Here is a 288,358-nt window from a genome sequence, read left to right as displayed (position 1 = left end):
CTTGTTCTGTGTTTATATATTTATTTATTCTGTTTGTGTAGCCACTCTGTACACTTAAATCATTTAATAATCTGGTTTTATGATGGGATATTTCATACATTTGGCTTCTTTCCCTGATTATAGGCGGTCAGGTTAATCTGATCTTAGTAAGGACCTGCGCATATTTCATAACCTCTTCTTATTCTAACATCTAAATGAAATTTTGATTGGGGGGGGGGGGGGAATTCATCTGAAAATTATCCATAAGTTCGACCTTCTTGGGGACCAGATAAATGTATCTACATCTTAGTTTATAGAAGGAATTCAATGCTTTGTTTTTGTGCGAAGTTCTGCTCTCCATTTATTCTAATCTTATTAATTTTTGATTCTATAATTCGTTTATTTAAATCTCCTGTTAATATCATGTGATCATTTTTGTACGCGTTTTGTAGTTAATGGAATTCGGTGCATTTGTAGCCTGTTAAGAAATATCCCAGACACATCTTAGCCCCTTTCAGTGCCCCTTTATTCCACTGTTTATAATATAAAAGTGCTCTTTCAATTTAATGTCTTTCTTTTTTTCCTGTAATTTAAATTCGCCTCTCTTCAATATTATATAAAATTCTATTTCTGCATAATCTATTCGTCTTATGTTCCAATTGTAATATTCATTAATTTTTTGTACACACGATTTGTAATACTATTTATTCATTCACGATATGTTGAAGAGAGTGCCTTCAGGTCAAATTCTAGTACGTCGTTTTTCCGTTATGTTCATAATAATTAAAAAGCGGACAAAAGGTGTAATATAGAAAACATAGACAGGAAATGGTGGGGGGAAAACAACTTGCAAACTGAAGTAAATAATTTAGCATTTTTTGAGAAATATGGCTGGCGTTGCGCAAAAGGATAAACTGAGTAGTGATTTGATTTTTTATGCCGGTCCTATCCATTCCGCGACTTACGGTGCAGTTATTATCCTCTCTGGAAACCAAGCATGAGAGTTTCAAGCTAATATGGACCTCCTTTAAGCGCAGAGGTTGTTTCACACCACGCAGTGAAAATCATCTGCTATCCGATTAATGAATGATTGACTGCTGCATAGTTATCGCGACACTCCTCGCGTTACTCGGTTAACCCGAACTCATAGTGATGTTTTGATATCGCCGTGCAACTTACAATACTTCCTTGTCCACCACATCGAAATAGGGGGGGAACTCACCCCCTCTCAGTTTCTTAATATGTTAATTTTTTTAATTGTTATCGCCTTTAATTATTTCTAGTTGGGTTTGATAATTCCTAATTAGGAAAAGCTGTTTTCACTTTCACCTGTTTGATTGTATACTTCGTGTTATTCATAACTCCGCTCGCTTCAACCTTTAAATCTTGAAATTTTATTTCTCATTTCCGGGAGAATGATCTCCATCGCGGAAATGGCGATTCTGCGGTGTTGTTGTTGGTGACCCAGTAACACAGATTCTGAATAAACGTTATTAGCGAGAAAGCATTTTGAGAATGTAAACAAGATGCATTACCAGATCCATGCCAATGAGAAATGCTCCATCCACAACTTCTCATTTGGTGGCATAGATAAGCTGCCAGCATTTCTTTTAGTAGTTAACCTTCGTCAGATCTTTTAACAATGTGCTTATTCTGAAATATTTCACGCAGTACTATCCAGTTTAACGAGATGAAATTAAAACTTGGCACAATAAATAAAAATTCTGTACATGACGGGTGCTAAACAGATGCTATTGATTATCTTCCGGTGCATCTTTCATGAATACGTTCCGCAGTTCCTTGTAGGATTTATTCGTGGAAGAAAGATAATAGCTGAAGTTCCTGCTATGTTTGAACATAATATTCCATTACGCCGCTGCTGCCTAGCATAAGGCAGCATCCTAAACAGTGGAACCCACTGAAAAATATTCTCTGTTTATTAACTTCAAAACAAAAATTTTATAATTTGCACGTAGTGCCTAATTTTTTATTCCACGCGATCGACCTTGCTTTTCCGTTAGCCAATTGCTTTATCACAAGGATAAAGCAATTTAATGGAGATGATTGAAGGCTAAATATGTAGGCTGTTCAATAAGTAATAAGGCTATATTTATACAGAAAACAGATTACCTTTAATCGTCATCATTTACATGGCCTTTTTCGAAGTAACTACGGTGAGACACGATGCATTTGTCCCAACGTTGCGTCCACTTCTTAAACACATGTGAGAGTCCGTTTTTTGAGAGTTCTTTCAAAACTGCCTCCGCAGCTTTTGCACATGCGTTGTTGCTTTCGAAATGGCGGCCTCTTAGTGGTTTCTTGAGCTGAGGAAACAGCCAGAAATCGCACGGTGCGAGATCAGGACGAGTTCTTCTGCAAAACGACCACTACACAACCAGCAATATGTGGCCTTGCATTATCGTGGTGCAATAAGAAGCCATTCTTCAGCAATGGACGCTTCCTTTTGACGTGCTTGATGATAATCGCTGCTGTGTTGATCATTGTCTCTGTGATGGACGTTGAAGGTCTTCCCTCAAGTTCAAGATCTTTCACATTTTGCCTTCCTTCCTTCAAAGTTTTATGCCAGCGAAAAACACTTGCCCTCGACTTTGCTTCATCGTGAAAAGCTTCGCGTATCATGTTAAAAGTGTCCGATGCCGATTTTTGCAAACGCACACAAAATTTAATCGCATAACGCTGTTCCAAGGGCGCTTCCATTTCGACGACTGGTCGCGCCTCGTAGGCGCTCCGATGAGCACTTGCGTTTAGTCACGTGACACTCTGGCACATCAGCCCGTATACGCCATCTATCAACCTCTTTTATTAATACAGACAGCAACATTTCTTTATTCCACAGAAATTAATATTGTGATGAGTGGTTTCGCGACAGTAAAATTAGTCTTATTACTTATTGAACAGCCCTCGTATAATCAAAACTAAATAAATTAGTAAATAAAAGCTGTTTAAGAAAATTAACGTTTAATATTATTGTAGAATTTGAAATACATAAAAAGTACTTTACCACAAAAATTATACCAATTAGTTCTTTAAATTGTTTTTTTAATTGGATTGAACTCTTGACGTTACAACTCCGGATTATGGTCTGCAGTGGGTGAGTTGAACTGAAAGCATTCTTGAGTTTTCTCGAATCCATCATTAGAGAATTGACTTTGTTAAATTGCATTTGCTACGTCGCCTCGTAAATGTTTAGTTTGTGATACTGTTTACTGTTGACACGTTAAATTTCAGCTACTCTGAATATTGCTTGGATGGGACTTCTGTCTTACATTAAGATTGACTAAATGAGTTATCTGCATTCATCTTTTCCCATCAAAGGCCTGAAGCAACTTCGTTTACGACTCTGATTTTCCAACTTAAAAAAGTTGGAATCGACTTCAATCTAAACTAAATTTATAATTTCATGGAATCCTTAGGCCAGCGATCTTGCTAAACCGCTTGTACCTGGAATATGTATGGCGGTCCAATTATCCATAGAAAGATGATTTATTCTAGTATCCTCTTGTCTCTATTGCATGTATTATAATGAAATTTCGAGATGAAAACACTTTATACAGCGCCATCTGATGACGTGTGATCAGTTACATTTTCGCGTTTTTGGTCTTCTCAAAATATACGCCGAGATTGAAGCAAGTCGCTCCATATTTTTTGTTGCGATACACTTCTTGTTAGGGAGTGCTCATCCGAATTGAATTTGTCGACCCCTTTCGCATTTATTGGATTTGGAGTCATTCACAATCTATTACTTCACATTACAAACATTCACAACACATTGCAAAAAAAAGTATAATATAAGTGATATTATACTTATAATATTATAAGCAATATTATTTATATTACTTATAATATAATTAATATTAATTACAATATTAATGACGGGTTAGCGAACGAGCGAAAAGTCACTTCATTTTATGAATCCGAACTCTCATGTCAGCATACGCTTTCGAAGTATTCGAACTACTTCCGTCATCTCAGAAATGTACGAGAGCAACAATAAGTGAACGAAAATAAAGACTGACGTCGCTGAGCAGCGTAGAGATCGAACTGCAGCGATTCCCACTTCAAGCTTAATTTTAATTTTGAAACGGCCCCTCAAGGAAGTGGCTCGACAGATTGATCGACTTCTTCCAGAAGTAATTCTAACGGCATGTGCTGTACAGTCAAGTCAACGGCGCAGGGTTTTTAAATTAAAAGAATGGTCGAATTAATGATACGGGGAGTAGACGTGCCTCTACCATGCATGCTGAATTCGCTCACTTTTTTTTATTTCAATTTTTATTTCAATCTCACCCAAGAAAGGCGGAAAGCCATAGCACATACACACCGTAAGCCCGCTGCACAGATATCGCAAATTAAATTGTCTTCGTGCTGTTTGAATTCTACTTCATAAATAACATATTAACTCCAGAATAAACCATAAATCACCTAACTGCAAATATTCTTGAACAATCTCATCCATTTCCAGTTCGAAACGAGTCGTTATTGTCAAGGGACTAAGCAACCTAACAATAACTGTTTTCTAAATTGGATCGGAAACGGTTGGACAATGGGAAGCATAAAAGTGTCTGTCAAGATAGAGATCGCATTTAATCTCCCCTTCAGTTTAGTCCAGTTAAGCCTAATTTTGGTGGTTGACCGTTAGTAACAAAGAAACGTCACTTATAAACATCTAATATTCTAAATCGGATCCCATCTGTGGTGGTGTCTTGAGTCGAAAATGAAGAACAAAACTTTGTTTCGTAGCTTTTTCGCTTTCAGAGTTCTTTGGGGTTTTTTTTCCTCATACATTAAGTCAAACTGGCATCGGTCTTAGTTTTATTAGTATTTTTCCCAATTACTGATAAAAACTATTTCCTGCAATTCGACAAATGGCGAGTTTAGTTTCATTTTTACGAACTATTTTTAATTCTATCAAACACGATGCGTTAGTAGTTTTGATAATCACTTAGAATTTAAAAAAAAATAATAAGTCAGTGATGATTTCGTAAGTTTAACCAATGGATATAAAGTGAACTCTTTCCATGAATAAAAAGTACAGATTAAATGCTATCAGGCATTTCTATTACTGATCGTAGTCCAGAATAATATTCAGGAGATTTTTAGGTCGAAAACGAGGCTGAAATCTCAGCTAGCAAAAGCTCATTAAGTGGCCGTTTCTAGAAAACCAGTTCAACTGCTCGAGAATGTGCTTCGTATTGATTTCGAAGTCATTCTTTGTAGCACGTGCACTGTAGTTCGTGATGAACCGGCGCTAGCTGCTCTGATAGTTCCCATGAAGATAATCATAACGCAGAAATGGTGTAATTATATCCAAAGAGAGCGGATTGTGATGAATTATTCTAATAAAAAAAAAGTGCGTCGCGGCAATTAAGTCGCACCACTCAAATACCAGGATTAATAAACTGCTGATGTACGCAATGAATTAATGGTTGAACTGTTTCGTTATTTTTTAACACACGTCAGGTGCGGAAACGAATGAGTATTTAATATGAATCAAATGAACCGAATTCCTATAAATATTAAGCGTTGGCAGTAATTTCTAATGCATTTAATTAAATACGAAATTGACTTTGCATTCTGACTTACTTCAAAGTGAACACTTCTACCCCCCCCCCGCCCCTGTATGTCCATGGCCTCCTTAATTCGAACAAGACATAGCAATAGTTGTTCTCGCATAATTAATTTCATTTGAAGGACTTTCCAGTTCAAACATACTTTAAAAAGTTCGCACAATTTTAAATGCTGAAGAATTTAAAATGAAATACTCAACAGATCGCTCTTAGTATTCAATAGTTTAAAAAAATATCGAAGCTGGTCAAGTGGGTTTGAATCTAAATCAAGAATTTGAACATTTCTGTTTTTAACTAAACTCTGGATCGCTCCGTCCTACACAACCCTCGCGGAATATTTTCTTTCCGGAACTCAGGTCTTTTCTCGTGAGCATCGGTGACCAGAGAATACACGCAGCATTACCCAACATACTTTTAATCGTTTCGGCCTTAATTGTTTCTCATTCAGATTTAAATGCTAAACATTTCTCGTGTTGTTGACGGATCGCAAATTAACAGCTTGTCATAAATAATATTAAGTTCACTGTAACGACAAAATGGTTCCCGATTTAGGCGGTGCCTTCTAGTAGTTTTCAAAATGTTCAACAAAAAAAAACTATTTGATGTCGTGTATAGTTTAATAACTCTTTTAAATCACTAACATAATTTCAAATTTAAAAAGATTGTGCATATCTAGAACTGAAATTTCAAAGTTGGGTCCAGTTATCAGACTGAAAGAAAACTGAGATCAGTACTGAAACAGAGTTTAGTATTTTAAAAGACAAATAACCATTTCTTTCGTGCCATTTCTAAAGAAATTAATTCTTTTTGTTTCGAATTCTTTATATTTCTGCTAGTAAAAGCAATTTTAAATTGATACTGGACTTAAAATGAACAACTACCAAATGTAATGGAACAAAAGCGATCAGAGGCACCCACCTTTGTGCACATGTATATTCCACATCGATAAATTCCTTGGAAAGAAGCACTTTTATCCCAACAAAACTCCCATAGCGAAACTAGAGCCTTTTTGCTCATTCGGTTGAACGATGCGAATTCGAAAGCAGAAACCACACAAGAGGACTTTTCTCTTTCCAAATTGTTTCACATTCTCGATCACTTCACCCTCCCGATGCCAACAAGCTAGAAGATCTTTCCCAAAACTCGAGCCTCGGATGACGCTCTTCCCGCGTTCAGAAAAGCGCGATGACTCATCCTCGCGTTGGGAAACACCCGCTCTTGGACACTGCGCATGTGCGTTGTTCGCTGACCTACTGTAATGATTTTATTCATTGCACACGAAGAGTTGATCCCGATCTACAGAGGTGATGACGGCATCTTTTCCATTGGGATTAGCGAGCATTACTGCAAGCGAAGGCTTCACAAGCGAAATCAAAATACTCATTCTTTGGTGTAAAACATCATCTTGATAAAAGCCGACGCTAACCAACGAATTCGTCTATAAATTGGCAACTTTATTTGAATGAATGTTAATTTAAAAACTTCGATATGTTCCAAAATGTTTGAATTCGACATATCGACACTCTGCTAGTATGGTTTGTGTCTAGAAATGATACACGTTGTGGGGGAGAGGAGAGGGAGGTGAAAAATCAATAAATCGTTATTTGAATTTCATGTCGCATCAGCTTCAAAATGTGTGCATTGATTATGGGTTGTCTTAAAATTTCTGCAACAAATTTTGCTATTTCCTTAATGTTTTTAAATATTTAAATTCTTTAAACATTAAAATGTTATATTACGCTTTGTGTGAACTTGACGCACCACAAAGACGGCGCGTATTTAGTTGATATTATTTTGCTGAATTTAAACCCCTATAACAAGAAAGTGCCTCTTCTACATGTGTACATTTCAAGAACGTTACTTTCTTGGAGTGAATATAAAGAATATTTTTGTATTTATTTTTATTTTTATGTATTATTCTTCATCCCTTTAATTATCACATTAAGATGTTTCTATGTGAAAATACCTGGATAAGATTTTCTTGCTTACAGAATTTCTTATGAGACTTCCACCCACGAAAGCTTTTTCTTAATCTACAGACAAAGGTATTTTTTCCCATTTTTTTATTGATTTTATATATTTTTTGTATTTTTTCCGTAGTCCGGAAGCCATACTTCAGAGATCAAACTTTTTCATGAAACATGAAAAACATGACACTTTTCAAGCCATTTGAGTCCTCCAAATAAACGAAGCGATCTCTCGGTGGTCTCAAACTTTGTGAAGAAGTTCATCTCCGACCTAAAGGCAATCAAAAACATCCAAGCCTGGAAAGCAATACGCTAGTTATTTGGCTACGCAGTCCGGGCAATTTAAAGCAGTTGGACTGAGAACTCGACAATCTGGAAACTCTACTATAGAGGCAACCCATAGGAATTTTCGAGGCCACCGCAGGCCACTCTTGTCTCACACGGTGCCACGAAAATTGTTTGCCACCTAAAGATTGGCGATAAGTTTTGCTAATGGTTTTGACAGAGTACAAAATGGAAACTGTTCCCTAAATTGGAGAATATTGGTCTGGATTATAAAATATTAGCGTGGTTATGAGGGTGGCTGACTGTCATATCAAAAAAATGGTAATACGGGGAAGTGATTCTGCAAGACTTAAGGGAATCCGAAGCGTTGTCTTGCTTTGCACATCCCCTGAGACACTTCGCAAGTGCGGCAGTAGGTGGCCTCCTAGGGCGATTTCTGGACACCTTCGGGTGACTGACTGGCCTGCTACGCTATTCCTCCCTTCCAGGGTTAGCAGCCCTGGTAGGGTTAAGTTTCCTCGCTTGCAATAACTCATCAGATGAAGGCTCCGACTCTTATAGGCCGGAGCCAGGAAACTCGTCGAGTGTGAATCCAGATGTCTGTTTCTTGTTTGGAGATGATCCTGCCACCCGTCCCAGCGACGTCCTCAGGAAGAAAGTTAAAAGAAAGCTCTGCAAAGACTGTCATCAACCCATTTATTCAAGTTCTCATCATGCTTGTTCTGGCGGTCAAGGAGTTCCCAATCTCAGACACTTCATATGTAAGGTCTGCGATCGTGCATTCTCTACCGCAGTTGGCCTTAGCTTGCATCGCACCTCGAAACATCCACCCGAAGCCAACACTGCAATAAGAACAGAGCGCGTCAAAGCACGTTGGACTACCGAATAAGAAAAGATCCTCGCCACTCATGAGATCGAGTTGACGGCTCGAGGGATAAAAAAAATCAATGAGGCTTTATTTAAGGCGTTCCCATTAAGATCCTTGGATACCATCAAGTGTCATGGACGGAAAGCCAGGTACAAAGCCTTAGTTCAAGAATTGGCAGCCCGTCCACCACTGGTAGGAACAAGTAATATCTCCTGTCCCTGCCTCTCCATCTTCCAGCCACCATCCTGCTGTTGAAGAAGAGGCTTTGATTCTCAGACTGACATCTTTAGATGATCCTCCCCTTCCAGAATATAACCATCAAATTCTTAAATATCTCATCCAGACTCACCTTCTGGGAATGAATATCACAGATCAGTTAAATGACTACCTCCACGCTGAATTCTCTGAACACTTCATGCCTCGTCAACATCAGCCTACGTCTCATTCTAAAATGACTTCGTCAAATAGGAAGCAAAGGAAGAGAGTCTATGCAAGCCCTCTATAAAAGGAATAGAGGGCAATGTGCCAAAACCATCCTTGACGGTGCTTCCTCTCCACCTCTAGCAGACTTACATGATGATTTTGTCAAATTCTGGAGTACAGTCTTTTCTGCTCCACCTCCACACTCCCCTGATTATGATGATCGACCTACGATAATGAGGTCCATTCCTGCCCTTCCAATATACCAGCCTGTCTCCATCCAGGAGATTAAAGCAGCTCTTCCATTCAATTTCTCTGCCTCCGGATCTGATGGCTTACCTGCATCTAGGCTTTGGAAGGTGCCGTTGAAGATTCTTCAAGACTTAGTGGACATTCTCCATTCTAGTAAAGTAATACCACCATATCTACGTGCTTCAAGAACTATCTTCATTCCGAAGAAAGAAACTTCAAGCTGTGCATCAGACTTTAGACCAATTACCATCTCCCCTGTGATACTTGGACTCTATCATAAACTCTTAGTTAAACTACTTCAGCAACATACATAACATGATTATAGACAGAGAGCTTTTGTCCCTTCGGACGGCTGTGCCGAGAATAAATATCTTTTTTCTTCTCTTCTCTTCTCTCTGATTCCCGACGCCACCTTAAGCCTCTATACATGGCGTCGCTGGACCTCCAAAAGGCCTTTGATAGCGTCTCCCTTCCTGCTCTCCTTCGAGCGCTGTCTATTGCTGGATGTCCAGAACCCTTTCTTTCCCATGTTATGGAGCTATACTTGGGTAGCTCCATCACTATCACTACAGGATCCCGTGTAACTTCGATTCCCGCAGTGCGGGGTGTTCGCCAGGGTGATCCTTTATCTCCCCTTTTCTTTAACTGTCATAGATGAGTTTCTTCATTCTCTTCCTAGCCATATAGGCGCTTCTTCCTTTAATGCTATGACCTTTGTGGACGATCCTGTTTTCTCATAGCCTCTTCTAAGATAGGCTTGCAGGAACGCCTTGACCGGGCAGTTGACTTCTTCTCTATTCGAGGTCTTTCTATTAATGTAGAGAAGTCCTGCTCTTTAGCTCTTGTCCCCTCTGGTCGTGACAAGAAGCTGAAGGTCGAGACTATAGAGTTTCCCTGCACGGGAGGCTGTTGCAAACTTCCACCATCCTGGAAGAGTGGAGATACCTCGGTATCATGTTCACCCCAAAGGGAAGGTCTTCTGTCCCTTCTATCCTGGAAGCTGAGATCGCTTCTTTGAGGAAAGCTCCTCTCAAGCCCCAGCAAAGACTGTTTCTCCTTTCCCACTATCTTCTACCTCGCTTTTACCACAAGTTGGTGTTTGGTAGGACATATATCTCGGTACTGTCCAGAACGGACAGGGCTATCCGTTCAGCCGTGAGAGCATGGCTCCGACTGCAGCCTGACACTCCTACTGCATATTTCCATGCAATGGTAAAGGATGGTGGGCTGGGGGTTCCATCACTTAGATGGCTGATCCTGCAGGTGTCAAGAATCGCGCAGTTAGAACTATCTTCTTCCCCCATCTGCAGAGAGGCTTTCTATAGCCCATTAATACAAGAAGACTTTAGGCGGGCTGAAGGCTGGTCCCATTATCAAGGTACTTTAATCGAGTCAGCACCCGCAGAACACAAGAGATGGGCATCTCTGTTGCACTGTTCTGTAGATGGTGCTCCTTTAAAAGAGTCATATCTGGTACCTCCCCAGCATGATTGGGTAAGGGATGGCACCAGACGCCTCCCTGGGGTCGAGTATATTGACCTTATCAGGACGAGGATCAATGCCCTGCCTCCTCGAGCCCGCATAGCTCGATGGGGTTGTGATGACTCCAACTAGGACTGGCGGCCACTACAGTGAGACATTGTCTCATATAGCCCACTGTTGCTTCCGCACCCGTGGGGTCCGTGTGCGGAGGCATGATGCCCTGGTCTTCATTCTGAACAACCGCTTTAAGAACAAAAGTTGGGAGACTGCGGTGGAACCACATTATAGGACCTCCGCGGGTTTGCGTAGGCCAGACGTAGTGATTAAAAGAGATGGTGAAGTTTGGGTAGTTGATGCCCAGGTGGTGGGAACAGGGCGCCCACTAGCCTGTAGCCATAATAATAAAGTAAATTATTATAAAAATAACCAAGATCTAGTTAGTAAGGTACGGGAGGAGCATGGGGAAACTCAGAGGTTTACCAGCGCCACCATCTTTTTACATGGCGTATGGAGTGCAGATAGTTATAAAGACTTAAAACAGCTTGGGATTACGCAAAAGGATATAAAAGTTCTTTCCTTGAGTGCCCTACAGGGCACACGGGTGGCATGGCGTTGCCACCAGAGAATGACTACTATGATACTCGAACAGGAATAGGGTAAAACACTTGTAAAGACTTAGGCCTATATCAAGTCTGGACGAGATGTCTGGACGTGATGTAAGCGTAGTACTGCCCATAACCAGTACAAAGATTAATAAAAAAATAAATAAATAAAAAATAACCAGTGGTATATCACAATGATCAGTCCTTGGTCTACTATTATTCACTCTGTACATTCATGAAATTGGGAAGGATTTGACAGACGACGTACAGCTATTTGCTGATGATGCAAAGATAGGTAGGGTAATCAGGAATGCTGCTGATATGCAGTCTTTGCAGAATGAGTTCAATAGGATGGAATTGCGTGCATGGGAAAATGGGTGTCAGTTAAAAGGTAGTAAATATAAAGTCATTCACTTCAGCGTAATTAGATATCCAATGTCGTATTATATTGGTGGGATTGGGATAGAAGAAACTGATGAGGCTAGGATCTTGGAGTGTTAATAGATAGGAAGTTGAAGTTCAGGGCCATGTGGCAAAGATTGCAAATACAACTCAAAAGATAATTGCAATGCTCAAACCAACGTTCGCATGTAAAGATAAGGATGTGATTTTTCTCTTTACAAGGCCTTGATAAGACCTCACTTGGACTATTGTGTGCAGGTCTGGTCTCCTGGTTTCCGTTGTGATTCTGATATAGTGGAGAGCGTGCAAAGGAGATTGTTAAAAATGATATCAGGATTGTGGAATACTGATTATGAAGACGGATTGGGAATTTGTAGACTGCAGACACTAGCAAACAGTAGAAAGAGGGATGGTATGATTGAGACTTACAAACTTCTGAAAGGGTTATAGAGGATTGCAGGCGTTGGAATTTTTCATTTTATGGAGGGTGGGGAAAGGACACAAAGGCATTAATAGAAATTGAGAATGAAGGTCGCCAAGAAGGGTGTGAGGGCTAGATTTTTCTCTCAGAGGGTGGTGCGTGATTGCAATGGATTACCTTTGGATGTTGTGAGTGCAAGCAGTGTGAATGAATTCAAGAATAAGTATGATAGCTGGTGTGCGTAGTATATGCCCTCCCTCAATGAGTCCCTGACTCCCTGGAGGTCTTTCTTAATAATAATAACAATAGGTTAACCATTTTAAGGTTAATCAGGGAAGATTTTTTGAGTATTTTCATTTTGTAGAAAGGCCATTTTTTTCTTAAAGGGGGTGTGGCTTTAGTAATATTAAATTTTTATTAAGCGAGTTATTTCAGCAGGTAACTCCAGAGGGGAAAAAACATTCATCCGTGCGTGGAGCTGATCCCGTAATGGGTGAGGCCTTCACTCCACGGAGACGCCAAGTAATAACAAAACTAAGAGTAATTTATGAGAGTTCTGACGCAAGTGGTTGCCGCATTTGAAATATGCCAAATCGTTCTGTTTATTTGTTTGTAATAGTTACCATGACACATTCATGCGGAAAGCTAAACATGTGCAGCTTGGATCGTTTTCATCGCAGGCGCGAAACAACTGTCTCGCCCACTGCGGACTTGAAGCAACAAAAAAAAAACGGATTGAAGTTCAGAATATGTTCCCCTTACCGGCTTCACCAGCTCTCAAAATATTCGCTCTTTGTTTGTAAACACGAGTATTCGAACCTCGTCTAAACCTCGAGGAAATGTTACAAAGGCTTCTGGACTAAAAATGATAAGTTAGCAATCTCGCCCATAAGTTTCAGGGATTTCCCCCTCCCCTCCTCAAACATACCCCTTGACCAAAACATTCGCCAAGTTATCAAACTGGAAAGAATGTGCTTGCCGCAAAACCTTAATTGCTTCACACTGCTTGCTTTGTTTAATTCTAACTACTCTACCAATTACACAGCACCTTAGACCGCAGTTTTTCGCCTATCTTTTTAATTTTCTCAGTGGATATGAGCTAGTCTGTAGCTTCTTTTACCCTTCACTTCTTTTATTAGAAGGTTTGCACTGCACAAACAAGTATAAATTCAAGAATCGCTTAAACCAGCTCCTTAAGTACTAATCCCCACTGTTGCCGAATGGAAGAGGATAACGTACTTTCAATCATACCTTGTTGTTTCTCCGGAAAAAAAAAGAAAAACCTCCCCATCTTACTTCGTCAACCCCGTCTTCCACAAATAGAGCGATGTCCCTTTTGAAAATAAGATAATCTAATCTATCTGCATAATCGAATTCGCCTTATAGCTGTTTAATCTTCCAAAAGGATAGCCTTCCCCTCCAACCCCCCCCAAAAAATTAAAAAAATATTTGTACAAATTCACCACTCATTTATGGAATACCACCTTAAACATCCTCGACTCTGTTTAGCAGGGAGCGGTCAAATTATGACCTGTAAACCCTCGGTCCTAATCAAACCCACAATTCCTCTTTCGTAAATGCTTCCGTGTCTTTTTTTTACCAGAACGGCATCTAATTTGTACTCCCTATTCAAAGCATATTAAAATCTCAGAAGGAAATTAAAAGCCATCCATTCGCAGTTCAATTTTGACCTCACGCTGCTAACCATTCTTAATTATTCGCCTTCCATGCCTCTGTTTTGTAGAACAAACTTCCACCATTATTTCAAACGCCAATCTGAAGTTCTTGGAAGCTATAACCAGCACCAAGTATTCCAAAACATTAAAGAAACTGAAAATTACACAAAGTACGGTTTATTAAGAAAATAAAACCACATTTTATAATTTTGAAAAACATTCAGTGTTGTACTAAAAATAATTGTGAAGGTTACTATAAGGTGACTTCCATAACGTCAGATTGGAGTAAGGAAGTTGGTCAGAGGGATGCGATTCTTCTCTCTCTCTCCAACAAGAAAGAAAATCTTCTCCCCCCCCCCCTCCTCACACGCCAAATCCTGAGTTGGTCTCGATCTTTGGTATAGTTGGGTTTTTAATCCACAACTCTTCTTCGTCTATGCTCTCTTATGCTTCTAAGCGTCAAGATTTTGCCAAAGAGATTTTCAGATTATTTGTAGTTTATTTGTTTCTTGTTGTTAAACACCAAGACTCACAACTGTATGTTAATGTTGGTAGAAACACTGAACGGTACACTGCCATTTTGGTATTCTGGGTGACTTCTTTCTTATCTAGGAGTGGGCCTTTCATTGCATAGAATAGCTTTGTTCCCCCTCTTATCCTGTTGTTAATTTCTGTGTCTAGTCTACATCTTCTTGTATATATGATCCCAAGTATTTAAAGGAGTGGACTTGTTCCAGTTGATGATTCTCTAATTTTATTATGTGTTTTTGTTGGTTTCTAGATATGATCATTGTTTTGTTTATATTTATGGTCATATTCCTTTTCTTTGTTTCTTCATACCAAATGTTGATAGTGCACTGCAGATCTTCAGCTGCATTTGCTAGAATCACTACATCATCTGCAAAAGCCATGTGAGAAATCCTGGTTTCTTTCAGTTTCCTGTATCCTAGGTGGAACTTTTTTGTTTTTGTTTGGCATGCCTTTAAAAGTTCATCCATTACTACGATGAAGAGAAGAGGGCTGAGGATACAGCCTTGCCTCACTCCTACATTTGTTTCAAATTCTTTTGATCTATTATTACAGGTTCTTACAGAATTTTTGTTACTTTTGTAGAGGCTTTGTATGGCTGCTATTAAGTTATCTTGTTTTTCTTTAATGTTTGCCATATTAAGTGTCTGGGAACTAGGTCAAAGGCCTTCTCAAAATCTATAAAACATGAATGTGGTTCTTTTCCATATTCCAATGTTTTCTCTGATATTTGCCTAAGACTGAAGATAAGACCCTGCGTGCTTCTAGTTTTTCGAAAGCCATATTGCATTTCATTTCATCCAGTGTATCCTCCATTTGATTCCTAAGTCTCGCTTCTAAAATACGGACATATAATTTTCCTGGAACGCTTAAAAGCGAAATTTCTCTATGGCTTCCACATTTACGGTTGTCTCCTTTCTTAAATATAGGGATGATTATAGCTACTTTCCAGTCTTTGGGAATAATTTTCTTTTTCCATACAACATTGAATAGGTGTAAAAGAAATTTTATTGCTTTCGTTCTTTACCATTTCTGGTGTTATTTGGTCATGGCCTGCTGATTTGACCAGTTTTATTTTATTTATTGCTGCTAACAGTTCATTGGTGGTGGGAGATTTCATCCAGTTGAAATCTCCCATATATATGGGAAATTTCAACGCGAAGCTGGGGAGAGAGCGTGTGTGGCGTCCTTTCGTGGGTAGTGAGAGCCTACATGAGGAGTGCAATGATAACGGGATCCGACTTGCGAGTTTTGCCGCCGCTACGGGATGCTTTGTAAAGAGCACTATGTTTGCGCATAAAGACGTCCACAAATAGACCTGGAGATCGCCGGATGGTAGAACAGCTATCCAAATAGACCATGTACTACTGTATCGACCTCAACACAGCTGGTTTCAGAGGAGCAGATGGCGAGAGCGACCACTATCTGGTAGCTACGATTTCAGGCATAGAATTGCAGTTCAGAAGCCCGCGTGTCTTACCATACGATCGGCAGGGGACCTGGACAAGTTGAAAAGAGCGGAAGGCAAGCGGGCTTTCCAGTTATAGTTGCAGAATCGTTTTGGGGAGTTACAGGAGGAGGAGGAGATTGATCCGGATGGGATGTGGGACACCATCAAAAATATGGTCGCGTTAGCTGCCTAGAGAACTGTGGGAAAGAGAAAGAGGAGGAGAAAAGCATGGTTTAATAGACAGTGTGAAGAAGCTGTAGCGAAACGAAGGGAAGCACTATTGAACTACCTAGCGGATAGCAGGAAGAAAGCTGCATATGAGAGAGTGAGAAGAGTGGTGAATACATGTCTACGCAGGGAAAAGCGGAAGTATCTTAATGAGAAAGTGGCTAGTATAGAGGAAAATAGGGTGACGAATAATGGACGGGAGATGTACCGGACGATCAAAGCCATGCGAGGTGCCCATACACAAGCGGCAACCATAAGAGATGAGAGTGGAAATCTATTAACAAACTCAAAAGATACTCTCGCTCGGTGGCGTAGATATTTTGCGAACTTGCTGAATGTCAATGCTGGAACGTCAATATCGGAGGATTATACTCCTTATCAAACTGCTGAACCATTTATTGAAGAGCCAACATTTAGTGAGATTACTCGTGCTATCCGCATGCTGAAAAATAATAAGGCTCCAGGAGTGGACTGCATACCGGCGGAGCTCCTGAAGAATGGTGGGGACGTCCTGCTGGAGCATCTGCACCGGCTCATCTTGATGATCTGGTGAGAAGACGGCTGCCGGACGATTGGAAGGAGTCGCTGATCACCCCAGTATATAAGAAAGGAGATGAGACTCAATGCGGCAACTATAGGGGCATCTCACTGCTGTCGACTGGCTACAAGGTGCTGTCTAACATCATGCTAATACGCCTCACACCATATGTAGAAGAGTGCATATGAAGCCCGTCTGGTAGTGCCTTGGTGACTACCAGACGGGCTTCAGGAGGAACCGTTCTACAATAGACCAACTCTTCACGCTGCACCAAGTTTTTGAAAAGTACTGGGAATATAACCGGGAAGTTCATAATATTTTCATAGACTTTTCTAAAGCCCATATCTCAATAATACGTCCAAAAATATGGCAGGTGTTAGAAGAGATGGGAATTCCTCGAAAACTCCGAAAAATGGTGCAGGTGTGCGTAGCTGGTTCGAGAGCAAGAGTGAAAGCAGAAGGTGATCTGTCGGACCCGTTTCAAGTACAGACCGGTGTGAAGCAGGGTGATGGGCTTTCTCCGATTCTCTTCAATCTAGTGTTGGAAAAAGTAATTAGAAACACACAGCAAGTGGCAGGTGGAGTCGATATGGGGGTGCAAGTTAGGATTCTTGGCTACGCTGACGACTTGAACGTTATGGCGCATCAACGGGACAACGCGGTGGCATTGGTTACTGCTATTGAAGAAGCTGCAGACGACGTTGGCCTGAAAATAAATGCCGAGAAGACAAAATACCTTTTTATGAGTCGCAATGCTGCTCAAGATCCAGAGGGAGCTGCACAGTTTGAGAGGGTGAAGGTATTTAGGTACTTGGGTTCTTTCGTGACTGAAGACCACAAAGTTGAAGCTGATGTCCAGAACGGGTAAATGCTGCGAATGTGGCCTATTATCAGGTGCGTCCCCTTTTCGCCTCGCGCTTGCTGTCTTGGACTACAAAGGTGGGACTATACAAGACTCTGATCAGGCCGGTTCTCCTTTACGGTGCTGAAGCTTGGACTCTCACGACGAGACAAGCCGATCACCTGAGAGTATTCGAGAACAAGATGCGACGATGTATCTATGGAGGGGTAATGGCAGACGGAGTCTGGAGGAGGCGGTCCAATGCTGCCATACACGCTTTATACAACTCGGCAGACGTCTTGGTGGAGCGCCGAGCCCGGTGTCTTCAGTAGCTGGGGTACCTGTACCGTATGGGCCCCGAAAGGACTGTGAGACAAGTGTGGGAGGCCCGACCCCGATCAGGGAGACCCAGAAAGAGATGGGCGGATCAGGAGAAGGAAGACCTGCAGGCTGTTGGGCTGGAGACTAGAACGTGGCAGACAGTCGCAGAGGACCGTGCCCAGTGGCAACATGTGGTGCTTGAGGCCAAATGTCCCCCCGGGCTGATAGCGCCTAGCTAATGTAATGTAATAACAGTTCATTTGCATGAATTTGTTCACTCTGATCTTCTATTTTGCTTGTGTGTCTTGCTCTTAGGGTTCTATTTTTTCCATGTCCTGCATCTTCCAATAATTCTTGGAAGTACTGTTTCCATCTTTCCATGATGTCTTCGGAATTTGTGAGTAACTTTCCATCCTTATTTTTGATAAATTTTATGGGCATTCTTTCTCTGACTCATTCTTCTTAAAACATTATAGAAGGGTTTTTGGTTTCCTTTAAAATTTTGTTCTAAAGTATGTCCGAAGTCTTCCCAGCATTTTCTTTTCTCTTCTTTCGCTAAGGTTTTAACTTTATTTCTTTGGTTGTTGTATAGTTCTCTATCAAGCTGCAGCTTTGATGTTATATATCTCTTCCATAATTGCTTTTTCTTTTTAATTTTTTCTTTTAGTTCTTCAGTCCACCAGGGTGTTTTATATTTCTGTTTATTATTTAATGATACACCACAAATTTCTTTGCTTGTTTCTAGAAGTGTTTTTTTGAACCTGTACCATAGGCTTTCTACATCTTGGTCTTCATATATCTTTTTCTACTTCTTTCATCTTCTCTTCTATTTTACTTTTATAATCAATGGCTGTTTCTACTTTCTTTAGTTTGAAGTTCTTTATCTTAGCATTTATTTCCTTGCTACTTTTTTCAACAATTTTCAACTTTTGTTTTATGGATTGTTTCCAATACTAAGTAGTGGTCACTGCCTATTTCAGGACCTCTATAGACTCTTGCATTTTTGTATACTTCCAGTACGATCTGCTTATGATGGTAGTCGATTATAGATTTTTCGTTTTTATTGGGCTCTTCCCTGGTAAACTTATGGATTTCTTTATGCTTGAACATAGTATTCGCTATTACTAAATTATTTCTAAGGCAAAGATTTATTATTATAATAATTACGGCTATTATAATCTGTTTTTGTTTAGGAGTGTCCCTTATTTAAATACATTGGCTATCAATACTCAAGAGGGGTATATATATTTAGGGCATTATTGGTCAGTATAGAAGGCAATTAAGGTAGAATAAAAGAGGTGGAAAATTTTGGTACATACCTTTTTTGATTCTACGATGTCTTCCACTTCCATGATCTCGCTGAAGGTTGTTTACAAATGGGGGGAGAAGAGGGAGGGAGGGAGCGTGGGGGTGTGTTTAGACGCGGGAAAATAAGTTTGGATAACTCGGGTTAATATTAATAATATATATATAAATGTATACATATATTATTTTGAATTAGGGCGCATTTTTGTGGGGGGGAGGGGGAGGAAGGGTAAACTTATGTGGCAACTGGGGCAGGGTTAACGGGGTGTGGAACCGTTTCGGTCTTGTGACCGTCCTCAGAACGTTTTTAAGTTCATCTATTAATTCGTTTTCTTTTCCATGTAGACTTTTTAACGTTCCATGTTCCGTATCTCATGTACCTTTTTCCTCGCTTTGTCGTTAACCATTTAGGCAGTTCGGCTATCTCTTTGTTATTTCTTTTAATGGGTGAAATTTTAAGGTGTGCAGGGGATTAGCCTTCAGCACCCTAGTCTGGTGGTGGGGCTGCCACTTTCGAGGCCCCCAGACCGGCCTGTGAGGGAAGTGCTATCCTGTTGGTCCGCGGGAGGTATTTTATTTCCCTCCTACCCTTCATAGTAAACTATGACGAGCATTCCCCGAACCGCCACTAGGGTACGCGCCCGATGGGGGTTGCAGGTGTTTCCACACGGGGAATCCACAACTCAAAAACCTCAAACGTAAAACTGGCACCATTTCCGATAATAGTAGTGAGGGTTAGAGATACGACATGGTGGTGGTGGTGGGGGGGGGGGGGACAGTGTTCATCAGGAGGAGTGAATTCAGGGAATCACGATGATTAGGGTAGAGTCCAGCTGCTTACTGATTTCTAATATTGGCTTTAAAAATAGTTCATCACGCACCTTTTGGACAATAAAGAGGCGTTAAATTATAACAAAATAATAACTTCATTTATTTTTTTCTTTCTTCAACTTAAGTAATTTGACAAAACGGATATGTGTGGAAACATAATAACTAAAAATCTTTCTACGCAAATATTAGTCTCTTATATTTAACTAGTTCATTAATAAACGAATACTGGACAGCAAAAAAAATGTGAATCTTCGCGCTGGTAGATTATACATAAAAAGTTGTTTGGATCCTTTTCATACGAAATTTTTCTCGATGTAATGAATACATCTAGATTTTTTTTTTGAACTTATTTATGCTTGCATCGCTTTGTGGTAATGCTTCTGAGTTCATGCCGATGGATCACCAGAAGTAAAACCATTATATCTTGGAGTATACTTTCTGGGAGAAGAAACAGCACTTGCACACGCCAAAGGCGTGTGCAAGTGGTGTTTCTTCTCCCAGAAGCTGGAGTTTTTAATCGAAAATTGACCATAGAACTCTATTTTAGACATAACATCGTTTAGGGTTTAGGACCACGAGATGGATGGCCAGCTTTTTTTTTTTTTTTATGCCTTGTCCTCGCTTTGAAATCTTCAAAATCGGTACCATGAGTTCATCTAGCTTCGGAGGCTAAGAATGGAGACCATTTGCCCCGATTTCCAAAAGCTGCTTAAGGCTGTATACGCCTTTTACATCCCAATGGGAGTATACAGCCTTAAGCAGCTCCCATCAATTGGACGATTGATATTTTTATTTTTTATTTTATTTTTCTTTGTTTTCTCATTTTAATTTGGCGAAACGTGTGAAGTGATGAAACAGAAAGGAAGTTTTTCATGTGTCACAATAGATTTGCGAAATTTTAGGTCTGAAAATGTTCAGCTGTATCTAATAATGTACAAATACTGAGAACTAAAATTACAACTTATTTAAGTTAAGGGATATTACATCCCATATTGTTTCTTAGCCAAATAAGAAACTCAAAGAGTTTCATGCCGAATATAGTAAATATATAAAGTTCGGCGAGTCCAAGCGTAAACCAATACCTGGATAGTGTTACAACTGACCCTTTAGAGAGTGCAACACTGAGGCAACTCATGGTAAGGGTGGAGCAAGCTCCGATCACTATTCTTGATATTTCTCCATAATGTGAACTTAGTTCCTAGGAGCTGTATTACTGTTCTACATTATGAGTGAGAGAAGGTCACTACCCAGACCGGTTTCAACCTTTATTGAGGTCTCATCAGTGAGTAGGTAGACCTAGAAATACCACGTTTATAGCAAACAGAATTTTCATATACCCTACTATGAGAATTGCCAAGAAGGTGTCCTTATAAATTATTAATTATATGAAGAGCCAAAGGCTTCAATTCGGCGACATATAAACTTATTTAAGTTAAGGGATATTACATCCCATGTTGTTTCATAGCCGAATAATTATTCGGCTATGAAACACCATGTTATTTCATGCCAAATATAGTAAATATATAAAGTTCGGCGAGTCCAAGCGTGTGCAAATACCTGGATACTGCAGCAACTGACCCTTTAAGGAGTGCAGGTATTTGCACACGCTTGGACTCGCCGAACTTTATATATTTACTATATTCGGCATGAAACTATTTGAGTTTCTTATTCGGCTAAGAAACAACATGGGATGTAATATCCCTTAACTTAAATAAGTTTAGGTCGCCGAATTGAAGCCTTTGGCTCTTCATATAATTAAAATTATAACTATTTTCCCATAACATGTACCGATTTTCCCCAAATAACGCATGTGTTTTTTATGAAGCCATTAAGGGAAAATATGTATTTTAATGTTATGTATTTGGACAATCATGTGAAAGTACCGTATTTAACCTATTAGCGATAAAAAATATTAAATACAGTGGCGAATTCTCTATGCTTGCTGCGCAAGCTCATTAATTGAGAAAGAAGTAATATTTATTTGTTAATAAATGCATGCATTTATAAGCATTCCATTTAGGCTTTTATTTTTGTAGACAGAAGACGTCTTAAGCTTGCGCGGCAATAATTGAGCTTTGCGTTGTGTATCGAAGACCGATCCTTGCTCGTCTAGTCAAAGCTACTTTGGCTTGCTCGGTTGAAGGAGCTTACAGATCCTCGCAGCAGCACTGGGATTTCATGCGCGACCATAGCCATTTCACGTCTTCTTACTTAAACCCAGGCCATACGCAATCAACGTAGCTCTAGCTAGTGAGCTTCAGCAGCCTTTACAAGTGTGCGTGTTGCTTGGGAAAATTAAGTTACAACCAACTTTTTATGACGATGTTATTGACCAGTTCATAAAGAAGAACCGTAGGGTAGAATTTGTATTCAAGTAGCTAAATTGAAAAGACGGAATATCATTTGTAAAATAAATATTGTATATGTATGATTAAATGTAAATAAATTTCTAAATATAAAGTTTTAAAAATGGTCAGTAATTCATTATTCCGCTAATCAGACTTCAATCACACCTCTCACTCCCTGAATGATAACAAGAGCAAGCGTGAATTTCAAGACCAGTATTCGCCCCTGATTAAATATAACAAGAAATAAAAACGATAGGCGGCGTGACTGTTGAAAGGGCTAGAAAGTTAGCAGTATGTGTCGACCTCAGTATTGTTATGTGTTTGTAGAAACTGTCCTTTTTGTCTTCTGTTTGTAATCTTGGAAGAAGTGAAGGAAGAGGTCGGAAAATATTGCACGATTTGTCAAAAACGAATACTACGCATCACTTCTGATGAAGTTTGAGTCTCTAGATAAATCGTCAACATCACATAAAATTTGAGAGGTGTAAACAAAAAAATATTTATATAGAGGAGAACAGAATGTTATCATATTTAACTAAAGTTGCAAAGTTTATAACACTAGGAACAGAAAAGTATATTTCCTATCCAAATCTTAAAAATGCCACGTGGTATGTAGTCATAATAATCTCTCTTTTTTACTTTCTTTTATGATTTTAACGTTCACCACCAAGATCTTTTTAGAATGACAACAAAAGCAAAGAAAATGGCGCTTACTAAACCTTCTAAAGAAACTACCTACCGGTTGGACTAAAGGACAGAGTATCCGCTCTCCCATCAACAGGCTGTGGGTCCGAATCCCACCGTGGGCATCAATGTTTGTGATTATCTTTAGATGGAAGTTGAATTTTATCTAACGGCGTGAGACTACCACTCCATTATTGGAGAACTGATTTTCCATTTGGAAATCTGCGTAATCAGTGTTTGAGAACATATATTTGCTTTTAATAGATATCTTCCCCCACCCCATCTATTCAGAAAAAATAGAAAAAAAGTTACGTTATTGGATATTTTACTCATCGCTGCTATTCCTTCCAAAAAAACCGTTCGGTTTATTGACACCTGTTTATAGCAATGTTAGGAATGCTGATTTCCCCCCCCCCCTATTCGTCGAAAAAAAGGGCCACCAATCAAAACATTCCAATATACAAATATTTGGAAATCTCCAAAGAACGTAAAATATACAGCTTAGTGGTGCGTGTTTCTTTATAGTGTAGAGACCTCAGTTATCAAACAGAAGGAAGAACAAATTGACAGGTGTTTAAATGTGATTCGAAAAGTAATTCGGGGAAATAAATAGCGAATTGAAATGAAACCAATCAGATTAGAGAGAGTCGTATTCCATTATTATCAAGAATCAGAGAAAAACAGTTCTGTGCAGAAATGGTCACTAAACGTTTCTCAAATTCTTCAAAACTGAAGAGTAGAAGGAATGACTGAAACTACTGTTCATCATTGCATATACGACCGTAGTCTGAAAAGTTCTCGGGCCTCGACCATTTCTTCCGTTTCGAGGGATACAGACTACAATGTTTGTTTGGTACATCTGTCATAAACATCCATGTGAAATTGCAAGTCATTCTTTCAAGTAGTTTGTTTTATACAGCTCTCTGAAGCAAAAGTGTTGTATCCCTTGAAATGGATAAAATCGAATATTGTGCGGTTATAAAATTCTTTGTAAAAGAAGGTCTAACGCCGAAAGAAATTCATTCGAAGTTCATAAAACTTTAAAGACACTCTTCTCCTTCGTTTTTGACAATTAAGAAATGGACTGCCGAGTTTAAACGTGGCCGTACCAGCCTTGAAGATGATCCAAGTGAAGGACATCCAAAAAGTGTAACAACACTAGAAATAATTGATCAAGTGCACGATATGGTATTGGATGACCGGCGAGTCAAAGCGCGTGAAACTGTTGAGATTATAGGTATTTCAAAAGAACGTGTAGGATATATTTTGCATTAAGAATTACAAATGAAAAAGCTTTGCGCAAGATGGGTGTCGCGCTTGCTCACAGCAGTTAAAAAACGCACTCGCCTGAAAATCTCTGAACAGTGCTTGGAGCATTTTAACAAGAATAAAACTGATTTTGTGCGTCGATTTATTACTAAGGATGAGACTTGGATTCACCATTACACACCAGAATCCAAACAGCAGTCAAAACAGTGAACAGAAGCCGGTTGTTCATTGCCAAAGAAGACCAAGTCATGGCATCGGTGTTTTGGGATGCTAAAGGCATTTTGTTTATTAATTATCTTTAAAAGGGTAAAACAATAACCGGGGAATATTATTCCGATCTTTTAACCAGACTAGACGAAAAACATCGTGAGAAAAGACCCGGTTTGCAGATGAAAAAAAAATCATCTTTCATCAGGATAATCCACCTGCCCACAAAGGCAATGGGAAAATTAAGGGATCTGCACTGTGAATTGTTGGAACATGCACCCTATTCCCCAGATTTGGCTCCCTCTGAGTTCTATCTCTTCCAAAAACTAAAAACTCTTCCTCGCTTGTCAGCTTTTTTCTTCGAATCAAGAGGTGATTGCAGTGTAGAGGGGTATTTTCCTGATCTTACTGAGAACCACTATACGGACGGGATAATGCCGATGGAATAAATGTATTAGTCTTGAGGGAGATTACGTGGAAACATAAAAAGATCTTTGAAATTATAAATTCGTTTTTTCATTGTTAGGCCGAGAACTTTTCAGACTACCTTCGTATAAGAGACCCTGCGGAAGTTTTATTTCACAAAATTACAGTTCATGTTGATTTTTTTTATTCCCACACTAATGTGACTCGATTTGGTTAGAGCTTTTCCTTTTTTTTTCCGAACCCACAGTCCTCTTGGCGGCAGGAGAGAGTATTAAATAAAGTATCTGTTCTTAAGGTTCTTATTCAGAAACTATGAAGCCAGTGAATAATGCGCTTAAGAACAAAAACTTAATTCCACCCCCATCTTCATTACAATAGTTCTTAAAGGAAACTTCATTTGGTTTATCGAAAACTTCCTCTCCCAAATATAGGGTTCGACTTTCTCTAGAAGTACACTATTTTATCTTAATAAATAAGATAAGATTAAGCCCCTTTTTCTATCTTCTTGTATTAATCCCCACTATTTTTCAGCACTTTAATGTAGGGCACCAGCGGGATTAAGATGGAAGAAATCCGTTGATGCAAACTATTGATTTGATGACAAAAATATCATTTTTAGTAACAGCTTAGTTCCAAAATATAAAATGCATTAAACAGCAACTATAATTTATAGATTCCTTTTAAAATATCAATAAGACTTTGCCATCATGTAGAATTCGGTAATTCACAAAATCCTTTATGAACGTATTCTTAAAAATCAGTATTAGTGATGGAATCTCTTATGCTGGTGAGAAAAATTGTCAAGCTTATGCAGTGGTAAAGAATAAAACTTCGCATAATCTTATTTATTCAGCACACGTAACCATGCTACAGTCGGGTTATTTTTCATATCCACACAAATGAAAACCTTTCGCATGGTTTTCATTTGAGACGCAACTGTATCTGGCGAACGGTTGGTACGCGCTCATGTAATCTTTATATTAGTCCGCAAAGTAATGAGTCTGTGCCAAAAAGAAACTTATTATCGTGGTGTTTAATAGGACATTATAAATATTAGCGTGCAACAGCTGCCCATGAACCGGTTGTTTCTGTGGTTCGACTGCAAAAGAACGCTGTACAGTTATATTGTTCTGCTGTTGGATTCCCAGAACGAGCTGCTTGCATTCATCTCCCATTCCATCTGCGGCAGTTCTTTGGAACAGCCTTTCCCATATAGCATTTCCCCAAAGACTTCAACCTTTAGTTTTCGGCCCACACACTGCTTAGTAGCGGGTCTTGTGGCCTCTTGATGGGAGTGAAATATTTTTAAAAAATGCCAGTTCTTTGCACCGATTATTCTACAAATTACACATTTTTACGTGCTATATGAAAACAAAGAGCTGATGCGTGTCATCCTAAATAAATATAATTTTTATTAAATTGTTTTCATTCACTAAATACTAGCTTGATGCCGATAGTCTTATAGTCGCAGGATAACTTGTGAGACTTCAGTATTGGGAATCCGCTCACGTATGCAGAGATGAATACTTGTAGATTAACCTTCACTGAGAGGTCGTGAAGATACTCAAAATGCATTCGACTGCGTTTTATATTATGGAACAACATGAAAGACACATTTATTTGAATAGGAAGTATTTAAAGTTTTGGTTCTTGCTGCTAATAGAAACGAACATAGCAGTGTTCACCATCTGTGTCTGAAAGATACAGACAACCCTTCCTCGGCCTCTAAGCGATTCATTCAGTTTAAAAGCTGTGGTTGTATTACCTTACACTGTTCTTCCTTGTGAACTGTGATAATCCCAAACATGCGAACTTCTAATATGGTTGGCGCCATTGCAAGTAACTTGTTTTCGTTGGTTAACAAAATGTACTCATACAAGTGGAGAGGGGGAGGCGCATCAGAATGAAAGTAGAATCTAGAACATCTCCTACAGAAGATTTCCAAATTGTACGTTATGGTACTGACTCAGTCCTTGTAATTTTTCGCATGCTGTTCTGCGGGGTGAAATTCTTGGGACGCTAACAAATGAATTATACTGCGTCAGTGAATGTTTTCACCCTCACTCACGTTTTGCAGAACTAGACGAATGCAAGACGACAAAAAGCTAAAATAAATCCGACTGGCTCTCATAACTATCGTCGAACATTGCTGACCACAGTTCTAACTCATTTTTCATCGTTTCCAATATTTCTCATTTGCAGCAGTGCGGTTGCCATCACAAAACGCATATCTGCGTATTCTTCATGGAAAATTAGAAAGGATCTGTTCCCAGGTATTCTCAATAATCACCGAATATGTGAGACAACGATGTTTGATAGGTGACAGAGTTAATGGTCTTCTTTCTTGTCCACGAGCACGCATCATCACTTGGTGGCTCCTCATACTGCATATTTCGATTAGCCAAACTTTAATAATGGTTGAGAGCCATATTTCTGAGGTACTTCTGACTGTAAATGACCTCGAGGATAAGATGGAAAGTATTGCCGTTAGGGCTGCCAAACCACACACACACACACGCAAAAGAGAAATATAATAAAAGTAAACGGGATAATGGATAATTTCAAATAAATCAACAACTTAAATACATGCAAGATACAGTTGCAAGTTGCAGTGAAGTCTTATCTATAAATTCTTATTTTTCCGCATTGTATCCGTCATAAATAATGCGTAAATTAATTTTAGTACGCATACATACACAATACACGTACACTGTACAGAATCTGACGCTTCACTGTCACGGTCTGAAAGGCATGTGCAGTACATCTGTGCGACAGTAGTTGATAAGCGTGCCAAAGCACAAATGATTACAAAAGACAAAGATCACGCGATTTTCAGTAACTTTATTAGCAAAGTATTTTAGAGTACAGAAATTAGCACAACTATTGGTAAGTAATAGTTCACTTAATTTTTGTAGCCTGTCAATTTTATTATTCCCGGAGAGCTGGCAACCCTAATTGCCGTAGTCGCCGAACATCCAATTTGTGGTGAGTCGTCTGGTTTTGAACATTCAGTGTAGAGATAGGCATACCAGCTTTTATGCCGTTTTAAGAATTCTCAACAATCTTGCGTTTTATGAGTGTAGGAAAAAGAAACCATTGGCAAGCGGCTTACATTGAATCAACGAATTTGAAGCTCAGTGTATCGTTCATCGGAAAAGTCACTGCATCTTGAATAATAATGGGAAACAAACTGTGGGGAACTCAGTTTTACAGAAATCTAATTACATGTAATTACATTAAATGTATTTACATATTCTTATTTATATAAAATACAGCAATCCCTCGATTAATGCACCGAATGCGTTCTTTAAAACAGGCGCATTAATCGAAAACGCACTAATCAAATATAATAACCTATGGGAAAATGTATCATTCGTTCCTCAGATTTCTTTTTTCATCCTTAATTTTTTAATAAAAGAATTAAGGTGTCTCAGGACCTAGTTAAAGGGAAACCATGAAGCTGAAAGACCATAAAACATATTCAGAATATAAATTTATTATTCTGCTTCTTAACAAAGAACTGAGTTAACGTAGTTTGGCGGGCATTTTGTTTCTTTTTTTTCATACAACCGACGGTATGGCCCTATTGCTTCTTCTACAAATTTTACCGCTTCTCTCTCTTCATCAGGGTCAGCCTCTAAGCATTGCTGCTTAAAAACTTCGATTGTACGAAAACTATTTTCCAATTGTTTTGAAACCTCTTTGGGCCGATCAGTGATTACATTTTCTTCATATTCTTCGGGATCTTCTCGCTGTGCATCTAAATTTAGCAGGTCGGAATCACTCAACTTCTCAGAATGAGATTTAATTAACTTAGATTCATTTGAAAAGCCTCTAAAATCATTTGCATAATGTGGAAGAATGTGCTTCCAAAAGGCTGCCATATTGCTAGTAGTAATTTCATTCGACTTTGCGACTTTATCACCAGGCTGAGATTTCTCTGATTTGATTATAAAAGTCTTGGAAGGCATTCGCTTCCAAAAAAGAGAGGCCGGTTTCATCGACATTAAATATTTGTTGATCGCAATAGTCCCCTTCTTACACAATTTTCTTTAAAATCTCTGGATATCCACAATTGCAGCTTCGCCTGTGATTAGAATGTTATGTAAACTATTTCTCTTTCTGAAACGCTCAAATCACCCAGCACTAACGTGGAATTCTTCTTTTCCATCGTCGATAGCCCGTTCTTTCCAGGTAAAGAGACGATGCTTTTGATTTAACAAGGCCGGTGTTTAGCGGGAACCATTTTTGGTTACAATCTTCGATCCATGTAAAAATACGTCTCTCTAATTCAATCATTATAATACTTTGATTTCGAGTGCATGCATGATGAGCTTGAAGCAGCCTCACCTTTCTCTTTGTATTCAGCAGTTGATTCACCCATTTTTGTGTTCTTGTCCTATCTTTGCTCTGGACTCGCCTTGTTCATTTTCTTTATTATTTCAAGTTTTCTTCCAATCAGATTACTTTTCGAATTATTTTCACACTTCTAGTATTTGCTCACTAATTCTTTTACTCATGATTAAAGGTTGGGAAAATAATTTAAAGTAAAAAAGTAAGGAAAACAATTGCACGAAATATGATCAGCAAAATCCAAGTAAAGCAGACGACATCAATTGTGGCCATAAATTTGGAACATAGTGTACATGGAAATAGTGTAGTATGCTATTAAAAAATAACTTTGTAAAATGTTTCAAATCGGTAACTAAATTATTTCATCCCGGCGAGTGATTTTTTAAAATAGTTAGCCATAAAAAATTTATCGATCGAAAATTTTTAAAATCTGTAAGATTTATTTTTAAAATGTATATAGGCACACTAATCGAATTTGGATATCGAAAAAAAATGGCGAACAAATCGGGGGCGCATTAATCGAGGGATTGCTGTATACAGACAGTATGTTTTTCGATTAAATAACTGTGTATTATTCTTTTAACTGCACAAAATTTAATTCCCGCTGGGGCACAGAATAAATGCTGGTATGTAAAAATAAAAATAGTTAAGTGCTGTGTATTGGGGTTCACACACTTAACTATCGTATGAAAACCAGTAGCAATTTCAAAATGAATCATTTAGAGTGACATCTGGTGAGGAAACTTAGGACTATCGAATGTAATCATTTCCTGATTACTATGCACGCAGTGCTGGGTTAGGATAGAAGATTAGGATAATAGTAAATTTTTTTGGCTTCAGGTAGAGTTCGAAATATAACCGAGTACTTTCATTTAAATTTCATAACTCTCGTAGTCTGCACATACGTCTAGATGATTTTTAAAAACATAGTATTTGGGATTTTATATATATATATATATATATATATTGGGAGGAGAGAGAGGAGTAAACGGCCTGCGCAGTTCTCATTCCATTTTCTTTCTTTTGCTTTCTTATTTTCATATTTCATTTTAGAAGCGAATGTCAGCAAGTGTCTGTAGAGTTGAACTACATTAATTTCTTCTTGTGTCGTCGTTGTGTTGTAGCTGACTGGTTTTGATTCATTGTAGAATTTCTTCATTTGTTTTGTAATCCCATAATAAACATTCTGCCTTTTGGAGGAGATATCATTTTTGCAGTTTGAATTCTTTTTAATGATTTGTGTTTCAGATGAGTATGAATTCATATTTGATTCCCAGTAGCTTTTTCCGACAGCATATAAAGGTCACAGACGTGGCGGAACGAAAACCTGGAGAATGCCGCGATAGCTTTCGTGCGGGTAAATATAGCAAAGCCACCAAAGCTTTGGCGAGCTCGCGTTGAGCTGAAATATTTCCAATTTCATTCTGAAAAATGCGGTCCACAAATTTGTGGCTTAAGGCCGAGTCGAACGCAGAATGTTCTGTAATGGCTTTTCTGTTTGCATCTTATCCCTGAACTACGAACTGCGCTACCGTTTCATTGTGGGTGGCGAGACTTGCGTAGCAGCTGGCCCAACGCACGCAAACTTGTTACCATGGAAACAGAGAAACAAACGTCAGAGACGTTGTCGTTATTTATATATATTATAAACTGCTTTTCAGTATAGATTGAGATAATTTTACCTCTCAATTTAATTTTACACAAGACGGTCCTGATGTTTTACTTACTATTGGAAATAGGCATGGTTTATTTGACTTTGTTTTACTTGACCCTCTAGCACGCATCACAGATGCAGTTTGTTATATAATAGAAACACAGAAGTTCAGTGGATTTTCGATATCTAATGCGTTAATTTTTTATTACGTAAGTAATCAGCTGTTACTCACACTTCTGTAAATGTATTGTCATTTGATAAGGAACACTAAATGAGTGAAGTATTTCGTATTTTTCTCCCAGTTTTATATTGTTCTTCTGCAAGAAAACCAAAAATAAAATAAAATAAAACAAGTTCCCAAGCAGTGAATAATGAAACATGAAATGCGATTTCAATTATTCATTACTTAAGGACTTCAATTAGTAGACTTATCTGTTTGGTTCTAGTTTTGAACTAATACGGAGCGCTAGAAAAATAAAAAAGCGTTAGATCGTATAACTACCATGTGAAATATTCATTCGCTAATTGTAATTAGTTAAAACCCAACGATGAAAAAGCACTAATTCTGTTTCAAATTTAATTAAAATCTGCTTCCTGAGATGTATTTTTATTATTCATTCAGAACAAATTTGAAAGCTGCAGTGGATAAGGGCAGCGCTTTTCAGAAGTTTGGCGAAACGCATTCATTGAATTAAAATAAAAAAATCATTACACGAAAGATGAACGAGCAAGGTGTCAAGGACCGTGACCTTTTCAAGCCATTCCTTCGATCTAAAGTTTGTTAGTTTTCGCTGTAGTATCACAATAGAAAAAAAAAGTCAACTTTCGTTAATCCTTTCAATGGGGATTTTCCCCAGCGGAGTGGATTTGGAAATCTTTGCGATAAAAAACAGAGAAAAATCTGACCTTGTGCCAGCGATGTGTCGGCGCTTAAAACTAAGCCTCAAACGAAATGGAGCCACAGGTGATACACAGCAAGGGCGCCCACCTTCTGTCGCTGAAAACACTTTTACTCCTCTCTCTCCACAGTTTTTCCCCATTAGCTGTGATCTATTTTTTCCGAGGTCAGTAATGATCGATAAATCCATTGGTTTTAAATTGTGGCAGGTTCACAAGTACCTCTTCCGAGGTACTTGTGAACCTGCATCCCAGGTTCAGCGCCTCTGGGGATCGCATGACCTCAAGACCGTCTTGATACACTTACGGTGTAATAATATTGATAAAAGCAGGCTTGCCGTCGATACTGCGAAGTCCAATAAACAGATAAAGCTCGAAAGGTCCAGTCATGTGCCTGCCTTGAAAAAGTGTGCTCAAGTTTTACACTTCTCAACATGCGAAGTGTAGAAAAGCATCGCTTTATTATAGCTTCACTTGAATCGTTTACTATTATAGTATAAGTAAGGAATTCATGTGAGAAAAAAAAATGAATTCAATTCGATTTTATGAAGGATTCATAAAAGGATATTCACGTGTTAATGTTATTAAACCTGTGTGAAGAAAACCTATTAAAAAGAATAAGATCTTCAAGTAAACTTAGTCTAGCTGGCTAAGTGAATATCGTCTCCACTCCACCACAGACTAGGGTTCTTTAGGTAGTAGCCAATTTTCTTTTCCCAATACCACCGCCCTGTTTAATGAAGTCCTGAACCGGCTTGACAAAAGTTCCATATTTGACTGCTGCGTATAGGATTACTGTTCGGAACTCTCAATGTCAACTTATCCATGGTACTATAGGTTCACATCATTTCGTGGGTGAGATTATCGCAAATTATGGATAATACTGTTACCACCAAAGTTACAAGTAAATTTTAATACTGCAAAAAAAGAAAAAAAAAACTAATACTACATACAGACAAGACGGCCAGTTAATTATAAGCAAAGCAACCACAAACAAAATTTGTGAGATGCAAAAGATTTGCCAAAATCGCCAGTGGAATTTGATCGAGGTTAATTTACAATTCGATTTTGCATCTCGGTAGGTACAATTTTCTCCGTCCGTAGCTCAGTCGGTAGAGACGAAGCCTTTTGGTGGGAAAGACCTGGGTTCGATTCCCGTTCACGATATGAGGAACCTTTATCTGGTCTCTTTCGACGAAAGGTGAGGTAGGGGGTTTTTCGTCCCTCAGAACAAGCAGACGACCGGCCCCGTGAATACACACACACACATACATCTACAGTCATAAAAAATTGTTCTACCCCTAACGCCAGACTCTGCGACAAGCCGGTTGGGGTTCCCACAGTCGCATAATCATAGCGGACCCTGCATCAAGCGAGATAAAAACTGCATAAAGAGGATGAAGTAGGTACAATTTTCATTGCTCAAAGTTTGGAATTACGGCGGAAGCCACTTCTACTATGAGGCCAGCATCTTTGTTAGTAGATTTTCTGGCCAATTTGACAGTTTGTGGGATGAAAGCCCGGAGTTTCAAGGAGGAAACTGTACCACTTCCGAAGGCACCTTCGTTTAAAGCTGTAGCACGGTCACATTTGATATTCTAAGTGCAATTACAATCGCGAAAAGGACATCGATTTTCTAGAGTACAGAGGAAAGCGAGAAGAACGCTAATTGGAAATGAGGTCATGAACCGTGATCAAAAGGTTAAAGGTCTTGACAACTGCAATGGTTGGAAAATATATTTGGGTAGTGATGTGATGCAGATACCTAACTTTGAATAAATTCAGCGACATCGGAACATGAAAGGTGTTTATTCGTATTGCAAATGAAACTACGAGGCCATGCTTTTTAAAGCAGAGTAAATGGCGCCATAAGGAAATAAAATCTCACGAATGTTTTTGTAATCAGCTCTGCATAATGAAATGGTTAACTAAAATCATTCCAAGGGATGTTCGCTTAACATTTACTGAGGCCATAGAAATGCGTGAATAATAGAATAACTTAGTTGTTCTGATAAACGTTTGATAGTAACCGTCTTGATATGGCCCGGATTATCGTTTTTCTCCGAATAATAATTACGAGAGGTTATAAGTCCTGTGCATAAATCTGTGCATAAATGAGATGAAGGTTAGTTCTAGAGAGCAGACGTGGATAGTAAAGTACATTCTCCTCTCTAATGGCTTTCACAAACATCCAAGCACTCTTCGGGATTCGAATCCGCATCTTGTTGATTGACTGACCGCTCCTCCAATGAGTTCAAGAGAGCGATTTGTGAGGAAATTACCACGAGGAGAATTGATATCCCTCTCGCTTAGAATAATCTGTATCACACGTACAGTTTGTGGGTAGATCATCAGAATTGAGCATGTTTTGTTCGCTGTCGTAGCATCTTTACTGACATCATTGCGACTCTTGTTTTCAGAAATTTGTCCATCGCATATCCGTTTAGACGACATTCTTTCGTGGCTTCTGTTGCCACTTCCTGGCTTTGTTTCTTCGCTCTGGATCGATTATCACTCTTCTTTTTAAATCTCGCTTCCATTAGTGCCGTTTTATAACCTCTGACCCCCGAAAAAAAAATTAACTTCTAAGTTGTGTGCATTTTTAAAAAATGAAGTGGATTTTTCTACATACGAATATCTCATGCAAGAAACATTCAGTGGCCTGCTGCCGAAATATGTCTCCATTCGTGGTGGCTCTGCTCATCATCGTTTGCCTGATTAATTGCAGCTGCTACACTAATCCAAAAATTTGATTGTTGGTTGCAAATATTTTAACTAGACCCATACAACTCGCACGCAAAAATTGGTTTTTGATTTTTTTTTTTTTCAGGTCATAAAAATTTTCGCTGTTATTCTTAATAGCCTGCATGCAAGTTAATGTCTTGCTTGGAATTTTTGCTTCGTATACACACACACACTGCAAATTCGCCCTTAAAGATATCTTAAGAAAATGAAATAGTACACTACTTTCTTTATTCAGTATCCGTTACATCAGTCGTTCAATCTAATTACAATTAGGGATGCGTTCCATTGTTATTCTCCTGTTATTTAATTTGCGTACCTCATATACTTATAAAAGTTCTTAATAAATAAATCATGCTTCAAATCTAGACATTTAATAGTTCTCTCTCTCTCTCGTGCGTGGATATGTTTTCGATGAAACACGCGAAACACTCGGCTGCTTTAGAAGTAGTATAAATTGGTCTCGTACAAAGGCGACAGACAGGACGACGCGTGAGGAGGGTCTTCCCCAAGCAAATTATTCCGGACTGTCTCTTAAGATGAAAATCCTAAACTTAAAAAAAAGTTCTCCATTAACTTATGCAGTCGATGATCAATCAAAACTAGTTTTGCGATTAAAATAAGCCCCATCGTCCTGCAGGTGATCACGTGGCGCCCGAAAGGAGCTTCTCCACAAAACCAAATGCGAAATGAGTAAAAAAGTACCCGCTTAGAAGCATTACAGTGCCACGATGTCGGGCTTTCTCTGCACATGACGCCCTCGATGTCTGGGCACAGGTGAACTCGGGCGCCGAGTCGACCTGTTGTCTGATAATCTGACGCCACACGTTTCTACAAGGGATGTTGAAAAGCAGGAGGGAAAATAAACCTATTCTAAACGCACGTGAGTTATCGCATCACGCTTTCATTATGCGTCACTGGCACATCTAGTTGAAGAAATAAGTAAGAATTTAACAGCGTTTAGCAATTGAGAACTAATAGCGCTGCTGTGTGTAATCAGTTATTATATCATTGTATTATTCTGAGCTTATCCGCTGTCTGTTTTTTAGAGAGGCATTTTCAGCGTCCAACCGCTGTTCCAGTATATTGTCAGAAAAACAAATTCATCGTCAAAATCTTTTCTGCTTATTTCCTAATCCATAACAGTAGTTTTAATGCCTAACTGATCTGAGCTGACGCTTTAGATATTTTCAAAAATATTTTTAATTCTCTGAATGCTGAACATTGCTATGTGAAACATTATATGAATTCTTAGAGTAAATTTTCCGAGTTGCAGGGTAAACCTCCCCAGATTACTGCATTTGAGATCAACTAATTTGCGAATCAAAAAAACCAGTCGGCCACTAGAATATTCTGCTAAGTATTTCTTCTGTGGATTGAGAATCACACAGGTTACTACAAGTTTTTGGAAAGCAGTAGAATAGGCTATCAATTAATAAAATTTCCCTACTCTCTATACAGTAGCGAGAATTTCGTTTCGCCAACTAACACACCTGGACCTTGACATAGAGGAAACCAGCTACCCAGCAAAGGCAGAAAGGAACGTACGATGTTAGCTTAAAAATCTTCATGCCCTATGAGAAGATGATCGTAAGATAGTAAACGTTTTCCCACGCGTCTACGTTTTATTTATTTGTTTATTTTATATGGACTTCTTTGTCATCATTGTTGCGCAGTCGCAAGGACAACTCAGAATCTGTGGGAAGACTAAGCGAGAATTACACCGATTCGTCCATGAGACGAATGACATAACGGCTTTTCGAAATGCGGTGAGTTAGCTTTGTCCGCTCGGACACTTAGGCTTTCATTCTACAAAAAAAAAAAAAAAAAAAAAAAAACGTAAACAAATCATAAAACACAGACAATTAATAAGTACAACGTTTCTTCTTAGCATGTGTTACACCGGCCAGTACCATCTTCCTTTATGTGTAAACTGTAATGTTTTCCCGAGAAACTCGGTTTTTTCATCAAAATTGAGTTTTTAATCGTTTAACTCGCGGAGCTCTTTGCCATTTGCATTCTGAAAAAATAGCTACTTAACATTAAAACGCGATTAAATAAAAATAATTTCAATGAAGCCCGCGGGCCACTAAGTACTGCGGTATTTAGAATTGTAAGATGCTTTCCAGATTCACAAGGAAATTCATTTGATACTTTACATAAAATCCTATAAAAATAAATATTAAATAGACATGCTTCTTCGGCTATTTACCTGCACTTAAGTACTAGTACTAACGTCGCAGGTAGATGACTGAGGCAGTAGTTCGTTCAAATGCGCTGTCTAGTGCCTTCCAGATACACCTCGAAGATTCGCGATTCCACAGTTAGTCAGTCGGGAACAGTGTGATATTCGTGTATAAGCGCATGCAAGTTCGTCGTGTCAGCAATAGCCTATTGTGGTTTTATATTGCCAGACTTTTTCAATTAGTGAGACATATTCAATGGATAATAACCATTACACGGCCATTTTGGATAATTTTTTGGGTTCACCTTCCATCACTATGGTCTACGAGTAAAAAGCGTAAATCAAGTGATTCTTGTCGGGTTTTTAATGAAAAGTGGACCAATTTGTACTTTTTTGTGCCGATCGACGATAAGCCAGTGTGTTCAATTTGTCGTGAGGCAGTGTCAGTATCAAAAGAATACAATATACAACGACACTATGAGAATGCGTCCAATTTCGTTCACCTTCATGGGCGGCTTCGTGTGGACAAAGTGAACCGTCTCCAAATTGATTTAAAATGCCAGCAGGGTACATTTAAAAGGCAGAGGGAAGAGAGCGAAGCGTGCGTCAAAGTAAGTTATGTAATAGCTGAAACAATTGCTAAAAAAGCAAAAGATTTCTTGGACGGCGAGTTTGTGAAAGAGTGTCTCATCGCTGCTGGGGATATTCTGTGCCCAAATAATGAGTGTTTAAAAAACCGAGGTTGTGTGGGGTAATAACTGTACCACGACATGTCGAATAACTTTCCAATGACATTGAAGGAACTTGAAAAAAAACGGTCGTTCGAATTTACGTCATATTCACTTGCATTAGATACGAGCACAGATGTGAAGGATACAACACAACTGGATATCTTTGTCCGTGGCATTGATAATCAATTTAATGTGACAGAAGAACTGCTAGTGCTCGTACCTATGCAGGGAACGACGAAAGGCACTGATATTCTTGAAGCCGCCAAGAAAACGCTCCAACGTTTAGACCTCAGCTTGACCAACCTCGAGGGTGTGGTAACTGATGGTGCCCCTGCTATGGTGGGAAAGAACGAAGGGTTTTTTTGCTGCTACGGAAATAACCGAAACTAGAAGGAAACGATTTCGTCCATTACTACTGTTTAATCCACCAGGAGAATTTGTGCGCGAAAACTATTGGATTTGAGAATGTCATGAAAGTTATTGTGACTGTCGTCAACATTATTAGGGCAAGAGGATTGAATCATCGTCAATTCCAAGAGTTTTTGACCCAACAGTGTGAAGCGGATCACAGCGATGTTGTTTATTATAGTGATGTGCGTTGGATGAGCAGAGGGAAGGTTCTGAAGAGTCTTTGACTTAAGGAGCGAAATACAGCAGTTCGTGCAAACCAAGGGGAAGCCGATTGCGGAATCCAACAATCCGAAGTGGATGACAGACTTTGCCTTTGTAACCGACATCTCGTTCAATATGAATGACCTAAATACGCGGCTACAATCCAAAGATCAACTGGTGCACACTCTGTTTGATCACATCAAAGCTTTTGCGGCCAAGCTCAAACGTTGGGAGGCACAACTCGCAAAAAAATATTTGACTCATTTTCAGCTTCTCGCTGAGTCCAGCTGTTCGTCTCTTAATGAATACGCTACAAAATTAGCGGTGTTGCGAAGTGAGTTCGAAGAGAGGTTTAGTGATTTTCGTAACCAACAGTCTTCTTTAGATTTATTTTCAATGCCATTCAGTGTCAATGCTGCCGGAATGCCAGGCTCAATTACAAATGGAGCTGCTTGAACTCCAAAACAACTCTTCTCTGAGAGAAAAATTATTCAGTGTGGCCTTGCTTACATTTTACAAAGACTACATTTCTGAAGACGCATTCCCTAACCTTCGCCGGTATGCTTTGAAGATATGAACTTTGTTAGGAAGCACATACTTATGTGAGCAGTTCTTCTCCAGAATGAAGCATGTGATGTCCAAGACAAGAACTCAGATTACTGACCAACATCTCGAGAATACTCTGCGCATAGCGACTTCCGACATTGATGCCAACATCGACAAGCTGGTCAAAGAAAAGCATTACCAAGTATCCCATTGATATTGTAAAAAATGAATGTTTTCTTCGTTAAATTATCTTTTTTTCAAGTATTGATTATATTTACTTATCATGAAACCGACTCCTAGCTGCACTCTTAAAGCTGAGTTTGTTTATTTTTATAGGATTTTATGAAAAGTATCAAATGCACAAATGCACAGCGTTCGTTATGAATCTGGAAAGCATCTTACAATTCTAAATTCCGCAGTATAGCTTAGTGGCCCGCTGGCGTCATTGAAATTTTTAATGCGACCCGCACTGTCTGAAAGGTTGAAGACGCCTGGTTTAACTAATATCTTGTCACTATTATTATTGGCAATCGAGCATTTTTCACAGGATACTTCTTACAACGTTACTTCATTATGGCTATACCAAATCTTTCGCTCTTCAACATAATTGAGGCTTACATATAGTACCATGCGAGCATCCAAAGCAAAATTCCATGAAATGTGATGGACGTTTCATAGACAAAGCAGGCCCATTCGAATATGAGCTAGTCTGTTTTGTCTATCAAAAGTATGTGCTTTTGGGCTACTTAGTTTTATACTATCGGCTACCTCGCTTTTAGATGGAAAGCTTTTGGTAAGTCCTGATGCCATCGACAGGATGCAAACCTAGATTTCTTTCAGCCGCTTGGCGAAAGTTGCGATGCCCTCGACTGAGTTGAGGTGAGGCTCTATCAATATTATTAACAGTATATTAATTTTTGAATCCATTAACACATCGCCGTCAATATGGATAAAATACACAAATCCTCTACACTTTGTATCCATCATATATTTCAATGTAATATCAATGGTATTACAATTTTAATATGCCCTTCGCATCCATGGTAACCTGGACGTATATGTACGTCTTGGGCGGTTGGGTGATTTTAAATTAATCATCGATATTATTCTACACATCTTATCCCCACAACATTTTATTTAACTCATTCTTAAAAATGTTTACATCGAATGGCAAATTTAATAAAAGATGCGACCCGATGGTGGCGAACTACCCTACCGCCTCCTTCGGATAACTTTGATACCAGCCCTAAAAATGTTCTGGAAATACTTCACAAGGATTGAAGTGGATTGAAAAAGTCTCGCGTGTGATCATTTTGAGCGACGATTTCGGGATTATAATAAAATAAAAAGCACAAAAATACATAATATTTGAAAAAGGAAAAATATCAAGTCCCCGAACTGTGTTGACGTGCTATAGGATTACAACCTTTCGTGGTCACATGAAACTGTTAAAAACGCATCATGACATATTGATACTAAATACGTTATTTCAGCTGTCAGATATGATCTAGTCATGCGTATTAATTGGAAAAGAGCCTCTGTAGCTCAGTTGGTTTCGAACGATGCCCATCGTTCGGAAAGACGCCTCCCTTCGAATCCATCTAGGAGACGAAGAGGAGAGTTAGTCGGTTTCATACGGAGGTGAAAGTTTTTTGTTTTGCTTTTGAACTCGCAGAAATCGGGTTTTTCATCTCGAATATTTGCCAGTAAAACACACGCAATTTACATACAAAGTGTTTTTATGTGCATAGGGCTCGAATTTTGGTTATGAAATCTAAGGATACTTAGGTTGTGGATGCTTAAGGGTCTGTCTGTCTGTCTGTCTGGAACCACTAATGATGATAATTAACTTGCTGATGGTATAATATCGCACGAAGATAGTCACTTACACTGTCAGTTACTTAGCCTTTGAAGCATTATATGCAGAAATACAATCGAATTTTTCTAAAGGTCGGTAAATAGGATTCAGGGTCTTAAATACTAGCTCCTTTAATAGGAAAGTGTTTGGAAGTGAAGCTGGAATGGAATTGTACCCCCCCCCCCGTGTGGCAGTTGACCAGGCAATTCTAATTTCCCATTGCCTGTTCGTTTATTGCAGCATGAATAATTGCTTTCATGACACACCAGTACCGTGAGTGGGTTAGGAGTAATTCCAGAAACTCGGACTAAACAAACAGCTCTTTTCTTAAGCTACTGCAGGCATCCAGTAAGAAAAGGGTGATCTCACGCTTGGCGATGAAAATCATCCTACCCCTTAGTAATAAAGCAGTAAAATAAAAAATAGACATTTTGCAACTGGAATATGAGGTACTCATTTAGTCTGATATGGATTTCAGTGCAAGAGGTCGTTCTAGAGAACAAACGTGAAGATCCACATCCTGGGATTCGAAACTACAGCGTTCGTTGGACAGCGGAGATCGAGCTCAACCAAGCTACTCAAATAAAATGTGGTATTTCTAAGCGGTATTCAGTTGTCTGCGCTTTTGTGTTTTACGACTTCGCTTATTTGCGGAATTCAAGGCTTCCTAGAGGAAGGGGGGGAAGAAGGGGTTTTGCAAGCAAAGAGATGCAAACTCTGCAATTTGCTGAAAGGTCATAGAATTAAATTAGAACAATCGCATTTCTGCAGAATTAAAGTTACCACGAGGTTATGTAACACTCAGCAAATAAAAGTGTTATTCAAATTTTAATTCCTGTAAAACTACAAAAGTGGATTTCGTTGTTTTGCTGTTTTGTTCTTAGATTTGGTTGTTCTATTCAGGAGAATGTAAAGCCATTATGGGATTTGATTATTTTTATTTCATATGCAACGCCTTCTGTTATATTTTACTACAGGTTTTCCAAACTGATTGGCAAGGTGGATAGCGACCCACTCTCCACCCATCAGGAGGTAGCTTCAGATCGCACTAAGCATACATGTTTTTAACCTTCAAGTGGTAGATGAATTATATCTGGCCTATATCAGTTTCCCTCGTTGGAGACGTGATGTGGCCTGAAAGGTCCCGTGTTTGAAAATAAGCAGAGTTTCTCGATTATTCAGCGGTAATATTTACAAGCTCTTAGGGATGGGTTCACATAAAAATAACAGCCAAAAACAACGTTTATACATACAGTGTGTGTGTGTTTCGGTCACAATAGTTCTTCCAGACCAGCGCAAATGGTCAAGAAGATAGAAAGATTTTGTAGATTCTCTTTAAAATCTGGAGGTCGTAGTCCTTTCTTGCGAATGTGTCTTTATCCATATGTCTGAAGCTGTAGTTTATATAAATGTTGAGCAGATCTCCTGTTTTTGCAATTTTAGAAGAAAAGTCATCTGTTTCTGCAAACACATAATGCAGAAATACGTCCATAATAATGAAATCTGAGAGTATGTGGGAGAGAGAGGGGGAAGGAAATCATAAGGGGGGGAACAAGTTGTGGAAGCGGAGAAGCTACGAATGTGACCATGCCAAGAAAAATTCAGGAGCACTAACACTAAAAACAGAAACCCGACCCGAATGGAGACCTAAATATTATGAAAAGTAAATGGGCGTGAAGTGCGATCTCCCCTCTGATAAGAAATAAAATGGTACTGTGTTTTCATGGCTTTTAGTCATTAGGTATCCTTACCACAATGAAGAATAAGATCACTATTTAAGATATTGGCCATGGAAGATCCCGAAGGTATGAATAGCATGAGCATCGCAAGGTTTGCCGAATGAAAAAAAAAAAAAAGAATAGAGTACACTGCAACGGCTAAACCGTGGATAGGGTACGTTAGCAAGAGAAAGGGGCATCAATGTGTAAGAGAAAAAATGTGAACAAAACCACATAACACTGCGCCTATGTAGTGTAGATATCCAAATGGCAAAACAATGCACCTTTCGATTGGAAAAGATCAGACTACCGATTCTTGTCATGAAGAAAGATACTTTAACGAGCTCCTTTAGTCATACTAAACGTTTTGAAAATCAATGAGCAATAATTACTGACGGAGAACTCAAGCTATGAACGAATTGATGCTTTAAGGGTAAGCATTAGAGCAAATAAATGCCACCATCTTATAGCCAGCCTTACACCATAACATAACATAACATAACATTGAGCTAAAAGGCTATTACGTCGAGGAAACCGGCCGATAAAAATCCTAACTCAGAAAAAGTTCCTTCTCACTGTTAAAGCATTTAATTTCACAGGCCGACACATTCACGGAGAACTGTTAATGAATATTAAATACTTTATTCAGAATGATCCAAAACATGAAAGAAGAGAAACGTCAAACCTTGGTGAATTTGAAAGCCAAATAATTATGACTGATTACATTCAAGATGCTTTAAATCAACCATCATACAGATTGATGCACCAGCAAACAATAAAGATCTGGAAGAAAATGTGATATTTTATGAAAAATTATAGAATTTTATGTAACAAAAACTAAAGCCTGTGTGGAAGTGGAAGTGCCATTTGCACTCTACAGCGCAAAGCAGCCGGAAGAATTACATGTAGGTTCTCTGAGCCTTTCTTCAACTAATTCCCAAGTTAGTCGGTATGCAACACGGGCAAGCGGATTTTTCTCTTCGGAAACACGGGTTTTTCTTCCTGTAAAACTCAAAAAAATCGACAGTAGAACCCACATGATTTCAGACAATAAATATAGTGATAGGATTATGACCACGATATGGCAATTATCAACCGTTTCTTCACGACGCCGTTTATAATTAGTGGTAGTTTTGGGTCAGCTCTGATTGGCTACCGCTGGAGATTAAACTGCCTACTTGATCTCCAAAAGTCAGGGCCAAAACTGCCTCCCTACCACCTGCAAGAGAATAAAAGGCGTCAACGGATACCAAAGCATTATGTGGTTATACTTTTGGGTGTTATGAATATCAAAAGTTGGCAACGGAAGCAACAGTGATTGGAGACTAGTGGGTGATAAAGCAAGTGAGAATGTTTTGTGAAATGAATAATCTTTTGATTGGAGAAAGATTATTTAAAGGTAAACAAATACTAAATCACGTGCATGTCGGCAGTGGTAAAAACGAAAGCCAAATTTCATTACATTGTAATCAATGGTGAAATTAAATGTTAAGATTTCATGACTACTTAATCATACCTAAATTAAAAAAGTGTTCACCTTTTGATTCAGCTGAAAAATTACAGTGGGAAAGATAAGGTAGTTAAAAGATCGGCAAGAAAAGATAGACAAATCACGTGACATGTGTGATAGAAAAGAACTCCTACTCCAGAAAAGTCAGGAATCTACAGTACAACAGTACATGTTACATTAAGGATTTTAAATAAAATAAAAAAATCAGCTAACGCTTTTTATTCCCTATCTAACTTTTGGAGACTGAGTGGACAGTTCAATCTCCACCCGTAGTCAATCAGATATACCTGGCCCATGTCTATCACTAATTATAGACAGACACCAATGAAGAGGCTGCAAGCAAGTGCTGCCATCTCTTGGTACCTAACCCTAACATGGTATGTTACTGCCTGAAATAATGTAGATACTACGGTCGATTTTCTTGAGTTTACGGGACGAAAAATCCGAGAGTCGGGGAGAAAAAACCCACTTGCCCGTGCCAGAGATCGACTAACTCAGGAAACGGTCGAAAATAGGCTTAGAAAAAGTTCCTACAATCGGCGACTAGACTTGAACCTAAGTCTAATTTCGAGCGACCAAGCTAAGAGGACGCAAGCGCCACTTCCACTGAGCTACATAGGCCTCTGCTAAGAATTTTATTATATTTTTATTTTATTTATGTTTTAAGATTTTTTACATAATCCGGAAATGCCCGTTTTATTATTACTAGAAGCCCCCATGGAGTCAGGTACTCATCGAGGAAGGCCAGACATCGCGTATACCCGTTATCGTGTGTTTTCTTGAATTCATTCACACTACTTGCAGTCAGCACTTTCAAAGATAAGCCATTCCATTTACGCACGCTCTATGCGTGAAAAATCCATGGCTCACTCCTTTCTTAGCTGCATTCGTTCTCAATTTCCATGAATGTCCTCCCGCACCCACCATAATTTAAAAATTCCATATACTGATATATTTAAATGGCTCTTCAGAAGTTTGATAGTCAATCGTATTTTTCTCCTTATTTGCTGTCTTCAGTCCACAAATTCTGAATCTCTCCACATAATCTACATTACACCATCCCAATATCATCTTTAATACTCATCTTTTCACCCTCTCTCCCCTATGTCTGCCTCACCATGGAAACCATATCTGCGCACGATAGTCCATGTGCGGTTATCTCTGAGTTATAATTACAAACTTTGTATATCGCCCTTGAAATTCAACTTCCTGTTTGCTAAAACTCCAATATTCAGTAGCCTGTTCAGTTTCTTTTAGCATAATCCCACCAATATAATATGATACTGGGTACATCATTACACCCTGGTGCAGTACCTTTTGACTTATTAATATTCAATTGACAACCTTCACATTCCCACAATTTCAGCCTTCTCAGATCATTGTGCAATTATCGAATGTTAGTTACATTCCTGGATACCCTTCCCATCCTTGCATCATTGACAAACAGTTGCATGTCAACTGCCAAATCCTATCCAATGCCATTCATATAAAGACGGAATAATAGTATTTAATCTCCACAATCTTTACAATATTCAATTCAATATTCAAAGGACTGGTCTTTGTGGTCTGTCCACTATGCATCTTAAACTTGCAAATTCATCCCCCATGCCACTTTTGATATAAGTCATTCACTTAGCCATCCTCTTATTTATCTAATTAATAATTTATAATCCAATCCATACCCTCTAACTGATGCAACAGGTTTCCATGCTGAATATCCCTTCGACCAATTCCTGCTCCCCAGGAAATCCAGGCGACCAAATCTGTGCGCTGTAGTGAAGATGTGGCTGAATCATAGCTTTATAAATAGGGATAATAACTTCCTTATTTTTACTTGTTAGCGTATTTTTCAACATCCAAGTAATTCGGTGAGCTGTTTTACCAACTTTTGCAATATGCCCTCTGAACTTCAACTCTTGTCCGCCATTATCTCTAGGTTCCTAGCCTCATCAATTTCCTGAAAACCAATACCATCAATATGACACACCATTTGTAACCTTTACAACCAGAAGTGCATAATCTTACATTTTGCAACAAGTACTAGTGGCCCTAGTACTTGTTGAAGAATAGTGGCCATAGTACTGAACCCTGAGTTACTCGACTAGTAATCACCATTCTCCTAGACTCCACTGAATATAATAATAAACAATGTTGCGTAAAAATTCTATAAATCTTTTAAAAGCTATTCTCTAAAAGTGTATAATAAATAAATATTTGCATAGAACAATATAAATTCAATAGAAAATTCTGTTATTAAAAATATTACGAAAATTCCAGATGGCTAACCAGTGGAATATCATTTGCATCATTAGTCTAGTCTTCCTAAACAAAAGACCATTGTAAGTTTGGTTCTAGTCGGCAACTCGTGGAACTTTCTCTAAGCGTCTCTTTGACTAGTTCTCCAGATATCAATAATTTTTTAAATAGGCAAATAAGGTTTTCTCTGCGAATTTTAAACCACGCATCTCAAAAACATCGACCACAGAACTCGCATTATTACAGATAATAATGCGAGTTATTACAGATTATAATATGAGTATTGGGATTTAGAGCTACTAGATGGCTGGCTGAACTCGCTAATACTTACAATATAATTACAGTACAGTAAAAACTGGTATCTTCTTCTTTGAGTGCCATCTCCTACCGGCTAGCGATGACTGCCTCGGCAAATTTTGACAGATCATCAACCACTCTGAACAGTCCCAAAGAGTGATTGAGGATCTGTCAAAATTCAGACATCAAACAGTAGATTGCAGAAAATCTGCCAGCCAAGATCTTCTTGTCCTCTTCCATTTATCTTCCCTTTTATAATCAGTTGAAGTATCATATAGTTTTCATTAAGAAGTAGGAAGACTACAAGTCTTCCTTCTTTTTACGGTATCTAAAAGTTCCCCAATTGTTCCAGTAGTTCTTGTTTCGACGTTTTTTTCGCTGTCCATGGGATTTTTAACATTCGTCTATATAATCACATCCCAAAGGCTTCAAGTTTTTTATTGATATTATTTTCTGCTCCGTACAGCAGTAGAGACCATACCTAGCATTTAAACATGCGTAGCTCTAGACGTTTCTTCTGATGAAATCAACACTGTTGATTTCATCAGAAGAAACGTTTTCCTTGCCATTTCAATTCTAACTTTAATTCCATTTCGGAAATTACATTCTTCATTTAACTAGCATCCGAGATATTTAAACATTGTCACTCTTTCTATTTGTTTTCCCATTTAAAGAAAGCCCTGAATTAAGAATTGGTTTCTTGCTTATGATCACGAATTTAAGTTTTGGCAATATTTATTTTTAATCCAATGTTTTCACACCTGTCGTTGACTAGTTCTAGAAGATTTTCAAGATCTGAATATTGTCAGCCACGAGAGCTGTGTCATTAGCATATCGAATATTACTGATGATTCACCATTTATATTAATCCCTTCCTCTCTTCCTTTTTAAGATTTTTTGAAATATGGCTTCTGAGTATATGTTAAAAGGGAGAAGTGACAGCACATATCCTTGCCTTACTCCTCGTTTGATGTTAATGTCTGTAATAATGTAACCAACTTTGAAGAGATGCCTTTTGATTCCAATGTACGTTTTCAATGATCCTGATGTGTTCACTATCTAATCCAATTCTTTTTAATAGTTAAACCATTTTAGTATGTTGGACTTTTCCAAATGCTTTCTCGAAGTGGATAAAGCAAATGAATACTTCCTTGTTTTGGTCACTGCATTTTTGGAATAAGATTTGAGTCTTGTTCCCAAACCGTTTCTAAAGCCCAATTGCGTATCACTGATGGTGTCTTCCCATTTTATTATTATTATTATTATTATTATTATTACCACGGGCTACTCCAGGAGTCCTTAGACTCATCGAGGGAGGCCCTAAACATCATGTTCACGCAGCTGTTCAACATTCTCACAGTATCTATCATACCTTGCCTTGAACTCGCTCACTGTCATAGCACCCACAACAGACTCTGGCAGCTTAGTCCACTCATTTACCACTCTAAAAGTAAAGAACCCAGCTCTAACACCCCTGCTAACCACGCTCTTGCCCAGCTTCCATGGGTGTCCCCTAGTTCTCCCACCACCAGTCCTGATCTCAAAAATATCATCTGAATTAATCCTATAGAATCCTTTTAGCAATTTGAATGTCTCAATCATGTCTCCCCTTTTCCGCCTATCAACTAGTTTCTGCAACCCACAAATCTTCAACCTGTTCTCATATGGTTCATTCCATAGACCTGCTATCATCTTAGTCACTCGCCTCTGGATCCTCTCAACCTCCTCCCCATCAAGAAGGAACCGAGGTGACCAAATCTGGGCACAGTAGTCGAGATGAGGTCTTATCAGGGCTCGGTACAGAGGTGCAATAACTTGTTTTTCTCTGCTCGTCAAGGTATTTTTCAACAACCAAGTGATTTGATGAGCTGATTTAGCTACTTTCGCAATGTGCCCCCTAAACTTCATCTCCCTATCCACCAACACTCCCAAGTCCCTGGCCTCATCAATCTCTTGGAGTACAGTTCCACCAATGTGGTATAGTGCTGCTAATCTTTTCACTCCGAAATGCATAACCTTACGTTTTGTCACATTAAACTGACATCCATTCTCCTTAGTCCAGAACTCCAATCTATCTAAGTCATCTTGCAAGACTTTGACATCTTCTGCAATCACTATCGCCCTACCCAACTTTGCATCATCAGCGAACAAATGAACTGTCCCACTTAGACCCGTCCCTATATCGTTAATGAACAGATTAAACAGCAGTGGTCCAAGAACAGAACCCTGTGGCACACCACTAGTCACAGGCCGTTTTTTGGACTCTACTCCTGAATAAACTACTCTTTGATATCTCTCCATCAACCACCCAGCTATCCATCTCACCAACGCTATATCTATTCCCATATGTTGCAGTTTACTGATTAGAATTCCATGCGGTATCCTGTCAAACGCCTTTGCCAGGTCCAGCAGTATCACTGTAAACCCATTTCCCTTATCCAGTTCAGCCGTCACCTTGTTATAAAACTTGAGCAAGTTACTGAGGCATGATCTACCCTTCACAAAGCCATGCTGTCCTCTGTACAGTATCTCATTTTCATCAATCCATTCCTGTATTTTTCCCTTGACTACTTTCTCCAAGACCTTGACAACGACTCCTGATATGCTGATCGGTCGGTAATTTGCAACCATAGTCTTGGATCCTCCTTTATGCAGTGAAACTATTTTCCCCTCTTTCCACGCCTTCGGGACTAAGCCAGACCTGAGACTCAGATTAAACAACATGGTCAAGGGCACTGATAATTCATTAGCCGCTTCATGCAAGACCCGTGCCGGTATACCATCCAATCCCACAGATGTATTCACATTAAGGTTCTGTAATAGACTATTCACCTCCACTTCATTCATCACAATACCCATATAAACTAATGGTTCCTTCATTTTTTCAACGTCACCACCTGGATGATATACTTTTGCAAAGTGCGCGCTCAGTAACTCCACTATATCGACTGGTTCAGTGAACTCTTTACCATCGTCATTCCTTAAAATCATTTTGCCATGTACAGTTTTTTTCTTGCTTGCAGCATATTGAAAGAACTGTTTGGGATTCTCTTTTGCTTGCATAGCTAGTTTCCTTTCATAATCGGCTTTTGCTGTTTTTACCACACTCGTTACCCTTCTGGCCTTTACTTTATACCGTTCGTGTGCCTGCAGGTCACCTCCATAGTTGTTTCTTTTTTTGCAGCTCAAGCTTAATGGTGTTATTCATCCATTTAACTCCTCCTTGTTTCACTATTCGGACCTTAGGTATACAATCAGCCATAACCTCCTGTAAATGCTCTTTGATCACTTCCCATGCTCTATCGACGTCCAGCCCTTGCAGTTGTACATGACATGGCACTGATCCAAGCAATCTCCTAAGCTTGTCATACTTGCCAGCACGGTAATTTCACATATACCCTGTCTTAATCACAAATTTCACACCTTTAGCCACCTCAAAATTTCTGAAAATAATTTTTAATTATTTTCAGAAACATTTTAAGAACATGATTGATTAGACTGATCATTCTATGGTCATTACAAATTTTTGCAGTTGCTTTTTTAGGTAGCATGATGAAGATCGACTGTTACTAGTCTTGAGGGATTATGCCTGTATTAAATAGCTTTACTAATAAGTTATAATGTCGCCTTCTAATAACTACTATTTCTGCTGGTATTCTATCAGGGTCTAAGGCTTTACCATCTTTAGCTGAGTTCAGCCCACATTCTACCTCTGATCTTAGAATGCATGGATCTTCTAGCTGTTCATAAGTGTCTTCTGGGTTTTGTCTGTTATCAGTAAAGAGTTCTTCTACATATTATTATTATGGGCGACTCCAAGGAGTCCTTAGACTCATCGAGGGAGGCTTTAACATCATGTCCATCACAACTATTCGACATTCACACAGTATATATCATACTTTGCCTTGAAATCATTCACTGTCGTAGCACCCACAACAGACTCTGGCAGCTTATTCCACTCATTTACCACTCTAAAAGTAAAGAACCCAGCTCTAACACCCCTGCTAACCACACTCTTGCCCGGCTTCCATAGATTTCCCCTAGTTCTCCCACCACCAGTCCTGATCTCAAAAATATCTGAATTAATCCTATAGAATCCCTTCAGCGATTTGAATGTCTCAATCATATCTCCCCCTTTTCCGCCTATCAACTAGTTTCTACAACCCACAAATCTTCAACCTATTCTCATATGGTTCATTCCATAGACCTGCTATCATCTCAGTCACTTGCCTCTGGATCCTCTCTACCTCCTCCCCATCAAGAAGGAACCGAGGTGACCAAATCTGGGCACAGTCGAGATGAGGTCTTATCAAGGCTCGATACAGGAGAACAATAACTTGCTTATCTCTGTTCGTCAAAGTGTTCTTCAGGATCCAAGTGATTTGATGATCTGATTTAGCCACTTTTGCAATGTGCCCCCTAAACTTCAACTCCCTATCCACCAACACTCCCAAGTCCCTAGCCTCATCAATCTCCTGGAGTACAGTTCCACCAATGTGATATACCGTGCTAATCTTTTCACCCCAAAATGCATAACCTTACATTTTGACACATTAAATTGACATCCATTCTCTTTATCCCAGACCTCCAATCTATCCGAATCATCCTGCAAAATTTTGATATCTTCTGCATTCACTATTGCCCTACCCAACTTTGCATCATCAGTGAACAAATGAACCGTTCCTCTCAGTTCCTTCCCTATATCGTTAATGAACAAATTAAACAGCTGTGGTCCAAGAACAGAACTCAGCGGCATACCACTAGTCCCAGGCCATCTTTTGGACTCTACTCCTGAGTAAAGTACTCTCTGGTATCTCTCCATGAACCACCCTCCTATCCATCTCACCAACGCTATATCTATTCCCATATGTTGCAGTTTACTGATTAGAATTCCATGCGGTATTCTGTCAAAAGCCTTAGCCAGATCCAGCAGTGTCACTGTACCCATTACTCTTATCCATTTCAGCCGTCACTGTGTTATAAAACCTGAGCAAGTTACTGAGGCATGATCTACCCTTCAAAAAACCATGCTGTCCCCCATACAGTACCTCATTTTCATCAATCCATTCTTGTATTTTTCTACTTTCTCCTAGAGACCTTGTCAACGACTCCTGATATGCTGATCGGTCTGCAATTTGCAACAGTAGTCTTGTATCCACTTTTACCCAGTGGAACTATTTTCCCCTCTTTCCACTCCTTCGGGATTAAACCAGACCCGATACTCAGATTAAACAATATCGTCAAGGATACTGACAATTCTTTAGCCGCTTCCCGTAAGACCCGTGCTGGTATACCATCCAATCCCACAGATGTATTTACATTAAGGTTCTGTAATAGACTATTCACCTCCATTTCCTTCACCACAATTCCCATATAAACTAATGGTTCCTTCAATCCTTCAGTGTCACCACCTGGATGATATACTCTTGCAAAGTGCTCACTCAGTAATTCCACTAAATCAACTGATTCACTGACCTCCCTACCATCGGCATTCCTTAAAATCATTCTGCCATGCACAGTTTTTCTTTTACTTGCAGCATATTGAAAGAACTGTTTTTGGGTTTCTCTTTAGCTTGAATGGCTAATTTCCTTTCATAATCCGCTTTTGCTTTTCTTACCATACTCGTTACCCTTCTAGCCTGCGCTTTATACTAGTCATGTGCCTGTAGGACACCTTTCTCCTTAAATTCCTTCCACAGTTCTTTTTTTTTTTTGCAACTCAAGTTTAATGGTGTTATTCATCCATTTAACCCCTATTTGATTTACTATTCGGACTCTAGGTATACAGTCAGCTATAATCTCCTGCAAATGATCTTTGACCTCTTCCCATGCCCTATCAACATCCAGCTCTTGCAGTTTTACATGCCATGGCACTGAACCAAGCAATCTTCTAAGCTTGTCATGCTTGCCAGCACGGTAATTCCACATGTACCCTGTCTTAATTGAAAATTTCACACATTTCACATATTTCATCCATTCTTGAATTTTGTCATGCTTTTCGGATATTATTTATCCTTTTTTTTTGTTTCGAAGGATACGTAGTTGTTTTTAGTTAAATAATATCTGGGTTCACTTTCAGTTTTTTGTGTAGAATAAAACTGTCATACTTTTCCTGTAGAATTTCTATTTCTTTTACAGTTTTCATTCATCCAGATTTCGTTTGCTTCTTTGATTCTGACTTTAATAATTTTCGGAATCTCTATATTTTGTTGAGCTATGATTTTAATGTGAACTGCGTTGAATCATGAGAGAAATAATTTCGTTATTTATCCAAACTTTCTTTTTTGCTGCTCTATCAGGACACAAATATTGGTACATTTCTCTATGAAGACAAACTTCAATTTGTCCCATAATTCATCAACCCTCATGACGTCATCATTCTTGATGAATGCTATCTCCTTATTCAGATCTTGGCTCTGGGTTTTTTCCTAGACCAAATCTTTTTTTGTTTATGTTTCTCCAGTATAGCTTTTAGTCTAAGTTTTAACCCTGTCACCAGTAGATTATGATCAAAAGCAATATCCGCACTAGGATAGGTTTTTGTACTCTATGGAACTGCGAAATCGTTGATTAATTAGCAAGTAATCAATTTGGTTTAGCAGTTCCATAGAGTAATTATCACAAACACGTTGTTTAAGCCACCATCCCGAAGGCTATATACTTAAACAACGTGTTTGTGATAATTTCTTCTTCTTTGCAGAATTGAGTAAGATGGTCTCCTCTCTCTCATTTCTTGTTCCCAGTCCATGTTCGCTATCTATATCTCCACTTCTACCTTTCACAACTTTAGCATTGAAATCACCCTTGACCAGAGATGCAGCTAGAGGGGGACGGGGGGGAGATCCGCCACAGGCGCACTTTGAACATTTTTGAACTTTTGCAGTTAATTCTAAAATACAGTCTCGAGAACTCAATTCCAACTATTTTAATATTACAGCGAATTTTCCTCACAATTACTGTAAGTGCTGCTAGTTGTGAGAGGAGTTTTTCTAAATAAAATTTACCTAGATTACTATGAAATAGACTTCAACAATGTCATCGACGATTTTGCTAACAGAAAAGCAAGAAAATAATATTTTAGAATGTTGAAATTAAAGTTTTACTTTAAAAATAAACATAGTTTTTAATTTATTTCCCTATACATCGTTTTGACTTTTTATAGTATTTTTGGTTATTGAAAGGGGCGGCAAACTCAGGGAATCAGGGACCGCTCCGGGCAACAAAAGCTCTAGTTACACCACTGCCCATGACGATATTAATATCATGTTTCTTTTTATTATTCATTAGTTCTTTTAATTGATCATAAAATTCTTCGATCTCGGTATCATTCTTGTCAGCATTAGGGGCATAGACCTCTATGAGATTAATATCTAGTGGTTGACCTTTAAGTTTTAATAACATCATCTCATCAGTGACTTTTTGGCATCTTTGTTTAATATTATTCCAACTCCGATTTAATGGTTGTTTTCACTACTTTCAGAGTAGAACATTCATGTAAATAACTTGAGTTTTGCCTCATTATGGCCACCTAATTTCACTCATTTCTAAAATCCTAATTCTAAGTATTTTTATTTCCTGGATAGCATTTCTTAGCTTACTTGCTTCGTACAGGGTTCTGACATCCCAGGTTCCTAATTTTAGTGGACACACCATTTTGAACCCGGAGATTCTTCGCATCCCTGTCCCATTTAAGGGAAACGCTGGGAACTCGGTCCATTTGTGTAGACTTGCTCACCATGGTGGTTAGTCTACAGAGAATAGAGCAGTAGTTTCTCAATTTTCTTTGTTCATCTGCACGTTAGAATAAAGTTCGAGTTGTTATGTTATTGAACTAATTAAAAACTTTTTCTCTAGCAAGTATAACAGTCTTTTTTGGATTAAGGCTTTCAATGACACGGTAGCATTTCGAACTGTTGGTTCTCAGAGGTAGTGTATAATATCTTAAGCGAATCTTTTCTGACTTTTGCCATAAAACTACAATAAAAGTAATATTTTATTAATTTGATTGGCAATGATTGCAATTTAATTTTATTGTCAACTGCACTCTATTCGTAGAGTGCAGTAATCAGTATAGATCATATATTATAATTATCTATACTCATTATTATATTATTATAATTTATATTAACTTTGAATAGAGAGGTTCAAGTTTTACGACGTATTTACCTAAATTTAAATTTAGGTAAATACGTCTTTAATTTAGGTAAATTTAGTATTTACTAAATTTATATAGTGGAAGGGAGGAGGAGCTTAGAATAGAGTCGGGAAGCACAACACAAGGTTGCATTCTCATTAAAAAGCAAATACCTTTGCCACTTGAATAGTAAACAGTAATAAGTATTGATCGTTTTATTTATGAAATACATTGCAGTTGCTACCACCATTTTTCCATTTCAATAACATGCAGTATAATATGACAAGAGTTTATAGTTATAAATTAAAGTCTTTACCTACATAGTTGTTTCAGGTCACTCTTTCTCCTGTAAGAGGATCGTCAGGTTGGCTTAAATGAAAACGAAATGAAATAAAAAAAATCGTGCTAATTTATATATTTATATATAAATTAACAGTTTTTTTTTTTGTTATTATTTATATTATTATATGTGTGTCCGAGTATATATACAGTATCTTGAAAATAGTGTCATTGCGATTTGTTTATAGAGGTCGCTAATTTCCGCAAAGATGAGTTGAAAGCGGAAGCCTTTTACTTGTACTATTAGCATTAACTTGACTTTTATTTATTTAATTATTTTATTTTTATTTTTGTAACCTAGCAGAATGTTTGAATTGCATTGCTTTAGCTTCTCAAGGCCGATATGTATTCGCTACTAAATTATATCGAACTGCATTACAAACGCTAACTGTATTCCATATATTTCTGTCATAATGACGCATTATAAGTGGAAAAAACTGAGAATATTTTTACAATTAAGTTTTATTATAATAGCAGAAGGCAGAACCGGTAAGTTATATGTTCAAATATATAAATAGAATTAAGTAGCACGACGTTACCTAGAAAATTAGTGGGCAGAATTTTCATTTGACTGCCTTCACTTAAATAATGGATTTGAAAATAAGTAAATAATAAATATATCGACGCACACAAAATCATTTTAATCAGTGGGTGTTATTATAATTATATCATCTTCGTGGAGTAAAAGATCGTAGAATGTCCTTAATCACGTGACTGGGATGTTGATCAGTGCTATTGAGACCTGTCCAGGAACTGTCTGGCACAAGCAATATCTGAATTCATTTTCACAGTCAGGAGGTCAAATGAGGTAAGTGCAAAATGGATGAATGAAGAGGTGAAGCATGCAGTTTGGAAGAAGACGACGGAAACATCACAAGATGAGTGAGTTGTATGATGAATAAAAATAGCAAGCAAGCAAGAAAAGTGACTTACTTGATAAGGGAGTAACAAAAGTGCAGTATGAGCAGAAGTTGGCTAATGAAGTCAAAAGAAATCCTAGGGAGTTTTTTTCACTACATGACCAGAAGAAGAAAAAATGATTAATGGAAAGATTATATTGGATAGTGATAAAAGTAGATGTGGGAAGGGTAGAGGAGTATAATTCCTGCTCACTGATGGTGAGTGAGCAGGAATTATATGAAGAATTGAGTATGCTTGATATCAATAAGGCTGTAGGACTTAATGGTATATCACCATGTGTCTAGAAGGAATGTTCCAGAGAATTAACAACAGCCTTAACTTAATTCTTCAACATGAGTCTTAGATTGGCATAAGTTCCAAAACAAGTGGAAAGAGGGCATAATTGTTCTGCTTCATAAACGGGACGATAAAACTAAAGCTTTGAATTATAATCAGTCTTTTTGCCCAGAATTCTGGTCAAGGTGTTTCAGAATTTGGTAGATAACAGCAACATTCTCTTTGAAAGCATGGGTTTGCTAAAAGAAGATCGTGTTGTAGCAATCTGTTTACTTGTTATAACAAGGTGACCAATGCGTCAGAACGGGAAGAGATGCATGCACAGTGGTATAGGTTTTAACAAAAGCCTTTGATAGATTGCCACATGACAAGCTGATAATTACATTGGATGTGGATAGTAAATTAGTGCATTCTTTTGGAGACTGGGTGTATGATAGGTATCAGTAAGTTCTGTATGAGGGGGGAGGGGATCTCAGAAGAGGAAAGCACTTGTGGTGTGTCCAAAGGTCTATTTTGGGTATGTTGTTTAATTTGTTTGTAAATGATATTGAGAAGGACTTGAAGGGTGATATACAGTTGTTTGATGATGTGCAGTTGGGGAGAAATGAAGAGTAGAATGAATGTTATAGCCTTGCAAGAGTACTTGAATAAACTGGATGAACGGGCAAATTAGTGGACCACCAGTTCAGTGTAGCAAAGTATAAGGTTTTAAAAGATGGGCTGCAGAGCACAAATTATTGAAGATATCTTAGATGAGGGATCTGGAGGTGATGGTGGACAAGGATCTAAAATTTCAGGAATTTTTTGCTAAAATTGTGAGGGCCACACAACAAACTGGCAGTGTTGCATAGAACACACCTATAGAAGTGGGGATGTTATGATTCCGTTGTATAAGGCTTTGATCAGACCACACATAGATTACCATACACAGATTTGGGCAACAGATTTCAAAAGAATAAACAGACATTGGAAAAAGTTCGAAGATAGTTGACTAGGGTGGTTTCTGATCTCTGAATGTTGACTACGAGGATGGATTGAGAAAAAGAGTGAGTGCAAATTGCAAAGTCTGGTGGATAGAAGGAGGAGGAGGCAGAGACATAATCATGCCATATAACTTGATAAGGCAATTACTAGGTTAAAGCAGCCTTTTGGCTGGAGAGCGGACCAGCCAGGCCGGCCAGCATTATATATTAAATATAAGTATATTTAATAATATAAGTATAGATGACTTGGTATCATTAACACGTTCGCTGCTAACTATGAGTATACTTGTAGTTGGTATATGAGCCTCACAAGCCAACCATGTACTCGTATGTCGATTACCGACCTCCTATGCCAAGCACGAGTTAACCCTTAGCATAAGTACCTTAATTTGGACCCTTCGCTTGTGAATAAAGTGAAGGGCATGTCTGGGGGCTTGGTAAAAGGGAAATAATTTCAGCTAAAATATAGTATATTATATATGTGCCTTAGAAGCCAACTACGAATATACTCGTATGTCGATTACCGATCTCCTATGCCAAGCACGAATTAACCGGTAATTTGTATATCAAATTAAAACTAATAAAATGAAATTAATAAAATAAAAACCAATTTATTCAAATTACGAATTGTACACTTTAAAACAATTTTCCATGCACAATGGTGGTTTTTCCTGGCAAACAGGACAATAATAACGTGTTTCACGTCGTTGTTTGTTTTGTGTACATACACGGCATGCCTTTGTTGGACGATTTTTTTCTGTAGGTGATAAAATTTCCAAATAATGAAGATCTCGAAACCTGCTGATATTCTGTGATGCAGTAAGCTCATCCATTCCAACAAAAACTGAGATAAATTGATCTCTAAATTTTAACACAGTCATTGTGTTTCCAGTAATTATATTTTAAAATTTATGCGCATTTTGAATGTATATATCAAAAATGCATATTGCCAATTTCTTTGGCCATGTAATTGTCTTTTGTAAGGCAGAATAGTAAGAAAGCATTTGATCAGAAAGATCGATGCTTGACATACACCAATTATAGTCCCTAACGATATTTGGTTTTAATTGAATTTTACCATTCCGATTTTTTGCTTCAACCATTTCAAATTTGTGCATATTTGAAATGGAAAGAACTTCTCTCTTATCCTTCCATTTGCTGACTAAAACAGGACCTCTTTTTTGCCAGATAAATTCCCCTTTGTTTAGTTTCTTCTGTATAACATCTGGTGGATTGTTTTTCCTATTATTTCTCAGTGTTCCACACACGCAAGTTTTTCTGTCAGTAAGAGATTTAGTCAGAGCTACAAAATTATAAAAATTGTCCATATGCAATACATAACCTGGGTCTAAATATTCTTCCATCAAGTGAAATACAATATCACATGTGTGACCCATTTTCGCTAAAGAGGATTCAGATTTACCTGTATAAATTTTTATTTTTATCCCCAATCCATTCGATTTGCATAGTTAATAGAATTTCATGCCATATTTATGTTTTTTGATGTTTTATGTATTGCCAAAACGGCAGTCTACCGCACCACAACACCACTGACTCATCAATACATATGTTTCTGTTTGGTGTGTAGCTATTTCGCACCGTGGGCATGGATGTTTGTGATTTGTCTGTGAAAGCACTAGTGGTGATTGTCGGCGATAGATGGCATTGGTGTTTGATGATGAAGGTTGGTGGAGTAGTGAGACGTGGAGTTGTAAAGTTGATACCCTCCCTTGATGAGTCTTTGGACTCCCTAGAGGTGTGATATAATAATAATATATTAAAATACTTATATATATTTAATACCACTTTCTTTCAGGTTCGTTGTAGTTGGCAGAGATAGAGTTGTCGAGTAGGTGCCCTCCCTTGATGAGTCTTTGGACTCCTTGGAGGTGTCGCATAATAATAATATATTATGAATAAGCTCAGAGTGTGCATCCATGTCTTACACCTGATTTTACATCAAACCATTTTCTTGTATTTCCTTCAGTTCTAACTGCTGACTTAGAACATAAATATAGAGTGTGTATGCCTCTGTATAATGTTCCATTTATCCCATATAACTGTAACATTTTGAAATGCTTTTGTCTGGGCACTTTGTTGTATGCCTTTTTCCAGATCTATGAAACTTAAATACAGATTCTTATTATATAATTTCAAATATCTATTTAAAATTGGGAATTTTTATGATAATTTATATTTCACATTCCACATATATATTGCTGGCCCGGTTGGCCAAGTGGTTAGCATATCCGCTCTCCAGCCAAAAAGCTGTGGGTTCGAATTCCACCATGGGCATGGATGTTTGTGATTGTTTGTGAAAATACTAGTGGTGGCGGTAGGCAGTAGATGGCACTGGTGTAGATGATGACAGAGATGAAGAGATGTGAATAGGTACCTGTCCTCGAGGAGTCTTAGGACTCCCTGGAGGATATGATAAAATAATAATAATATTTTATCATATGTTTGACATACATAGTATTGTTGCAGTCCTCTAGGTAGATGTCATTGGTCTCTTTTATGAATAACACTCCAAGCAATCAAAATCTATGGTCTTTGTGGCCAAGTAAAATGGCTTCTTAGAAACCTAATACTGCTTATGATAGAGCAGTTAATTCTGTCTGGATTTTGTGCCGTGTCTGTTAATTGCATTTGTTCTTCTGGCTGGTTTGCTTGTTTTGCCAGAGGAAAAACCTTGTCACCTTTATATGAGACTAACTTAATTTGAAAAATCCTGACAAAGGTTCTTTGCATACTAGATGGGATTTGAACATATGTTGACAACCAAAGAGCTTCATTTATACCACCTGATCTACGGATGTGTTTTCCTTTTGAAGATTTGTTGACATCTAAAGATGTACTTTAGATTTTGATTGCTTTAAAATCCAGTTATAGATCAATCACCTATAATAGTAAGTTGGTCTGTACAAAACATTATTGATAGGTGCTTATTAAAACTACTATTAAAAAGTGTTATGCTTTTTCTTTTCTTTTTTTAATTCTCCATTATATTAATTTCAAGTACATTATAAACTTAAGTTGTTAAATTGCTGTGTGGGGCTTTGGAGGTCATCATATTGTTTCTGATCAATCACCTAGATGGAATAATAATGCATTTATCAATTTGCAAAGTACTAATACACACATTTTGATAAAAAAAATTTTCTTCTTTATGGTCTTTGCAAATGCTCCTGTTAAAACAGAAATTGGAATGTCTCAACAAATTTTTTGTCAGGATTTTAAATTTTGCTGACTTTGCTGGCTTTAGTTAAGCTGCTCTATCCTCAGGCCACTGGTCAAATCCTGTCAAGGGCATAGATGTTTATGAATATTTAAGGTGGGAAATGAATTTCATCAACCAGTGTGAGACTACCACTTTGTTTATTGGAGATTCGTAGTTACTTTAAAAAGTTCCATGCTTATTCTCTGGGTCAGTTTCCTTTATATAGAAAAAATATAAAAATTATATAAAATCAATAAAAAGAAAAAAAATCTTAGTCACAAAAAAAAATCAATATACTTCCAAAAAAAAAAATCAGTAAAATCTGCCCAACTAGACTTCTGAAATAATTTGCATACAGGCAGGGGAACAAATAAATCTGATAGGTAACGATATTTAAGGAAATTAAAACATAGATTAAATATTAATTACAATGACTTTAATATTTCCATTAACTGCCATCATGCACCTGTAGTGTACACTGGCCCTACAGGTAAATGAGACTGAAGCAAGGCAACCAAATAACATTTGGTTGCCTTGCTTGAGCATTGCATCTTGGATATATCATCTGGCCATCTAGCCACATCTGACCTAATTAGCATTTCTACTGTTCAGCCTTCAGGCTGGTTTGGAATTCCACCATGAAATGAATATTTGTGGAAGTCTTTAGGAGGACAATAATTTTTGTTGCTCAGAGTTGGAACCGCCTTGCTTCAAAAAAAAGTACCATGTTTGATATCTAGGACAGGGTTCTCAGATTATTCAACCCTCAACACACACACACACACACACACACACACACAGTATACTTCCAAAAATAATGTGCAAATAGTATACTGACATATGAGTCATCACCTCCATTTTATCTCTAATTTTCTTGGAATTTTGAACAAAAATGTCTCACTTCATCCGATTTTTATTCATAGAGACATTGGTGCTTGCCTTTTGGTCTCGTGGCAAGATTATTTTATTCAAATGCATTTTGATAGCTAAGATCCCACGATTATCTTTATTGTAGAGAAAAAAATTAAATGCCATATTTATATTCTTATTACCAAAGTGGTTTTCTATACAGTGATACAGATCTTCAATATTTTTAGCACTGTCCATCATAATCCCCCGCCCCCAGAATAATCAAGTAATCATACATAAATAAGAACAAATTACATTGTGAATACTGTTCAAACTAAGCTCAGTTGAAAACATCTTCATGGTAAATGAGTACAAGCCCATTAAAAATAAATCTGTACTGTGAATTCCCCCAGCTCTACAATACTGTCATAACCTTTATTGCCATTACTTATGTTTTGATTTCCACACTTTGTGTAATGACAACTTTCTCTTTTCCCCTCCCCCCATAGCATTAAAATATATTGTATTTTTTTTTGTTTTTCACTGATTATAAGTACGAAATTAATTATTTATTCATTAATTATTATTATTATTATAAAAACCTCCATGGAGTCAAAGACTGATCGTGGGAGGTCCACTGTTATACACACAGTTTATCATACTGTGCCTTAAATGTATTCACTGTCTCTGCACACACCACACTCTCGGGCAAAGCATTCCAATCACTCACCACTCTCCATGCAGAAAACCTGCTCCTCATTCCCTTGCTCACACCCTCCTTATACAGCTTCCAGGAATGACCTCTTGTTCTCCTGCTATCCTCACCCATTCTGTGCAAAACCTCCCTGACGTTAATCTGGTAATAACCACTTAACAGCTTATATGTCTCAGTCACATCCCCCCCTCCTCCTTCTATCCACCAATTTCTACAAATTGCATTTTGTCAAACTGACTTCATACTCTACATTCCAGAGATCAGAAACCATCTTAGTCAATCGCCTCTGAACTTTTTCCAACACAATTTCATCTTTTTGAAAACCAGGTGACCAGATCTGTGCACAATAATCCATATGTAGCCTGATCAAAGCCTTATACAAAGGAACCATAACAGCCTTACTTCTACAAGTCAATGTCCTCCGCATCATTCCCATTATCCGCTGTGTTGTCCCCGAAATTTTAGGTCCTTGTCTACAATCACTCCCAGATCTCTCATTTCCTCTACCTCTTCCAAGATATTCGCACCGATTGTGTACTTTACATCCCATCTCTGCTTCCCAAATTTCAAAACTTTACCCTTTGAAACATCGAATTGACATCCCCACTTATTTACCCATCCAGATAGTGTATTCAAGTCCTCTTGCAAAGCTACAGCATCCACACTACTCCCGATAGCTCTGCCCAACTTTGCATCATCTGTAAACAACTGCACATCACCATTCAGACCTCTCCAGATATCATTTACAAACAAATTAAACAGCAATGGACCCAAAACAGACCCTTGAGGTAAGGTACACCACTAGTAACTTTCCTCTTCTGGGATATCGCTCCTATCAGACAATCAATCTACTGTTCAGCCCCATCCGTTCCAATTTAATTACCAGCTTGTCATGTGGCAATTTATCAAATGCCTTTGCAAAATCTAAATATACCACTGTATATGCAATACCCTTATCCAACGCATTTGTCACTTTATTATAAAATGTAAGCAGGTTGCTAAAGCACGATTTTCCTTTAGTAAATCCATGCTGGCTGCCAAAGAGTATTTTTCTGTTGTCAACCTAATTCTGCACTTTATTCCTAACTAACTTCTCTAATACCTTGACCACAACTCCAGACACACAGACTGGTCTATAATTCAAAGCCTTACTCTTATCACCTCCCTTATGAATTGGAACAATTTTACCCTCTTTCCACTCTTTTGGAACTTGACCCAGTGAGAGACTCATGTTGAAAAGATATACAAAAGCTGTTGTTAACTCTCTGGCACATTCCCTCAAGACACGTGGTGAAATAGCATCAAGTCCCACAGCCTTATTTACATCAAGTCTATTCAATTCCTCATATACCTCCTGTTCACTTACTAACAGTTCCTCCTCCTCCTTTCCCACTGCTTTCAAGTTCTGCGTGATGCCACATTCTCAAGAATGAAATACCTTTAGAAATTTCTCACTAAATATCTCAACTATATCCTCTGCAGCGGTTATCATTCCTCTGTTTTCGCCAATCAATCCTATCCTACAGTAATCATTCTTTCTTCTGCTGGCAACATATCGAAAAAACTCCTTAGGATTTTTTTTGGCCGCTTTAGCTAACTGCTGCTCATACTGCATTTTTGCTACCCTTATCAAGCTAGTCACCTTCCTCGCCTGCTCTTTGTACTTCTCATGCAACTGGTTGTTATATATACTCATTTTGTGTTTCTTCCATAATACCTTCTTCTTCCAGATTGCTTACCTTATCTCTTGATTCATCCATTTTACACCCACTCTGTTTACCCTCTTGACCCTTGGAATACACTCTGATATTGCCTCCACCAAATAGTTCTTGAGTATGGCCCAAGCAGCATTGATATCCTTTCCATCCAGTTCCTCTTTCCAATTTATTATCGCAAGCTGTTTCCTGAGCTTTTCGTAATTACCAGTCTTATAATTCCACATATATCCCTTTCTAACAGACGTCCTCGAATGACTGGTCGCCCCCTGCACGTGATCACCTCGTGGTCACTCTCACCAACTAGTGGAAGATTTGACACCTCATTTATAATAACATCATCTGATGAGATGATCAAATCCAATACTCTTGATCCTCGTGTACCCTCCGTTACATGCTGCCTAAGGTAATTATCTTTCAAAAACTCCAAAAATTCGTTTTCTTTACCCCCAGATGCAGTCTCTTGCTTCCAGTCTATATTACCATAATTAAAGTCGCCCATAACGATAACTCGTTTCTTGCTAGCTAGGCCAATTTGCCTATACATTTCCTTCTCATTACCCTCCATATTATCAGGTCTATAGCAACACCCAACTAAATATTTCATCCTGTTTACTTCTACCTCACACCATACGGCCTCAAAACCGTGACCACTATTTGCACCTTGCAATTCCACCTTAGATGGGCACAACTCATCTGCTACCATTAACAGTACTCCTTCTCCCTTTCTTCCCTGTCTATCTTCATGAAAAATATCATATCCGTTCATCTCTATTCCTGTCAGAATGTCATCGTCATCTAACCACGTCTCACTTATACCAACAATTTTGGGGTGAACAGACTCGAGCAAAGCAACAATTTCATTCCCCTTATTTCGAATACTTCTAGCATTAGTGAATAAACATAAGAAATCATTACTGCTTCTACAAGTCCTAAGAACATCACTCCTGCGATGTGACTCTTCAATACCTTCCCCTGTCACTTCCTCTATATTACCACCAATTCTACAACTTTCTTCACACCTAAACTCTTTCCACCCATCCCAGGCCATCTCAATCTGTGTTTGTCCGCTTACACATTCACTTCTGAATTCAACACCCGCATGTTTCATAAAGTTTCTCCCCATCCACCCTGACTCCCCCCATTTCCCTGTTCGTGTTGTACCTCCACTCTCTCATTTACTTCATTCATAATATTCACCTCCCCCATTTGCAAGTGAACAAATACCTCTCCCTACCTTACTTTTTTGCTCTTTCATATCACTTCGCACCACCTCAGTTATATTCGTTACAGTCATTACTTCTCCTGCCAGTAATAATCTCTCCAGCAGACTCACACCAAAGCCATTTAAATGCAGCCCATCTTCTTTATACAATTCCATCCGTCCCTCAAATTCCTCCCACACATTCACAAAATGCACTCCATTCTCCTCACATAACTGCACTAACATATCATTCATAATCTTTGCCCGCCTCCTCAATTCATCACTATCATACCTTGGCAACACACTGACTACCTTTCTTACCACACTGTTATCTTTTACTCTCCTTAATAATCTCCTTATATCCAATCTGGCATTTTCCTTATTCCCATCCAAATCATTTGTTCCTACTACAACCACCAACTCTTGTGCTCTCTTATTCTTCATGTCCAACACTTCAATCACTCTCTCCATTCTACCACCAGGAAAACAAACTTTATGCATCTTCTCATTAAGTAGATCAAAGTATACAAAAAATGATTGATATGCATAAATTAATACATCATGCTTTTGGAATAATAAAATAAATAAGGATAATTACATTTGTCATGTACATTATGTAAAAGCATTAATATTTTGGCTTATCTTTCAGTTCATAGTTTCTTGGAATAGCCGTGGTGTCTTAACTTACAAATTCAACCAGTGTTGGGATTAATGAATATAGCTAAAATTATTATTGTTAGTAAAAAATAGCAAATACAACATCTTGGTTTTATTATTATCTGAAGCTTCAAATGTTACCCATTTTAAAACAGTTATTTGCACTAATCTTGTTATATAAAAACATAATCCAAACTAATAAATTTATAACACATTTATGGAACTTAATTTTTATGCTTGCTAAATCAGGTCAATATAGAAATTCGGCATACAAGCAATAAAACACTTTTTGAGGCATGATAAGTTTCCTTTGGTACCAATTCTTATGATAGCTAGCTGTGAGGTTATTCAGTAAATGAGTACATTTAAAATCATAATTGCATCTTCAGATTGGCACACCAAGAACAGCTATAGCAGTGACCATCTTCTATAAATTAGATTTTAGAATAGTTATAATATGTAGAACTCCAAAACTTGAATTTAAAAATTAAAATTTTTGGGTTCTACATATTATTATTATAATACCAGGTGTTTCTGTGACATTAGAAGACTCATTGCAGGAGAACCTATATTGACACACTAGCTATTATTCACACAACACCTATCATACCTCTCCTTAAACTCATTCACAGATGAAGCACTCATAACCATCTCCATCAGTGCGTTTCACCCATTCACCACCCTCCAAGCAAAAAAATTGAGTTCTAACACACTTATTAACCATGCTCTTATACAATTTCTAGGAGTGACCCCTCATTCTCTCCTGTCCTGTACCAAAAAAAGCTATCAAAAAAAATCCCTTTTAATAACTTATATGCTTCTATCATATCTCCTCTCATCTATCAGCTAGTGTTTGGAGCCCACAGACCTTCAGTCTATTCTCGGAAGCATTTCACAGACCTCCCACAATCTTTGTCATTTGCCTTTAGGTTCTCTGCACCACTTCATCACCAAGGAATCCAGGCGACCAGATTTGTGTGCATTAGTCTCCCAATGCAGCCTTATTAATGTCTTATAAAGCAGAACAATAACTTCTTTATCCCTTCTTGTTAGTGGGTTCTTCAACAACCATGTAATTTGATGTGTTTTGTGACTACCTTCACAATATGCTCTCTAAACTTGAATTCTCTGTCCACAATCATCCCCAAATATGGCTTCTAGCCATAGTCTTTATGTTGAAGCAAATGAACCACTGTTGTCACTTTGTCAACAGCTACCTGTTACACAGTATGAAAATAAAATCCCTGCCAGTCTGTTACATCATTCCACATTTTTTTGTCCACAATAGGAGAATCTCTACAGCACTCATTAGACTTTTATACAACCCTTTGGTTTGTGAATAAAATCTCTAGATACTGTAGACAACATAGCACAGACACTGCTAAACGTACTACCAATGTAGCCACTGGGCAACTTTTCTTTCTGCAAGCTACTCAAATATTCCACCCTTCCTCTTGTGTACCAACAGCTCTTTCAAGTACTTTCAGGGCAGGTTTGGAGGCCTTAAGGTTGCAACCCCAGTGGAATTTCTTTTCTTACTCCAAAGCCTCAGAATAGAAGAAACTGGATTATCACTCGGGGAAACAAATCAGACAGGTTATGGATATAGGCAAGGAAAGGAAAAAGAATTAACATAAAGTTTTCTGAAATCAGTGGTTTTTCATCACAAATACCAAGATTTAGACAAAACTCTAATAGAAAGAAATATCAAATTATTAGTAATAACACAAAGAAACGAAAGGCTTGGATGAAACAGATAACTACATGTATATCTACAGAGCAGTCAAAAAGGAAGAAAGAGCAAAAGAAAAAGTAACGATATTCATAAATCAATTTTAAAAAATATCGCGCATTACAAATACTGCAATGAGAGAATTAAGATTAGAAACATATGCCTCCATGGTGCATATGTTTCAGCTGTTAACTGAATGGTTGGTGAATCGAACCCACCTGGTGGTGTTTGTTTTCTCTTTGATGCATAGGCTGTGTACAAGGAATAGATGTAAGTTTATGGATGCGTGGAGTGAATATGAGAAGATTGGATTCGTATAAGAGGGATATCCTGCACTTGAATGTGTTTGGCATCAGGAGTCTTGAAAAATTATTAATTGATATGAGATCTATTACAAATAATTTGTATTATTTTTATTAGATATTAGAATAATTTGGTTGAATAATTTTTTTTAAGTGCCTCCGTAGCGCAATTGGAAGAACGACGGTACATTGCACCTTTCGATTGGAATAGGCCTAAGTTCGATTCTCGTCACGATGGGAGGAATCTTTATCTGCACGATTTCAATCGAAGGTGAGTTAGCCGATCTCATACGGAGGTAGCAGGGTTTTTTCTCCCGGAAACTTGGGTTTTTCATCCCGCATACAGACAAATTGGTCCTTCAGAACACACGCAATTTACAGACAAAAAATACTAGTTGTGGTGGCTGTTAGATGGCATTGATGGAGATGGTTCGGTGTAGTGGTTGAGACAGCTGTAGGTGTCCTCCCGCGATGAGTCTTCGGACTCCTTAAAGGTGTCAGGAATAATAAAATAGTCAGGGAAACTGAATTCTAATGGGAGGAATCATGAGAAACTGTGTAAGAGAGACAATGTTAGGTAACTGTCTTAATAATGGGAATGGTTATTATTGTGGAAATAATTACGAAGAGAGAATGTTTCTGTGTTTGGCCTTTCAGACCTATCAAGCATGTATCAAGGTGTCTGCATAAGTAAGGAACTAAATAAGAATAGAGATCTGTGAGTTGTCATTCTGACCATAGACAAGAGTATACAAAAGAGCATGTAGTTAACTTATGTCTGTACACGAATGCAAGGAGTATCAGAAACAAAGGAGCAGAGTTTGTTGCCTTGCTTAATATATTGGGACCTCATATTGTAGGCATCAGAAGCAGACATACTAACTGGTATGAAATGCAAAGGGTCAGGGCCGTTTCTACATTTTGTGGGGCCCTGTGCGAAATGGAAATGCAGGGTCCCTGAAAGTTAGTAACATTTATGGAAATTTTAAATGGAAGAATATCTTGTTAATTAATTAAATCAAATATGAAAAATATTTATGCAGATAAATAAACATGTATGCTCTTTAGCATCAATTTAAGTAAAGGGAAAAAATTAGCTAAAAAATAAATGTGTTTGTATGTTCATGATATATTATTTTATTATTAAGTACACATTATCATATAAATATGCCAGAACAATGATTTATTTAATAATATAAATAATAATATAAAAATATGAAAAAAATATCCATTTTTACTATAAATAATGAAATATATGTATAACAACTTATAGGATTTAAAAGAAATCTTAATATATTAAATTTTATTTAACCTAATGGGCTCATCAATAAAATCATTTAGAATGCTATCAAAATTCAATTTTTTTTGCAATTTCATGCTCTATAGATATTATTGTCAGGGACGACAAACGTTCTTGAGACATAGAAGATCGCAAATAGGTTTTTATTAATTTTAATTTGAAAAATGACATTTCTGCTGATGCGACCGTAACTGGACTGGTCAATAATATTTTAAATGTCGTAGTAATATTTGGATGAATATCCGACAAATTATTTGCAATTATGAATTTTAAAATATTAATGGGTGCATCTTCTAGGACAATATTTCTAAAAATAATTAATTCATTGTAAAATTCAGATTCATCAATGTCTGCAGCTGTTTGCAGCAAAATTTTAATTCATTTTCTGTCATTTTCTTATTAATTTCATATCATAAAGAAATCCAAATGATTTTTCGTGAATTTCATACAATTCAAATCTTTTTTTGACAGATTATAGAGCAGTATTTAAAATTACAAAAAAAGAAATTTATCCTAAAATTATCTTTCTTATCATCTATGTGTGATTCATCAGGCATTTCATAATCAAAAAATACTTTTCTTCGACGTACTTGACTTTCTTTAAATTTAATTTCTATTTCTAATAGATTTGACAGTTCATTAGCAATCTCAAAACAGCTATCAAATCCTGATATTCTCTGCTCTTCAAAGTACTGCACTAACTCTTTAATATGCTTAGTTGCTACGTCTATGGGAATTTTTGCATTTTGTAATACTTTATTTGCTAAATTTATTTTTGACTAAATTAACTTTAGTATAAACTCAAATGAATCTATTTGTTCATATATTGAAAACACTTCTACTTTGATAGTATTATCTGATGCAGTTTTAGGTAATTCTTTGAGCGCATTAAAAATTCTGGAATTTGAAAACGTATAGCCCTAACTGATTTTTTTTTTTTTTAAATAACGAAACATTAAAGAAATTTATTGCTATAATTGATATGAGTCTTTGACTCATATCAATTATAGCAATAAATTCCATGAGGTCTTGGGGTAATAATAATAAAATCAAATTTAAATTATAACAGGTGCAAGGAGTATAAAATGCCTTTTCGTTTTCATTTAAAATGTAAGCACGGACTCATACTCCTTTCATATTCGCTTCATTTTCATATCTTTGCCCTCTACAATCTGACAATTTCAGATTTAATTTATTCAAAACTAATGACACTACTGGTATATACCTTTACCAGTAGTGTCATTAGTTGTTAAAAATGTCAAAAAATGTTCACGAATTTCAATATCTGCTTCAAATATATGTAAAAATCTAAAAATTAATTAAATTTGCTCCCGATAACTACCATCAGGAGTACCATCGAGAATTATTGAATAGTACTTTGCCTGTCGTATCATATTTACAATATTTTGTTGAATTTTGGTTTCCATATCAACAGTTAATTCATTTTGCAAAATGGGTGATAGATACGAATTTTGTTTCTTACCTATATTTTTTTTTCCAAACATCGTATTAAATGATCTTTTAAAAGTGGATCAAATTCTGCAATTAATTCTATGATTCCTAAAAAATTACCATTATGGGCTGTGTACAAAGTATCAAAATTACCTCTAAAAGCTAAATTATGTTCGGATAAATAAAGAATTGCTGCTACTATTCGTCTTAAAACATTTCTTAACCATTCTGCTTCAAATTTTATGACATTTTGATTTGCCTGATCAATTGTATTGTGAATTTTTAAATTCATTCAATTTGTGTCCATGAATACATGCATTTTATCTGCACTGGATTTTGTTCGTGCGACTTTAATCTTTCACTTACATGTTGCCAGTTAGAAAAGCCATTATTAGATAAAAAATTATCATCAGAAGAAAATAATTTGCAACAAAAACAAAAAATAGAGTTGGAAGAGTTTGAATATATAAGCCATCTTCTGTTTTGCTTCTCTCCGTTTGCAATTGTCCTAACATAGTGAGCTGTGGAAAAACACCTCTTGTTGTCATCATTTGGAAAATCATTTTCAGTCGGAGGAGACGGCAGACCACATTGTACAATTTGTGTTAGTGTTGCATTGTTCAAAATTTTGGGCCATGTTGCTGGATCATCAGTAGTAAATAGTTCACCTTCCTCTGGTGTCTCAGTTTTAGAATCTTCAATACTCATTGTTTGACCAAATGCGTCATGTTCTCCGCTTCCTTTGAGTATTTCAGAATGCTCATTATTAATTAATGTTGAAGTCAAAGAACTGTTTGTAGTTATTTCAGAACTCCCGTTATTAACTGATATGTCTGAACAAATATGAGTTCAACTTCATAAATTTAAACAGTGAATTTCTTTGACGTTCCTCAGCGGCTTCTTTTTCTTGTTTTTGCTTTTGTATTTCATGCCCACTTAGGTAATTTTCTTCCATAATAATCTCTCTCACGACTAGTCATACTCAAAAATTAAATACGATAGATTTCATTATAAAATAAGTTAATAAATTAAAACAAAATTACTTACCTGTTAAATAAAATATATCTAAAATAGATATTAGAAAATAAATGTGAGGGCGAGAACAGTCGATGAGTTTAAGGAGTGATATGATAGACTTTGTGTTTCTTAGGGGGAACCTCCCCTCGATAAGTCTTGACAGACTTTATGTTCTTAGGAAGGACCTCCCACAATGAGTCTTTTGACTCTATGGAGGCCTGAATAATAATAATAATAATAATAATAAAATAAATCTTATGTAGATTGAAAACTGCTATCGACGAAAAATTCTGATGTCGGATAACCTAAAACCAGTTTACAAAATATGTTTTTTAAGATGTTTTGCAAGTAATGTCACATAAAAAATTGCCATGACAGTACGTGTATATATTTACTTGTTCATAAAATCATAAACTAAAATCCATTTTGAAATTTTGTTTGAAACAGGTGTTTTAAAAGTGCATTTTAAAACACCTGTTTTAAAATGAACTTTTCCCTATTTAACACTATGTTGTACGATATTGTTATATATCTTAGAGAAGTTTCAAATACTACTGCTCTAGCACTACGATCTTAAATTTTATTCCCTATACCAATTACTGTTTATCCTAATGTTATTTCATTGAACAATAGAGCCAGACTGCTGGTCTGGCTCCGGCCATGAGATACTGGGCGAGCAGTAATGCGGCGCAGCGCCAAAGAAAGAACTACATGCCGTTATCAGAATAATTTTAATGTATTTTCATGAAAAATTTGGTGTTTATTTTACCAAGAAAATACATAAAAACTGTGCGTTAGCATGGGGCCCTGTGCCACCGCACACTTCGCACACCCATAAATACAGCTCTGCAAAGGGTACAGTATTTTTAGGAAGGATACATGGGATAGGAGAGGAGGAGGCTTGCTGCTAATGATATCAGATGACTTGGATTCAGTCAGAGCTGAGACAACAGCTTTTCATGTGGCAGTGAATTTGAAGCCATCTGGTGTGAGGTGGATTCTAACAAGATTAAGTACATAGTGGGATGCTGTTACAGACCTGATGGATCAGTTGCTAGTGAAAAAGAAATGCATCACCAAATAAATACAATGGGTGCAAAAAGAGTAATCATAATAGGAGACTTTAATTATCCGAATATTGATTAGATAGCTGTGAAATCATAAAAAGAATGAAACTGAATTTCTTGAGCTGTTGCGAGACAACTTCCTATAGTAGTATGTGATTGAAGGAACTCATGGTCAAAGAGTGTTAGATCCGATTAGTGTCAGAGGGAGGTGTCACTTAAAGACGTAACTATTCTGCCTCTGGTTGATGATAATGATCATGTGGTACCCACTTGGAAAGTGGCTAAGTTTATGAATGTTCCATTCATAAAAGGTTACGTGCTGAACTACAAAGAAGGAAGTTGATAGTTTTTCAATTTGGTTTTATTATAAATTAAAGATGCCAAAAATTATATTGTTGGTTTCATCCTTTATCCAAGTGTAAGCAAACAAAGTTTGTGCATTAAGTAACTTATGACAGGATAACTCATAATAATCACATCAATTGTCTTAGTATCCCATAATGCAACACATATACCCTTACAGACATGCATAATGCTATGCATTATGGAAAGGGCCACTGCCCGGACTGGTTTCGACCTTTATTGAGGTCGCATCAATGGGAGAAGCCAGATCCAGAAGTGATTCCAGGGTTGAAGTAATGCAGAAATCATATTTCCATATACAAGTAGACAGAAGGTGTCGCACATTATTAATAAAATACTCTGGATGAGAGATAGACGTTGAAAGTTGCCCAAAAGTTACTTAATGCACAAACTGTGTTTGCTTATACAGTGGTACCTTGCTAATCCGAACTAATAAAAACTGCTCGTTCGGATTAGGGAAAAGTTCATATTAGCGAATTTCACCCCGAGATACAATAACAACTAGCGAGATATAAACAACTAGTGTTTAAGACCAAAATAATCAGATTTTAATGGTACATCAATTTAATTCTGTAAATAAATGAAGTAACTGATAGAAAAAAAGCTACTGTACTGTAATGTAAAACTTAAAAAATAATATAGTACACAAGTTTATTTTAGTAAAAAATTTAGTTTGTATGTACCTTATGGTGAGGATTCTGATTTAATAAAATTGCATATAATTCAGTACATAACTTAGATTTATGTAAAAAATATCTCTTTCTCACTACACAAAAAAAAAGTTTCACAAAATAACACAAAAAAAAGTTTTATTTCCTTGTAAAAAAAGTCACTGAATTGTCTTTTTCTTCTTGGAAGCTAAACGTTTTTAAACTTCTTCTCGGAGCTGCATTGGCAACAAAAGTTTGTGGAATGGTATATCATTCTGCTTAGCCCATTCTATACACATATTAAAACTGTCAACTGCCTCTTCATGTTTCACTTTTTTTTCTTCTAGTTCTTTATAGCCATCATCGTCTTCTAATTCATTCTGCAGTGTTATATTTATAATTTCAGCATCTGATTTGATTTCGAATTCACTTTCGGTTCTACCTGTAATCCATTTCTTAACATCTGTTTGTAAAATTTCAACATCTGGATTTATATTTTTAACCAAATTATGCACGTTTTGAATTTCCTCTTTTTGTGTATCACCATAGTTATAATGTACTGTAATAATAATAAAATAAATAATAATAGTTAAAATAATAATTATTAAATAAAAATAATAGTACATAAAATAATAATACGTAATACATAAAACTTTTTTTTTCTTTCAAACCACAGTTCGGATTACTGGAGGGTTCGGATTAGCAAGATACCACTGTACTTGAATAAAGGATGAAACCAAGAATATAATTTGCTGGCATCTTTAATTTACGAAGAAGGAAATTATGACAACCTTAGGAGAATGCTAGGTTCTGCACCCTGATATCAGTTGTTAGGTGGGAAGGATATCAACACTGATGGGAAGTGTTTAAAAAATACCTAAATAATGCAATATCAGAATATGTCCCTAGAGTTTGAAGAATAAATAGAATAGGAGTGAAATGGATGTGTAATCTAATTAAGCAAGAGATTTGTTTAAAAAAATGTGTGAAGGAATACCATATGCATAAGGATAATGGTAATCATGAGCCAAGACCAGAAGAGTCACAAGTGTTATATATGGAAAGCTAAATCTGAGTATGAAAAGAATTCAACGGTATTCTATCGTTATGCTGCAAGTGAAAGAAAGAATGAATTTGAAAGAATAACTGTACTGAATGCAGGTGACTGATGCAGAAATCATTGTTCAACTAACTGAGTAGCCAGTTTGCTAAAAGCTATTACCTGATATACGTAACATTGAACTTGCCACTACCTCTTCACTGTATGAATTCTTATTCAGCTGTTGCACAAACTGAATAAGAATTCTGCAATAGGAACTGATGGGATAGCACGAATGCTAAAAGAGTGTTCAGCTGAACTGGCCATTCTTCTGACCTGGCTATATAATTTGAGTCTCAGAACAGGGAAGATTCCACAGGAGTGGAAAGTATGTATGTAGTCCGATTATACAAGGGTGGTGCAAAGATCAATGTATCTAACTAACGACCAATCAGTATCTCAGGAGTGGTGGTGAAGAGTTTGGAAAAGTTCATTAGGGCTTGCATTCAGAAATTTGTTAGCAGAGAAACTCTACTTTGCAACAGACAGCATGGATTTTCTAAGGGAAGGTTAAGTTTTAGTAATTTGGGATGGGATATACCATGTTAGTTTTGGATTTTGCTAAGGCTTTTGACAGAATACAGAACGGAAGACTGTTACATAAATTGGAGAATATGGATTTGGATTATAAATTGTTAGCATGGATAAGAGGATAGTTGACTGATCAAAAAGTCGTATATGTGGGGGGGGGAATCTGCAAGATTCAAGGTAACAGTAGTGCGCCTTAAGGGTCAGTCCTTGGTCCATTGTTACTCAATCTGTATATTAACATTGGGAAGAATTTGACATGTGACATACAGCTATTTGCTGATGATGCAAAGATAGGTAAGGTAATCAGGAGTGCTGCTCATATGCAGTACTTACAGAATGATTTGAATAGGCCAGAATTGTGGGCATGTGAAAATGGCTGTCAGTTCAATGTTAATAAATGTAAGGTTATGCACTTTGGTATGATTAGATATCCAATGTTATATTATCAGGCTAGGGATCTTGGAGGTTTAGTAGACAAGAAGTTGAAGTTCAAGGTTCATATAGCAAAAATTATAAATATAATTCGGAGAATAATCATAATGCTGAAACGAACCTTGACATATAAAGATAAGGAAGTCATTTTGTCTCTTTACAAGGCCTTGATAAGACCTTACTTGGACTATTGTGCGCAGGTCTGGTCTCCTGGTTTCTGTAGTTGTTGATGTTATTGGTGTTTATACCTCAGAGAAGGATGAGAGGAAGATAACAGTGCCTTTCAGATTTACAAAAAAAAAAAAAAGGATAAAATAAACCCAGTTGACTATCTATTAATAATTGGGCATTTCAATGCCAGAATAGAGAACATTCCATTTGGTACAAATATATGAACAAATGTTGAAGCTCATGCAATAGAGATGGATACAGGCTTTTCTCTACATATAATAACTTAAATATTACTAATATCTTTTTTTAATCATAAAGATTGCCATAAATTCACCTGGAAAACAAGAAACCTAAATAAAATAAAAAAAAAAAAAAGTACAATAGACTATATTAGGTCTTCTCAAACTTTTCCTACGATGGAACACTTCACAAATCTTGAAATTTTAACGGAACACCTTGGTTAGAGTCGAGTATCATCGGTCTCATATTCAATGTAAAACTAACACACTATGTATCACATCGCAAAAATGTGACAGTGCTGGGCCACAGTGCATCGCATTGACCTTGCTTGTGACCACACATTTCCTAGAATAGATACCTTTGTACTTCACTTATGCTTGGAGGCGTCGACAACACCTCGCACTGGCCTTAATAGCACAATCCACATGCAAAGTGAGGAGCACCTGATTTTCAAACATGTTTGAACTTGTCACAGCATTTAAAACCCTCCAGGCTCATATTAATTTTGGTAATTTTTCAAGGAATGCTTAGTCACTTTCTGCAGAACACTTGTGTTTCACAGAACATAGTTTGGGAAAACTGGACTATTATTATTCATGACACCTCCAAGGAGTCCCAAGATGCATCGCGCGAGGACAGCCACTGTACAACTCTCCGTCTCTACTATTACACAGAGCCTCTACTACCAATCACCTACATCAACACCATCTACTGCCCACAACCACAGCTAGTAATTTTTATTTGTAAATTGTGTGTGTTCTGAAGGGCCGATTTCTGTATGCAGGATGAAAAACCCTGCTATCTCCGTATGAGATCGGCTAACTCACCTTCAATTGAAAAAGTCCATATAAAGATTCCTCCCATCATGACGAGAATCGAACTCAGGCCTTTTCTAATTGAATGGCACAATGTACCATCATTCTTCTAGTTCTTATAATAGCTACAGGAAAATAGCTAAACATGATAATAGATAACAGAGTAGTCAAAGGTTAAGAAATAAAATCAGATCATTATCTGTTACAAAGGAAATTGAAAATAAGACTCATCTTATTTTACCCTTCAGTTTTGAAGGTTAAATTGCTTAGCATTTTCTCTTATATTGGTGGTGGTGGTTAATATTTTTACCATGCAAGTGTTGAACTCTAAAAGATTCTTGGATATTGCCCTCTGCATTGATTCGGTTATTTTAAAACCATCTTGGGATTATTTTCAATTTCCTTTGTAACAGATAATGATCTGATTCTATTTCTTAACCTTTGACTACTCTGAAAATATAAAATCATTGGATGAAGAGTTCTTTTGTCATCAACTAAAAACAATCATGATATGCTTTCAAGACAAATGGCTCAAGGAACTCCTGACAAAAAATTCTACCACAAGGTGTTTGAGATCATTTTAACATGTTCATTGCCAATCATGCGATATCACGCGATGCGAGTTCTCACCAAATGGCCGATCACGCGATATCGCTAACTAAATAAAAAAAATTTGGCCACCACACGAAATTCCAATTTTCAGCTTGGCAATGAACGATATGCGTGATGCGAGCTCTCGCCAAACGGCCGATCACGCGTTATCGCATGGACGTCGCTAACTAAATAAAAAAAATTTGGCCACCACACGAACTTCCAATTTTCAGCTTGGCAATGAACGATATGCGTGATGCGAGCTCTCACCAAACGGCCGATCACGCGTTATCGCATGGACGTCGCTAACTAAATAAAAAAAATTTGGCCACCACACGAACTTCCAATTTTCAGCTTGGCAATGAAAGTGTTAAAGGATGCAGACAGGTTTTATGAGACCTCCAATTTTTATAAAAAATACTTCAACATAGACTTTGTCAAAATACACCCAAGAAATACATCTATAGCTACTTTCTGAGAATCAATTCTAAAGTGTTTAAACACCTGAAGTTTCCTTGTTTTAAGAGGTACCTGTGGCATGGTATAATTATTAAAAGAACACATAAGACCACAGTAATAATTTTTTAATTAATAAGGTACAGATATTTCATGCTAAAACTAATAGTACATCTTCAGCGTCACACAAACAGTTATAGGAATGGAATACAAGTAACAAACATTCTGTGGATCACCTATTAAAATACAATTGTTGCCACGTGCTAGGAAATGATAGAATATTAATATATTCTATCATTTAATAATTGATTAATATTTAAGATAATTGGTTTTTTTATTGATTACATAAAATAAAAGTCTCCGAGATCTTTGAGAGAGAGAGAGAGAGAGACAATCATTTCGATTTAAATTCAGTTGGTGAAAATAGCTTCACAACTTTCTTTAAAAAGGCATTCATATTTGAACCTGCATCTATGGAGCTTTATCCCACTGGATATTATGAGTAGTGTTAATACTGGAATCTCAGAACCTATAGGTAGAATTTTGAAAAAGTACCAGTTGTATGTACAATTCCCATGTATGTTCCTATCAACAAAATTTTCTCTTTATTGCCTTCTACAAAGGATAAACTTTCATCTCTATCTTTGGCTGGCGTTTACCAAATACCATGTGAATGCGATGTTTCTTATTTTGGACAAACTGGCCGTTCTGTGGAAAAAAGAATTAAAGAACATCAATATTATATTGAATACAACAAACCTCAGAAGTCTGGTTTAGCACAATAAATATTAACACTGCTCATAATATCCAGTGTGATAAAGCTATTCTCCTCCATAGATGCAGGTTCAAATATGAACGCCTTTTTAAAAAAACTTTGAAGCTATTTTGCACCAACCGAATTTAACTCGAAATGATTGTCTCTCTCTCTCTCTGAAAGATCTAGGAGACTTTTATTTTATCATCATCATCATAGGTATCAAGGATTTAGGCCTAGTATGGCCTGTTCCGGCCTTAGAAGTCGTCATTGAATCGTTTAAGAGGACGTCCTGGTTTTCTTTTTCCTAATGGCTTGTACTTTAAGGCTTGTTTTGGTAATCTTTCTGTTTTCATTCTTTGAACGTGTTCCATCCATCTATGTTTATATTTTTTAATTTTTTCAATTACTGGTTCTTGGTTTAATTCTTTCATAATATCTTCATTTCTTTTGTGATCAAATAGGGCATACTTTGCAGTTTTTCTCATAAACTTCATATCTGCTGTTGTTAATCTTTGTTTGTCTTTTTGTTTTATTGTCCAGATTTCGCTTCCATACATTAAGACCAGTAGGGCTAATGTATTGTATACTTTTAGCCTGGTTTGTTTTTGAACTAGGTTTGGTTTAAATATAGAGTTAATTACTCCTGTTATTTATAAATATTTTGTAATTTTTATGTTTATATCTTTTTCATTTTCATAAGTGATCATACATCCTAGGTAGTTAAATGAATTCACCTGTTCTAAGATCTTGTTATCTAATACTATTTTAGTTCTTGCTGGATCTTGTCCTTTAAAGGCCATAGTTTTTATTTTTCCGTTGATATTATCATACCATAATCTTTGGATATCTCATTTAGATTTAAAATAGCTTTCTGTAAGTTATCTTCAGAATTTGTAATTATTATTTGGTCGTCTGCAAAGAGGAGAGTGTTTAAGTTAACTGTAGTTGAAAGTTTAATTCCTTGATGTAAATTTTTACTCCATTTTATTATTATTTCATTTAAGTAGATATTAAAAAGAGTTGCTGAGAGGGGACATCCCTGTTGGCCCCCTTCGTTTATCTCTCTTGTATATGATAGCTCATGATTTAATCTTATTTGTATTTGATTATTTTCATATATACTTGTGACAGCTTTTAGGATATTATTTGGTATTTGTCTTTCTTTTAATATGTTAAATAATATGTTTCTTTTAACTTTGTCAAATGCTTTTTCAAAGTCAATAAATGCAACATGTGTTTCTAAATTATATTCTCTTCTTTTCTCTATTATTAATTTTAGGCAGAAGGCTGGGTCTATACATGATCGTCCTTTTCTAAATCCATTTTGTATCTCTAGAATAAAGTTTTCGGAATATTTCATTAGTTTGTTATTTAAGATTCTGCTGTATATTTTGTAACATGAATTTAGTATACTGATACCTCTATAGTTTTTAGGGTCATCTCTATTACCTTTCTTAAAGATAGGAATCACAATTGCTTTTTTCCATTCTATTGGGGGGATACCAGTTGAGTAAATTTTATTTAAAAATAATAAGAGTCTTCCTTTGAATCTTGTTCCTGCGTATTTATATAGTTCTGAACCTAGCTTATCTTCTCCAGGTGATTTTCCGTTTCTTGTTTCTTTCAGGCTGATTTCTAATTCTTCTTCAGTTATTTCCTTTTCATTTTCGTTAAATGTTTGCCAGTTGTTTTTTTTTAAATATTTGTCTGTCCACAGTTCTGTGTAGTAATTTAGAAATTCTTCTAATTTCAATTCAGTGTTTAATTTTATGTTTTCTTTGGTATCTGCATTTAGGTGTTTCAAAATCTTATATACATTGGGTCTTATTTTATATAAATCATGTTCTAAATTAGAAACAAATTTATTCCAAGATTCTCTGTCTTTTTCTGACTTCTCTTTTAGCTATGGCTCTTATTCTTTTATATTCTATTTCATCTTCTAATCTTTTACTGCTTAACCATTTGTGATAGGCTTCTTTTTTCTTTTTGATTATTTCTTTGATTGTATCATCCCAGATCTTCAGTTTTTTCTTTTATTGAATTTTTTGGTCTTTCCTAAGCTTTCATTTGCTGCTGCATTTAGTATCGTTTTTATATTAAGCCATTCTATTTCTATTTCTTCATTTTGTTTTATTTTATCTAGATACTGTTTAATTCTTTGTTCATATAGCCATTGTACATTTGTGTCATTCAATAGTCTAGTTCTATAAACAAATGTTTCAAATTTTCTTTATGTTCTTGTTACTTGTAGCCATTTAGGTGGTAATCTTAATTTTATTTTAACAAGGAAGTGGTCACTGCTTATTTCATATCCTCTGTGAACTCTAACATCTAGTGAAAATTTTGATGCCTTTTCATTTAATATGAAGTAATCTAATATTGATTTCCATCCTCTTGCTGCCCAAGTATATTTATGTATGTCTTTATGTTTATAGAAGGAATTCATTATTTTTAGGTTATTATAAACTACAAAGTCAATCAATTTTTTACCATTTCTGTTTAGAGTGTGTTCTCCATGTATTCCTATATTATTATTAATTTTCGTGTTTCCAATTCTTGCATTTAAGTCTCCTGCTAAAATTATGTAATCATTTTTATTTATTTTATTATATATGTTTTGTAGCTGATTATAAAAATCAATATTATCCTGTTCTCTTCCTTCTTCTGGGGCATATAAACCAATTATTGTTAAATAGCCTCTATCTATTTTTATTCTAGCTTCTATTATTCTTTCATTCCATAATTTATAATGTTTTAACTGTTTTGAAAGGGAGTTATGAATCCAAATCATGACTCCTGCTTGTGCTCTTTGGTCTCTGTCAACTCTACTGTATATCACATTAAAATTTTCAGTTCTCATAGTTCCTTTTAATTTCTTTTTTGTTTCAGTGATTACTGCTATTTTAAAATTTCTTTCATTTAATAACTGGTCTAATTCTATTTCTTTATATGCTATTCCTCTTACATTCCAGTTTGCTATGTGTATTATATTTTGTAGTTTCCATTTTCGTTTTCCCTTTTCCATTCCAGGGTCGTTTCCCATAGATTCAATCCGATTATCTTTTTCTGTCAGCTTCCAAGTATGGTTATGTTCTCCATGTCAGGGGACTAGCCTGACAATGGAATAGTTCAGTGGTAGGGCTGCTACCTTAAGGCTTCTGAACTCACCTTCTTCCGAATTTAAACCCATATGAGGAATAGGGTATATTGATGGGGAAAGGGTAGATTATAGAAGAAATATAGTAAGGTTTATAGAGAGGACATAGTTGCAAGGCCAGAAATGAAAAGACCCCATGGCCCTCGAGTACTCTAATAGCACAAGGGTCATAAAGTAAGAAGAGTTGGCTGATAAGGCCTTATAGGAAAGATTAAAGTAAGTGGGTCTTCCTCAAAGTAGAAGAAGGAGAGGATAGATCCAGCTAGGGGTCCATGGGAGTGCCGCTTCCCTTACAATCAAGATGATGGCCCTGTTGGTCCACGAGTCCTTATTCAGTATATTCAGACCACCCCACCATATATATATATATATATATACACACACACACACACATGGTGAGCTCCCCTATCCGCCACCCAGGGGACGCGCTCTCTAGGGGTTACAGGGTCCCCTGAGAGAGCACGTTTTTATTTTATGTAAAGACTTTTATTTTATGTAATCAATAAAAAAAACAATTATCTTAAATGTTAATTAATTATTGTTTTCTATCATTTCCTAGCACGCGGCAACAATTGTATTTTAATAGGTGATCCACTGAATGTTCGTTACTTGTATTCCATTCCTATAACTGTTTGTGTGACACTGAAGATGTACTATTAGTTTTAGTATGAACTATCTGTACCTTTAAATTATACATATTTGGTTGTTTTATAATAGAAATACAATTTTATTAATACAGACCAGTTTACAATAAAACTTATATTAAAACCTACCAGTTTTGCCAGCAAACTGTCTGGCTTTTTCAAGGCGTTTACGGAGATATGGAAACTAGTAAATGCAAATTGAAAGGAACATAAAAAACATTGTAAACTAACTAGTAGCTATGGTTACACATTTCGCGTGACAGAGAGGACTTATTGTTCTTATTCATTATCACGCATGCGTTGTAGACCTGTAATGTGATTACTGGCTAGCTGTAGTTCAGATTGAGTGAGAGAGAGGATCAAGTTTTTCCATGAACTGTTTAGAATTACACCCTGATTTCTGTTGAGGTTTAAGGAAGGAAAAAATCTGTGGAAAAAAGAATTAAAGAACATCAATATTATATTGAATACAACAAACTTCAGAAGTCTGGTCTAGCACAATAAATATTAACACTGCTCATATCATAATATCCAGTGTGATAAAGCTATTTTCCTCCATAGATGCAGGTTCAAATATGAACGCCTTTTTAAAAAAACTTTGAAGCTATTTTACACTGACCGAATTTAAATCGAAATGATTGTCTTTCTCTCTCGAAGATCTAGGAGATGTTTATTTTATGTAATCAATAAAAAAAAAATTATCTTAAATGTTAATTAATTATTGTTTTCTATCATTTCCTAGCATGCGCAACAATTGTATTTTAATAGGTGATTCCTATTTAAGGAAGCCACAATAGTGTCAATAACCGGCGGAAACTTCAACAGAAATCAGGGTGTAATTCTAAACAGTTCGTGAAAAAACTTGATCCTCTCTCTCTCAATCAATCTGAACTACAGCTAGCCAGTAATCATATTACACGTCTACAACGCATGCATGATAATGAAGAACAACGAGTCCTCTCTATCACGCAAAACGTGTAACCATAGCTACTAGTTGGTTTACAACGTTTTTTATGTTCCTTTCAATTTGCATTTACTAGTTTTCATATCTCTGTAAACGCCTTGAAAAAGCCAGACAGTTTGCTGGCGAAACTGGTAGGTTTTAATATAAGTTTTATTGTAAACTGGTCTGTATTAATAAAATCGTATTTATATCTGTACCTTATTAATTAAAAAGTTATTACTTTGGTCTTATGTGTTCTTTTAATAACTGAAGTGCCCTTATAATATAGCCTGTTATGCACCTCTGAATCAAAAAATTTGAATTATCAAAGAAAATGCGATGAATGATTTACAATTCTAATTTATTACATAGAAAATAATTATTACCAAATATAAATTAGTATAATTTAAATCTATGTACTTTGTACATTATATAACCATGTAAACACATAAAAATGTAATATAACGTATAAGAAAACTGTTATTTGAGAACATTCACAAAATTAGAATAATTTTTAACATGGTTCAAAATATTAGATAATGCAAAAATAAATGCACAAAAATTATAGTCAGAGGGAAACAACATGATAATCAATACTTTGTTCCATTCCCCTTAGCTTTTATGACCATTCGTAAACGGTTAGTTCATATTATTTACTAGCATTTCACAGTCTTTTTTATCAAAACATGTCCATGTGGTTTGCAGACTAGAAACAAGTTCATTTTTGTCTCTTGTGGCAAATTCTTGAAGACATTTTTTCATAATTCTCCACAAATTTCCAATTTGGTTTAAATCTGGTGAGTTTGCCAGCCAAGGAGTTATATTTATTTGCCTTTCTTTGAGCCAACTAGTACTGGTCTTGGAAGTGTGACAAGAAGCTGAATCTTGCTGAAAAAGGAAATCACCATCACATAAATCTTCGATGCCAGTAACTTAAAGTGTTCAAGAATTTCTTGATACACTTTGGAGTTGACTCTTTTGTACACAATAGACAGCCTGCCTGGACACTTTGCAGTCATACAAACCCATACCATGACAGAGGTTGCAAATTTCACTAAATGTTTCATGCATCCTTTATGAAATGCTTCTTGCTTAAGATGCCAAACATGTATCCCTTATGTGACACACAAAATTATGCTTTCATCGCTGAAAAGTATCTTTTTCCACTCCTCTTGATCCCACAAGTCTTTGCTTACACCATTGCACTCTAGCTGCCTTTCGCTTGGAAGTCATAGCAGCTTCATCTTAGGCACATGTGATTTAAAATCCAGTTTGTGAAGTCGTCTCAATGTCATAGATTTAGACACATTCACACTTAGTTCTTTTCATCTTCTGTGAAAATATCTTGTACTTCGGAAGCAGTTTTTTTCATGATTCTTCAATCTTCTGTCATCTCTTGATGTAGTTATTGCCTCTTCTTCCTTTCCAGGCTAGACCAAGTGGTCTGTTCCAGACTCAAAACAACTTGGATTAGTGAACAGAGGAAGGATAATTATTATGGGTGATTTTAATTATGGTGATATAGATTGGAATGAAGAGATAGCATTTGGGAATAAGGAAAATGAATTTCTCGAGTTCTTGAGAGATAACTATCTCAGGCAGCATGTAAAGAAGGGCATGCAAGGATCAAGAGTTCTGGATCAGAGGATGTAATTGTTAGAGGGGTTTCACACTTTCCTCCATTTGGTAAAAGTGATCATGAAATAATCTCCTGTGTTGTGGCTAGTCATATGCAGAATTTTGTGAGGAAAAGATATATGTGGAATTATAAGGCTGGTGATTATGAACAAGCTTAGGAGACAGCGTGGAGCTATAACATGGAACGAGGAGTTGAGCAGTAAAGAAATAAATGCTGCATGGGAGCTGACAAAGAAATACATAACAACATCAATGTGCGAATGTATTCCGAAGGCCAAAATGCTGAATAAGGTAGGTGTAAAATGGATGAATGTGGAGCTTAAGCATGAAATCTAGAAAAAGAAAGTACTTTGGAGGAAGTACAAGATGAATAATGATAATAATCAGTCACATTACTAAATCACTTAAGGAATTGACAACGTAGATAAGAATATAAATTATGCTGCTTGGGAGCTGACAAAGAAATACATAGCATCAATGTGTGAATGTATTCCAAAGGCCAAAAGGCTGAATATATCAGGATATATACCTGGCGTATACCAGATCCCTTGCAGCTGTAAACTGTCTTACTTGCTAAAGAGGCAGGACAGTGAATATCAGAATTTTGGAACACAAGGACTACATCCGTTTTCATAAGTACAGCCATTCTGGTCTTGCAGACCATGCTCTGGATGCACGCCACAGAATACGGTGGAAGAAAGAGTAATATACCGTAGCAAATACAAATTCGAAAGACTATTTATGGAATCAGCCTCGGCCCTAAGAAACTCTCCAAACCTCACAAATTTAGTTGTATGAGACTGCCCCAAATTTGGGAGGCTTACATCAGCAGACCTTCAGCCCAACGGCCAAGAACACCTACTTAGCCTGCTAGGGGCACCATCAGGACTTTTAGGAGAACAATAGCTTCATCACTTCATTCTCAGTTACTGTGTTGTAGTGCCTACGTGCATGTGCCTTTTTTGTAAGTTCCTTTTGAAGATGGCAACGTGACGTTGCCGAAATATCGGAAATATTTATTAAAGTGTAATTTAATTTATATTCTTATCTACGTTGTCAATTCCTTAAGTGATTTAGTAATCAGTCACATGAAGAGTATAAAGAACAAGCCAGGAGAGTGACTGAGTTAGTAAGGAAAACAAAGGTAGAATATGAGCAGAAATTAGCACATCAGGCAAAGAAAAACCCTAGAGAGTTTTTTAGATATGTGGCAAGTAGAAGGAAGAATGATCATGGTAAGATGAAGTTAAGGGATGAAAGTGGTAGAATGGTAACTCCTGCAGAAGACATTGTTGAGGTATTCAGTGATCAATTTATAAAGGTGTTTCATCCTAATTAGGGTGGAATCATGAAGGAAATTAAGTGTAGAGGACATAGAAGGGGATGGCTTAATTATGATGAGTGAACAGGAGGTGTTTGAGGAAATAACCTTGATATCAATAAGGCAATAAGATTTGATGACATATCACCACACATCTTAAGGGAATGTTCCAGGGAATTGGCAGTAGCATTGGCATGCCTGTTTAATAAGAGTCTTACAACACAGGTTCCAAGGGTGGAAGGAGGGTAAATTTGTTCCGCTGCATAAAGGTGGTGGTAAGGCTGTAGCTTCAAATTATAGGCTTTTCTGTATATCTGGAGATGTACAAATGGGTTGGTAACAGCAGTATTCTCAGTGGTTATCAGCATGGGTTTGTTAAGGGGAGATCATGTTTCACTAACTTATGTACTATAACAAGTGACAAATACCTTGGACAGGGGAGATGCATATACAGTGGTGTGCTCAGAATTTGCAAAGGCTTTTGATAGATGGCCACACGACAATCTCTTAAATAAATTGAAACAGATGGGACTGGATAACAGACTTCTGAGTTGGATCAGTGACTGGCTGTCGGATAGTTATCAGAAAGTTGTATATAGGGGTGCAGTATCCCAAAAGAGACAGATCACTAGCTGTGTGCCGCAGGGGTCAGTTTTGGGGCCATTGTTGTTCAATTTATATGTTAATGATATTGGGTTGGGTTTAACTAGTGCTATCCAGTTGTTTGCAGATGATGCAAAACTGGGGAGAGCAATGCAGAGTCAAGTGGATGTTATTGCCTTACAAGAAGACTTGAATAGATTGCGTGAATGGGCAGGTAAGTGGAACTGTCAGTTCAGTGTTGCAAAGTATAAGGTTTTGAGATTTGGTAAGCAACGATGGGATGCAAAGTATACACTTGTTGGGGAAACTTTAATGGAAGTAGAGGAGATGAGAGATCTAGGCAGGATGATGGACCTGAAATTCAGGGGCCACATTGCAAGTTGTAAAAACATCACATTGGATAATGGCAATGATGCAGAGGACCCTGACATGCAGAAATAGAGAGATTATGATTCCATTATATAAGGCCTTGATCAGGTCTCATATGGATTATTGTGTACAGATTTGGTCACCGGGTTTACATGGTGACAAGGATATGTTGGAAAGCCAGAGAAGATTCACAAAGGTAGTCAGTGGTCTTTGGAATGTGGAGTACGAGGACAGATTGAGAGAATGTAAGTTGCAGAGCCTTGTGAATAGGAGGAAGAGGGTGGATATGATTGAGACATATAAACTAGTCAGGGGGGTGTTATCAGATTGACATGGAAGAGATTTTTCATAGAATAGGAGAGAGGCATAGGACAAGAGGCCATTGCTGGAAACTGTATGAGGAGGGTGTGAACAGAGGAGTGAGGAGTAGGTTCTTTGCATGGAGAGTGGAATGCATTGCCTGAGTTTGTTGTGGGTGTAGACACATTGAATCAGTTTAAAGCACAGTTGGATGAGCATTGTGTGCAATAGAGTGTACCTCCCACATTGAGTTGCTGACTCCATGGAGGTCAAATGTTAATAATTCCATCTTTTTAAGGGTCTTCCTCTCCATCAGGTACCTTTTTGGGTGGTAATTTAGAATTTGTTTAGGTATTCTGCTTCTATTCATTCTCAGTATATGTTCTTTCCATTTTTCTCAATAGCAAATAACTGTTTCATTTAGGAAGTATTTCCTAAATATAATTCCAAGTTTATTTCTGATTTCACTGCTTTTCATGTTATCCATTATGGTGACTCCTTCAGTTCTGCACAGAAATTTCTTTTCGGTTGATTCAATTCTTCTTTCATCTGCTTTTTTTTATCCATGTCTCACTGCCATAAAGTAAGGTAGGTTTAGCTACTGTATTTTAGATTCTTATTCATGTGTGTTTTTATACTTATTGGGGTTGAAAATTTTATTTATAATGCCTATTACTTTTAAAAAGTTTGACAGCTTTGGTTCTGTGTCAGCTTCATTTTCATACGACATTGTGCATCGTAAATATTTGAATGTATTTACTTGCTCTGTTATTTTGTTGTTTATTACTATTTTGCTTCTTATTGGATTTCACCTTTAAAGGCCATGACTTTTGTTACTGCTTTATTCAGATTATGAGGGGGAAACCTGAGCAGCCTCGAACCGAGGCGGTAGTGCTAATAGGGCACTACCAAAAACTGTAACATGGTCAGGTCATCATATAATGGTCATACCGCATTGTCTCTCACGTGGGTTACCAAGGGACGCATTCAGGTTTTAGGCAGAGAAACCCTTTTGAAAAATATGTTACAGTCTGCCTTAGACACCATTCCTCAGCACTCTGCTAGAGGAAACTCCATCAATGGGCCTGCTACCTGTTTGGGGAGGTGTTTAGGAGCAGTCCAAAGAAATGATTTTTTTTTTTTTTTTTAGAAATGGTTCTGCAAAAAGGATGGAAATGGCAATGACGACAGCACCAGACTATGGCTTTAGGCAACTGGAACATCTTTTCTCTGACAAGGAAGGAAAAGGAACTGGTTGGGGAAGCCAAACGCTACCAACTAGATTTAGTCAGGCTTTCTTCAACCAAGAGGAGAGACTCTGAAACTGTCGACCTGGATGAGGGGAGGGGGGAAGCTCTACTACTCTGGTGTGAGCCCGACGATGTCTGCTCAGGGGGTGTGGGGTGGAGATACTCTCAACCCCTGGCTTCAGACTGTGTTGCCAAATGGATCTCGGGGGGGGGAGGTATATGTGTTGAGGCTCCAGATGAAAAATCACAACTTGGCTGTGGTGCAAGCCTATCCACCTAATCTGGAGGTGCATAGGCTTTCACTACGAAGACCCTGACTTTAATGCGAATGGGTTGAAATTATTAGACTTCTGCTGTACAAACAGCTTGTCCATAATGAATATCTTCTTCCAGCACTGAGAAGTCCCTAAGTATACCTGGTACAGGGATACACTTGAAAATAGGTCTCAGCAGACCTATTTTCCTCAGTACTGGATGTTCGTGTGAGGAGAGGGGCAGAACTGTCAACTGACCACCACCTTGTTGTTTGCACTCTATGGCTGCAGAAACCAAATGCTACCATCAACACTTGTAGACCAAAGCAGCTATACCGCATGAAATGGGAGGTATTGGAAAATGAGGCTGTGAGGAAGAAATTTACAGATAACATCTCCTCCAGGTTCAAAGAGATTCCCAGACATACTGCAGATGTTGAGGAGGAGTGGGAGCTGTTCAGAACAGCTGTCACTGACTATGCACTCTCATGCTGTGACAAAAAGCAGCTCGGCGTGGTGAGGGGCAGTGAGAAAAGGACACCTTGGAGGAACCAAGAGAACCAAGAGATCCGGGCAAAAAAAGGAGGTCTACCTAACATGACTTAGGGTCAGGCAGGTCACCCGAGATGTGTTTCTGGTACACTGAGGCACGAAAAGCTGCTGCTGAGGCAGTAAAGACAGCAAAGCAGAGTGCTTGGGAATCCTTCGAGAAAGATTAGACTCATTCTCTGCAAATGCAAACAAGGTATTCTGGCAGAGCATCCACTGCCTTCGAAGGAGGAAATCGTGCACTTTTAACAACGAAGAAGGATATCCTCCTCAGATGTAAGGAATACTTTGAGAGTTCTTAACCCGGGTGGACCGGCAGCTGTGGACATCCAAGAGGTGCAGATCGGAACGACGAATAGTCTCACAGCAGAAGAGATCCATTTAGCAATAAAATCACTAAAATCGGGCAGGGTTGCTGGTGATGATGAAATTCGACCCGAAATGCTAAAAGCCTTAAATCGAGACAATGTTCTCTGGCTGACTCGAGTGTGTCAGGCTGCTTGGATATCTGGACAAGCTCCAAAGCAGTGGCAGACAGGTATAATAATACCAGTATTCAAGAAGGGAGACCAGAGAGAGAGATTGCAGCAACTATTGTGTAATCTCTCTCTCTCTCTACTCAGCCTGCCTGGGAAAGTATATGCTAGGTGCTTGAAAAGAAGGTGCAGGAGCATAGTTGATTCAAAGTTCCAAGAAGAACAATGCGGCTTTCATCCTGTTAGAAGCACAACTGACCAAATCTTCACTTTAATTCAAGTCTTTGAGAAATCTTGAAAATATTCCAAGAATGTCTACACATGTTTTGTGGACTTGAAGAAGGGGTTCCTCGGGATAAGCTTTGGCAAGTAGTACAGGAGTATGGAGTGGATGGCCACCTATTAGCTGCCATCAAGTCCCTGTATGAATGCCTGGAGTTTTGTGTCAGGGTAAACAGCACAAAGTCGGAACCGTTTATAGTCTCCATTGGCCTCTGCCAAGGGTGTGTTCTGTCACCCCTCCTTTTCATAATATTTATGGACTGGATTGATAGGCACAGCTGAGGCAGTGAGTGTGTCAGAATTGGAAGATGTAGCATTGGACGTCTGCTTTTTTGTAGATGACCTAGTCCTGCTTAGCTCTGCCACAGATGACCTCCAGCAGACCCTGGATAGGTTTGTAGCTGTTAGCGCAGAAGCTGGGATAAAGATCAGTGTGGCCAAAACAGAAACATTTGTGGTCTCAAGACAGCCATCCCAGTGCACTCTACATGTGAGTGGAGTCTCACTGAGGCAGGTGGGAAGCTTAAATACCTTGGGTCCATATTCACGAGTGATGGAAAGTTGGACTAGAGCTAGATACTCGAATTGGCTCAGCAAGCACAATATTGCGGGAGCTTGGCCGTTCGGTAGTATTGAAGCGGGAATTAAGCCAGAAGGCAAAAGCTGTCTTCAATACAGTCTATGTCCCCATCCTCACCTATGGTCATGAGAGCTGGGTAATGACAAAAGAATGCGGACACGAATCCAAGCAGCTGAAATGAGGTTCTTTCGAGGAGTTGAGGGGCTGACAAGACTCGATAGGGTCAGAAGTTCTACAATTCGGGAAACTCTCAATACTCAACCACTGCTTCTCCATGTTGAGAGATAACAGTTACGATGGTACTGGCACCTGGTCAGAATGCCACAAGAGAGGCTCCCTCAGCAGGTCCTCTTTGCCAAGCCAGAGGGTGGGAGGCCACACGGAAGGCTAAGGACTCGCTGGATTGATTATATCCATAACCTCGGGTGGTCACGTCTCGGAGTCCCACTAGAACACCTGAGCTTGGTAGTGGTAGAGGTTCGTGACCATTGGAAGTCCCTCTTGCAGCTGCTCCCCCCCTCCAACCCCCTCACACACAACCCCAATTAGGAAAGGTGAGCCTTGAAGATGGATGGATGGATGATTTAGACTGCATAATGATTTTTGTAGTTCATCTTCATTGTTTGCAAAGGTTATTTGGTAATCAGCAAAAAGTAGAGTAGCTAATCTGTTGTTATGGTTTATCTTGAATCCTCCTTCGTTAGTTATTTTCCATTCTTTTATGATTTTATCTATGTATATATTAAATAAAACTGAGAGAGGGGAATCTCTGATATATACTCCTTTATATATTGGTTTCCAGCTTGATGTTAAATTATTGTATTTCACAGATATTTTATTATCTTGATATATATTAAATAAGGCTCTAAAGAGTTGGTTGTTTGGTATTTTACATTCTTCCAGGATTTCCCATAGTTTTTCTCTGATCATTTTATCAAATGCTTTGGTGTAATCTATAAAAGCTGTGTGTGTTTCTATGTTAATTTCTCTGTATTTTTTGATTAGTAATTTTAACGTAAATTAGCTATTACTCTTCGACTGCTATTGTGGCAATTATTTTGAAAACTTTGGTTATTAGAATACTGTCTCAATGCTCTATTTATGCTTGTTTGAGAACATTTCAATTCCTTAATAAACTGTAGAGTTTGACCTTCTTTGTGTAGAGACACCATACGAAACATTTTGGCTTCTGATATGTCACTTGTTTGATCCCATGGTTAGCAAATGATTAACTGAAATCCATGCCCAAACGATTCCTCACACACAAGTCAGTCCCACACCTACTGAAATGTATGCTATTTCTATGCTCTCCTCAAAAACAATCGGAAAAATTTGGAATATTCTGATATTTTGAAATGTGTTAAAAATTAGAAAAATTTTCAAATAATAATTTTCTTATAATTTATACTACATTTTTATGTATTTACATAATTATATAATTACAATTATGGAGATTTAGATGATGCTAATGTATATTTGGTAATAATTATTTTCTATACAATAAATCAGAATTGCAAATCATTCAACACACTTTGATTATTCTAATATTTTGATTCAGTGGTGTAATACTAAATTCAGTAAATAAACTATGCACTTCAAAAACTTCATAAGCTCAATAGCAGAACAGTATCAAAACGACATGAAATACACACCCACACACCTTTTACCTCAATTCATACTAAGTAAAAAATTTTTCTGACAGTAAATTTTAAGTGATATACTGTAAAGAGGAAGTTGTGCTGGCTCTTCTCTGCAAGGTCATAGTCATCTTACACACTCCTTCTTGTTGAGGGGGGGGTATTGACATGCCTACAGTATATGTGAGTTGCATAGTACCATACTAACCGTTATTCATATTTTAATTGATTGCCTTCATTTCATCGAGTGTAGTCACTATTTTGGTCACATTCATAATCTCTCTAAGCTCTCTACACTCAGGGAGATTTTATCAGATTTATCAAATGTGCCACATTTTAAAATTTTGATAGAATATATTGTATACTATCTTATATAAATTATGTACTTTTAATGCCTCATTTTTTTATGAATTCTGCAAGTTTTTACATTTGTTTTTATGTACTGATTTTTATGCCCGTTATTTATTTCCTTGTGTTCTGGCACAGTATTATTATTATTATTACTTCACACCTCCAAGGAGTCCAAAGACTCATCAAGAGAGGACTTGTCTACAACTCTGTCTCCACCAACTGACCTCAACTACACCAATGCCATCTACTGCCGACCACTACCACTAGTATTTTCACAGACAATCGCAAACATCCATGCCCACGATGGGATTCGAACCCGCAGCCTTTCGGCTGGAGAGCAGATATACTTACCGCTCAGCCAGCCTGGCTGGCCGAGTGGTTATTATACAGGTATCTCCATGGAGTCAGAAGACACATGGGAGATCCATCATTCACACAATACCTGTCATACCTCTTCTTAAACTCATTTGATGAAGTACCTACAGCTACATCTGGCATCCCATTCACCATTCTTCAAGCAAAAAAATTATTTTTGAGTTCTGTCCCTTCTTGCCATGTACTGAAAAAAGTCTTCAGTGTCAGTCCTATAAAACCCCTTTAATAATTTAAATGCTTCTATCATGTATTCTTTTGTTTACCTATCAGCTAATTTTTGAAGCCTACAGACCACCAATCTCTTCTCATTGGAAGTATTCCACAGACCTGCAGCAATCTTTTTCATCTGTCTCTGGATCCTTTCCACAGCTTCTTCATCCCCACTGAAATCCAGGAGTCCAGATTTGTGTATAGTAGTCTAGATGTGGCCTTATATAGGAGAACAAGAATCTCTATCCCTGCTTGTTAGTGTATTCTACACATACTGGCATAGCTAGAGGGGACGCTCCACCCCGGGCGGAACTTTTTGGGGGGTTTCCCATGAGACACAATTTTATTTGGTGACGATTCTTTTATTTATGTTAACTTAGTAATTTTTATTACTTAATTAATAATTAGTTTTTAACAACTATACTTACAACTAAAATAAATAAAATATAAATATAACAAAACTGTTACATTTCCCTATCATACTGTAATTCAAATTCTTAAAAATAAAACGCATGGCAAGGCGATTGGTTTATTGCTTATACTGTGGTGGCTGCTTCTCAGCAGTGGGCACAGCACAGTCAGTACACTTCTTCTAATTTTGCATATATTGCCATCGACAGAATTTTAGGGTCCCGGTAATAATAATATCTCTGTGGTTCCTTTATTATATTAGAGTTTTTGCTTAACCCTTTTGATGTGTTTATGCAGTGTATAAAAATTAACATATGATTCCGTTTTTACCATGAAAATTCTAAAATGCCTGATTCGTCATTAGTTTTTTCTAAACACATTTATATCATTTGGCTTGTTATCGAAACCGTTGAAAAAATAGTTATTATATTCTTTATGTATGTTTAGTCTAGAGCAGGGATGGACAACCCTTGGCATGCCATGCCAACTACTTTTTTCCGGCATGCAACCTCTTAAAAAATAATTACTCTTAAAAAGCTCATCTTAAAAAATAATTACGTAAATTGATACTTTTCAAACATCTTCGCTGACTTGTATATTTAAACTTAATATAATACAATTTTATTAAGTACAGTGATACCAAATAAAAATGCAATAAATAAGCAAACCCTGCCAACTGTTTTAGTAATAATAAGTAATAAGAAAATAAGAAATAATATCCTATTTCTAAGAAATCTATCTCCATAATATACTGATGTACAAGTTTCGTCCAGTTCAATTGTTGCATCATTCGTCAGGCATCCAGACATAGCGTGACTCCTTTACCATCATTTGATATATCTTTTCATGTTTCATAAAGAACGTATGTTTTCTAAAGTGTGTATATGTGGATTTGGATTTTATTAAATTGTAAGTCATTAAAATGTGGATTGGAAGTATTTATTGTCACTTAATATGTTTAACTTATTAGATATAAAAGCAAATTTCCTTTACATTGCCATAAACATACCGTATTTACTCGAATATAATTCGCTCCTTTTTTCCCCAAAATTTACAGCTAAAAATTGTGGTGTGAGATATATGTGGGGATTTTCAGAAACTAAAGTTTTCAGTTTTTTTTCATAAAATCTGCGCATATATCTTGCACCACGATTGCAATTGCTATTTCCTACCTAGAGAGCAGTTTCCTTGTGTGTATCCTATCCAAATAGCACCATCTTCTTTCCCATTATTTCAAGCAAAAATTACCAGTGATTTACAAGACTTGAGATACTTAATGAACAATCCTTCATGAATGACTAATGAACAGACAGCTATGGTACTGGCCCAGTAAAGATATAGCAGCTATGAAGACGTGCATATGATTGGTGCAGTATTAACAAAAGATCACTCAAGTCAAAGATAAAAGCCAGCAGGCAATTTTTGAATTGAAATACTAATTCTCTTCAACCAAATTCAATATCTGAAAGTGCTATAACAATATTCACTATATATTTCTTAGCTTTAATACGTTTACAAATTTTAATGCTTTCCGTTGATTTTTATTGTTGCTTTGCATTTGAGCTGACTGGACAGACTCCCACACATCTGGTTTTTGGTGTTTGCCAGTGCAGCATATGGTTTTGCTTGAGTCTAAATAGCATAGTTTCTGTGGGAAGGGGACCTATGATCATTAGTTAGTGCAATTTTTATTCCAGCTGTCTCTAATTGCACTATTTGTTGAGAAATATATTACACAGACTAAATGTCTGTACCTTATTCAGTGATAATATAAAACGACCTGCTTTTACTTGCATCTGCAGTCACTATTGGCTACTGGAGAGGGCGTGTGATTTGCCAAGGGAAGTGAGTCGCTATCATCCTGACACGAACGGGATTAAACTTTTTTTCACTCCTTTTTCGCGTATACCTCGCACTTTCCTGTGCGAGGTATACACGAAACTTTTCAATTTCTTTTTTTGCAAAGTAAAATCAGGGGTGTGAGTTATATTCCAGTAAATACAGTAAGTTATTTTTAAAGCTATGTGAAATGTATTATTAATATTCAGGATTATGAAGTGTTATCTGCACGTGATTAGATTGCATGTGCACCCTTCTCTTTCATTTGCATGTTTGTAGGTCTGCTTATAATTGTACTAATTTTTGGTTTGCGTAAACTTGGTTGGTATATGCAGAGAGTGATTATTATTATTTGACACCTCCAGGGAGTCCAAAGACTCATCGAGGGAGGGCATCTGGTCTACAACTCGGTCTCCCCCATTCATTCACCAACTGACCGCAACTACACTAATGCCATCTATTGCCGACCACCACTAGTATTTCCACAGACAATCACAAACATCCATGCCCATGACAGGATTCGGACCCACAGCCTTTTGGCTGGAGAGCGGATACGTTATCCACTCGGCCAACCAGGCCAGCAATTATGATGAGATAGAGTCCAAATTATTATTATTATTATTCAGGCCTCCAAGGAGTCAAAAGACTCGTCGAGGGAGGTCCCCCCCCTGAGAAACTTTTTTTCACTCCTTTTTCGCGTATACCTCGCACTTTCCTGTGCGAGGTATACACGAAACTTTTCAATTTCTTTTTTTGCAAAGTAAAATCAGGGGTGTGAGTTATATTCCAGTAAATACAGTAAGTTATTTTTAAAGCTATGTGAAATGTATTATTAATATTCAGGATTATGAAGTGTTATCTGCACGTGATTAGATTGCATGTGCACCCTTCTCTTTCATTTGCATGTTTGTAGGTCTGCTTATAATTGTACTAATTTTTGGTTTGCGTAAACTTGGTTGGTATATGCAGAGAGTGATTATTATTATTTGACACCTCCAGGGAGTCCAAAGACTCATCGAGGGAGGGCATCTGGTCTACAACTCGGTCTCCCCCATTCATTCACCAACTGACCGCAACTACACTAATGCCATCTATTGCCGACCACCACTAGTATTTTCACAGACAATCACAAACATCCATGCCCATGACAGGATTCGGACCCACAGCCTTTTGGCTCGAGAGCGGATACGTTATCCACTCGGCCAACCAGGCCAGCAATTATGATGAGATAGAGTCCAAATTATTATTATTATTATTCAGGCCTCCAAGGAGTCAAAAGACTCGTCGAGGGAGGTCCTTCCTAAGATATAAAGTCTGTCAAGACTCATCGAGGGGAGGTCCCCCCCCCCTGAGAAACACAAAGTCTATCATACCACTCTTTAAACTCACTGACCGTTCTCGCTCCCACCACTCCATCAGGCAATGCATTCCACGGCTCAACCACCCTCCACACAAAGAAACCACCCTTACCCTCTTGCTCACAGTTTCCTTTCGTAACTTCCAGGGATGGCCTCTTGTCATCACTCCTTTCCGCTGATTAATCAAGCGAAAGAACTCCCCATTGTCAACCCTGTAACCACCTCTCAACAGTTTAAAAGTCTCAATCATATCACCTCTCCTTCTTCTATCCACCAAACTCTGCAGTCCACATTCTCTCAGCCAATCCTCATAACTATCCTTGTACAGTCATGAAACCATCTTTGTCATCTGTCTTTGTATCCTTTCCACAGTTAATTTATCCCCTTCAAATCCTGGGGACCAAATCTGAGAACAATAGTCCAAGTGTGGTCTGATCAGAGACTTATACAACGGAATGATAACCCTCTTATCTCTGCAGGTCAGTGTCCTTCTCATAATAGCAGCAATCCTCTGTGTTACCTTCACCACCTTTGCAATATGTCCCCTAAACTTCAGGTTTCTATCAATCATCAACCCCAGATCTCTTGTCTCCCCTACTTCCTCCAGTATAACTCCTCCCATGGAGTATGCAGCATCCCATCGATGTTTCCCAAACCTCAAGACCTTACATTTTGCTGCATTAAACTGACACCCCCCATTCATTTGCCCATCTATCTAGCTTATTTAAATCCTCTTGCAGGGCTACCACATCTGCACTATTACTAATAATCCTTCCCAGCTTCGCATCATCCGCAAACAACTGAATATCCCCCTGCAATCCACTGGCTATGTCATTGATATAAAGGTTAAACAATATAGGTCCTAGTACTGAGCCCTGTGGGACCCCACTTGTAACCCTCTGCCTCCTGGAAACTGCTCCACCATACACAACTCTCTGATACCTATCAGACAGCCAATCCTGAATCCAGTTGACCTGAATGAATCCTGAATCCAATTATAATTTTTGTCAGTGTCTGTATGTCTCTGTCCACATTTTTACACCCCATAATCCAATTTTCATTAAATTTAAAAGCTGTATGAATAAAGCAATTATTTAATTGCTTTCTTATATACAGTGGTATCTCGCTAATCCGAACTGCAATTTGAAAGAAAAAAAAAGTTTTATTTAATGATTATTATTTTAACTATTATTATTACAGTACAGTATTTTTTTTCATACTGTCGATTGTAAGTTATACTGGAGACCTATTTTAATTTATTGTGTGTTCATGTTTGCTTTTTTATGCTGTACAGTACGTACCGTATTGTTAGCATGAATCACAAATATACGCAAAAATTTATTGCTAATGCAGCTCCCAGAAGAAGCATTTGAAAAAAGTTTAGCTTCCAAGAAGCAAAAGAAAATCACTGACTTTTAAAAAAAAAAAATAATAAATAAAATATAAATATAAATTCAGATGTTGAAATTTCACAAACAGATGTTGCGGAATGGATTACAGGTAGAACCGAAAGTGGATTTGAAATCAAATCAGATTCTGAAAAAACTTTTTTTGTGTGTTGTGTACAAAAAAGTGATATTTTTTATGCAAATTAAGTTACGTACTGAACTCTGCAATTTTATTCAATCAGAATCCTCAACAATACAGGTACACACAAATTAAATTTTTTACTAAAATAAACTGTATTATTTTTTTGTTTTACATTACAGTACAGTAGCTTTTTTTCTATCATTTACTTAATTTATTTACAGAATTAAATTGATGAACCATTAGAATCTGATTATCATCATCATCGTGCATATCAAGGAACAGGCCTAACATAGCCTGTTCCGACCTTAGAAATCATTGTTGAATCTTGAAGACATCCTGGTTTTCTTTTTCCTAATGTCGTGTACTTTAAGGCTTGTTTTGGTAATCTTTCTATTTTCATTCTTTGAACGTGTTCCATCCGTTTATGTTTATATTTTTTAATTTTTATTGTTACTGATTCTTGGTTTAATTCTTTCATAATTTCTTCGTTTCTTTTGTGATCAAATAGAGGAGTGTACTTTGCAGTTTTTCTCATAAACTTCATTTCTGCTGTTATTAATTTTCGTTTGTCTTTTTGTTTTATTGTCCAGATTTCATTTCCATACAATAAGACTGGTAGGGCTAATGTATTGTATACTTTTAGTCTGGTTTGTTTTTGAACTAGGTTTGGTTTAAATATAGAGTTAATTACACCTGTTATTTTTAAATATTTTGCAATTTTTAGGTTTATATCTTTTTCATTTTCATATGTGATCATACATCCTAGGTAGTTAAATGAATTCATCTGTTCTAAGATCTTGTTATCTATTACTATTTTAGTTCTTACTGCATCTTGTCCTTTAAAGGCCATTGTTTTTGATTTTTCTGTTGATATTATCATACCAAAATCTTTGGCTATCTCATTTAGATCTAAAATAGCTTTCTGCAAGTTATCTTCAGAATTTATAATTATTAGTTGGTCGTCAGCAAAAAGGAGAGTGTTTAAGTTCACAGTAGGAGAAAGTTTAATACCTTGATGGAAATTTTTATTCCATTTTATTGTTATTTCATTTAGGTAAATATTAAAGAGAATTGCTGAGAGGGGCATCCCTATCGGACCTCTTGGTTTATCTCTCTCGTATGTGATAGCTCATGATTTAATCTTATTTGTATTTGATTATTTTCATATATACTTATGATAGCTTTTAGGATATTATTTGGTATTTGTCTTTCTTTTAATGTGTTAAATAAAATGCTTCTTTTAACTCTTCAAATGATGCTTTATCAAAGTCAATAAATGCGATATGTGTTTCTAAATTGTATTCTCTGCTTTTCTCTATTATTAATTTTAGGCAAAAGGCTGGATCTATACATGATTGTCATTTTCTATAAAGGTTTCAGAATATTTCATTAGTTGACTATTTAATATTCTGCTATATATTTTGTAACAGGAATTTAGTATACTTATGCTTCTATAGTTTTTAGGGTCATCTCTAGCACCTTTTTTTAAAGGTAGGAATCACAATTGATTTTTTCCATTCTATTGGGGGGGTTACCAGTTGCATAAATTTTATTTAAAAATAATAGGAGTCTTTCTTTGAATCTTGTTCCTGCATTTTTATATAGTTCTGAACTTAGCTTATCTTCTCCAGTTGATTTTCAGTTTCTTTCAGGCTGATTTCTAATTCTTCTTTAGTTATTTCATTTTCATTAAATCTTTGCCAGTTGTCTTTTTTAAAATATTTATCTGTCCACAATTCTTTGTAGAAATTTAGAAATTCTACTAATTTCAATTCGGTGTTTAATTTTGTGTTTTCTTTAGTATCTGCATTTAGGTGTTTCAAAATCTTATATACATTGGGTCTTATTTTATATGAATCATGTTCTAAATTAGAAATTTAGAACATGATTTATATAAAATAAGTTTTATATAAATAAATCAGTTTTATATAAATCATGGAACAAATTCGTTTATATAATCGAATTTGTTCCATAATTTTCTGTCTTTTTCTGACTTCTCTTTTAGCTATGGCTCTTATTCTTTTATATTCTATTTCTGATTTTTCTCATACTTTTATATTCTATTTCAGAATCTGATAATTTTTGTCTTAAACGCTAGTTATTGTTGTCACTTGGGGGAAAATTCGCTAATCCGAACGAGCATGTTTTTTATTAGTTTGGATTATCGAGATACCACTGTATATATATATATATATATATTTATTTGCTTCCTGCTCTTTACAGATTGAGCAGAATGTCACAACCACCAGAAAAGAAACAGATATTCAAATGAAAAGGATATTAGACAATTTAAAGAATACTGGACTGAAAAAGTGGCATGATTCAGAACATTATGCATTTTATGTTCTGAATCAGTTGTTTGTAAGACTTCTTCTGTAAAGAGACATTTTGAAATTGTTCATAAGAAATAAGTAACAAAAATGAACAAGAACAAAGACAATTAATTTCTTGTGAACTGAGCAAGACAAAAAAATAGTCGTACTTTGATGAAATTTATTTCAGGTAGGCCTAGTTCCAACTTAATTGCTGCTAGTTTTGATGGTTCAAAAGTTATTGCCCAACGAAAACCACTCAGTGATGGGAAGTATATTAGGGAAGCATGGCTAGAATGTGCTCTGTTCCTTTTTGACAATCCTTCAGAAAAGGTAAAAACTATTCATCGCATTAAATAATTGTCTGAGTAGAAAAACAATTAAGGGAAAGGAATACAGCAAAGCAATTAACGAAAGATTTGGCTTCATGTAAGTTCTTTTCTATTTGTGTTGATGAGAGCACAGACATTATATCATCAGCTAGGCTGGCAATCTTTGCACAGTTTTGTAGGGATGACGAAGTATGCAAATAGATGATTAACCTTGTAACACTACCTGAGCGTACGTGGGGTTGAAATACGTAAAGCAGTTAGGAACGAATTATCTATTCGGCAAATTGATATTTCAACAGTGGTATCCATCACAACAGATTGTGCACCCAGCATGATTGGTAAGGAAGCGGAATTTGGAAATCTGTTTGCAAAACATATTGGTCATCTGCTAATAGGTTTTCATTGCATCCTACATGAGGAGAATTTATGTGCAAATGCTGGCCTGAAGGAACTTCAAGGAGTGATGCAAACAGTAAAGGTTGATAATGATCCCCAGCATCATCTGGAACACTGGAAACAGCACTTCTTATCTTGCAGCAGTCTGGCCATAACTTTTTCCATGCAGCATTAAGTGTCCTAACTGACACTTCGTCCCATGCCATGGCAATGACTTGAATAGCATGAAGGATATGATAATGATCCTTCCAGAATTCCTTCAGAGTCAGACTGGTAAATGAAGTTGCATCAAAACATCTTTGGAACATGTGTTTTGCATACAGTTTCTTAAAGTTCGATATGACCTGTTGGTCCATGGGTTGCAAAATACATGTGGTGTTTGCAGGAAGAAAATTTATCTTGATGAAGTTAAATTCTGCCTCCAAATCTTCTTCCAAGCCAGGTGGATGCCCTGGAGCATTGTCCAGAAGAAGCACAGCCTTTTCAGGCAAGTTTTCTTCTCTCAGGTACTTTTTCACCGTGGACCCAAACACCTCCACGATCCACTCTGTTAATGTGCTTCTTGTTACTCATGCCTTGGTGTTTGACTTCAAATAACCACTAAGCATGGGTTTGCAAGCATTCTCCTCCTTGAAAATTCTTGGTGTCTCAGAGTGGTAGACCAACATTGGTTTAATTTTGAGATCACCATTTGCATTAGCACAAAATAAAAGAGTCATTCTACCTTTCATAGGTTTGTATCCTGGAATACACTTGTATTCTTTTGTGATGAAAGTTCTTTTGGGCATTTGCTTCCAGAACAACCCAGTTTCATCACAATTAAACACTTGTTCTGGCTTGTATCCATCAATGATGGTCCACTCCTGAAATTCTCTAATAAACTTCTCAGCCTCCTCTTTATTTGCACTGGCTCCTTCTCCATGTCTAATTACACTATCGATCCCTGGCCTTCTCTTGAACTTCTCAAACTATCCTCTGCTTCCTTTGAATTCTTCCTCTGTCTCTGCTGTACTTTGAAGAAAAATGTGTCCTGCCACATTTTTCTTCAAATTTTCATAAATCATTCTGGCTTTGCTGCAGATCATCTCTTGAGTCATAGTATCACCAGCCATTTGATGCTCATTTATCCAGATCATCAGAAGCTTTTCCATTTCTTCATTCACAGAACTTCTTTGGGATTGAGAGGCCAAGGTCTTCACACCAGCTACAACTGAAGCTGCCTTAGTCTCCTCCTCCTTCTTCAAAATTGTAGCTATTGATGATGATGCTATGCCATGCTTGACTGCTAAATCCACAATTCTGACTCCTCTTTCATATGCTGAAATTATTTGTTTCTTTTGCTCAATTGTGAGCAACTTTCTTCTTCCCTTGGGTTTTTCGCTTACTTTTTTTGGACCCATTGTTAAGAAAATTTTTTTCTGAAAAATATAAAAGAAATATGACATATTTTTTAATTAGATAAGAATAGAATTTACTGATTATAAATTAATCCCCCATAGTAAAATTTAGCCAAGTAAAGAATAAATGCTATCGCACTTACCTCTCGCATTCACAGCCACACGGAGCGTGCACCGTACTGACGCTGGTATGAGGTGTCTCACTTCTCGCTGTCTCGGACGTAAACGACCCAGTCAGGTTGGTTGGTCTCCCCTATGTGATGTGGTCAGCTCATTTCTTTGTCACACATACAGATATAAAAGATAAGCTCCTGGAATGGCCTGACCGTTCATGTTTGCTGCTTTATGTTAGCGTGCGCATCCACTAAAACATTGGTTAGCTGAGTCTGAAAAGCAGCAAAAAAATCTTCGTTAGCCGAGGTATCACTGTAAATCAAAATCCACATTCGGTGTTTCGACCTTTATATCAAGGTCGAAATGGTATATCAAGGTTTATACCATTGTTGATATTTGAGTGGTTTATCAGAATTTCGCACGCTTCCTTAAATTTTCTTTCATAGGAAAGGAAGCCTGCGAAATTCTGATAAACCACTCAAATATCAACAATAATGGTGGCATGAAAAGTCCAAGAATCTGGATGGCACACATTCAGCCTATTTAACATATAGTATACAGCATACTTCAGGACTCTAGGCAACCTTCAGCTAATAGTGGAAACCATTCCATATACCAACTGGTTAGAATTTATTTGTATAATCATATATATATATATATATATATATATAGACTTGTTGTTACTCCCAATGTAATTTTACAACCAGTAGATAATATTAATAATAGGATTCTAGCATTGATGTAGTAAGTTTTTTTTTTCTCACCAGAGGTCAGGCCAATAATTGTTGTAACAGTTGGTCAGTAACTTTAGCAAACCATGTAGATTGTAGTGCAGCTGGTTTCTCTGTATATAGTATATATGCTCCAGAAGATGACCTTGATATAAAGGTCGAAACGTCGAATGTAGATTTTGGTTTATATTAAACTAAAGTTTTACTCAAACACGGTAGTTGTCTCCATAATTTTCCAAAATGTATTCTGATCACTGTGTAAGCCTAAAAGAAAGGATCTTCAAATAAACCTGCAGATTTTTTTGTGGATAAATATGGAAGATTTTGAAATGCAGTTGATTGATTTTCAAAGTTGACTTGGAAAATATTGAAATGGATCGATTAGAGATGGGAGTAACAGAGAGAGAAGTGCAGAAAAAGGGGTACTAAGAAAATTTTGTATGTTTATAAACATCCTTGCAATAGCATTAATATAAATTTTTGCTTATACATATTCTTTTGAATCATTGTTCTCAGTGATGAACTTTGTTAAGTCTCATAACAGGAGTAGCCTTACAGATGAAACTAGGTAGTGCATGCATATCTCTAAAGGTTACAAAATATAAACCTGATATGAATTAATTATCATTAGTGATGCAGCAGCAGCAGAAGTCTCATTGATGCTAAATAAATAAAAGTCCACTATTTTTCTTTCTCTAATTTTGATTTGATGTTTTCTGCTAAAAATGGTAAAGATTAACTTCTGTTTAATATATTATGTAGGTAAAATAAAAATTTATTTTGTTTCTAATTTTTATGTAATGATGTTCTTTATTTTCTTTTATTGTGCTTTAGTCAAGTAAAATGATTATGAGATTGTGCACTGCAATGTATTGGGAAAACTTGAAAAAAACTTGTGTCTGATTGAACTTTATAAAAAAAAATCAGAATTATTGTTTACTCTTTTGCTGATGTTAAAAATTGTGTCTTTAAATTGTGCAGCTTTATATGGCAGCTAGAATTACACTTAAATGCAAATAAAAAATATTCACGCTATAAACAGGATAGAAGGACTTGAGTAAAAATTCCATCACTAATTTTTACATTCATTCAATCTACAATAATCACTCTTACAATATTCTTTGATTTTACCATTCTAGTGTGTTTTTTGATTATTTGACGAGGTCTTCTCAATACTTAAAAGACATCAAATAATAATATGCTCCCCAAAATTTCGGTTGGCACGTGAGAAAATTTTGCATCAAAGTTTTGGTGATTTTGGCATGCACAAGTTGCCCACCCCTGTCTAGAGTCTAGATTTAAACAAATCTATCATACTGCTGCATGTTTGGGAGTTTACAGCGATCAGGGAGCTGTGGCAAAAATGCCAGCCAGTCTTACCAGCGGTGACGGTGACTAAGCCTCAGATTGTCAGAAATGCTATGTCTTTTTGACTTTTTTGTAGTATTTTTGGTGTGTATTGAAAAGGGCGGCAAAAGCTCTAGCTATGCCACTGATTCCACAACCACGTAATCCGATATTCTGTTTTGGTTACCTTTGCAATATGTCCTCTAAACTTAAACTCCCTGGCCTCATCAGTTTCTTGCAGTTCATTTCCATTATTCCAATAGTAGAACAGTATCAGTACACAGCTTCTGATCTCTTCCCAAAGTGCATTACTTTCCACTTGTCCACAATAATCTTATAGCCATTTACCTTGGCCTATACTACTAGTCTAATTGTCAAATTAGAGAAATTGGTGAAAGACAGAATTCGAGACTAAATAGATAAGAATATGATACTCGATAAAGGACAACATGGTTTTGTGAATTATAGCCCTTGTCTTAGTAATTTGCTTACTTTTTTTATAATCAAGTGACAGTGGAGACAGATAAGGGAAATGGCTATGACCAATTTTTGTTGGGAAAAATTTGTCAACCAGAGCAGAGAAAAGTGGAAGTAACTGGATCCAGCAGTGGACAGAAAATGGCTGGAAAGAAGAAGATACTACTAGTCTAAGTCTTCCTGCAGGATCTCTGCATTACCTTCATGTACTATTGCTCTTTCCAGTTTAGCATCATTGGCAAACAACTGAATAATTCCTGTCAAATCATTTCCTATATCATTGATATAAATTTAATAACAGGGATCCAAGTGCTAAATCCCATGGTACACCACTGGTCATTTCCCTTCTCCTGGACTCAACTCTTCCATAAACCACTCTTTGATACCTGTCCATCAGCCATCCTCTGATCCAAATCACCAAACTCATATCCTGCTCCAATTTATGCAATAGAGTTCTGCATGAAATCTTGTCAAATGCTTTTGCAAAATCTGGTAATAACACTGAGTAGCCATTTCCCTTATATGTCTCCATTGTCACTTGATTATTAAAAAAGTAAGCAAATTACTAAGGAAAGACCTACCCGTCACAAAACCATGTTGTCCTTTATAGAGTATCATATTCTTATCTACTTACTCTTGAATTCTGTCTTTCTCCAATACCTTAACAGTACTTCCAGAGATGCTGATTGGCCGATAATTTGCCACTTCTGTCTTGGAGCCTTCTTTATGTAATGAGATTATTTTTCCCTCTTTCCACTCTATTGGTACCTTCCCAGTACTGAGGCTTAAAGTAAACAGTTTGGTTGGAGGAGTTGATAATTCATTCACATTCTTGTAATACACAGGCTGAAATGCCATCTAATCCCATTGCTATGTTTGTATTGAGTTTCTGTAATGCTTTAAATACCTCCATTTCTTCAGTCTCTGTTTTACTATCAGTCATTGTACATCTAGCATTGTACTATCACCAACTAGATGGTGCACTCCTGCAAAATGATCACTCAGTAATTCAACTATTTGGTTGAATTACTGAGTGATCTCAGTAATTCAACCAAATTCTGTGAGCCTTTAGATTCTTACCTTCACTGGTTAAAGTCACATTTACAAGAACTTCACTAGAAAATAATTAACTAAAAACAGTTAATATTGATTTATTGATTGTTTCATTTTAGACAGATTTGCTGAATTTTATTTATTTTTTTTTTTATAACTAAATACATTTGATCACTAGGTTTAATGTCAGCAATGCTAATTTTTGAACATACAAGTGTGTGGGTATAGGTTATAACAACAACTGCCTCAGTAACAATCACAGTTATCATGCACATGTAAATTATGCATAGCAAGGCAAAAGTTCGATACTCCCAAATTCCACATAAGAATCACAACAGATTAATGAATATACTCACCAAGGAACGATGATGTTACCAACCAACCATAAATGGCTCTATCCCATATCTGCTCTACAAAACACAATTATATTATAATATAATTACATTGACGTTGAATTCACCCAGAGGACTAACTGAAAAAAATATGCCAACTCAGTAAACCCCATGGTGACATAATCATATACTTACTATATTTGTGAAAGAACTTAAGATAAGATTATGCATAGCATAATAATAAAATTAAGAATTTAAATTTCTAAACATAAACTTCTTAATCCAAACTTTAAAACTAATGTCAATGTTATTATATGATGCCTTCAATGACTCATTGTAGGAAAGCTCTCCATTCCATACAGCTGTCTAGAAATGAAAATAATAAATTGAGAATTTTGAAAAGTGTTTACCACTAATATTCTGTACACACCAACCTATTTTTGATTTGAGAAATTCTCAAAATTGAACCACAAATCAAATACATCTTTAAACATTAACTTACATGGGAATTCTTCCATTTGCCTTTTCATCAAAGAAACAGGTAACAAAACCACAGTTCCCTCATGCTATGTTAACTGAACATAGTGCAAGAATATTGTGTGCAATATGAAAAAACAAGAACTGCTAAAAGAAAAAAAAAATTCTTTTTAAATATCAGTTCATTAATGATTAATTATAATGAAGAGCCAAAGACTTCGATTCGGTGACATGAACTTATTTAAGTTAAGGGATATTATATCCCATATTGTTTCTTAGCCGAATAAGAAACTCAAAGAGTTTCATGCCAAATATAGAAACTATATAAAGTTTGGCGATTCCAAGCGTAAGCAAATGCCTATTTGCTTACGCTTGGAATCGATTCCTTTACAAATACCGATTCCAAGCGTAAGCAAATGAACAATAATACAGCTCCTATGAGTTAAGTTCACATTATGGGTAATTATCAAGAATAGTGATCAGAGCTTGCTCCACCCTTTCTATGAGTTGCCTCAGCTTGCACTACCTCCAAGGGTCAGTTGCTGCTCTATCCAGGTATTTGCTTATGCTTGGAATCGTCGAACTTTATATAGTTTCTTATTCAGCTAAGAAACAATATGGGATATAATATCCCTTAACTTAAATAAGTTCATTAATGATTTTGACAAGCGTTTCCTATTAACGTTCGCCATACATCATGTGACGATGTATGGCGAACTATTCTATGCATAACTTGGTTGACTGAATTGATATCATCTCTGCTATTTGGCCAACAAACTGTGGGTTTGAATTCTGCTATGGCATAGATGCTAGTAAAAGTCTTTGTGTGCTAGACGATTTTCCATTGCTAAGCTATCACATTGCTTTCTGGATTCCTTAAGTGGCTTGAAAAAGTTCTATGTTTGGTCTCTACAACAAGATTCCTATGTTATCAACTTCTAATCTACCCAGAGTGCCAAGTGTGTCAGATTGCAAACCCAACTGTTTATGGATGAGATTGATGAAAGAAAAGCACTTTCTATGCTAAATTCTAACAGACAGTACATTGGATAAATTTTATTGCATAAAATTCATGCAGACATTATAGACACCATTATTGAAAGAAGAATATTAAAGATGACTGTTTTTTAAGGTAATTTTTTTCAAACCAAACCTTAAAACTAATGTCAATCTTATTATATGATGCCCTCAATGACTCATTGTAGGAGAGCTCTCCATTCCACACAGCTGTCTACACTAAACCTCCATCTACACACAGTGCCACTATCCATCACCTATGCACAATGTCATCTACCATCCACTAATTGTATAGTTTGTTTGTAAATTGCACGTGTACTCTTGCTGATTTGCCTGTATTCAAGATAAAAGAAAACCCACTTTTCCAGGAGGAGAAAAAAGCTGCTACTCTTGCATGAAATCATCTAACACACCTTCAATTGAAAAAAACTATAAATATTCCTCTCATCATAATGAGAATCAAACTCAGGTCTTTTCCAATTAAAGGGTGCAGTGTCCCATCATTCTTATAGTTGCATTATTTAGATGTTCAGCATGCATCTATAAGATCATCCATCCAGTGGCAGAAGCCATCTATATATCCTTATGAAATTCTCTCTTTGTAGCCATGGTTTACTTACTTCAGTTAATTTGTTCCCATGTATATTGTAAACATCAGATTATAGATGGCCCCTGATAATGCCAAAGAAACTTGAGTAGAATATGGGATCTGTAGCTTGTTCTGCTTTAAAAGCACAGAATGGCAAAGCATTTAAGCATTAATGTTTGCATTTGGTTTGGTTTTGAAACACTGTTTCCACTTGGTAAGCATATTTCTTTAATATTCTTGACATTGTACTTTGCACACTCCAAACAGCTTGTTCTTTTTTCTCATAAATGCACATGGAATCAGCTACACCATATCCTCCTTAGTTTCTGCTATTGAGGGTTGTGTCATCAGCATATCTTAAATTATTTATTTTTCTGTCACCAGTCTTAATTCCTGCTGGATCTTTGTCCAAGTCAGTCATTCTCATAATATATCCACTATAAATATTAAAAAGATACAGTGACAATATGCAACCCTGCCACATACCTTTTTCCATTTGAACACTATTTCTCCAGGGACTTTTTTTTATTGAAGTTTCTTGATTGTCATTTGTCATACAGCTCTCTTATCAAGAGAATTAGGTGGTCGATGCTTGTTGTTGTATACACAATCAAAAGCTTTCTTATAATCAATAAAACAGATGAATACTTCCTTCTAAAATTCTCTTGTTCTTTCCTTAATCCATCTCATGTTTGCTATCTTGTCTCTAGTTCCTCTATCTCTCCTGAAGCCTGCTTGTTCATCTGTCATTTCTCCATTCACACATGGCTCCAGCCTTTGTTGGAAACTTTGAGCATAACTTTACTTTCATGTTTCTGTAATTTTTACAATCTCTAGGATTTTATTTTATTTTTATTTTTTTTTATTATTAACTGGGATGAATATTGTTTGGATCATACAGAATTTCAGTAAATGGAATTTTTCATTTTAGAGAGGAGGGTGGCAAAAGGACGTGAGGGTATCCATGGAAGTTGAGAATGATGCTATCAAGAAGGGGGTGAGGGCTCGATTTTTCCCTCATAGTGGTGTATGAAATAGAGGCAGTATGGTGTGAGATAGAGGTGAATAGAATGAAATACTTGGCTGGATGTTGTTATGACCTGGTAATGTGGATGGTAGTGACTATGAAATGTATAATCAAATTAGCCAAGCAAATAAGAAAAAGGTGATCATTTATGGGTGATTTTAATTATCATTATATAGACTGGGATGATGAGGTAGCAACTGGAAGTAAAAAAAATGAGTTTCTTGAGTTTTTGAGGGACAACCACCTCAGACAATATGTAACAGAGGGCACATGAGGATTTGAGGGTCTTGGATTTGATCATCTCATCAGAGGATGTAATTATAAATGAGGTGTCAAATCACCCTCCAGTTGGTGAGAGTGGCCATGAAGTGATTAACTGGTGATTGCCAGCAGTGTGAGCACCTCTGTGAGAAAAGGGTATATGTGGAACTACAAGGCTGGTGATTATGAGATACTCAGGAGACATCTTGCTGTGTAGCATGGAATGAGGAGCTAGCTGGAAAAGAGATTAATTCAGCTTGGGGGATATTCAAGAACTGTCTAGTAGAAACACTGTCTAAATGTATTCCAAGGGTCAGAAGGTTAAGTAAGGTAGATGTGAAATGGATGAATGAAGAAATTAAACATGTGATACAGAGAAAAAGGCATTATGGAGGCAGCATAAGAGAAGAAGCAATAACCAATTCCATGAGGATCACAGAGACCAGGCAAGGAGGATGACTTCGTTGGTAAAGGTAGCAAAAGTGAGGTATGAGCAGCAGTTAGCTAATGAAGCCAAAAATAATCCTAGGGAGTTCTTTCGATATGTAGCCAGCAAAAAAAAAAAAAAAAAAAAAAAAAAACACGATTATGGAAGAATGACATTGATTGGAGAAAATGGTATAAGGACAACTGCTGCAAATGATATAATGGAGATACTTAATGGGCACTTCATAAAGGTTTTTCATTCTTGTGAATGTAACATCATGGAGAGATTGAGAGTAATTGATGATGGGGAGGAGAGACTGACTGTAAGTGAGCAAGAGGTGTATGGGGAAATGAGCAAACTTCATGTTAATAAGGCTCTGGGACTTAATAATAATATATCGCCACATATTCTGAAGGAATGTACCAGGGAGTTGACATCTGCCTTAACATACCGTATTTACTCAAATATAATTCTTTCTCATGTATATCTCGCGCCTCTGATTTTACTTTATGAAAAAATAAATTAAAAAGTTTTGCATATTTCGCACACTTTTTATGTGCACAAAAAAACTTTAAAACTTTAGATAGTGAATGTTCTTATGGCAGTTTCAGATATTTTGGAATTCGGTTGAATAGAATCAGCATTTCAACTCGTTGGTTTGCTTTTATTGTTTGGTCGTGCGATCTTTTGTTAATACCACACCAATCATATGTGAGACCAGAAGCAGCGATAGCAAATAGTAGATTCTTGGTAACTCATAACCATTTTCTGTATTTTTAAATCATGGTGATCTTATGATTTTGAAATGATAAAATTACAAGCAATAATGAAACTATTTGTTTGAATTTAATTGCAAACGCATTGTCGCTAAAAATTCAAAAATATCGCATGATGAAGATAAGCCACCGATTGCATAAATAACATTGATAATTAATTTAATAATTAATAATTCAAGGAAATACAGTATTTTTTTTTTATATGGATCTTGCTCTGAGTCGATTTCCAAAAGAGTGGAATGGGGGCAAGATTGTACCACTTCATAAGGGAGGTGATAGAACCCTATCTGTGTGTCAGTTGTTGTGGTTAAGTTGTTGGAGAAGCTGGTAAGAAATAGGATCTGGAATTGGGTTAACATCAATGGTATTATCTTTGATGGACAGCATGGGTTTGTTAAAGGGAGAACAAATCCATGCTCTGTCCAAGGAAGCTATCACCTTATTACAATAAGGTGATGGCTTCCTTGGACAGGGGAGAAGGATACACAGTAGTATATACTTCGATTTTTGCAAAGGCTTTTGATAGATTACTGCATGATCAGTTGATAGTCAAACTAGAGCAGATGGGGTTGGATATTAGATTAGTGCATTGGATCGGAGCAAGGGAGCAATATCCTGGAAGAGGAAAGTCGCTAGTAGTGTGCCTCAGGGGTCTGTATTAGGGACATTGCTGTTCAACCAGTATGTTAATGATATTGGTGAAGATTGAGATTGGGATATTCAGTTGTTTGCAGATGATGCAAAGTTGGACGAACTATGAAGAGTAGAGAAGACGTTTGCCTTACAAGAAGATTTGAATAAAGTGAGTGAATGGGTACAGGAATGGGGATGCAAGTTTATTGTTGCAAAATGTAAGGTTTTAAAATTTGGGAAACAAAAATGTGTTGTAGAATTTATGCTTGGTGTGGGTATATTGTTGCATGTGGAGAAAATAGATCTTGGGGTGATATTGGATAAGGATCTGAAATTTAGAAGACATTGCCAAAATTGTGAGGACAACACAAAGAATTCTGGGAATGATGCAGAGGACACTGTTACATCGTCGTAGTAGTAGGTAATATTTACTTAATGTGGTTTAACTCCTTTACTTAACTATCTCTTGAATAATTTGTCCTATCTCAGCAGCGCCTATAATGTGTTTGTCTTTGTCTTACTATTATATACTTCAGCCCCTCAGATTATCACATGCGCGAGTCTGATCTACAAAAGGATTGTCTCAAGGTTAAGCCAACTCCTTGGTAACAAAGATTCTGAAGTTGACTTCTCTTAAGGTTCTGGGAACATTTATTTGTTCCGCTGCGCCACCCAGAACCCTTAGATTGGAAAAACTTCTCAGTCAAGAAGCAAACCTTCAGATATGCATATATGGTTAATCTAATTTATTTCTGTACTAAGTTATCGATTATCAATACCTTCTATAATCAACCATGTTTGCAGTCGTGGTCTTAATTAACAATTATCTCCCACTTTGATCCGAATAATTTATGAGTGGTGCATCAGATTCTTAGACACAGACAACCAAATTAATAAGAGCAAAAGGTTTATTTAACATAATGATCATCATACAGAATAAAGAACTTTCAATTATCACTGTACTGCTAGATTACAAAGTAAAATTTATCAGTATACATCACACAGTAATTAATACTACAAAACATTATGTTCAAAGTTTGCATTCTTAGATTATAAAACCAATAATGACCTTTAGGTGTTAATCAAGCTGTCTGGATTAGACATCTCTTAAACATAGCTAGCAATCAACACAAGTACAATTATAATACATAGCACATATTGCTCACCAACTACGATTAAAATATCACAGTTGTCTTAAATTTAAATAGTCTCAAAACTTTATGACAGTCTATGATTCTTAAGTTACAATTACCTTCCTGTCGCACATTACTTGATTAAAGGTTTACTATACCGAACTCGAGGATTCCTCATGCTTGTCCTTTCGATTCTTGGATTCCTTTCCTTCCAAACATTTTCTTCCTTCTATGTTAAGGCTAAAATTCCTGTCAGCTTAGGTTGGTCCTCATGGAGTCTGCACAGCGATCATCTATGCATAGAATATTCTTAGCGCGAGGCAATTCTGTATCCATAAGACACGTTATCTGGCTACTGTCTTTTCCGAGAGTTGCCCTTTGCTTAGAAACTATTCATTCATCGTAGGGCTTGGAATCTGTGATCCCTCAAATCACAACCCGACACCTCAGACTTCTGCCACCAAAAGAGAACTGAGACTCCAGACAAAAAGGCAAAGAAAAAAGGACCCTTGTGGGGGGTTTCCAGCCCTTTTATATCAACCCCTACCAGGACTCCTTGTAACCATAAATTTTCACCCGACACGTTATCCCTTTGCACTCTTGGGTCTTGCCTTTTCGTAGTGTCCTCCCCGAAAACTTAGGTCGCCACGTGCCATATGCGCACATGACCGCTTGAGGCAACTTACTAATCCGGTGTCTTGCCCACTTACTTTGGGCAAGACACCGGATTAGTAACCTTATAATCTCAATTGGTTATATGCAATTTTCACAGTAATTCTTTTATATCAATTCTAACAGAAAATATGTATATAACAAATTCATTGTCTAACGTACAATTTAGTACGTATTTTACACGGGAATATTCACAAGTTTTACACTAATTACAGTATCCAATATTTGTCAGGCTATATACAACTTATACTAAAATACAAGCATATCCTTTTCAAGGGTTTTGACTTGTCAAATTATGAGTGAAACATTCCTTAATGAATTGTATTCATTCACAATTTAACAACACCGACTTGTAGAAGTAACGAGATTCTTGTTCTTTGATTAAGCCACACTCGTTCACAGATTTGGTCACCTGGTTTTCAAAAGGATGAAGAGTTGTTGGAAAGGGTCCAGAGGCAAAGGTAGTTTCTTATCTCTGGAATGTCGAATTTAAGTAAAGTTGAGAAGTTGCAGTTTACAGAGTCTAGTTGATAGGAGGAAGAGGGGGTGATATGATAGAGACCTATAAGTTAGTAAAGGGTTGTTATAGGATCAGTGTTGGAGAGTTTTTTCAGAAAACGGCAGTGGATCAGCGGAAAACCAGAGGTTATCCCTGGAAGCTGTATAAGGAGGGTGTGAGAAGCAGGTTTTTTGCATGCAGAGTTGTGATTGGAATGCCTTGCCTGAGAGTGTGGTGTCTGCATAGAATTTGAGTGTGTTTAAGGCACAGTATGATGAGGCTGTGTGTATAACAAAAGGACCTCGTGGATGAGTCTTTGACTCCATGGAGTCTTGAGATAATGTTAATAGTAATAATAATTACTTAAAATTGATTTGAACACCTTGTATACTGTTAGTTTGGTGTTTTGGCAAATTCCTCTGTTATTCCATATAACCGTGTGGAAAGGCTTTTGTGTTCATCACACATGTTGAACAGGATTTTAACTGTATTGAAGCGAACACAGATTGTTAAAAAAAAATATCTATTTATTAACTTAAAAGCTAATATTTCACTGGTATTATATCCAGCATCTTCAGAGCACACAAACACAGTTTGTTACAGTAGCGAGACAACCACAATCCAGTGTAACAGTGGAGCTAGTATATGTAATTGCAGCGTGCAACATAAGACTAAAGTCCTAATTAGGCGCCATCTAAGTTATATAAAAATAAAATAAAAAAAAAAAGAGTAGTCCAAAGTTTTGCAAAAATAGTAGTCCAAAGTTGTGAAAAAAAAAAATTAATTTGGTCTTAGGATGACTGTCTCTTAAATCTTTGGTAGATTTATACAGTCATACTTGTTAATGTTTGGAGTATGTTTTAAGGCTTCTGTTGATTCCAGGAACAACCTCTCTGACTTGTAGAAGCTTCTGTGCAGTACTTTTGTTTTTTTCCAATTGATCCTGTGTGCTGGGATATCCAAAGCATGGTCTGCCAGACCCGACTTGCCATAGCAAAAGATTTACTCCTTTATCACATCCAGTCTATGAAGTGCCCTGTTCATGTCATCAAGCCTACTATGGACAGACAGAAAGAACTGTGGACATCTGCCTCGGTGAACACAAAAAATATATCCGGCACTTTCGCTATGGCAAGTCGGGTCTGGCAGACCATGCTTTGGATACCCCAGCACACAGGATCAATTGGAAAAAAACAAAAGTACTGCACAGAAGCTTCTACAAGTCAGAGAGGTTGTTCCTGGAATCAACAGAAGCCTTAAAACATACTCCAAACCTTAACAAATGTGGCTGTATAAATCTACCAAAAGATTTGGGAGACAGTCATCCTAAGATCAAATTAATATTTTTTTTTTCAAAACTTTGGACTACTGTTTTGTTTTTATATAACTTAGGTGGCGCCTAAAACAGACTTTAGTCTTGTGTTGCACGCTGCAATCACTTATACTAGCCCCACTGTTACACTGGATTGTGGTTGTCTCGCTATTGTAAACTGTGTTTGTGTGCTCTGAAGATGCTGGATATAATACCACCGAAATATTAGCTTTTAAGTTAATAATATAGTTATTTTTTTAATAATCTGTGTTCGCTTCAATACCGTTAAAATCCAATTCAAAATATTCCATATAAATTTATTCAGCTGGCTACCTACCATACCAGCTTTGCTTATTGTGTTGTCTATGTCCAGATTTAACCACCTGCCATCTTCACTGAAAACAGTGCCTGAATAGCTGAAATATTTTGCTTGTTCTATAGGCTCTCCATTCATAATGTAGTTGTTCAATATTTCTGCCTATTTTCATAGTAGTTTTCTCTTTGTATTGCTGATTTTCATGCAAAATTTGTTATAGCTGTTATTCAAATTAATTAAAGAATACTGGAGATGTTCACTAGATGTGTTTAGGAGTACAGTATCACCTGCATAAAGCAAAGAGCTAAGTTTGACATTTCCAATTCTGTTATCAGGTGTAATGACACTTTCTATGTGTTTCATATAGATGATGAATTAGAGTGGAGATAGTATGCATCCTTATCTTACCCCTGATTTTACATCAAACCATCTTTCTGTATTTCCTTCAGTTCTAGCTGCTCTGTATAATGATCCATTTATCCAGTACAATTGTAATGTTTTGAACATCTTTTCTCTGAGCACTTTATCATATTCTCATTATTTCTCAACTAATTGTTGTAAAGTGAAAATCTGATCTTGACAACCTCTTATTTTTCTGAATCCAGCTTGTTCTCCAATTTTCTCTTACACAATCTTTCTCGACCTCTTTTCAAGTATGCTAGCATAAATCTTACCCGGAACATTTAGAAAAGAAATTCCTTTGTAATTCTCACAATTCAGCCTTATTCCCTTTTTCATAGATGGGAACTATGAGAGCTCTACTCCAGTCATCTGGAATTTGATTTTCTTATCAGGTCCTCTGAGTTATGCAGTGAGCAACTGCAAAACTTTTATACTTCTGCACTTAAGCTTTTCTGGTCAAATATCATCTGCTCCAGCAGATGATATATGAAAATTTTTTTTTTTTTGCATTTCAAGTTTTTGATGGCTTTTCCTACCTCAAGTATTGATGTGTACCTCTCTTGGCATTCCTCTTGAAAATGTTTTTGTGTGGTTCTGTCACTGCTTGTTTTGTTTAACAGTCTTTCAAAGTAATTACTCCAGGATATCCTTATCTGCTGTTTTCATATCATCTTTTATTCCTTTTATTTTAAGTACTCTTACCTCTATTTCTAAACTTTTTTTCAATAGCCTCCAGAACATTTTTTTCCCCCTTCATGATATTTGTATTCTATATTCTTACTAAAGTCTTCCCATGACTGTTGTTTAGCTATTTTTACACATTTATCTCTGTATTCTCTTAGAGTATCTGTTGACTTATTTGCAATGAACTTTTAGTATACTTTCTTTTTCTGCTTCTCCAACTTGTGTCCACCATGGGCTCTTATTTTTCTGTTCTTACAGACAACTTCACCACATACATTTCTAGCTGAATCAATCAGTCACTGTCATTGTAGAAGGTCCTTCCTAGAAAACACAATCTATCATACCACTCCTTTAACTCATTGACCATTCGTACTCTCACCACTCTATTAGGCACTCTATTTTCTTCAATAATGTCTACATTATTGAAGAAAATAGTCTACAGTTTATTTACCTGTAAAAGCTGCTTAACTTTAATTCTTTTTAAAACTTTCTTACATACTGTTCTTTTCAATTAGCATCCTTGTTTTACCCTGCTTAGCACTAAGTAATGGTCACTTCCAATTTCAAATGCTCTATGCACTCATATCTTGAACTAGCATGAAGATATCACTATCAACATTGACCTGGTCAATGAGGATTTTACTTATTTCTTGTATTCTCTTGATGTGAACTTGTGCATATCTTTGTTTGAACAAGGTGTTATTGATGACTAGTCCATGACCTGAGTAGAAATCCAGCAAATACTCACCATTATTATTAGCTTTGCCCTTTTCTCCAGAAAGTTCCTATATACCTAATTGGATTCATTTCCTACTCTGCTGTTTAGATCAACAGGGACCAATTTTTCTATTTTCTTTGTCATCTTCCTGTTCTAATGAAGGAAAAAATTTGTCTACTTCTTCCTTAAAAGAACTTTCTGTGGGACCATAGGCACAAATAAGTTGCATTAATTTCTTGGTATCTTTAATTTAGGGGTTCTTAGTTATCTGATCCTTAAACCACTCATGGTACTAAAGTGAAGTAAGTTTACAATTGTTTCACAAGATTATTAAGATTACTTAATAATATTATTATGTGAATACCCATCTGTGTTATAATACTAGAATTGTGTCTCTGTGTGTGATGGAAGTTATTGTTGGCATATTACAGATACATTGATAATGGGGAAAAAAAAATTCTTTTGTCACACGCACGCATTCAGAAAATGGAGCCTGTGTAGCTCAGTAGAAGTGGCGTTTGTACTCTACAGTGCTTGACTGCACGACGAAAGGCGTTCGAATCTAGTCGCCAACTAGAAGAACTTTTTCTAAGCCTTTTCTTTACCGGTTCCAGAGTTAGTCGATCTCTGGCACGGGCTAGCAGGTTTTTCATCCCGTAAGCTCAAGAAAATCGGCCATCAAACCCACACTATTTTCAGACATTAAATGTATTGTGTTAGGGTTATGGACCGCCAGATGGCGGCACTTACTAGCCGCCTTCTTCACTGCGTGCCAATTAATTAGTGATAGCCTTGGGCCAGCTATCTCTCATTGGCTACCAGTGTAGATTGCACTGCCCACTCAGTCTCCAAAAGTTAGATTGGGCTTAAAAACGGCCTCGCCTACTCCCTATATACGGGAACAAAAAGGCGTTAGCTGATTTTTTTTTTTTTTTTTTTTTTTTTTTTTTTTTTTTTTTTTTTACATTCAAAAAATTTGTACTATTAATAGGATTTGCATTGCAACAGAGCAGAATTGCACACTTGAAGTTCCTAAAATTTAGCTGCTGATGATTTCTATTTTACCTTAGGAGAATACGTTATTGATTCTGGATTAATCAGCCAACATGCTGGGCTCCACTATCGCTGGTATCACTTCTTTCATGAATCTTCCTTGATTACAGGATCTCCTAGATGAACCTAAAAGTAGAAAAATTTTTAACTTATAAATTTTGCATACTTTTTTTTGCTAGAAGAAAAAAAAAAGTTGTAACAAACTTGAAACAATGTATTCTGGTGTTTTAAATGATATGCACGTAATTGCGCGAGTAAACAATCATCATCATCAAATTCCTGCCATGTACCCTCAATATATTCAAATGACTTCCCACCATACCAGCTTTGCTGATTCTGTTGTCTATTTCTATATTTAGTTTACCATCTTCAGTAAAAATTGTGCCTAAGTAGCTGAAATGTTTTACTTGTTCCACAGGTTCTCCATTCACAACACAGTTGACATTTTCAATGATTCTGCCTATTTTCATTGTCTTTGTCTTTTTATTGCTGACCTTCATACCATATCTATTACAACAGCTATTCAATTTAGTCAGAGAATCTTGCAGACTTGTATTTATTTAGAAGTATAACATCATCTGCATAAAGCAAAGAGCTGACATTAACATCTCCAATTTTGATATCAGGTTTAATACCACATTCCTTCATAATGTGATCCATATAGATAATGAATAACAGAAGGGGATAATGTACATCCTTGTCTCACACCAGATTTAACATTAAACCATCTTCCTTTACTTCCTTCAATTCTAACTGCTGACTCACAACTCAAATAAAGACTAAGTATTGCTTGATGTAATGCCCCATTGAAACCATATAACTGCAGCATATTGAATAGCTTCTCTCTTGGCACCTTGTCATATGCCTTTTCCAAATTGACAAAACTTAAATACAGATCTTTGTTATATTCCCATGCTTTCTCGACTATTTGTCGTAAAGTGAAGATCTGATCCTGACAGCCTCTATTTGGCCTGAATACAGCTTGTTCTTCACCAAGCTTTTCTTCCACAATTCTTCTCAACCGTTTCTCAAGTATACTTGCATAGATCTTGCCAGGAACACTCAGTAGGGAAATACCTCTGTAATTCCCACGTTCAGTTTTATTTCCCTTTTTATATATGGGTACTATGAGAGCTCTACTCCAATCATCGGGAATTAGTCCCTCTGCCCAGGCTTTCTGAACTATGCAGTGCAGCCACTGTAAGACTCTTATACCACCATACTTCAGCATTTCTGGTCGAATATCATCTACTCCTGCTGCCTTTCCACATTTCAAGCCTTTGATGGCTTTTTCTACTTCAAATATGGATATGTATTCCTGACTGCATGCCTGGTCAGTGTTTTTTATCACTGTGCTGTCATCACTTCTTGTTTCATTTAGCAGTTTTTCAAAGTAATTACTCCATACTTCAAGGATATCTTTTTCTCCTGTTTTCATGTCACCTTTATCATCTCTAATTCCTTTTACAGCACTCTTTCCTCCATTCCTAAGCTTCTTCAACAACCTCCAGAATATTTTGCCACCTTCTTGATATTTATTTTCTATATTCTTGCCAAAGTCCTCCCATGACTTTTGTTTAGCTAGTTTTACACACTGTTTAGCTTTCTTACATTTGTCTCTGTATTCTGTAAGAGTAAAAGCTGACTTATTTGCCAGGAAAAGTAAACAAAGGAACATTTATTATTGCAGTATTAGTAGTAGTTTGTCAAATTTATGATTATTTCCTGATGCTGATTGAGCCAAATCAGGTAACTGTCAAATGGAAATCAACACAAATTGTGTAACAAATCTGAACTTAGAATGGATGTGAACATGCATGCAGTGATGTGTTTTGCTTCAGAGCAAGAGCAAATAACAGTCCAGTTTTCATGATAAATTAGTCAGGAGAGAGAAAAAGTGATCTGTTTTGCAAAAAAACTAACTATATGTGTCAATTAACTGTTTTAATTTCCATATTTAGTGTGTGTGTGTGTGTGTGTGTGTGGGTGGGTGGGTGGGTGGGTGGGTGGGAGGGGTTACATATATATACACGCACACATAACATTCACCAAAACCTATAACACATGTGCCATGCATGGGCAAATAATTAGGGAGAAAGAAGGAAGCTGATAATGTATTTGTTGAAGAGCTTGAAGATTACAAATGGTATGGAAAAGATGTAAAAAAACAGAGGTTGATTGAATGAAAGAATATGATGAAAAAGTGATGCAATGATATTGGAGCTGAACTTTCTATACATGCTCAGCAGCAGCTGCTCTGATTCTTACATGATTAGAAGAAAGTGGAGGAATGAAAGTGTCCAGCTCAGTGGAGGAGCAGCCATGAAAATACCTGTTAAAAGACATAATGCAGAAGCACAGCTTCTTTGAGAACATGATTAGATGAAGTTGGAGGGGGAAATCTGTTCACAGATCACTCTCTTCTGGATAGTATCAAACATTCTTGAGATTTTTGGTGCACACACCAAATGTGAGAACAGCTTTCAAAGGTTAGGAAATTTGGATGTATAATGAATTAGGAGTTGTGCAGGTATAACAACATTTTTAGAAAATGCTTTGTGACACATCCCAAATAAATTTCATTCCTTTTCCCTTGTTATAGTGTCACACTTTTCTGCCACGCCTCTCTTACTTAGTGTTACATCATTTAAGAATGAATCCTTTGTCTGTTTCAAATGCTTGCTACAATCTAATTCTGTAAAATGTAAAAGTATATAATGTCAAAACTCGTATGTTTCTCTAGATTTAAATAATATTGGATTGATTTAATTGTTTAACTATTTCAGAAATGTGTTTTTAATGAATTTTATATATATATGTGTGTATATATTTTTTTAATTAATTTTTTTTTTTTTTTAGATGCTGCATTTCTGACTAAGCCTAGTAACATAACTTTAAGGTATCAGTGTTATTCGTGTGAATATGAGTCTTGTGAAGACATGGCAATTTGTGAAAATGCACTTATGGTAATATACATTGAGTCTCTGTAAACCATAATTTCATGTTACTTTTTATCATGTGGATAATTTCACTCTTTATGTTTGCACATCTGCATTGAATAAATGTGTTCAAAGTAAATCCAGATATTTTTTTTTTTTAATGGTGACTACAAACAAAGAATTGGGCATTCTATTGTGTGTGTCTGTGTGCATATGTATGTATCCTAGCTATCTGTAACTTGCATTTTTTAGGAAATACAAGGAGACAGGGACCTCTAACGAACAGTAAAGGGGATGGAGAAAATGAAATAAAGTGAGTTTAGAGTTGATCTTTGGAGTGATGGCTGGTTGCTATGCATGCGGGTGCCACTATGAAGGGGGCACCGCCGCCGGGGAACGTTTCATAAGTTCATTTTTAAGAAACAAAATTGTTATTATAAAAACAAAAAATTCTTAGAATGATCAATATTAAAATAAATAAGGCCAGATACACCAAATAAAAATTTTAAAAAAATTGTATATTGCCACCTCTTTGATCAGCCGGCTGTTTACAATTTTTCAGCGAGAGCAGGCTAAACTTGCCTGCAGAATGTTGTGTCTACTGCAGCCTGTCTAAAGTGAAATGGTGAACGGTTTTTATGTGCAGAAACGATTTTCGTACAAAACATTTGTTGCTAGTTAGGCAGTCATATGGTTTGCATCTCAGTAGGCTACCGACAGCGCTGTGCGGACTATTATTGCGTCTCTGTGCCATGTTGTGTAATAATTTCTTGTGGGTATAAAATAGAAATGGAATCAAAAATTAAAAAAAAGTTATCCGGTGCACAAAATTGTAAGCATCGTGCTGCAAAAGAAGCAGTCATTAAGAAACAAACTGGGGCTCTTAATAAATTTGTTAAAATATTAAAATATTCTGATGCAGATTGTTAACCAACTCGATACATCAGAAATCAGAGTTGAAGAACCGTGCGTATCATCCAGTTTGTATGAAAGTACTATTGCAACTGTTGAACAAGATAATAAGACGCATAATTTAAGTGAAAAACAGTTAGGAGAAGATTTAGTTGTAGTTGACCATGAAACTAACACATTGTTAGTCTCTGTAAATTTAGAAGATCCAGGTGAATGGGGAAATATTGATGAAAAAATATGATTGTTTTAATTGAAATGGGTCTGTTCAAAAGAAAAATATAATATATCCCAAAGATACATATGGTCGTAAATTTGGAGACACGTATTATAATAGAAAAATGGAAAATGGGTAGCTCGTGCCAAGAACACGGCTCATTTATTCCGAAACTTTAAATTCTTTTTTTTTTTTGCTTTTGTTGCAGACTTTTTGCACCTACTGAATCAAGTAGTCTTGTAGAAGGTTATAACGATTGGAGAAATATAAGTACAACTTTGCATAGACATCAGACTAGTTTAACTCACATGAAAAATTTCTTAAAATGGAAGGAACTTGATAAAAATTTAATAATCAAAACTACTATTGATTGCCAGACTCAAAGCATATATGAAATGGAAAAGAAATATCGAACGAGTGTTTTAGAATGCTTGATTGAAATTATAAAATTCCTTGGTAGCCAAAATTTAGGTTTTCACGGATCATCTGATAAATCATATGAAAGATATAACGGCAATTTTTTAAAATTAGTCGAATTGTTTGCGAAGTTTGATCCTGTTATGGAAAAAGCATGTTGAAAGGGCCCTACATCGAAACAATAGAGTACACTATTTGAGTAAAGACAGACAAAATGAAATATTGGAAACTTTAAATAATGCAATCAGGGATACAATTTTATTATCAATTCGAAAATATAAATAATATTCCATTATTTTAGACTGCACACCTGATGCAAGTAAAACAGAACAAATGACTATTATTATTCGCTTTGTTTCCTGTAACAATGGAATTGTCAAGATTAGGAAAAACTTTTTATGTTTTGTAGATATATCAGATTCCACAGGACATGGTTTATGTGCAACAATAATGGAACATCCCCATTGAAGACATGCGAGGTCAAGGGTATGACAATGCGGCAAATATGAAAGGGAAAAAAATATGGGCTCCAAAATTTCCTTTTGAACAAAAATCCTCGAGCTCTTTATGTGCCATGTGCTGCTCATACTCTAAATTTAATCATTAACGATGCAGCCAAAGTGAATGCAGATACAATTAGTTTCTTTGCAATTATTCAAGAAATATACAATTTCTTTTCATTCTGTTACAAACATTGGGCAATTCTTTTAAAGTTCGTAAAAAATGTAACATTGAAACAGCCATCAAAAACGCGATGGGAAAGTAAAATTAATGCAATCCGTCCTCTACGATATCAGTTAGGAGAAATTTACGATGCACTTTTTGAAATTTTAAGTAATGAAATTTTTAATAAAGAAACTCAGCATGAAGCACAAACATTATGTGCTAAAATAAAGGACTACAAATTTATTTGCTCTTATAACTTGGCATGATTGAAAAATGGAACATCCCTATTAATGTAAAATAAACACAAGTAAAATGCTTCAAGACAAAAATATGAACATTACACTTGCTTACAAACTATCAAAAACAAAAATATTCTTACAAGAGTATTGATAAGATACAAATTTTAAAGAAGTTCTAAAAACGTCAAAAGAACTGAGTGAAGAGGTGGATGGAGAACAAGAATTTAAAACTGGTACGGAAGTTCAAGTACAAAAGAAGACACGACAATTTGACTACGAGCATCATAACGAAACGCCACAATAGCCAGAAGATAAATTTAGAGTGGATGTGTTTTATACACTTCTAGACGTTGCAATGTGTTCGTTAATAGAACGTTTTGAACAACTAAAAACATATTATGATAATTTCAATTTCTTGTATAGATTACTACAAATTAATAACGAAGGTTTACGAAAAGATTGTGACGATTTAGAGATTCTCTTGAAGGACAGCGACAATAAAGACGTAAATGCAATAGAACTATATGACGAGTTGTGCTTTCCGAGACATTTTTCGAAAGGATAATTTAAATATTCAAAACCCTTTCGATATTCTTAATTTTATTGTGTCCAATAATTTATCTTTCCCTAACTTTTCAATTGCTTTAAGAATACTATTAATCTTACCTGTTAGTGTAGCGAGCGGTGAACGTTCCTTTTCCAAGTTGAAATTGATTAAAACCTACTTAAGAACAAGTATGTCACAAAAAAGGCTTGTTAGTTTGGCATGAATAGCTATTGAAAATGATATATGTGCAGAATTAGACGTTAAGACCATTATTTAATCATAATTTTTTGAATATGAAATGAAAAATCCTAAAATTTGAATTTAAAAAATTTCAAGTATATTTATGTAATTTAATTTATTACTGTTATTCTGTAAAGATTTTATTTTTTGAATACTTATATTAATATTAATAAAATGTTCTAATTATTATTTCTGAATTCTTTTCTTGTTTTCTCATCTATCTTGAGTTTCCTTTATTTTCCTAAAAGATAGTTCCACTTATAAAAATTATTAAAAAAATTTTACAAGTTACTAAGAATTTACAAACTTGTAAAATGAAAGGATTTTTTAAACTTTAGTTCAAATAAATTTTAACTTTAATTAAAATTCATTTTAATTTTGTTAGCAATTCGGGTCGGTGAGAAGGCTATAATCCCTGTATCATTATTCAACGATTAAAGTGAAGTGGCTTTGTCAAAATTTGCTTTAACTTTTAAGAATTTTTTGAATATTCGGGTTTTTAACGATTATCCTTCCTAATCAACACCCCGGTTCGTTACATTTAGCGAACCAACGTGTGGCTGTTTTGTCAAAATTTATTTAAGAAATTTCAAATAATTTAATTTTTTATTATCGTAAAAGAACCACACATGCCCGGATCGTTACAGGGGTGCTTAGATAGAAATTGCATGTGGACGCCAAAGACCCTAGCACCGGTTCTGTATGCATGGCTTAAAAATCTGAGAATTTGTTTAAAGCAGGAATTAAATGCCTATAATAGGAGTAGATCAGTGAGATGAGTCAGACTAATTGTTCTTCATATGCGTGGATAGGCTTATGTGTTCATCAGACATTTTTGTAATAGATTTCACGGTTTGATATGAACACAGATGATTAAGAAAATAACTATTTATTAACTTAAAAGTTAATATTTCGCTGGTATTATATCCAGCATCTTCAGAGCACACAACACAAAGTTTGTTACAAATGCAAAACAACCACAATCCGGTGTAACAGTGGGGCTAGTAAAAGTAATTGCAGCGTGCAACACAGAACGAAAGTCCTAATATGGCGCCATCTAGGTTTAAAAAATAAATAAATAAATAAAAAAATTCAAAGTTTTGAAATAGTAGTCCAAATGATGATGATTATTATTATTATTATTATTATTATTATTCAGGCCTCCATGGAGTCAAAAGACTCATCGTGGGAGGTCCTTCCTAAGAACATAAAGTCTGTCATGACTCATCGAGGGGAGGTTCCCCCTAAGAAACACAAAGTCTATCATACCACTCCTTAAACTCATTGACCATTCTCGCCCTCACCACTCTATCAGGCAATGCATTCCACGGCTCAACCACCCTCCACACAAAGAAACCACTCCTTACCCTCTTGCTCAGTTTCCTTTCGTAACTTCCAGGGATGGCCTCTTGTCATCACTCCTTCCCGCTGTTCAACCAAGTGAAAGAACTCCCCAGTGTCAACCCTGTAACCACCTCTCAACAGTTTAAAGGTCTCAATCATATCACCTCTCCTTCTTCTATCCGCTGAACTCTGCAGTCCACATTCCCTCAGCCGATTCTCATAACTATCCTTGTACAGTCCTGAGACCATCTTTGTCATCCGTCTTTGTATCTTTTCCACAGTTAATTTATCCCCTTCAAATCCTGGGGACCAAATCTGAGAACAATAATCCAAGTGTGGTCTGATCAGATACTTATACAACGGAATGATAACCCTCTTATCTCTGCAGGTCAGTGTCCTTCTCATAATTGCAGCAATCCTCTGTGTTACCTTCACCACCTTTGCAATATGTCCCCTAAACTTCAGGTTTCTATCAATAATCAGCCCCAGATCTCTTGTCTCCCCAACTTCCTCCAGTATAACTCCTCCCATAGAGTATGCTGCATCCCATCGATGTTTCCCAAACCTCAAGACCTTACATTTTGCTGCATTAAACTGATACCCCCATTCATTTGCCCACCTATCTAGCTTATTCAAATCCTCTTGCAGGGCTACCACATCTGCACTATTATTAATAATCCTTCCCAGCTTCGCATCATCTGCAAACAACTGAATATCCCCTTGCAATCCACTGGCAATGTCATTGATATAAAGGTTAAACAATATAGGTCCTAGTACTGAGCCCTGTGGGATCCCACTTGTAACCTTCTGTCTCCTTGAAACTGCTCCACCATACACAACTCTCTGATACCTATCAGACAGCCAATCCTGAATCTGAAAGTGTTGTCAGCCGATTCTGACAACACTTTGCTAAATCTCTATATTGGGGTCTATTTCTTCAAAAAAAAAAAAAAAAAAATGAACTTACTTATTAAAAGAGATTCCTGAACCAATTTTTTCACTGTAAACTTCTGTTTTTGCTTCTTACTCTTCTGCTTTTTTCTTTCTTCTTCTTCTTCTGCAACTTTTTATGCTCTATAACAGGGGTGTTCAACCCATCGATCGCGATTTTTGGTCAATCTCTTGTGTATTCCTCCTTACAAATTTAATTAAAACTGAAAACATATTTTATTTATCGTTATTTTGTATTATTTTTAATTCGCTTTAAGTGTATTGCTATTGTTTATATATTTTTTGTTAAAATTGTCAAATCAGTAATTTTCTTATAAGTCCGGGTAAATGAATTAATTTGGATTGGTGAAAGTCGAACAGTGAGCCGAGTTAATACGATTATAAGCAAAGTGTAAAAACTCGATTGTAGCTTAAATATTAAATATTCCAAAGCACATTTCGTCGATTTTTTACTTAGGTTAAGTCCCATGTAAATATTGTAAAAAAAAATACTTTGTTTGTCTCGGTATAGTTTGTATTAGATGTTTTTGTAAATAACTCTTTTGAAGCTAACTGTATATACTGCTTTAATAAGAATATGTTAGAGTGTTAAAAACAAAGGCAATGTTTTTGTTGCCGAAGCTGTACATGGCAGCATTAGAAAGATTGTTATTGAAACTTGTATGTATGAGAAAGGCTTGCAGGCTCTAAGTGTAAACATCTCCGAAGTCAGTCAGAAAGAGTTCAAACAACTTTCCGATGTCCGGCAACTTGCAATCAAAAGAAAGCAGAGGAGAACAAAAGGTGTGCAAACTTGAAACTTAATATGAAAGACTCATACCAATTCTTTGGGGATTGCCAAACTTCATGCGAGGTCTCAGAGGAAACCTAATAATAAGGGACTGAAGGGATCCCAGTTCCAGAATTGCTGTCAAAGACTGCCCGGATCCACGTTGCTTGATAGAGGAGTTTTCTGCTTCCAGAAAGGAGCTTCTCTGTTTGAGACGTCGCTAGAGAGAGAGACTACTTCTAGGCTGCAGACAAGGTTTCAAATTGCCGGAGAAAAGTTTCCAGGCCAGGTTAATGTCAGACATTTACCAGTGTGTTGCGTTTTCATTACAATGTGATGAATCAAACAACTTCACTGATATTGCTCAGTTAATGGTATTTATTCGCATGGTATTTCAAGATTATTCAAGTAAAGAACTTTTGAAAATTATACCATTATTGGTTAGGACTAGGGGAGAAGATGTTTTTTTGGCATTTGATGAATTTGTGAAACAACACAAACTTCCGCTTTTTAAACTTGTGTCTATTACTACTGATGATGCCCCTGCAATGATAGGTAATAAATCAGTCCTCATTTCATTATGTAAAAACTATGACAAATATCCAGATTTTTTAACATACCACTGTATTATTCACCAACAAATACCGTGTAGTAAAAGATTAAACACAAAAGATGTTTTAGATATTACATTTAAAATTGTAAATTCTGTTCGAGGAAAATCCCTGCAACGCCGGTTATTTAAATTACAGGCAGATGATGATAGGGAACTTCTGTTGTACAATAATGTTCGGCAGAAGTCAATTTTTAGAAAGATTTCTTCTATTAATTAACGATATAAAAATTTTTCTTGATGAAAAACGAGATATTTATCCACAATTGAGTCATAAAAGATGGTTGTTACACTTATCATTTTTAGTAGATTTCTGTATGAAATTAAGCAATTTAAATTTACAGTTACAAGATAGAGATAAAAATTTAATTGACATGTTAAGTTCAATAAAAACTTTCCAACAATACTTACTTTTATTAAAGAAAAATATAAATGACTGCGAATTTAGACATCTCCCATATTTATTAAAATTTTTTGAACAAAATCAAGAAATGCTTCGCTATGATTTAAAAGAATTTATTCGTGAAATAGAATTAGTTGAGGAAGAAATAAATTCAAGATTTAAAGATTTTAATAAAACTGAAATGATTGTATCTTTTATCAATTATCCATTTCAAGAAAACTTGAACATCACAGAAATTTCAAATAAAATTAGTGGGCTGTTTGATATAAACCAAGCTGAAGTAGAACTTGAGATAATAAACATTCAGAATAGTTTACATTTAAAATCAATAAACAATGAAGTCATTTGGAAGTATGCACATGAAAAATTCCCAATATTAACTGATATTGCGCGAAGAATTTATGTTTTGGCTTGACATGCTTGTCAGAATCCGTTTTTTTAAATATGGCCGTCATAAAAAATCAATTAAGAAACTAAATTACAAATGATTGTTTGGATGATTGTCTGTGATTGGCCACTTCTTCATATCAACTTGACTATGAAAATATTGTGAGGTCCAAACAATGCCAAATTTCACATTAAGTTTTTTTTTTTTTTTTTTAATCAACCAGCATTTCCTGTAACTTGTGAGTTTGTAATCAATCTGTTGTTTTTTCTAACTTTGGTTTTCCAAAATAGAGAAATAAATATTTTATTCCAATATATTTATTTTTTTTTTTGTTGTTGTTGTTGTATTAAAATAATTAAAAGTGATAAATAAATTTTTAAATACATAAAGTTTTTAGATGTATTTTTTTTTTAGTTGTTTATTTGTGCATAATCAGATATCAGGTTGGGGGAACATGATCTATATAAGAGAGTAGATCGGCGAATAACTTTTTATAGAAAAGTAGCTCGCATAGTAAAAAAGGTTGAACACCATTGCTCTGTAAGGTCTTCATTTGAGAGTTCTTCCACCAGCTTCTCTACTTCTTCATTATCAACCTCCAATTCCATATCTTTAATTTATACATTAATGATATAGCAGAAGATTTAAGGGTTGATATTCAGTTGTTTGCTGATGATGCAAAACTAGGGAGGGCAATAGTTGATAAAGATGATGTAGATATCTTGCAGGATGATTTAAGGAAATTGGCAGTTTGGACAAAGGACAGTGGTTGTCAATTCAATGTTCTGAAATGTAAGGTAATGCACTTCTGGATGAAAAGATTACACGCTTGGTATCCTATTGATGGTACTAGTTTACAGAAAATTGATTAGGCTAAGGATTTGGGGGTGATGGTCAATAGAGATTTGAAATTCAGAGAACATATTGAAGAGTTGGCAAAATAGCTCAGAGGATTACTTGGATGCTGAAGAACACATTGACAAGTAAAGATAGAGAGGTTATTATTATCCCTCTTCATAAAACTATGATTCAACCACTTGTTGACTACTGTGCACAGATTTGGTCATCTGCATTTCTTGGGGATCAGGATATGGTGGAGAGGATTCCAAGATGAGTGACCAACTGGTAACAGTTCTGTGGAATTCCCTATGAGGACAGATTGAGGGTGTGTGAGTTGCAGAGTTTAGCTGACAGGCAGAGGAGAGGAAATATGATAGGAACATAAGTTACTAAAGGAATTCTGGAAGATTGACACAGAAGAAAATTTTCAATACGTCGGAAGCAGGGGGAAAGCAAAGGGTCACACTTGGAAGTTGTGTAAAAGTGTGATTAGTAAGGGTGTGCAGACTAGATGCTTTACTTGGATAGTGGTGAATGAGTGGAATGGATTTCTGGAGGTGGTTGTGAGCACCTCAACAGTGAATAGATTTATAGAGATGTATGATAGGTATTGTGTAAATGGATAGAGCAGGTCTCCTGTTATGAATCTTTTGACTCCATAGAGTGCCCATATAAATAATAATACTATACATTTAGATGGGATAGATAAAGCAGTTGATTTTTTTGGAGAGAGCAAAAATGTTACATGTGAACAAGATGGAATGAGACGAAATATGCATTAGCCTGGATGGTTTTTTCTGATACACTCTTTGCATACAGAATAGAAATGATCTCTTTAGGAGAACAAAGAAGATTGTTGATTGTTGTAATCTAGGATCTCATGTTGTAATGAGATCCTGGATTACAACTAGGATCTTATTTTTCCAAATGAGAACCTAGTTGTAACCACGAGAAGGACAACAATGAAAAGTAGTATCAATCTATTGAAGTTTGTTTTCTTTCTGTTGATTGAAAACTGCAGACTAAGATAGCCTAATAGTCTTAGGATAAGAACATCTGAGGAGAGGAAGCTATTGTTGATTTCTGCTTGGAGAGAGAGAATTTGATTCTTGGATGATGGAATTAATTCTTGGAAGAAAAACATCAACGAAACACCAGACTGCAAAATTGTCATTCGCATAAATGGACGGATGTAGCAGTGTTCAGGACATACTATTCCAAATGCACCTAAATAGTCAGCCAGGGCATAAGAAATAGAATTAATTGGAATTTATTCAGTTTTTTTAAACATATTATTATCCTGACATGAAAAATAGCTATAAGAATCTAGTTTGTGGGCAGTTAGTTTAAGTTCAGGTGCAAACTTTATTTGCTTACACTTGGATAAAGGATTAAACTAAATTTATTATAGTCTAACCAAGTGTAAAATAAACTTCCAACATGTGTATACTCTAAGTCTGTGCTAAAATTAAATTAAAAATGTCTACTACTTTAGAATACAGTATAAAAGTTCCACATTAAAGAAGGAAACCTTTGAGTTCTAAATCACAAATAGAAAAGAATTTTCAGTTGTGCTAAAAATTTATTACCTGAAAAAACTTGCCCAGTAAAATGGTTCAGATTTTCTTTGAAAATTGTAATATGTTTAACACAGTGTATTAAATGTCCCAATTACTACTCATGTTATATATATACAAGACATTAGTTATATTGTAAAAATGCAGTAATTTATATATTGACTTGATAATATTAGTGTCCAATAACTTGTTTTATTTTAGTGTTATAGCTTCAGTGTAATAAATTCTTATGGTGATCTCGGGCATCATAAAGGATGTGTTGTCTTTGAAGATCGACTGAATATGCTTTGTAGTACAAAACATCACACAGGCAGTAGACCTCGCTCAGGACAGTATAGTGCACATTGCTGTAAAGGAAACTTTTGTAATAATGGATCATTCCCACTAATCACCCCTAAACCATTACTTGGTAAGTCTTTCAGAGAATAAAAAAAGTTTTGCACACATTTTGTAAAACCATAATGTTTTAGATAATGGATTTTTTTCAGCTCTTGCTTAATGATACTATTCATCCATCTAACACTAACCTAATTTATCTGCTTGATCCTGGGTATATGGTCTGATGTTGCTTCCTCCAGACAGCCTTGACCATGTTCAAGGCACTGCTAAAATCTTTATTTTTTCATTTTCTTATTGTACGACACTGCTTTAAGCTGCCTTCTAAGATTGTCATTGTAAGCTTGTTGTAATCAACTACCCTTTAGTTCCACATATATGCTTTCTTAAATGAGAATTCCACATTTGGCAACCTTCAGTCACATCCATCACATGCTGTTTCAAACAGTTACCTCTTAGTAGACATATAAATTCCATTTCCTTCCAGCCATGTAATCTTTCTTCCCTCCAATTTATATCACCATAATTGAAATCCTCCATTATAATCATTATGCTAATTTGCCAGTACACATCATCCATATCTTCCAATGCATCTCCCCAGCATATAGCTGTAACTACTGTAGCTGTATATATATTTTTTCCTGTTGGCCTATATCTCATACCAGATTGCTTCAGTGCATTTCCTTCTACATTTCTTGCCACCTGTTGACCTCTATTTTTTGCTGCAGTTCATCTGCTATCATCAGAAGTACCTCCCCTGCAACCTATTTTCACTCTCTCTCTCTCTTCCCTGAAAATACTTCTCCATCTGTTCCTGTAACCACTATGTCATTTGCTGTCAACCAAGTCTCATTAAAGCCATATAATGGTAATTTAGTCAAACATTATTATGTACAAAAACACAGCTCTAGTCATTTGTTACTTTTATGAAATAATCAGATACTTTATTAGATTTACATTTAAGAAAAAAAACTTAAAATACTATAATACAATATTTCATATTTTTCTGTATAAAAAATGTGAAATGACATCTGCAGGTTTGGGAATGCAGATTTTACATAAACTTTGAAATTACTTATTCCAGGTGATTTCCAAAAACAAGATTAATAGATTAGCAAGCCTTTACAAAGAATAGAAAGATATAATGTAAGATTATCAAGTTCTTTAAATGGTTCTTCCTCCACTCTCCCCAATTAAGCCTGTTATAAATGTCCACATGATTATTAGCTGTAGACATTGGGATTGCAATTATTATTGAAATTATTGGGTACATATTTGCCTGTAGCAAACCTTACTCTATTATACCTTTTCTTTTAATCATTGAATGTGCTGATTGTGCAAGAAGAAAAGAATTACAGAAAAAGGATATTAATTCTCTACTGCTGCAAGAATGAATGAGGAATTGTTACATAAACACTAACTTCTTTATGATTTAATGGGAATATTATTATTATTACCACTACCAGACTTCCATGGAATCTAAAGACTCATTGTGGGAGGTTCATCAAAGAGATACCCCATGATTAATATGGTAGTGCAATATTTACAAAAGAAAACTTAATTCCATCGTCCATTGACTCAACGAACAACAGTGACATTGAGATTATTATCAGTCACATTTACAACCTCTGTCCAAAAAGAAACCGAACTTTTGATAGAAAATAAAACACAGGCCAATTATAATTGTTCAAATCATTTATTTCAATCAATACACTCTCCCTCAGCTATGATACAGCATTTGGCATGGTCAATTAATTTGTTAAATGAGTTTTTTATATTGGTTTTTGGGATACTGTTGAGGGTCGTGGTTACTGCCGCTTGAACTTTTTCAGTGGTGTTGTATCGCTTTCCTTTCATCGGCAAATGAAGTCGGGGGAAGAGAAAGAAGTCACATGGTGCTAAATCAGGTGAATACGGCGAGTGATCCAACACAAACTTGGTTTTTGCTCAAAAACTGTCTCACAATGTTCGAACAATGAGATGATGCATTATCATGCAAAAGTAATCAGCTGCTGTATCACGATATTCATGCCGTACGCGATGAATTCTTGCTATCAATTGCTTCAAACTTCGAGATAAAACTCACCATTGACCGTTTGGCCAGGTGGAAGGAATTCTTTGTGGATAATGCCCTTGGAATCATAGAAACAAATCAGCATTGTCTTTACTTTTGACTTCTCCAAGCAACTTTTTTCGAATGTCCCTCTTCTGTGATCTCCACCTCAGCACTCTGGCACATTGTTTCGAGCTCATACTCAAAACACCACTTTTTGTCACCAGTAACGATCATTTCAAGGAAGTTTGAGTCATTATGAATGGTTTTAATGAGGTCCTTGCAGTGTTCAGTTCGATACATTTTTTTGGTATCTGTCAACTTGTGGGGAACAAATCGTGAATTCAATTTACGAAGACCCAGACTCAGTCAAAATGTTGTGCACAGTTGATTTTGGAATCCCCAATTCATCTTTAATCAATCTCATGGATGATTTGGGGTTTTGTTTAATGAAATCGCACACTTTTTGGATGTTAACTTTACTCAGTCAAGTTTTTGGATGGCCCTGCTTTTTGTCATCCTCAAGCATCTCACAACCACTTTGAAATTGCTTAAACCACTGTAAACTTGAGTATGGGATAAGCATTCGTCTCCGTATGGGAGACAAACACTGTTACACACAAAACCCATCACACCATGCATTAAACTCATTCAATGTATTTGCATTCAGCATGATGTCAGGCAAAAGCATTCCACTGACCAACCACTCTCCTAGTCTCCTTATGCCTCTTGTTCTACCCCATTCTACAAAAAATTTCTTCCACATTAGCCTGGTAACAATCCTTTACCAACTTAAATGTCTCAATCATATCCCCTCTCTTCCTCCTATTTAAAGGCTTTGCAAACTGCATTCCCTCAATCTGTTCTCATATCCCACATCCCAAACAGTTACAACCTGAGTCATCTCTGGACCCTTTCTGCCATATCCTCATCACCTTGAAAACAGGACCAAATATATGCACAATACAGTGGAACCAGGTCCTCTGCATTATTGCCATAATTTGATGTGATGGTTTCACAACTTGTGCCATGTGATATCTGAATTTCAGATCCTTATTAACACCCCTCCAAGGTCTCTCATCTCCCCAACTTCCTCCAAAATTTCCCCTCCAAGTGTATATTTTGCATCCGATTGTTTCCTACAAGATGTCAGAACCTTACACTTGGTAACATTGACTTTACAGTTCCATACCATTGCCCACTCATACAATCTATTCAGTTCCTCCTGCTAGTTCACATCTTTGCAGTAGGGCAATCTACTCCACTTCACTAAATGCATCTCATACTCTCCACTACTACTTAATTCCCTTACTATGACACTGCTAGGGCAATCTACTCCACTTCACTAAATGCATCTCATACTCTCCACTACTACTTAATTCCCTTACTATGACACTGCTACCATCAACTCCATCTATCACCCATCATCACCAACAAGAGCATTTTTTATCTGTAAATTGCATCTGTACTGAAGGCCAATTTGTCTGTACGCGGGATGAAAAATCCAAGTTTCTGGGAGAAAAAACCCTGCTATCTCTGTATGAGATCAGCTAACTCACCTTCAGTTGAAAAAGCCCATAAGGATTCCCCTCATCATGACGAGAATCAAACCCAGGTCTTTTCCAATCGAAGGGCGCAATGTTCTGCTGTTCTTCCAATTGCACTATGGAAGCACTGCGACATTAATATACAAATTAAATATAACAGTAGTCACACACCCTTGCAGCACACCACTAATGACTTTCCTTTTTCAAGGTAATACCTCTCCCATACACAGCTTGCTGATACCTATCTGATAGAGATTCACCTATCCAACTCACTAGTCTATCATCCAATCTCGTCTGCTTCAGTTGAGTGACCAACTTGTGGTGTGGCAATCTATCAAAAGCCTTTGCAAAATCTAAGTATACCACTGTATATGCATCTCCAATACATTCTTCACCTTGTTATAGTACATAAGAGCAAGTTTGTAAAACACAACCTCCATTTACCAAATACATGCTGACAAGCACAAAGAATACCACTGTTATCAACCCACTTTTCTGTCCTATATCCACTAACCTCTCCATTACCTTAACTACAACTTTATTGGGCCTAGGAATCATTAGCAGGCAACCTGTGACCATGCCTTCAGCACGAAGCAAAAATGGCAACATCAAAACAGAGCGATGACGAAGCACTACGAATCTTACTGCCATAAATAGAACTCTTGAAGCTTGAAAATACTGAAGCTACAAGCTAGACATTACGGAAAAGGAAAAGGTTACTTTGAGATTTTTTGTTGCCAGTGGACCCATTGTCATTTGTGCCAAAATTGAAGAACTGGAGCTCCAACTCCTAAACACTCTCGGTCAGCCATTATTTTTCTGTTTCCTATGCCTTCCCATGATTAAACAACTCCTAAATCTCAGCAAGCACATGGATAGCCTGGAACAGCACCTTATCGTGCTTAACAAAACCTTCTCCCGGAAAATAGACACAATCTAAAAAAGCTCGAAGCAATCCACGGTCGGCATCAATGCCAGTAAGCTTTGCAATCTCATTGCTTCATCAGTTCAAGACATAGTTGAGACAGAAAATAAGAAGTACAATGCCACCATCCTAAACTTCTATTTTGAAACTAACACAACACTAAATGACATATGCAGGCTCTCTGAACAATTCAGTTTTGACCCCAAGAAAATCATCACTATTTCACTCCCACAATTACACAGAGAGATGGAACAAACTTCCCACACAAGTAACTTGCAATACCCTGACAAACCAGTTGGCCGTGAACAGCAAGATGGAAGGCACAGCCCCGAATCATATATATGAACCAGGAAAGATCTGACCAATGCACAGTGCAAAAAAAAAAAAACAGTAATTAAAAAAAGAACTGGAAAAGAAATGTCAAAGTGGAGAAGAAACTTGGACAATCATGGACTTATGAGAAAATTGAACTCTGTAAACAACCAGTGTGAAAATCCCAAACATTACATAGGAAATGTGTGGGACCCATGTGATCATGAACAGACTTCATAGAATTATTCGGATACATTTCACAAATATATGCAACTTCATTTCTAACCTTAATTATGTTCCCGTTCATCATCTTTGTGCAAAACCTCACCTACTCTTCCTGACAGAAACTCAGATCTCAACCTCCTCAGACACTACCCATCTCTCTTTTCCCAACTACACACTCTTTAACTCCTTTTGTCTCAGAGGTGGGATCTGCACAAATGTTCACTCTGATATATCATGCCAGAGAGTATCCAACCTGGAATCTCCCAATTTTGATCTCCTTTAGCTAGAAACCACCCTGCCCTATTCTACCAAATACATATGGTGTCTCTGCTGCAATCCTAATGCCAACAACCACCCTGAACTCTTCAATCACCTTTACTTAAATGTTGACTTTTCTCCAATCCAACTCTCCAAACAGTGAAGTCATCATCCTCGGGAACTTCAATGTCCACAACACTAACTTGCTGCATGCTTCCAATTGTACAGATCAAGCAGGTAGAGAGGCCTAGACTTCTGCAATCACAAATGGTTTCACTCAAATTGTCCACATGCCTACCAGAATACCAGACAATCCCAATCACTCCCGAAACACTTTAGACCTCTTCCTTACCAGCAATCCATTCAAGTATGCTGTGAATGTTGTCTGTCCTCTAGGCAGCTCAGACCACAGTGTAATGCAAATCTCTCTCTCCAATAGAGCAACACATACCCAAACACTCGCCTCATATGTCGTATGGCATTACCAGAAAGCCAAGTAGGGACAATCTTCACAACTTCTGTGCCTCACTTCCTTAGTCAGGTTACTGTTTACAGTCACTCAAACCAAACTTGTATGCAGAAAGAATCTCCAAAATAAGACTCATCAGTATGGAAACATTTTTTCTTCGCTCCAACGTAAATTCTTCTCCTTTAATTAAACCTTGGTACTCCCATAGGTGTGCAACAGCTATACAAAAAAAGAGTCAGGCATACCACAACAGGCTTGCATCCAAAACTCCTACAGCCTATACCAAAGCCCAAAATAGCTGCAAAAAAATTATCACTGAAAATGATCACATCAAAAACTAATTTTGAGAGAGCTGAAAGCATGAAACTTGCATAGCTGCCATTTGGGCATGGCTGCCCAAATGGCAGCCATCCCTTCTGGGCTCTAGCCAAAGCTGTTGGCCATATCTCTGCCCAACTACTCCCACCACTACTACACCCAGATGGTACTGTTGCATCTTCACCCACAGTAAAAGCCAACCTCCTGTCTTCCTACTTCTCCAACTGTTGCATAGCTGATCGTGGTAAATGTCCTTCAACCATTCGAAGCACCCAACACTTAATGCTGCATTTAATCTTTTACCAGAAAGAGATTAGAAAAATTTTGCTCAAACTGGATACCAAAAAAAATCTCCCAGCCCTAATGGCATCCCTCCAGTTGTTCTAAAGATCTGTCTCCCAGAACTGATTCCTACTCTATGCCACCTGTTCACACTTTCTTATTTCACTGGTATCTATCCTGCAGTCTGGAAACTAGCCCATATACAACCTGTTCCTAAGAAGGGTGACAAATTCTTACCTTCAAACTACTGTCCAATTTCTCTCATCTCAATTCTTTCTAAAGTAATGGGGAGAACCATTAATGGCCAACTCTTACACTACCTTAAAGACTCTCATCTGATAAATGACTGACGTATGGATTTCATCACTGTTTATCAACAGAGGATCTACTAACCTACATCACCCATCTTGAGACAAACACCTTGGAAAGGTTGGGCAAATTTCAGTTGCTCTTGATATCTCCAATGCTTTTGACAGCATTTGGCACAAAGGCCTATTAGGAAAACTCCCATCATTCGGTCTGCCCCTGACTTCTGCAATTGGCTAGTCAGCTTTCTGGCCAGATGCTGGCATCAAGTGATGGTGGATGGCTTCTTATTTCCTATATCTACAACTAATGCTGGGGTCCCACAAAGCTTTGTTCTCTTGCCCACTCTCTTCCTTGTATACATAAACAATCTATTCCAGCCAACTGCCAATCTACTACACAGTTTTGCTGATGATAGCACATTACACTCCTCCTTTTCTTTTGACAAACCCTGCAAATTGCTACAAGCTACAGAAATATAACCTTTACTACATTAAATTCCAATCTTCAAAGTATTCATCAATGGGGTTTGGATAACATTATCAACTTCAACCAACAAAACACATCGCTGCATTGTTTTTCACAAAAAAAAAAAAAAAAAAAAAAACTGTTCTTCATTCTTACCCTTGGCAATACTCGAATCTCTATTCAAGATGAGATTCACATTCTTTGAAATTACTCTCATCTTAAATCTCTCTTGGTACAAATATATCACAACTATTTGCTTCTCTGGAATAAGTTCCTTATTGCCCATTCACAGTACTCACGTACTACAGGTTGACCAACCTCTCGTTGATTGATTCTCCATAATAAAATAAACAAATAAACCCTACAACTCCAAATATACAGATCGGTCTATAATTTGTTGCCTTAGCCTTATCATTACCTTTGTGAAGTGGAACAATTTTGCCTTCCTTTCACTCCTTTGGAGCTTGTGCTGATGCTAACTCCCTGGAACATTCCCCCAAGACACGTGGTGATATGTCATCAAGTCCTATTGCCTTATTGGCATTTAGCATACTTAACTCATCATATACCTCTTGCTCGCTCACCATTAAGTCTTCTCTCATTTCATTTCATTCTGATTTCACACTGAGGATGACACCCTGATGAACTGTGTACTGAGCACCTCAACTATGTCCTTTGCAGCAATCACCAATCTCCCACTTTCATCCATTAACATCTTACCATAATCATGCTTCCTTTTACTTGCCACGTATGGAAAGAACTCACGAGAGTTTTCCTTGGCCTGATTTGCTAATTCTACTTATACTGCACTTTTGTTGTCCTTACCAACTGAGTCACTAACCTGGCCTGCTTTTTATACTCTTTATGCAACTAATTATTACTATTATTCATCTTGTGCACTCTAAAGTGCCTTCCTCTTCCAGATTTCAAGCTTAATCCCCTTGTTCATCCATTTTACACCTACCTTATTCAGTATTTTGACCTTCAGAATACATTCACACATTGATGAGGTCATGTATTTCTTTGGCAGTTCCCAAGCAGCATTTATTTCCTTATCACTCAACTCCTCATTCCATGCTGTAGCTCCAAGTTGTTTCCTAAGCTTGGCATAATCACCAGTCTTGTACTCTCATGTATATCCTTTCCTCACAGAAGTCTTCATATGACTAGCCACAACCCATGTGATCACTCTCACTAACTGGAGGGATGTGCAGAACCCTACTCATAATTACATCCTCCAATGAAATGATCAGATCCAAAACTCTTGATCCTTGCATGCCCTCCTTTACATATTGCCTGAGATAGTTGTCTCTCAAGAACTTGCAAAATTCATTTTACTTATTCCCAAATACTCTCTCTTCATTCTAATCTATACCAGCATAATTAAAATCATCCATAATAATCACCCTTTCCTTGTTCACTAACCAAAGTTGCTTATACATTTCTTCATCAGCACCCTCCACATTTCCTGGCTTATGGCAACATCCAGCCAAATGTCTCTTCCCATCAACCTCCACCTCAAACCACACTGCCTCAAAACCATTGCCACGATTTCCCTCATTCATATATCTACCTCCTGTGGACATAATTCCCCAGTTATCAACTGCCCTTCCCTTCTTGTTCTATCTATCCTTGCAAAAAAACACCGTATCTTTCCATTTCTATTCTCATTAGAATATCATCTTCATTCAACTATGTTTCACTTATTCCAATGATTTTGGAGCAAATAAACACAGCAGTTCACTTTTAGGTCTGTAACCAGTCCTACCCAAACCCATTAGTAGTGATTTTTCCCACCACCTGTCCTTGCCAATCACCTTTATTACCGCTTACTGCATGTACCCCTCAGTTTCAACCACCCCACTTGCATCCTAATCTATTCCATTTCTATGCTAATTATCCCCATAAAATACATTCATATACATAATCAGGGCCGGCGGAAGCAGGCATGTGGGCGCCACTACCAGGGAATGGAATGGTTCATAAGTTCATTTTTAAAAAACAAACTTTTTATCATAAAAACAAAAAATTCTTAGAATGATCAATATTAAAATAAATAAGGCCAGATATACTGAATAAAAATTTAAAAAAAATTGTATATTAGCGCCTCTTTGATCAGCCGGCTGTTTACAATTTTGCAGCGAGAGCAGGCTAAACTTGCCTGCAGAATGGTGTGTCTACTGCAGTCTATTTAAAGTGAAACGGTGAACAGTTTTTATGCGCAGAAACGAATTTTCGTACAAAATATTTGTTCCTAGTTAGCCAGTCATATGGTATGCATCTCAGTAGGCTACTGACAGCAGCACAGTGCGGAATATTATTTCATCTCTGTGTTGTGTTGTATAATAATTTCTTTGGGATTTAAAATAGAAATGGAATCAAAAATTTAAAAAAAGTTATCTGGTGCACAAAATCGTAAGCGTCATGCTGCGAAAGAAGCAGTTATTAAGAAACAAACTGGGGCTCTTAATAAATTTGTTAAAATATTAAAATATTCTGATGCAGATTGTAACCAACTCGATACATCAGTTTATAGAAAAGTTCAGTTTATTCTGAACTTTTCTATAAACTAGTAAATAGTAAATTTACTAGTATAAACTGAAAAAACCAAGGTTCCATCAGGCTGGCGTGTGACTAGTGTGTCTAAGAAGGAAAGGCAATTGTTTTTTTCTTCTTCCAGGGTGAACTTGATTCTGGAGTGTTGGTTGTTTAAGTGTGTTAGGAAGGAGAGGAGTGCATCAGAGCCACGTGGCCAAATAGCGAACACATCAACAACATAGCGAAGCCGTATGGTTGGTTTTTGTGGGGCACAGTTTTAGGCTTTCTCTTCAAAAGTCTCCATAAAAAAGTTGGCCAAGGGTGGGGAGAGAGGTGAAGCCATGGCTGTCCCCTCTATTTGTTTGTAGACTTTTCCTTACCAAACAAAATAGCATTACACTTCAACACACTGACTCAATGGTCAATTTTGATGTGTCCTCCTTATTCACAAATGACCCACTCAAAGAATCCTTAGAGCTAATCCAAGCTAAATATCCTCCCGATATCACAGCCCTATTTCAGTTCACAATGAACTCGGGCTGTTTTGTTTGGCAAAGAAAATTCTGCAAACAAATAGTGGGGACAACCATGGGTTCACCACTCTCCCCACCTTTGGCCAACTTTTTTATGGAGACTTTTGATGAGAAAGCCTGAAACTCTGCCCCATAAAAAACCAACCATATGGCTTTGCTATGTTGATGATGTGTTCGCTCTTTGGCCATATGGCTCTGATGCACTCCTTTCCTTCCTAACACACTTAAACAACCAACACCCAGAATCATGTTCACCCTGGAAGAAGAAAAAAAACAATTGCCTTCCCTTCTTAGACACACTAGTCACCCACCAGCCTGATGGAACCATAGTTTTCTCAGTTTATAGAAAACCCACCCACGCAGGCAGATACATCCACCAACAGTTCCCCCCCACACACACACAACAATATGGAGTCATTAAAACACTACATAACAGGGCTAAACTTATCTTTTCAAATGACAATGCCCTAATCACAGGGCCGCATTTATACTTCTGGAGGCCAGAGGCACAACATCTTTATGAGTCCCTCAAAAATAAGCATTTTTATAGTTTAAAAATAAAAGTCAACATTTCCATAATAACTCATTTTAATAGCACAATACAACATTGGTATACATATCTTAAAAAAAGCATAAAAATAAATCAGTTCAAATTTAAATACAAAAATTAATAACTAAAAGTTTGTTTTTTTTTTTGGCTTTAGTTTTAGCAAATATATTTATAATGTCATAATTGATCAAGTCCATTACATCTGATTCAATGCATAATAATGACAGGTCACTTGTTTTATTTTGGCAAGTTGCTTCTTAAATAATTTTTTATTCGTTTCAACACTGAAAATGAGCATTCAGCACTTGCATTTGAAATAGGCATCGTCAAAAATAAAAAATAAGGATCTAAGTTCGGAAAAGTAGACCTTAACCCATCGTTTATAAATTTGTACGTATTTTTAATTGAAGAATTTTCTTTTTTTATCATTATTAAAAATTGCTTAACTTCATTAGTAAATTTTTCTGGATCAATATCAGTCCCATAAGCTTTTAAAATTTTATCAATACTAGTCTTGTACTTGTCTTGATCTATATCTCATCATCATCATCTTCCTTATACCCTCTTTTACCTTGCGGTGTCGAGGGTCCATTGATCATCGGACCTCACTCCGTTTACAGGATAAGGTGGTCAGCCTTAAGCCCCGGTGTATCCTATGGCCTGTAGTGTTGAGTTCTCAAGGCCAGTTTGCCTGCTTTGCGGGATGAAAAACCCCAGAATAAACTGGGGAAAAAACCCTGCTGTCCACGCCCAAGACTGGCTAACTTGGCTATGGCTGAGGAAGATCCTTCAGCTCCTCACGTCACCGATGGGAATCGAACCTAGGACACTCCTTCCCCAGGCATATGGTTGCGAAGCGCATAGCCACTAGGCTAACTGCGTGGACGTGATCTTCCTTCAAAAAATGCCAGACATATCTAATATGTTGAAATAGTTTTTTGTTCTTTCATTAATTTCCAAAATTAGCTTATCGCAAATGACATTAAAAGTGTTCGCAGCGAAATTTTCTTTCCCATGTAATATAATCTCATTGTTAGATTGTGAAACTTCGTCACTCATTTCTTTTCGTTTTTAACTCTTTCCTTTTTATCTTTAAATTTTGTCTCATCTGTTAATAAATTTGCTTCTTCATTTACAGCAGCAAAACTATTTCTTATATCTAAAAAATCAACTAAAGAGTGTAACAAATTATTAGCTAAAAACAAATCCATATCGGGATCTTGTAGACATTTACTAGTAGCATTTATTCGTTGTAAAATTTTGTCCCACATATCTGTTAAAATTGCTGTTTCTGGTTTGTCAAAATGTTCAGCCAATGATGAGCTCTCTAATTTAGAAATACAGGGTGTTCGGGATAAATTTGACATATTTATAATTAATTATATTTTTCCGTAAGTTACATGTATTAACACACACTTCTCTTCATTTAAAAGTTTGGACCCTTCTTCATTCATATACAAGATGTCAGAAAGGATGGATAGCTGGAACCCACCTGAATCATGGAAGAGAATAACTTGTATCATGATGATTCGTGCCCGCCATCAAAATAAGGATATTACGACTGCTGCCCAATGCTCCCTGAATACAGTAAAAACAATCAGGCATGAACTAGAGACTTGCAATGGTGACTACGAGGATGTAGCAAGAAGAAAGATCCCTAGCAGACGATCTGATTGCGTTCGTACAGCAGAATTCCTCGCAAATCTGCAGGAACAGGTGTTGAAGAACCCTGGCATTGGAATTCGGGCTTTGTTCATGGAGTTGCTAACTGTAGTCAAGCCCTGGATAACAAGGGTAGCCAATGGTAGGCCGTATGTATGGCAGCAGGATTCGGCCCCTTGCCACACCTCTGGGAAAAGTCAAAAATGGTTGTCTGAAAATTTCTACGACTTCACCAGTCCAAATGTTTGGCCTCCAAACTCCCCAGACCTTAACCCCATGGATTATTTTGTATGGGGCGCAGTTGAAAAAAGACACCAATCGCACTTCCAGTAATACAAAAGCCCAGTTAATGGATAAAATTAAAACAGTTTTTGCGGCCCTTCCCAGGGAGACTGTAGCATCAGCTTGTTCGAGGTTCCGAAGCAGAATTGAAGCTGTGATCGATGCTAATGGTGGTTATTTTGAGTAAATCTTGTTGATAGTATTGTAATTAACTCTGCCTGTAATGTTTTTTTGTCAATTCATTAAATTTAATAGATACAAAGAAGATTTTCTTTTTCCTTACGAAACTGTCAAATTTATCCCGAACACCCTGTAGGTTTTTCATGAGGAGAAATGGATTGTTCAAGTAATGTGTCTTTAATTTGTTTATATCCACGTTTCAAAGTCAATATAGCGTCAGCACTTGCGGACCACCTCGTTTCACTTAGTCTTTTAACTGTTAAAGATTTTTTTTTCTAAATGTTTAATGAGTATACCCCATCTTCTTGTGGAAGATGAAAAGTAATTATATACATTTTGAATAAAACAAAAATATTGTACACCTCTGACAAGATTCTACGGCTTAGTTGCCAATTAAATTTAAGGAATGACTAAAGCACGGTATATAATGAAATACGTTTTTTCAGCCTAGCTTATAAACCTGTATAGATACCTTTCATATTGGCAGCATTATCATTGCTTTGTCCTCTGCACATTTTTATATCCAAAGATAATTCTTCTAATTTTTTTAATACTACCTCTTCTAAATATAAGGAATTATGTTCTGTAATTGTGATGAACCCGATAAATGTTTCTCTAATGTCAGAATTTGCGGCAACATACCTAAATATCATTGCTAGTTGGTCATTATGGGCAATGGCTGGCATTGAATTGAGTATTATTGCAAAATAAGCAGCTTCCTTAATTTCTGATATTATTAAATCTCTTGTTTTTTTAGCTATTAACGCTATGAATTCATCACAAGTATGGTAAGAAAGATAATTTGAACCACAGTTGGCATACATTTTCATGTGTTGTTTTAAAAAAATCATGAAATTCACTTAAATAATGTAAACATGATAAATAATTTCCGCAAGAATCAGAAAAAATATCATTTGTATTTCCTCTAAATGCTAGCCCTAGTTTACTCAATAACTTAATGGTAGCTATTATTCTTTTTAAAGCCTCTCTCCGATAATTTTCTTCAGATTGTATTTATTTGATCAATTCGACTATTTACCGAACTTGATTTTCTTTTGCGATATGTGCACATCGCTCGTATATGCTCAGTAGAATGCTTGTGATCACATAAGGTTCGTGTTATATTTCCCCAGTCGATAAAACCCAAGTCAATAAAACAAAGTAATTTACTAGCAAAGCAGTAAATTGCTTTGCTAGTTTCTGAAAAAATTAGCCACTCTCCTTTGTTCGCTTTTTACAGTAAAAATGTGATATATTTACGTTTCTGACATATATTCTATTGCGTTCTGTGTATTCTTTTTTTAAATTTTCGATTTTACCAACATTCTGGGGCATATTTATTAAAATATGCTCGATAAACTGTTCATTAATAGTAAGTGGCCACACTGCTATATTGGTAGGATAAGAGATAGCTTGTTTGCTGGTAAGTATAGACTCCGATTGAAAATTTTTTTCAGAATCCTCTTGATTTGTTTCATTTACTTCTTTCTCTCCTGTTTTCCACATCATTTTGATGTTCTTCATTTTTACTTTCATCTCTGCCTGATAATGATACCAATGTTTCGTTTTCATTCTGAGAACTGTGAAGTATAACTTCAGTTCTACGAAATTCTTCATTTTCAGAACGCAAGAAAGACGAAATTGTCCCCTTTTGACTATTTATTTGTTTTTCATTTTCTCTAAGTCGTTTTCTTTTACTAGCTCCGGGTTCATATTTTCTTGGCATCATTATGTGTATTAATCTATCAAAAGCGAAATAAATATTTATTAAATCCAAAATAAACAATTATGTTAAAAGCTTAAAAAATACAAAAATAGAAACAGTAGTATCTTGATTTTTTAAAATAAACGAGTAACAGTAAAATAAGAATAATGATTAATTAAATATTATATTCTTACTGACTGCAACAACTACTTTAACCATATAATTAGATTATATACACTTGTATACAGTATACTGCTTTACAAGTACTAGCCAAATAACGGTAACTAAACTATCAGTTTAATTACCGTTTTTTTGGAATTTCCTTTACTGTTCTACGATATTTGACCCTTGTTGGTGCACAATTTATTTATTGTGTCTCTTCCCAAAAATATAAACGAATTTCACATGTATACAATAAATATTAATATTAAAAAAATCTTGGTAATATTAAACTAGCAACCTTGTAAGTCATTTTATATAAATAAATGACAAACTTATATCGATGAATTATAAATAATTATGTATCTTCTACGATACTTTATATTTAATATTAAATTTTCTAAATAGTTTAAAATCTTTTAATGTAATTCTAAATCTTTTGTAATTTTGTATTTCACAGAAAAATCTTTCTGTGAAAGATTTCAATTGCAGTGTTGATTGTTGATTTTGTTTGACAAGCATCATAGTTGCTACAAAAATTCCGAATACCGAAAAAATATTAAAAGGTATGGTAATAATTTAGTATAAGGATAAAAGATTTTTTTTTTTTTTAAAGAATTTAAATGCAATCAAATTAAGCTTGCTAATGAAGAAAAATTGTTACTTCATGAACTGTAAAGTTCAGATATTCTCACTAAAAATAAAAATTTTGAATTTACGGTAATAAAAATTATAGCAAAAATCATCATATTTATGGAATTACAACATTTATTTATTAATTACAAGATTTATTCAACTTCAGCTTTGATTTTTTTAAGTTTGCAGTAATAAGCATAATAATTCCAGCTTTAGTTAAAATGTAGAGGCAATAAATAGTAACGATAACTTGCTCTGCTCACTAACATCCACTTTTTTACTTAACATTTTACTCTAAAATGACTAGAATCTTGATGCACAAAAAAATGAACTGAAAAATCAATTTAATTTATAAATAATAATAAACTTGAAATTCAAATGCTCTATTTATTTGATATACAAACTGCTCTTACCCAACTAATTAATACAAACAGCAGCAGCACACAAAAAAACCTCTGTTGTCTCTGGAACGTGTTTCAAAATGACCGTAAAAACTTTCTTTAACTCAGAAACTTATTTACTCTGTTTACAATTTCCACTTATTAAACTTCTAGTATACGTGCAAAGAGCTTAGCTAACTCTCTGTTAAGTTACTTTTACAAACTGTATATCAACTTCAAATATGCCAATAGATTCTTTTAATGACACTTCTTGTTACTGTTAATCTAAATCTTAATTGTCCTAAATTAAATCTTTTAAGTCAAATCTTAATTTAACTAAAACACGTTATAAGAGGAATTGTACAAAGGTATATAACTTACAAAAGCTCTGTATCACACATTCAGTCAAAGGTCTTGCACAAAAAGTTCTAAGGCAATTCTTTCATCTCAGATCTTGAGCCTCCTTCAGGAAATCTGGCTTCAGAAATATCTCATTGGGAAAATAGCGGACTGTGAACTGCGCCCTGCGATACTCATATGCAGCTCCGGCAAAAAGTTATTCTCCCACGGCGAAAAGAAAAACTTCCGAGCAAAGGTGCTTCAGGTAATTTCTCTCGCCTTTTCTCCTCTGCTTTGGCTCGCCAATAATGCCTGGACGACTGCCTCTTTTTTCTGCCACCTCCACTAACTTGAATTGCTGTCAACCAGGATTTCTCTTTGGCCTGTAAGCTTTTCTCCGGTGATTGGAACATCTCCTTTTGGCAACTCGAAGCCTTCTCTTAAGACTGGAACCAGGAAGCTCCTCTCTGGCAACGTCTGGAAACGGGAAGTCCTCTCTCTCTCTAGTGACTTCTGGATCTGGGAAGCCCTATACGCTTGGCTCTGTCCCTTATTACACCTTCTGTGAGACCTCGCACGAAGATTGTAACCCCCAAAGAATTCGGCATGATTCTTTCATCTTAAGTTTGTTTGGTAACGTGTAACGCTATTTTGTTTGGTAAGGAAAAGTCTACAAACAAATAGAGGGGACAGCCATGGCTTCACCTCTCTCCCCACCCTTGGCCAACTTTTTTATGGAGACTTTTGAAGAGAAAGCCTAAAACTGTGCCCCACAAAAACCAACCATACGGCTTCGCTATGTTGTTGATGTGTTCGCTATTTGGCCACGTGGCTCTGATGCACTCCTCTCCTTCCTAACACACTTAAACAACCAACACCCTGGAAGAAGAAAAAAACAATTGCCTTCCCTTCTTAGACACACTAGTCACCCACCAGCCTGATGGAACCTTGGTTTTCTCAGTTTATAGAAAACCCACCCACACAGACGTATACGTCCACCAACAATCATCCCCCCTCTCAACAATATGGAGTCATTAAGACACTACACAACAGGGCTAAACTTATCTGTTCAAATGACAATGCCCTAACCACATTCTCAACAGTTTCTCAGCCAATGGCTACCCCCCCCCCCCAAAAATAATCCCAAAAATATTGAAACCAATAAACCACAACTCCCCTCCCCCCCCTTCACAATAAGGATTACTCTAAATCCATCACTATACCCTATATCCAAGGCACCTCAGAAAAAATTACAAAAATCTTAAAAAACAGACTTGACTTCTTGTTATAGACTATATAGAAAATTGGCATCCCTTAGACCTACCTGGTGTATACCAGGTCCCTTGCAGCTGTAAGCTGTCCTACTTTGGCCAAACAGGCAGGACAGCTAATATCAGAATTTCAGAACACAAGGACTACATCTGGTTTCACCAATATAGCCACTCTGGTCTTGCAGACAATGCTCTGGATAACCACCATAGAATACGGTGGAAGAAAGCCACGATAATACACCGTAGTAAATTCAAATACGAAAGGCTATTCATGGAATCAGCCTCAGCCCTAAGAAACAATCCAAATCTCAACAAATTTGGTTGCATGAGACTGCCCCAAATTTGGGAAACCTGAATCAGAAGACCTTCAGTGCAAACAGCCAAGAATACCTACATTGCCCGCTAGTAGGCACCATCAGGACTTTTAGGAGAAAGAATAGCTTCCTGTTTCATCCTCATTTACTGTGTATTGTGCTTGCGTGCATGTATCTTGTTTCTAAGTTCCTGTGAAAATGGGAACGTGATGTTGCCTAAATATTGGAAATGTATTAAAATTTATTTTAATGTATATTCTATTGTACGTTGTAATTTCCTTAAGCTATTTAGTAAGCAGGCTTATAACATGGATATAGGCAGATATCAGAAAGTAATCTATGGAAGTGCTTAAGCTAACAGGAGAGGATGACCATTAGTGTATTGCAGCTTCTGTACTAACCCATCATTGCATCACTTGTATATTAATATGAGGAATGGTTTAATGGATGATATCCAATTTTGTTGATGATGCCAAGGTTGGGGGAACCGATAAGGGATATATATATATATATATATATAAGTATATGTATATATATATATATACAGGGTGTTCGGGATAAATTTGACATATTTATAATTAATTATATTTTTCCGTAAGTTACATGTATTAACACACACTTCTCTTCATTTAAAAGTTTGGACCCTTCTTCATTCATATACAAGATGTCAGAAAGGATGGATAGCTGGAACCCACCTGAATCATGGAAGAGAATAACTTGCATCATGATGATTCGTGCCCGCCATCAAAATAAGGATATTACGACTGCTGCTCAATGCTCCCTGAATACAGTAAAAACAATCAGGCATGAACTAGAGACTTGCAATGGTGACTACGAGGATGTAGCAAGAAGAAAGATCCCTAGCAGACGATCTGATTGCGTTCGTACAGCAGAATTCCTCGCAAATCTGCAGGAACAGGTGTTGAAGAACCCTGGCATTGGAATTCGGGCTTTGTTCGTGGAGTTGCTAACTGTAGTCAAGCCCTGGATAACAAGGGTAGCCAATGGTAGGCCTTATGTATGGCAGCAGGATTCGGCCCCTTGCCACACCTCTGGGAAAAGTCAAAAATGGTTGTCTGAAAATTTCTACGACTTCACCAGTCCAAATGTTTGGCCTCCAAACTCCCCAGACCTTAACCCCATGAATTATTTTGTATGGGGCGCAGTTGAAAAAGACACCAATCGCACTTCCAGTAATACAAAAGCCCAGTTAATGGATAAAATTAAAACAGTTTTTGCGGCCCTTCCCAGGGAGACTGTAGCATCAGCTTGTTCGAGGTTCCGAAGCAGAATTGAAGCTGTGATCGATGCTAATGGTGGTTATTTTGAGTAAATCTTGTTGATAGTATTGTAATTAACTCTGCCTGTAATGTTTTTTTGTCAATTCATTAAATTTAATAGATACAAAGAAGATTTTCTTTTTCCTTACGAAACTGTCAAATTTATCCCGAACATCCTGTATATACACATCCCTTATATATATATATATAAGGGATATATATATATATATACCTAAGCTGACTTAGACTTTTTTTTCTATGTGCAAACTGTAATGTAGTCCATTATTTATTATGTACTAAGGGAGTATTGGGTAGTGCATTTTGGACTAAGGATATTTTGCAGGCTTTTATATTGGTGTTTACTACCAGTGATCAGTGAACCCAGAGGAAGGGAAGCAAAGTTTTGGTTTCAAGGCCAGATATAATCTTTTTCAAGGATAAGATTATAACTTGCTTATGGAATTGTATATGAAAACAGATTGAAGAAATGTGATCTTCAAAGTTTGAGGAGATGGACAAATAAAATAAAATGTAAAAGGAACATGCAAGTTAGTGAGGGGGATCTTAGAGTATACATATAATTGACATTTTTCCTCGAAGCTGAATAAGACTGGCTGTGTTTAGAAAGTTTGTAAAGTCTGCATTCTAATAGTTTGTAGTGAGTATATGAAATGGACTACTATTGGATATTGTATCTTCAATTAACGTGTTAAAGTGATAGGTATGTAGGCTTCAAGTGACATGTCGAAGTTAGTTTCTTGAACAGAAAACTACGTAGGCGTGGAAGAATGTAAATAATTTACTAGCTAAAATTAATTATTTATAAGCTGATGTGTAATGCTAAATTGCCTCTCATAATGTTAGTTTAAGCAATTTAGCATTACACACTCATTGAAGATGCAAACCAAAATTACCTGGAGAACAGAGGTAGTCATGCGCATGTAAGGCAACAGTAGTGCTGTTCATTGTGATTCTTGTTGTTAATGCTTATGAGTAGATAAGGTAGTATGCCAAAATTTATGTAAGATCATATCGTCTATTCTGTTACAGTTAATCTGGTTCTTTAGAACTTGTGCCGCTTCCAGGAAGTCTGTCTGATTTAAACTAGTATTTGTGAAGTAGCTTGGCTTTCTTCCATCTTATTAAGTGGCCCTTTTCTTAGGCATGTTGAGAGACAGTCTGCTTTTTAATTCTCCATTCTGGTTGTATTTTTATGTTATTTTTTCCTGACCAAAGTAGTTTGTCCTGTCTGTCTGTCTGAAATATTGGGTTCCACACTGGCAGGGGATGCTGTAGACACCTGGAAAGGAGAGAGGGTCCTGGCTAACCTTGATTTGTGTTTGGCAGGTAGGTACTTTGTTTAGACAGTTTCTGTACAGTTCTGATTTTGTGTAGTTTCAGGAGGGAGCCCAGTTTATCTCTTGTGCCTTTGATGTACGGTAAAGATGTAGTGTATGTATGGTTTTTTTTTTTTTTTTTTTTGTGGGGAGTCTGCATCCATGTTGTTGAAATTATGTGAGTAGAGCCTGCTGTTCCAGATGCAGTTCTGGTCCTGAGGATAAAATTCACTCTGTGCTGGAGGCCAAACTTATATACCTAGATAACTACATACCACTTTAGACCACCATACTATTGTGGTGTAAAGTGATATGTAGATATCTGCTTGTGTGTGTGGGAGGAGGGCTATAGTAAACTGAACATATGAGTAACCCATATCCTTACCTTGGAACTAGAGTATCCAAAAAGACAAGATCCCCTTCTTTTTCCTTTTGAAAAGCGAAACTAATTCGAGTATGGATATTATTGAGGAAATGCAAAAAGTTAACGAAAGCCTGTGAGTCATGTAGCCAAATGACAGACATTACCTAAACCAAACTTTGGGCTTATGAGAGAGATGGGGTGAGGAGGGGCAGTGAATTAAGTGCCAAAGATGTAGACAATTCCATGTGTAAGTTAGTAATCAGGAGGGGAGGTCCAGATTGTCCCACCTATAAACTAGCTAAACACTTGCCATCCAAACTCAACAGACACCATTATACATTTAAAAAAAAAACTTCACACAATTTAAAACTACTCTACAAAGTCTTCAATTAGAGAAGAATGATCGCTTAATGAGCTTCAATGTGTTGCCTCGTTTTACAAATGTTCCAATAGCCGATACACTTATTCTTCTGTTTGTCCAAAATTTATCCCCCTGACATTTGCAAACTCTTTAAGCATTGGATCATTTTAGCTGGAACAACCAGCTTTAAACAAATTGAAGGTGTAGCAGTTGGCTCCCACTTTCACCCTAGAACTTTTCTTGGTTCTGTTTTATTTTTATATTATAGCTTTAAGTCTTTCTGTGTAGCTTCCTGTTTTTGTCTTTTTGTTCTTTTTTTCCTTGATTGCAGTCTCCATATGCAATAACCATATTATTAAAAATAAGGATATTAGAAAGGAACTTAGCACTGTTAGCATTCAGGAATGTTATGGGCAAATCTAATATCAGATTATTAGTCAGTTAAACAGAATGGGAGATGGAAGATACCAAAACAGGTGGTTTCCAAGATCACAGGAAAAAACCCAGAGAAAAGACTGGATCCAGGTGGATTGATATAGTAAGAAGAGTCTTAGAAGGCCTAAATATAAGATCTGACAATATTAGAGTTATGACAGATAAAATTTATTTTGAGGAAAACTTGTCTATAGGAAGTTAGTAGTGATGTAAGCTTTTCATGTAGCACTCTCGTAATATCCAGCATACCTCCTGAGGGAATTTGATAGTTATGACCATATGTTGCTTTGTTCTCATGACATACTTGACAACTTTATTACAGCTAATTCTCTTTTTACACGGTTTAGAAAACAAAAGCAATTCTATTTTTACACTGTATATTTGGATTTAACACGGTTCAAGTGGCGCTTATTTTTAAAATATCTATTTGAATTCAGTTCTGTTAAAAATGGTATTTCCATTATAATTATCATTTCCTAGTATGGTACATATGTACTTGAATTTTGGGGGAACTCCCTTGATGTTTTAAATATCAGGGATTACTCTACGCTACAGAATGTGTAGACAGATGCCAAGTAGAACTTATATAGCGATATCACAAAAAAGTGCTGGTGGCTTTAAAGCAGCTAAGGATCGTTTGACTATTATTTTGCAGCAATGCTTCAGGATATCGTATATTAAAACCATTACTCGTTAAGCAATCCCTATAACTGTGGGCAGTGAAAGGTGTGGATTTTAACGCGTTTCCAGTGCACTGGAAGGCAAACAAAAAAGGTTGGATTACAAACGAAATTTTTAATGAATGGTTCCATCAAAGTTTTGTTCCAGAAGTTAAATTTGATGGGAAAAAATCTGGACTTTAAGTTTTATTGATTATAGAGAATGTGCCTGTCCATCCTGTTTTAGAACACCCGAATGTGGAATTTTGTTTTCTGCTACCTAATACAACCACTAGACCAGGGTGTGATGGCCACCTTCGAAACTTACTACATAAGAAGAACATTCCAATATATTTTGGATAAACTAGATAAGGATAATTTACTGACAGTTATTGATGTGAGGAAGAAATTTTTTATTTTGGATTGCATCAAAATTCGTTATCAGAATTAAAACCAACTTTAAATGCATGCTGGAAAGCTACTTGAACTCCATCATTGCCAATCCCAAGCCCAAATGAGAAAGGAGGAGGGTTGTACTTACGGCTAGCAACCACAATATGGAAAAACATATTGCTACAGAAACCTCAACCATTGTTGGAAAACCGACACAAAACCAAGAGGAAGAAGTACTGTGGAAAATGAAGCAATCTAGTGAAAGTCCCATTTGGGGAAACTGACAAGCGGAAAACTTCAAGAAAAAACCTCTTTAGCCCAAAACTTTTAACCAGAATTGGTTGCTGGAATATTAGGACTTTGTACAAAAGTGGAAAATCTAACTTACTAACCAGAGAAATGGACAGATACAAAATAGAAATACTAGGTCTAAACGAGACAAGATAGAATGGAGCGGAGAAATCCAACTAACAACAAACAAATACATTTTATACTCTTGAAGCCAGAACAAAGATGACACACATAGCAAAGGTGTAGCTCTCTGATGGATGTAAGAGTTTGGAAAGGTGCAGATGCCTTTACAAACCACTTATTATTGATTGCAGAAATAGAAATGAAACTAAGAAAAATATTTAAAGGCAAGAACCAAAGAATTAAATACAATATATCCAAACTGAAAAATAAGGATACAAAAGACAAATATAAAGTAACATTAAGTAATAAATATGAAAGCCTTATAGAACAACATATGGAAATAGACATTGAAGAGAATGGGAAAAAATAAAGAATATATTTAATAGTACTGCCAAAGAAGTTATGAGAAGGCAGAGTAGGAATCACAAACAATGGAATTTTGAAGAAACCATCAAATTATGTGAAGAAAGGAAAGCTTTATGGAATACACTTCTGCTAAGTACAGAAGAAAACAAAAGAAATGGGAGAAATGAAAGATACAGGCTTAAAAACGGACAGGTTAAAAAAAAAAAGTGCAAGGAAAGATAGAAGAGTTTTCCTGGAGGAAATGTGTGAAGATGCTGAAGAGCAGCAAATAATTTGACTCAAGGAGGTTGTTTGAGATAACAAGAAAGTTAGCTGGGAAGAGTTTTAAAAGAGAAGGGCCTGTAAAAAATAAACAAGGAAAGTTACTCACAAATGAAGCAGACATAGAAAAAAGATGGGTAGAACATTTCCAAGAAATTTTAAATGGAGAAATAGAAAACCTGGAACAAGAAATACCAGAAACACCAGAAGAAGAAATACTTAAAATAAATATAGGAACTATAACTAAACTAAAAATAACTCGGGCAGTAAAGAAAACAAAAAAACAATAAAGCAGCTGGGAGTGACAATATACAGGCTGAACTACTTAAAGTAAACACTACTGTTGAAATGCTACACATGCTATTTAATCAAATATGGTAAAAGGAGGAATGGCCAGAAGACTTGAATATAGGACTCCTGGTGAAACTGCCAAAAAAAGGGAGATATAACACTTTGTAAAAATTGGAGAGGAATTTCACTTCCAAATGTTGTAAGTAAACTAGAATATTGCTAGAAAGAATGAAACAAGAAATTGAAACTAAACAGGCTGGTTTCAGGCCAAACAGATCTTGTATTGACCAGATAATAACTTTAAGAATAATTGTTGAACATTCAATAGAGTGGCAGAGTAGCCTATATTTGGGATTCATCGACTTTGAACGTGCATTTGATACCACAGACAGAAAGACCATATGGAAATTAATGAAGCACTATGGAATTTCTCAGAAAATCATAAACATAACAAAGAAAACTCATGAAAAATCCAAATAGTAAATAATGGCAAACTATCTTGAACCATTTACAACAAATACAGGAGAAAGACAATGATGTATACTCTCTCCGACCATCTTTCTGGTTGTTATTGATTGGGTGATGAGAAAAACATCTGAAGAAAGAATTGGCATTCAATGGGAATGGTTGAATAAAATCAGCGACCCGGATTTTGCAGACAATATATGCCTTTTGTCACAAAACCATCAACACCTCAAAAAGAAAATAGATAATTTAAACTAGGAAGTAAATAAATGTGGATTGAAAATAAATCATAACACGACTAAAGTAATGAAGATATACCCCAACCTAGAATTAGTCTTTGAAATATTAGGGAAAACACTGGAACAGGTAGATAATTTTATCTACCTGGGATCAGTGATTAGCACACAAGGAGGAACGAAACAGGATATACAAAATTGAATCAGGGTGAAGAAAATTTGGGGGTCCAAAGAAATAAAATTAAAAACCAAAATTAGCCCCTTCAACACTAATGTTAAACCAGTTTTACTATACGGAGCTGAAACATGGTGACTAACAAAGGAAAACATAAATAAAATGCAGGTCTACATAAACAAATGCTTGAGGAAGATACTGGGAATATATTGACCAATAAAATAACAAACATAGAACTTTGGGGGAGAATAGGTCAAACCAGCATCAGAAATGAAATCACTGAAAGAAAATGGAACTAGATAGGTCACATAATCATCAACCCAGATAAAGAAATAGCAAAAAATTGCACTACAATGGAATCCCCAAGGCAAGAGGAAAAGATGTAGACCCAGAGAACTAGAAATAGAGACAAGACAGCTGGGATGTTCCTGGAAAGAGATCAAAAAAGAAGCATTGAATAGAGTCAGATGGAAGTCGATGGTTGAAGCCCTATGCTCCACAGGGAGCGAAGAGGATTTGTAAGGAAAGCTACTTGGTCAGAATGTGTGAAAAAGAAAAATCCTGTACCTTTGCGTACAACTGAATATCCCAATATCATCAGATTAGCACATACAGTTGGCTGAGAAGGATTTGATGATTTTTCATCTGCAGATATTGAATAATTGATGGTTGACAAGGCTGTAAGTGATGATGAAATAATAGAAGCTGTCCTTAAGAATCTTGATGAAAAGAAAAAGTGATGATGATGATGAAGAGATTCTACTCACCGCAGGATTAATTAAAGAAGGGCTTCAAATGGCTAGTAAACTTGCAGTCATTTTCTTACACATGATCCATATGCTGAACGTGAACTGAAGTCATGTATAGTGTGATATGAAGAATTACACAAAGATCTAATCAAAACAAGATTTCAACGATTAATTACAGTGTTTGTGGTAAAAAACAAATAAAAAAAAATTAACCTTCAGAATTGTTGGAAACGAGTACTAATTTAGTTCCTTTTACTGAAGAAAACATTTTGCCATTGCAGTATGAACAGGATGGCCAAAGTGTTTCAAGTGATGGAAGTGATTTAATTCCAATCTCACACAAAAGAATGTGGCTACTGTCAGAAAGTGACAGGGAATAAAATTTAACTAATAACTATATGTGCGGGTGTTTATGGACCTTTTTGAATTTGTGTTTTATTAGTGACAGACTATTTTCTTTAAGGGATGTATATATATATATATATATATATTGTTTGAAAATAACTTATTGTTCATATTGGGTTTTCACATCTGGAACCATTCTTTTAATTTTTCATATGCACTGTATTCTTTTTTATATGGTTTGCATTTACACGAATTTTTCTGGAACCAATCTACCGCGTAAATGGAGAATTGGGTGTATTTGATTAAAAAAGATTTGAAAAAAAAAACTACTTATGATAACTTTGTCTCTATGTACCTACAATGCATGACATTAATAATAACCTTCAAATATTACTGCAACGATATATCCACATAACCACAAGAAAGATATTTATTGAACCAAATATTTCGGTCTGGAAATAGCAGACCATCCTCAGTGGTATTACAAGAACAGTTTTAAAAAATACAAGCTAGAATACTAACAATAGATTGTTAAAAATAGAACATGCCGCGTGATGTTATATCATTAAGTATGAAACGGAATATTTTGAAGTAGAGACATGATTGAAAAAAAAATAAAATAAAATTAATGAATAATCTTGATTAGACTTTCCCAGATTTTTGATATAGATATACAGTCAGATTCCAGACTGAAATATTTGGTTAAATAAATATCTTTCTTGTGGTTATGTGAATATATCATTCAGTCTTATGTCACAAGTATCCTTAAAGCAGCAAATTAGTGCAACTGCATACCATGGAGTAATTTTATAAATACATCTTCAAGGCCCACCTTTCCTAATTGGGTTGTGGGAGCAACAGCTGCAAGAGGAACTTGCAATGGTCACGATCCTCTGCCATCAAGCTCAGGTGTTCTAGTGGGATTCCCAAACGTTTTGGATAGATTATATTTTTCTGGATAGATTATATCCAAAACCCCCAAGGTTTTGGATATAATCTATCCAGCGAGTCCTGGCCTTCCATGTGGCCTCCTACCCTCTGGCTTGGCAAAGAGGGCCTGCTGAGGGAGCCTCTTTTATGGCATTCTGACCAGGTGCTGATACCAACGTAAGTGTGAGCTCTCAACACGGAGAAGCAGCGGTTGAGTATTGAGGGTTTCTCGAATTGCAGAGCTTCTGACTCTGTCAAGTCTTGTCAGCCCCGCAACCCCTCAAAGTAACCTCATTTCAGCCGCTTGGATTCGTGTCCACATTCTTTCGGTCATTACCCAACTCTCATGACCATAGACTGTATTGAAGACAGCCAGCTTTGCCTTCTGGCTTAACTCCCGCTTCAATACTACCGAACGGCCAAGCTCCTGCAATATTGAGCTTGCTAAGCCAATTAGAGTATCTAGCTCTACGTCCCATTTTCGATCATTTGTGAATATGGACCCAAGGTATTTAAACTTCTCCATCTGCCTCATTGGGACCCCACTAACACGTAGAGTGCACTGGGATGGTTGTCTTGAGACCACAAATGTGTCAGAATGTGCCAAAACTGACCACATGTGTCAGTTTTGGCCACACTGATCTTCATTCCGGCATCTGCACAAACAGCTACAAACCTATCCAGGGTCTGCTGGAGGTCATCTGTGGAATTGCTAAGCAGAACTAGGTCATCTGCAAAAAGCAGACATCCAATGCTACATCTTCCAATTCTGACACACTCACTTCCTCGGCTGTGCCTATCAATCTAGTCCATAAATATTATGAAAAGGAGGGGTGACAGAACACACCTTTGGCAGAGGCCAATGGAGATTGTGAAAGGTTCAGACTTTGTGTTGTTTACCCTGACACAAAACTCTGGGCATTCATACAGGGACTTGATGGCAGCTAATAGTTGGCCATCCACTCCATACTCCTGTACTACTTGCCAAAGCTTATCCCGAGGAACCCCTTCTTCAAGTCCACAAAACATGTGTAGACATTCTTGGAATATTTTCAAGATTTCTCAAAGACTTGAATTAAAGTGAAGATTTGGTCAGTTGTGCTTCTACCAGTACGAAAGCCACATTGTTCTTCCTGGAACTTTGACTCAACTATGCTCCTGCACCATCTTTCCAAGCACCTAGCATACACTTTCCCAGGCAGGCTGAGCAGAGAGATGCCACGATAGTTACTGCAATCCTTCTGGTCTCCCTTCTTGAAGACTGGTATTATTATGCCTGTCTGCCATTGCTTTGGTGGTCACCCAGATATCCAAGCAGCCTGACAAACTCGAGTCGGCCAGAGAACACCGTCTTGATTTAAGGCTTTTAGCATTTCGGGCCGAATTTCATCATCGCCAGCAGCCTTGCCCGATTTTAGCGATTTTATTGCTAAATAGACCTCTTCTGCTGTGAGACTAGTCATTGTCCTGATCTGTGCCTCTTGGATGTCCACAACTGCTGGGCCACCTGGATTAAGAAGGCTCTCAAAGTATTCTCTTCATCTGTGGAGGATATCCTTCTCGGTTGTTAAAAGTGCACTATCAGAGGCTTAATTGCCATTGCTGTGCACGATTTCCTCCCTCAAAGGCGGCAGTTAGTCTGCCAGAATAATTTGTTTGCATTTGCATAGGATGAGTCTAATCTTTCTCCAAAGGATTCCCAAGCCTTCTGCTTTGCTGTCTTTACTGCCTCAGCAGCAGCTTTTCGTTCCTAAGCATACTGCAAACGCATCTCAGATGACCTGATCCTAAGTCATGTTAGGTAGGAATCCTTTTTTGCTCGGACAGTTTTTTGGACATCCTGCTTCCACCAAGATGTCCTTTTCGCACTGCCACACCGAGCTGCTTTCTGCCACAGCATGAGAGTGCAGAGGCAGTGACAACTGTTCTGAACAGCTTCCACTCCTCCTCAACATCTGCAGTATGCTTGGGAATATCTTTGAACCTGGAGGAAATGTCATCTGTAAAATTCTTCCTCACAGCCTCATTTTCCAATGCCTCCCATTTCACATGGTATAGCTGCTTAGGCCTACCAGCGTTGATGGTAGCATCTGGTTTCTGAAGCCGTAGAGTGCACACACAATTTATATGATACATGAAATGTGGCCATTACTAGATCCCGAAAATATAAATGTTGATTTTGAAATTGCCATTCATCAAGCGTTACGTATAGTATTTACACAAGCTAACATAAATGGTTGCTTTTTTTCATCTTGTAGAAAATCTTTGTAAGCATTTAGCTTCATGCAGTCTTTTAACCAGATATAATTCTGATGCGCAATTCGCTTTAAATTCAAAAATGATCACTTCGCTTGCTTTCGTTCCAGAACAAGATATTATTTATGCTATTTCTGAACTTGAGAATCATTTATCCAATGAATTTGACTCAATTTTAGAATGGTTTACGAACACATACATAGGTCGTCTAAGGAATAACAGAACCAGGACTCCACTGATTTTTCCATCAAACGTTTGGTCTGTGTACCAAAGAACAATAAATGGAAGCGATAGGACAAATAATTTTGTGGAAGCCTGTCATCGAAAACTGCAATTGAGCTTTGGCAGCAGCTCATGTCATCCAAATTTATGGATTTTTTATAAATGGACTACAAAAAATTCAAAAAACATATGTTGATTATGAAAGAGCAGTAACAGGTTTTCAACATGAGCACAAACATAGACGTTACGATGAAACTGACCAAAGAATTTTGACAAAAGTTTTTAATTATGATAGGGAAAATAGAATATTTATGTGGTATTGCATATAACTATAATATGAATTAATAAATTCAAAAAATTGTCTGGAATTTCATATCCTTTTTTGTTTTATTGTATATATATGTAACATTTGTAAATATGTTTGTTAATTACAAAATAATATTAATAAATTAATTAAAACAAAACTATATTTTTTATTTATTTTAATACTGTGCAATTATACCCTTTCATTTTTAAATCATTTTCGGACCACTCTTTTTTAACGATCTCTTTCTTAAATGATCCTACAAATTTTGATATATGATATAAACGAAAATATATAATATAAATATTTATTAACTAGCTGACTCATTTTTTTGTATGTGAAATTTCAATATAACTTCTATACAATTCATAATTCTACACAATAAAAATAAACTTAATTATAAGTGAGATTTTTCAAATTTTATGTTTATAACTGTTCTTTTAACTCATTTCTCAAAAAAATATTATTTAAATTTACCTGGTAATATCAAGAGAATAGAATTTACCTGATCAAGAGAATAGAATTGCATATTTGATCTTTTATTCCGTCGCCCAGTTGTCGTGTACCCCGACACTCAGGGTAGCATCGTCCCCCCCCCCCGGTTCTCCTTGAATTCCGATGACTTGAATTTTGAAGACTCAACACTCAGGGTAGCCCCCTGAGTTTCAAAACATTTCAAATAACTTGACAAAAACGTTGCAGCCTACATCCGTTTCCAATTTCAGCTTATCATTTTATAGTATAGAGTAGATATTTATTTATTTATAATATTTTATACATAATATTTTATTTTATTTATAATATTTATTTATATATAAATTTATAATGTTATTCAGTGTAAAATTGATTATTGTATTATTAAATTGATTTTCATTATGTTGGTTTGAAAGAAAAAAAATAACAGTAGTGAGAAAAATATTTATGCATTGTAACTCACCATTGAAGTTAGCTTGAAGGGATGTAGCAGAAGGATGTCAACTTGTTGGCGAAACACTTACCATATTTACTCGAAAATAACTCACTCTCGCATATAGCTGGCAGCTCTGATTTTACTTTACGAAAAAATACATTAAGTGTTGCATATGCCTCGCACACGAAAAATGTTTAAACATGTTCACGTCGAGGCGAGGCAATAGTAACCCACTCTCTGCGGTTAACAACACGCCCTCCCCAAGAGCCATTATACTGCAGATGCAAGAAAAACACGTAGTTTTATTGTATCCCTGATTAAGGTACGGAGGCTTTTGCAGTCTGTGCAATTATTAGAGACAGCTGTAATTAAAACTAATGAATCACATGTCCCTTCTCACAGAAACTGCACTGTATAGACTCAAGCTAAACCATATGTTGCACTGGAAACACAGTATCTGACTAAAAACTCTTGTCCAGTTTTTCAATTACATGAAATAAGTGTTTGTTTTATTGCATTGGAAATTCTTGATGTCATTATGACAGATCACAAAGGCTAACTTTAAATAAAATTCTACCACAAATTGAAATATGCCATATAATGCATGTGCGAGTTCCTGTGCCAGCTCAAACGAGATAGCTGCTCAAAAGAGAGCAGCTGTCTTCATAGCTGCTCTCTGGTATAAAACAAAATTTAACTTGTACATATTGTAACAATTAAAAAAAAAAAAGCTTGAATAATTTATAAGCATATAAAAAGGATATCACCTGTAAATCGTTGACATGCCAGCGAAATTCTGAAACGTGCCACCTCTGGTCTCGCGTGCCATAGGTTCGCCATCTATGCTCTATACTATGTTGTTTGCTGACTTCATTATAAAGGAGTTTTGTTTCTAGAGGATATGTTAGCTTGAGAGTATTACTGTGCTCATTCACATATTCTGTCTAATAATGTAAGCATTTCATGTAGTACTATCATAATACCCTGTACATCCCTTGAGAGTACATATCAGAAATTTTCTGATGATGAACTATGGGAACTTTACTCCATTCATTCAGAATTTATCCTTCTGGCCAGGCCTATTGAATTTGCAGCATAGCTATTAAAAATTTTACACTTTCATATTTGAACATTTTCAGTCAAATGTTGTTTCACCAGCTACTTTCATTCCTATTCCCAAGACTTACAAAATATCACATTTAAGGGTTATTATCTGTAGAAATAACCCTTAATAATCATTATTATTGAGGTCAGCATTGGAACCAGTACTGATCCCAGTGATACCACTGGTTACCAGAATCCATAACCCATTTCAGTGCCATATTTCTTCAGTTTACAAATGAGACGAGCATGCCATACAGTATCAAATGCTTTACTAAAATCCAAATATATGATGCTAAAATTATGATCTAAATCTAATTTCTTAGGAACAGCATCATAGTAACTAAATTTGATTAACAGAATGTGTCTTTAACAAAACAGTGTTGCAATTCATTTATAACTTTTTTGGTATTTAAATGTTCCTACAGGCTATCCATTACAGAACTCCATTATTTTACCAGGAAAACTTCAGGCCTGTAGTTCTCCCACATCACTTTTTCACCCTCCTTTATGGATGGCATTACCCTTTTTCCAGTACCCTGGAATTCCCCCTAAATCTAGTAAAACTTTCATTATTATATTTAACTGTTTATCTGACTTTCCTTGCTTGATATAACATGTTGGGGAATAGTCTGTCTACTAGCAGACACATAGTAAGTTTTATTTGCAATTTTTTTTTTTTCATACTCATATATTAAATACTCTAATATCATTCACTGTATATAGAAAAGGTTACCAGCTTAATACCATTAAGCTAGTTAAAACCATTATAAATGATGGTTTTAACTAGCATTCCAGCATAAATATAAATGAAAAACATTGTTATATTAAAAAGTGTGTAAAGCAATGCAACACAATTCTTGATTCTGTTATTGTTGTCATCTTGAACTTTATCAAAACAAAATAAGGGAACTTCTCAGTGATAGTAGAATATATAGATGCTTTAAGGAATGACCCCACATGAGCACTCATAATAAAACAGATGATTTAATCAAGGTCCTTTGTAATTGGCCTGAAGAAGTTGATCCCTTCACATTCAAACACCCATTCATCTCATGGATCTATGATGCATCTAAAATTCATAACGAAGGTATCTCTTAAGACTGATTGTAGATGCCAGGTATTCTCCTACATATCTGTCAAGATTATTTAGCAAAATTTCTATATATAGAAGATGGAGTTTTTTTTTTCATATGTAAGAAAAAACATCATCTACATCAAGGCTGTCCAAAGCATTGCCTGCAGGCCAGATGCGGCCCCGCAATGCGATTTTGTGCAGCCCGCCTGTGGGATTTGATTTTCATGAGCGAAAAAATAAAATAACAATTTGAATCAAATGTATATTAGATATTCTATTACTAATTAGTTGATTCTATTAGTAATAGAATTCTATTACTAATCGATAACCTTGATGTTTGTAATTTTATTTGATGGTTTTACATCACTTATTTTTCAAATATTAGATGTGTCAAAGAAGCGTTCTTACACTCTTTTGTTCAACGCGCATGCTCCAGGCTTTCACTGGGAACGTGACCACGTGATTAGTGTTGTTCGTTTGTTCAGCTATCGAGGTTGTGGCACTGCTGCTCACCAAATTACTAGATATGCATTGTGATCTACATCAAAAATTTGAAGGATTTTATAAAAAATAAATAAGAATATCATTTTAGATCAAACAGATATTTTAACGAGTTTGGACATAAGTTCTTGCCAGCATTTCCAGAAAAGACATGATATTGTCGAAGAACTTTTTTGCATCTTACACTATTAACCTTTTCAAACATGGTGTAGACAGATCTTCAAATTTGAAGAAGAAGCAGAAGGTCTACAATGGAGCTTCAGTTTCTCCACACTTAGCAGATATAAATAGGATCCTTTGAAATGATGGCTGTTGAAAAATACCACACAAAGCCCAAAATATGGCTATGTTGATGATATTTTCCTTCTGTAACGGATCAAAATCGACTATCATTTACTGTGGGGGGGGGTTGTTATTTTTGAATTTAAAAAAAAAAAAACTTATGTACAAGGATTTAACTGCCTTTGGTTCTCTGCAGTCTGGCAGAGTTTTCATGAGAATAACAGTTGTTATAAGATATTGCACTTTTCATACCAATAATAGTTATTATAACATGATACTACAACTTACGCAAAAATAGCAGTGCTATAAGACAATAATGCATTTACATGAAAGTAACAGATGATCATAATTCACACTGTTAAATAGCAGGAAAAATCTTTCTTCTTCCATTTTTGGGAGGAAGAGCGGTGATGTTACTTCTATGTTGGAAAGTGAATTGTGATGCAGTTGCCCTGCTCAGCTGGGAGTTGATTCTGTGGATTTCAGTCTTGGTGGAAAAGATATGTGGTGATGATGCTCATGTAGGATATGATTTCTCACTTTTTGATTAAAGGATATATATGTAATACCGTATTTACTTGAATATAACTAGCACTTTATTCCCCAAAATTAAGACGAGGTGTAAGACCACCAGGAATAATAGCCACATCAGTCTTTACATCTGAAAGTGATTTACTAATTCAGGTCCTAATGGCCCATGTAAACTATCCCGCACAAGAGAACTGGGTATCGAAATGAGTCCCTGGCCGTTTGTCCCAAGCTGTTCTAATCCAATCTTGAACCATTGTAGTCTCCATCCACCCTTTTTCTTGACATCTTACATGAATTCTAGGGGGAAATTTCCCCTTCGACATTGTTTTCCTTTTGAATAATATGTAAGGAGGTAACTTTCTTCCATCTGCAGTAATTGAGAGCATGATTGTGCATCGCGATTTTTCACTTCCAGTTGTGCGCATTATCGCACTTTTTTTCACCATTTTCTATTGTTGTTATTATTATTATTATTATTACTATTACATCACACCTCCAGGGAGTCCGAAGACTTATCGAGGGAAGGCATCTACTCTACAACTCCTCGTCTCACTACCCCACCAACCTTCATCACCTAACACCAATGCCCTCTGCCGCCGACTACCATTTTGGTGTGGCATTTCAAAATTGAGGTGTGTTTGATTGGCATTGGCTATTTGTGATAACATATAGTTATTGATCTTCCTTAGTTGAATCACATAGCAATGAAAATCCATCACTTTATCTTTGAAATCTTATGGCTGATGATTGTTGAGTTGAAATGCTGATTCTCTTCAATCGAATTCCAAAATATCTGAAACTGCCATAACAACATTCACTATTTCTTAAAGTTTTTAATTATTTTTTTTGTATGTGTGAGGTATATACGAAACTTTTTAATTTATTTTTTCGTAAAGTAAAATCAGGGATGCGAGATACACGCAAGGGCGAGTTATATTCGAGTAAATACGGTAGATAGATAAACATATAAAAATTCAACAATGGAAGATATTTACATTCTACTTCATGCCATCATCCTGCCTAGAAGTGTGATGTATTATAAATACACTCAAAGATAGAACATACACTATGTCAAGTGACAATAACAAAAGTGAACAAGAAATGGATTTCAGGGAAGTGCACCTAAAAAAAAAATAGCTATAATCTTAAAACTATCAATTACATTTTACAACTGTTTTGGCACATACACAAGAAAAAGTAGAATTCAATAGCGCAGTTTCTTTACTTTACATTGAAAAATATATGGTCAAATTGTTAAAGCAGTACAACTTAAAAGTCATCTGCATACTCATGAAAAAAGTCATTGTGATGCTGAAATCATGACAACCTCATTCACCACATACATGACCTGGTGTACATAAAATTTTGTGCACATGCAGTATCCGTTGTTGGACAGATGGGACGCTCAGGAGAGATACATATGAAAGAACATATTAATGATGTATAGAAAAGATGAGCATATAAGAATGCTGTATATTGAATTCAACAGTTATATTCATAAATTCAAAGAAGCTACTGTGAAATGACACAGTGTGCCAAAAATTGGTCTTATCGTCAGCATACATAAGACCTAAGAAGCTGGGAACTAAGTTATGATAGACATTACATAGTGCTTCTTAACAATGAGCTATGTATTTGAAATCTCAGCATGATATGTGCCATCAATTTAACAACAATAATGCTATACGTGGTACCGTATTGTCTGGTGTATAAGACACACTTTTTTTTACCTTAAAAATTCATCTTAAAAATGGGGTGCGTCTTATATAATGAAGATAAAGATTGTTTCCTCTTTTCAAAGTCATACGCACTCCCTTTTATGTTCCAAGATCTTTGTAGGCGGTTAATGGTGCAATCAAATTGATGCGTGACCTTCACATGACTTCTAGCGCGTCATTGGCTAAGAACGGGTAGTCCCTATTCAAGTTTCATAATATCTTATCCGAGTAATCAGTTACCGATGTTTATCAGTATTGAGTTGACGTGTTGAGATATTTTGTGTTCAGTTTGATATTTCCCCATAAATTTTAGTGATGGAAAAAAACAGGGGACATTCATGTACTTCAAGTTACAAATTGCAGGTTGTAAAATATGCGGAAGAACACGAGAATAGGGAAGCTAAAAGACATTTTGGACCTCCGCCTACAGAAAAAATGATTAGAACTTGGCATGATCAGAAGAAAATTTTGTACAATTTGCGTAATGGAAAGCGCGCGGAACGTGGTAAAATTGCGAAGTGGCAAGAACTAGAGACCAAAGGTTTGAAATGGGTGCAAGAAAATCAGAAAAATGGCATTTCCATTTCAACAAAAATGATTCGTACACATACAGTCAAAGTAGCCTGTGAGGTTTTTTTCAGAAAATTGTATTAAATTTCTTGGGTGAGTCTTATACACCGGAAAATACGGTAGTTTGTTTCAGAATCAATCTGTTAATGTAAATTTTTTTTCGAATTAAAATATTATATTCAAGATGATAAAGCATAGGAAACTTGTTGAATAAACAATTTTTTAGTGTTTTCTCTTTGTGGTTCATACTAGAAATAATATTATGGACAATTCCGACCATAGAAACTTATTATCTGTTAGTGCCCTTCCTTTTCAAACATTCCTGTTGCATAATGTCATTTTCATATTTCAGGTACTGTCTAAAAGTTGATTCTCTGTCCAAAATTATAAATCTCAGAAATCAGTGAAATCCCCCTCTCTCTTTCTGTCTCTCCCCCACACACACACATGGATTTTCAATAGGTACTTTTATACAGACATTGATTTTCAAACCTGTTAGAACGAGTTACCCCTTATTTGTACGTTGTTCAAGGTTGATATAATACATAAAGTAATATATTTGTCAAGTTTTTATATTGATTAACAAACTACCTAGTAATGTGTTATGGACAAAAGTAGAAAAAAAATGTATAATCTTATATTTTTTGCATTTGTTGATAGCTCCAGGTGAAGATTCAGCAAGTTCAGAATACCTTTTGCATATATTGTTATCCATTTTTTGTCCTATTGTTGCCATTTTGGTTATCGTACTAATTGCTATACTGTTAATGAGGAGAATGCATAAAAGGCGTATTACTGCTCTAGTAAATCATCAGTACATGGACCATATATATCACGATGATCTACGAGCTACTGCTGCAGGAGATAGCACACTAAGAGTAAGTAATTTGAGACTCTTTACATTTTATATAATTATGAAAGTTTTGTGTAGGAAATGAGTATTTTATAGCCCATGACTGAATCATTCTCTGAAGATACTATTATACTCATGACTTTTTTTACTTCTGATATGATTCACCCACTGAGAAATGCAGAGTACAACAGCATCTTGAGAAGATCCTTTCTTTTAGTGTTGCACGGTGATCAGCATTCATTTTAGAAATTATGGACTTTACAACTGAGTTATAAATAACTATTTTAATTTCCCAGCATTTCTACCTTCATATTAAGGTCATCATCTGGAGTATATACAAGGACACAGTATGCTAAAGAGACAATGATTTGATCAACAGTTATTCTACTGCCATGACCTCTAGTGAAAATATAATATTAAAAAGAAATTTTTAAATAAAATAAATAAAATAAAAAATTTATATGTATATATATATATATAATATAAAAAAAAAAATCAGTTAATTATTTAGAAACTGCATCAAAGCTAAATTCTATTTAAGATAACATAAGAGAAACATTCCTTCATATGGATAGTTTTCTTACAGTAACAATGATGTCCTAATTTTAACATGACAATTGTTATATTAGATTTAAGATTCTGGATTATCTACAGTCCTGTTTATAGTTAACTCTTAGGGAGAAAAGTTAATTGGTTAGAATATGTGCCTCCCATATGCATGGGATTTTTAGACTATCATTATTGTTCAGATTAGAGTGGTTGATAAAAATCTCACAGGTTTCCTTAAATTTACGTTCATACCATGTTTTGGTATGATGTAAATAACTGGTACTTTTCCAGTCAGTGCTATGTAAAGTGTTCAGGGCATGATCAGAAAGGCCAGCTTGACCATAGTTATTATACTTAATGTGTCGTCTATGTTCTTTTTGTCTGATAGGAATTGTGTGTCCTGTTTCCCCTATATATGGTAGATTACAGGTGCAATAAATCCCGTATAGTCCCAGCAGAGGGAGCTGGTCTTTGGATGAGTTGAGTAAGCTTTTTGATTTTGCAGGAGGTTTAAAAGTGGCTTTGAGGTTGTATTTCTGTAGTATTCTGTTTATTTTATCTGATGTCCCTTTAATGTAAGGAATGGTTATAATTTTATTGTAGTCTGGTGTATCTTTGTTTTTTATTGAGGGTCTTGTAGAGAATTTTGTTAATAGTGTTTTGGCTGTAACCAATTTTTAGGAAAGTATTGCCGATAACTTTAAATTCGTCTTTAAGCACTTGTTCATCGGAGCAAATCTTCAAATCCCTGTTTTTTAGAGCATTAATGACATCTAGTTTATGTGTTGGGTGGTGGTAGGAATTTGTGTATATATTGACCAGTATGTCTCAGTTTCCGGTAAACAGTGAAGGAAGACGTGTGACAAGTGTATCTAGAAACGGAGGTGTGTTCTGCTTTTCATTCTCAATTGTGAACTGTATACATTTGTGTTATTTGTTTAGGTGGCTAAGAAAAGTGTCTAGTGTCTTGCGGCCATGGGGCCAGATCATGAAAACATCATCAACGTACCTAAGGCAAACTTTGGGTTTTAAAGGAGAGGAATCTAGAGCATGTTGTTCAAAATGTTACATATAAAAGTTAGCAATAGAGGGGAATAATGGTGAGCCCATGGTTGTGCCTTCTTTTTGTAGGTAGAAAGTGTTTTGTCACACAAAATAGCCAGAGTGTAGTACATTCGCAAAAAGCGCTATGATATCTGGACGGAATTTGTCCTGTAAAAGAAGGATTGTGTCATTGATTGGGACATTTGTAAAGAGGGCAGAGACGTCAAAACTGACTAATAAATCATCTTTTTCTAATGTAATATGTTTGATTATGTTTATGAAGTGTTGTTGTGTTTCTGATATAGGAGTAGGAATGACCTACCAACTCCTTGAGTGTTGACGCTAATTTCTTGGCTAGATGATATTTCGGGCTGTCTATACCTTCAACTGTCAGCCAGAGTGGTGTATTTTGTTTGTGTATCTTTGGTACACCGTAAATTCTGGGAGAACAGCGTAATGCAGAAGTAATTTTTTGACTGTATCTTCAGGCCATGTAGTAACTGATTTAAGTAGCTTCGCAGTTTTCTTTTTTATTCTATTGGTAGGATCATAGTTAACAAGTTGATTTGTATTGTTATCCAAGACTAGCAGATTCATTTTTCTACATATGTGGTTTGGTTTAGAATAACGGTGGCATTGCCTTTTTCAGCTCTAGTTATTATGATGTCCGGATTTGATTTTTGTGATTTCACTGCTGTTAATTCGTGTTTCTTTAAGTTGCTTGGTATTGTTTTCTTATAATTTACATTTAAAATGTTGGCAGTTTCTAAACGTATTTTGTCTTGTATGGTAGTTGGGATGAATCTTAAGCCTCTTTCAATATTATCAATAAAATCCAGTATGCTCATCGATCTGGGTGCTACGGTAAAGTTTAAACCTTTGCTGAATAGCGAGAGTTCATCTTTGTTTAAGGCATGGTTGGATAAGTTGACTACATTACTTTTACCTGACGGCAATTGGCAGCTCCTGTTATTTCTTTAAGAAAGTGTTACTCAGAGAACAGATCCATGCGACTAGAAAAAACTTGGCCTTTACTCAAAACCAGGTACAAAATGTAAAATCTGAACTTTCCAGTTACTTGAACACAAATATTTGGGCTATCCTCGAGAAGATTACAGACAACTCGGCGAATCATATCCTTTAAACTAAGAAAGAAAATCCCATATCCAAATTTCATAAACTAAAAGATCGACAAAACAAACGGACATTTTTGAATTTCTCTACACTGAACATAAGCAACCAACAAGAAGCAAGAAATAACAGGAGCCACCAATCACCGTCAGGTAAAATTAACGTGGTCAACCTATCCAACCACGATCTGGCCCCATGGCCGCCAGACACTAGACACATTCCTTAGCCACCTAAACAAACAACACAAACGCATATAGTTCACAATTGAGATCGAAAAGCAGAATACACTTCCGTTTCTAGGTACACTTGTCTTCCTTCTGGCAGTCTTTCCTTCACTGTTTACCAGAAACCGACACATACTGGCCAATATATACACATAAACTCCTACCACCACCCAACACAAAAACTAGATGTCATTAATAGTCTAAAAAACGGGACTTTGAAGATTTGCTCCAATGAACAAGTGCTTAAAGATGAATTTGCAGTTATCAGCAATACTTTGCTAAAAAATGGTTACAGCCAAAACACTATTAACAAAATTCTCTACAAGACCCACAATAAAAATCAAAGATAAACCATCATCATCATTAGCAAATTCCCGCCATGTATCCTAAAGGGGTGTACAGGATATGATAGTACTACGCGAAAAATTTACATCATTACTAACTTCCTATCTACAATTTTCCTCCAAATCAGTCTGTTACTTGTCAAGACTCCAACATTATCAGATCTTACATTTCTATCATCTAAGTCACTTTGTACCGTGTCAATCCACCTATATCTTGGTCTTCCTCTGGATCATTTTCCTGCCAACCTGGCAGAGAACACTTGTTTTGCTAACCTTTTCTCGCCGATTCTGTTTAAGTGACCATACCACCTGAGATTAGCTCTGCTAACGCATTCCTGGATGCTGACAATGTCAAGTTCTTTCCTAATATTCTCATTTTTAATATGATATTAACATTGATGCCATCTGTCCACACCTCTAATGTTTCTCAGGACTCTCGTATCTGTGGTCTCTAGTCTTTGGTCAAGTGTTTTACTTCTGACCTAGCTCTCAGATCCATAAGTTAAAACTGGTTTGAACACTGTCTTCTATACAGCTAATTTAGTGTTCAGGCTAATTTCTCTCTTATTCCATATGAATAAGACAGAAATTAGTTTTCCTACCATACCAGCTATGTTGATTCTGTTGTCTATTTCTATATTCAATTTACCATCTTCACTAAAAATCATGCCTAAGTAGCTGAAATGTTTTACTTGTTCCACAGGTTCTCAATTCACAAGACAGTTGACATTTTCAATGATTCTGCTTATTTTCATAATAATTTTTCCACACTTCAAGAATATCTTTTTTTCTCATTTTCATGTCACCTTTATCATCTCTAACTCCTAAGTTATAAATCTTTTTCATTTTATTTATGTTGTCCATCATAGATGTAAAAAATATAACATAAATATGTAAAATTATTAGAAACACATCAAATGAATAACTGAATGTCACCTGAGAAAAGAATTCAGGCTACTAGCCTAGTGCGATAGAAGGGAGTAACCCATAACTGGTGATGTGGGGTTCATTTGCACACTAAAAAATTTGAAGATTGTTCGATTCTTCAATATCTGGCACTTTAAAAATGTTTCACAGACACTTGAGTTCCCACAAGCCCCATGTTGCTGAAGGATGCACTTTGGTAGTACAAGCATACATCAGGGCCACTAATTGGAATGGTGTTGGATAACAATACGGTCTTTCCCAGTTAAATTAAACAACTGTCTAGTTGCTGTAGCATGGAAAATTTTTTCCCTGGACAGTAAATGACTTTCATTGCCTGATGAAAACACTACCATCTTACTTAGTGGATGCCTTCACATGTTTGGGCTCTAAAATAAAGTTTTCAACCTATGTTCTTCTGTACCCCTCCCACCCCATCTTTGTACATACAGTGTGGATTCCTTTGCAGACATGACAGACTGCAGAGATACAGAATTCCATTTGAAGATGCTGCAGTTCTACAGAGTTTTACTTGATGTTACATAGGATGGAACTTGATGGTAATGCATCAGGCGGCTTCCCAACCACTAGAGGCATAATCCTGTGACAACATAGAGTATTAGATCATTCCTGGATGGAGTCCAGTTATAAAGATACTTTGGAGTCCTCTCTAGGCCACATCATGAGGTGGGAAACTGGATGCTCTGTATAATAGATAGCATAGTAGATATGTATATCATTGTCTAGCATTGTAGTTTCCTACTAGTTCTTCTTTTTGAGCTGCATGAAAAATAACAAACATTTAGTTTTAGTTATTTGCAGTATTGTAATAGAGAAACCTTTCACGTTGATTTTACCAACATTTGTGATCTAAATGTAAGCATAAAATGTTCTCCACTACTTAACAAACATCCAGACCTGACTTCCTATTCAGAACTCATCTTGCAGCTACATCAGCAACTGTCTAAATTACACTCCTGCATGATCCTTGTTATTAAGGTTGTACTTGCACATCTGTAAAATCTGGAAACCCATACCAGAGAATGCCAAACCTAAATTCCTTTTTTTTTTATCCCTCAAAATTTTCTTACACTCTTCTGTTGCGTTCAGTTGCTATTGTCCATCACTGCCAGAATTCTGATAATCATTCTAACCTCTTTGAAATTTTATCGGAAGCTTCATTTTCTGCAGAATAGCTGTGCAAGAGGTGACGTGATCTTTCTTAAGGACTTTAATTTCATATCTTTAACTGGTTTCCCTTTTCTAATTCCTCTGACCATCTTTTCCATTCTGGAAGAGTTTCTCAGAAACATTTGCTAGCACTGATCCCTAACATGTCATCCACTTACCACCAGAATAGCAGATAATCCTTGCTGTTCTTCCACATATACCATGTATGCCACTCCTGTTGATAATTTAAGTCATAATCCTTCATCATTCTTTTCCCATGGTCATATTGCTGCTTTCTTCTTCTTCTTCTTCTGCAGCTTCTCCCACTTAAGTGGGGTCATTGTTTGTAATGAGTCTCCTCCACACCTTCCTGTCTTGGGCTGTCACCACATCCAAGTTCTTCATCTTCAAGTCCTCTTTCTACCAGCTCCCTCCATCTCTTCTTTGGCCACCCATGCTTCCGCCTTCCTTGCACATCCATCTGCATGACCCTTCTTCCCACATATTCGTCCTCCCTCCTCATCACATGACCAAACCATCTCAACCTTGCCTCCTGTATTTTCGCTCCTAAGTTCGTAACTTTCACTGTTCCCCTGACATAATCATTTCTCAGACGATCCTTTCTGGTCACACCGCACATCCACCTAAGCATTCTCATCTTTGCTACTTCCATCCTGCTGATATTATTTTTCCTCAGGGCCACAGTTTCTATAGCATATGTCATAGCTGGCCTCACTACTGTCCTATAAATTTTGCCTTTCAGATTGATCGACACCCTCTTATCGCATAACACTCCAGCCATCTCCCTCCAGTTCCTCCAACCCGCTTGTATCCTGCATCCCACTTCCTTCTCAGCTCCTCCATCTTCTTTCACTGTTGAACCTAAGTTCTAAAGTCTCTCACCTTCCTGATGACATTTCCTTCCAGCTCCAGATCTGTTTCCTGGCTGCCACCCACTGCGCAACACACATACTCTGTCTTACTTCTGCTCAGTCTCATACCTCTCTCTTCCAGTACTTTTCTCTATCTTTCCAGTTTAGTTCCCGCTTCTTCTCTTGAATCTACACACAACAAGATGTCATCTGCATACAACATTGTCCAAGGCGCATCTTCTCTCACCTCCTCTGTTACCACCTCCATCACAATATTAAACAGAAACGGACTTAATGCTGACCCTTGATGCAAGCCAACTGTTACTTGAAAACTTTCTGTCTGTCCCAAACAGGTCCGAACCCTTGTCTTCACATTTCTGTACGTTTCCCGCACCAACCTGACATATTTCTCTGGCACCTTCTTCTCCCTCAGACACCTCCAGACTTCTTGCCTTGGCATTCTATCGTATACTTTCTCCAGATCAATAAATACCAGATGTAGCTCCCTTTGTTTCTCTCAATATTTTTCCATCATCTGCCGTAACCCAAAGATAGCATCTGTTGTTGATCTACCAGGCATGAAGCCAAATTGTTCCTTTGCAATCTCCACCTCCTTCCTCAATCTACCATCAAGAACCCTTTCTAGGATCTTCATTGTGTGGGACATCAACTTTATTCCTCTGTAATTTTTAGTCTTGTGCATCCCCTTTACCCTTGTAGATGGGGACAAGAGTACTCTCCCTCCATTCCTCGGGTATATTTTCCTGTTGGCAAACTTTCATGAACAGGTCCCACAGTAGGTTAATTCCCTCTTCCCCCAGTGCCTTCCATGCCTCCACTGGAATTCTGTCAGGGCCCACCGATTTTTCCATTCCTCATCCTCTTCATGGCCTCCGTCACTTCCACTCTACTGATGTTCTGCACCATCCCCTCAGAAGGCTGCCCATCTCCTCTGAGAGTCCTTGCATTTTCCTCATTAAAAAGTCCCTCAAAGTATATTTTCCATCTGTTTCTTATGTCCACATCCCTCCATAATACTCTTCCTTCAGCATCTTTGATCTGCCTGTAAGATGTCCTTCGCTGCTTTATTTCTACATTTTGCTAGTTGGTAAATTTTTCTCTGTCCTTCCTTTGTTTCTAATTGATCATACAGATCTTGATATGCCATGGCCTTCGCCTATGCCACAACTTTCTTGGCCTCTTGCTTTCTCTCTTTGTACACCTCTCTGTCCTCTTCCACTCTTGACTCATCCCACTTCTGCTTTGCCTTCCTCTTAGCTGTCACTTCTACTTGTACAGGGTGTTCGGGATAAATTTGACATATTTATAATTAATTATATTTTTCCGTAAGTTACATGTATTAACACACACTTCTCTTCATTTAAAAGTTTGGACCCTTCTTCATTCATATACAAGATGTCAGAAAGGATGGATAGCTGGAACCCACCTGAATCATGGAAGAGAATAACTTGTATCATGATGATTCGTGCCCACCATCAAAATAAGGATATTACGACTGCTGCCCAATGCTCCCTGAATACAGTAAAAACAATCAGGCATGAACTAGAGACTTGCAATGGTGACTACGAGGATGTAGCAAGAAGAAAGATCCCTAGCAGACGATCTGATTGCGTTCGTACAGCAGAATTCCTCGCAAATCTGCAGGAACAGGTGTTGAAGAACCCTGGCATTGGAATTCGGGCTTTGTTCGTGGAGTTGCTAACTGTAGTCAAGCCCTGGATAACAAGGGTAGCCAATGGTAGGCCGTATGTATGGCAGCAGGATTCGGCCCCTTGCCACACCTCTGGGAAAAGTCAAAAATGGTTGTCTGAAAATTTCTACGACTTCACCAGTCCAAATGTTTGGCCTCCAAACTCCCCAGACCTTAACCCCATGGATTATTTTGTATGGGGCGCAGTTGAAAAAGACACCAATCGCACTTCCAGTAATACAAAAGCCCAGTTAATGGATAAAATTAAAACAGTTTTTGCGGCCCTTCCCAGGGAGACTGTAGCATCAGCTTGTTCGAGGTTCCGAAGCAGAATTGAAGCTGTGATCGATGCTAATGGTGGTTATTTTGAGTAAATCTTGTTGATAGTATTGTAATTAACTCTGCCTGTAATGTTTTTTTGTCAATTCATTAAATTTAATAGATACAAAGAAGATTTTCTTTTTCCTTACGAAACTGTCAAATTTATCCCGAACACCCTGTACATCATTATTCCACCACCAACCCTCCTTCTGCTCTCTAAACTTTCCAGATGTCTCACCAAGCACGTCGATTGCACAGCTCAGGATTACTTTTGAATTATGTTTCCACCAATCCTGTACACTTTCCAGTCCATCCGAAATCCTCTCTGACACCCTCTCCCTAAAACGATTCCTCACACTCTCCTGTTTTAAGCGAAACCACTTAATTGTCTTCATCCCACGGCATCCAGAAGTTTTTATCTTCGATCTTATTTTAAAGTCTGTGCACAGCAGTCGGTGTTGTTGTGCTACTTGATCTGTTGGAATTACTTTACAATTTGTCACAACCTTAAGATGTTTTCTTCTAGTCAAAATGTAGTCAATTTGTGAGCTGTTGTTACCATTCCTAAATGTTATCAAATGTTCTTCCCTCTTGTAGAAAAACGAGTTCACAATTGCCAGATCAAACGCTACTGCAAAGTCCACAACCCTCTCTCCTTCCTGGTTCATCATTCCCACTCCGTGGCCACCATGCACCCTTTCACAGTCTCTATTCTGTCTTCCTCTGTGTCCGTTCAAGTCTCCTCCGACAATCACCATCTCATTTTCTTCCAATTCCCTCATTTCTTCATCTAACATGTTCTAGAACTCATCTTTTTCCTCTGCTGTACAACCAACTTGCGGGGCATATATACATAATATGACCACTCGCTCTTCTCCAAGACCCAATTTCATTCGCATGATCCTGTCATTCCTTCTACCTACGTCCAGTACTTCACCCTTCATTCTGCCACACACCACAATTCCTACACCATTTCTTCCCTCGTTATTCGCTCCAGAGTAGAACAGTTTATATCCATCTCCCAGTTCCTTTGCCTTTCCCCCCTTCCACCTTGTCTCCTGCACACATAAAATGTCCAACTTCCTCTTCCTCATCATGTCTGCCACCTCTCTTCCACTTCCAGTCATGCTTCCAACATTCAGTGTTCCCACTCGCAACATCCTGTCCACCTGCTGGGCTCCTTTGTTTAACCGCACCCGCCCTTGATGCGGTAGCCCTCGTCCATTTCTCGCAGCTGTAAGGCGATGTGGCTGCTAGTCGCTGGTACGCCCTGGCCCTTATATCATTTTCTCTTCGACTCATAATCATAGTTTGAGCTGGCATTAAAGTTTTCCGACCTGATGCGCTTCCTGACATCAACCCTCGCATTTATCCAGGCTTGGGACCGGCACCTATTGAGGCTAGCTTGCCTCCTTCGGTGGCTGCATAAGATGAAATGACTTAGCAAGATAGGAAAGACTCACCCCTAACCCTCGGATACTCTAATAGCATCAAGGGGAAGGAGCAAGGAGAGGAGAAAGAAGCAAAGAAAGAAGGGGAGGGACCAGTCTACAGAATAATATAACAGATATACATTACATGAAGTAAGGCATGGTCCAGCATCAGGTACCTCGGGTTTGCCATGCCCGTACTCACTAAAGTGAGCCCTTGAGGTATTGTCATATTGCTGCTTTCATTTTGTAAATCCACACACTTCCTTTGAATGAATCCCTGAAATAATTTTTGTTAGATTGAAAGCCAGTCTTCATCCCATTTAAAACACACCCTTTCACATACACACTGTTTAGGTCTTAGTCCTGACATAAGTGTTCCACAGCAGTTCATGAAAAAATTCAGCCTGTCTGGAGCAGCTTCATGAACTGCTGGAGATGTTGTAGCCTGAGAAAATAAAATAAAATAAAAATCACTAAATATAAATTCAAAATTGAAAACACAGCTTGTAAAAAAGAAAAAAAAAACTTTGTCATTCTCACCAAGCCTTTTAGGTGCAACTTCCACCTTTAAACTTTAACTTCATTTGAACTGATACATAATCACTCAAAGGCAAAACTGACTTCTTTGTATTGTTATTGTTCTTCTCCAGTTTCTTCATAGATAACCTACTCATAAATGCTGTGTAGCACATTAGTGGTACATTAGAATAAGTCATTTTAAATGGCTCATTCTACAACAGGACTAATACAAGATGACAAAAGAATAAAAAGAATGGCATAGTATAATGGGATTAGCTAAACAAATGGAGAAACCAGTTTCTCTCAACATTTCTCACTATGACAATTTCTTATTTTGTCCTGCCATTAGCAACAAACTACATGATAAAAGGACTGCAAGTAAAAAAAAATGTTGTATACATGTAATCTATATCTCTCTTTAAAATTACACCTACACACATATGCCATAAGGAACTATGTTTATATGCACTGGAGATTGGTTATTGTTATGGCTATTGCAATACAGCTATGATTGCAAGCTCATCCAGTTAAGTGTTGTCCTGAGCATGGGATTATCACACCTCTTAATGAAGATAATTGATGACTAAGACTTCTTATCCACTTTTCTCCAACTGTATCATATGCTTCACATCCGCTTCCGGGTGTCAGTTGTTAACATGCCTTGGCTCATAGGGAAGTTAAAAAAACATTTTCCAGAGCTGCATTCAGCATCTTCTTGTTCAGTTACAGGTGCTGCTCCATTGTCATGGTTTTATTTGAATATATAAAAGAGGAGTCTACAATATTTTGTTAAAAATATTTGCTTTCATGCATAATGTACTAAATGGCTAAATCTTTCTGAACTCTCTGAATAAAAAATTATATTTCCTTAATGTAAGCTCTCACATGGAACACCAGTAATATTTCCAAGCCCATCTGAAGACAACTAACAATAACCAATCCCCTGTTCCATTTTTTACTTTCAGCAGCAGTACAAGGAACTATTTTATTTTACTGAAATATTTAAATCCAGTTGCTCTGACAATGTAGCAACTTCTAATCTTTTAATCTTTAAAAAAAAAGGTTTGTATTAAATATATTCATTTGAAATAAAGAATTGAAATATCCTACAGAGTTTGAACTAGTTTAAACTTTTGTTTCCTTATAGGAAATATTAGACCAGTCTGTAACTTCAGGGAGTGGATCTGGATTGCCACTGCTGATCCAAAGAACTCTTGCTCGACAGGTTGTTCTTGTAGATTGCATAGGTTAGTATGTATAATGGTTATGTATATATATGTGCAGGGCTTGAAAAATTACGTGCTAGCTTACCAGTCAGGCAAATATCTCACTAGTCAGGTGTCAACTTGGGTGGAACTCTAATATGTCATTAGGTAACTTCTCCATGAAATCCAATGAATCCATTGCTAGAAGACTATAGTCCCCACAACTCACCATCAGTAACACTTAATTCACTATCTGCACAAGGCCATTGTAACCCACTAAGCAACTAAAGCAATGCCTGGGAACTGTAAGTTTGAAGGACAGCATAAACAAACAAATTTCTCAACCATAAAAACACCCATTTTTTTGTTGGTAATTTTACATATGTTCTTGAATTTATAGGAGACAAAACAGCCCTTACATAGGGGACAGCATATACCCTAACAATGATCTTGATCCACACTACACCATCTACAGCCCACTAATAATATTTTTTTACTAAGTGATAACCATGTGTTATTCATAATTCTGCATTACTTACACATAGACACAGTTGAAAAATTATTTAATTAAGATAAATTAATCATGGATCATCGTCAGTGTAATTTGGAAATGAAAAACTTAAACAACAGCGAAGGTATATGGAGAATGGAATTTCTTGTAATGATGTGCATGTAATAAAACTTATAACTAAACAGTATAGTTCTTAATAATAATTTCCCAGATTTTTGGCATAGAGAATCCATCATTGAGGTTGAGATTTGGGCAATGCAGAAGTATTTCAGGGGTGCTTAAGGGTCAAAGCTGTATAACTGAGAGGAGACCTCCACATAGCCTTTAAAGGAATGCGGAGAACCGACCAGGGCTTCTGACCTAATGTCCAATCCTCACCTTCTCGTGGTGCACCCTGTTGGGTATCTACTTTGATACTGAACGAACGAGGATGGGCTGGCAATTTGGGATTTAGCCGACCAAATTGTATTCTTATTGGTTAAACCAAAATAAAAAATGATGGTACAACAAGACAAAATTTCATGCCGGCTGGGGCGTCGCCCGGTTAAACAAGGCCCCCGTTGTTTTCACCAGGGAACCAGGGCGAACAGCGAAAAGTCAGCTACTGGAACAAATCTGAAAACAAACCCCAACTCAACATCACCAGAGTTAAAGATCGGTACTATCAACGTAAGAAGCCTGAATGGCAAAGAAATGGAGCTAGCTGAGGAATTAGATAAGTACCAGATCGACATAATAGGGGTGACTGAAACAAAAAAGACCAAAACTGGTGAGATCTTTCTGAGCAATAAATACAAAATGTTATATTCAGGCAATAACAATCAAGGAAAAGAAGGAGTAGCCATAGTATTCAACACAAAATACGAGGCTAATCTTCTTGAATGGCAGTCAGTCTCAAGTAGAGTAATGTGGGCAAATATGAGAATGGGGAACTGGACAATGAGACTTATTTGTGCCTATGGTCCCACAGAAGGTTCTACTAAGGTAGAAGTGGAGGAATTTTTTGAGGCTTTAGAAAAAGCAACTGACACAATGAAAAAGGAAAAGTTGGTCCTTGTTGGGGATCTAAATAGTAGAGTAGGAAATGATTGTGAGACATACAAAAATATTTTGTGAAAATTTGGAGAAAAGAGCAAAGCTAATAATAATGGCAAATATCTGTTGGATTTCTGCTCAGGACATGGACTGGTTATTACTAACACCATGTTCCAACATAAAAATGTGCACAAATTCACATGGAGAGAAGAGGCTAGGAATAAGAATAGTCTCATTGACTATGTTATTGTTGATAGTGATGTTTTCTCCCTAGTGCAGGACACCAGAGTGTACAGAGGATTTGAAATTGGAAGTGATCACTATTTAGTCTTGAGCAGGATAAAATTGAATTTCATATTGAAAAGAATAACATGTAAAAAAGTTTAAAAGCGAATAAAAGTTGAGCAGCTCTCAGATGTGAACTGTAGACTAAAATACAGAAATATTATTGAAAAGAAAATGAAAGAGTTTGAGAACAGGAATCAAACCTTGGAGATTCAGTGGCAAACTCTGAAGGAAACATTCATTGATTCTGCCAGAGAAGCATGTGGTGAGGTTGTGTGCAAGGATAAAAAAATCAGAACTCCCTGGTGGACACAGGAAGTTAAAGAGGCAGTGAAGGAAAAGAAGAAAGCATATCAAAAGTTCTTGGCAAATAAGTCAGCTTTTACTCTTACAGAATACAGAGACAAATGTAAGAAAGCTAAACAGTGTGTAAAACTAGCTAAACAAAAGTCATGGGAAGACTTTGGCAAGAATATAGAAAATAAATATCAAGAAGGTGGCAAAATATTCTGGAGGTTGTTGAAGAAGCTTAAGAATGAAGGAAAGAGTGCTGTAAAAGGAATTAGAGATGATAAAGGTGAAATGAAAACAGGAGAAAAAGATATCCTTGAAGTATGGAGTAATTACTTTGAAAAACTGCTAAATGAAACAAGCAGTGATGACAGCACAGTGATAAAAAAACACTGACCAGGCATGCAATCAGGAATACATATCCATACTTGAAGTAGAAAAAGCCCTTAAAGGCTTGAAATGTGGAAAGGCAGCAGGAGTAGATGATATTCGACCAGAAATGCTGAAGTATGGTGGTATAAGAGTCTTACAGTGGCTGCACTGCATAGTTCAGAAAGCCTGGACAGAGGGACGAATTCCCGATGATTGGAGTAGAGCTCTCATAGTACCCATATATAAAAAGGGAAATAAAACTGAATGTGAGAATTACAGAGGTATTTCCCTACTGAGTGTTCCTGGCAAGATCTATGCAAGTATACTTGAGAAACGGTTGAGAAGAATTGTGGAAGAAAAGCTTGGTGAAGAACAAGCTGGATTTAGGCCAAATAGAGGCTGTCAGGATCAGATCTTCACTTTACGACAAATAGTTGAGAAAGCATGGGAATATAACAAAGATCTGTATTTAAGTTTTGTCGATTTGGAAAAGGCATATGACAAGGTGCCAAGAGAGAAGCTATTCAATACGCTTCAGTTATATGGTGTCAATGGGGCATTATATCAAGCAATACTTAGTCTTTATTTGAGTTGTGAGTCAGCAGTTAGAATTGAAGGAAGTACACGAAGATGGTTTAATGTTAAATCTGGTGTGAGACAAGGATGTACATTATCCCCTCTGTTATTCATTATCTATATGGATCACATTATGAAGGAATGTGGTATTAAACCTGATGTCAAAATTGGAGATGTTAATGTCAGCTCTTTGCTTTATGCGGATGATGTTATACTTCTAAATAAATCCGCTACAAGTCTGCAAGATTCTCTGACTAAATTGAATAGCTGTTGTAATAGATATGGTATGAAGGTCAGCAATAAAAAGACAAAGACAATGAAAATAGGCAGAATCATTGAAAATGTCAACTGTGTTGTGAATGGAGAACCCGTGGAACAAGTAAAACATTTCAGCTGCTTAGGCACAATTTTTACTGAAGATGGTAAACTAAATATAGAAATAGACAACAGAATCAGCAAAGCTGGTATCGTGGGAAGTCAATTGAATAAATTCATATGGAATAAGAAAGAAATTAGTCGGAACACTAAACTAGCTGTATACAAGACTGTGTTCAAACCAATTTTAACTTATGGATCTGAGAGCTGGGTCAGAAGTAAAACACTTGACCAAAGACTAGAGACCGCAGATATGAGAGTCCTGAGAAAGATTAGAGGCGTGAACAGATGGCATCAATGGCAATATCATATTAAAAATGAGGATATTAGGAAAGAACTTGACATTGTCAGCATCCAGGAATGCGTTAGCAGAGCTAATCTCAGATGGTATGGTCACTTAAATAGAATGGGAGAGGAAAGATTAGCAAAACAAGTGTTCTCTGCCAGGTTGGCAGGAAAACGACCCAGAGGAAGACCAAGATATAGGTGGATTGATACGGTACAAAGTGCCTTAGACGATAGAAATATAAGATCTGATAATGTTGGAGTCTTGACAAGTAACAGACTGATTTGGAGGAAAATTGTAGATAGGAAGTTAGTAATGATGTAATTTTTTCATGTAGTACTGTCATATCCTGTATACCCCTTGAGGGTACATGGCAGGAATTTGATGATGATGATGATGATGATGAGAAGTATTTCAAAACTGTCTTTAAAGAAACACTCATGTTTATAAGAACATCTATAGTAATTTGGCATCATTCCAAAAGATCCTGTGGCTAGTGTTAGTAACTCCACATTCTGCTAGACCTGATTTGTTCCATTTCTTGGAAGTAATTGCCTCCGTAGCGCAATTGGAAGAATAGCAGTACATTGCACCCTTCGATTAGAAAAGGCCTAAGTTCGATTCTTGTCGTGATGGGAGGAATCTTTGTATGGACTTTTTCAATTGAAGGTGAGTTAGCCGAACTCATACAGAGATAGCTTTATCCTGCATACAGACAAATCGGCCCTTCAGAACACATGCAATTTACAGACAAAAAATACTAGCTGTGGTGGTGGTTGTGAGCAGCAGATGGCGCTGATGTAGGTTATTGGTAGTAGAGGTTTGGTATAGTAGTGGAGGCAGAGAGTTGTACATTAAGTGTCCTCCCACGATGAGTCTTCAGACTCCTTGGACGCATCACGAATAATAATAATAATAATTTAAGGTTGATGTTCAAAGAAGTGTATAAAAACAGATCAGCATGTTTGTCCAAAGTGGAATAACTTGCAGTTGCATGATATTGAATACATTTCAGATAACAGTAGAGGCAGAATTTTATCTTTTGGAGAAGGTATCATAGAACTAATCGAAGCAATAGGCTTGAAAGTTGTATAAATATTAAACTTCTTTAAGGTATGAGAAATGCACTCTGAAATGCCTATAAAGTACACGATGGCAATTCTGTGTGAGTCCTGTTCTAATAGAGGGAATAAAAATGGTTGATAATCTTTTCTGTTGTTTTGGGGTTAACTGTTGAGAAAATGGCTGTTTCTTTGATTGTAGACATTTCTTTATGAAGTAGATCAAACAAAGAACAGATAATATGAACTCTTGAAAGAAGTTGTTAGAGGACACAAATTTTTTATTATATCAAAATGTTTTCCACATTTAGATTTCATGCATAATATTAAAAGTAACATCTCTTATTTGACATGTAATGATAGAAATCAATTACATTTTGAAGTTGCTAAAATTATTCCTAATCCTTAATTTCTACCTTAAATATCTCATATGCAGAATTTGAAAGCCCTATGATTTTCAGAGAATAAAAATCCTATTATAACCAAAGCTAATGTAGGCAATATCACTGTTATTTCTTACTCTTCTGATTATAAATGAAAAGTGGATATTACTGCTCATGTATATTGATCATAAAACCTATATATTAATAATATCAAAAATTAAAGATGTGAGACTTCGTTCCACTGATTTTAGTAGGAAGCTTTGCTTTTTACAAATGTTCCTGTAGTTGACACCCTAGAATTTTTATCATCATCATCTAAGTTCCTATCAGATATTCTAGACCTCTTCAAATTAATCATTAATTCTGGATATTTTAGCTGGAATGAAAAACTTTGTAGACAAATGAAAAGTATTGCAATGGGCTCCTCGATTTCTTCCATCCTTGATAACTTCTATTCAGAAGATAAAGACTTGAAGATAAACAACTTGAACAACTTGAACAACTTGAAGATAAAATTTCAGTGATTAATCCAAAACTTTCATGGCTTTGTCATGTGGATGATATCTTTGCTTGTGAACAACTGGACTTATAAAAAATCAAATAATCTTCATTACAGAATCAATTTCACTATGGAACTTGAATCAAAATGGACTATATATTTCCTTAATAGTCTTAAATTAACAGATGTTGATAAGGAAACATCAAATTCTGTTTCTCACAAACTTTCCTGCTTGAGTCAGTATATCCATCAGACTTTGGCTCACCATCCCTCACAGAAATATGACATTATAAAATGACCTCTTTGAAGAGCTCATATTATCTGTTCTTTGTCTGATCTGCTTTAAAAAGAAATTTTTGCAATCAAAGAAACAGCCATTCTCAACAATTACCACCCTCTATTAGAAGAAAAAATTACAGATTAATGATCCTGCACACTAAAGGCATTTCAGAGCACATTTCTCATACCCTAAAGAAGTTTAATATTTACACAACTTTCAAGCCTTTCAATTCAATTAGCTCTATGATATCATCTCCAAAAGATAAAATTCTGCCTCTACTGCTATCTCAAGTCCATTCAGTCTCATGCAACTGTAAGTTATCCTAATTTGGGCAAACATACTGATCTGTTTCTGTATTTTTTATAAAAGATTTTAATTGTAAACAAGAGTTTCGGAAAATATGACTAATGTAATAATCTCTCAGCATGCTGGATAAATGGCAGTGTCCTGAATCCTGAGTCATATTTATTTAAATATACACCCAATTCTCCATTTACACGGAAAAAATGGTGTAAACATTACCTCCAAGAAACAGAACAAATCAGGTAGAGCAGAACATGGAATTACTAACACCAGCCACAGGATTCTTTGGAATGATACCAAATTATTACATAGTTGTTCTTATAAACATGAGCATTTCTTTAAAGAAAGTTCAGGACTGCATCATCCAAATCTCAACCTTAATAAGGGATTGTCCATGCCAGAAATTGAGGAAATTATGAACTATACTGTTTACTTTATAAGTTTTTATCATATGCATGCACACTTCATTTGCTCTTAATAGTATCAGTAACTATTACCTGCCTATCTTGCTGCTGCATATAAGGAGAGATTCCATTCTCATTAATTTTCAACTATATTACACTAATGATGATCCACAATACATGAATTGAAATATTTGTAATTATTCTATCTTTATTAAGTTTTCAACTTTGACTGTGTGTGTATCATAATCGTGTGTTTCCAGATCTGGTCAATTTACAAGCCTTTTTATTAATGCCATAACTAAGTTTTATTCTATGTGCCAGATGAAGTTAAAATGTTGATACTGATATACTAGTGTGCTTATCAATCTGTGAGACATTAAAACTCATACATTTTATCAGTGATATGACAGTAAGCAATAAACATGTAAATTGAGAACGCATTAAACAAAAGATTAAACAGTGAAACTCTTCTGATTTTTCTTTTTGTCAACTAAAAATTCTCACTCATCATGAATGAGCAGACAAGCACATTTTTCAAGCCCTGTGTGTGTGTGTGTGTGTGTGTGTGTGTGTGTGTGTGTGTGTGTGTGTGTGTGTGTGTGTGTGTGTGTGTGTGTGTGTGTGTGTGTGAAGTTCAGAGAGAATAATTTTTTTTATAAGAGATTTTAATTGTAAACAAGAGTTTCCAATTAAAATCTAAATATACACCCAATTCTCCATTTACAATTAGATTGGCTCCAGAAAAAATGGTGTAAATGGAAACCATATAAAAAAGAATACAATGCACATGAAAAAATAGAAGAATGGTTCCAGATATGAAAACCCGATACGAACAATAAGTTATTTTCAAATAAAACATGAAAATCATTGAATAAAACCCTATTTAATTTTAATGGAATATTTTTTTTTATTTTAAATACTTATTTAAAGTATATACATATGAATTTTTTTTAAAGAATATAGTGTGTCACTAATAAAACAGAAATTCGAAAAGGCCCAAATACACCCATCATCATCATCAAATTCCTGACATGTACCCTCAAGGGATGTCCAGGATATTATAGTACTACATGAAAAATTTACATCATTACTAACTTCCTATCTACAATTTTCCTCCAAATCAGTCTGTTACTTGTCAAGACTCCAATATTATCATTATCAGATCTTATATTTCCATCATCTAATTCACATTGTACCGTATCAATCCACCTATATCTTGGTCTTACTCTGGGTTGTTTTCCTGCCAACTTGGCAGAGAACACTTGTTTTGCTAATCTTTCCTCGCCCATTCTGTTTAAGTGACCATACCACCTGAGATTAGCTCTGCTAATGCATTCCTGGATGCTGACAATGTCAAGTTCTTTCCTAATATCCTCGTTTTTAATATGATATTGCCATTTATGCCATCTGTTCATGCCACTAATCTTTCTCAGGACTCTCATATCTGCGGTCTCTAGTCTTTGGTCAAGTGTTTTACTTCTGACCCAGCTCTCAGATCCACGAATTAAAACTGGTTTGAACACTGTCTTGTATACAGCTAATTTAGTGTTCTGACTAATTTCTCTCTTATTCCATATGAATTTATTCAATTGACTTCCTACCATACCAGCTTTGTTGATTCTGTTGTCTATTTCCATATTTAATTTACCATCTTCAGTAAAAATCGTGCCTAAGTAGCTGAAATGTTTTACTTGTTCCACAGGTTCCCCGTTCACAACGCAATTGACATTTTCAACAATTCTACCTATTTTCATTGTCCTTTTAATGCTGACCTTCATACCATATCTATTACAACAGTTATTCAATTTAGTCAGGGACTCTTGCAAACTTGTAGCGGATTTATTTTAAAGTATAACATCATCCGCATAAAGCAAAGAGCTGACATTAATATCTCCAATTCTGATATCTTGTTTAATACCACTTTCCTTCATAATGTGATCCATATAGATAATGAATAACAGGAGGGGGATAATGTACATCCTTTTCTCACACCAGATTTAACATTAAACCGTTTTCCTGTACTTCCTTCAATTCTAACTACCGACTTACAACTCACATACAGACTAAGTATTGCTTAATATAATGCCCCATTGACACCATATAACTGTAGCGTATTGAATGGCTTCTCTCTTGGCACCTTGTCATATGCCTTTTCCAGATCGACAAAACTTAAATACAGATCTTTGTTATATTCCCATGCTTTCTCAGCTATTTGTCGTAAAGTGAAAATCTGATCTTAACAGCCTCTATTTGGCCTGAATCCAGCATTTCTTCCACAATTCTTCTCAACCGTTTCCCCAGTATGCTTGCATAGATCTTGCCCACAACACTCAGTAAGGAAATACCTCTGTAATTCTCACATTCAGTTTTATTTCCCTTTTTATATATGGGTACTATTAGAGCTCTACTCCAATCATCACAAATTCGTCCCTCTGTCCACACCTTCTGAACTATGCAGTGCAGCCACTGTAAGACTTTTATACCACCATATTTCAGCATTTCTGGTATAATATCATCTACTCCTGCTGCCTTTCCACATTTCAAGCCTTTGCTGACTTTTTCTACTTCAAGTATGGATACATATTCCTGACTGTATGCCTGTAGAATGTTTTTTACCACTGTGTTATCACTACTTGTTTCATTAAGCAATTTTTCGAAGTAATTACTCCATACTTCAAGGATATCTTTTTCTTCTGTTTTCATGCAACCTTTATCATCTCTAACTCCTTTTACAGCACTCTCTCCTCCATTTCTAAGCTTTAACAACCTCCATAATATCTTACCACTGTCTTGATATTTATTTTCTTTGTTTTTGCCAAAGTCCTCCTATGACTTTTGTTTAGCTAGTTTTACACAGTGTTTAGCTAGTTTTACATTTGTCTCTGTATTCTCTAAGAGCACAAGCTGATTTATTTGCCAGGAACTTTTGATATGCTTTCTTCTTTTCCTTCACTGCCTCTTTAACTTCCTGTGTCCACCAGGGAGTTCTGATTTTTCTATCCTTGTAGACAACCTCACCACATACCTCTCTGGCTGAATCAATCAGGGTTTTCTTCAAGACTTGCCACTGAATCTCCAAGGTTTGGTTCCTGTTCTCAAACTCTTTCATTTTTTCTTCAAATAATCTTTGTGTATTTTAGTCTACAGTTCACATCTGAGAGCTGCTCAACTTTTATTCGCTTTAAAACTTTCTTACATGTTATTCTTTTCAATACGAAATTCAATTTTATCCTGCTTCAAGACTAAATAGTGATCACTTCCAATTTCAAATCCTCTGTACACTCTGGTGTCCTGCACCAAGGAGAAAACATCACTATCAACAATAAGATAGTCAATGAGACTTTTCTTATTCCTTGCCTCTTCTCTCCATGTGAATTTGTGCACATTTTTATGTTGGAACATGGTGTTAGTAATAACCAATCCATGTCCTGAGCAGAAATTCAACAGGTATTTGCCATTATTATTGGATTTGCTCTTTTCTCCAAATTGTCCCAAAATATTTTTGTATGGCTGACAATCATTTCCTACTCTGCTATTTAGATCCCCAACAAGGACCAATTTTTCATTCTGTCAGTTGCTTTTTCTAAAGCATCAAAAAATTTCTCTGCTTCTAACTTAAGTAGAATAGAACCTTCTGATGGACCATAGGCACAAATAAGTCTCATTGTCCAATTCCCCATTCTGATATTTGCCCACATCGCTCTACTTGAGACTGCCTGCCATTCAAGAAGATTTGCCTCATATTTTGTGTTGAATACTATGACTACTCCTTCTTTTCCTTTGATTGTCATTTCCTGAATATAACATTTTGTATTTATTGTTCAGAAAGATCTCACCAGTTTTTGTCTTTTTTGTTTCAGTCACCCTATTATATCGATCTGGTACTTATCTAATTCCTTAGCTAGCTCCATTTCTTTGCCATTCAGGCTTCTTATGTTGATAGTACCGATCTTTAACTCTGGTGATGTTGAGTTGGGGGTGTGTGCTTTCAGATTTGTTCCAGTAGCTGACTTTTCACTGTTTGCCCTGGTTACCTGGCAAAAACAATGGGGGCCTTGTTTAACCAGGCGATGCCCCAGCCAGCATGAAATTTTGTCATGTTGTACCATCATTTTCTGTATTGGTTTAAGCCAATAAGAATACAATTTGGTCGGCTAAATCCCAAATTGCTAGCCCATCCTCATTCATTCAGTATCCAGATAGATACCCAACAGGGTGCATCACGAGAAGGTGAGGGTTGGACATTGGGTCAGAAGCCCTGGTCGGTTCTCCGCCTTCCTTTAAAGGCTATGTGGAGATCTCCTCTCAGTTATACAGCTTTGACCTTTAAGCACCCTAAATACTCCCATGCATATGGTTATTAGTTAAATTTTATTTGCCATCACTTTCTGACAGTAGCCACATTCTTTTGTGTGATACTGGAATTAAATTACTTCCATCACTTGAAACACTTTGGCCATCCTGTTTATACTGCAATGGTTAAATGTTTTGATCAGTATAAGGAACTAAATTAGCACTAATTTCTAATAATTCTGAAGGTTGATTTTTTTTTTACCACGAACTCTGTAATTATTCATATTGTGCCATACATGATTTCAGTTCACGTTTAAACTGTTCAGCTCGTTCAGTATTTGGATCTTGTGTAAGAAAATGAGTTTGCAATTTACTAGCCATTTGAAGCCCTTCTTAAATAATCCTGCAGTGAGTGAAATCTCTTCATCATCATCATCATCATCACTTTTTTCTTTTTCATCGAGGTTCTCAAGGACAGCTTCTATTATTTCGTCATCACTAACAGTCTTGTCAACCATCAATTCTTCAATATGTACAGACGAAAAATCATCAAATCCTTCTATGCCAACTGCATGTGCTAATCTGGTGATATTGGATTGTACCTTTTTTCTTTTTCACACATTCTGGCCAAGTAGCTTTCCAATTTCTTAACAGAGAAATAGAAAATTTCTTCCTCACATCAATAACTGTCAGTAAATTATCATTATCTAGTTTATCCAAAATGTATTGGAACGTTTTTATGTAGTAAGTTTTGAAGGTAGCAATCACACACTGGTCTAGTGGTTGTATTAAGGATGCTGTATTAGGCAGCAAAAAAGAAAATTCCACATTTGGGTGTTCTAAAACAGGATGGCCAGGCTCATTGTCTGTAATCAATAAAACTTTGAAGTCCAGATTTTTTTCCATCAAATAGTGTTTTGGAACAAAACACTATATGATGGAAACATCGATGGAATCATTCATTAAAAATTTCTTTTGTACCCCAACTTTTTTTGTTTGCCTTCCAGTGCACTGGTAATGTGTTAAAAGCCAACCTTTTATTGCCCGCAGTCTTAGGGATCGATTAATGAGTAATGGTTTTAATATACGATCTCCTGAAGCATTACTGCAAAATAATAGATCGTATGATCCATAGCTGCTTTAAAGCCACCAACACTTTTTTGTGATTTCGCTATATAAGTTCTATTTGGCATTTTTTTTTTCCAAAAAAAAAAAATCTAGTCTCATATGCATTCCAAACTTGATCAGGAGTGTAGCCACCATTTTCAATAATTCAAGTTTAAGTACATATGTACCATTCTAAAAAATTATAATTATAATGGAAATATCCTTTTTAACAGAACTAAATGCAAACAGAAATTTTAAAAATAAGCTACATTTGAACCGTGTTATTTCGAAATCATGTAAAAACAGCCATGTAAAAAGAGAATTAGCTGTACTTATATGTGTCATATGATTGATTTCATATGACACATATAAGTACAACCAAATCTAAATAAATATGGTTGCATTAAACTTTCGAAGATTTGGGAAACATTAATCATCGGAGATCCCACCTTACATTCTAGGCCACCTACATTGGCCCATAGAGGCTCACCACCTAGATAGGACTTCAGAGTCACCCACGTGGTTAGCTTAGTATTGTGTGGTGTTTGAGTGTATGTTACATTAGTTTTTTTTGTAATTCCTGAAGATGTCTCAGTGACAGACGAAATATAGGAAGTACTGAAATCTGTTTTCCGCGTGCTGTATCCATTCCATTAAGCCTCCAACATGATGACTTCCCATCCATTCTGATCCTACAGCATGATAGATTAATAAACTAACAAGCTTATAGGTCGTGTCTGTTGTTTGGATGATGATATAAGAAAAAAGTTGACTTGGCATGGACATTCCCCTAGGTTATATGGTTTCACAAGATCTATAAACTGAGTGTCCCTTTAAGACCAGTGGTTGATTGCATTGTCTGTTCAGCTTATAAACTCTGCAATCTGCTTTCCTTCTTATTCTCAGCATTCATAAAATTCTTCTTTACTTTTATTAGCCAAAGATAAGCTTCCTCCTTTAAACTTTCCAGGTGTGTGCCATATTCCTTGGTCAATCCAGAGGATTTGTCACTATTTATCATGAAGAAAATTGTAACATTTCATAGGCCTGATCAATCTGACTTCACAGAGCATGCTATTTCCTCTAAATAATAAGTCCTTTGGGAAGAAAAAAAAAAACAAGTCCTGTACAAGAGCATATGTTTGATGAAAAGGGTTTACAAAGGAAGCCATGAAGCATTAAATTGCCCTAATCTTAATATCTCCATTATGTGAAGTAGCACTCTGAAATTAGTTTTGTCTTTATCCTTTTTTTGCCCTAGGAATAATTGACTTTTGTTGCCTTACTAAAATGGTGTCACTTTGTTTTTTTAATTTCTAGTGGATTAGACCCTTGACCTGGCCTAAAATTATTCAAAATATAATTTGAATATCAGCTCAAGAATGATCCACAGGATAGAAAGAATTTATGAGAGTTCTGTACGAATCCAAACATTACTGTCTAACTGCTGATCTATCACTATCTTCTGAAGTGGTCGTGAAAATTTTAAAGAAGTTGATACGAACTCACATACAGAAACAGATTGACAGACAAGCTGTATTCAGCAGTGAACAGCATGGGTTTACAAAAGGGAAGAGGAAGTCGATTTCCTCATATTTTATAATGTTACTGCTAAATTGGATAATGGGAATGGATACATTATGATGCTGTTGGACTTGCTAAGCCATTTTATAAGATACACTTATTCTATGTATCTCAAACCCACAAAAGGTTGTGAACCTATAGTACATCAATACTGCACCTGTTGTGGATATGGAATTTTTTTAATCATGTTTATTTATTTGTATTTTATTATTATTATTATTATTATTATTATTATTTTTACTTTTACATAGTCTGAAAACTGAAGTAGCTTAAAGAGAGTTCCAAACATGGAACATTTTTCAAGCCACTTGAGGCTTCCAGTAATGCAGGGCAGTTGTCTCATACCAGGCAATGAAATTATGTCCCACCTGAAGACAGTCACAAACGTCAGCATGGTTGTTTGTGACACAGCAGAATTCCCAACAACCTGTTGGCTGAAGAGCTGGTATGACTCGAATATTGACTACTGATTTGAATAAGCAAGTGGCTTACAGAGCCACTTTTAAATGCCTGATAGGCATTTAAAATTGGTATATGCAGTGAGTGAATTTGACAGATTTAAAGTGATCAATTGGGTACCCCAGGGACCGTTCCTTGGGCCACTGTTGCTCATCGTGGGAACCTGACAGGTGATGTACAATTGTTTTGTTGAATAGAACATAAACAAGGCAATCAGGAATGTGTAGCAAATGATAATCGCTATAAATTCATGTGTAAAGTTATGCACTTTGGCATGATGAAATTTCCAACAGCATATTAGTAAGATTATGCTTGGAGAGATTGATGAGACTAGTAATCTTGGAGTTATAGTAGATATCAAGTTACAATTCACCTGTCATATAGCAAAAATTAGAAAAGTTTCATTGACTGTGTTGTTGCTAGTGGTATCTTCATGCTAGGTTGAGACACAAGAATATATGTAGAGGGGATTTGGAATCAGAAGTGAACATCATTTAGTTTTGAGCAAGATAAACTGAATATCTTATTAAAAGAAAAGAGTGCAAAAAGTTTTAAAATGGAGCAATCAAGCTGCTTTAGGAGGTTTGTTCTAATGAACAAGCTCTGAACCAAGAATTTGAAATCATTCACCAAGCATTTGTAAAAAATGACTACAATAAAAAAAAAAAAAAACAGTTCAAGATTCCTTCATAAAAATGCCATTAAAAGCCAAAAAGATTACAAGAATGCCATACCCTACATTAGGGAATTTCAGAAAAAATAGATAGAACACTACTTAAATACAACATCAAGACAACCTTCAAATCCCCAGCAAAATTAAGAAATTTACTTAGCTCATCCAAAAATCCACTTCCAATGTACTTTTAACCTACCTTACATAGGGGAAACAGGATGCACCATCCCAATCAGAAAAGATGAACACAAATGTCACATTAAATACCTCCACTATGGTAAAACAGGCCTATCAGACCATGCACTCCAAACATGCCATAGAATTGACTGGAAAGGTACTAAGTCCCTACACTGCAGCACCAAAACCTGGCTTGAAAGAAAATTCAAAGAAGCTTGCGAAATTCTGAAACATCATCCAGATCTGAACAAAAATGATGGATTAATTATTCCAAGAATGTGGAAGACCCACATAGCAACCAGAACAACCCTAGACAGAAGAAAATCTCAATATGAAAGGACTGTAGAAATCGTTTAACAAGGATAGCAAACCCTTATCCATGGATTTGCTATCCTCGGTTTCAGTTTCTGAGGTCAGTCAACCTTGGTCCAAAGATATTAAATGGAAAATTCCAAAAATAAACAATTTATAATTCAGCAAAATGGATATTAGATTCAACATTATTTCAAAGCTGAATGTTTGTAAAAACTATAAAAGTTTCGTAAGTTGACCTGAGAGCTTATGAGAATACAATCATCGGCATCCCAGAGTTGCCTTAGCTACTTAAGTCAAGTAGGTACAGCAACTTGAGGATGTCGATGATTTTATTTTTGTAAGCTCTCAGGTCAACGTACGAACATCCAGTTTTGAAATATGTTGGATCTAATATCCACTTTGCCTATGTAATTTTACATTGCCGAAATGAAGCTGTATGGCTCTTTCTTTTAATAATAGACAATTCGGCTGATCCCAGATGGTCCACCTTTGCAACAAGTTGCCCTGGTGTTGGACTAAGCTACACACATGCTGAGGTTGCTAAGATTCCATTCACATTCAGATAACTTTATTACAGTATGTTGTTATAATTGTTCTATTTTATTAGTTATTGTTGTTAATCTCTTACTGTGCCTAATTTATAAATTAAACTTTATCATAGGTATATATGTATAGGAAAAAACATAGTGTATATATAGGGTTCGATACTATCCACGGGATTTCTTGGAACATATCCTCCGCAGATAAGGAGAGACTACTGTAGTTCCGTTTTTTTTTCCCCCTCACCGGAGGTCAGGCTAGGATAAATGATTAACAAACATTTAGATCATTTGACTTTTGTATATTGAAGTAGCTTGTATATTGTACATATGTATGTTTTCCTATTTTGGAGAGAAGAGGCTAGGAATAAGAAAAGTCTCATTGACTATGTTATTGTTGATAGTGATGTTTTCTCCCTGGTGCAGGACACCAGAGTGTACAGAGGATTTGAAATTGGAAGTGATCACTATTTAGTCTTGAGCAGGATAAAATTGAATTTCATATTGAAAAGAAAAACATGTAAGAAAGTTTTAAAGCGAATAAAAGTTGAGCAGCTCTCAGATGTGAACTGTAGACTAAAATACACAAAGATTATTGAAGAAAAAATGAAAGAGTTTGAGACCAGGAATCAAACCTTGGAGATTCAGTGGCAAACTCTGAAGAAAACATTGATTGATTCTGCCAGAGAGGCATGTGGTGAGGTTGTGTGCAAGGATAAAAAAATCAGAACTCCCTGGAGGACACAGGAAGTTAAAGAGGCAGTGAAGGAAAAGAAGAAAGCATATCAAAAGTTCCTGGTAAATAAGTCAGCTTTTACTCTTACAGAGTACAGAGACAAATGTAAGAAAGCTAAACAGTGTGTAAAACTAGCTAAACAAAAGTCATGGGAGGACTTTGGCAAGAATATAGAAAATAAATATCAAGAAGGTGGCAAAATATTCTGGAGGTTGTTGAAGAAGCTTAGGAATGGAGGAAAGAGTGCTGTAAAAGGAATTAGAGATGATAAAGGTGACATGAAAACAGAAGAAAAAGATATCCTTGAAGTATGGAGTAATTACTTTGAAAAACTGCTAAATGAAACAAGCAGTGATGACAGCACAGTGATAAAAAACACTGACCAGGCATGCAGTCAGGAATACATATCCATACTTGAAGTAGAAAAAGCCATCAAAGGCTTGAAATGTGGAAAGACAGCAGGAGTAGATGATATTCGACCAGAAATGCTGAAGCATGGTGGTATAAGAGTCTTACAGTGGCTGCACTGCATAGTTCAGAAAGCCTGGACAGAGGGACGAATTCCTGATGATTGGAGTAGAGCTCTCATAGTTCCCATATATAAAAAGGGAAATAAAACTGAATGTGAGAATTACAGAGGTATTTCCCTACTGAGTGTTCCTGGCAAGATCTATGCAAGTATACTTGAGAAACGGTTGAGAAGAATTGTGGAAGAAAAGCTTGGTGAAGAACAAGCTGGATTCAGGCCAAATAGAGGCTGTCAGGATCAGATCTTCACTTTACGACAAATAGTCGAGAAAGCATGGGAATATAACAAAGATCTGTATTTAAGTTTTGTCGATTTGGAAAAGGCATATGACAAGGTGCCAAGAGAGAAGCTATTCAATACGCTGAAGTTATATGGTGTCAATGGGGCATTATATCAAGCAATACTTAGTCTTTATTTGAGTTATAAGTCAGCAGTTAGAATTAAAGGAAGTACAGGAAGATGATTTAATGTTAAATCTGATGTGAGACAAGGATGTACATTATCCCCTCTGTTATTCATTATCTATATGGATCACATTATGAAGGAATGTGGTATTAAACCTGATATCAAAATTGGAGATGTTAATGTCAGCTCTTTGCTTTATGCAGATGATGTTATACTTCTAAATAAATCCGCTACAAGTCTGCAAGATTCTCTGACTAAATTGAATAGCTGTTGTAATAGATATGGTATGAAGGTCAGCAATAAAAAGACAAAGACAATGAAAATAGGCAGAATCATTGAAAATGTCAACTGTGTTGTGAATGGAGAACCCGTGGAACAAGTAAAACATTTCAGCTGCTTAGGCACAATTTTTACTGAAGATGGTAAATTAAATATAGAAATAGACAACAGAATCAGCAAAGCTGGTATGGTGGGAAGTCGATTGAATAAATTCATATGGAATAAAAAAGAACTTAGTCGGAACACTAAATTAGCTGTATCAGATCCATAAGTTAAAACTGGTTTGAACACTGTAAAGACAGTGTTCAAACCAGTTTTAACTTATGGATCTGAGAGCTGGATCAGAAGTAAAACACTTGACCAAAGACTAGAGACCGCAGATATGAGAGTCCTGAGAAAGATTAGAGGCGTGAACAGATGGCATCAATGGCAATATCATATTAAAAATGAGGATATTAGGAAAGAACTTGACATTGTTAGCATCTAGGAATGTGTTAGCAGAGCTAATCTCAGGTGGTACGGTCACTTAAATAGAATGGAAGAGGAAAGATTAGCAAAACCAAGTGTTCTCTGCCAGGTTGGCAGGAAAACGACCCAGAGGAAGACCAAGATATAGGTGGATTGATACGGTACAAAGTGCCTTAGACGATAGAAATATAAGATCTGATAATGTTGGAGTCTTGACAAGTAACAGACTGATTTGGAGGAAAATTGTAGATAGGAAGTTAGTAATGATGTAATTTTTTCATGTAATACTGTCATATCCTGTACACCCCTTGAGGGTACATGGTAGGAATTTGATGATGATGATGATGTATATTTTCCTGATGATGACTTCAATACTGAGGTTGAAACGATTGTTACGTGCTTAAGGTTAAGTAAATAATTATTCTAACACGTGTTGTGTCTTCATAAATTCTTCACTATGAAAAAAATGAAAAGGTTAAAGATAAGAATCAAACCTTGGAAACTCACTCACAATGATTGATTCAACTAGGAAAATTTGTTGTGAAGTTGTCCAGAAAGATCAAAATGTAAGAACTCCATAGTAGATTCAAGAAGTTAAAGAAGCAGGTTGAAAAAGAAGAAAACATATTGAAAATTCCTAGCAAGTAAATCAGCATGTGCTATGAGAGAATATAAAAAAAAAAAAAAAAAAAAGAAACAATTCAGTGTGTAAAAGCAACTAAACAAAATTCATGGGGAGACTTTGGTCTCCCTATGTTCAAGATGTTCTGGAGACTTAGAAATGGAGGAAAGAGTACTCTAAAAGGAATCTTAGATGATAAAGGTGACACAAAAACTGAAGATATTCTTGATGTTTGGAGTAAGTATATTGAAGGATTACTTAATGAAACAGTGCTGAAAGAGAGTCAAAAGAGTAACTATCAATACTTGAGAAGGATATCAAAAGCTTGAAATGTGCTGTCCAGGTATTAATATTAATTTAGGTAATTCCCGGAATTCAAGCCTTGAATGAATGAATCATGCATTCAATTTAATAATAGCATTGAAGGCATGAATTCCATGGCAATATTATTATTTGCAGAACTACAAATAATATTATTACTGGCAAGATTGTTTATTTTTTTTAAATTTAAATTTTAACCCTCTTCATGAAGAAAGACAGACCTGAATAATTGTGAACCTTTTAGCTTAATTTCCAGTATATGTGGATATTTACTTCTGGGTGCCATGGTGTGTGCATGTGTGTGTCATTCCATTGAATTTCATCACTCAAGAATGCAGTGGGGGGAGGGGGGGAGAAACTGAAGACCTTGCACTAGAAGCCAAGTGACAATGAGGAAAACTCATTTTGATGTGTGATATGACCAGTAATATTGATATGTCACTGCTGTTTTCAAAGGGGAATAATTTTGCTATGCTAAGACCTGAATAATTGTGAACAAACTTTAATAATAACATTAAAGGCATGAATTCCATGGCAACATTGTTATTTGCCAGACTACAAATAATATTATTACTGGCAGGATTGTTTATTTTTTTTTAGGGCAAGTCCAGTGATCTTATTTGGAGGAAGGGTATAATGTTTTATTTGTTTTGCAGAGAATGGAATTATATTTAAAATGCATGTCATAGATAAATTCTAACATGCACACACACAAGCGTGTATATGTACAGTTTGTATATAACATGATTGGACAGCAACTTCTACTGTGGTATTAATATTTTGTTTTATTGGGGGGGAGGGAGATATTTAAATAATCGATGACTTCTGTCTACTGGTGTGAGACACTACTAAGGAGAAGCATGAAATAGCTTAAATTCCTGTAGTCAGTAGCAGTCCAGGATTGTTTACATTTTATGTGAGATTCTCACAAAAAATACTTTCATTAAACCTTTTAAATGACTCATTTCACATATGCTCAGTGTTATCAAAACATGAAATTGAAATAATAAATACATATACCAGACTACCTCTAATGCTTTCTTTTACATTTCAGGTAAGGGAGGATACGGTGAAGTTTGGCGAGGTGTTTGGAAAGGAGAAAATGTAGCTGTTAAAATTTTCTTTTCTAGAGATGAGGCATCATGGATTCGTGAAACAGAAATATACAGCACAGTAATGCTGCGCCATGAAAATATCCTTGGTTATGTTGGTTCAGATGTTACTTCCTATAATTCTTGTACTCAGCTTTGGCTGGTTACCCATTACCATGAGGCTGGATCTCTATATGATTATTTGAATAGGTCGTCTCTAACTGCTCATGAAATGATGGTGATTGCACTTTCAGTTGTCTCTGGACTTTCCCATCTTCATACAGAAATATTTGGTATGCAAGGAAAACCAGCAATTGCTCATAAAGACATTAAGGTGAGAAAAATAAAAAAAATACTGACTTGTTCTCAATAAGGACATCATGTATAAAGTTGATTTCTTTATAATAATGCTGTTTTAAATTCTTTCTGCTATTTATTGTCTCAAAATGTTAGTGTATCATAATACACTGACATTTAAAATCATGCTCAACAGGGCCACTCTGTTGAGCATGACTTTAAATGTACCAACATGCAAAAACAGATTTCACAATTAAGGTGTTAATAACAACCAGGGGATACTTTTATTGGACACTTCAGTATAACTTCTATATGCTACTATTTTGTAAAACAAAATAGTTTGTGTTGATACATGTGTGTGTTCTAATAATGCAACATATCTAAAGCATAAGTTAAGGGGATAAAAATCCCTTCTTGTTTTTCAGCCAGTAAGCGAAACTAAGATCGAACACTACGATCTGTAACGTTTCATGCCGACGAACTGTCAGCGTATCCAAGCGTAAGTGACCACTTGGTAGTGCCACACCACGGCAACTCGTTGCAAAGGTGAAGCAAGCTTCCTCACTGTTCTTGATATTTTCACATAATGTAAAACACAGCTCTTAAGAGATGTAGTACTGTTTTACATTATGAGGAAAGGTCACTACCCAGACCGGTTTCAACCTTTTTTGAGGTCTCATCAGTGAGTAGCTAGACCTAGTTAATATCAGAGTTTAAGTGAAGAAAACTTACATACTTTTGCTATACGATTGACCGAAAGGTGTGTCACTAGTTATTAGTGTTCGATCTTAGTTTCGCTTACTGGCTGAAAAACAAAAAGGGATTTTTATCCCCTTAACTTATATCAACCTCGCCGGGAAAAAAAAAATAGCCTTTTGGCTTTTCATCTTAGTTATACTATGTTATAATGTAATATAGTGACACACCTTTCGGTCAATCGTATAGCAAAAGTATGTAAGTTTTCTTCACTTAAACTCTGATATTAACTAGGTCTAGCTACTCACTGATGAGACCTCAAAAAAGGTTGAAACCGGTCTGGGTAGTGACCTTTCCTCATAATGTAAAACAGTACTACATCTCTTAAGAGCTGTGTTTTACATTATGAGAAAATATCAAGAACAGTGAGGAAGCTTGCTTCACCTTTGCAACGAGTTGCCGTGGTGTGGCACTACCAAGTGGTCACTTACGCTTGGATACGTTGACAGTTCGTTGGCATGAAACGTTACAGATCGTAGTGTTCGATCTTAGTTTTGCTTACTGGCTGAAAAACAAGAAGGGATTTTTATCCCCTTAACTTATATCAACCTCGCCGGGAAAAAAAAATAGCCTTTTGGCTTTTCATCTTAGTTATATCTAAAGGATATTTTATTCCTGTTTTTCATTTAAATATTGGCATCTGCACCTATGTTAATCATTTCAAACTATGCCAGCGGTTAATTCGAGGTGGATGAGCCTGTTTTTGCTGTATGTTAATATGCAAAATGTTTTGAGCCTCCATATCTCACTCAGTATCAATGATGGCCTTTGGTCAGAAAGACCTAGGTTTCAGATCCATTTAGAATATGAATAACTTGTTCAGAACTAAAGGTGAGTTACCCAGTTGCATACAGAGGTGGTAGATTTTTTTTCCCTCCAGGTGTTTCATCCCTCAAAACAAGCAGATTGGCCAAGAATACATGCAGTTTATAAACAAAATGTTTAATCTGTTTATGTGGAGTGGGGTGGAGGAATTACCAAGGTGATCACTATTGAAATTCTGCTTTATTTTTTGTTTTGGACATTTAACAAGATATTCAAAATAATTCAAAATACATATCAGTATTCTTTTGAAACTTGCGAATGTTGATTTTAGTCAGAACACATCATCATCAATTTCCTGATATGTACCCTCAAGGCAAATACTGAATACTATGATAATACTGCATGATTACATTAGTAATATCTCTTGTCAACAATTTTTCTCCAAATTAGTCTGTCACTTATCATCAGCTTGATTGCCCTACATGGGCCCTGGCCTTCTTCAGAAACTTCTGCCAACCTTCCTTATTCATTGTCAAACTCCTCCAATTTTTGACTCCTAAAACCATATTATCTTGCATCACTCCATCTTCCCATCTTAATTTAGGTCTTCCAATTTTTCTTTTTCTTCTGGCTTAGCATTAAACATGTTCTTAACTATTCTATTACTATCCATACATATAATGTGTCCAGCCCAACTTAATCGATTTATTTTTATGTATTTAATAATGTCTGGCTCATTAAATAATCTATATAGTTCATGGTTATGTCTTTTCCTCCACATACCATTCTCTTGTCCTGCTTCAAAAATAAAGCTAAGAAACTTTTCTTTCAAACAGACCTAGCAATCCTTCATCTGCCATTGATAATACCCAGTTTTCAGAGGCATAGGTTAACACTGATCTTACAATTACTTTGTACATCATTATCTTTGTTTTTCTTGATACCAGGTGCGACTTGAGGTGTTTCCTAAGTCCACAAAAGCATCTATTTGTGGAAAGAATGCATCTCTGAATCTCAGTACTGATATAATTTTTACAATTAATTTCTGATCCCAAGAAAAACAAAGACAATGATGTACAAAGTACTTGTAAGACAACTTTTATCCTATCCATTCTTGGGGCCTTATTGTTCTTAAGTTTTTTTAATAGCTACCTCCACTTCTGCATCTGTTGGTACTGGTTCAACATCTTCTAGGTCTTGGCTCTCTTCCATATCATCTAATTGTTCAGATATATTTGAATTCAGTAGTTCATCGAAATGCTCTGCCTAGTATCATTTCATTCCCACTCAAAATTATACTGTCCTTATCCCTACATAACGTTGTTCTAGGCTAGAAATATTTCCAACTACTATTTAACTTTTGATAGAAAGATCTGCTTTCATTCATACTTCTGAGATGTTCCAATTCCTTAAGTTCATCCTCATAGTATTTCTTCTTTCTATTCTTATGCACTCTTTTTTCTTCTTTTCTAGCCAAACGATATTCCTCCACAGCTTTATGAGTGTGGTTCCTTTGCTGCATTTGTTTATATGCCTCATTTTTTAATACAGGTACATGTTCACATTCGGCATCAAACCAATGGTTATACTTAACTCTACTGACTTTTCCTAATACTATGTCTGCTGTTGTCACTATGACATCCCTAAGAACATCTCAAGTTTCATTAACACTCTCACAATGGTTAGACCAGGCAGGTTTTCACTGATTCTCTCACCATATTTGGCTTTAACTTCTAATTCCTTCAATCTTTCCTTATTAAACTTTCTAGCATGGGACTCATATATCTTCCTTGCATTAGAGATTCTGCTTTTAATATTTGATATAATCAAATAGTGATCAGAATCAATATTTGCTCCTTTGTAGGTTCTAACATCAATCAAATTGGATAGGTGTCTTGCATCTATTAAAAGATGATCAGTTTGGTTAAAAGTGCCTCCATCAGGACTTCCAGGTCATTTTATGAAAATCTTTATGGTTAAACATTGTATTACCAATAACCATATTTCTTGAAGAAGCAAAGTTGATCAATCTAGTCTCATTATGTAAACTATATTTCCTAATGGTTGGCTTGTGTGTACCTCTTTACCTATCTTGGCATTTAAATCCTATAATAATTTTTACATCTCTCTTTGGACATTCCCTATAGATCTTATCTAATTCATCATAAAACAACTCTTTTTCAGCATCATTCTTTTCTTCAGTTGGAGCATGTACACAGATAAAACTGTAGTTAAAAAACTGTCCTTTAATTTGTAACCTACACATTTGAGGTGAGTTTGCTTTGAAGTGATAAGGTGTTTTATCCTCTTGTTTAGAATGAAACCTGTTCCAAACACATTATCTTTCTTTTCGGGGCTATAAAAAATATGATTTTTCTTTTCCATAATCACCTCTCCTGTCCATCTCATTTCTTGTATAGCCATAACAAGTATCCTGTATTTATCCAATTGCTCCAGCAGCATTTTTAAAGCTCCAGATCGGTAAAGAGAAAGTATGTTCCATGATCCAATTTTCAAATCCTTAAGACATTTGCCATTTTGTCGCCGTTTAGTCCATCCAGCAGTCATGTCTTTAGATTTCGTAAAAAGATGTTTTTTTCATGAGTGAGGTTGTCAGCCCAGCCCCCAACTTGGAGGACCAGGCCTCCATATTTATGACCCCTGGAGACAGGGTGACCCAGCTATACCCCTAGACACTGGGTATCCATTAAGTCACCTCATATGACATGCATGGACTACAGCGGGGCTATTCTTATTCCCCGGCCACCGCACGGGGACTGTCACTTATCACTGCTCCTGTATTTTCAGATCTATATTTCTGTCTTCTAATCTACTTCTGACTGCATCAGCCCACCTTGATTTTGATCTTTTTCTGCTTTATTAGCAGAAAAAGATCAAAAACAAGATCTAATCCAAACAGTATGTTTATCAATTTGGATTAGTTCTACTCACACATTCTTGAATGTTTACAATGTATATCTTCATTTTTAATATGATTCTGCAACTGATGCAGTTAGTTCATTCCTCTATTATATTTCCAATTGTTAAATACAAAGATCTGTATTTAAGTTTTGTAGATCTAATAAAGACAAGAAGAAGTGCCAAGAAGAAAGCTATTCAAAACACTACAGTTATATTTGTGTCAATGAGGCATTATATCAAGTGATTCTTAGTCTTTATTTAAGTTGAAGTCAGCAGTTACAATTGAAGGAGATTTAATGGGAAGGTGGTTTAATGTTAAATCTAGTGTCAGACAAGAATGTACATTATCACCTCTGTTATTCATTATCTATATGGATCACATTATGAAGGAAAGTGGTATTAAACCTGATATCAAAATTGCAGATGTTAATCTCAGCTCTTTGTTTTATGTGGACAATGTTATACTTCAAAATAAATCTGCTACAAGTCTGCAAGATTCCCTGACTAAATTGAATGACTATTGTAATAGATGTGGTATGAAGATCAGTAATAACAAGATAAAAACAATGAAAATAGGCAGAAGCATTGAAAATGTCAACTTCATTGTGAATGGAGAACCTATAGAATAGGTAAAATATCTTGGCTACTTAGGCACGATTTTTAGTGAAGAAGGAAATCAAACTTGCAGAAGAATCGGAAAAGTACCATGTGGGCATAAGTGGCATTACCGAAGCAAAGAAGGCAAAAGCAGGTGAGATCTTACTAAATAATATAGGATATTATTTTGGGCAATAATGATCAAGGAAAGGTAGACGTACATGATGATAAACTTCTTGATTGGAAAGCAGTTTCAAGTAGAGTGGTCTGGACACACTGCAAAATGGGAAAATGGAAAATTACATTTATTTGTGCCTATGGTCCCTCAGATGTTTCATCTAAGGAAGAAGTTAAGGAATTTTTTTGAGTCATTAGAACAAGCTGATGACAAAGAAAATGGAAGAAGTAAAAAGAGTCCATATTGGAGATCTGAACAGCTGCTGAAAGAAAGGACAAGAGGCCGAGTGGGATGGAGAGCACAAGATCATCAAGAGTCAAAAACAGCTGGATAGCACATAACAACAACATATAGAAATTGGGGAGGGGGGGGGGACAGATTGAAAACCTTCCAAAAATTTGGGAAATTATATTTGTTTGGTTCAGAAATGATTTTAATAATTATTTTGATATTTGTAATGCTGTTGAAGTTTAATTTGTATCAATGAATTTCTGATGTGAGTGCTTTAGGTGCTCTCAGCTTATATAATGTTCTTGTATTCCATATCCAAAAATCATAATCTAATAGTTGTTCTTTGAGTTGTACCCATTTGGTCTGTCCAGTTTGAGGCTTTTTCTTTTCAGGTTCCTTAGTAAGTAGTAGCTTTCTGGGTCTACATGGACAGCCCTAACAGGAAACAAGTTCCATGTCAGGGGTTCCCTCCATCTGCCACACAGGGATGCACCTGGTAGGTGCCTTTGAACCTATCATAGTTTAATTAGAGCACTTCTAATGTAGGCATAAAAATTAAACAAATCATCTTATCACTGAAGAGTTATAATTATAATTTTTATCTCCTCAAATACCTACATACATATAGCCAATGAGAAGACATAGCCAGTTTTGGTCACATTATGTCTCTGGTGGCAAACATAGAACAAGGTTGCTTTGAAAAATTGTAATTTGATTATGTGAGACTCGTTAATTTAATATTCATATAATAATTAATATAATATTCAGATAATAGATAAATCACTATATATCAAGTACTTAATGAATGCTTATATTAATACAAATGTACATCTATAAGCAGGGGGTGCTTAAGGGTCAAAGCTGTATAACTGAGAGGAGACCTCCACATAGCCTTTACAGGAATGCGGAGAACCGACCAGGGCTTCTGACCTAATGTCCAATCCTCACCTTCTCGTGGTGCACCCTGTTGGGTATCTACTTTGATACTGAACGAACGAGGATGGGCTGGCAATTTGGGATTTAGCCGACCAAATTGTATTCTTATTGGTTAAACCAAAATAAAAAATGATGGTACAACATGACAAAATTTCATGCCGGCTGGGGCGTCGCCCGGTTAAACAAGGCCCCCGTTGTTTTCGCCAGGGAACCAGGGCGAACAGCGAAAAGTCAGCTACTGGAACAAATCTGAAAACAAACCCCAACTCAACATCACCAGAGTTAAAGATCGGTACTATCAACGTAAGAAGCCTGAATGGCAAAGAAATGGAGCTAGCTGAGGAATTAGATAAGTACCAGATCGACATAATAGGGGTGACTGAAACAAAAAAGATCAAAACTGGTGAGATCTTTCTGAGCAATAAATACAAAATGTTATATTCAGGCAATGACAATCAAGGAAAAGAAGGAGTAGCCATAGTATTCAACACAAAATACGAGGCTAATCTTCTTGAATGGCAGTCAGTCTCAAGTAGAGTAATGTGGGCAAATATGAGAATGGGGAACTGGACAATGAGACTTATTTGTGCCTATGGTCCCACAGAAGGTTCTACTAAGGTAGAAGTGGAGGAATTTTTTGAGGCTTTAGAAAAAGCAACTGACACAATGAAAAATGAAAAGTTGGTCCTTGTTGGGGATCTAAATAGTAGAGTAGGAAATGATTGTGAGACATACAAAAATATTTTGGGAAAATTTGGAGAAAAGAGCAAAGCTAATAATAATGGCAAATATCTGTTGGATTTCTGCTCAGGACATGGACTGGTTATTACTAACACCATGTTCCAACATAAAAATGTGCACAAATTCACATGGAGAGAAGAGGCTAGGAATAAGAAAAGTCTCATTGACTATGTTATTGTTGATAGTGATGTTTTCTCCCTGGTGCAGGACACCAGAGTGTACAGAGGATTTGAAATTGGAAGTGATCACTATTTAGTCTTGAGCAGGATTAAATTGAATTTCATATTGAAAAGAATAACATGTAAGAAAGTTTTAAAGCGAATAAAAGTTGAGCAGCTCTCAGATGTGAACTGTAGACTAAAATACAGAAATATTATTGAAAATAAAATGAAAGAGTTTGAGAACAGGAATCAAACCTTGGAGATTCAGTGGCAAACTCTGAAGGAAACATTGATTGATTCTGCCAGAGAGGCATGTGGTGAGGTTGTGTGCAAGGATAAAAAAATCAGAACTCCCTGGTGGACACAGGAAGTTAAAGAGGTAGTGAAGGAAAAGAAGAAAGCATATCAAAAGTTCCTGGCAAATAAGTCGGCTTTTACTCTTACAGAATACAGAGACAAATGTAAGAAAGCTAAACAGTGTGTAAAACTAGCTAAACAAAAGTCATGGGAGGACTTTGGCAAGAATATAGAAAATAAATATCAAGAAGGTGGCAAAATATTCTGGAGGTTGTTGAAGAAGCTTAGGAATGGAGGAAAGAGTGCTGTAAAAGGAATTAGAGATGATAAAGGTGAAATGAAAACAGGAGAAAAAGATATCCTTGAAGTATGGAGTAATTACTTTGAAAAACTGCTAAATGAAACAAGCAGTGATGACAGCACAGTGATAAAAAACACTGACCAGGCATGCAGTCAGAAATACATATCCATACTAGAAGTAGAAAAAGCCATCAAAGGCTTGAAATGTGGAAAGGCAGCAGGAGTAGATGATATTCGACCAGAAATGCTGAAGTATGGTGGTATAAGAGTCTTACAGTGGCTGCACTGCATAGTTCAGAAAGCCTGGACAGAGGGACGAATTCCCGATGATTGGAGTAGAGCTCTCATAGTACCTATATATAAAAAGGGAAATAAAACTGAATGTGAGAATTACAGAGGTATTTCCCTACTGAGTGTTCCTGGCAAGATCTATGCAAGTATACTTGAGAAACGGTTGAGAAGAATTGTGGAAGAAAAGCTTGGTGAAGAACAAGCTGGATTCAGGCCAAATAGAGGCTGTCAGGATCAGATCTTCACTTTACGACAAATAGTCGAGAAAGCATGGGAATATAACAAAGATCTGTATTTAAGTTTTGTCGATTTGGAAAAGGCATATGACAAGGTGCCAAGAGAGAAGCTATTCAATACGCTGCAGTTATATGGTGTCAATGGGGCATTATATCAAGCAATACTTAGTCTTTATTTGAGTTGTGAGTCAGCAGTTAGAATTGAAGGAAGTACAGGAAGATGGTTTAATGTTAAATCTGGTGTGAGACAAGGATGTACATTATCCCCTCTGTTATTCATTATCTATATGGATCACATTATGAAGGAATGTGGTATTAAACCTGATATCAAAATTGGAGATGTTAATGTCAGCTCTTTGCTTTATGCGGATGATGTTATACTTCTAAATAAATCCGCTACAAGTCTGCAAGATTCTCTGACTAAATTGAATAGCTGTTGTAATAGATATGGTATGAAGGTCAGCAATAAAAAGACAAAGACAATGAAAATAGGCAGAATCATTGAAAATGTCAACTGTGTTGTGAATGGAGAACCTGTGGAACAAGTAAAACATTTCAGCTACTTAGGCACAATTTTTACTGAAGATGGTAAACTAAATATAGAAATAGACAACAGAATCAGCAAAGCTGGTATGGTGGGAAGTCAATTGAATAAATTCATATGGAATAAGAAAGAAATTAGTCGGAACACTAAATTAGCTGTATACAAGACTGTGTTCAAACCAATTTTAACTTATGGATCTGAGAGCTGGGTCAGAAGTAAAACACTTGACCAAAGACTAGAGACCGCAGATATGAGAGTCCTGAGAAAGATTAGAGGCGTGAACAGATGGCATCAATGGCAATATCATATTAAAAATGAGGATATTAGGAAAGAACTTGACATTGTCAGCATCCAGGAATGCGTTAGCAGAGCTAATCTCAGATGGTATGGTCACTTAAATAGAATGGGAGAGGAAAGATTAGCAAAACAAGTGTTCTCTGCCAGGTTGGCAGGAAAACGACCCAGAGGAAGACCAAGATATAGGTGGATTGATACGGTACAAAGTGCCTTAGATGATAGAAATATAAGATCTGATAATGTTGGAGTCTTGACAAGTAACAGACTGATTTGGAGGAAAAATGTAGATAGGAAGTTAGTAATGATGTAATTTTTTCATGTAGTACTGTCATATCCTGTACACCCCTTGAGGGTACATGGCAGGAATTTGATGATGATGATGATGATGATCTATAAGCAGTAGACATAAGATACAAAATATACTTACATTAGAAATTAATTATTTAATGAAAGTGAATTTTCAGTTTTGTTTTTCATAACCATTTTCATTGCATGATAATACTAATATATGATGTTAAATGCAGGAGGAGATCTGAATCTGCAACCATTAGAATTCAAGGAAATGGCATCTTCTAAACACTGAATTTACTGAAATCAGACTAAGGTGTTACACAAAACCCATTTTCTGTTAGTAAGATTATTTTGAAGAAAGCTGTGAAGGTCATTATTATTATTATTATTAAGAGAGACCTCCAGGGAGTCAGAGACTCATCGAGGGAGGCCACATACTACACACACCAGCTATCATACTTATTGTTGAATTCATTCACACTGCTTGCACTCACAACATCCAATGGCAGTCCATTCCAATCACACACCACCCTCTGAGAGAAAAATCTAGCCCTCACACTCTTCTTGGCAGCTTTTATTCTCAGCTTCCAAGGATGTCCTTTCCCCACCCTCCATAAATTGAAAAATTCCATGAATTGAAATCCTGTATGACCCTTTCAGAAGTTTGTAAGTCTCAATCATATCACACCTCTTTCTCCTGTTTGCTAGTGTCTGCAGTCTACAAATTCTCAATCTGTCTTCTTAATCAGTATTCCACAATTCCGATATCATTTTTAACACATTCCTTTGTACTCTCTCCAATATATCAGAATCATAATGGAGACCAGACCTGTGCACAATAGTCCAAGTGAAGTCTTATCATTGCCTTGTAAAGAGGCAAAATAACATCCTTATCTTTACTTGTGAACATTCATTTCAGCATTGCAATTATCTTTTGAGTTGTATTTGCAATCTTTGCTACAAGGCCACTAAACTTCAACTTCCTATCTATTAACACTCCAAGATCCCTAGCCTCATTAGTTTCTTCTAGCCTAATCCCACCAATATAATATGATAGTTGATATCTAATCATGCCGAAGTGAATGACTTTACATTTACTGATGTTGAACTGACACCCATTTTCCCATGCCCACAATTCCAGCCTATTCAAATCATTCTGCAAGTACTGCATATCAGCAGCATTCCTGATTACCCTACTATCTTTGCATCATCAGCAAATAACTGTGTGTCACTTGTCAAATCCTTCCCAATATCATTAATATACAGATTGAATAATAGTGGGCCAAGCACACTGATCCTTGTGGTACACCACTTGTTATTATTTTTTTTTATTATTAATCTTTGTACTGGTTATGGGCAGTACTACCCTTACATCACGTCCAGATTTGATATAGGCTAAGCCTTTACAAGTGTTTTACTCTTCTACTTATCATTGTAGTCATTCTCTGGTGGCAACGCCATGCCACCAGTGTGCCCTGTAGGGTCCTCAAGGAAAGAACTTTTATATCCTTCTGTGTAAGCCCAAGCTCTGCACTCCATATGCCATGTAAAGAGATGGTGGCGCTGGTAAACCTTGGCTTTGCTCCATACTCCTCCCATATCTTTCTAACTAGATCTTGGTTATTCTTATAATAGTTTATCTTATTATTATGGCTATAGGCTAGTGGGTGCCCTGTTCCTAAACCTTGCAGACTCAGATCCCCTGTATACCGCTTTTTGATATCTGTCAGTCAGCCATCCTCCTATCCATGCTAATATTGTATAACCCAGTTTATGCAGCAGTCTGCCATACTATATTCTGTCAAAAGCCTTACCAAAATCCAAAACTGTCATGGTGTATCCATTCCCCTTGTCTAGTTCAGTGGTAACATTGTTATAGAATGTGAGCAAGTTGCTAAAACATGACCTTCCCTTAGTGAACCCATGTTGTTCATTATCAACCCATTTCTGAATGTGGGCCCTAACCAATTTTTCCAAGATCTTCACCACCACTCCTGAGATACTAATTGGTCGATAGTTGGATACATCGGTCTATGCACCACCCTTGTGTAATGAAATTATCATACATTCCTGCAGAATGTTCCCTGTTCTGAGACTCATATTAAACATCCTGGTCTAGGAATGGCCAGTTCAACTGAACACTCTTTTAGCACATGTACTGATATTCCATCAGTCCCTATTGATGAATTCTTATTCAGTTTGTGCAACAGCTCTAATACCTGGGCTCACACACTTGTGTTTCTTCATCTAGTGAAGAGGTAACAGTGAGCTCAATGTTGTGTTCACCAGGTTGATAGCTTTTAACAAAATGGGCACTAATTAACTGTACAACCACTTCTGCATCTTTAACTCTCATGCCATCTGGATTTAGAATAGTTATTCTTTCATATTCATTCTTTCTTTTACTTGCAGTATATCGATAGAATTCTTGTTCGTTGTCTTTAGTAAGCAGAGCCAGTTTTCATAATCAGACTTTGCTTTTCATACAACAGTTGTGAATATTCTAGCCTGCTGCTTATAACTTCATAACGGACATCATCCTTATGCAAATGGTATTCCTTCCACATTGTCCTTTTCTTACGAATCTCTTGCTTAATAAGATTACACATCCATTTGACTCCTACTCTATTTATTCTTCGAACTCTTTGAACACATTTTGATATTACATCATTTATGTATTGTTTAAATGCTTCCCATGCACTGTTGATATTCTTTCCATCCAGCAACCGATCCCATTTCACTGAACTCAGTTGGTCATAATTTCCTGCTTTGTAGTTCAGCATGTAACCTTTTCTGAATGGAATCAGGTGATATTCATCACCTGAACCTAAATAGAAATGATTATCTAAAACTTTTCCAGTTTTTGCTAGGTTATCTCACTCAATTCTCCTCTTAAACGTGTTAGTAATGCATTATTCAATAATTTCAGAGTATCATTTATTCAGTTCTTATCAGTAAAAAGTTATTTAACATAATCTTGGGGGAGAGATAAATTTAATAGATTGACATCCCAAACTTGGGAAAATTTTACATGCTTATTTCTGTTTAGGTTCAGTTGATGAATATACACTTCACATCTTTCTCTATGTTGTGTGTTTAGTAGATGTGGCATGACTTGGCAAGACCCGGTTTATCAAAATCATTGAACTTGATTTATTATTGGTGTTCTTCTGAACATATTTTAGCAGACTGACTTTTTTGTCCATAATTTGAGAGACCATATAGGCAAGAAATTTTGTAAACCTCTGGATAAGAAGGGGGAAGATGTTTATCTTTTGGAAGGTACATGAAATATGTATAGAAAAATCGCTACCATTCTAGTGTCATCACTAAAATAATAGATTACTATGAACTTCATCCTAGTTCTTACTCAGAGGAAATTTCCAGTGCCTTGATATATTTCCAGTATATCAGCAGTTTGTCTGTGTAGCTTGCCAGACTTCTACACTAGAAGAACCTTCAGGTCTCCTTCCATCCATTTCATAAATTGAATTCATTCTTACAACTTCCACAGAATAAATATCTCCTCTTTATTATCCAGTTGACAGAATTCCTTGTTCACGTCTCTGGGTATAGAGGTCAGTCTACTAAAATACATTAAGAACATCAATTCTAATAAATTAGGTTTTGCTAATCACACTGTATTTTCTAAACACTGAATTTATTGGAATAAGACTGAGGCGTTACACCAAACCCATTTTCTGTTAGTAAGATTGTTTAAAGAAAGCTGTGAAGGTCATATTCATCACCTAAACCTAAATAGAAATGATTATCGAAAACCTTTCCAGTTTTTGCTAAGTTATCTCACTCAATCCCCCCTTATAATAGTGTGTTAATAATGCATTATTCGATAATTTCAGAGTATCATTTACTTTGGTTCTAATGGTTACGGAGTTGTATTCCTGCATTTAACATTGTTTGATTTTTTTTTCTCTAAATGTATATAATGAAACAAAAACTGAAAGAAAAAAAACTTGTGAGATCTTTCTGAGCAATAAATACAAAATGTTATATTCAGGTAATGACAATCAAGGAAAAGAAGGAGTAGACATAGTATTCAACACTAAATGTGAGGGTAATCTTCTTGAATGGCAGGCAATTTCAAGTAGAGTGATGTGGACAAATATCAGAATGGGGAACTAGGCATCACACAGAAGGTTCTACTAAGGTAGAAGTGGAGGAATTTTTTGAGGCTTTAGAGAAAGCAACTGACACAATGAAAAATGAAAAGTTGGTCCTTGTTGGGGATCTAAATAGCAGAGTAAAAAATGATTGCATACATACAAAAATATTTTTGTAAAATTTGGAGAAAGGAGCAAAGCTAATAATAATAGCAAATACCTGTTGGATTTCTGCTCAGGACATGAATTGGTTATTACTTACACAATGTTCCAACATAATGTGCACAAATTAACATGGAGAGAAGAGACAAAGAAAAAGAACAGTCTCATTGACTATGTTATTGTTGATAGTGATGTTTTCTTCCTGGTGCAGGACAACTAAAGTGTACAGAGGATTTGAAATTGGAAGTGATCAGAATTTAGTCATCATCAAATTCCTGACATGTATCCTCAGGGGGTGTACAGGATATGATAGTACTACATGAAAAATTTTCATCATTACTAACTTCCTATCTATAATTTGCCTCCAAATCAGTCTGTTGCTTGTCAAGATTCCAACATTATGAAATCTTATATTTCTACTGTCTAAGGCACTTTGTACCGTATCAATCCACCTATATGTTGGTCTTCCTCTGGGTCATTTTCCTCTGGGCAGAGAACACTTGTTTTGCTAATCATTCCTTGCCCATTCTGTTTAAGTGACCATCCCATCTGAGATTAGCTCTGCTAATGCATTCCTGGATGCTGACAATGTCAAGTTCTTTCCTAACATCCTCGTTTTTAATATGATAATGCCATTGATGCCATCCGTTCACGCCTCTAATCTTTCTCAGGACTCTCATATCTGGGGTTTCTAGTCTATAGTCAAATGTTTTACTTCTGACCTAGCTGTCAAATCCATAAGTTAAAATTGGTTTGAACACTGTCTTTTTTACAGCTAACTTAGTGTTCTGACTAATTTCTCTCAATTATCCATATGAATTTATTCAGTTGACTTCCTACAATACCAGCTTTGTTGATTCCGTTGTCTATTTCCATATTTAATTTACCATCTTCACTAAAAATCATGCCTAAGTTGCTGAAAAGTTTTATTTGTTCCACAGGTTCTCCATTCAAAACACAGTTGACATTTTCAACGATTCTACCTATTTTCATTGTCTTTGTATTTTTATTGCTGACCTTCATACCATATCTATTACAACAGTTATTCAATTTATTCAGGGAATCTTGAACTTGTAGCAGATTTATTTAGAAGTATAACATCGTCCGCATAAAGCAAAGAGCTGACATTAACATCTCCAATTTTGATATCATGTTTAATACTACTTTCCTTCATAAAGTGATTCATATAGATAATGAATAACAGAGGGGATAATGTACATCTTTGTCTCACACCAGATTTAACATTAAACCATCTTCCTGTACTTCCTTCAATTCTTACTGCTGACTTGCAACTCAAATAAAGATTAAGTATTGCATTGATATAATGCCTCATTCACAGCATATAACTGTAGTGTATTGAATAGCTTCTCCCTTGGCACCTTGTCATATGCCTTTTCCAGATTGACAAAACTTAAATACAGATCATTGTTATATTCCCACACTTTCTCAACTATTTATCGTAAAGTGACGATCTGATCCTGACAGCCTCTATTTGGCCTGAATCCAGCTTGTTCTTCACCAAGCTTTTCTTCCACAATTCTTCTCAACCGTTTCTCAAGTATACTTGCATAAATCTTGCCCAGAACACTCAGTAGAGAAATACCTCTGTAATTCTCACATTCAGTTTTATTTCCCTTTTTTATATATGGGTACTATGAGAGCTCTACTCCAATCATCAGGAATTCGTCCCTCTGTCCAGGTATTCTGAACTATGCAGTGTAGCCACTATAAGACTTTTATACCCCCATACTTCAGCATTTCTGGTCCAATATCATCTACTCCTGCTACCTTACCACATTTCAAGCCTTTCATGGCTTTTTCTACTTCAAGTATGGACACGTTATTCCTGACTGTATGCCTGTTGAGTGTTTTTCACCACTATGCTATCGCTGCTTGTTTCATTTAGCAATTTTTCGAAGTAATTACTCCATACTTCAAGGATATCTTTTTCTCCCGTTTTCATGTCACCTTTATCATCTCTAACTCCTTTTACAGCACTCTTTCCTCCATTTCTAAGCTTCTTGAACAACCTGCAGAATATCTTACCACCTTCTTGATATTTATTTATATGTTCTTGCCAAAGTCCTCCCATAACTTTTGTTTAGCTAGTTTTACACAGTGTTTAGCTTTCTTACATTTGTCTCTGTATTCTCTAAGAGCACAAGCTGATTTATTTGCTAGGAACTTTTGATATGCTTTCTTTTCCTTCACTGCCTCTTTAACTTCCTCTGTCCACCATGGAGTTCTGATTTTTCTATCCTTGCAGACAACCTCACCAAATGCCTCTCTGGCTGAATCAATCAGAGTTTTTTTCAAGGTTTGCCACTGAATCTCCAAGGTTTGGTTCTTGTTCTCAAACTCTTTCATTTTGTCTTTAATAATCTTTGTGTATTTTAGTCTACAGTTCACATCTGAGAGCTGCTCAACTTTTATTCGCTTTAAACTTTCTTACATGTCATTCTCTTCAGTATGAAATTCAATTTTATCCTGCTCAAGGGAAATAGTGAACACTTCTAATTTCAAATCCTCTGTACACTCTGGTGTCCTGCACCAGTAAGAAAACATCACTATCAACAATAACATAGTGAATGAGACTTTTCTTATTCCTTTCCTCTTCTCTCGGTGAAATTTGTGCACATTTTTATGTTGGAACATGGTGTTAGTAATAACCAGTTCATGTCCTGAGCAGAAATCAAACAGGAATTTGCCATTATTATTAGCTTTGTTCTTTTCTCAAAATTTTCCTAAAATATTTTTGAATGTCTGACAATCACTTGCTACTCTGCTATTTAGATCCCCAACAAGGACCAACTTTTCCTTTTTCATTGTGTCAGTAGCTTTCTCTAGAGCCTCAAAAAATGCCTCCACTTCTACCTTAGTTGAACCTTCCGTGGGGCCATAGGCACGAATAAATCTGATTGTCCAGTTCCCCATTCTGATATTTGCCCACATCACTCTACTTGAGACTGCCTGCAATTCAAGAAGATTAGCCTCGTATTTAGTGTTGAATACTAAATACATTGATTTTCATTGCCTGAATATAACATTTTGTAATTATTGCTCAGAAAGATCTCACTAGTTTTTGTCTTTTTTGTTTCAGTCATCCCTATTATGTCGATCTGATACTTATCTTATTCCTCAGCTAGCTCCATTTCTTTGCCATTCAGGCTTCTTATGTTGATAGTATCAATCTTTAACTCTGGTGATGTTCAGTTGGGGTGTGATTTCAGATTCCTTCCAGTAGCTGACTTTTCGCTGTTTGCTCTGGTTTCTTGGCGAAAACAACAGGGGCATTATTTAACCGGGCAACGTCCCAGCTGACATGAAATTTTGTCATGTTGTACCATCATTTTTTATATTGGTTTAAGCCAATAAGGATGCAATTTTGTCAGCTAAATCCCAAATTGCCAGCCCATCCTTGTTCGTTCAGTTTCCAAGTAGATACCCAACAGACTGCACCACGAGAATGTGAGGATTGGACATTAGGTCAGAAGCGCTGGTCGGTTCTCCGCATTTCTTTAAAGGCTATGTGGAGGGTCTCCTCTCAGTTATAGAGCTTTGTCCCTTAAGCACCATTTAGTCTTGAGCAGGATAAAATTGAATTTCATACTGAAAAGAAGAACATGTAAGAAAGTTTTAAAGCGAATAAAAGTTGAGGATTTCTCAGATGTGAACTGCAGACTAAAATACACAAAGATTATTTGAAGAAAAAATGAACAGTTTGAAAACACGAACCAAACCTTGGAGATTCAGTGGCAAACCTTGAAAAAAACTCTGATTGATTCAGCCAGAGAGGCATTTGGTGAGGTTGTCTGCAAGGATAGAAAAATCAGAACTCCATGGTGGACACAGGAAGTTAAAGAGGCAGTGAAGGAAAAGAAGAAAGCATATGAAAAGTTCCTAGCAAATAAATCAGCTTGTGTGCTTAGAGAATACAGAGACAAATGTAAGAAAGCTAATCACTGTGTAAAACTAGCTAAACAAAAGTTATGGGAGGACTTTGGCAAGAACATATAAAATAAATATCAAAAAGGTGGTAAGATATTCTGCAGGTTGTTGAAGAAGCTCATAAATGGAGGAAAGAGTGCTGTAAAAGGAATTAGACAAGATAAAGGTGACATGAAAACAGGAGAAAAAGATATCCTTGAAGTATGGAGTAATTACTTCGAAAAATTGCTAAATGAAACAGTCTAAATGATTGTTACTGGTAAAAACACTGACAGGCATGCAATCAGGAATACATATCCACTTGAAGTAGAAAAAGCCATCAAATTGCTGAAATGTGGAAAGGCAGCTGCAGTAAATGATATTATTACTATTATTACCCAAGACCCCATGGAGTCAAAGACTCATCTGGGAGATCCTTTTATCATACACACATCTCTACACACTGTGCTTTAAACACACTCGAATTCTCCGCGGACACCACACTCTCAGCCAAGGCATTCCAATCATTCACAACTCTGCATGAAAAAAACCTGCTTCTCACTCCCCTACTCACACCATCTTTATAGTGTTTCCAGGGATGACCTCTGGTTCTCCCCTGATCTCCCACTATTTTCTGTAGAACCTCTGCAGCACTGATCCTATAACAACTCCTTACTAACATGTAGGTCTCTATCATATCTCCCCTCTTCCTCCTGTCCACCAGACTCTGCAAATTGCATCTTCTCAATCTTTCCTCATACTCAACATTCCAGAGATTAGAAACTACCTTAGTCAGTCACCTCTGGATCCTTTCCAACATCTCTTCGTCCTTCTGAAAACCAGGTGACCAAATCTGGGCACAATAGTCCATACGTAGCTTAATGAAAGCCCTATACAATTGAACAAGAATCTCCCTACTTCTACAAGTCAGTGTCCTCCACATCATTCCCAGAAGCCTTTGTGGTGTCTTTACACTTTCGGTTGTGTGTCTGCTAAATTTCAGATCCTTATCCACTATATAGGGAGTGTCAGGATCAGATTTTCACTTTATGACAAATAGTTGAGGAAGCATGGGAATATTACAAAGATCTGTATTTAAGTTTCATAGATCTGGATAAAGCATATGACAAGGTGCCAAGACAGAAGCTGTTCAGAAGTCTGCAGTTGTATGCTGTCAGTGGGCACTCTTTATTTGAATTGTAAGTCAGCAGTTAGGATTGAAGGAAGTACAGGAAGATGGTTTAATGTTAAATCTGTCAGACAAGGATGTACATTATCCCTCTGTTATTCATTATCTATATCAATTGCATTATGAAGGAAAGTGGTATTAAACCTGATATCAAAATTGGAGATGTTAATGTCAGCTCTTTTGCTTTATGTGGATGATGTTATACTTCTAAATAAATCCACTACAAGTCTGCAAGATTCCCTGAATAAATTGAATGACTGTTGTAATAGATATGTTATGAAGATCAGCAATAACAAGACAAAGACAATGAAAATAGGCAGAAGCATTGAAAATATCAACTGCATTGTGAATGGAGAACGTGTGGAACAAGTAAAACATTTCAGCTACTTAGGCATGATTTTTAGTGAAGATGGTAAGTTAAATATGGAAATAGACAACAGAATCAACAAAGCTGGTATGGTAGGAAGTCAATTGAATAAATTCATATGGAATAAGAGAGAAATTAGTCGGAACACTAAGTTAGCTGTAAAAAAGACAGTGTTCAAACCAATTTTAACTTATGGATCTGAGAGCTAGGTCAGAAGTAAAACACTTGACCAAAGACTAGAGACCACAGATATGAGAGTCCTGAGAAAGATTAGAGGCATGAACAGATGGCATGAATGGCAATATCATATTAAAAATGAGGATATTAGGAAAGAACTTGACATTGTTAGTATCCAGGAATGTGTTAGCAGAGCTAATCTCAGATGGTATGGTCACTTAAACAGAATGGGAGAGGAAAGATTAGCAAAAGAAGTGTTCACTGCTAGGTTGACAGGAAAAAGACCCAGAGGAAGACCAACATATAGTGGATTGATATGGTGAAAAGTCCCTTAGAAGATAGAAATATAAGATCTGACAATGTTAGAATCTTGACAGTTAACTGATTGATTTGGAGGTAAATTGTAAATAGGAAGTTAGTAATGATATAAATTTTTCATGTAGTACTGTTATATCCTGTATGCCCCTTCAGGGTACATGTCAGGAATTTGATGATGATGATGATCTGCTTTTATATAAGTCCTGTGCATCATTTGTATTGCACTAATTTTGCAATTTTAATTCTCTATCTTAATTACTTATTATTCAATGCGGCATTCATTATAAATAAGTGCTATGCATCATTTATTTATATTGTGGTAATTTTCCAAGCAGAGCACCTTAATTTTAGTAGCTAACAGCTGTTGTAATTGAACACCATTCAGAAATGAAAGTATTGTAATATATAAACCTGTATGCATATTTTATTATTTGTTACTCTTGACCAGTCATGTTGTTTTTTCTTTTCTCATTAGCAGCATAGGTCTTTACATTACTAGCCAGTACTAAGGTTTATTAGATCATTGTTTCCAGTATCTTGCAGCAGTTACTTATATTAATTATCATTCATAATTATTATATGGCTAAGTAATTAAGATGATTGGTGCTAAGTTTTCATTAAAGATATATGGAATAAGGTTTTTGATTTACCAGTTTTTATAATTTGATCTTTTAGTGTTATCTATATTAACTTGTTTATTATGTGAGTTTGCTTATTTAGAAAAATAGTACAGCAATCCCTTGATTAATGCGTTCTTTAAAATCGGCATATTAATTGAAAATGCACTATAAAATATAATAACCTATGGGAAAAAGCATAATTCGTTCCTCAGATTTCTTTTTTGACCCTTAATTTTTTTTTTATAAAAGAATTAGAGTATGTCTCAGGGCCTAGTTAAAAGAAAATCATGAAGCTGAAAGACAATAAAACATATTCAGAATATAAATTTATTATTCTACTTCTTAACAAAAAATTGAGCTAATGTAGTTTGGCAGGCATTCTGTTTCTTTCTTTCATACAACTGAAGGTAATTTGCGGCCACCTCCTTATTTGCAGCTTTGCCTGTGATTCAAACATTATGTAGGCTATTTCTCTTTTTGAAACGCTCATAATTCTTCTTTTCCATCATTGATAGCCTTTTCTTTCAAGGTTACCAAGAGACTTTATGCTTTTGATTTCATAAGGTCAGTGCTGATGTTATTAATGTTTATTAGCAGGATCAATTTTTGGTTACAATCTTCAATTCATGGAGAAAGAAGTCTCTCTAATTCAATCATTATAATAATTTGATTTTGAGTGATCTGCATGCATGATGAACTTGAAGCAGCCTTATCTTTCCTCTTTGTATTCAGCAGCTTTGCTTAAAATCTCTTATAGTTGATTCACTCATTTTGTAAATTAAAGATACCAAGAAATTATATACTTGGTTTAATCCTTTATCCAAGTGTAAGCAAACAAGTAAGTTTTGCACCAGTTGTCAAAAGGTGTGACACCTTTTGGCAACTTGTGTGAAAACCAATTGATGCCACTAACAGCCACCATAGAGACCAGTATGCAGGCACTGCATAGGAAATGTGCAAGACCCTTGTGGTCAAACATATGACTCACAAAACCTTACATATTCACTTCTCCAACATCCGTGGCCTAAACTCCAACCTTAATAGTGTTCACTACCACCTTCAGCCTACCAAATCCCACTTACTCTTTCAGGCAGAAACTCAAATCTCACCTCCCACCCCAGCACTATTTATCTCAATAGTGCTGGGGTGGGAGGTGAGATTTGAGTTTTATCTCAACCTTCCAAACTACTCACTCTTTAACAACTTTCATTCCAAGGGTGGTGTCTGTGCATACATCTGCTCTGACATACCTTGCCAGAGAGCACCCAACCTAGAATCCCAGCTTTGACCTTCTTTGGTTGAAAATATCCCTTCCCCCACTCAGTCAAATTCATTTGCTGTCTGTATTGCTCCCCCAACACAACCAACCACTCTAAGCTCTTCAATTTCCTCTCCTTAAACGTTGACTTTCTCCAATCCCGCTTTCCCAACAGCAAAATTATCCTCCTAGGTGATTTCACTGTCCACAACACTAGCTGGCTTTCCTCCTCCAGTTGTACGGATCTTGCAGGCAGAGATGCTGAAACATTTGCCATCACAAACAACTGTACACAACTTATTCAGATGCCAACCGGAATACCAGATAACCCAAACCACTCCCCAAATACCCTAGATCTCTTTCTCACCAATGATCCCCTCCAAATACACAGTGAAAATAGTGGGCCCCCTCGGCAATTTTGACCACAATCTAGTGCTCATCTCTTCCCCCCATGCAACAACACCTACACAGACGCTCCCATACAAGAGTTGTTTGGCGTTATAACAGTGCCAAGTGGGACAGCCTCCGCAACTTCTATGCCACATTCCCATGGTTGGACTATTGCTTGCAGCTTTCCAACCTAAATATATGCACCGAACTTATTAGCAAAGTAATCCTCACAGGCATGGAAACTTGCATTCCACACAGTACTCTGAATTGCCATTCCCTAATGAAACCCTCGTTCTCCAAAAGATGTGCCAAGGCTGTACAGATGAAACACCAGACATACCATAACTGGCTGAAATCAAGAACCTCATCCTCCTTTAGAGCTTATACTGAAGCCCCTGAAACAGATGCAAAAAAAAAACATGTTTCCAAAACAGAGTTTGAAAGAGCAAATTAGCAGCCTATCCAAACGGCAGCCAAGCCTTTTGGTCTCTCGCCAAAGCAATTGGCTATAACTTCTGCCCACACTATTCTTGCCCTTATGCTCTGTTGCATCATCATATTATTCTCATACCCAGATGGCTCTGTTGCATCATCACCCACAGAAAAAGCCAGTCTTCTGGCTTCACACTTTGCTTCCAATGCATGCATAACTGACGATGATAAATATCCCCCAACCATTCCAGACAGCCAACATACAATGCCCCATATATCCTTTTGCTAGGATGAGATCAGAAAAAAGTCTCCTAGCCCTGGTGGCATTCCTCCAATTGTCCTGAAAGTTTGCACACCAGAACTGACTCCTATCCTATGCTGCCTATATATACTCTCTTGCTCCACTGGAATCTATCCCATCAAGTCCTAGGTCTGACCTAGGACTTGATTGCTAGCTTTCTGTCTGGATGCACACTGTGTGTGATTGTGGATGGCTCCATATCCTCTCACCATTCAATTAATGCTGGGGTTCCACAAGGTTCTGTCCTCTCACCAACCCTCTTCCTGCTATATATCAACAACCTGTTTCAGTTAACTTCCAACCCAATTCACAGTTTTGTAGATGACAGCACACTACACTCCTCACTTGCATTTGATAAACCTTACCCTACACAACTCACCTCAACCTACATAACATCAACCACCACCACCCTCAATTCCAATCTCCAAGCCATCCTACAATGGGGTTCAGATAACCTTATCAATTTCAATGCTAATAAAATCCAGTTCTGTACTATTTCCCATGAAAAAAAAATAGTTATTTTTTTCCCAGTATCCTTTTTGACGATACTGAAATTTCCAGACTGTTTGAGATTTCTCTTCTTGGAATTACCCTCACATCAACCCTCTCCTGGCATAAACACATCATAACCATTGCATCCTCAGCTTCAAAAAAACTAGGATTTCTCTTTTGCTCAAGACATTACTTCACCCCTGAACAGCTGTTAACATTATACAAATCACAAATCTGCCCAGCTATTGAATACTGCTCCCACATATGGGGTGGGGCCCCCTAAATGCTCTCTCAAAATGCTTGACTCAATACAGAGGAGAGCAATTAGACTTATTAATGATCCATCTCTTACCAACTCTCTCTGCTGCACTTTCACACAGACATATGGTTTCTGCAGTATGTATATTCTACAAATATTTCCATGGAAACTGCTCATCTGAAATAACATCAGTAATTCTCCCACTCGTAACTAAGCTCATTGGAACATGTGCAGCTGCTGCTCAACCCCTTCACAGTACACCGAGAAATAAACAGAACAAGTTTCTTTTCATCCTTGCAACTGCTGCACTGTGGAACAGTCTTCCACCAAGGAATACAATTTACAGTCATTTAAATCAAATGTGAACAAGTTCTTCCTTTCCCATCCCACTACTCATACACGGTTCTAATGTATGATAGGTTGATCAACCAACCTCTTGGGTATGGGCACAACATAAAAAATAAAATAAAACTTGTTATTAAATTACTCTGCATTAGAGAAAGGTTGTTGGAAGCCTTTTCAAATTAAAGATACCAAGAAATTATATACTTTATTTAATCCTTTATCCAAGTGTAAGCAAACAAAGTTTGCTCCTGAAGTATTTTCAGGACTTGGGAAACTCATATAAGGAAGTTAAGACTTCACATCGCTTGCCTTAGTATCCCATAATGCAAAGCTCATCTCCTTGTGGACATGTATAATGCTATGCATTATGGGAAGGGTCACTACCCTGACTGGTTTCAACCTTTATTGAGGTCTCTTTAGTGGGAGCCAGACCCAGAGGTGATACTAAGGTTGATGTAATGTAGAAGTCATATTTTCATATACGAGTTGCCAAAAGGTGTCACACCTTATTATTAAATTACTCTAGATTAGAGAAAGTTGTTGGAAGTTTTTTTCACTTGGTTATACTAATCAAACTTTGTTTGTTTACACTTGGATAAAGGATTAAACCAAGTATATAATTTCTTGATATCTTTAATTTATAGTACAAAAAAGTGGAAAAACTTCCAACAACTTTCTCTAATCCAGAGTAATTTAATAATAAGGTGTGACCTTTTGGCAATTTGTATATGTAAATATGACTTCTGCATTACTTCAACCTTAGTATGTCATCTCCGGATCTGATTCCCACTGAAGTGACATCAGTAAAGGACAAAACTGGTCTGGGTACTGACCCTTCCCATAATGCATAGCATTGCACATGTCCACAAGGATATGTGCAATGTATATAGGCGCACTAATCAAATTTTAGAGGTGCATTAATTACATTTGGTTATAGGAAAAAAGTGATGCACTAATCGGAGATGCATTAAACAAGGGATTGCTGTATTTATTTATTTATTTACATTAGTATTAGAGAAATTGTTTTCCTTTCATTAAATTTTCTATTTAATCACTAATTTATGATTGTTAGTACCATTTCTGCAAACAGTAATGGGCTACTTGGAGATATTTGCAGAAATTCTCACTGCTTGCATTATTTTAAGTGGAACTTAAAGTTTTCTTGGGAATTCGTATAATTGTTCATATACCTTCTATGTTATTATCATATATATAAATTAATTTAAACTATAAATTTATGATTGAAACATTTATAGAAAATGTGTTTAGCATATAATTTATTATTTTTACCACTTTACGATTCAAGCACAGTGTTAATTTCATTTTCATTCCTCCATAAAAAGAAAAATATAACAATGAGAACACATCAGGGAGAGAGAGAACATATGCTAATTTTTGTGCATGATGGAAAAATTCAGTATTCTGCTGAATCCTTGCTTGCCATTTGTACTTTTTCTTTTAAGATTACTTTTTAAAGTTATATATAATGTAACTCAGAAGATGATGATATAATCGTCAAAATAATTTCTCTAAAATGTAAAAGTAATTCTATAGTCAGAAATTCCTTTTTACTACAGAATTACTCTTGTTGTTTTTCATACACAAGTCATATCATGGCCTGAATGATTCAACTGAAGCAAGGAAAATAGGGGAGGAAATTTTTTTTAATTGGGTGGTAGCTCTCAAGTATTATATAAGTGCAAAGTTTTCATTATCGTTTTATAAATTTTTTACTTTTATTTGTTGTTATTATTACAAATGTTCTTTCAAGGGGGTGGGGGAGGACAAGGACTCGAAGAATGACCTGTTTAGACACTCATATTTAAATACATATCTCTCCTTGGATATATTCCCAAAAATACACTCACAACATCTAATTCCACATTTGCTGAGAACTTGCTCCCTAATCATGTTCCTAGCCTGCTGCCAGGGAAAACAGCCTGAGTTATAAATCCACCAGCCATAAGCTATGGTATCTTGTTTGCATATTTCTATCATATCTCCTCTCCTCCATCTTCTCAAACTTTAAAGCCTATAATTCCTTGAATATCACCTCATATGCATAATTCCATAAGTCAGTTATCTTGATTATCCACCCATGATTCTTTTCATTGTCTCCTAATCTCTTCAAGACATGGGTGAATACACACAGTCCAGATATGGTATTAACAGAGTTTGTGAAACAGGGGAATAACTTCATTTTTCTTACAAGTTAATACTCAGTACTGTCTTCAATGGTAGATGCAAACTACCTTTGCATTCATCATAATCTCTAGTTTTATTGAAACATTCATAATAATATAATGCTCTGCTTGTGGTGCTGCAGAGTGCTATATTAAATAGGTACCTTATTGCTCTTCTAACTAAACATTATTTGATCCTCTCAGGTATCATTAATATACAAATTAAACAACAATAGTCCAAGTACAGAAACCTGTACAACCATGGTCAACCCCTTCCTCTTAGACTCAGCATCTCCATACCCTTTGAACTTGTATAACAACCTCTAAATGTGGAGTTCTGTCATTGCAAGATCTACGAATAAGAATTGTCTTACCTAACTAAAGCAAAAATAACATAATTGATGCTCTAAGCTAAGAAATTATTCCATCTTGCAGTAATAAAGTGATTTAATTTTGATTAAAATTTAATAATTTTTTTTCCAGATCCTTATCGTTTCCTTCATTAAGCTTTAACCCTTTGACCATTACAAACTTGCTGCACATGTTCATTGGTGTTGTTTATTTAGCATTACTAAAGAAACAACACCAATGAACACATTTCTTTAATTGAAACGGTAAGCATGTTTCTGTAATTCATTGGTATCGTTGCTAACACTCTGAGCACATTTCCATAAACCTTTTCATTTTGCAGTCACCATAACCACTCTAGGCACAGTTATGATTCAGTTTTCTTGCTTATACATAGAGGGTGATTGTTCACTATTAAAAAAAAAAAGATATTCATGTACTTTGCTAGAAACGAAAGGAAGAAGGACGCATGCGGTGTAAAAAAATGGCTTTGAAATCGGGTTTGCAGTAGCACAAAACATGCATTTTGCGCTTTTTACATAGTTTTCCCTACCTGGCATAACTATTATAACATAGGTTATTATAACTGGTAATTAATTTACGGAATTCACAACGCATATGAAGTATATTAATTAAAGATACTTTAATGAATCACTTCTATATTTCGGCAATGTCACATATTCATCTTTGGGAACATAAAGATATGGTATGTGCACTAAGGAACTAACAAAGCAAATGAGGAAGAAAGTAATAAACTAATTCTGTTCCTAAAGTCCTAATGGTGCCCTCTTGCGGGCTAATTTGGTAGTCTTGGCCGTTGGGCTGAAGTTCTCATAATGAAAGTCTCCCAAATTTGGGGCAGTTTCATGCACCCAAATTTGTTGAGGTTAGGAACGTTTTTTAGAGCTGCTGAAGATTCTTTGAACAATCTTTCGTATTTAAACTTGCTGCGATGGATTATTTTTGTTTTCTTCCAACGAATTTTATGGTGGGTATCTAAGGCATGGTCTGCCAACCCAGAGCGGCTGTACTGGTGAAACCGGATGTAGTCTTGGTGTTCTGAAATCCTGATATTTGTTGTTCTGCCTGTTTGGCCAAAGTAGGACAATTTGCAGCTGCAAGGGACCTGGTATACACCAGGTAGGTCTAGGGGAAGTGGTTGGTCTTTGGTAGAGCGGATAAGGGATGCCAACTTTTTATATGGTCTGTAACAGGAAGTAAGGTCATATTTTTTGAGGATATTAGTTATTTTTTCAGAGGTGCCCTGGATGTAGGGGATAGTGATAGACTTGGTGTAGTCTTTATTGTGGAGGGGGGAGGGGGGTTGTGGTTATTAGGTTTTAGTATTTTTTGGATTTTCTTGGGGTTTTAGCCATTGGCTAAGAAAGTGTTGAGGATGTGGTTTAGTTCAATAGTCAGGCCCTTGTCATCTGAGCAGATTAATTTTGCCCTGTTATGTAGTGTTTTTATCACCCCATATTGTTGTGAGGGGGGGTGGGATTGCTGGTGAATGTATCTGCCAGTGTGTGTGGGTTTTCTGTAAACAGAGAAAACCAAAGATCCATCAAGCTGGCGGGTGATTGAAGTGTCTAGGAAGGGGAGGGTGTTGTTTTCCTCTTTTTTTTTCAGAACACCAAGACTACATCCGGTTTCACCAGTACAGCCGCTCTGGGTTGGCAGACCATGCCTTAGATACCCACCATAAAATTCGTTGGAAGAAAACAAAAATAATCCATCGCAGCAAGTTTAAATACGAAAGATTGTTCAAAGAATCTTCAGCAGCTCTAAAAAACGTTCTAACCTCAACAAATTTGGGAGACTTTCATTATGAGAACTTCAGCCCAACGGCCAAGACTACCAAATTAGCCCGCAAGAGGGCACCATTAGGACTTTAGGAACAGAATTAGTTTATTACTTTCTTCCTCATTTGCTTTGTTAGTTCCTTAGTGCACATACCATATCTTTATGTTCCCGAAGATGGCAATGTGACATTGCCGAAATATAGAAGTGATTCATTAAAGTATCTTTAATTAATATACTTCATATGCGTTGTGAATTCCGTAAATTAATTACCAGTTATGTCTAACCAACGTATAAGTCTTACTACTAGAATCATGATCATCCACGGAGATGCAATCGCACGAAAGGCCCGTCAATACGGCAAATTGAGGTTGAAGATATCGAGGCAAATAAATCGTCTTATGTTCCTAAAACGCTGCCGGGATAACAAAGTGATCCCCAATTGTGTGAAATTGAAGCACCGTTTCACTTCCAGCAAGCTCTACGCATTTATAACCGCACTAGCTTCGCCCTGTTAAGAAAACAAATTACCGCGACGCGCGTTCTCCTTGCCGACGAAAACAAAACCTTGCGGGCATTAGAGGAAGAGCTTTCTAACACACTCGGCCTTGATCTATGATCTATTCTTCATGACATCTCATGCACATCGGCAAGAAAGGAATTCGAAAAAGTTCGTAATCGGCACGTGAAGAAATACGAAAACCTGACAAAGACTTCTACTTCTGTACCCCAGCCACCACTTAACACAGTAGTCAACCTCTCGTCGGCAGTTTTAAAGCCTGAAGCACTCACCGCACTTTCACGTGGTCACAATTTCGCCCTAGCTCCAAAAAGGATACCTGCTGAAGAAATCATGATCCAAATAGAGCGTGGAATCCGCAACCTGCCTAACCATATCGCTAACAATGTGAGACTGGATGTAGTCGGTGTTCTCACTAAAGCCAAACCTCCAAAATCCAACTTATCCAAAAACGAATATACAGCCCTACAAGAATTAAAAAACAACAAAAAAATAGTAATCACCAAAGCTGATAAGGGAAGCGCCACTGTGGTACTCAATCAAAAAGACTACAAAGGTAAGCTAAATTCTTTAATACGAGACCGTACTACTTACCTCCCCATTGAATATAATCCGACCAACTCTCAGATTAGAACTATCCACAGACTCCTTAAGAAGGTCACTTCTTGGCCTGTGGAAGTCACCAACAAACTTAAACCTTATAACTCTAGACCCCCCCCGATTATATGGACTCCCAAAAATACATAAACAAAATGTGCCATTGCGTCCCATAGTGGATGGCATTGATTCCCCCACATATAAATTAGCCAAACATTTAGCCAAAACGCTCACACACTACACTGGCAACACACCATCACACATAAAAAACTCAGCCCACTTTAAAGCCAGTATAGAAAACCTCACACTCCAACACACTGACATAATGGTCAGTTTTGACGTCTCCTCCCAATTCACTAATGTCCCACTCAAAGAAACCCTTGAGCTCATCCAAGCCAAGTTTCCTCCCGATATCTCAGCCCTATTTCAGTTCACAATGAACTCAGGCTATTTCGTTTGGCAAGGAAAATTCTACAAACAGATAGAGGGGACAGCCATGGGTTCACCACTTTCCCCACCCTTGGCCAATTTCTTTATGGAGACATTTGAAGAGAAAGCCTTAAACTCCGCCCCACAAAAACCCACTATTTGGCTTCGTTATGTGGATGATGTGTTTGCTATTTGGCCACATGGCTCAGACACACTCCACTCCTTCCTAACTCACTTAAACAACCAACGTCCCAGAATCCAGTTCACCTTAGAAAAAGAGGAAAACAACACCCTCCCCTTCCTAGACACTTCAATCACCCGCCAGCTTGATGGATCTTTGGTTTTCTCTGTTTACAGAAAACCCACCCACACTGGCAGATACATTCACCAGCAATCCCCCCCCCCCCTCACAACAATATGGGGTGATAAAAACACTATATAACAGGGCAAAATTAATCTGCTCAGATGACAAGGCCCTGACTATTGAACTAAACCACATCCTCAACACTTTCTTAGCCAATGGCTATAACCCCAAGAAAAGCCAAAAAATACTAAAACCTAATAACCAAAACCCCCCTCCACAATAAAGACTACACCAAGTCTATCACTATCCCCTACATCCAGGGCACCTCTGAAAAAAATAACTAATATCCTCAAAAAATATGACCTTACTTCCTGTTACAGACCATATAAAAAGTTGGCATCCCTTATCCGCTCTACCAAAGACCAACCACTTCCCCTAGACCTACCTGGTGTATACCAGGTCCCTTGCAGCTGCAAATTGTCCTACTTTGGCCAAACAGGCAGAACAACAAATATCAGGAATTCAGAACACCAAGACTACATCCGGTTTCACCAGTACAGCCGCTCTGGGTTGGCAGACCATGCCTTAGATACCCACCATAAAATTCGTTGGAAGAAAACAAAAATAATCCATCGCAGCAAGTTTAAATATGAAAGATTGTTCAAAGAATCTTCAGCAGCTCTAAAAAACGTTCCTAACCTCAACAAATTTGAGTGCATGAAACTGCCCCAAATTTGGGAGACTTTCATTATGAGAACTTCAGCCCAACGGCCAAGACTACCAAATTAGCCCGCAAGAGGGCACCATTAGGACTTTAGGAACAGAATTAGTTTATTACTTTCTTCCTCATTTGCTTTGTTAGTTCCTTAGTGCACATACCATATCTTTATGTTCCCGAAGATGGCAATGTGACATTGCCGAAATATAGAAGTGATTCATTAAAGTATCTTTAATTAATATACTTCATATGCGTTGTGAATTCCGTAAATTAATTACCAGTTATGTCTAACCAACGTATAAGTCTTACTACTAGAATAGGTTATTATAGTTATTATTGTATATATAAAAATCATTTATTAGTTATCTCTTTAGTAAATCATTGAAAGGTTTTGTATAAAAGTAGTAAATAAATAATTTTTTATACCTTGTTAATCAAGTAGTATTGAAATTCAAAAAAAAAAAAAACTTGGGATAAAGTACCTGAAACTGGAACCTAATGTTCAAAGGGTTATTAAAAGGATTTTATTGTTGAAAGGGTGATTTTCAAGTTTTGATTTGTATTTTAATTATAATCTTCCTCTGCTTGCTTCTCTGATCAATTCTGCCTGGATATATTTCTTTAGCATTTTCTATATATAAAAAATGAGAGAAATAAACAGGAAAATAGTTTAAAAATATGTAAAGGAGTTGTGTTGCATTTATTAAGTTAAAATCTCAGTAATGGTTTCAGTGATATTTTTTAATGATCTATAATCTGATGCTGTATCCCTTTGTCTTAAATTTATATATGGCTGTTTTTCAGGGTCTCATCCTCTTTGGCTGTTAGTAAAAATGTAGTGATGTCACCTCAAATGCAGACAGATCTGCTATTTGTAGTGTTAGTTTTCTCAAGTATTTGAATAATGTGAATGTGATATATTGCCAGAAACTGTCAGAATTGCATACTTTTTTTTAAGCCAAAAACAACAAACCAGTCAGAAGAAGACAATGCACTGTCATCATAGTTTTATTTGCTTCAGTCCCAAACAACATTCTTCATGGTTTTATTTATTCTCTTTTTTGAGTGTACTTGCATCATTTTTAGAGCATTCAACATTCTGTTATCCATTGCAGTAAACATGGCAACTCTTTGGTAAAAGCAGGAATGCAGATGACTACTTTCATTGTGCTGTATATCTCTCAACACTGTAACTGATTATTTGATGGAAATACTCATTTTCTGGCCATACTCTCAGAATCAAATATTTGGTTGTGAGATTATTTGTTTTTCCTTTCTTACATGAACATTTTTATATTAAATGCTGATATATTTTCTCTGTTCCAGCCAGTGATATTCTGTTCCAGTCATAGTGTACTCTCTAATCATCCATGTCTGGAATTGCCACAAAAATAAAAATTCTACTTGAACAGTACCTGCAAGAAAACATGATGAAACAACTTTACAGTAATGAATGATGACAATTTTTATTTCTCTTGTAATTTGTTTTCCTCAAGCTCAGAACATGACTCATAAAATTTTTCCATGTTGTCATCTCTGCAGTTTTATGCAGTTAGATGGTTGTTGTTTTATGGGTATACTTCTGCATCCCCAGTGTTCATTCCTAAAAATAAGTCCCCTCCCTCCAAAACAGTTCATGTGCAAATTTTGGATGAGCACTTGTTTTAAGTTGAATAATTTGAAATAATCTGTTCAGAGTGGCTTTTTAATATTTAGCATTTCAATATCAAGTATATATAATTATACATCATTTTTGTTTTCCTAGTTTTCTTAGAATTTTGCAATATTTACGAATAATATCATCTAAATATAAATCAGACATTAAAAACATGAAAAATATTATTTAACAATATTGTTGACCATATTTTTTACTCTTTTTACATTTTAACATATATTTTTTAATATGCATAGACCAAAAATATACTAGTTAAAGATAATGGAACCTGTGCCATAGCTGACTTTGGATTAGCTGTCACTCACACTCAAACAACAGGTGAAATGAACATTGGACAGAATTACAGAGTGGGCACTAAAAGGTACATGGCCCCTGAGTTGTTGGATGAAACATTAAATAATCTGGTATTTGAGTCATATCGTCGTGTAGATATTTATGCTCTGGGTCTTGTGCTTTGGGAGATCTGCTGTAGGTGTCTTAGTGGAGGTGAGTATAAAATTACATGTTTAAAAATACATATTATACAGTGTGTTCAATTAAAATAACTACCTCAACTTTTATATATGAGTTCTAGCAGAAAAGTCGTCACATCAAAATTATTGACGAGGTTCTTAATGAAACGTGTTGGCACATTATCAGCTGCCTTAGACTATTCACTCAGTGGAACCATTGGTTGATTCCATAAAAGCCACAAGGTCAACAAAAATTGACCATCTATACCCACTGTCTGGTATTGCACCTCCTCGTATCAGAAGAACAACAACAACAACACAGAGTAGACATGAGCAGAAACAACAACTAAATGATGAATGGCATCCTTTGTATGGACATGTTGCAGTAAATAGGAGGCTAAAAACTCAAGGAAAAGTTATTCACTCAGTGGAACCGTTGGTGGATTCCATAAAAGCCACAAGGTCAACAATGTGGCAAGAACAATCTCCAGAGGCTCTGAACTTAAACGAATCTCTTCCATCCAGCTTATATCTACACTTGCAAAGGTGGAAGACATTGAATAGACTTCATTCTGGAATGGGCAGATCAAAGAAGAATATGGCCAGATGGGGCTACACAGACATGACAGCTGTTCATGTGGTAAAACACAAACCATGGATCATCTTCTGCAATACTGCTTAATAGACATTAATAATATATGTACCCGAGAAGATTTAATGCAGTGTAATGAAACAGCTTTAAAGTATATTAATCACTGGATGAGCGAAATTTGACATTTTATGTTTTTGTGTAATATTTTATGCAAGGGGCATTTTTGTCTCTTAATGTATGCTTTTAATCCATATTCTTTTAATGTCTATTTCTTTAAATGTATGCTTTTAATTGCTTATATCAGTGTTTCTTAACCTGGGTCCATGATGATGGGATAGGTGGTCTGCAGGCAGACTTAAATAAATAGATATATTTTAATTATACACACAAATTAAAATTGTTTTAAAATTATTCAAACAAATTAATTAAAATTGAATAAGTAAGTAAAAATGATTGAAATAAATGGATACTTTAAAAAACCAACAAATAGCGGCAGAATGACGAGTAATAAAAGAGGGGTGAAACTCCGACATTTAGAAACTAAATATTGTGATGTGAAAAATAAGGCAATTGAATTTTTTCTGCAATGCTTAGGAACATTGAATCATGGGAAAGATATAGTTTCGGCCATGGGTTCGATTAATAGCAAGGCACTGGAAGCATCCTGTCTCTTAAGTTTGCGCATAGTGGAAACAGGAAAACTTCATTCTATCAGGGAAGATTTATTTCTCCCAGATATAAAAGATGTGGTAAAAACTGTTTGGCAACAAGTTACTAAAGATGTTTTTGATTCCTCTTTCAAATGACACTGTCAGTCGCAGAATTAATGATATGGCAGGTGAAGTAGAATCTCAGTTAATCAAAAGAGTTAAGAAGAGCCCTTATTATGCGTTACAAATAGACGAGACTACTGATGTTACAAATGATGTGCAATTAATATGCTACGTAAGATATGCACCTGATAACAGCATTCATGACGATATTCTATTTTGTAGAAATTTGTCATCCCGAACAACTGGAGAAGAAATATTTCACACTCTCAGTTACATAAAACACAAAGGGATCTAGTGGGAAAAATGTATGGGCTTCTGTTTGGATGAAGCTCACTCCCTTACAGGCATAGTGGGTTTGTTTCTATGGTCGAGGAAGTAGCTCCGGATATGAATTGGGTACATTGTTTCATACACAGAGAAGCGTCACCAGAATTTATAACAGTACTATACAATGCTCTAAAGCTAGTTAATTTTATTAAGGCTAAAAATGACCTGTTATTTTTCAGTACTCTGCGATGAAATGGGCAGTGAATATATACAACTTTTGCTGGCTTTCCAGGGGCAACATACTAACAAGGTTATTTCAATTATGGCACGAAGTTTTATTGTTTGTAAATGAACGTAATTCTGATTTTGCACCACTCCTTGTTGATGAAGCATGGTTATCAATACTATCCTATCTTTCAGACATTTTCTCGAAATTAAATGAACTAAATCTCTCCCTTTAAGGAAATTCTTGAACTGTTCTTGATGCCTAGGACAAAATAAAGGCATTTGAGAAAAAAACTTTGTATGGACATGTTATGGATTAGTTATGTAAAAGACAATTTGCACATTTTCCAACATTGGAATCCTTTTTAGTGGAAAATGATATTTTTGTTGATTCTGAGTTTCTGGAAAGGACAAACAAATTTCAGAGTTTTGTGACCATCTCAAAACTCTGAAACAGAATTTTGAAACATATTTTCCGAATAACTTTTATAAGAAATTTCTGTGAGTTTGCGATCCATTTCAGGCTTAGTCACAAGAACAACCTTTCATTATCAAAAAAAGAACAGTTAAGCCCACTGACACTTTCAAGTGACAGTGGGCTTAAAATGCAATTCTGAAATCTTGGTTTGGCTTGATTCTGGATTTCATCTTCAGTGAGAAGTGAATTTCGCGAATTATCAGAAGAAGCATTGAAAATCATCATGCATTTTTCTGCAACCTGTCTTTGAGAAAGGATTTTCATCGCTCCTTCAAATAAAATCAAATACAGAAATCGTCTTAGTGTGTGCCAATCTTCGACTGAAGTTGACCAATATTGAGCCAGATATCTAGCAACTCTGCAAGGGCCGAGAAGCTCAACTATCTCATTAAAATTAAATAGTAACATAATTATATCGTATTATTATTGTTTAATAAAAATTAAAGCTTTGTTCAATGATGATGCACTTCTAATCGTTTACTTCCAATTACATAACTCAGTGGTCCATAGAATTGATTTTGGCATTTTTAGTTCGTAGTCCGTAGTTCGCACATGAAATAAATAAATAAAAAGCAGAAAAGTAATGAGACAAATGTTGTATAAAATCATGTATTCAATTAATTGTCTGATGCATCATGGTGGTCACCTTCAAAGTAATTCTTCCCACAAGCAACGCACTGGTTCCAATGTTCCCTCCATACAATATGGAGGGAACATTGGAACCAGACTTACAACAGGATTGTAAGTCTTCTTTTGTTCATTTATGGCTCTGTTAGGATGTTTTCTGCAGTCTCAAAATGTATCTTTCATTTTGCTCTTGAGCTGGGGGAGGGGTGACAAAAGTCAGGCAAGTACAGTGGCTATTCCAACATTGGAATGCATTTTTTGGCTAAATACTTGCGAATTGATAGGAACAGAATTGAGAAGGCACATTGTCATGATGCAAGATCCAATCATTCGCAATCTCTGGATGCACCCAGAAAATGCATCAGGAAGATGCATTTTTACAACTGATGAACTTCGATCATCTCAGGTGCAGTGCCATACTCACTCAGTGTTGTTGTTTGTGTTTAAACACTTGAATATGTGATCTAGAACCATAACCATACACCTGCTTAATTTTATTCATAGTTTTCAGTAGCACTGTTATTCAGTTAAAATTAATCGCACAATGTTGTTCAAGATTTCGCTTCTCCATTTTTTGTAATGAACACATAGACATGCTCACTAAAAGTGTAACTCAGCAGGATAAGCAGGTGCTTATCCTACTGACGAGTAACTAGTACTGACGGAAAGAACAGAAATCACTCTAACATACTATACCATCATCGGTTTGACAATGCTACCATTTGTTATTATTTTTCTGCTAGACCTCATATAAATGCTTTGGATTACAAGTTTTGTATATTTATTTTATATTTCAGACTGAATTATAATGAACCCCTCCCATGAGAAAGATAATTGTTTGCTGTGGGTGAACTGAATTAAAATCACCAACCTTGTTCAAAGACATTTCTGTACAACATTTGGCAAGGCATCATCATAAAAGCATTGCATGAATGAATGAAGAAATCGGTGGAAATTTGTAGGGTTCCGAAATTGCAAAGAAGAGAACCTGAAACATCGCATTGTGGCATCCATTCATTTTCATTACTGCTATTACATTGATTAAAATAAAAATTGCCCAGTTGTGAAGTTACTTGACGTGCAAACTTTGTTTGCTTACACTTGGATAAAAGATTAATTAAGAGATGAGTGATCAAGTTGGTGAACAGTTCTGTGTAATGCTCTATATGTTGGATAGGTTGAAGGTGTGTGGGTTACAAAGTTTAGTTGATAGGTGGAAAAGTGCTGACACGATGGAAACATATTAAAGGGGTTTTATAAAATTTTCAGAAAGAAAATTTTTCAATATATGACAAGTACATGTATCCTTCGATGTTACTGCGTATATCAAAATCACGTTAATCAAATCTAATAATCAGTGGTAAAAATTGCAATTCGTTCATGATCGATTACTGTATTAATAATTCGTTTTATATGGTACTCTTTTCCTAAAAGAGTACCATAAAAAATAAAAATGAATGCAAAGTAGATGTTTAATAAATACTTGTACCTACATTATTTACTGCAATTTTTTTATCAAAAGAAGTTATCAAGGGTCATTTGAGCAGTTTTAGTTTTTTTCTTATTGGCATAAATTCTACAATAACAAGCAAAATGACTCTCAAGGCTTCTGCAAACAAGCAATAAAACATAAAGAAAAAACACTGCAAATATAATATATGATGGTACAAATTAAGTGGATACTGAATCCAACATTATTTCATAGCCGAATATAGAAACTACAAGAGTTTCGTGCCAAATATATAGAAAATAAAAGTTTCGGTGGATGCAAGCATAAGCAACCTTATGGGCAACTCGTAGTAAAGGTGGAGTAAGCTCCAGATCACTTTCCTTAGTATTTTCCATAATGTAAAGCACATCTCCTAGAGGACATGTATGATAAATAAGCCTTTGGATCTCTATTTCAGTAATACATGATGGTTTATTTATTTTCAGGTACAATCTAGAAATTATTGAAAAAAAAGAATGTAAAAAAAAACAACTTATACTGATATCGGAGGTCACAGTATATAATTTACTGTCAAATATCACAAACCTTTACATAACATGTGTTAAACCAACAGTGTGGAATATCGCTCATAACAAAGAATGCGCAGTTACTTATGATCTCCAAGCTATACACTGAATTGCATAAGAATATTTATAATAAACATTTTGCATGTATCTGTCAGATCAGCTGCGAGCTCCAAGGGTTAAAGGCGCGTTAATCAAAACTCTTGCCGCGTATATCAAGGGATTGCCGCAATTAATTTCGCCACGTTAATCAAATCCCGCGTTAAGCAAGGGATACCTGTAGTCAGAGAACTTGGGGTCATCCGTGGAAGTTGCTCTAAGAATGTGATTAGTGAGGGTGTGCAGACTAGATTTTTTGTTTGAAGAGTGGTAAATGAGCAGAATGGATTGCTAGAATTGGTTGTGAGTGCCCTGTCATTTAAGGAGAGGTATGATAAGTTTTCAGCCTCCGTAGCTCAGTCAGTATTGACAAAGTCCTTTGGTTGGAAAGACCTGGGTTCAGTTCCCATCAGTGACATGAGAAACCTTTATCTGGTCTCTTTCAACGAAAGGTGAGTTAGCTAGTCTCATACAGAGGTATGGAGTTTATTTTTTTTTAACTGGGGAAACTTGGGTTTTCATCCCCCAGAATAGGCAAACTGGCCTCATGAACATTCATGGATTACAGTCATGAATATATTCCAGCATATGCTAGTCCCGAGCCCGGATAAAATTTGGGGGAGGGGGAAGCAATGGTGAACTACCCTGTAAAAATATCACCACGAACACTTCGTGGGCAATGCCTACAAAGTCATGTAAGATCGGAAATGACTGAAGGAAAAAACCACCACCACATGGAAAATTTGTGTTTATGAACGTTAATGTGGGTCTCCCACAATGAGATTCTCGGCTCCATGGAGATACTGGGCAATAATAATAATAATAATTATTATTATTATTATACAGGCACTTCAATGGAGTCCGAAGACTCATCGCGGGAGACACAATCTATCATAACTCTCTTTGAACCCATTAACAAAGTATTCACAACTGACTGATAACCCATTTCACTCATTCACAACTCTCCAAGCAAAAATTCTAGTCCTCACACTCCCACTAACCACACCTTTATTCAACTTCCAGGGGTGACCCCTTTTTCTCATCCCTCTACCCAAGTGTTGAAACATTTCCTCTGCATCTATCCTATAAAACCCTTTAAGCATCTTAAATGTCTCTATCATATCCACTTATTTTCTCCTATCAACCAACTTCTGCATTCCACACACCCTTAATCTATCCTCATAGGGAACATTCCACAGGTCACTCGCCTCTGAATCCTCACCACCACTTTGTCACCAAAAAAACCCATGGGACCAAACTTGAGCACAGTAATCCAGATGTGGATGTATCAAGGCCTTATAAAGAGGAATAACAACTTGTGTCTACTTGTTAATGTGTTCTTCAATAGCCAAGCAATCTTATGGGGATATCTTAGCAATATGTCCTCTAAACTTTTCTGACCACCATCATCCCTAAATCTTTAGCTTCATCTATTTCCTAGAGTCCATTGCCATCAATGTGATACATGGCTTGTAATTTATTTATCCCAAAATTCATAACTTTACATTTCTTCACATTAAACTGATCCCATTATGTTTTGTCCATACTGACATCCTATTTAAATTGTCCTGCAAGCTATCCACATTACCTTAATTAACTATTATTTTACCTAATTTTGCATCATCAGCAAACAACTGAATATTTCCTTTCAGGTATTTTCTATATCATTTATGTACAAATTAACCAGCAGTGGTCCCAGCACTGAACCTTGCAGCACACCACTAGTCACCTAGATTCTACCCTCTTATCCATTTAACTAGTGTCATATCCATCTCCATTTGTTCTAATTTACAGTTCCATGTGGCATTCTGTCAAATGCCTTTGTAAAATCATTGTGTAGCCATTTCCTTTATCCAACTCAACTGTTACCCTATTATAAAAAATTAGTAAATTACTAAAGGCATAACTGACCCTTCACTTTTACCTTCATGCTTAAGATACTGATTGGTCCATAATTTGCTACTGTAATCTTAGAACCTCCTTTATGCAAGGGGATTATTTGCCCTCTTTCAACTCCATTGGACCTGTTATATTTTCTTTCAGATTATTTTCTATATCATTTTATGGCCAAATTAACACAGCACTGGTCCTGGCACTGAACCTTGCACCACACCACTAGTCACCTGGTTTTGCCATAATAATAATCATGAAATTCCTGATATGTGTCCTGAAGGGTTGTACAGAATATTATGATAGTATTGTATGATCAGATTACATTAGTGCTAACTGTTTGTCAGCAGTTTCCTCTCCAAATTAGTCTAATTTATCAGAATACCTGTATTGTCATATTTTATATGACAATACAGGTATTGTGATATTTTTGCTCTGATATTCTGATATATTATTCCTCTATATGTGCATGTAATAAGGCACTGCTGTTATTGATTCACCTAAATCTTGATCTTCCTTTGGTTCTTTTTTCTGTCATCTGTTACACTCATGTAACATTTCTTTGAATTATCATATCTGTGGTCTCTAGTCTCTGATCAGCTGTTTTATTTCTAATTCAACTCTTGAATCTGCAGCACACATCTGCTACAGAAGAAAAAGGGAACCTATTGATATTTTTTTAATAGTTAGGTGTTTGTCTTCAGGAAATCATTGTGAGAAAGGCTGTTTAAAAGAACTAAGATAGATAGAATGAAAGAGAGAACAGTAAGTTGGTTTTGTGTGTTTGAAGCTACAAGTGAATAGATGTTGAATAGCTGGTCATGCCTTTACAAGCTTAAGAGAAGATAGAGGAATGATGATAGTCATTTCAGCAGAATAGTGCCCATTAAAATATAAATATGTCCAGTCGTATGGCACATTGGGTTCCAGACTAGCAAATCATTGCTGCATTTTTTTTTCACTTGTAAATGCATGTAATCAAGTAATAACATTTTTAAGCTGCCATATGCACCACATAACTGACATTTTCTGTTTATGCCAGAAAATGCTAGAGGTGTAGGTCAGTCCAAGAAGAGAAACTTGATTCTATCTTTCCTTGAGATCTGAGTATTATCAAAAGTAAGAAGAAGTAAAATTAAATCTTTTTTGCAAGACAGGATAATATTAAATTGTAATTTCACATGTTGTTGTTGGTGATGCAACTTTGTTGTCTGTTGTGTTAATCACACAGGTTCTTGGATGAGTTATTTCTGCTAGGGGAAAATTCTTTTCATATTAAATTTTTAAAATGCTTTCTTTTCTTCTTCTGCCTAAGACAAGTAAGCTGGCCTTAATGGTGGGGATGGGGTATTTAAAAAAAGTATGGAATATGGGGGGAAAGTATATATGTATATATTTGCACATGTCTAATTTCAAACTTTCAAGGTTAATTTATATTGAAATAATACAGTGCAGTATACTTTTAGAGTTATATAGATGTTTTTTTTTTTTTTTTTATTATTATTAAATAAAGGTATAGCAGAAGAATATAGACCTCCATTTCATGATCTAGTTCCTAATGATCCCAGCTTTGAAGATATGAAAAAAGTTGTGTGTATTGATAACCAAAGGCCCAGCATTCCTAATAGATGGTCTTCAGATCCTGTAAGCTTTCCTATAAGATATCAAATCACTTTTCAATAAAATATTTATTTTACTTGTACTTCTTTGAATCGTTTGGTACCAAGAGTCAAGTTTATAACATAATTGCTGACTTTCTAATGTTGGATAGAACTTGAGCAACAATTTGACTTTACCATATTTATCTGAATTTATATTCAACGATCTTTATTTTCTCAGGTAGTTGAACAATAAATGCTCAATATAAATACAACTGTGATATCATCATGCATGTTCATGGAATATATGCAAGACTCACAATGATCTTTACATAATTGATTGAGCCAGAACACTAACAGGGATCCCAAATAAGTGGGACACAAATAAGATAGTTCTGTTGTACAGTATTAGAATTGTGCCAAGACAGGCAGCAAATTATCTAGCTAGTACAATCATTTCTCACTTTAGTAAATTCACTCACCGTAACAAACTATCAAAAAAATCCCAACCAAAGTCCCATACTATTAATGTTATGTTAAAAGAAATTTGCTGTAGCAAATTTGCCAATGAGTCTGCTAAAGTGCGAGTCATTCTATTTCTGAAACTGTAGTAATGTCTTGGAAGGAGTTGATTAGAACCAGAATGGTAAGTCAATTACGGTATAAGAAAAAAAGGAGTACAGTAATACCACACTTCACGACAATCCACTCGTACTGCAATTTTAGCGACGATGCCTCATGAATCAACTGATGTGCAGTTTTCATAACTGTTTGTTTACAACATCGCTGCTTGCTACATGTCTGTGTTTTGGTGTTTCTTTGTGAAATATAAACTGTTTACAACTATTATTTTATTTTATTGTTGTTAATAATGTCAGATAAAATTCAAAGTAAGAGTGCTGTTGCTTCCAGTAAAAAAGAAGTTCAGTAAACCTATTACATTATGTACTAAGATTAAAATTTAGTGACAATGATGTATCAAACACTGAGATAAGCTACAATGTTATTGTGGAAATGGAAAAAACTTTTAATGATACAGATTGATGAAAAAACTGGTTGGCTATTCAGAATAACTGTTTTGTTTGTGAAAATTATTCTGAATTTTTCATTTGCATATCTGACTGTATCATATTTCTATTTCTCATGATGACACAAAACAAAAGTCATTATAGCTGCAAACTGTTTGTATTAATGTTTGCATTAATTCTATTATTATTACAATTAATAAACACAGATAATTTGGGTAATAAATGTGAATTCAGTTAATCTGATTATTTCATTATATTAGACTTAGACCTTAAGAGCTAACCATTAAGACTTCATGATTAGCTCTTAAGGTCTAATGGACTACTAAGCACATTAATCCACCTATAACTTAGTCTTCCTCTGGGTGTCTTTGCTTGTTGTGAGAGGTACTTGTTGAAGACAAGTACCTCTCTTACTTCTTAGAAACCTTCAGTATGCTTTCTCCTGGAAAAGAATCTAGGGTGCACCATGAAGTTAGGATTTTTTCTGTCCTTGCAAAAAAAAAAAAAAACTTCACCATGTGACTCTCTGGTTGAATCACTGAGTCTTCACAACATTTGGTTTCTTGTTTTTTAAACTTTCATTTGTTATTGAATAATAATTCTGTATATGAGACTCCAGTTCACCTCTGAAAGTTACTCCACATTTATTCTTTTTTAAAACTTTTGTATATTTGATATGGTATTCATTTTTATCTTGCTGAAAACTAAATGGGAATCACTTCTTATTTGAAATCCCATGTACACCCTTATCCTGAACCAAAGATCTCACTGTCAACACTGTCAGTGAGTTTCCTTACTTCTTTTTTTCTTCTCTCCATGTGACTTTGTTGGTACATGGTTTCATTAATGTCTGGCCGATGTCCTGAACAGAAATTCAGCAGGTCTTACCATTATTGTTAGTCTTTGTTGTTTTCTTGAAGTCTTCCCAAAACATTTCTTATATGTGTGGTATTCATTTTTTGCTCTGCTGTGACAGAGACTTGTCCTTTTTTCTCCCCTTTTCCTTTTTTTTTTTTTTTTAAATATTAATTCCCTTGTTTAATGACAAAAAGATTATTTTCTTCTTTCTTAGTAGAATCTGTTGCTGGACTAGGCACAAATGCTTGATTGTCTAGTTCCCAATTTTGAAATATGCCTACCATTCAAGATATCATGTTGAATTCATGATAAATGTTGATTTCTATAGCTTTCCTTTCTGTGATCACGGTTGTCTGAATGTAACATCCTATAGTTATTATTGAGCAGAACCTCATCTATTTTAATCTTCTTACACTTACTAACAACATTTATGATCACATGGTACATGTGTGATTCTTTTGCTGCTTTCACTTCTTTTTTGGTGATTTTTTGCATTGTTGGTGCCTGTCTTCACTTCAGCTAAGGGTAAATTTAGTCTACTTGCTGAGTTTACACTGTATATCCTAATTCCCATACATAAATAGCAGTGGCGTGTTTAACTTGGTATTCAATTTCCCAGTAAGCATGATATTTCATCACATTGTATGATCATTTTTGTTTTGTGTTTAATCTAGTACAGAATACAGTTTGGTCATTTAAATCCTATTCTGCCAACCCAAGCCTATCTCTATTCATTTATTATCTAGGTGGATACCTCACAACATGATAGGATGTTGGGTCAAAAGTTCTGGTCAGTTCTAGTTCTCTGCATTCCTTACAGCTATAATCAAATTTCCTAGTTTTATTGTGTTGACTCTTAACCAATCCATATCCTGAATTGTTTATTTATTAATTGCCTCTTTATGCTTTCCTTGTATTTTATTTATTCCTATATAATATTTTTTACATATTTATTTTACTTGCATGTTATTTAAATCTTTGAAATTGTACAGTATAGTCTCAGTAATCCATCTTCCAGTAAAAATGAAATCAACCAACTTTGTGGATATTTTCTACCACAGTTGCAACCTGTTACTTCATTTAATAATTTTTCAAAGCAGTTATTCTAGACATCCTTTATTTTCAGTTTTTATATCACATTTATGATCTTCAGCCCAATTTGTATGCTTTCTTCACCCTTCTAAGCCTTCTTATTAGTCCGCAAAACATTTTCCTACTTTCATGATATTTATCATCTATATTATTATTATTATTGTCATCATCAGGGGTCATACATCACCTACATCAGTTGTCATATCTTTTCTTAAGCTCATTCACACTAGATGCACTATCACTTATCACTCCAACAGGTAAAACTGTTCCATTCACTCACTGCTTCTGTGAAAGAAAAATTTAGTGCTTTCACTTTTTTTAACCATACACAAATGCAGCTTCCATTGAGATACCCCTAGTCTGCTCCCCACCTTCCATATAATGAAAATTTTCATCAACTGATATCCTGTATTCTTTCAGAAGTTTATAGGTTTCGTCATATCACCTCTCTTTCTGCTGTTTACCAATGTGTCTGCATTCTGTGTGTCCTCAATCTTTCATTTTAATCTACATTCCACAGTCCCTATACTAACTCAGGAGACCAAATCTTTTCACAGTACAAGTGTGGTAACATCAAGGCCTTGTAATGACTTTCTTATCCTTAAATACCAGTGTTCATTTCAACATTGTAATTATCCTCTGAGTTGGATATGTAATTTTTGCTCTGTGGTCTTTGAATTTCAATTTCTTATCCAACATTAAGATCCTTAGACTCATCCATTTCCTCCAGGCATAATTCCACTAATATAATATGCTGTTAGAAATCTCACCATGCCCAAGTGCATAGCTTGACAATTACTAACATTGAGCTAACAGTTATTTTCATTTGTCCAGATCAGATGTGGTGGTAGTACTGTGTGCTTTGTTGCATACACTAGGTTGATAGATTCTAGCAAAGCGAGCACTTGTAGGGATGACAAGAATAATTTGTTATAGTGAATGGCCTGTAGATTGGTGTGTGGCTATAAAGATTTGTTGGAAATTTGTTTTTTTCGTATGAGAAAGTTTGTTATAATGACAATTGTCATGGTGAGAGTTGACTATATCAGTAACAAGCAACATGTAAATGTAAGAAAGAGGCTTATTGATAACTTAAAATTATCTTAAAATACAACTGCTATTTCAGACTGTGAATATTTATATTTCACATTCTATCATTAATTAATTTACAATAGACAAAATTGAAAAGATAGAACACCAATGAATTTCACTTTTGTGGCAAGAAGTCAGGAGCTATAGATTGAATCTACCTACTTGAGATATGACATAATGTTGTTAAAAATTATATACATATATTAAGGATACCAAGTAATTTTATAAACTTGGTTTTTTTTTTTTTTTTTTTTTTTTTTTTTTTTTTTTGCTCCTTCTCCCAAGTAAGCAAAACAGTTAAGTTTGCACCTGAATGTAGTTCAAGTCTAAAGGTAGTGCAATACCAGGGCAACTCATTGTAAAGGTGGGTAAAGCTCTGATCACTATTCTTAGTATTTCCCATAATGTAAAACACATCTCACTAAGAGATGTATACTGTTATACATTATGGGTGGGAGGGGGGGGTCACTACCCAGACCAGTTTCAACCTTTTTTGAGGTCTCCTCAGTGAGTAGCTAGACCCTGAAATACCAAGGTTTTTAGTAATACAGAGCCTTATCAACTTTACCTATACAAGTTGATACAAGGTGCTTTTACTTTGAATAAGAAACTCTGGATGAGATAAAGATGTGAAAAGTTTTTTACCTTGGGGACAATATATATTAAGAATACCAAGTAATTTTATAAACTTGGTTTTTTTTTTAACTCCTTCTCCCAAGTAAGCAAAACAGTTAAGTTTGGGCCTGAACGTAATTCAAGTCTAAAGGTAGCATATATGTTATCCCCAAGATAAAAAAACTTTTCACATCTTTATCTCATCCAGAGTTTCTTATTCAAGGTAAAAGCAACTTGTATAGGTAAAGTTGATAAGGCTCTGTATTACTAAAAACCTTGGTATTTCAGGGTCTAGCTACTCACTGAGGAGACCTCAAAAAAGGTTGAAACCGGTCTGGGTAGTGACCCCCCCCCCCCACACACACACACCCATAATGTATAACAGTATACATCTCTTAGTGAGATGTGTTTTACATTATGGGAAATACTAAGAATAGTGATCAGAACTTTACCCACCTTTACAACGAGTTGTCCTGGTGTTGCACTACCTTTAGACTGGAACTATGTTCAGGCACAAACTTAACTGTTTTGCTTACTTGGGAGAAGGAGTATATAAAAAAAAAAATTTATAAAATTACTTGGTATCCTTAATATATATTTATACCCAAGGTAAAAAACTTTTCACATATATATATATACACACATTTATATATAAATGTGTACACGGTAAATGAAAATTAGAATCTTCCCATTCAAAAGAAAAAGTAAGGAGGGACATTTGTCTGTGGACTAGGCATGCATCTGATCACAGGATTCTGTGTTCCATTTGACTTCTTGCTGAGTGAGACTAAACTTAACAAGATTTTTGATAGCTCGTGTAATGTTGATATTCCTCTTCAGAATACAAAAGATGACATTTCATAAGGCACTTGGTAAATAGAGACAACTTATACTTGCAAAGAAATAATTATTAACACTAGACCTTCATGGAGTCATCCAGCGTATCTGCATATACCACACTGTCATATAATACATTTCACTCACCAATCACTCTCCATACAAAGAATCGCTCCTTATGCCCTTGATCATCCCCCCCCCCCCATCACCACCACCTTATACCGTTTCCAGGAATGTTTGCTTGGTCTACCTCTTTCTCTCATTCTTTTGAAAACTTCTTCCTCATTAACTTGCTAACAACTCGTCATCATCAGATTCCTGATATGTACCCTCAGGAGGGGGGAGGATGGATATTATGATAATACTACATGAAAAAGTTATACTATTACTAACTTCTGATCAACAGTTTTCCCCAAAATTAATCTATTATTTGTCAAGACTCCAACATTATCAGAACTTATATTTCTGTCTTCTAAGGCACATTTTACTGTATCAATCCATCTATACCCTCTGTCCAAAAAGAAACCAAACTTTTCAAAAATAGAAGAAACTAGTGTCGCCACCTGTTGTATTTTTTTTTTTTTTTGTCGAAAGCTGGAACCTTTATTAGTGTTGTGTCAACTGTTTATGACATTTATTTGATTAGAAGCTGAGTTATAGTGACAGTGTGTTTTGACGAATGGTCGGAAAATGAGTTTCGAACAGAGAGCTGTGATTGGCTTTTGTGTTAAACTTGGTAAAGATTTTACCGAAACGCATACGGTGATGAAATGCTTATCCTGTACTCAAGTTTATGAGTGGTTTAAGCAATTTCAAAGTCGTCATGAGATGCTTGAGGATGATGAAAAGCCAGGCCATCCAAAAACTGGACCGAGCGAAGTTAACATCTAAAAAGTGCTTGATGTCATCAAATCCCGAAATCATCCGTGAGATTGATTGAAGATGAATTGGGGATTCCAAAATCAACTGTGCACAACATTTTGACCAAGAGTTTGGTCCTTCGTAAATTGAATTCTCGATTTGTTCCCTCACAAGTTGACCGGCGACCAAAAAATGTATCGAATTGAACACTTCAAGGACCTCGTTAAAATCGCTCGTGAGGACTAAATCTTCCTTGAAACGATCGTTACAAAAGTGGTGTTTTGAGTATGAGCCCGAAACAAAGCACAGAGTGCTGAGTGGAGACCACCAGAAGAGGGGCATCCAAAAAAAAGTCGCTTGGAGAAGTAAAATGTAAAGACAATGCTGATTTATTTCTACAATTCCGAGGGTATTATCCACAAAAAATTCGATCCGCCTGGCCAAACGGTCAATGGTGAGTTTTATCTTGAAGTTTTGAAGCGATTGATAGCAAGAATTCGTTGCGTACGTCATGAATATCATTATGCAGGCAGCTGGTCACTTTTGCACAATAATGCACCATCTCATCGTTCGAACATTGTGAGACAGTTTTTGAGCAAAAACCAAGTTTGTGTGTTGGATCACTCGCTGTATTCACCTGATTTAGCACCTTGTGACTTCTTTCTCTTCCCCCGACTTCATTTGCCAATGAAAGGAAAGCGATACAACACCATTGAAAACATTCAAGCAACAGTATCCCAAAAACCGATATAAAAAACTCATTTAATGAATTAATTGACTATGCCAAACGCTATATCAAAGCTGAGGGAGAGTATATTGATGGAAATATATTATTTGAATAATTATAATTGACCTGTCTTTTATTTTCTATCAAAAGTTCAGTTTCTTTTTGGACAGATGGTGTATATCTTGGTCTTCCTCTGGATTTTTTTCCTCCCAGAAAACCTAGTTTTGCTAATCTTTCCTCTCCCATTCTGTTTAAGTGACCACACCATCTGAGATTAGCTCTGCTAACACATTCAGGAATTTCCCATTGCTAACAATGGCAAGCTCTTTCCTAATATCTTCATTTTATTTTTAACAAATATACTTGCATGAATCTTACCAGGAACACTCAGTAGGGAAATACTTCTGTAATTCTCACATTATTTTATTTCCCTTTTTATAGATTGGTACTATCAAGAACTCTACTCCAGTCATCTGGAATTCGACACTATGATCCTGCCTTTTGAATTATGCAGTGAAGCCACTGTAAAACTTTTATACCTCCACATTTGAGCATTTCTGGTCAAATTTCATCTACTTCAAGTACGGATATGTATTTCTGACTGCATTCTTGTTCAGAGTTTTCTACCACTGTGCTGACACTGCTTGCTTCATTTAGTAATCTTTCAAAGTAATTATCCCATAAATCCAATATATCTTTTTCTTCAGTTTCATGACACCTATATCATCTCTGATTCCTTTTACAGTACTCTTTCCTCCATTTCTAAGCTTTTTTGATAGATTCCAGAATATTTTGCCACCTTCCTAATATTTATTTTCTATATTCTTACCAAAATCTCCCCATTGCTTTTGTTTACTTTCTTACATTTTTCTTTGAATTTTCTAAAAGCACAAGTAACTTACTTGCCAGAAAGTTTTGCTATGCTTTCTTCTTTTCCTTGACTATGGTAGACTCCCTGAGTCTTCCGTGAATTCTAAATTTTCTAAACCTCACCTCATGCCTTTCTGGCTGAATCTCTAAAGTTTAGTTCTTGTTTTCAAACTTTCATATTTTTCTTGAATGATGTTTGTGTATTTGAGTTTACAGTTCACCTCTGAAAGCTGGTTAATTTTAATTTGTTTTAAAACATTCTTACACACACTCTTCTTTTCAGTATGAAATTCAATTCTATCCTGCTCGAATCTTCAATACATCAATTAATTGTAAGCACACTTATGAGTTAACTTATTTACGTTAGCGGAACACATTAATAAAGATTCTCCAACGATTTAACTGAACTACTGTTAATCGCGCTTCACTACTCTAAAAAAAGCACATCAATAAGGCACTGAATTCTCCTCAAACTAGTTAATTTCAATATAATTCTTCTCAGGGCAACATAGAATTAAGACGTAATCCTAGACTAACTGGAACTAATCAGAATTTTCCATTGAATGTCCAGTTCTTTATTTATCCGGTTACGGCATTAATTTTCCTTTACAACACAGCTGACTTCACTTGCAGCTAAGTATATGATTCACTATGTTTTGGCTCACTTCTAAACACTATTCTCATGAATTTCTGCCCTAGAGAACTTATAATTTTCTTCTACTTCCTTTGCTTGTATCCTACCTTCCTTCAGGCTCCGCAAAACTCTTTCTTTTTTTTTCTATAAAATTCTTATTTATATTTTTTTTTCCTTTCAGTCCGAAGGTCACGCTCTCTTCGACTCGTGCTTGTTTACTTCATGCGTCTCCATGACAACAAATGAACGCAAACATTTCGCTAATGTAATATAATGCTCTACTACTACATGAGTGATTACATAATGTTAAATTTTCACAATTAAGAATAAATAGAATATTTGAGCTACTTAATCAGCTTTTTCATTACGTACACAATTAATTATAATAATACCTTTAGTTACATTATATATATATTTTAGTTATCATAAATTCTACACATATTATTGCCTAATAAATTAATAGTAGGTTAAGTTTAGAATAAATAATTAAATAGTAATCCTTAATTAAGGAATAATAAATAATTTTTATACAAATCATGATTAAAATATAATAAGCAATGTTAAATGTGAATGAAAAAAAATAAATTACACAACATAGTTTCATTCACAATTTAACAGTAATAACTAGTACATGTCCTGAACAGAAATTCAGCAGTTACTTACCATTATTATTTTCTTTGCTCTTTTCTCTAGATTTTCCCCAAACATTTCTGTATGTCTGATAATCATTTCCTACTCTTCTGTTTTAATCCAACAAGGATCAACTATTTCTTTTTTAATGCCTCTTCTCTAATACCTCAGAAAAAAAAAATTTCCTCGTTCTTCCACTTCTTCTTCTTCCAGTGAATCTTAAGTGGAACCATGCTCACAAATTAGTCTTATTCATGTTTTCATATGTTAATGTTTGCTTCCTGGTGCAGGACACTAGAGTGTACATAGGATTTGAAATTAGAAGTGATCACCATTTAGTCTTGAGCAGAATAAAATTGAATTTCATACTGAAAAGAAGAACATGTAAGTTTTAAAGCGAATAAAAGTTGAGCGGTTCTCAACTTTAGTCTACAGATGTGAACTGTAGACTAAAGTACACAAACATTATTCAAAAAAAAAATGAAAGAGTTTGGGAACAGTAACCAAACCTGGGAGATTCAGTGTCAAGCCCTGAAGAAAACACTGATTGACTTAGCCAGAGAGGCATGTAGTGAGGTTGTCTGCAAGGACAGAAAAATCAGAACTCTATGGTTGGACCCAGGAAGGTAAAGAGGCAGTGAAGGAAAAGAAGAAAGCATATCAAAAGTTCATGGCAAATAAGTCAGCTTGTGCTCTTAGAGAATACAGAGACAAATGTAAGAAAGCTAAACATTGTAAAACTAACTAAACAAAATTCATGGGAAGACTTTGGTAAGAACATAGAAAATAAATATCAAGAAGGTGGCAAGATATTCTGGAGGTTGTTGAAGAAGCACAGAAATAGAGGAAAGAGTGTAAAAAGAATTAGAGATGATAAAGGTGACATGAAAACAGGAGAAAAAGATATCCTTGAAGTATGGAGTAATTACTTTGAAAAACTGCTAAATGAAACAAGCAGTGATGACAGCACAGTGGTAAAAAACACTGACCAGGCATGCAGTCAGGAATGCATATCCATACTTGAAGTAGAAAAAGCCATAAAGCCTGAAATGTGGAAAGGCAGTTGGAGTAAATGATATTCGACCAGAAATGCACAAGTATGGAGATATAAAAGTCTTACAGTAGCTGCACTGTATAGTTCAGAAGGCCTGGACAGAGGGACAAATTCCAGATGATTGGAGTAGAGTTCTCATAGTACCCATATATAAAAAGGGAAATAAAACTGAATGTGAGAATTGTTGAGGTATTACTCTACTGAGTGTTCCTGGTAAATAAAATAAATTCCATGGGATGATACAGCGTTCCCCTTTTTTTTTTTTCACGGGAGTTCACGGTACCATCTAGTGTCTCCCCCCCCCCATTTTATCCGGGCTTCAGAACCGGCATAGGCTGATGAATCAGACCTAGTGTTCCTGGTAAGATTTATGAAAGTATACTTGGAAACGGTTGAGAAGGATTGTGGAAGAGAAGCTTGGTGAAAAATGAGCTAGATTCAGGCCAAATAGGGAGCGTCGGGATCAGATTTTCACATGACAACAAATAGTTGAGAAGTCATTGGAATATAACAAAGATCTGCATTTAAGTTTTGTAGATCTGGAAAACACATATGGCAAGGTGCCAGGAGAGAAGCTATTCAAAAGTCTGCAGTTGCATGGTATTAGTGGGGCATTATATCGGGCAATACTTAGTCTTTATTTGAGTTGTAAGTCAGCAGTTAGAATTGAAGGAATTACGAGAAGATGGTTTAATGTTAAATCTGGTGTCAGACAAGGATGTACATTATCCCCTCTGTTATTCATTATCTACATGGATCACATTATGAAGGAAAGTGGTATTAAACATGATATCAAAATTGGAGGTGTTAATATCAGCTCTTTGCTTTATACATATGATGTTATACTTCTAAATAAATCCACTACAAGTCTGCAAGATTCACTGACTAAATTGAATAACTGTTGTAATAGATATGGTATGAAGGTTAGCAATAACAAAGACAATAAAAATAAGCAGAAGCATTGAAAATATCAACTGCATTGTGAATGGAGAACCTATAGAACAAGTAAAACATTTCAGCTACTTAGGCATGATTTTTAGTGAAGATGGTAAATTAAATATGGAAATAGCAAAGCTGGTATGGTAGGAAGTCAACTGAATAAATTTATATGGAATAAGAGAGAAATTAGTCAAAACATTAAATTAGCTGTGTACAAGACAGTGTTCAAACCAATTTTAACTTATGTTCTGAGAGCTGGGTTAGAAGTAAAACACTTGACCAAAGACTGGAAACCGCAGATATGAGAAGTCTGAAAAAGATTAGGGGCTTGAACAGATGGCATCAGTGGCAATATCATATTAATATTATGGCTTTTAAGATGTCATTAAAAGAGTTTTTTTAGGGGGAAGGGGCAACAAAATATGCTATTGCACGTAGCGACAAAATTCCTAGGGCCGGCCCTGTACATCACATTGCCTTACCTTGCGCAAACATGCTAATCCTTTATCCATGTGTAAATAAACAAAGCTTTTGCATGAAGTATCTTGATGACATGGCCAGGATATTTTAATAATAAGGTGATACGTCATTTTACTATTTGTATACGAAAAAAGATATGATTTCTGCATTGATGCAGTATCTTCCTAAGTCTAGCTCCCAACGATGAAACCTCAACGAACAATACCAGTCTGGGTAGTAATCTTTCTCATAATTCATAGCATTTATCCAAAAGAGTGTGCTATGAATTATGGGATACTAGCAGGTAATATGAAGTCACCCAGCCTCTGTATACAAATGAAGATACTTCACATATGAACTTAGTTTGCTTACACATAGGTAAAAGGTTAAACAAGAATATAATTTGTCTAGTATAATTTACTTTGTAACTAAGCGTAAAAAAAAAAAAAAAAATTTCTACTGTATGCATTTGTTGGATTAATTTTTGAATTGCCTGTTATAAAAATAGCCTATGTATTAAAAATTGAATGTTGTTCTAGTTGATGCATATATATATATATATATTCATATATATATATATCAGGATAAATTTATTTTTGCAGAAAATAGTTTTTTTTTTTTTTTTTTCAAATCACTACATTTTTTAAATTTTATTTTCAGACATTAACATCAGTAACAAAAGTTATGAAAGAATGTTGGCATCAAAATCCATCTGCCCGTCTTACATCATTAAGAGTAAAGAAGACTTTACTGAAAATAGCTTCAGCTAATCCTGAAATCCACTTGGATACCTAGTACATGTATATACTGTTATAGATCTCTAAGTTAGAATCTGCATCGGTTAGTGAGATCAGATGATAGTGCCTTGTTTGTGATTAAAGTACTTTATAAATAAGCCAAGTTCAAGAAGGGGGGGGGGCATCATTCAAAAACTAAGATACTCATCCATCATTCATCCAAAGGAGTATTGCATTTATTTAGAAAGTGAATATTTACCCACTTGTTAGCTGCAGATTGAATAAAATGTGAGAATAGAAATATAATAAAATTGCATAAAAAAGGGTTAAAAAAATTAAATTATTTTATATTTTTTCATATGCTGCAATTTTAGATACAGCTAGTTGATCTTCAAATAAACCTGGATTGATCTTCAAGATCCATACGTATGTTCATTATTTAGTACATTTGAAGTAATATAATCCTGTGATGACAAATGGGATTTGAAATGGTAACAATTTCTAATTGTTTTCTGAACTTAAAGATAAATGTGCAAGAAAACTTTGTTTTTACTGGAAAAACCTGAAGTGTACTGCACTGAGTGATTTTAGACTAGAAGTTCTCATAATGAATAGCATCATTTTTGTTGAATGATACATCGGTAATTATAACCAAAGAAAATTGCTGAACATTAAAAGAGATGGTATTGTTCAATTGTTAGCATCCATAGACAATGACAACAATTTTTCTATAGTGCATTTATATTTGAATGTGTTTTGAAAAAAATAGCCATTTTTGTATATTTATGCTGGATGTCGCGTCATACATAAGATTAGATGAATAAAATATGCCAAGAAACTCAATTTGAACAGTTTCTGAAATATTTTAAAAAAATCACTATTTATATGTAAATTCTCCTATTAATTATTTCATTTTCATTGAACTTTATTGTCTATTATAGTTTAATTTATACTGAAAATTGCTCATCTTTTTATATTTTTAGCAGTGCTACTTCAGAAACATCTCAGAAAGTTTGTCGACTATTGTACATGATGGTTGTATCAGTTATTTTAAAAGAATAATTGGTTTTATTTATTAATTTTTACATAAAGTATTTATCCCACACTCAAGAGGTAAAAGAACCTATAGTACATCAGTGACATGTGTAAATTGCATATAAGGGTTGGGAAAGAAGAAACCTATTGATGTTCTTCTTGTTGGGAAACACATTATGAGGAAGGCTGTTCCAGAGAACAGGCAGATGGAATAAATGAGGAAGAGGAGAAGCAGGTTTAATGAATATGGAGTTGTATTGTCGAGGGATGTTGGACTGCTGCTGCTTATTTTCATAGACCTAACAACAAGTGAGAAATGATGTTTGCCAGTTCACTGGAGTAGTGACCATGGAAGTACTTGTGGAAGAGACAGAGCTGAAACACTGCATCTGTGAGATAGAGATCGAAGTGAGCCTGTGAGGGAGGGATCATTTATAAGCTGGATTGCTCTCCTCTGGACAGCATCAAGAATTTTAAAGGCGTTTTAGGTGCACCAGCTCAAATGAGTGAACAATATTCTAAGGATATCAGTATGGCCATGTATGGCCTCACCCCTTAGACACCTTCCTATCCCATTTGCACAGCCAACATCCAAGGATCCAATTCTCAACAGAAATTTGAGATCTGTATAGGGTGGTTAATAGCTGGATATGTGGGTGTGAAATTGCTTCTTGAGTGGAAAAGAATGCTTAGTGTTTTAGAAGCTGAGGAAGTTATTGATGCTTTGTGTTTGTGCCAAGAGAGGTTGGAGATAAATATCGGTTCAAGGAGAGAGAGTTCATCCCATCTCTATTTGTTTGGCAAAGAAAATTTTACAAACAAATAGAGGGAACGCCCATGTGCTTCCCCCAATCCAGCTAACTTTTTCATGGAGACATTTGAAAACAATGCCCTTAATTTTTCCATACTTAGACCCACAATATGGCCACATAGCCCTCACACCTTAGACACTTTCTTATCCCATTTGCACAGTCAACATCCAAGGATCCAATTCTCAACAGAAATAGAACGTAACAACAGTCTACCCTTCTTAGACACTGGTTACAAGACAACAAAATAGATAATGGATCTCTGAGCTTCGCTGCCTACAGAAAACTCACACGCACAGGTAAATACATCCATCAACAGTCAGCCTCCCAACAGTACGGAACTATAAAAACCTTAGTCCACCAGGCAAAATTAATTAGCTCTGATAACATAGCACTCACCCATATAACATTTTTTTTGGCCAATAGCTACACCTCCCATGATATAAAAAGAATTCTATCACCATGTATCCATGCATCCCCTCCCTTTCCAAATATAGATTACAGCAAATCCATCATTGGTTCAAGGAAAGATAGTTCATCCTATCTCTATTTGTTTGGCAAAGAAAATTTTACAAACAAATAGAGGGAATGCCCATGTGCTTTTCCCCCACCCCACTCAGAGCTAGCTTTTTCATGGAGACATTTGAAAAGAATGTCCTTCCATATTTAGGGCATCTCAGAAAAGGTGGTTAAGATCTTAAAAAAAGCACAGTCTAGTGACCACTTATAAACTGCACAGAAAGCCAGCAACCTTCATCTGTTCTCCCAGAAACCAGCTACAGCTACTGGATTTACATGGAGTATACTAGGTACCCTGCAGCTGCAACCATTCATACTATGGCCAGCCAGACCCACAAGACAGCCAATATCTGTATATCAGAGCACCAGGACTACATCTGTTTCCACCACTGTGGCCACAGATTAGCAGACCATGCTCTGGATACCTGGCACAGGATCCGTTGGGGAAAAAACCACTTTACTCCACTGAAGCAAATTTAAATTTGAGAAGCCTTTCCTTGAATCTGCTGCAGCTCTTACCAACTCCCCCCAACCTAAACAGATATGATTGTATCAAACTGCCTCTCATATGGGTAACCCTCATCAGCAGACATTCAACCCATGAACACCCAACCAAAGTCAATAGGTCTCATAATTATAAGACTTCAGGTCATCCTGAATTTCTCCTGTGTCGTTTTTGTTATTGAAATGTTCCTGTATGCATGTATTAGATATCAGTTTATTAATGCCTGAAGTTGCCAATTTAACTGTGGCAAAATATAGGAAGTAATAATTAAAATAATGTCTTTCTAGTGTCCTTCTTATGTAAAAGGGCTTCGCAACTTTTCTTTGAAAAGGCATTCGTGTAATAATAAATTACATGATAACCACAGTAATTAACTTTAATGAAATAAAGGTACAAATATTTCGTACTGAAATTAACAGTACATCAATGTAGACAACAAGCAATTCAAATGAATGGAATACAAAGTACATAAGTCAGTGGATTACCAATTAAAAACTGTTGCCACATGCTAGAAATTAATATTAATAAAATATTATTAAATAATTCTTAAAAACTATTTCTTTGATGGTTACATAAGATAAGAATCTCCCAAACTTTTGGGAGAGAGAGACAATCATTTCAATTCAGATTTGGCCAGTGTTAAAGGGCTTCGCAACTTTTCTTTGAAAAGGCATTCGTATTTAAACTTGCATCTATGGAGAAGATGAGCTTTATTCCACTGGGTATTGTGCTTAGTGTCAATACTATGTTGTGCCAGACCAGAATTTTGAGGTTTCATGTATTCAATATAATATTTATGTTCATTCACTCTTTTTTTCTCAGAATGGCCTCTTTGTCCAAAGTGTGTTGAATTACATTCACACATACAATATCTGGTAAATGCCAGCTAATGATAGAGGTGCCAGTTTGTCTTTTGTAGATGGCAACAGGTGAGAAATTTTGTTGATAGGAAAATATGAGGGAATGAGATGATACTTCTTCAAAATTCTACCAATCGGTTCTACAATGCCAGAAATATAAGGGATTGGAATCCTGTGGTCTGTTGAAGAATCCTGAGGTGTTGGAACATAGGAGTCAGTTATCCTAGATTTGATTAGGATTGTAACCATTAAATTCCATTAACGTTTTGATAATGAAAAGTTCTTGTTGTAAGCTTGAGGGAGAGGAGCACACTTTATGTGCACTGTTAATTAAAGACTTGATAACACCAATTTTTTGAGAGGTGTGATGAGCAGACTTTTGATGAATGTATCTGCCAGTAAAGGTAGGTTTTTGATAAACATTGGTTGATAAATTACCAAAGGCTGTGCATGTAAGAAGGGTGTCCAAGAATGGCAAACTACCAGCCTTTTCTTTTTTCATGGTGAACTGAATGCTCGGCCGAAGGCTATTGATCTGTTGTGGGAATGTAGTATGTTCCTCTTCAGAATGCAGCCAGATGACTTCGTAGTATTCAGGTTGTCTAGTATTCTTTTCATGTCTTTCTGCCGAAAGGCCACCGGAGGCATACGGTGCTCAGTAATATGGAAGGAGGTGATTTGCCTTCATTATCTATGCAGGAGTTAGAGGAAAAGAGTGATGCTAGGAAGTCAACTTTTTCTTTGGGTACTGTAACAGTGGTGCCATCTGGATTGGTGATAAGGGAGAGTGCAGGTGAACAGAAGTTGTGACCAATAGCTTTTGCAAAGGACTAGAAGGCATGGCTACCATTTGGACAAGTGAGGAGTTTTCTGCTGTTTGTCTTTATGAAGTTGGATTTGCTGATAGTTGATTTACATTTATTGTGTTCTTTCACATAGGCTAAGTATAATACTTGGGTTCTTGATGCAACCACCTGTTTTAACTGGGTTTTTTTCCTTTGACTGCTTTCATGCATCTTCTGTTGAACCAGGGCTTGAAAAGTGAATGGGAATTTTGGACGGAATGAGGGATGAATGTCTTCATGTCACTGTGGATGATTTCTGTGACCCAATTTATGCTGTCTTGCTGTGTGTGCAAGACGGCATAAATTGGGTCACAGAAATCATTGCATGCATACACACACACACTTATGCATATATATATTCAGGATTATTATAAATGATTTCTCTGGTTTGGACAGTTTAATATCTTATAAACCTCGCTTTCTTTTTTCTAAAATAAATAAGATGCACAAGTTCTGATTATAAGAAGAAAGAGTTAAGATAAAATAGGGCTTTTCAATGAATACCATTCCAAATTAAGCTCTATTTTGTCTATGAATTTGCTAATCGAGATCAGTAGTAAAAAATAGTAATTTTCAATAAGTGTTTAATTAAATGCTTATAAATTGAATTACATGAAATGATTGATGGCAAGAAATTGGTACTTCAACTAGGGTTTCTTCCCGAGAAAAATTCTTTATAATTCACAATTTCCAGGAATGGTAGAAGGATTTCCCAAGAAATTAGAGATTTTTTATAATTTTTTCCGATCTGAAATTTTCCATTCTCACTGTGTAAGAAAGAAAATAATTGGAATATTCATTTAAAACTCATAAGAGATTCAGTTGAAGTACTCAGCAATCATGATGCATATCTACAAACAAGTGAAGGAATTTTTAGATTCCTCTTTCATAATTTGGAAAAACAAAATTCTGTTTTGTTTTTCCAAAGTAATAAATTTTTGAAGGAAACTAAACAGCAACTTTATAAGCATAAAGTCTTAGTCACTTATTATTTAAACAAGGTTAATGACTTTTGTGTTATGCAAAATAAAATTGAAATTTTGAGATCTGCAAAATCGTAATGGAACAAATTTTCAAAGAAAAGTATTTCAGAAATTTGAAATGGAAAATAATACAAAGAAAGAAATGGGAAAACTACATTCTTGGAGAAATAGAAGCAGATTTAAAAGGAAAGATAGTGAGAGGGATATTTATTTTGAAGACAAAATGAGATCCACTTTAATTAAACAAAGCATCTTCATTATTAAAAAAGTGAAATGAATTTATATGAAGCGACATGTATGCTGACAATGAAAACAAAAATTCTTAGATGCGCTATTAACAATTAGACCTGCATCAATCCAAGAAAGAAAATTTCTACTTCAGGCTGATTTGTAATTAAACAGAGATCCAAACATCTCGACCTGTCATCTTGACTTTGGTGGTTTTAAAAATTCTATTTTAATAATAAATCTAAATGTTAGTATTAATCTTTTTTCCTCGGCATTAGCACATACTTAAAATTTCTTTTATGTTCGACTCAAAGTCAGTGTTTTGCAAAATATATAATGCTACTGTCTGTATGCTATACCAATGTAATTCCCTTCTCGCACACAATCATTAAGCTTGGGTTTTTTTATCATCATCATCATCATACGTATCAAGGATTTAGGCCTAGTATGGCCTGTTCCGGCCTTAGAAGTCGTCATTGAATCGTTTAAGAGGACGTCCTGGTTTTCTTTTTCCTAATGGCTTGTACTTTAAGGCTTGTTTTGGTAATCTTTCTGTTTTCATTCTTTGAACGTGTTCCATCCATCTATGTTTATATTTATTAATTTTTTCAATTACTGGTTCTTGGTTTAATTCTTTCATAATATCTTCGTTTCTTTTGTGATCAAATAGGGTATACTTTGCAGTTTTTCTCATAAACTTCATTTCTGCTGTTGTTAATCTTTGTTTATCTTTTTGTTTTATTGTCCAGATTTCGCTTCCATACATTAAGACCGGTAGGGCTAATGTATTGTATACTTTTAGCCTGGTTTGTTTTTGAACTAGGTTTGGTTTAAATATAGAGTTAATTACTCCTGTTATTTTTAAATATTTTGCAATTTTTATGTTTATATCTTTTTCATTTTCATAAGTGATCATACATCCTAGGTAGTTAAATGAATTCACCTGTTCTAAGATCTTGTTATCTAATACTATTTTAGTTCTTGCTGGATCTTGTCCTTTAAAGGCCATAGTTTTCGATTTTTCCGTTGATATTATCATACCATAATCTTTGGATATCTCATTTAGGTTTAAAATAGCTTTCTGTAAGTTATCTTCAGAATTTGTAATTATTATTTGGTCGTCTGCAAAGAGGAGAGTGTTTAAGTTAACTGTAGGTGAAAGTTTAATTCCTTGATGTAAATTTTTACTCCATTTTATTATTATTTCATTTAAGTAGATATTAAAAAGAGTTGCTGAGAGGGGACATCCCTGTCGGACCCCTTGGTTTATCTCTCTTGTATATGATAGCTCATGATTTAATCTTATTTGTATTTGATTATTTTCATATATACTTGTGACAGCTTTTAGGATATTATTTGGTATTTGTCTTTCTTTTAATATGTTAAATAATATGTTTCTTTTAACTTTGTCAAATGCTTTTTCAAAGTCAATAAATGCAATATGTGTTTCTAAATTATATTCTCTTCTTTTCTCTATTATTAATTTTAGGCAGAAGGCTGGGTCTATACATGATCGTCCTTTTCTAAATCCATTTTGTACCTCTAGAATAAAGTTTTCGGAATATTTCATTAGTTTGTTATTTAAGATTCTGCTGTATATTTTGTAACATGAATTTAGTATACTGATACCTCTATAGTTTTTAGGGTCATCTCTATTACCTTTCTTAAAGATAGGAATCACAATTGCTTTTTTCCATTCTATTGGGGGGATACCAGTTGAGTAAATTTTATTTAAAAATAATAAGAGTCTTCCTTTGAATCTTGTTCCTGCGTATTTATATAGTTTTTTTTTTATATAGGGTTTTTTTATTAAATATTTAATATAATTAAAATTTACTATTTTCCATGTCCTGAAACATACAATTCATTAATATAGTATTTTATACTATATTAATATATATAGAATAAACACAAAACTCTTATTTAAGAGAAACTCTGAATATTAAATGAATAAAATAAATTTTTTGGGTAATTCTCAAGAATTCATATAATTTCATTTCAGGAATTTTATTATGTTATGTTACTTACACTATGATACTACTTTTTAAAAAATGCTTCTAATAATTGTATTTCATGGTCGAACTAAATATTCTTTGATAATTAGGTGGAAATTTTACATAATTCAATTAGTTTTGGAATCACTTAAGGGTCAAATCCAAATAATTGGGAGGAGGCCTCCACATTGCCTTTTAGGAACGTAGTGAATCAACTGGGGCTTCTGACTTAATGTCCAGCCCTCACCCTCCTGTGTGTGCCCTGTTAGTAGGTATATTCTTGTTACTGAATGAACAAGGATGGGCTGGCAACATGGGAATTAGCAGACAAAATTGTACTCTGTTGGCTTAAACCACAAATGTATGTGATGGTACAACAGGATGACATTTCATGCCGGCAAGGACGTAGTCTGGTTAAACGAGTCCCCTGTTGTTTTTGTCAGGGCAAACAGTGAAAAGTCAACTATTGGAACAAACTCGAACTCAGCATCTAGAAGAAAAAGAATAAACTCAACATCAGCAGAACTAAAGATAGGAAACATCAATATAAGGACTATTAATGGAAAGGAAATTGAACTTGCAGAAGAATTGGTAATTAGTTTACGGAATTAACAATGCAAATGAAGTATATTAATTAAAGGTAAATTTAATGAATCACTTCTATATTTCGGCAACGTCACATTGCCATCTTCAGGAACATAAAGATATGGTATGTGCACTCAGGAACTAACACAAAGCAAATGAGGAAGAAAGCAAGAAACTAATATTGTTCCTAAAGTCCTAATGGTGCCCTCTTGCGGGCTAATTTGGTAGTCTTGGCAGTTGGGCTGAAGTTCTCATAATGGGAGACTTTCATTATGAGAACTTCAGCCCAACTGCCAAGACTACCAAATTAGCCCGCAAGAGGGCACCATTAGGACTTTAGGAACAATATTAGTTTCTTGCTTTCTTCCTCATTTGCTTTGTGTTAGTTCCTGAGTGCACATACCATATCTTTATGTTCCTGAAGATGGCAATGTGACGTTGCCGAAATATAGAAGTGATTCATTAAATTTACCTTTAATTAATATACTTCATTTGCGTTGTTAATTCCGTAAACTAATTACCAGTTATGTCTAACCAACGTATAAGCCTTGCTACTAGAATGCCGAAGAATTGGAAAAGTACCACATGGACATTATTGGCAGTACTGAGACAAAGAAGATAACAAGTGAGATCTTACTAAATAATACGTATAGGATGTTATATTCAGGAAATAATGATCAAATAATGAAAGGAAGGTGCAGCAAAAAGCATTCAACACCAAATATGAAGACAAACTTCTTGATTGAAAGTCAGTTTCAAGTAGAGTAATCTGGGCACACTGCGAAATGGGGAAAAAATTTATTTGTACCTTGGTCCCATGGAAAGTTCTAAGGAAGAAGTAGAAAAATGTTTCAAGTCATTAGAACAGGCAGCTGACATAAACAAAATGGAAAAAGTGGCCCTTGTTGGAGATCTAAACAGCAGAGTAGAAAATGAATCCCAGTATGCAGATAGCAACATTCTGATAAAATTTGGAGAAAAGGGCAAAGCTGATAATAAGGTTAATTATTTGATGAATTTCTGCTCAGGACATGGACTAGTCATTACTAACCTCATATTCCAACATAAAGATGTGCACAAGTTCACATCAAGAGAAGACACAAGAAATAAGAAAGCTTGATTATGACATTGTTGATAGGGATATCTTCATGCTGGTTCAAGGTAAAAGTGTACAGAGAATTTGAAATTGAAAGTGACCATTACTTAGGATAAAAATGGATGTTACATTGAAAAGAACAATATGTAAGAAAGTTTTAAAAAGAAATAAATTTGAGCAGCTTTTACAGGTAGACTTGACTATACAAACATTATTGAAGAAATTTAGAAACAATCGAAAACAAGAACCAAACCTTTGGAATCTCAGTGGCAAACTTTGAAGAAGACGTTGATTGACTGATTGATTCACATAGGGATGTATGTGATGAAGTTGTCTGTAAGGATAGAAAAATAAGAATCCCATGGTGGACACAAGAATTTAAAGAAGCAATTCTGGAAAAGAATTGCATACCAAAAGTTCCTAGCAAATAAGAACAGGCAGATGCCCTTTTTGAATACAGAGAAAAATGTAAGAGTGCTAAGCTATGTATAAAAGTAGTTAAACAAAAGCCATAGGAAGACTGGTAAGAACATAAAAAAATAAATATCAGGAAGGTGATAATGTTCTGAAAGCTATTGAAAAAGTTTCAAAATAGAGGAAAGAGTATTGTAAAAGGAATCAAAGATTATAAAGGTGAACATGAAAACTGCAGATAAGGATATCTTGATCTCAGGAGTAAGTACTTTGAAAGACTGTTACAGAAAACAAGCAGTGACAGAATCATACTGCAACATTTTCAAGAGAAATGCAAAGAAGAGTACATATTCATACTTGAGGTAGAAAAAGCCATTAAAAACTTGAAATGAAAAAGCAGCTTGAATAGATGAAATTCAGCCAGAAATGCTTAAGTGTGGAGGTATAAAACTCTTGCAGTGCATAATTCAGAGGGCCTGTTCGGAAGATCAAATTCCAAAAGATTGGAGTAGAGCGCTAATAGTTCCCATCTATATTTAAAAGGGAAAAAAAAGGATGTTGAATGTGAGAATTATACAGGAATTTCTCTACTAAGTGTTCCAGGTAAGATTTATGCTAACATACTTGAAATGATGGTTGAGAAAGATTGTGGAAGAGAAACTTGAAGAACAAGCTGGGTTCAGAAAAATAGAGGTTGTCAAGATCAGATTTTTACTTTACACCAAATAATTGAGAAATCATGGGAATATGACAAGAAGCTGTACTTAAGTTTCATTAATCTAGAAAAAGCATATGTCAGTGTGCCCAGAGAAAAACATTTCAAAACACTGCAATTATATGGGGTTGGGACATTATACAAAGCAATACAGTCTATATTTAAGTTGCAAGTCAGCATTTAGAATTGACAGAAATATAGGAAGATAGTTTGATGTAAAATAAGGGATAAAACAAGAATACACATTATCTCCACTCTTATTCATCATCTATGGGGATCACATCATGAATAAAAGTGGCATTAGGTCTGATATTACAATTGGTGATGTCAAACTTAACTCTTTGATTTATGCAGATGATATACTCATAAACAGATATAGTGCAAGTCTCCAGGATTCTCTTACTAAATTGGATAACAGCTGTAACAAAGTTAGCATGAAAATCGGCAATAAAAAGACCAAAACTATGAAAATAGGCAGAGACATTGAACACATCAAATGCATTCTAGATTTGAAGGGCTACAGAACACGGAAAATATTTCACAAGTTTTTAGTGAAGATGGCAAGTTATATATGGAATATGAGAATGATTAGCCAAAACACCAAACTAGCAGCATACAAAAGAGAGTTCAAACCAGTTTTATGCTATAGATCTGAGCATTGGGTTAGAAATAAAGCACCTGATCAAAGTCTACAGATATGAGAGCTTTGAGAAAAATTAGAGGAATGAATGGATGTCATCAAATGGCAGAATCATTAAAAATGAAGATGTTAGAAAGGAACGTGATGTTATTAACATTCAAGAATGTGTAAGCAGAGTCTAAGGTTATATGGACAATTAAATAGAATGGGTGAAAAAAGGTTAGCAAAACAGGTGTTTGAAGCCAAGATGCCATGAAAGAGACCCAGAGGAAGACCAAGGTCCAGATGGATTAATTCAGTCAGAAGTACCTTAGAAGCACAAAATATTAGATATGACAATATTGGAATGCTGACAAGTAATAGACAAATTTGGGTGAATATTGTGGATTGGAGATTGATGATAATAATGTGAATTTAATCATATAGTGCTAGCATATTGCCTGAACACCCCTTAGGGATACATATCAGGAAATTGATGAAGATGATAAAATAGTTTCATTTAAGGTGTTTCTATCTCAAATTTTAAATGAAAGTCATATATATACCTGCCACTGAATTTAAAAATCTTTATGCAGATGTACCAAAACATTACTTACGCAGTGTACATGTGAAATACTTGGTCATGTGTGTTCTAAGCAACTTTTAAGAATACTGCTGGATAGTAATTGCCAATAGCATTGATCACAATGGGAAAAACAAAGGATCTTTCAGAGTCTGTTAAAGGACTTATTGTTGGTGCCCATCTGGCTTGAGCCACGATTTTGTAAACAGCAGAACTAACCAGTTTCTCAAAATTGAGATATCTCAGTAGTTTAATTAATGGAAAAATAACCTACATTGCTTGTCTAAGATGCATAACTGTGGTTCTTCAGAAACAAGATCACTATTGTCTGAGAAGGCTTGTATGGACAAACAGAACTTGGTGTTCAACAGTTGCATAAAGCATTTAATGAAGGCTGTTCCCAACCCATATCTCACCGAACTGGGCACAGGGAATTGGAGAGAATCAGTATTGGCAGTTTCATGCCTATACAGAAACAAATGATTTCTGCAAAGAACTGGAAAGTTAATCTACAATAGTGTCAAGAACACTATGACTGGACACCGGGAAACTGGAAAAAGTTCATGTGGTCTGACAAGTAAGAGTATACCTTGTTCTATACCAAAGGTAAGCAGAGTTTTTCAGGAGCCCCATGAAGCAATCAACTCACCTTGTCTCTTAAATCCAACTTCAAGGTTCTGGAGGTGATGTCACAGTGTGGGGGCATGGGGGCATGTTCTGTTAGTACAAAACGGGTCCCATGATATTGCTAGAAGATTGTGTGTCTCTAAGGCAATTGTGAACATTGTTGTCTATGAAGTCCATCCTGCAAGGTTGACTTTTTATCCAGCAGGTGACAGTTGTTTCATGGACAACACTACTACTACTAGCAACTCTGTTGTGCAAGAGTTGTTCAGCAAGCATGACAGCAACATTCACCATCCTTGGCCACCACTCAGCATGGATATTGAGAATATATTGGACATATTAGAAAAACAGATCTGGGAACCAGTTCCTCTTCCCTCAAATCAAATCTGAGCCAGTTAAAGGACTGTCTGGTGAATGGCTGAATGTTGTGGAAATAGATGCAATCCAACACCTTATGGAATCTATGCCAAATCATAAATGTGCTGTACTTCAGAGGTCTGAACAGTATTAAATAAGTTTCTAATTCAATGGTTTCCAGAAAATGATAAATATTTAACATTTCCAGCTCCATCACAAATGTAGGCTTTACAGTATAAGTGTATGATCCATCCTACATTGATTTTTGAATAAATGGAACTTGGAAAAAACTTAACTTTATGCTGATCAAAAAGAAAGAAGTAATAATTTTAATACTGCCACATACATTTTATTATCTGCAATTTCTCTCACATGTGTTCTTCAAATAATTGATATTGATCATAATTCAAATAAATTGTTGCATTCTGAAACCATAACTACATAGATGACAGGTTATTTTGAAAATATATAGCACAAATTCTATATCCTATGTATCTTCCCTGAACGGCATATCTTGCAGATCACACTTTACCATCCAATCTGACAACATCAAAATTTTTACCATAAAATTACTAGTGATGCCCTGCACTTGTTTATCATCCTTTCTGATGATGCTATGAATTAGCTTTATTCAGCTTCTATATAAAGCAAATTGAAACACATACTTCATTTCTCTCTCTCTCTCTACCTTCTTACTGATTTTTAATCTTTAGTTTCATTCTGTATTTGGTGTTTTTTATTTTAGAAATATTGTCAGTTTTCCTGACAATATTTCTTCTTCTTCTGTGGTAAATTCATTCAAGATTGTATTCCAAACTACCCATCCAATTGATTGTTTAGTATAGTGTTTTCTCAGCAGCTATCTTTCAATATGTAGACCATTAGCTAGTTTCAGGATCTTAAGGACTATACTTTCATTCCTTTCCCCCTTCAGGTTTATATTTAATTATTTCCTTTTGTAGTCTTTCCTCTTCCATTTGTTTCACATGTTCTCTCCGATTCTTTTGGTGTGCTTTCATTTTTTTCATTTAGTGTGCATATTTCATTTCGTTTGTAGGAAATCGATGAGGCTAGAGACTTGGGGATAATGGTGGACAGAGTTCAAGTTCAGAAGACATATTGCAACAGTTGGTAAAATAGCTCAATGAATTACTTGTATGTTGAAAAACATGCTAAACAAGTAAAGATAAGGAAGTTATTATCCCTCTTTATAAGGCTATGATTCGGCCACATTTTGACTACTGTGCACAGATTTTTTTCACCTGAGTTCTTGGGGACCAGTAGGTGGTTGAAAAGATTCATAGACGAGTGACCAAGACGGTGACAGGTCTGTGGAATACTCTCTAGGTTGAAGGCTTGTGGGTTACAAAGTTTAGTTGATAGGCAGAAAAGAGGAGACATGATAGAAACTTTTAAGATATTAAAGGGGTTTAAAATTGATGGAAATGAAATTTTTCAATATATGACAAATAGAGAAGTAGGGACCATCTGTGGAAGTTGTGTATAAGAGTGTGGTTAGTAGGGGTGTGTGCAGACCAGATTTTTCGTGTGGAAAGTGGTGAGCAAGTGGAATGGATTGCCAGAATTGGTTGTGAGTTCCCTGACAGTGAATGGAATCAATGCGAGGTATGATGATTGATTTTGGGTCTCCCATGATAAGTCTCCGGACTCCATGGAGATGCCATTAATAATATTTATAATTCATTGTTGTGTATTCTATCCATTCTTATACATCCTTTAACTGCTCGAAAAAAATTTCATTTCAGCTGCTTGTATTATTTTTTTCCAACTTTCCAAACCATATAGTATCGTTGATATTTGCCATGACTTCATAAAAATTTTATTATTTCATTTCTTGTTTTGCCTTTTGTTGTTCACCTTAGAGTAATACAGAGTAGTTGAAAACAGTGTAATTTATTATCTGTCATATGTTATCTCGCATCATGAATATTGAAAACACGTTACTGTTCTAGAAGTTGGTTTTTAATTACTATTTTAGTTCATGTGGGATATGTACCTACCTCAGAATGCCATAGCTTGTTTTCTTTACGAAAATTTGTGAATTGTATTCATTACTTAACTGCTGTAAATGGTAAAAGATCATTGAAGGTCGTCTTCTGATTTTTGTATGATTATTTGCTCATCTGTAAAAACCATCACGTTTACTGTTGTATGCTGATCGACGTTTGTTCACATTACTCTATCATGTTATCTATGTACACCAAATTTCTTTGATTCTAAGATGTATATTTTTTCACATTTTAACATCTCCAAAATCTTAGTTTCCTGCTGTTGAAATATTATCAATAAATTGTATTCTGTTGTAATAATTTTTTTCTTTGTTAGTGATACAGAAAATAATGATTCTCACAATTGATGGTCTATGTATTCATTAATATTCAGGACTGCAGTTGTATATAAGCTCTTAATTGCATTTAATAACTGCTTTGGAGATAGCTGTTGAAGTTTTTCCACTTGGTTATATTATAAATAAAGTTGCCAAGAATTATATTCTTTAATCCTTCAAGTGTAAGCAAACAAAATTTGCACCTGAAGTATTTTCAGGACAGGGCAACTCATATATAGAGGCTAATGACTTCACATCACTTGCCTTATTATCCCATTACACAAAGCACATATCCTTACAGATGTATACAGTAATGCTAAGGCAAGTGATGTGAAGTCATTAGCCTCTATATATCAGTTGTCCTGTCTTGAAAATACTTCAGGTGCAAATTTTGTTTGCTTACACTTGGTAAAGGATTAAACCAAGAATATAATTTCTCAACATCTTTAATTTATAGTATAACCAAGTGGAAAAACTTTCAACTATTTCTAATCCAGAGTAATTTAATAATAAGGTGTGTGACACCTTTTAGCTACTCGTCACGATCTATAAATACATTACTTCAACCTTGGTATCTCCTGTGGGTCTGGGTAGTGACCCTTGCCATAATGCATAGCATTCTATGTGTCTGTAAGGATATGTGCTTTGCATTATGGGATACTGAGGCAAGTGATGCGAAGTCATTAGCCTCCTCTATATAAGAGTTGCCTTGTCCTGAAAATACTTCAGGCCCAAACTTTGTTTGCTTACACTTGGATAAAGGATTAAACCAAGAATATAATTTCTTGGCATCTTCAATTTATGTTTTGGATAGTCTTGGTTTACTATTAACACGTTCGCTGCCAACTACGAGTATACTTGTAGTTGGTATATGAGCCTCATAAGCCAACTACAAATACACTCCTATGTCGATTACTGACCTCGTACTGATTACTCGTAGTGACCTTGACGAAGGGAAACTGCTGGCGTGCAGTAACAAACTATGCCCGAGGAGCGTGGCAGCGAACGTGTTAAATTCATAACTTTTTTTTTCTGTTTATCAAGTCAAAGGCTTCTTTTTTTTTTTTTTTCACGATCTATAAATGCCAAGCATGTTTTTTAACTAAATTCCCATATTTTTTTCTATGTAGTTTAGTGTAAATACATCAATGCAACTTTGATCTTTCCAAAATCTAGTCTTCTTTTATCTAATAGCAAAGTGTTAGCAGTAGTAGCAAATATTTTATTTAAAATATACTATATAATTTATCTGCACTATATAATAAGCTGTTATGTCCCCTTCCCCCATGATTTTCTATCTTCTGTTCTTAAAAATTTATATTATTTTAACCTTTTATATTCAGACTACTATTAGAGTTCAAGACCCATTGTAGTAGGTCCCTCTGTCACACAGACATACACACCTCATCATACCTTGCCTTAAATACATTCACATTCTCACCACACTCTCAGGAAGCACATTCCAATCATTCACCACTCTTCATGCAAAAAAACTTGCTTCTCACTCTCATATCCTTCTTATACACTTGCCAGGGATGACCTTTTGTTCTCTTGCCATTCTGTGAGAAACCTTTTCAACATTAATCTGATAAAAAATTGAAAGGAAAAAAAAACAAAATACTTACCAGCTTATGTCTCTATCATATCTCATCCCCTCTGCCACCTCTCCATCTGTGCACAGTAGTCCACATGTGGCCTTATCAAGTTCATATGCAATGGAACCATAATCTTACTTCTACAGGTCGGTGTTCTCTACATCATTGCCAGCATTTATCGTGCTTCCCTCACAATTTTAGTAGTGCATCCTCTAACTTTTAGGTCCTTATCCATCATTCCCCCCCCCACCAGATTTCTTATTTCCTCCACCTCCTTTGCCTACCTGCCAGTTGTACACTCTACATCCCATCTTTTTTTTTTTATTTTAAAACCTCGCTTTGCAACATTGAACTGTTAACCTCACTCCCATGCCTATTCACTCAGTCTGTTCCAGTCCTCCTGTAAAGCTACATCTGCTCTACTCCTCATACCTCCTCCCAATTTCACATCATCTCTGCAAAAACAATTATTATAATTATTATAATTTTTATAATAATTATATAAATATTATAATTTATATAAATATAAATAATATAATTATTATAAATAATTATAATATCCTGATTCAAACCATCCCAGTATCATCAACATATATGTTAAAAGCAATGGTCCTTAAATGCATCTTTGAATTTGAAGCACACCACTAGTGACTGTGGTATGCTATTCTCTTCTTGGATATTGCTATCTTCTACACAACTTGTTGATATGTATTAAATAGTTTCTAATCCAATGCACTAATCCATTATCCAACTCCATGTTAATTTCCAATTTTGCTACCAACTTATGTATCAAAAGACTATAAAATCTAAGTATACCATAGTGTATGCATTTCTCTTTGTCCATTGCACCTCTCACCTTCTTGTAGTAAGTAAACAGATTACTAAAACATGATCTTCCTTTAGCAAACCCTTGGTTCTCACTAACCATTCTAACACTTTAACCACAACACTAAAGACCTACAGATTAGCCTATAATTTGAAACTTATCTCCTCCCTTATGAATCAGCACAATTTTGCCTTTATTCCACTCCTTTGGATCTTGGCCAAATATTAAACAATAAATGAAAGAAGGTTACACAGTAAGCAGCATTCATAGTGAAGAATTTATAGAGACAAAAACACTTGTGTTGGAATAATTACTTATAAGAAAATAATATTCAATATTATTATTATTATAATTACAGCTATTTTGCCTGCTTCAGTTTAGGAGTACCCCTGTTTAAATGTCATTGGCTATTTACTCATGGGTTCTTAGGGCATTATGAGTGTAGATGTACTAAAAAGTATATGTAGCTTAAGGAATAGAAAATTGCACATACCTTTTTCTGGGTGTTGTGGCTTTTCCTCTGTCTGCGATGTCGAGAACTGCAGAGTGTGGGGGGGGGGGGGTAGGCAGTTTGGTAGAATAAGTTAGAAAAACCCGGGTTTTTTTTTTCGTAATATATAGAAACATATACTTTTATATAGGGTGGGGAAAAAGTGAAAGGGTTAATTTTTTTTTAAAATAGGGAGGGGGAAGGGGAAAGGTAGTTGACGGGGTGTGGACCGTTTCGACTATTGGCTATTTACTAAAATAGTCGAAACGGTCCACACCCCGTCAACTACCTTTCCCCTTCCCCCTCCCTATTTTAAAAAAAAATTAACCCTTTCACTTTTTCCCCACCCTATATAAAAGTATATGTTTCTATATATTACGGAAAAAAAAAAAAACCCGGGTTTTTCTAACTTATTCTACCAAACTGCCTACCCCCCACACACACACACACTCTGCAGTTCTCGACATCGCAGACAGAGGAAAAGCCACAACACCCAGAAAAAGGTATGTGCAATTTTCTATTCCTTAAGCTACATATACTTTTTAGTACATCTACACTCATAATGCCCTAAGAACCCATGAGTAAATAGCCAATGACATTTAAACAGGGGTACTCCTAAACTGAAGCAGGCAAAATAGCTGTAATTATAATAGTTTATAATGAGGAGTAACATGGGAGTTTTCCCAGAAATAATATACATAATATTCAATATTTCTATCTCTGTGTTGAGGTCGTCATCAGGAAAACATACACATGTATAGAACACAAGCTACATGACATGCTTTATTAATGTTTACTCTAGCCTAACCTCAGATTCTAATCAGTGATGCTATTCTTCTCATACAGAACATATTTCTGCCCAATATCATGGCCTTCTTTGCCCATAGTTGTTTGCAGATGATGCGAAGTTGGGAAGGATTATTAGTAATAGTGCAGATGTGGTAGCCCTGCAAGAGGATTTGAATAAGCTAGATAGATGGGCAAATGAAAGGGGGTGTCAGTTTAATGCAGCAAAATGTAAGGTCTTGAGGTTTGGGAAACATCGATGGGATGCTGCATACTCTATGGTAGGAGTTATACTGCATGAAGTAGGGGAGACAAGAGATCTGGGGTTGATTGATAGAAACCTGAAATTTAGGGGACATATTGCAAAGGTGGTGAAGATAACACAGAGGATTGCTGCAATTATGAGGCTTGGCTAAACAAAGATGGCTTCAGGACTGTACAATTTTGGTTATGAGGATCGGCTGAAGGAATGTGGACTGCAGAGTTTGGTGGATAGAAGAAGGAGAGGTGATATGATTGAGACTTTTAAACTGTTGAGAAGTGGTTACAGGGTTGACACTGGGGAGTTCTTTCACTTGGTTGAACAAGGGGAGGGAGTGATGACAAGAGGCCATCCCTGGAAGTTACGAAAGGAAACGGTGAGCAAGAGTGGTTTCTTTGCATGGAGGGTGGTTGAACCGTGAAATGCATTGCCCAATGGAGTGGTGAAAGCGAGAACGGTCAATGATAGACTTTGTGTTTCTTAGGAAGGACCTCCCACGATAAGTCTTTTGACTCCATGGAGGCGTGAATAATAATAACAGAATAAGCAAAACTGATATATATATATTGAAAAGGGGAGCAGGAGGGGACAGTAGTTGAATAGAATTATATGGAGGAAAAGATAAATTAGCAGTATACAAGACAGTGTTCAGACCAGTTCTATTATATGAATTGAAAAGATGGGTTAGAAATAAAAGTTGAATTTTTAAAACTTAGAAGAGAACAAACAGATGGCATCAATGGCAGAACCATAATATAGAAAAAAAAAATATCTGGAAAGAGTTTGACTTCATTAATATTCAAGAATGTAAGTTGAGTTAATCTAAATACAGTAGTATGATCACTTTAAACAAAATAGGAAAGGAATGGTTTGATGCCAGATAAATCGAGATTTAGTGGATTGATACAGCTGTTACTCTTAGATTTTATAGTCTTTTGATACACAAGTTGGTAGTAAAATTGGAAATTAATATGGAGTTGGACTAAAATGTAAAGATCTGATAATATTGATATTCTTATCCATAATAGATTAATTTGGAAGAAAACTGTTGAAAGAAAGCGTAATTATGCATTACCATCATAGCATCTTGTATATCCTATTGATGATTCATATCAGGAACTGAAATTTCATATTTCTTGTTCATTTGAAAATACCTTTGATAAAGGTGCATTCTCAATTGCATTTTTGTAATATATATCTTAACTTCTTTGTAGCTTCTTAACTTTGTAATACATATCCTAATTTCCCTAGGAATGCAGCAATGGAGATGAAAAATTTTGTAGTAGGAAGAGGAATTTTTTAACATGTATACTTTTCTCATCTTCAATGCATGTGTGAAAAGATTTTTCTTCTGGCATCAAACCAGTTTTTATAAGGTAAGAGTCATATAATTGTATTTGAATATGTAACTTTGAGGTTGCAATAAAATATTAATATATACTCTGAATGCTATACTCTGCGGAGAACAGCATGGGTTTACTAAAGGAAGGTCATGTTTTAGCAATTTGCTCATGTTTTATAATGATGTTATGGCCAAGTTGGATAAAGGTAATGGATACACTATGATAATGTTGGATTTTTCTAAGGCATTTAATAGGATACCACACAAAAGTTTTTTGCATAAACTGGAGAATATGGGATTGGAATATAAACTCTTGACTTGGATCAGGAGATAGTTGATAGATATCAAAAAGCGGTATACAGTGGGTGTGAATCTGCCAGATTTAAGTTGACCAGTGGCACACTGAGGGAGGGGGCCAAGGGGCCCGGTCCCCCAAAAAAGAAAAAGTTAAAAAATACTAAAATTTTTTCCAAAATACTTTTCCTAATTAAAATTCGTTTTTTTATTTATGTTGTGTCATGTCTTCTATTTCTATACTACTTATGAATTAGGGGTCATTCTCAACCTATGGTCTGTGATGATTGGACAGGTGGTCCACAGGCAGACTTAAATTAACCAAATAAATCTATATATTTTAATTATCCAAACAAAACAAATTAAAATTGAATAAGTAAGTAAAAATTATTGAAATAAAATGGATACTTAAAAAAAAAATAACGGCAGAATGTTCATTCCATGAGCATTCTGCCCCTATTTTAATTTGTAGTGGCAGAATGACGAGTAATAAAAGAGGGGTTAAGTGAACAACAATATGGTTTTATTGCTTCCACTTTCCGTTGCTGTTTTGTCAGATTTTAAGTGAACATGTGTTGTCCACATGACCACATTTCAACCAATTGCTTGTTGTTTATTGATTTTTATTGTTGAAGGGTTTCCTCCTTCAACCAAGGCTCAGTTTTTATAAGTAAGTAAGTTTTATAAGTAAGTAATACTTGGACAAAGTGTGTTGTGGTGAGTTAACTCCAGTATTTATGTATTTTTAGGAAATGCACCAACTGAAAGATAAAAGCAAGCTGCCAGTTGAGTTGAAATGCTAACTCTTCTCAACCGAATTCCATATGTGAAAGTGGCATAACAACATTCACTATATATATATTTCTTAGTTTTAACACGTTTTCGAATTTTAACACCTGCAGTTGAACTTTATTGCTGCTTTGGGATAGGCAACTCACACATCTAATTAATAACAATAGTTTTTAGTTAGATACTGTGTTTGCCGGTGCAACATATGGTTTTGCTTGAGTCTATACAGCATAGTTTTTGTATGAGGGGACATGTGATTCATTAATTAGTGTGTTTTTATCCCAGTTGTCTCTAATTGCACTATTTGTTGAAAAATATATTACACAGACTGATGGTACCTTATTCACTGACATAATAAATGTACTTGTTTTTCTTGCCTCTGCAATATGGTCGCTATTGGGGAGGGCATGTTGTTTACCACGGGAACAAGTTACTATCCCCTGTTACTAACGTTATTAAAGTTACTAACATCTTTCAACTTTTTTTCATTTGAATTGATTTTACTTTTTTCGAAAAGTAAAATCAAGGGTGCGAGTTATACATGAGGGTGATTTATATTCGAGTAAGTACGGTATTTCAATTATGGATAAGTACATTGGTACCTTCTTTAAATGGAAAAATAGCTCGGATGACAGTGATAATACAAAACGAGTTTGTAATGACAGTTTATGTGTAGTTTCTGAAGAGAAAGAGGTCTGTAATGAATCCACAGAAACACAGAATTCCCATCAATTGCAATGCGATAATATTAATACGCTGAACAAAAGGAAAGATTTGCTGACTTGCTGGACACCCGACAAGTGGATCTCATTCAAAGGTAAATACAATTGATTATTTTGTAGGAAAATTTTCTATTGTTACTTTTCTCCCTTTACGGTAATTATGCCTACATTATTGTGTTATTATTCGACAATTGTTTAAAGTTTTGAATGTGTATATAAATCAATATCAACAGTTGCCTGATTACGAACGCATGGCGAAAGGGATGGGGATTTTTGGAGCTTCCCCGGATAGTAATCAAAAGGTGAATACAATTGGTTATTTTGTATAGAGTCCCGAACAGTGGCGGCCCGTACATAAGCACTGCGACACTGCAGTACCCCCAAGGAAAAAATTAAAGTTTGTTTGTGTTTATAAATAATAACAATGCCTCCAACATTATATAAATGCAATACAACATGTTAAAGGTTATGGCTTATATTTCGACATTGATTGAATAGTTAATAATTGGAATTGTTCTATTAACACTTTAGATTATGAAACAAATGCCCGGCGATCTAACGCCGATATTCGTTTGTGCTTGTCATTGCATGTTACGTCATTCCCACACTGCTCAAATGGCAGTATATCTTTAGTATGCTTACGCACGTTATTTCTGTGAGATATGAAACATTTATTATTGGTGTGTGTGGTGAACTATTTTTTTTAATCTTATTTTATTTTGTTAAAATAACATAATTATTTATTTATTATAGATACAAGGCTGAATTATGATGAGTATCACTGTTGAACATACGAAAAGAATTATATTTTTTCATTTGTTTTGTGTAATGATAATTGCAATCTAATGCTGATATTCGTTTGCGCTTTCACGTTACGTCATACGATACACTGCCATTGAAACGTTTATTATTGGTGCATGTTCGTGGTGAACTATATTTTGTAAATCTTATTTTATTTTGTTAAAATAACATATAATTATTTATTTATTATAGATAGAAGGCTGAATTATGATGAGTGTCACTGTTGAAAATATGAAAAGAATTATATTTTTTCAATTATCGTTACAGGAAACAAATGCACTGCGATCTAATGCCGATATTCGTTTGGGCTTGTCATTGCTATTGATACGAAACTTTTATTATTGGTGTTTGTTCGTGGTGAGGATGAAATATGTTTAACAAAGCAATTTTTAATATGTAAATTTATTTATTAATAAATTCGTTACTGATTAGGAAAAAAAGTTGTTTTTATATATATATATATATATATATATATATGCAGCACCCCCACTTAAAATTTTCACCAGCTGCCACTGGCCCTAAAACTTATTAGTTTAGAATTTAATCACTGGGAAAGCGTTTGTGTTTGGAAACATATTTTCTGAATAACTTTTATAAGAAATTTCTGTGGGTTCACGATCCATTTCAGGCTTGCAGTCACGAGAACGACCTTTCATTATCGATAAAAGAACAGCTAATTGAGCTTTCAAGTGATAGTGGGCTTAAAACGCAATTCCGTGATCAAGGTTTGGCATGCTTCTGGATCTCGCCTTCACTGAGAAGTGAATTTCCCGAATTATCTGAAGAAGCATTCTTCAGATAAGACGAATTTCGAAAATCGTCATGCAGTTTTCTAAAACCTATCTTTGCGAGAAAGGATTTTCATCACTCCTTCAAATAAAAAAACAAAATACATAATTCATCTTAATGTGTGTGCCGATCTTTGCCTTAAGTTGACCAATATTGAGCTAGATATCCAGCAACTCTGCAAGGCCGAGAAACTCATCCATCACATCAAAAGTAAATAATTATATCATTATTTATTTGTTTAATAGGGAGCCTGTGTAGCTCAGTGGATGTGGCGTTTGCACACCACCGCGCTTGGCCGCACGAAGGAAGGCTTGGTTTCGAGTCTAGTCGGCGACTAGAGGAAATTTTCTAAGCCTTTTTTCGACCGGTTCCCGAGTTAGTCGATCTCTGGCACGGGCAAGCAGGTTTTTCCTCCCGGAAACTCGGGTTTTTCGTCCTGTAAACTCAAGAAAATCGACCGTAGAACCCACATTATTTCAGACATTAAATATATTGTGGTAGGATTAGGGACCACGAGATGGCGGCACATTTGAGCCGTCTCTCTTCACTGCGTACCGCTTAATTAGTGATAGCCTTGGGCCATCTGTCTCTGATTGGGTACCAGTGGAGATTGAACTGCCCACTCAGTCTCCAAAAAAAAGTTAGATAGGGCTAAATGGCCTCGCCTACTCCCGTATACAGGAATAAAAAGGTGTTAGCTGATTTTTTTTTTTTTTTTGATTTGTTTAATAAAAATTAAAACTTTGTTCGATGATGATACACTTTTAATCATTTACTTCCAAGTTAATTATGTTTCCGTATATATTCAAAACATGCTTTTAGATTTATTATGTTATAAATGGCACAGTTTTCCCAAATGTTGATAATCCCCATCAGTGCCGTAACGAGGACTTGGCGAAAGAGGCGCCTGTACGGGTGCAACTAGGCTTGGGGGCACAAAACGTAAAATATAAAAATAAATAAATGGATATAAAAGTCCACTATTTTATATTGTATTTTTAAATTTCGGCAATACGCCACTTTAGACATACAAATTTTGCAATACAGCGAAATTCAGCTACATTTGTAACACCAGTGAGTTCAAATTCGTCTCGAGTTAGATGGCAATGCCAGCGCCTAATATCACGACTTGAACATAACATTTCTTCGCAATTGTTCTCGTTTTTTGTCTCAAGTAAATTGTTCCATCGCACCATTAACTATTAATGAATGTATTTTCGCATTTTATGATTTTGTAGAATTTTGTATGTCCAAATTCCCATGTAATCCTAAACATTTGTAGACAGTTGAGATAGTTGTAGGTGTCCTCCTGCAGTGAGTCTTCGGACTCCTTGGAGGTCAGGAATAATAATAATTTGCATAGATAATCTAATACATTCTTCTGTTATCCTCCTAATGTGTCTATCTGCCCATCCCAAGTTTACCTTCCATATTGTAATTTTAATCCCTTATGACCTCCTTCGGTATCATTCCATCTACCAGAATCCCTCGTTTCATGACCCACCCACAAAAATTATTCGCCAGTCCTTATTTACACCCATCAAACCCAAGATCCAATGGAAATCACAATCTTCCCACCCTCAATATTTCCATTCGTCTCTGATTTTTTTTAGATTAGAGAATTTCAAATATCGTGTAATTATTATTAGTCTTGTTGTCATTCATAAGATCAGTTGTGTTGTTGTACCGTCAACAGGGTGTAGCATAGAGGCAGCCTGCCTCACGGTGCTGCTTAATAAGGGTGCTCTTTCAGAAGTATTATGGCAACAAGATATTTTACAAAAATACAGCGTTTAATTTATCAAATAAAAAAGGCGGCATTTCCCATTGACAGTTAACTATATGCTTATTATATTTTATTAATAAAAAAAATGGTTTAAACTTCCACCCAGAAGACTGTACACTTGGAAATCACCTCAAGATAACCAACATAACATTGTCAGAAATCAAATTGATTATATACTGATAAATAAAAGATTCCACAGTAGTATAAAGAGTGCAAAGACTTATCCTGGAGCAGATATCTCATCAGACCACAATCCAATAGTTGCAGAAGTACGTCTTAGATTAAAATCAGCTAAAAAATCACAAAAGAAGAAAAAGAAAATTGATGTAGAAAAACTGAAAGATCCGAACATAAATAAAAGTGCCAAGACACAGCTTAACCTGCGATTACAACAGATTAACATAGAAGAAAATAAAAGTGTGGAATCTCTTTGGAATAGCTTAAAGAATGCCATCGTAACAAGTATTGAAGAAGTAGGTTATGTGAATAATATAAAACAGGAATGGATGACAGATGAGATTCTTTCTCTTATTGATACAAGAAGAATGTACAAAAACAAAGACCTTCCCAGGTATACAGAAACACAACATCATGAAGAAAAAAATAAAAGAAGCCAAGGAAAATTGGATGAAAAATTTATGTACTGAAATTGAACTGCTTCAGAAGAAACATGATAATTTCAATCGGTATAAGAAAATCAACGAAATTTCTGGAAAACTGAGGAAAAAGCAAATAGTGTCTCTAAGAGACGAAAATGGAAAAATAGTTCTAGAAGAAGAGAATAAAGCACAGATTTGGATAAAATATGTAACAGAACTTTTCAATGATACTAGACAGAAGCCTATAAATATAAAAGATAGCATTCAAGGACCAGCAATCATGAAATGCGAAATAGAAAATGCTATACGAACAAGTAAAACAGGAAAAGCCAGTGGACCAGATGGTGTGCAAACAGAATTTTTAAAATTAATAGAACCAGATAACATCAAACTTCTTGAAAAACTATTTAATAAAATATATGAAAGTGATGAATTTCCATCAGATTGGCTCAAATCTACATTTATCACTGTCCCAAAGTAATTCAGAATCGTATTTATAGAAAAAGTGAAGAAACTCTAAGTGAAACACAATTCAGCTTTCGGAATGGTTTTGGTACTAGAGAGGCCCTTTTCTGTACCCAAATATTGATACAAAAATGCATAGAAAAACAGAAATCTGTCTATGTATTTCATAGATTTTGAAAAAGCATTCGACAAAGTCAGACACACTAACTTAATAGAAGTCCTTCAACAAATAAGGCTAGACGAACAAGACATAAGACTAATAACAAATCTGTATTGGAATCAGTCAGCTACTGTTCAATTAGACAACATTACCACCAGTGATATTAACATCAAAAGAGGAGTAAGACAAGGATGTGTGCTCTCACCACTCCTGTTCAACATATATGCAGAGGTAATCTTTAAAAAAGCATTGGAAGAATGTTCAGAGGGAATCACAATAAATGGAAAGATTGTTAACAACCTTCGATATGCAGATGACACCGTACTAATTGCAGATAATATTATGGATCTCCAAAAACTCATTGACAGAGTATACATAGAAAGCCAAAGAATGGGAATAATATAAACATCAACAAGACAAAATACATGATCATCAGCAAACATCCAGCCTCATCAATGAAACTGACACTCAATGGGAAAAATATTGATCAAGTGTCAAGATATAAATATCTTGGTTGCTGGCTTAATGAACGGTGGGATCCAGAAATAGATATAAAGACAAGGATTGAAGTTGCACGGCAGTCCTTCATGAAAATGAGAACACTATTCTACAATAAAGACCTAAACATGGAAGTCAGATGCCGAAGTGGCTATACATGATATGCTAAAGATATCATGGACAGAAAAAATTACCAATGAAGATGTCTTAAAATCCATTGGCAAAGCTAAACATCTTGTACAAATAATCAAGAAACGAAAAACATCATATCTTGGCCACATCATGAGAAATAGCAAATACCAACTTCTACAAACTATTTTGATAGGAAGAATTGGTGACAAAGGAACTAGAGGAAGAAAAAGAATATCATGGTTTGACAACATCAAGACGTGGACAGGAAAGAGCAGTGCACAACTGCTCAGATTAGCACAAGAGCGCAGTTTGTTCGCCAAGATGGTCGCTGACCTTCGATAGAAGATAGCACAATAAGAAGAAGAATAAAAAAATTAGTCATACATACTAAACCTAAACATTTTCGAACCCATTTATTAGATACGTAAGGAAACAACCCATAAAGTGTCATACGATGTGAATTTCATTAACTTTTATAGTATATATATATATATATATACTATAAAAGTGTGTATATATACATACTTTTATAGTATATATATTTATAAGTGTATATATATATATATATATTAAATTATATAATGCATGAATTCTCCTACTCAAATTGCGAGTCACTATCGCCCCAACTTTTCACGTTGGGGCAATAACTCGCTCCCTGCAGTAAACAATATGCTCTCCACAACAGCAACTATACTGCAGAAACACGAAAAATAATTAGTTTTATCATGTTACTGAAAAAAGTTCACAGACATTTGCCGACTGTGTAATATATTTCTCAACATAGTGCAATTAGAGACAACTGGGAATATAAACACTAATGAATCACATCTTCCCTCCAACAGAAACTGCTGTATAGACTCAAGCAAACCACATGTTGCAGGTGCAACATATGGTTTTGCTTGACACTACCCCCCCCCCCTTTTCATGAACGTGTTAAAACTAAGAAATATATAGTGAATGTATTTCAGATATTATGGAAATGGGTTTAAGAGAATTAGCATTTCAATTCAATTGTCAGCTTATTTTGTTTGGGTCGCGTGATCTTTTGTTAATACGGCATCAATCATATTATTATTGACACCTCCAAGGAATCCGAAGACTCATCGCGGGAGGACACCTACAACTGTATATGCACTTCTTAATAGTTTCTCTTTTTCTACTGGCCTACAATCGCGCACATCTTTCACTTCTCATTAGTAATTTGTCAAGGACTGTTAATTACGTATCTCAAGTCTTAAATTACTGGTAATTCTTGCTTGATATAATGGGAAAGAAGATGACTAACAAGGAAACTGCTCTCGAGGACAAAAGAAGTGATGTAGAAAATAAGCTTCTTAGTAAGTCGTACCCGTTTTGAGTTTTTTTTCTGAAAACTTTAGTTTCCGAAAATCTCCACATGTCTCGCACCACGATTTTTTAGGTTTAATTTCGGGAAAAAAGTGCGAGTTATATTCGAGTAAATACGGTAATTTTTTTAGCTTTCAAATTCTTAAGTAGAGATCATTGGTTAAAGACTGGATTTACAAAATGCACAAAAGAGAGCAATATAGCAGATGAAATAAGCAATTTCACTCTTCTCATTAATAAATTATTTATAATAAGTAAAAATGTATAGTATCTAAATTTTGTTCTATTAAAAATAATTTTTTTGTTTAAATGTACATCTAAATTCAAATAAAACACATTTATAATGAAATATATTTCTATTTATTTATTAAATTATTATTTTGATAAGGTACTTGGTAATAATGAAACTTGAAGGAGTATACGGATATCTGAAGTTTCAGAAACATTGATCTATCTAAATATTTCGTCTGAAACATAAGTGTATATTACGCTGTTCGTTTTCTTAAATTCCGCTTCGAATTTGGATAGATGAAACAGCGTGATATGCACTTCTTTCATTTTTTCGGAGTCATTTCAATTTTGAATGTGAAACATAATTGAGTGTATTGTGTGTTCTGTGTTTAAGTGACTTCGAATAATTTTTGACTTTGATTTTAATTAAGCAGTTATTTTTGGATTTTTGATAGCCAAATAAGATTTTAAAGATAAGTAGTTTATAAATTATAAACATATTAATCAGAGACGCATTTTGTTAAAATGCCAAAATCGCTCGTTGGGCAGCATACTTTACGTTGCCCTCAATAATTATAGTTTAACTATAATTATCAAATTTTCAAATTATTGTATAAATTAATTATTTATAGTAAAAATCGATAGAAGACAACTCTTTTAAATCGTTTTTAATAAGATTTTATTGTTTTAAAACTCTTAAATATAATAAATTAATTAACTCAAAATTAATAATTAATAGAAAAATAATAATTTATCAATACGAAATTTATTGTCATTTAGATCAGTAATTTGAAAGAGAAAAAGTTATCAGGAGCTGCTTTTCTCAAAAGGAAAAGAGAAAAGGAAGCAACAACCAATATAAGGAGATTTGGATATTTAACGAAAGACACCAAAGAGAACAATTTTTCAACAGAACCAGCGCCAAAAGTTCTAAAAATTTCAGCACCAGCCATTGGAGCACCTTCTACATCCTCATCCACCAATACCAACGATTCCCCTGCATCAGCCACTGATACTGACGTAACAACCATTTGTGGTAATTCCAAAAATGATGAGGTAAACAATGATAGTGATAAACAGGAGAACCCACTAGTGACCAGATCAAGATAAAATAAGGAATCGTGACGTGTTTGGTTGTTCATTTGATGACGTCATGAGTTTGTAATGTTTGGAATTTCCCTGGGGGAATATGTGACAGTGACATCAGTTCTTGTGTTTTGGTTCACGTATGGAATTATGGGTGATAGTAGAGATAAGGATTTGTGTTGTGATGGTGGGGCACTTCTGACCAGATCAAGATAAGATAAGGAATCGTGTCGTGGGTGGGTGTTGTTTTCGGATGTAGATAAGTGACGTCATTTGTTGTTGTCAATAAGTGATGTACTTTGTTAGCTGTAAATAAGTGATGTTGTTTTGAATGGAAAAGGGCGATATATTAGTGGATAAGCATTTGTGTCGTTATTGGTGGGACACTATGAACCAAATAGGGGGGGGTGAAAGGGAAAGCGACGTCAGTGACCTGGATGTGTGTTGTTATGAGTTGTAGATAAGTAAATGGTTTGTGTATGGCATTATAGGTGATGGATAGTGATAAGATAAATTTGGAATGTTTGGAATTTCGCTGGGGCACCCCCTTCTGTAAGGGACATCACGTTGTGTGTAGGGTTCGCGTAAAGCATTGTGGATGATATTTAGAGATAAGCAATCGTGTAGTTATGTGTTTGGAAATTTCTGGGGAACATATGTCTCTCTGTGATACCACATGGTGTTTTGGTTTGCCTATGGAATTGCGGGCGATCTTTTTAAGATGAGATATCTTGGAATTTTCCCAGGGTGACACACATCCATCATTGTCTTCATGTTTTGTTTTTGGTTGTCTATTGATGGCTGTACTAATTTTCCAATACATTTTGAGGTTTCTTTCCTGTTAATGGGTGGGAATTCTTAGAGTAGAGTTGTGATTAGGCTTTTCTGAATAATTTAATTATATGCTGGTGTCCCTCAAACACACATGCACACACGCATTAGACACGAAAAGTCGCTAATGTATCCATGTTGATACTCTAATATGTACCCTATGTTATGGAAAAAAACTACTCATTATTAGAATTATGCTTACCAAAACAAACAAGCAGTGATTATTGAAATTACAATTATCAATTATGTTTATGTTTTAAAAAAAAATTAACTTACTTTTCTTTCCAGAATGGGAACATCTTGGTACTATCTAGGTTTTCTGAATATTCCAAATTGTTGATTTTTAACATATATTCACAGCACAGAACACAAGTCTGAAAATGCAGTTGACTTTTTCATTATAGGTTACTGGGGCTAACATATATTCATAGCACAAAAACACACAAAACATAGGAGTTGAAAGATATTTCTGTAAATAACCAGAAAAGCTAGTTGACTACTTCATTTAGATTACTATCCTATTGGTTCTCTGTATTAATTCTTTCCCACAGTTGCTCATGCTATGATTTCCCAAGCTTGGTGGGAAAGTATGTGCCGTTTTGTTTAGGGTAATTGTTATTTCCAGTTTCGAATTCCGAATGCTGTTAGAGCATGGAATTCTTACAAGTGAAATGATTTTTTTTTCTTCAAATTGATTGGTAATTTTCTGTATTTTACTTTTAAAATTCAGTTTAACTACATATTCTAACAGAATAACTGTAAACTAAATATTGTGAAATATTTTTAGGTAATTACATGTTTCGAATTTTTCTCACTGAATATACTTGTAAATAGTATTTCAGCAAAATAAAATATGCATTTGTAAACTTAAATGAACAAAGATGTGTGCTTCTGTTGTTGTGTTTTTCCACAGTGACTTTTTTACTCAGTTATTCTGATTAGAACTTGATATTTTAATCCACAACTTTATATCTTAATGCATTCTGTTTAATTATTGTAAAAAAATCGCTACTGTGAAATTAATGCCAGGAACAGGGGGGAGTGTTGAAAAGTGATATCCATATAATTGGTTATTTAAGAAATTGTCTAATGCTACCTATTGACATTGTCTGAGTTATCTGAAAACAATTCGTTCACATAATCGAAAATCGGAACTGTTAGAATTTGGTTGTTTTACAGAGAGACAGCAGATAATTAACCCAAAAACATGACTTAAACTCTTAATGTTTGGTATGGAAAAAATATTTGTACTCTCCAGATAACACATATACTAATTTTACCTTTTCCGACACAAAGTAAGATAAAAACACGCCAACAGTATATCCAACAGCATGCAAAATCATGTCGTTGAGTCATCTGTGCAAAAGGTTCATTTTTGAAGGAATGGTCAGGGTAGGGAATAGTAAGGGTAAACAGTACTATAAGAAAAAACCATAAAGTCAAGTGACTTTGGAATTAAGGTAATTGTTCATCCACTGCATTTGCTGTTTTGCATTGTGTTTTGTGTTTGGTAATGTAAAAATAATGGGTGAGCCACAAAATTCTTTGAAAGTTTCTTTGTGAAAAGTTCTAATTGTTTAGAATTTTGTAACAGAAAGTTAACATAAAATATAAGATCAGAGCTAATAATCAGTGAAATAATAATAATAATAACTATTTATTTGTGGTGCCATATGAAGTAATCTAAGAAGAAGAATGAAGGAAAACGAATATGAAAAATCGACAGTGGGTGAAAAATACGAATTTTCGGTTATTATTGCTATAATTGATTGTCAATTTCTTTTGAATAAGACTTCAAATTTATTTCCTAAAGAAATTTGTATTTCTGATGGAATTAGTGTAAGATATGCAGTGACAAAATCACCTTGTAGTTGGAAAGAATTACCTGAAAGAGTTAAAAAGCAGAATTCTTGGTTAATAAAATATAACCATCAGCTGAAGTGGGAAATTGGTTCACTAGCTTTGGACAAACTAAGAGATTGGATGATAGAATCAACATGCAAATATCATATATTACTTGCCAAAGGAAGAGAAAAATCAAAAACATTAACGAAGTTAATAGGGAGGCCTGTTCTTGATTTAAATGAAATTGGATGCCCAAAACGTGTACTTTTAAATGCTTTTGGAAACATAACGAAAGATTCTGTGCTTTTAATAATGT

General features: G+C 36.0%; 1 protein-coding gene across 2 annotated transcripts; it reads left to right on the top strand.

Moving 5' to 3' along the window:
* Positions 1-54,969: 54,969 nt before the first annotated feature.
* Positions 54,970-256,088, top strand: LOC150099077 (activin receptor type-1-like). Of its 2 annotated transcripts, none has more exons than XM_090404904.1 (9): positions 54,970-55,239; positions 121,689-121,795; positions 132,087-132,294; positions 169,128-169,345; positions 180,710-180,809; positions 200,990-201,360; positions 234,035-234,284; positions 242,728-242,858; positions 255,169-256,088. In XM_090404904.1, the coding sequence occupies exons 1-9, from the start codon at positions 55,164-55,166 to the stop codon at positions 255,301-255,303; spliced, it is 1,596 nt and encodes a 531-aa protein (XP_090261030.1). In that variant the 5' UTR covers positions 54,970-55,163; the 3' UTR covers positions 255,304-256,088. The 2 variants fall into 2 exon arrangements, with proteins under 2 accessions (XP_090261030.1, XP_090261031.1); XM_090404905.1 differs by lacking the exon at positions 54,970-55,239 and adding an exon at positions 55,510-55,558.
* The last annotated feature ends 32,270 nt before the right edge of the window (positions 256,089-288,358 follow it).

This window comes from Typopeltis vanoorti, chromosome 15 (genome assembly GCF_054136105.1).
Source record: "Typopeltis vanoorti isolate ZY-2024b chromosome 15, IOZ_Tvanoo_1.0, whole genome shotgun sequence".
Lineage (NCBI taxonomy): Eukaryota > Metazoa > Arthropoda > Arachnida > Uropygi > Thelyphonidae > Typopeltis > Typopeltis vanoorti.
Note: the sequence above shows the minus strand (reverse complement) of the source record. Positions and strands in the feature narration are given on the sequence as shown.

Excerpts from the sequence above, each read along its gene's own strand:
- LOC150099077 (XM_090404904.1), top strand. The coding sequence starts at position 55,164 with ATGACGCATTATAAGTGGAAAAAACTGAGAATATTTTTACAATTAAGT. Across the intron at positions 132,295-169,127 it reads CACCCCTAAACCATTACTTG|CTCCAGGTGAAGATTCAGCA; the intron begins GTAAGTCTTTCA and ends ATTTGTTGATAG. Across the intron at positions 180,810-200,989 it reads TGTTCTTGTAGATTGCATAG|GTAAGGGAGGATACGGTGAA; the intron begins GTTAGTATGTAT and ends TTTACATTTCAG.